This window comes from Phycodurus eques, chromosome 13, assembly GCF_024500275.1.
Source record: "Phycodurus eques isolate BA_2022a chromosome 13, UOR_Pequ_1.1, whole genome shotgun sequence".
In the NCBI taxonomy this organism is placed as follows: domain Eukaryota; kingdom Metazoa; phylum Chordata; class Actinopteri; order Syngnathiformes; family Syngnathidae; genus Phycodurus; species Phycodurus eques.
In genome coordinates this window covers 25,454,863-25,727,169 of record NC_084537.1, presented here as the reverse complement: position 1 = coordinate 25,727,169, position 272,307 = coordinate 25,454,863, and the positions used below count along the sequence as shown (strand labels likewise).

The window sequence follows — 272,307 nt, the reverse complement described above, 5'->3', positions numbered from 1 at the left end:
TTCATGATCAGGAATAGTCCCGTTTGAGGACTATGCTAACTCCCATCCTATCACACACATCATGAGAAAAAGTGGCGTTCTTCCTCGAGACAGAATCGCAGGCAGCCTTTTTCATTGACGCTGACACTCCCTAGCGGCTCGATGTGGCATTACCACCCTGAGTCTCCTTTATCTCCTCCTTGGCTTTTATTGATGCGCAAACGCACGAGAGTCAAGAGCTCGCTGACAAGCAGTCTATAATATATTTTCATATCATCGTTTGGGTTGTGTCAAAAAACGCTTGCATAAATATCCACTCTGCGAACATTTATACAAATCCAGTTGTATGTTTAGGTGATGCAAATGCAGCTGCATGTGGAAGAATACAACGCAGGTCCCATTAGAAGTCAAGCAGGGAGCGGCATTGGGAGGAATTGCAGAAACAACAAAAAACAGCAACAAGCGCGACTGTCAAAATCCAGTTTGGGGCACTTCGTCAATTGCTTTCATCATCTTCTTCATCGTGAGAAGAAACTCAAATTCACGTTTTTGCTCTTGGAGTGAGCGTAGCGTTGGTTAACGTAAACGACCAAGCACGCGCTTGATCGCTCCCATAGTTCTTTAGACATAAATTCATTGGTCAGAAAATTAACCGACATGACTGACAGTGTGCTCAATGGCTAAATGATCCAACGGCCCAAAAGTCGCTAATTGTGGACCATCCGTGCTCGTAGACACTTGCGCAATCGATTCATCATTCAGCTAGAAACGGAAATAAATCAAACAGGATTTGGCCTTTCAACTAAGAATACGGAAGGTCGCAAATTTGCCGCGTGAGCGACTGCCCAACGTTTGCTCTTTCGCTGATAACACTCCTCCTTGATTTTGATTCGTTCTTTCTCGTTGCCACCGCATTTGATGTCGAGCTCGCAACAGAGGCCGACTCTTCGCTTCGCCGTTGAGGCTTATTGGTGTTCGGCGAAAAGGGTTTCATGAAAGTACCTGTTGAGATGATGATGCCCCCTTCTTCTCCTTTGTTGGGGGCAAATTTATGTTGATATATTTCACAAAGAACACTCATTCCTTTCAAAAGTCTTCTTTTGTTTTGTTTTGAACATGTTATTTCTCAGGCGGCACAGCGGACGACCGGTTAGCACATCTGCCTCACAGTTCTGAGGTTGCAGGTTCAAATCCCGGCCCCGCCCGTGTGGAGTTGATCCCACCCTGACGACTTGAACATCTTCTCCTGCAGATTTGAAAAAAGACACTTTCACACCCGGCACCCCCGACTGCCGCGTTGACCATCCACCAACAGGATGTGAGACGTACATTCAAACAACAAAAGATCAACAAAGCGGCAGGCCCAGACCTTGCGTCCCCATCCTGCCTCAAAGTCTGCGCGGACCAGCTCTCTCCAGTCTTCACATAGATCTTCAGTAGATGTCTGGAACTGTGCAAAGTGCCATCCTGTTTCAAACGCTCCACCATCATCCCAGTCCCCAAGAAACCCGCAATCTCGGGTCTGAATGACTACAGGCCTGTCGCCCTGACATCTATGGTCACGAAGTCCTTCGAACGTCTCGTGCCGGACCGCCTCAAGAGCGTCACGGGTCCCCCGCCGGACCCCCTGCAGTTTACGGGTCTGCGGATGACGCAGTCAAAATGGGACTGCACTTCATCCAAGAACACCTCGACGGCGCGGCGGCCTATGCGAGGATCCTGTTCGTGGACTTCAGCTCTGGATTTAACACCATCATCGCCAAACTCCTCTCCTCCAAGCTTCTCCAGCTCAGCGTCTCGCCTGCCACCTGCCAGTGGATTTACAGCTGTCTGAGGGGCGGGACACAGCAGGTGAGGCTGGGGGACACCACCTCATCCGCACGCACCACCAGCACCGGGGCGCCCCAAGCATGCGTCCTCGCTCCGCTGCTCTTCTCTCTCAAACGACTGCACCTCAACACACCTGGCTGTCAAATTCCCGAAGTTTGCAGACGACACCACAGTCATCGGCCTCATCGAAGACGCTGACGAGTCTGCATATCGACAGGAAGCGGAGCGGCCGGAACTACGGTACGGCTGACACAACCTGGGGCTGAACACGCTTGAGACTGTAGAGATGATGGTGGACTTCAGGAAGCATTCTTCGCCACAGCTGCCCCTCACACTGTCCAACTGCCTTGTGTCGACCGTCGAGACCTTCGAGTTCCTGGGAATTACAGACCTGAAGCGGGAGAGCAACATCAACTCCATCCTCAATAAGGCCCAGCAGAGGATGTACTTCCTGCGGCCTCTGAGGAAGAACGGCCTGTCACGGGAGCTGTCGAGGCAGTTCACCGCAGCGGTCATCGATTCGGTCCCGTGTTCTTCCATCGCAGTCTGCTTTGGCGCTGCCTCAAAAAAGCACGAACTTCGACTGCAACGGACAATCAGGACTGCCGTAAAAACCGTCGGTACCCCCCGGCCCGCCCTTGAAGACTTGCACGCTGCCAGAACTAAGACGAGAGCATGCAAAATCCTCTTGGGGCCTCCCCATCCTGGTCACCACCTCTTCCAGCTCCTTCATGGATGCCAACTAAAACCAGCAGACATTCCAACAGCTTCTTCCATCTTGCCATTACATTGCTAGAGGCTAAGTCAGAATCAGAATCAGAATCAGAATCATCTTTATTTGCCAAGTATGTCCAAAACACACAAGGAATTTGTCTCCGGTCGTTGGAGCCGCTCTAGTACGACAGACGGTCAATTTACAGAACACTTTGGAGACATAAAGACATCGACAAAAAACAATTGTGCGAAAAGATGCAGAGTCCTCGAGCACTGAGAGCAGTTCGAATGACTCATATTGTCGTCCGGTTGGTGCAATGAGCGTTGCGCAAAGGGCGCCGAGACTTCAAGGAGCGGATGCGGTTTCAAGTGACGAGTAGCGCGATCATCTGGGACAATGTCGGTTGTGCAAATGTTACAGATACTCCTCAATCGGTGTGCAAATGGAGCAGGTGCGACTCTGGCACGAGCGGCCGGTATATGCAAATAGTGCAGCGTGGCGAGACAACTGCAGTGAGTGCACGAGTAATAAATAATTGGCCCCACACAAATGTGACAACCAACTCAAGTCAAAAAAAGGCCAGCTTGTTGTCATGGAATTGCAGGTTAGCTGTTGAAGAAGTTGATCGCCAGAGGGAAGAAGCTGTCGGAATGTCAACTAGCTCGAGTTTGCATTTTTATGTCTCAAAAGTATTGTCAAAATGGCTGCCTACTGTCGTACTAGAGCGGCGTCAAAATGGCTGCCTATTGAGTTGGAGACGAGAGCGTCTCCAACTCCCAGAGACAAATTCCTTCTGTGTTTTTGACATCCTTGGCAAATGAAGAGGATTCTCATTGGGATTCTGACGAAGTGCATCATACGGTTGATCTCAATAACGAAGCCAAAGGAATGAAAACAAACAGTAAGAACCTTGATGGCGGTAATAATGCAAGTTTTAATCTTCAACAAATTTTGCTTACAACACTATGACGGTTACTATACTCATAATAATAATAATAATAATACTACTTTTTATGGCAGCCTTTTTCATTTGAAAACAAATGAGAAAGTTCATCAAAAGTGTCTCCAAAGCGTTCTCTGTCAATTGACCGTCCGTCTGTCGTCGTACTGGAGCGGCTCCGACGACCGGAGACAAATTCCTTGCGTGTTTTTTGGACATACTTGGCAAATAAAGAGGATTCGGATTCGGATTCGGATCATGAAAAATGTGGGGTTGCAATTTGTTTAATCTGGCACACGATACTTGCGAGCCAAACAGTCTGGCTGCCAAATATGCAAACCTCCATTTTGCAGGTACTATAGAACATTCAACTTGAGGTGCTTTTATCTCATTTAGCTCCACGAATGAATTCGCGCTCAGTTTGATGCCGCTTCACACACGGCAGACGGCAATTTCAGGATAAACATTGTTCAACCTTTCTGACGGCGTCCAACAAAACGAAACGTTCTTCTCTTTTTCAAGGCAGGATGTTCAATAGGCCGTTTGCGTTGGATTTCATTCATCCCAGATGTGGCCAGCAGATGACACAAATTGCCCCGTTGACCCGCTCTTCTTTTCTGCTGCTCATTTCCTGCCATTACTGGCTTTTAAAAAACAAACTGCTATTTAATTCAAGTGAGTCTTCTTTTGGTTAAAAAGCTGAAAAGTTAGAACATCTCCTGATGTAGAGATGGAGGAGGAGATAAAGGATGGAAATGCTCAGGAAGCCACGGAATGTCAGCCGGAGGAATTCCTTTTGCCTCACTCTGCTGCCGGACTGCGTGCATGTGCGCGCGTCCGTGTTTTGGAATCTGTTGCTGCCCCGCATGGGGAAAAATGTTACCGATCGAACGTGGGAAGTCGGGACCACAAACGGTGTGAAAATATTACAAATGTGTGCAAAACATCAGACATCCATGTCGCCTTTATAGTTGTTGTGTTTTCTGCTTTTGGGCAACGTGAGGCCCTTGTTGGGGCTTAGTTCAACATCGGTTCACCATTTTTTCCCTTGAAGTGCGTCCAAATAGCTGAGCAGCTTTGAGGCGTGCGCGCGCGCGCACACGCTTGCACCCTGCTGGAAGCGTACTGCGTTTGTTCCTCCCAAATGTCGGTGCCAGACGTCTCGAGCCATCAACCCGGACTGAATATCAAAAGATGTGAAGGATTCCAGTATATTGTCGTCAGCTCTACTTGTAAATCACTGCATGTCTGGCAGATGGGGTGGGCTCGAGTCAAGGCAAACTTACTTCCAGAGCCAGTGAAGGTAAAAGGGAGGTTTTTTGGGGTTGTTTCTTTTTTTCCTCTGAGACAGCTTATGTCTCTCACCTTTAAATCTTCCAGCGTTTAAATGTCCAACAATAAAGCATCTTTCAGCACAAGGTTAACAGAAGGACACCTTCTTGCTTCTCCAAATAGCCGAGCGCAAAGTCAAATGCAGCTGAATAATCTGGAAAGTCGTCAGCAAATCAGGTTGTGTAAATAAGCAAATGTTAGCTTGTCCGGGAAGAAAATGTGAAAAATGTTTGGAGTTGGAGAGCGTAGGCTGGGGCCAAATCGATGGTGTGTGTGTGTGTGTGTGTGTGTTGGTGAGCGGTAAAACAACAGCAGGCAAATGTATGCGATGCTTAAATTGTATATTTCAGGCTTTCGCCGGACACTCCAAGCCTGCACTAATATCATTTTGGTGAGCGCCTCACTATTGTTGCCTGGGAAAAAAAGTACACCAAACAAACTGAACAACAAGGTTCATCAGTGCACTGCAACATATGAATTCATTCACGTTTATTATCATAGCAACGTACAGCAATAATGTATGCTCTTAAAACAACAACTATTGAGACCTACCCACGTTGACACGATTTGCATACTTTTGCCAACATATCCTAAAATACGTCACACATACATTTGCCCAGAATTGATCCCCGATGGAATTGTTTTCCAGCTTTTTTTCAATCATACTTGCATTTATAAACCCACAGACGACAATGTATGAATACTCCACATATGGTTACGTGACATTGTCGAAATCAAAATGAAGTGCATCATATCAAATGTTGTTTTCTTATTGCAAATGTAATATTGCAATATTGGTGCTCGAAGTGCTAGAGGACTCTGCATCTTTTTGCACAATTGGAGAGAGAGAAAAAAATCAAAAATGTACCAGCGTTACCAGATAACGAGCAACCCTTTATTGTTCAGGGACTGTTTTTTTTTTTTTTTTTTTTCTGTCTCCAAAGCGTTCTCTGTCAATTGACTTTCTGTTGTCGTCCTCGAGCGGCTCCGACGACCGGAAACAAATTCCTTGTGTGTTTTTTGGACATACTTGGCAAATAAAGATGATTGTGATTGTGATTCCGTAGCCCAGATTAGCATCACATTTGGGGCGCACGTGGAACAGATCGTAACAACAAGATGTTGTCCCTGTTTTGGAAAAGTGGGGTTAAAATTATTCCTGGATTCATTTCATTTTAAAGTACAATACTAAATTTGTCCCTCCAAAATACACGCGACTTAGAGTTTTGTGCCTTTAGATACATACAATCGGCAGTTATATTCTACACATGTAAATGAGAAGGTGAAGCAAATTCGGTTTTTGTATGAAAAAAAGAGTTGATCAAATATGTATTTCCCCCCCCCCCCGCGATTGCATTGCATTAAAACAAAGGGAGAAACAACAACTTTCTGTTATTTATATGAACTATTCTATGACTTTTTGGGAATGCCAAGAGTTCGGCCTGTAAAAGGTAAAAGAAAAGAAGGGGGAGGGCTGCCGAGCGATCACAGGACCGAGAGCTTCTTTGGCTCTGCGGCTGTTCATGTGACATGCGTGACACTGGATTAGCCTGCGGGAACATTCCCAAGTCAAAGCTGCAAAGATCTGCGTGCGCGCGTGTAATTGACAAGTGAGAGGAAGATAGGGAGATGACAATAAGGTTCTGTGTTCGCCTGCTCATCATATGATGAGGCCTGCCTTCACACTTAAGTCAATCACACACAAACGCGTTCGCTCGGACACAATAACAGACAACGCTGAAACATTTATCAGCAGCAATCAGGCTACCGTCTACACGAGCGGACTACTTTAACACACACACACACATACTATATATATATATATATATATATATATATATATATGTATACACACACACACACACACACACACACACACATGTATGGGTCATTGATATATAATTTGGTCAATTTTCTCGCATGCTGAAACAGCCGCGCTTAAAAGTCCCACTTTCAAAATGTTTTTGATGAGTTCCAATTTTCGGCATCGATAGCAAAGGCAATCCCGATTGACAGCAAACGGCGGTGGCCCGTTGAAATGCACTTCTTTTTATAACGCTAAAGACAAAAGTGCCGTAAAGACACCAACGGCAAGTGCATAAAGGATCCAAACTACTCATCAAAGCCATGGCACCCTTGTCTTTACACAATCGTAGTAACGGTCAAGACAAGCAATAGTTGCGACACTTTCCCAAATTCGTACATATTCATTCATGGCTCAGAAATAGCATTTATTTTGCTGTCTGCTATTGCGTGAATGCAAAATGGCTGCCTCATCACAGATCCCTCCGGTGTATTGCGACATCGGCCTGAAGCGTTAACGCGAAAGACAACTTGAATGACAAAGAACCAAAATTGCGTTGCTCTTAGTTCTCATGGAAAAGCTCAATTAAGTGATCCAAAAATGTCAGTAGCATCTTCAGAAAACATGTTGCCAACCCATCCATGCATCCATTCGCGCCGGAGCCTCTCCCGGCCGTCATCGGGCAGGAGGCGGGGTCCGCCCTGAACCGGTCGCCGGCCAATCGCAGGGCACATACGAACAAACGACCATTCGCACTCACATTCACACTTACGGGCAATTTAGCGTCTCCAATGAATGCATGTTTTCGGGATGTGGGAGGAAAGCGGAGTGCCCGCAGAAAAGCCACGCGGGCACGGGGAGAACATGCAACCCCGGTCCTCAGAACTGCTCGAACCGGCCGTTCACCAAATCATGGAAGTTTATTTCAGACACCTAACGGTCAAGACATTTGCGCAGCACGAACAATATTATGAATTCGGAACTTTTGATGGATAACAACTGCCAATCATTCAAAAACTCGAATGCCGCCCGGACATGAATTGATTTTCAAAATGAAATGAAGTGGACCATGTTACCTTACCGTTATTAATCAAATGATATAAAAGTGACCCGTGTACAGCTACCTATACTATGTTTATTTGAAGGAATAGGGACCCTTTGACCACCTGTCCCATGCACTTAACGGAAATTAAGCAGACTGAAATGTGGAGATAAAACATGAAAAGAGGAGGCTCAATAATATCAAACACGAGAATAAAACAGCTGAAAGTTCTTAACACCGTAATAGTACATCAGTAGTACAGTCAGAAGCTGAAAGGAAGCAACATCGTGGCACAAACGTAACCTCACACTGTCAATCCACGCAATGCTGTCGTTGTCGTCACCCAGGCTGAGAGCCAGAAAAGTCACGTCCGCCTAAAAAAAGTCAAAAAAAGGATTCATCCACACAAGCTCTCAAAGTAGACCTTCCGTAAGCAGCGCTCCCCCTTATGGTACATTTCGTTTCTTTTTTCGGGGTCCGAGGGACAACGAACCGAGACTGCGATGCATTACTCAAATGCGATTGGTGCCGTCAGTCCGCGTTGGGCGCAGAGGAACTTCCGACAACGTATCGTGTACTCGTGTACCGTTGCAGTTTCTTTGTTTTGAGCTCAAACCCCGAACGGCGTGTTTTGTTTTTTTCCTCTCAGTTTCAGCGATGTCCTTATACAACACGTCGTCGTCGTCGTCCTCGAATAGCTTCAGTCGAGCGTTACGTGCGCGACCTACTTGCTTTGAGCGATAACGATTTTGCCGATTTTGGCTCTTGCGCGTTCATGAGTTTAATCGAGCCGATTCTGATTGTGAAGACTTCCTGCGATGTTGTGGACCAACCTGGGCCTCGTCGGCTTGTACAAACCTTGTCGTTCTTCTGACCTCGTTTTTGGGAGTAGCTTCCGGAATTCAGGCCGCGGTGGACTTGTTGGTCACGCGAGAGTTGCTCTGGTCGGAAGCTCTTTCGGTCACCTTCAGCTTCACGCACGACTGCTTGTCGTCCGTCATCGGCACCTCCGCTGGAAGGCACCAGCAGCACAGGCAGGACTGCAGGAAGTCAGATTGGGAGAAAATAAGTAACCTTCAGTGGATATCAAAAGTCTACACACCCTTGTCCAAACGCCGTGCTTTTTGTGATGTAAAAAAGAGACCAATCAAAATCATTTTTGTATTGGTTTTTCAACGATGAATGTGACCTACAACCCGTACAGTTCCGTGGAATCTTTTTTCTCTCTCCATCGTTTCGAGAGGGAAAGTCAACATAAAGCAGTGAAATAATGTAGTTTCACAAGTGTGCACACCCTCTTATAGCCGGAAGGAAATGGGAGTCAGCACACATCTGCCACCGTTTAAAGCACCCCGACATTTTCAGACGCTCTCGTAGGCTTTTCCAGACCGCCTGAAGATTTTGCGCCAACACCGACTGCTCTTTGGAACTGTTCCTAATTCAGCTGAAGAAAAGCAGGCCAAAGCACGACGCCGCCACCACCAAACTTCACCGCACTTCACTTGTCCGATTGTGGTGATGTGCGGCCAAGTGCCGTGTTTGTGCCAAACATGCTGGGCCTTTTAGAATCGAGGCTCAAAAGTTAGCCTTTGTTTAATCGGACCATCGAACATTTTCCCACATTTTGTGATTTGTATATCACAAAAACGGGACATTTGAACAGGGCTGTGTTGACTATTTTGCGATGAAGCTTTGGCTTACCCTGAAGCAATTTTTGAATCGCTTGCTGACCATGTAGAGGGCGATGGGGTTGATGCAGGAGTTGACAGACGCCATGTTGATGCCAATGTAGTCTAAGACTAAAAAGAAGCTGCAAAATGCGGAGATGACTTCTATGATGAATCCCCCACTTGACTTTCATGTGATCATCACGTACCTGAGCAGCTCGCAGCGGTTTGGATCTTTCTCGTTGTAGATGGTGAGTTTTAGAATGCGGCTGAGGTGGAGGGGGAGCCAGCACAGAGCGAAGACCAGAACCAGACAGAACACAGTCTTTGCAACCTCCCGTCGCTGCTCACAAAAACAAGATGTTTTTCTTTTGGGGAGTCCCATGATGACTTCTGGCTCACAAAGCGCATTTTGATCAAAAAGATTTACGAGAGTGGAAGTCTCGTGTTCGGCTGGAATGAAGTACAATGGCATAATTATCTAAAGAGGGCACATTCTCCGGTCTGGTTTCCGCTTTTGAGCGAAGAAAGTCTTATTTGGGTCATTTTGTGTTTTTTACCGTTGCACGAAGTAAAGCAAAAAACAAAAAAAAGAATTAAAAAAAGACATTTTGGTGCCAATCCCACTCGGGATGACTTAATTTCCTCGAGTGACCACAAAGAAACGTCGATCATTTTAAAAAAAAGATATATTATTTTTTAATGGGATTGGGAGAAACTTTATTTGAGTGGTTAAAACCAGCGGTGTCCAACATACGGCCCGCCGGCCAAAACCGGCCCACCAGGGAGTGCAATCTGGCCCGCGGAATCAACTTGAAAGTGAAGAAAAACGCATAAGACATTGTGGTGGTGGGGACTAAGGATCATTTGAGAATTATTATGCTCATGTAGAAAATGGAATGGTCAAAATTCTCAGGTCTTCATAAGTGGATTTCATTGTCAAGCATAAAAGTCTATTTTTCAGTTCCTGTACCTGTGACTAAAGGTTTCGCACCTTAAAATACAATCACTGTCATCGGGGATTATGCACACGTCGATGACAAACTGAAACAATATTTTCTCAAGAAATCTGAAATGGAGTTGTAAAACAATAATAATAACAATAATAATAATTGTAGCGAGTACAATCATGTCGCCAGGACGAATTTCCATCGCAGAGGTTTGCAGTTTGCATCGACAGTCAAATAAATCCACGCAATCACGCCAATTCTTTCGTCTGCACCCAGCGGGCAGTTGAAAAGAATCCCATGCGAACGTATGCAATGAACAAACCTGTTTGAGGTGGTCACTGAGAGCAATTTGAACGCCGTTCTTCTTCCTCAGCATCTCACAGGTCATCAGAGTGTAGAAAATGGCAGTGCAGGCCAACGGCAGGCAGAAATATGCACTGAAGAGCCACCAGTCCTTCACCGCTTTATAAAACTATGAAGAATCACACGGAGAGTCAGCAACGCATTCCAAAAGAACTTGTGCTGCCAGGAATAAACGCTCGTCGAGCCTTTGTGACCTGGGTGTGTCTCAAATACACACTCCCTTTACACAAAACATTTTTGAATAGCAACGGAAGACACGAAGCTCGATTTACATTTCGGTATTTTGCGCCACAAATGAAAGCGATTGCTCCTGCGATACACGGCAGCGCATGCGCTCGGCTTAGGTGAGATCGTTATATATTTGTGGCGTGTCTGACAAAGTGTTGTTGTGCGCGTGCACGTGCAGGTCAGCAGTATGTGTGCAGCTGTGCCAGCGCCAAGTACTGGAGACAAATTCCTTGGGTGTTTTTTGACGCAGTGACAAATCAAGACGATTCCGATTCCGATTCCGATTCTGAACAGACCGCATTCGCGGGGGTTTGTGAAGCTCCGTGTATTACGGCTTACCCTCATAAGGTCTGTTTTCTGCATGGGGTGCAACAAACAGATCCTCAAGTGCTCTCCTTTGTAGTCCATGGTGATCATGTCAAAAGCCACGGCCTCGGGCGCAGCCAGCACGATGGATAATATCCAGATGAGTGCAATTTCGATAGCCATCCACTTGGGAACGCCGATCCCTTTGATTCGGCTCCACGAGGTCACGGCGCGATACCTGACGGATCCGTCGCATCGCATGAGTTGGGCGGCTAACTAACAAATAACAAGAACAACTCGTGTGGGGTATCTTTGGATTGAATCTCTACATGTGCAATACATGCAGTTTTACTTGCGCAACACGTAGAACGTTGCTGTTCCCTTTGCTAAGCTACCTGTGAACCGCTCTTCCTGTATTTCTACGATTGAGTTCTAAAAATCTCGTCATCTGACCCGAACATGAAACCCCTTCACTACTAGTACTACTACTGTTTGGCCTTCGAGCGTACAATTTATTCTGCTATAGCAAGTATACGGGGCCCGCCAAGCCGCCAAATGTAAGTCAATTTCTATCGTGGTGGGTAGCGCCGCCACTCCCACTGGACACTTTGCCAAGTTCGCTCGTGACAAATGTTTTTGGATCTGGAAAAGGTTCGCTCACACTCCAAATTGTTGAGAATTGATTTCCTCATTTTCTTTTGGGAATCTTTGTTTTTCTCTGCCTCCCGCTGAAGTCGCTCTCGTCTGCCTTCCGTGATGACGCACGCGCGCAGTAATGCTCATTCGGGCTCTCCGTGACCTAACCGATGTAAGCTGCGGCTAGTGGCCGTTAGCAACGGAGCCCAAACGCTTGAGCATTTGAGCAAGTGACGCAAACCTCGCTAGACGCAATTTGCCTTTCATAGCAGCGCAACGGTGAAAGTCGAGCCTCTAAACAGCCAGCACGTTGTGACCGATTCAATTACTGACCGACAGGGACGGTCGTCTCCGTCGGCTATTTGGCGAGTTTGCTGCTAATGTTAGCCGCTAGTGAAGCAACTTGCTTAAAGCTGTAAAAATTAACATTAGCTTAAGGCTAACGATGACGATTTCATTAGCCTTAGCACACAGCAACCTGGCTAAGCGGCGTGCCTACGTGGCGGCCGTGTTGGCGGGGGTAACGTTCCCGTCGAAGGGGCATTGAACCTAATCAGAATGTACTCATTTCTCAACCGAATTGCTTGAGGTTTAAATATATAAATGGTTATATTTTTTTTGTCAACAGCAAAGCTAATACAGAACATTTGAAAAGAGCCCCAAAATATTCTCACCGACATTACGGTTATTCCCAGTCCCCTTTTTGTGATTGAACGTGATTGTGCATAGTTTTTGGTTCCAGTTAGTGCACCGAACATTTGCAGCTACAAATGTTGAAGGCCACAGTATTGCCTTCGTTTTAATTTGGACTACCTTATCATCTTCTTAAACATCATAAAACATGTCAGGAATGCTGGTACAAGCGGTGAAGTTTATTAAAAGTTAACTATACTATTATCGTAATGATTTTCATTTTTAGTTTGCACATACAGCAAACACTTCGAGCTGGAAGTTAATGATGGCTGGATGACAGCAGCTTGAGCTACAAGTTGTATTGGATCGGATTAGTCAAAATAATTGCCAAAATAATCGGCGACTCGTCGATTCTCCCAATCATCATTTGCGTCAGTCCTAATTTCGGTTGGGAAAAAATATGCCTTTTTTTGCGTTGAGCGGCCCCTAACTCTCAGCGGCCGGTGCGCCAAAAAAGTTCACGTCGAACCCTGCAAGTCACATTTGCCAAATGCTCAAAAGTCCATCAGACTAATAATAATTCACATCCAGTAATCCGTGGATAAATGATGCATTTACAGGGGAGTCAGAGGTGCAATGTCAGAGTTCACTACCTGGACAAGGTTCCCCCTGGGCACTGATGCATGCGGCACGAGGAAATGAAAATAGAGGCTCACGTGAGAAGCGGGACGAAGGGGGTGCGCTGGGTGGCGCGTGTTTGAGAGGTGGGTGGGCTTGCCTGTCAATACTCAGCGCACACAGACTCAGCACTGTGATCCCCACCGAGGCTTTCTGGACAAACGGCACCAGCTTGCACAGAGCCACCCCGAAGGGCCAATCCTCTGCGAGGAGCTGCGGGGAGAGAGTTCAAGGGTCAGAGTTCAACCACGGGAGGGACTAAAGCCAAGTCTTCCGCTCTGTGTCGTTTTCCCAGCTTCAGGCACCGCAGACTCCACACGCGCGGAGCGTCATTGTGCTTAGGTGTCGGGCCCCTCGAAAACACAGCCATGTTTTTTGTCAGACGTTTGCGAGGTACGGTAAGCCTGTGACTGGAGCGGCAGCTCGATTCGTGACCTTTCCCCCCCTTCACTTCAATAAACAGTTAAAATGGGTCATATTACTTTGAAACAGGCTCCTATTACATTTTCACCAAGAGTCACGTGCAATTGTAACCAAGTGCTTTTCATCGGCCCAACACTGAAACCTAAGTATGTATTTGCATCAGATAATAATAATCTCCACGGGAGTAATGTAGTCGTAGTTGAAATTGGAACTGACCTTGTAAACGTTTATGGGAATGCCAATGACGATGTGTAGCAGGTCTCCAAGAGCCAGGCTGGCGATGAGGATGTTTGGCCCGTTGCGCATGTATTTATTGTTATAGATGATCCGTAAAAGTGTGGAGTTTCCAATGATGCCCACCACAAACACGAGGCAAGACACCACCGTGTTGATGTATTTGAATGTGTCACGGATTTCTGTGGGCGCACTGCACATGGGGGGCAATCGACGGCGTGGCGTGCTGATGTTGGGCCGCACCGGACCCGGCACGTCCCGCTCGGCTAGCCCGCGTCTTTGCGTGGCAGCAAGAGGGTCGGGGGGCATTTGTTTTTGGGGTTCCAGCTGCCCGCTGGCTGTTAGGAAATGAAGGCCCAGCAGGAGGAAGCCCAAATAGTAAAAGGTCTTCTTCATCCTGGCGTTTGATTGGGTATTTGACGTGAATGCCTAAAACTGAGAAAGAACAGCGACTTCAACAGACGGTGCACACTTTAGCTCCTATTCTTTATTCATCCTATTCATTCATCCTGCATGAACAAAGTGAACAACTGCACTTGGTGGAGTGATTGTTCATGTAAGACGTGCGGCGGTATTGTTTTAAGACCTACATAAGAGTTCACATTCATTGAGGCCAGTATATACAATATTAGGACAAATATACTATCAACCAATTGCCCACACACAAATGACACAAATTAGACCACCGTGATGCATAATTAATTAACAGCATTGGTAATTACTCAAACGTTAGCATTGTTTCTTCATACAGCAGAATTGTTTTACCAAAATTATATTTGGAATGTTGACGTATAATGAGGATTGTTGTTTGCGAATTTTCAAATATACTCTTTAAAAAAATCATACAAATTGTAAAGCATTTTATTTCTTGAATCTTTATTCAGATGATGTTTATTTACTTGCATTCCTAGATTTTCTTTCTTTCTTTTTTTTAGTAATTAGATGTACAGTGAGTGAGTCGGCTCAAATTTGGGTATGAAAGGCTGAATTCAGTTAGAAATGATCCTCTTCTATTTAAAAAGTTAAAATGTTGAGAGGCCTGTATTAAAGCAGGTCGATGCTGAACAGGATCAGTATGACAGATGGCTTAACAAATTGTTTAAGAAAAACATGCATATAAATTAAACAGTTGAACACGTCTAATAGTCCCGTCCCAAACAGTCCTGTCCCATCCCGATCCATCCCGACCCGTGCCGTCCTGTGCCGTCCCGTCCCGACCCGTCTCGTTCCGTCCCATCCCGTTCCGTCCTGTCTTTTCCCATCCTGTTCCTACCCGTCCTGTCCCGTCCCGAATCGACCCGTCCTGTCCTGACCCGTGCTGTACTCTCCTGTAGCAACCCATCCTGTGCGTCCCGTTCTGTCCCGTCTCAACCCTTCCTGTCCGTCCTGTTCTGACCCGTCCGGCCCCGTCCTTTCCTGTCTCGACCCGTCCTTTTCTGATCAGTCATGAATCGACCCGTCCTGTCCTGTTCGCTAGTAGTTGTACTATGTCACAGGGTGTCGCACTGCCTTTCCTCTACATATAAGAACCTGACTCCAATGTAACGTTATTGTAGTCATATGCCGTGTTATTCTGCTATTATTCTCTGTTGCTGCTTGTCTTTTTTTTTTTCATTTTTGCACTGTACTCTTTTCTTTGTCTGTCCCCTCACATACCTTGTTGTGTCCGGCTGAGTTTCCAATATTGATCACAATGCAAACAACCACAAAGGGCCTCTTTCTAATTCCCCTGTTGCACAGAAAAACGTCCAGCATAAAAAGGCAGAAAGAACCACCGTTTTGCATGGCCAAGCAGCTGAACACTATCAAAAGCAAAGCCACACTCAAAATGTCATTATCAAAGCTCCGACTTACTTTGTTCCTTGCTGAAGTAGAAACGATCCACAATCCGAACTTCTCAGTTCAAATGTCCCCGCTGTCCCGTCACAGCGGAGATGAATTCCTCAAATTGGATGGAGGCCGTCGGTGAAGCGACAGCTCGGTCATCTCCGACAGCGGCTTGCCTCGTCAGGCGGGATTCAAGCTCCGGATCTGTTCCCCAGAAGCGCTCTCATCCTCTTCCGTCCACTTAATGGCTGAGTCTGCGTGTGCTCAGTCAGCTGGCTGGATCTTGGCTCCTCAACCACTCCTCATTTGATCTCGAGGAGGCGTGGAGGAAGGCAGAGGAAGGACAACTGCAAGTTGCCCTTCAGAGGAAAAGAGTACCATCCAAATTCAAATATAGGGAATTGTTTTTTTGTGTTTAAATCTTCAAAACCTTTGTTGGTACCTCCACTAAGTGTGAAAGTGCCCAACGGAGAGGTGTTTTTTGTTTTTTGGGGAATAATGGTGTGTCGGGTTTGTTTGTCTGTTAGCAAGAATAACAAACAACTAATTCTAATTCGCAAGAGAAATTAGAATCACAATACAAAATAAATGTCGTATTGCTGCTCATTTCCTTTGTCAAAGTCGTGTTCTTTCTTTGAGAGTAAGCAGCTTCCCAGCAGACAAACGCCATCACTGATGTCAAACAACAACAACAACAACAACAACGCGCACATGTAGACGTCCAGTAATTTAGTCTTCAATGACGCGAGCACACGTCTGTTTTTCTTTTTTATCCACTCGAGCACGGCGCCGTCGTGTCGACTCCGAGCCGAGATTCAAACCCAGAACCTTCGGCTATTCTCGCGACATTGAAACCCCGACGATGTAGAATCGCCGGCCGGTCTCGCATGCAGGCCCGACCCCGTTTAACTTGAGGTCAGGTGTTGAGAGAGGAGGACGGCGCTAAGCCAAATACCGTTGATCCGAAAATATTCCCTCTGCGATTCCACGGCGGTGAAAAGTGTTGCTCCACCTTGGCGGATGATTCACATTACCCGTTAAGCGCCTCAGTGAAACGTTACAATTTCAGCATGTGCTCGAATATTTGAGTCGATGAGCCTTGCGAGCTGGCCTTCAGCCCAGCGGCCGTGAAACATCCTGACACGCACCCTCCATTATTTCAGACCTTTGCTCTTCATAGCAAGCAGAAGCGCTTTCATTCAACAGCAAAGACGTCCGTTACACACAAGACAGAAAGCGCCACAGCAGCATTCGTGCTCCGGCTCTTCTTAGGAGCCCGTGTTTTGCATTTACTGCAACGTTTGAGGGCACATTGAGACACCCGAACGTCTTCGCTCATTTCCCATTAGGTGTGGACCCCCCGCGTTCGGCCCCCGCGGATTTACCGATTCGCAAATTATTTTTCCAATTGCAGCGCAGTAAACGGAGACTCCAAAAGTATTCTATATTGGACAAATGGCCCAATGGTTTCAAAATAAAGGGCCCAATTTTCGTGACCAGTATACATCCGACAACTGTGCTCCAGGGGCGGGTTAGAGCGATGTCGGTAATTTCGTAGACCGGCGCGGCTCGGCAAAACCGCGCAATCTGCGGCCGACTTCATTCGCAGCCGATCACCGTGGCTCCCCTCCATCCCTTGAAATGCGGCGCGACAACGGTCTCGACGGCGACGACGACATCTCTGTGCGGAAGAGGACGATGCGTCATCGCGGGCGGCCCGTGCGCGACCGGAGCAACTCGAACGGCTCGCCGGAGCGAATGCAAAATGAGCTGGTGAGAACTGCTGGCGATTCAAAAGGTTGGCGGACCGATGCGTGTGCCCGATCAAATTTAGACGTTTAGACCGACTTTCTCCCACCAATTTGCCAGTCCACCGGGCGCATCTTGCCAGCGAGCCTCGCGCTTGCACGAAAACCAGGATCGGCCGGCATTTGCACCGCACCGCAGCGCAGATGCGCCGTCTACGAAAATACAGGCCGAACATTCGCAGCCGCGTCTTACCGAACTGCTGTTTTTTCTTGTAAAGGCACTTCCCGTTGACGAAGGCTCATCTTGTTACAACTTGATTACCTTGAGTGTCGTCACGAGGGCGCACAGCACATCTTCCGCGCTCGATCGGGTAGCAGGGGGACAAACTCGAAAGTACGCCCGCCGGCGGCGCACGGAGGTCGCGTGTGTCCTGGTCTCAAAGGGTCACGAGAGGACAGTTGGCCTTTGTCCTGCAGGAAGAATGACTTGACACTTTATTAGATCCATGAAAGAAGCTTTCTTGAAGGTCCACTGCCTCTTCAATCGCTTTTTTATGATGCGTCAATAATGAAATGCTTTGGAAGTTATTGTAGACATGTTTGAAAAACGTCAAGTACGGTATGCCCTTCTCGTGACTGTAATTGCATCGTCGCATCCTCTGCCGCTGATCTTGAGTCAACTGGCGCTTTTAAGGAAATTTGGAGGGAAAACCTACGGGAAACCTTCAACGTGAACGAGCGAGCGAAGGAATCTTCTTCAGCGCTTTGATCGTTCCACTTCCCGACTCTCCCGCAAATGTACTTTAAGTGACTTATTTCTCAATAATTCCAAGAAACTAGCACTTCCCAAACACATGAAAGCACTTGCCCACTTGCACTTTAGAAGTGAGGCACTCATTTCATGTGAAATGTATTGAAGGATTTTATGTACTTGTTGATAGGTCTTGTCTGTTTTTTAGGGACCACAAGTGTAAAGTAGCGCGATGCTAATTCCGTCACACTTACACAAATCAGTGTTCATTTATGTGCATTTTCATTTAAAAAAAAAAATACAAAATCTATTTTGTTTCTTCTGTGCCCAAATCTCATTACGTAGTTGTCCAATATAAAGTCATTTGTAGTTGTTGATCAGATTAAAACAAAAAGCAAGTGTATTGAAATCACAGATTGGACTGTGATTTCAACATCTCACATGACTAGCTCTCACACTTACTGTTCAGATGCTTTCACACACACAACAACTCAAACGCTCTCATACGCACGAGTCTTGCTCTCATTGACACGACTGTCGTATACTTGTTGATTATTGCGTTACAAAAACGCTTTTGATGAGATTGACTTTGTTTTGTGTTTTGTCAAGTTTCGCTGCGTCTCACGTTCATGTCCCGTCGGTTTGTTCGTTCTGCGTCAGATCGTCGTCGTCGTCGTCGTCACGTGTCGTATTTCCGGAGAGCCGTCACGTCGGTCGCCTTGTTGTTTTGTAGCCGTTTGTTTCGTTTCCCAATGTTGGTTTGTCACTTTGAACCTTGTCTTTGGGACTTTGTTGATTTAGTGTTTGCTTCCACGTGCCTTGTTTGCCTTCTTTGAAACAATCTTTTTTTTTTTTTTTTTTTTTTTGCTGAGCAAAAAGTCAGCAAAAAAAAAAAAAAGATTTCGTTTGACGCCAACACACCAAAAAGCCTCGAATCGTGACAAACCGGCCGAAATCAACATGGATCCTGATCAAACAACGATTATTAAGCACGCTTGCTTATTTCCCACACCCTCTCTCATCTTGGTCTCTCGGTTAGACGTTGCGTGTCATCACCGAGAAGTCGTAGGTGAAAGCGCTTGCTTGTCCCTACTCCGGTTAATCAAAGATCATTCTCGTCTTTTGGCATCGAGCGTGACCACGACCATTTCTTTTCTTGGCTCCAATTCACAGCAGCGCTGATACATTCTCCCACGTCATTTTTGTCTTCAGTGTCTTTGCCGTGATTTCGGATTTCTTAAAAGGATCGCCGCTACCATATATGGTCGTTTGGAGGCGTTTCTCAATGCAAATGAGGCTCAGCGCGCGCGAGTGTGGAACTGTACCACAGGTGGGATGAATCAACACTGATGACTTACTGCTGTGATTATTTTCGCACGAACACACCTTCAACATTTCAGCCGTGCGAATCTGTTTTACGCGCTCTTTGATAAACGAGGCTCAGAGGACTCCAAGATTTCCGCAAAAGGATCCGATTTTGAAATTGTGCTCCAAGGACTTGACCATAATGGCTCTCCCTGTGTCGATTTCTTTTTTTTTTTTCTTGTCGGCTCTGAGTTGCTATATGATGGATTTTAATTACATATGAAAGTCCTTCCATATTTTCATGACGAAGGCTGCTCCTAAAAACACTCATTGACAGGTTTGAAAGCAATAATCTTTATCATTGATAACAGAGCCTTTCAAAGATGACATCATTTTCTCACTTGTTAAGAATTCATCAGTTCACCTATGGAATGTTCCATACAGCTCACGTGAACATTTTGCGGCACAATCGATCAACGTAAGCACGTCGAGTCGCTCGAAACGGATTTCCCGCTTTCGTTTGGGCCTTCCTCCGCATCTGAACCTTTTCCAATCACATTGTGGCTGCGACGCGTGTGTTCCCGCGACACGATTTCCATCTGGGCCCCCGTCATCCCTTCCGCCCCAAACCGTCGGCACGCGAGTCTGCCGGTCCTCATCTGCCGAGAGACGACGAGGACGACATTTGCCTCAATGACGCTCTGTAGGAAGGCGTTCCCGCGCCGCCGCAGGCGGGTTCGATTTCCCGCCGCTGCTGTGCCCGAGTCCGGATACAAAAAAACGGTTGGGTTGCATTCGGAAGGGCATCTGGCGTTGTCGAAACTTCTTGCGAGTGACTCCTTCAATCGTGCCCAATCGAAGCGGCTCCTCTCATTCCCTCGAAAGGCCGCGCGATGACGGTCTCTGTGCGTAGGACGACGCATCGTCACTGCTCTTGGCCGCCGGGGCAACAGGCAAGGCGAGCGGCTACGCCGATTAAGTACACAACGAGCTGCCGGTGATCGTTGGCAACTTAAATATGTTCACGGAGATCGTGTCTCTATCCCCGCCCCGATTGTTAGCTGCGTACCGGCCAGTGGCACGATTTAAAAAACAATGATGCGGATAATAATAAAGCGTTCAATGAATGGATTACGTCGGACATCTACCGCACGTCCGCCGTGCTTGCGAATGTGTTGCCCGCGCCCCGATCCAATTCGCCAAACTCGTATTAGGCCAGCCGGTCTCCCTACTGTGCCGGGCTAAGACCCGGTCCCGGCAGGACTTTACGTTTAGACCGGCTTTCTGCCACCAAATTGCCAAAAGACACACCCTCGTCGCGCCGAAATGTCCGGCTCGTCGCAGATCGGTCTGCCAAATTGGACATGCGCAGCGAGCTTTGCGCTCGCACAAAAATCGGGATACGCCAGAAATTGCACCCGCCGTAGATGCGCCATTGACAAAAATACAGTCGCTATTAAAGGGCCACTGCGCAATCCATCTGTGTCCATTAAGCGTTTGCCCCGTCTAAATGAAACCCTGAAGTTGAGGCAGGGAATGGGTTGGAAATACTTCCCCGGCAAACAAACAGCCCTTTTCCACTTGGAAACATTTCTCCGGAAAACAAACGGCACCTCTCTACTGCACATAAAATATGCAGCTTGGCACAGCTCTACTCGTTAGCAGCGCTTTTCATTTGGCAAAAACGTGGTCCCCTAAGACCTTGCGCTAAGAGCAAGAGAGCCTCGTCCTCCTCCAGAGTTGTTTGTTCGCCCGTATCGTTCTAATTGAGGCGTTCGAAGCGGCAACATTACAGCAGCTGTAATATTTGAAAGTGCGGCACGGCCGGCGCAAAGCGAGACGAGAAGGGCTGAGCGAGCTCCTGCCGCTTTCACCGTGTCGTGGAAAAGCTGCGAAACGCTTTTCGGGTTTCGCACCAACCGGTAGGCCGGTTGCTCCCGGAAAACGACACTATTTGAAATATGAATTTCGGATTAACTGCACGTTCGAGGGACCGAACCCCAAAAAAGGGATCAGGCCGCACGCCCCGAAAAACAGATTCGAGCGGATACAGATGTTATCGTTGAGTTCACAAAGCTCTCCAAACGATCAATTCTCAAATGTACTGTTATTGAATTCCCTCAAAAACACCCACCCGTCTGAGCATATTCAACCACAAAATGCCTCCATCACGAAAACAAGTAAACCATTGAACTTTGTTAGATTTCATTTGAGTGAGAATCGATTTGCACTGACACCAAAACGTTTTGAATCGTACATTGAATCTACAGTAGAAGGACAAAAACAGCTCATACCTTCATTGAAACTGAAGAAAGGCGATTTGCCGAGAACATTTTTGTCCCGTTTTGAAATCTCAAGAACGCTGAGGAATCATCCACATCATTTGCCTGTGACGCGAACAAAACGGCGCCGCGCGTTCTGCGCGCAAAAACCGCCGACTTTGAACCCGACGTACATTCCCTTTTTCGTCACGGCCGGGCAGAAAAACGCACAACTCGCAAAGCTTTTATCGAGCGGCGACTGCAGCAAAGGCCGCGGCGACGCCGGAATTTGTTTGTCGTTTGTAGCACGGGTGGCGAAGACACGAAGCGGTACGGTATTTATGCTCGTGCCGATGACGCGATCCGTGCTTCGATTGGCGACGCGTGCTTCTCCAGAAATCCTTACGTCGATATGTGCCGGTGTGTCGACGATCCTAGAAAACCGTCGAATCGAAACCAGCGTGGGCTACGGAGTACGTGTGTTTATGGCACATGTTGGTTTCATTTGCACAGCCTTTTGAACAAATACTAATCACTGAAACATGACAAATGGAATATCAGGAACTTGTCACCATATGCCGCTGCTTATGAATTAGTCCGTTGCTCTGAGTTTGGACGCCTGCGTGCGAAAACCAACAAACGAACAATTGGCCTTTTAAGCGCAAGACGAAAAGATCAAGATCCCGTTTCTCTCTGATCTTCTTTTTCTTTTTACAAGACACAACGAATGTGTCCATGAGCACACATTTGATCTTCTATCGTCACATGATTGGCAGCGCTCTTCAACTGCACATGACCTACGTACAAAACTTTTTTGTTTTCTTCTAAACTGCGATAGTATCAATGAATCTACAAGCGCTAGAACAGTTGTCGGATTCATGCGTGAGTCGCCTTTTGCTTCGGTTTGCGTCAGATGGCACCTGTGGGGAAAAGAAAGCGGTTCGATCGCAAGTCCACAAGGCAAGAAACGTTCCCTCGGCAGATTACTGTGACATTTCAAGTCTTGCCTTCAGAACAGAACACATGTGACTCTTGTTTGGCTGAGGAAGAAGCTGGGTTGTGTGTCTTCCCGCTTGATGTTGTAACTAGTATATTATCGCAGCGCTCGTCACTTGAAACCGCATCCGCTCCTTGAAGTCTCGGCGCCCTTTCCGCAACGCTCGTTGCGCCGGACTTTTGCAATAGGAGTCATTCCAACTGCTCTCAGTGCTCGAGGAATCGGCATCTTTTTGCACAAATTGTCAAAATAAATAACTAAATAAAGGAAAAAATTACAAAAAAACGTACCGGCATTACCAGATAACGAGCAACCCTTTATTGCTCAGGGACTGTTTTTTTTTTTTTTTCTGTCTCCAAAGCGTTCTCCGTCAATTGACCGTCCGTCTGTCGTCGTACCGGAGCGGCTCCGACGACCGGAAACAAATTCCTTGTGTGTTTTTTGGACATACTTGGCAAATAAAGAGGATTCGGATTCTGATTAAATACAATGTCGTAGTCATTTTGGCTTCCTTTTATGCTAACCCATTTTAACATAGTAAAACAACTCCTGTGTTGTGTTTTTTTTTGGTCACGAACCAAATGTTTATGTCTTGTTGCAGAAAGACTCAACTAATTTACAGATACAAATTGAAGGACTTGAACCTAAAAAGTAGAGTTAGGATCCCAGAGGAAAATGCGCAGACAGCGGCATTTAGCCTCCGTTTGCGTCATTATGGCATCCGGTCGAATGTGAATTCATAAGAAAACAATCTCAAACCCAAAAGACGCGACTCCTATAGCCACGATACGGCCACGCAAGCCAAAAACGGCTAGAAGCCTATTTTGAACGTTTGCCACTCGTATACCTTTTCACCATTAGCGCTTCAATATCACCTTAATAATGCTCTCATCCTGTCACGGTCTGCTCTGCCACGACAGACGGACGATCCGTCAGCCATTTAAAGCCTCGTCGATGACGCAATCAGGGTCAGCGTGTCGGACATTAAACGCGCAAGACGCAGAAACGCGACGTAATGGGAGTTCGGCCGTATCTGAGCCGTTCGCCAGTTTCTGGCTCCGTGGCTCTTGGGGGATTCTGCGACAAGGACAGCAAGGTGCGACTTTCCCCGTTACTGTTCTCCGTGAACGGTGAATTAAGACAACGGTGAAATCCGAGCATTTCCCGACCTGCCGTCTGCGGATCGCGTAACATTGCATCACCTCGGCCGAGACAGAGCTATCTTCAAAGCCTGACCCTCTCGACCGTGACGTTAAAGTGCACTGCGTCCTGGCTCGCACTTGATCTTGAATGAATGATCAAAATCCGTTGCAACTTTTCTGGCGGTTCGGTGTTTTGCACTCGGGTCCTTCACCACACTCGCCTCGTTTCGCAGCCATCCGACTTGTAATTTGATAGTTTCTGTTTGGATCTCGCTTGAGGATGTAAGGCTCGCCTCCCGGAGATGCCGCTCGGAGGTGTACGGCAACGTTCGCATTGCAACACGTCAGTCGGTGCACATCGCGAGTCGCCAACTGTCATTTTGTGGCGATGGTCCACTTAGGTGGCGTTTTGGCCGCGTCGCTCGGTGTGCGGTGGGGCTCATGGATGTTTCGGGCTCTCGCGACGTTTCTGTCATCAACTGCTGTTTTCCTTCATCTGTTACCAAGTAAATCCGTGGATTATTTCTTCTTCAGGACATCCCACACGACGGCCGGTGTTTGGGGTGTTTTGATTTGACTTTCCATCGTCTCTCAGCGTCGCAATTCCTTATTTTTCCCCCACACACGGCTTGCTGGTTTTCATGTCGGTTACACGGCTAGCAAGCATAAATCACAGGCAAAAGCACAATCTGAAACTGAGCGTGGACACGAAATGCTGTTTGTTGGGGGCGACACGCACACCTGGGCAGCGAAACACACCTGTCAGACACACGTTCCAATACGTTTGCCCACCAGTCGAGCACAAGGTGCTAGCAACTCAACGAAAAAGTCAAACGCTCATCTCTCGTCTCATCTTCATCCCCACACGGCAGAAGTAAAGCCAGGCACAGATCGAAGGTGCCATTTGGCAGGGAAAAAAACACACGCGGTTCCAGTAGATTTGTTTTATCAATGCTCTTTTTGCTCTGGCTCAACATTTAAATAACCTTCAATCGGATTTGACGCTCTAGTCACAAACTTTCCCCCAAAGGTGTTATGCTTCTCTTTCATATAAATTGCGCGAATCGATCTTGCCTGGCCGGGACCTCGGCACCTTCAAACTTCTGCCGTGGTTGCGATTCAAATTGGCGTGCTGCTTTTCCCCCCCTCTAGCATCTGCAAAGATAAGTTTGTCCTTTTAATTTGAAGATTTCTTCCACTTGAGGGCATTTTTTTTTGGAAGAGCAGTATTGCTTTGAACGATGATTTTCCGTGTTTGCTAGATTTGGACTGGGTGACGCAACTGTTCTGTAAAGTGTCTTTTGGCAACACGACGACAAAAACGCTTGCCCCTGTCCATTTTCCTTTGTTTCGTCGGCGGATCAGCGCGCCGAGACTCGCCGGCTCGGAGAGGCCGAACACGGCTGCTTGTGCTGCATTCCGGAAAACCGCCAAGTCGTAAAACGGACGACATTCTGACGAGGAAATGGGAAATTTGATGTACTGTGCAGTAATAAGACTGACATCGCGCAACAAGGGCGGCGCCCACCGAGACACCGGAAAAGCCGCAAGACAATAAACTGAAAAAGGAATTGGTATGCACATTCGGTCCGAGGTGCCCACAACCTCGATTTAAAAATGAAAAGAAATCAGGCTGGCAAAAGTAGAAGAAAAAGGGAAACAAAAAAACTAAGTTAGAGATTGTGAAATGTACCTGCATACCAAAGTAAAAAGCACACATATTTTTTGGCAGGTTTTCGTTTGCGGGGAAAATGCACAGGAAATGAAAAAGGCCGCACGTGGAACGGCATCACGCTGAAAACAAAACGCACGTGATCATTTCCTTGCGAAGAAAAACGCTGGCTGGCGTTGCCTCAGGCTCTCGTGCGCGAACAACAACAAATGGAAAACTACGCCTCGCCTGGATGCGACGGACGCCAACAGCGCTCGACTTACGTCAGCTGTGGGAGCTGAAAATAAGTCACGAGCCCATTTGGACAAAGGAAGGAGAAGACCATTCCGATTCAAATGTTGGAAGTCAAAAGAAAAAGTCACGCCGTATAGAAAGCTGAAAAATCCACTTGTATTTGTACTTGGTTACTTCCTACCACCGAATATACGATGAAGCGACGACGCCAAATTGTCGGGCCAACACGAGCTTTGTCGAGGAGCGGCATTGTTGGCACAAAATGGATACGAGAAGCGATGCAGACCGTGAATTTCCTCTGAGATGGGAGCAACCGTTGCGGGCGCGATGCGGGGAGAGACGAGAGGGTGACGAGAGCGGGCGACCGTCGTGGCGCGTTCGCTGCGCGGACGTTACGAGGGCAACATTCCCTCCCGGCTTTCATTGCTCGTCACAAATGTAATACTATAACGATGGACAAAATAATGGATACAAAAAAAAAAAAAAAAATCAAGGCACGCTCATCACTGTGCGATTTTAAAAAAAAAATACAGTCTTTTAAACCGGGACTGTCTTCGCATACTTGCAGATTTCAATTTGATCTCTAAAGTACTGCATGATTTGGCCCCAGCTCCTCTGGCTGAGTTCATCAGCCAAAAGAAAAGCTCCGAGCGTGTCGCTGGAGGCTCGGTCAGAGGCGACCGTCGCGTTCCTCTGCGCGGGAGCACTTTCGCTCAGTCAGCCTGGTCGGGGAGGAGCGCCGGTGAGCGGAAGGAGGTGAAACTGCTTACAACATACGAGGCCTTCACAAAAAAAAAACGGAAAATAGGGCTATAGCTGCCAACGCTAAAAAGACAAGTATGTCATGCTGCTGTTGTTGTTTTTTTTGTTACGATCAAAAAAAAGGATGGTTTCATTCTCTCTTAATAGTATAGTTTGATGATGTATCCTGCGTTACATTGTCTTGTCGATGTATTCTACTGCTTTTTTACATTTTGGCCAGGGGACTACAGAGGAAAACTCGCCTTCTGGCTAATTCTGGCTCTCTCAACCATGTGTACTTCATGTGTTTTGTGAAATTGCATTGTCCCCTTTCAAAAATAAACTGAAACTGAAACCGAAGGAAGCGTAACACTGCTTCCGCAATTGAATTTATTTGGGAAGACGGCGAAAACTCTCATTTCTTCACAACAGGAAATCACGTCGAGCAAATTGAAGGAATCGGGGTGGGCTCATTCATCCATGTGTCCTCACCTGACTTTCATGCATCAGCGTGGCGTGGGCTCGATCTCCACTCTTCGAAGAGGTGGAGAACGCGGACCTGAAAGGTTTTCCTTTTGCCGCAGGTGTCCTGCGATCCGGGTGGGAGTCGGGCCGAGGCCCGCCGGAAGAGGCGGCGACCGGGATGCGGAGGATTTGGCACGGTCAACTCTTCTTCTTCAAGTCACCCAGAAGGCCGTCGTCATGACCGGCCGACAAGTCCGTTGTACCGAGCGGCCACGGCACATCAAGGTGCGTCTCGCGATCGTAGCGGAAGCTTCGTTTCGTTGGCGAGTTCCGTTCAAAACGTCTACGAACGCGCCGCACACGCTCTCAGAGAAATCAATTGTGATGATGGCAGCTTACAGCAAAGCAAAAGCCCAAATTCGCCATCTCGAGAAACTCCAACTTTACGCAACGAACAATGAAAATAGTTTGGAATGTCGAAATGAGGCAGGAATTTGCCCAAGTGTTTCATGAATTGAGATCATGCGCGAGTACGCGAATCAAGGGACTTTTCGAGCATATTCTGATGTGTCGAGTTGCGCCTGTCGGTCGTTTGGTACGCGAATGCGTCCACTTCAAACTCGAGGCGTGGGGGCCACATCTGGCCCGCCACGTGAATGTACACGGTCCACTTAAGCAAAGCATGTGCATCTACTTTCTCACTCAAATCTGTACCAAAATGGTTGCTATTCTTCACTTTTAATAACGTTGCGATATTGCATTTCAGCATTTAATGTTGTTAGCAAACAAACCCCCTTTAAAAAGATCGAACAATCGTTTAACAAGCTACTTTGTGGCGCGGCATCATCCTCCATCCCCACAAAAAGCGCACGATTATGGAATTGACGCATTTCAGGCGTCGTCGACGGTCAACCGATGTCTGAAGATTGGCTAAAATCTCCTTGGCTTTTAATGACCACGGTTCAACCACCGGGTTTTGCGTGTGAATTGAGAAGTCTGTTTTATAAAGGTCGGTTTTCAAGCACATGACGTCAAGACAAAATACCACATAGTCACAACGCGGCAATTCTACACCACCGTAAACTGCAATCATTAGAAAAGTAACAGATACACACTCCGAGACCGTGCTAGTCTAGGCCACATGGAAACGGTTTCTACATCGGAGCCATCTGCAATCAAGCAACTCTGATCGGCGAGAGAACAAAGCACAAAAGTCAGCCGTCCATCTCGCAAGTGATTCTTGGAGCCGCAGGATGAAAGAAAGAAAGCGACCCACATGCGCTGTAAATTTCCTCTCACATTATCTCGTTGAACATTCGCCGCGTTGGCCCCTTTCGTCTTAATAGAACAATCGGAGCGGCATTACCGGCGGCTCATCCTTGTGATCCCCCCCCCCCCCCCCGCCCCCCCGGTCCACCTCGAGCGTCTTCCGCCGCTGTGTGAATGTAGGTCAACCGCGAGTTAGCGGGCCAGTTGTTTTGTTTGAAATTTTGGGATCGAGGCCAATTTGCGACTCGGGCATTCATGTAAACTAAGATACGACGGCGGAGGAGAAACTACAAATGTTATGCAACTCTATGATGCTGTGAACATTGGCACTCACTCCGCAGTTCCATAAACAACACCAAATAAGACTCAGTCGTGATTTTAGGCTTGTTCTCTGATGACGTATTTGATTTTCAGATTTTCCAAACCCGCGGGAGCCTGCTTCCTAGTTTGTGTCCCGACCGGACTCCCGGCTGCGGTGTCCTCGAGCAAATGCTCCCCGGGCGCTTGGGCTGCCCCCCCCCCCCCCCCCGCTCCGGTGTGTTCCACTAACGGCTTCAACGCAGAGAACACGTTTCGTGCGCGTTGTCATTGCCGCCCTGTTTGAAAGTCTGAATGCTTTTTTTTCTTTTTCTGTTTTTAGACAATAAAGAGCCAACGTAGCGAACTTAGATCGATTCTTCCGCTTCCCTCTTCCCATTAACGTCTTGAGCAGTCTACTTACAACTCCATTGCAACATGCGGCCAATTTTGTCTTGATATTTTTGTCCCATCTCTGTCGGGCCAACGCTACATCATTCGTGCACTCGCCGTCGTCGTCTCGCCACTCTGCGCTAGTCGCATCTCTGTTGTTGACCAATACTGGCCACTCGTGTGCCTGAGTAGCATCTGCACCATTTGCACCATCGACATTGTCCCAGATGATGGCGCTACTCGTCACTTTAAACCGCATCCATTTCTTGTGTAAGCCGCAGTCATATTTGTCGCTGTCCGCCTAGGATAAAGAACATATGCCCGTTTGTCTCGGCGCCCTTTGCACAATGGTCATTGCACCGGACTATTCTTCTATTAGTCCTTTCAAACTGCTCTACTTGCTAGAGAACGCTGCATCTTTTTGCATAAGTGTCAAAAAAAACAATGTGTTTTTAATTGTACCGGCATTACTGGTAACCTTTTGTTGCTATGTTTCTTATGCCTTTCTGTCTCCAAAGCGTTCTCTGTCAATTGACCGTCTGTTGTCGTACTAGAGCGGCTCCGACGACCGGAGACAAATTCCTTGTGTTTTTTTTTTTTCCCACATACTTGGCAAATAAAAGATGATTCTGATTTGAGTAGGCTTGTTTTGTTCAAATCAAATCATCATTGCAGAAAAAAGACAGAAGCATGAGGTAAGTGTGCGCAGATTGATTTCCGCTAAAATACACGGGTTTTGTTTCCCGAATGCCTCACGGCTCTTCGAACTTTGAAAAGAGTTTGGATGGGTGACGTGACAGCCGTTCACTTCTGGCGCTAAACAGGCCCAAAAAACGGCATGTCAATTTGACACACCACAGAAACGAGGAATGTTAACAAGCCTGCCAAATTTGAATGAATTAAAAAAAATAATAATTGGAAATATCGTAATCATAAAATCAGGTTTCAAAAATGAAAACCAAAAGGGCCACTTCGGGTATGTCGAACGGATGTGCCAAAAGGAATCGAACATACTGAGGGGGTGACAGCAAATACGATGTAAGACTTCAAAACTAAATGGTTATGGTGGACTAAACATCGTAAAAATCACCACGCGTCAACTTACCGTCGTCGCTGGCGACATCATGTCACAGCCGAAGACGGAAGCCCGGCGAGTTGAGAATCAGAATCGCAATCGTCTTTATTTGCCAAGTATGTCAAAAACGCAAGAAATTTGTCTCCGGTCGTCGGAGCCGCTCGAGTGCGACAACAGACGGCCATTTGACAGAGAACGCTTTGCAGACAAAAAAACAAAACACAAAGTTTGGAGAGTCACTGAACAATGAAAGGTTACCAGTAATGGGCTAACGTTGATTTGTTTTTTTTTGTTTTTTGGGCAATCGTGCAAAAGTGAAATGACTAATAGAAGTGACCGTGGTGCAAATGGCGCAGAGACTTCAAGAAATGTAAGCAGTTTAAAGTGACTAGTAGGGCAATCATCTGGAATAGTGTCAATTGTGCAAATGGCGCAGATACTTCTCAAGCACTCAACATTAGATACGCAAGTAGCGCAGAGCGGCGAGGCTACACGGCGAGTGCGCCAATAATGTAGAATTGGCCCGGCAGAGATGGAACAACAAGTTGTAAAAACGCAAATTATAGTCATTCCTCAAAATAGTACCCGCAGTATTTTTTCAATTGCGTAAGTCCCGAGATTTGTGCATCCCGCAGCCGAGAAGTAACATAGTAGCAGGCTGGGCTAAATTGCCGCAACAACGAGCAGTGCCGAGAAAAACAAAAGGTTTGTTTTTCAGCGTCGCGCTGACTGCGGTCGACGCGAGCCCATTTGGAGTGTGCCGCATTTCCATGCGAGCGGCGGCCGAAAAAAAACAAAACAAAAAAAAGGGGCGTTTTGGAGCAGAGCGTAGCGTAGCTTTGCGTCTCGGGACACAAAAGCTCACCGAGGCCTGGAACACGATGGCGCCGAGTGCCCGCACCCTCGGGCCAGGCAGCAAATCAAACCCATAACGCGCCACGTCCGCCTGCGACCGCTGGAATCCTTCGCGGCCAAACCTGCAGAAGGCGCCCAGGTGTCGTCGGGGCCAAATTTGTGTTCCCTTGTTTTCTAGCAGCCTTTCTCAATTTGTTCCCCGATTGAATAAAGATGGGAGCTGCAGGTGAGGCCTTCTGCGGAAAACAATTCGGGAATCCAGAAGAAACCCACAAGTGCAACTTATGGTGGCTTCCTTGAAGTTTTCACAAGAAGTCCCACGGCGACTCTCCCAAAACAAAGGAGCAAGAAGCGAGGCACACCAACACAACACAGCGTTCCGTTCGCTGGCATGTTTCCCACGCCGCTCCCTTGAGCCGTCAGCATCTACACAGCTCCGATGCGGAGGAAACCGGAAATTTACCCAGCGAAACAAGAACAATGACACGTTCAAATGTCGTGAATAATTCACAGGCGGATGTTTGGCGTGACGCGCGTGTTTTCCCCTCAGAAAGCGACCGCGCTCGATGTGAGCAAGCTTCCGCAGCAACTTGGGTCAGGAGCGGAATGGAGCCACACAGCGCCACGCAGTGGCGAAAGCACAGTACGACGACAGCTTGTCTGACGATTTGGTTTTTTATTTCGCATTGACAGCGATATGAAAACGGTACACAATGACGTTGGCCCGTCATGTGGCCACTCAGACAGAAAAGGCAGGAAGTATAAAACATGTCCTCAATGGAAGTCGACCGTAACAGGCGTTGCGGCGGTAGTGCCAATAAGCAGTAAACGACGACGGTTAGGAATCGAAGATATGAACGTGAAAATAGGCAAGGTCGGCGAGCTGCCCGATCATCAAATCTTTCACATTTGGGTGAACTCGGAGTGACTTTTAAGTAATTGATGACAATATAAACCGCCGTCTCCTTGGTTCGGACTCTCGATTTAGAGTTCAGAAAGGAAAAAAAAAACCTTTGTAAAGTGCGTTGACAAACGGCGAGCTCCTCGCTCACTCCCCGAGACGGAACGAGCGCGGCGATCGTCAGCCGCTCTGCGACTTGGTGCAACATTCTCCGTCGGCCAACTTGAAGGCACTCGACGTGACGCGCAGAGGCCTCCCAAAGCAAAGCGCCTCGTGCCAAAAGCAACCGACACCGCGGCGAAACCGAGCGTTCGGATGAGCCCAAATATCACATTCAAGTACGTGCAAAAGTCCCGGCCGTCTTCGCGGCGGCAGGCCTGAGGAAACCCACGCAAACGCACACGCACACGCAAGTGCACCTCTTTCCCACGGCAAACTGGGGTTCCCGTCATCGAGACCCTAACTCCCCATCGGCGCTTCCGTCAAGGCTCCATCCCCAGGCCGACAGGGGAGACGGTCGCCTCCGAAGCGGTCTTCGTCTTCGTCTCTTCCGCTCGCTCAGACGTTGATCTTCTTGAGCTGCTCGTACGTGAGGAAGAACTGAATGCGGAGTCGAGGAAGGCAAATGTTTTTGTCACAGCTTCTGTAATCCGATGACATTTGTAGGCTCGCGTCTTTTTCTGAGACGGTAACAATTGACGTTCTTGAATCAAAGTTTGGATCGGAAGGCGCGTGGCAACTTTTTCCCGACGCGAGTGCGTGATATAGTCGACTTACAGTACGTGAGCGTCCGTGAGAACAAGGAGATGCAGATTTAATATTACGCTGCTTAAATTCTGCTTATTCTTTCCTGGCGACGAATTGCCAGTCAAGTTAATGAAGATTTCAGTGATGGTAACGCTTTGGCCTCTGGAACAAACGATCCCAAACGTAAATGTTCTCCGTGGGAAATTTTTGGGGGGTTAGGGGGAAAAAAAAAGCCAAAACAACCCCCCCCAAAACTGAAAAGGACTCGTGCACATAAAAGCTTTTCCCCGACCATTTCGCTTGAAGGATACGATGATGTTCCACGGGCCCAGACGGAGCCAGTTGGGGAAGAAGCCCTTGTAGAGGGCCACGAAACCCTCCGAGCGCCACGTCTGGAAAAACACGTTCGATACACACTTCAGCTTGTTATCGCTTGAGGATTAGTCAACGGTCCCATGCATGCTTTTTTTTAGCGGGCAAACGGTCGTCATATTTAACAACAGCGCACGATATTTATCCTCAATCAGCACTGGGGTGAAGTAAAGTTGGGCTCAAACTGAATATAGTATTCAGTATGGTATGCCGCTTATCACTAGTTTCCATGTAGCTCTAAAGTGCGCACTTCCTTATTTCAAGCCTTTGTCGCGTAGGAACATCTCTGACAGAATTACGGAGCTTCAATAAACAATTTCTATTTTCTGTGTTTCTCGGTTGTTCGTTACGGAACTACAAATGTAGGTCAGCTGCTAAACAAAAGCAACAAACATCTGTGCAAATGTGGGCTTAAACTGTTCAAAATGCTCCTCAAAACGAGAACGTTGCTAACAGATGGAGACCGATTTGTGCCAAATATCCAAGAGAAAGATTTGGGCTTTTTGTCCACGCGTCTCGTCGTCGGCCGCGGACAGACGGACCCGCAGTACGCAGTCGAGCGTTCCCTGGTACAAAGCCGCTCCTCTCCGATTCATCATCCGCGTCCGGACCACGTCCACCGGGTTGGAGGCCAGCGCCCCCGCCAGGCCGCATACGAAGCTGGACCTGCGTGCCACAAAGCGGGGCGGCGTTAGTCCTGCGCCATTTCGACGCTTCTTCGGAGTCACGGCGGAATTCGGCTTCTCCGGCGACTGCTTCGCGACGCAAAACATTTGAGCGTGATGATGGATCACAATGTCTGTTCGAGGTTTGTGACGGTGTCGGGGTCAGGGCTTTGGCTTTCGCGCACGCCAAACCCGTCCCGAGATGCCTTCACGCGGGCACCTTGTCTCGCGCTCGCGCCACCAATGCCGCAAACAAAACAATTCGGACTCAAATTCGACTCGCACTTTCGTCACGTGCCACAAAAATCGATATACGACGACGGCCTGACTAAACGAAGCCCCTCGCGTCATCCTAACCAAGATCTACGACGCCAAGATGCCGCAAGATGGCGCCAAACTGCTACTTTTATATTACACGGGGCTTTGTTTGGCCTGAGCACAGAAACAGCAAAAGGAGACTTTTTTTTTTTTTTTTTTTTTTTCCCTCTCCTTCCCCCCCCCCCCCCCCTCAAATCTGCCAATAGGTGAACTTGCGAATCGCAAATACGCGAGCGAAAGCTTTCCATGTGTCTTGAGAATGAATACTTTGAAATGAAAGAAATTGCTTCGAACTGGTCAAACTTGGCTCGTGACGGCAGTCCAACACGTTCCTTTGTCAAATGCAAACGAAAACGACGGTTGCGCTCCCTTTCGTTTGTATATCGAACAACGGCCAATCCCGCAAGACCTACGGGCGGTCCGCAGCGTTTACCGGTCTGACGAGAACGTCGAGCGCGCAGAGCGGGAACGGCGCTCTGTCGAGCGACAGCGGCCGATAAGAGCCCGGGACTCGAAGCGGGCGCCGCCGTCCGGCGTCTCGTGATCCGCTTCCGACCTTTAAACGACTCAAGTGCGAGCTGCGCTTTCCAAAGGAGGACACCCGCCGACTCTCACTTACAAGAAATGCGTGTACGCGTTGTCGCCCATGTGACCGGACAGGATCAGGCGCTTCTTGGCGATGTCGTAGACCGGCAGCTCCACGCCGACCACGATGGCCGCCCGCTGGGCGGTCAGAGAGACGCCCTGACGACCGACAACGAAATCACCGTCGATTACAACAGCAGCTTTCCAAACGAAAAGGCTTGTTGGCGGCAGGAATGCTCAAACTCAAGTTATGTTTTTCTTTTTTCCCATTCACTCATTTTGGTTCAATTTCATTCTTGCGTATTTCTTCAAATGAAATCGCACCATGACGAATGGATCCAATTCGCTTTCTTCGAATGCGTAGCCCAAAAACGAGCTTCGTCTCTGATATTACACGTCGCATTTCAACGACCTTGCGAGAACGCCGACGGGCTAAAAGTGAGGCAGCCGTGTCGAGTGGGTCGTACCTTCCAAAGCCCCCTGGTCCCTTCCTGCTGGTAGATGCTGATGAAGTTGCCCATCATGCTTCCTCGGATCACCCGTCCCTGGGCCTGCATGCGGATCTGAGAGGAAGCGTGCGAAAACGGTGAAGACTCGCCGCACTTTGACTCGAGAGAAGGCTGACGGCGGCAACTCCATGGAGCAAGCGGGCACGGCAAGCTACCGCTAGCGTGCCTTTTTATTCGCTCGTTTCTCGCACGACGCCTTCGAATCTTAAATGTCACGTTGGGGAAAACTCCGTCGAAACGCAGCGATGGTGAAATTGCCCGACCGACGACGGAAGCGAGTTTGCCCAAAGTGAGAAGACGGCGCGGAGCGCAGGACCGCGTTTTGCCCGTTTGAATATTTGTCGTCACGTTGGCGAGTATTCGTGTATGTTGCCGAGCCGTGCGGAGCGGTTGTTTGAAGGCTCGCCGTCATAACGCTCGTTCTCGTGAGCTCACCTGTGGCGTTTCGCGTGCTATTTTCGCCGACTTTCCTCCCGGTAAATTCTAGGCGTCGGCGGTTAAAGGATAATAAAGGATATGAACGGACGAAGGCCAAAAGAAGGTGAGCACGAGCACGAGCACGCAGGCGGGCTGAGCTTCCACAGCCGCCAAGAAAGGGCTGCCAGTTTCTTCTCTTTTTTTCACGGCCGCAATCTTCAGCCGGCCGAGCTCGACTCGCTTCCCGTTTCTCGGGCTGCGCTCGACACACTCGCCTCACGACCGCGTCGTCCTATCAGTTTAGCCGTAATAAAGACATCGTGTACACTCGCGGCGATCGAGCCGTTACCCGGCGGTGAACGTACGCGAATCGTATTCCTGCACGCGTATCGTTTACAGAAGACTCAATTGAGTCCCGGGAGGCCGCGGTCTACGAATAAGCCACCCGGGGGGACTTTGCGGGGCGACGGCGGGAAGACGGGGCACGCGTGGGGCCCTGAGCGCAGAAAGCCGATGTCGCCCCGCGATCGCCCGCAAACAAAAGCGTCTCCATCTTTTGATTCCGCCTCCGCGGGCACGCTTTCATACGTCGGGCGCGCGAGAGCGAAAAGCAGCGGCGCGCGTCTCGAGTCGGCGTTTTGGATCCCGTCCTCAGAGGGACTCGAACGGTCGGCCTCGGCTTCCGCTACCTTCAGCACGTCCGTGGGGTTGGCGATGGAGGACGAGACGACTCCGGCCAGAACGCCGCACAGCGCGTTGGTCGCCAGGGTCTCGTCTGGACGCAAGACAGAAGGGAGAGCGGCCGCAGCTCTGACGGGTGTCGCCGGCGAAGGGATCGGTCGCCCCGTACGAGTCCGGCGCGCGCCTCACCTTGGGGCCTTTCCGCCAGCAGTCTCTTGAGGCTCTGGTACGTGCCGATCTTGATGGTCCCGTAGGACGCCTGGCGCAGCGTGGCGGGAGCGATCCTGTAAACGTCACATTTTGGCAATCTCGCGAGGGAACACGAGAGGTGGTGTGCTCGTTAGCAGGAAGTGACAGCGTTTCCGAGAAACTGCGCGTGAAAAAGTCGACTCGACGAGCACGAGCACGAGCACGAGCACGAGCCTCACCCCGAATACAGCGCCCGGACGCCCTCCTCGCGCGCTATCCTGACGATGGCGTGCAACATGCCTCGGTAGCGGATCTCGCGGTACTTGCTGTCGCCCACTTGGCCCTGAACCTGAAGACGCGTCTTGGCGAGATCGATGGGGAACGTGCCTGCAACACACAAACGCAGCACGTCGCGGCTTCCGCTCGCTCGGGCCAACCGGTGAGCCACGCGTCGCGTTACGTCACGTCACTCACCGCATTCCGCCGTCACGGAAGCGAGGCCGCCGAAGACGAAAGGCTTCCAGCTGACGCTCGACATGTTGCTCGCAAACGTGGCGGGACCACAAGCGAACGCTCGCTTTTCAGACGAGCGAGGCGAGACCGCGCCCCTCGCCCCCTACTGGCCAACCGCTGCACTACACTTCCAAGTGGCCCGGCCCACTGGCGTTGCTAGGCAACAGAACCCTTGGGGCGAGCTTCGAACGCTCGCGAAATCTTACGATGCTAGTCGTCGGCAAGCTACCCGTGTCAAATAATAATTTGACTCGTCGACTTGAGTAAAAGTAAAGAATGACAAAAAAGGGATTGTCCGTGAAGGTTTCATTCATCCTCATTCGCTTTGGAGAACAACGGTGACTTTGAAAGACACGCGAAGCCATCTTGGCAAACTCCAAAAGCGCTCACATCTTTCCGTTTGTTCATTCATTCTCAACGTCGGGACTGTCGGGATGATGAACCAATTCTGAATACATTGAAAGTGCCGTTTTGAAAACTCCTGGGATTCAGCAACAACAATAAAAAGTCACCCACGAGAAACGTCTCCAAACTTGAAGCCTCCAATGGCACAAGGACCAAAATACAGGAAGTGTTAGGAAGTAGGACATTTCAGAGGTTTTTCTTCGCACTGGACACAAAGGTCAGAGGTCAGAGACGACGTGGCCCTCTCAAGTGAAGTGCCGCCATCTTTTTCGTCCCCCCGGCCCAGCTCAGGTCGTCCCTCCTCTTCCAGATCCAGCAAGCCCCTCTTTGCCCCTCTTTGCGAGCCTCTGGGGGTTCCTTTCCTGCGGTTCGTTCCCGTCACAAACAGACGGGGGCGCTGTTGCAATTTCCCTTTCCAAGCTCCTTCAAAGTGATGCGCGTGTTGCTCGGAATCATTTGCACGCGGCGAGGGACAAAACAAACGCAGCCGACATACTGTCGCCGTGCGAGTCGTCGGAGCTCTTTTTCAGGATGATAAACTGCACACGCTCTTTTGTCTTCAAAGATGTATTTCAGGTCATCTCTATAGCAGAACCAGCCATTTCCTCAACATATGTTAAAAGAGAAAATGCTTCATGTCAGGTGCTTAATGATGCAAAGGTAATTTACTTAACACGAAGAGGTCATATCATTTTCGACGTATTTTGTACGGGGAGGGCGGTATTGTAGTGGCACCTTGTAGCCAGTAGAGGGCAGTACAACACAAGTGCCACCGAGCGACAAGCTCGCGCTGCCGGATTTCGATTTATTTGTCTGTCTTCGTGTGTACACAGACACAGATGTATCCTTCTAATTAGGCAGCATGGATGCATGTGTCGTGTTGCCCTTTTGATTTTGTGTGGGCTGGCAGAATGTGTGTGCCCAATGCTTGACCGCAAAGATTTTCACAGAGAATACATTGGCGCGGTTCATGCCACAATGCCACAATGCCAGCTTATCGGTTTCCTATCAACATTCGTCCTTCCTGCGGAAAGAAAAGGTCCCGTTTTCGTCTACAGCATATTTATGAATATCGTATGCTTGTTGTATCGTTTGAGGAATGGGTCAGTAAGCTCAGCATCGCCCTCGTTCAGAATGATTAACGAGCGAGGAGAAACGGGAGGTTTGCGTATCGCCGTGCTCGTCGGCGTGATACGACCGCGTGAGACCGGTGCAAATCTTGCACGTTTATCTGAAACAACGAGCAGGGGGAAGTTGAGCGCTCCTAAAATTGCACACACCCGCCCCTATTCAGCAGCGCGGGGCCCCGCGCCGGAAACGATCCCAGCTGACTTCGGGCGACGGGCCGACGACACCCTGAACTGGTCGCCGGTCGGTCGGTCGGTCGCAGGGCAAATTGCACACATCTCGCGTATCAATTCGTCAACGGCAGCTTGAGATTGCGATCGGGAGGGGATAGCCGCAAAGAAAGAAAGAACCAACAGAAGCCTGCTGTGCCTTTCACGCACAAAGCAGGAATATTACTTTTGTACCGTCAGCCCAAAATGTCATCATTGCGATTACCGCGTACACGTTTCCACACGAAGTGTACGATTAGGAATGGTGTCAGTGCTTGCGCACGCTTGCGTTTGCCACGATCCGGAGTCGCCGCAGCAGTAAACGTCTGTTGCGTTCGTGTACGCCGGATATGAAAGTCTACACACCCCTGTTCGTATGCCAGCTTTTGAGGGATATTAGAAAATGAAGCCGAGATAAATCATTTCCAAACTTTTTCCCCCATGAATGTGACCTCAAACCTGTCCAACTCAATCGGTTAGAAAAACAATCTTTTTGAGAGGAGAAATCAAAATAAACAACGGAAACTGTGTGTTTGCGCAAGTGCGGCGACCATGGCATACCCTCTTAAGACACGAGTGGCTGCATGGATCTGATTGGCCGACGCAAGGAACGGGGCCGACGAGAACAGGCGGAAACGAAAACCGAACCGGCAAGACGAGACGTGAGAAAGGGACACAGGAAGACCAGACAAAACGAAATATAACGTGAACACAAACGCAGACCGTGACGCTAATATCGATCGATTAGATCGGCCAAGCCCTACTTTTACGTACCTGGCGACTTGTCGAAGATGATTCTGACTCTTTTAGTTCTTTTTTTCTACATGTTGTTTCCCCCCATCACGATAAATGCGAAAATGAATACAACACACGAAGCGACGCGTTTATCTCCGCTTGGTAACAATTGTCGGCTGGCTTCATTTGCGAGCTTCGGTGTCGGCGGCCAATACGTTTGCATGATTTCTTGCTTCGGATGGATGACTCCTGTTTGACGGAAATGTGGAAGTCAGTCTTTGAATTTCTGACTCGTTTTCTAGCGTCACGCAAGCGTGTATCGATGTGCTGGCTTCTCACGCTGAAGGCTTCCGACGCCCGCTCGCGCCCTCGTCGGGGGACGTCACAACTCGCGCTTCGATTCGCGCCCTCGTCGGGGGACGTCACGACTCGCGCTTCGATTCGCGCCCTCGTCGGGGGACGTCACGACTGGCGCTTCGATTCGCGCCCTCGTCGGGGGACGTCACGACTCGCGCTTCGATTCGCGCCCTCGTCGGGGGACGTCACGACTCGCGCTTCGATTCGCGCCCTCGTCGGGGGACGTCACGACTCGCGCTTCGATTCGCGCCCTCGTCGGGGGACGTCACGACTCGCGCTTCGATTCGCGCCCTCGTCGGGGGACGTCACGACTGGCGCTTCGATTCGCGCCCTCGTCGGGGGACGTCACGACTCGCGCTTCGATTCGCGCCCTCGTCGGGGGACGTCACGACTCGCGCTTGGATTCGCTCCCTCCTCCTCCCGGAGAAACCTTCCGTCGCCTGGCCTACATGTCGTTTTAGGAAGAAAGGCCTCGTTTCAATTTACTGCCGATAATTGAACAAGTCGGCCGCCGCTATTCCATGTATCTTTCCTTTGTTGTGGCCGTACACGGCGATGTTGCGTCGGCCCCTCTCTCTTTTGGGCGGAGTATTTTTACCGCAGCCTCGGGGCAGAAGTGAACTTAATGGAAAGCGAAGGCTTGTCCACAATAGTTAGCGTGTGTCTTAGTGCGTGCCTGTCCTACTTGTTTACCGTGCCCCCACTCACTCTGCTCTAAGCACAGGGACTCATTGCTGGGGAGGCAACTTGCTGCATTCTGATTGGCTGGCAGCTTTGCCCGTATTCAGACTGGATGCCGATCGTGACGCAAGTGAGGCACAGTTACACAAACGCTTACATGCTGTTTTTTTCGGGGGGTAGCTAATTCTATTCCAAAAATAAATGTTCATAAAACATCCCACCGCCTCCTCATGCGTCACTCCTATCTTTTTGCATATTTTTGTTATCGTATTTACTCGTGCAGCTCCTTATTTGTCCTGTGCACTGAACCCATATTTATTCGCGTCTCTGTGTGCGCGTCGCGCATGTTTGCGTGTGTCACTTTGAGAGCGTCGGTCTTGTCCACGAAGCATTCCGAGCCTCAAGGTTTCTTTCCTGTCAACAACATTTTCAACTCCAGGAAGCGCGTCGAAGGTCTGGAAAATGGTCCACACGAAGACGATGTCAGACGCAAACATCACAAGAAGTCCGCCGAGGCCGTCGCCGACGTTCTCGAGTTCAGCTCTTTTCAACACTTACATATTGTTCATTTCCCCACTCATATCCTCATAATAATTGTATGCATCAAATAGAAAAGATCTTTTCAAAATGCATGAATAGCGTGTCTGACATGAATCAATGTTTTAAAGAAAAGGGGAAAGTGTGCGATTTCTGTTGTCCACCGGTCGTTTGTGGATGACAACATCTCGATGTTTTTGTCCTTCACCGGTTTTGTGCGCGCCAGCCGACCTCAGCGGCTAAAATGTCCGCTCGGGAAGCTTCGTGAGCTTGTGATCCTTTTTGTAGCTCTCGGTCACACAAACGGAGACTTTGTTTATTTGGATTTTGCTACGTCGCAGGCAGGCTTGTCGATGCACCCCGTGACCTCTGCATGACTTGTGGTCCTTATGGTTCGTAAATGTGATCCATTCTTACGCTAGTTTTACTCTGCGACAGTTCGGAGACTTCGCCGTTGGTCGGTGGTTGTGGGAACCTGTGCGAATGCGCCGGTGACACGGACGCTCCTCTGCGTCTATCTTCAATACTCTTACCGCGGCCCCGTAAAACAGACGCCCATTTATGCCACGTACAGTTTCACCGTTTGGAGACACACCTTCTTACGTGATCAAACACACGCCGGTAAATGTCAAATCCATTTTACGCAGAACAACTGGCTCGGTGTACACAGACATTGTGGGGACGCAACATTTTCATTGTTGTATATTTCGAATCACTTAAGGAAACGTCATCAAATTCCAGGGTGAAACAATGACCTTTCGGGGTATTTGTATTCCTGTCAAATGGGTCACATTTCAACCAAACCATCTTATATGTCAGTTATATGGGTGTATATATATATATATATATGTTATATGTCAATATTTGTCAGTTGTTGTTATGTCAGGGTTGATTGGTTGTTTTGTTTTTGCCCCAAAAGGAAAGGGAAGAATCCGAGCGGCCGGCGTGCGCAGCGCGCGAGCGAGGCCGCTTTGGAGCCGGCGGACGGGATGCGAACGAAGCGCGAAGCAGCAAAGTCACGTGACATCTGCCGGCGCTCGGCCAGGCACGATGATGCCTGGATAACGTGTGAAAAGTCCGCTCTTTAGACCTTGACGTGTGATATGGTCTTGTTGGATTCTGTGCCTGACCAAATCTTTACAACGTCCAAATTTAGGCAGCACTTTACAATAAAGGTACCCTTAAAATATATATATATATATATATATATATATACTGTGTGTGTGAGTATATATATCTATACCTGGGAAGGGGAGGAGGTGGGAGATGCGTATTTAAGGTGAGGTGGACAATGCGCTCCGTGATGAAGACAAGCCTCTAGCACTTTTCACCGGCGACTGACTGTGTGACTAACGTGACCGACGTAAAAAACTGATATAGCGTCTTTCGTACGCAAGGGAACTCACATGATTCAAAGCATTTAAAAACACAGTACAGAAAAATAAGACAGCTTACTAAAATGACTAAAAATGTACAGTGCAAGAAAGATATCAAAACAAATGATCTCAAATCATTCCAAACATGGGAACAAAGAATAGTTCTTAACCCGGATTTCAAAAGATTGACACTTAGGGATGACTGCTTTGGACTATCTGATCTGAGTCTGCAGATCTCAGAGCCCTACTGGGCTTTTATTCCACGAGGATGTCTTTCACAAATTCAGGACCTAAACCACTGAGCGATTTATAGACCAGTTAGCAGAACTTTCAAATCTATTCGTAAGCTGTCCGGAAGCCGGTGTAAAGACTTTGTTCCGGTCGGAACCCGAGCTGCGGCATTCTTAACGAGCTGCAGCTGTTTCATGTTCTTTTTGGGTGAGCCCGGTCAGAAGACCATTACAATAGTCAAGTCTACTTCTCCTGGTCTGCTTGGCACATGCTAGCCTTTACTCTGGATGTGTTCTTCAGCTGCTAGAAGGCCGTTTCAGGAACCGATTTGATACGACTGTCGAAAGTCAGGTCGGAATCGATCAGCTCACCAAGGTTTTGGACGTGGTCTTTGCTTTTTAAGGAGAGGGACTCCAGGTTTTGAATACGAACAATCCGCAATCAAAGGGGCAAAGCGCTGGAGCTCAAGGGGGCTCGCTATTTGACATGCAAGAGGTCAGTTGTGCAGCTACTGCAATTTATGAAGTCTCAACCGTGTTGAGAAAGTCAACGAATGGCCGAAGAGTTTAGAAGCCTCGAGTACAGGCAAAGTCATCCCCAAAGTGAGAGCAGGTTTTGGGGCTTTTTGGAAAACAATGTTGGGAAATGCCGTGGAAGCTTGTATGGCACAAATGAAAATAATTTTTCATCCAATCCGAAACTCATCCAGCGACAGACTCAATTGCTCCAAATGTGTTCCCCCCCCGGAACAGGTAGACTTTGAATTCACGCCGACTCCAATCTCTTGGTTGTGACTTGGCATCGAATGCTCCTTCGTGTTGTTGTCTGTTAGCTGTGCACTGGAAATGCAAAGTCTCATTTTTTCATTCGTAGCAAGCGAGTTTCCCCTGATGAAGAGCAATTCAAAGTTGTCGCTGTTCAAATGATTATGGCAACATAGTTAAAGCCTATTTGAAGGAGGGATTGGATACAACATTTCATGTTATGGCGGGCTGTAAAACAAAACCACAATATCATTGGTCGTATAAACTGCGTATATAAAGTGGCTGTAACGTTTGTATCTTTACGTTGTGTTTTCGAGGCGCACCTCGAACAATCACTTGCACATTTAGCTTTCTATTGATAACATTTCTTGTAACAATTAGCCCAACACGTGTCCGGTAGGTTCGTTAATGCCTTCGTGGATCCGTCCGCGCTGGTTTTTTCATTTGCTTTTGTTCCCTCTCATTGTACACACTGTGGTCTTCTCCTCCCATCGCTCTTGCTCACGGCCAATTACACAGACAAATGCGGTTTGTTTTCCACTCTGAATGGAAGCAAATGAATGGATTTATCAGGCCATTACATTTTGAGTTCGAGGTCCCTCGCTGTACTATATTCTCCGGGAGAAAGGGGGGGAGTCACAGTGTCGCTCCTTCGATTTGCACGGCACATTAGCCACGCGGATCGACGTCAATTCCTTCCCCGCCGTTCGCTCCCCTCAAAGCAGATTCAAAGCTTCGAGAGAAATTTGCCAAGCTCGACAAAAAAAACAGCAGAACGGCGTCGAGAGAGGCTCTCTGTCGTCGGCCGACGTCGTCGACTTTCCTAAGCGGCCGGCGCGCGGCGGCGGCGGCCCGGCTTTCCGCTTCGACAAGGGCGAAGCGAGGACAAACGCGACGGCGTTATTCAGCAAAACACGGTCCGAAATAGTCGAACTGTACTTTTGAACATGATGTCGTACGTTATGCTACAAATGAGCCAGCATGTGTTCTTCAGTGGCGAAGCTATTTCCAATGAAAGAAACATTCCATCTTTCTTCATATTTGAGCGACTCTCAATTCTCTCACAAATAAGCTGGCAAAAGCTGCTCATTTTCAATTAGAATCCTCAACAAATAAAATAGCACATGCTGGAATGGGTGCGTGAACATGCTGTTTATTGATTAGCTGCCATTTCCCCTAACCCAGCCTGCAGCATCACGCACGCCTCTCAACTTTGAAGTGTCGCCCCGGCCACCCCCAACATTTTCGTCTCCTCCCCCCAACAGATTCCTCATTGGCTTTTTTTCTGTTTTCCTTGGACCCGATCGCCTGAGGGGAGGAACCCTTATCAGCCCCAACCAGCTGCACCGATGTGTGCGTGCGCGCGCGCGTGCGTGCTAATCCCCTCTTATTGGCCCTTTGTAGTGGAGGTGATGACTTGTGCTTTCGTTTCCTGGAAACTGAAAACTGTATTCCATACAGCGTTCCGACACGTCGTCGAAATGCCAGACGTCGCGTGAGGCCAAACATCACAAATGTGTGAGAAATACCACAATGATGCGCTTGATGTGGTTTGGGAGATTTCACAGCGAGCTCGTCGAAGATTGTTCAAGCTCGTTTCATTTTCAGTGAATTTGCTTCTATTTCAACCCAACCACTTATTGATTCTGTTTATTTCACGTGTGTGTCAGTGCGTGCGTGTATTCAAAAATGACCACCCGCACGTTATCATGATGTCAAGTGTCCATCGATGGTTTCCCTTGACGACACAAGTGAACAACCGTTTTGCTGCGGATTTACAATTCGTGCGCGTGTCTGTGTGTCTATGCATCCGTATGCCAAAATTGAGCAAAACGAAAAAGTCTCCTATCCAGTTGCCATAGTAACAGGCAGTTCACAGCATCTGGCAAATTATAGGTCTGTGTTGAAGGGCGAGAGCTTGTGTGTGTGCGTGCGTGAAGTTGTGTGTGCGTATGAAGGAGACTGCGAACCCCTCCCGCATACAAAATGTGTTCTTCAGGTGCACCACAAGCAGAAAACAATGATCAATTATTATTTTCCAGTCAATCGATCTTCGGTACGACAGACACACGCGCGCGCACAAATTCGGCTCATTGTTATTATTGTTATGATGACGGCGAAAAAAATCAAATACAACACAACAAAGCCTGCGGTGACGACGTCCTCCGATGCTTACGTTTTATGAAGCTGAATCGGACTCAAACGGAGAAACGGACTTCTTCGGCGACCTCGGAATAACCTCTGCTCGTCTCGCTTGGAGTTCGTGGACGTAAGAGGAGAACGTGACTTTGGACGGACGCAAAACATTCGATGGGAGACTCGAGGGAAGCGCCAGTGAATTGCACGTGCACGACGTCTGCCCCCCCCCCCCTCAAAATCTCTCTTTTTAGCAATGCAAATGATTCTATCGGTCATAAACTGGGAAGTCGCCCGCTAGCTAGCTAGCAAAACGGCCAGACGAGTTTTCGTTTTGCCTTTTTGCAGTCGGAACCACAATGGACGCCTGAGCGACGACGTTCGCCGGCCTGCGCGATCTTCTGCACAGGTCGAGAGGTCATCACCGATCCGTCGCGAAAAGGGATCTTTTGAGAGATTTGTGTTGGGGGGGGGGGGAACACACCGCCGCAGACATTCGACTTTTGGTGGACTTTTTAGAGTTTGTTTGACAGATTTGATTATCCAGCCAATTGATGACATACTTTTGATTTGTCTACTTTGTGAGCCAACCTTTACAAATATATTCTGAGGGTGGACAATATGTAATTGGCCACCAATTTCAGGTCTCAAGTTGCACAAAGGTTGAAACCGCTGCATCGACAGTGGCCAGGAGGTTGATTAGAGCGCCTTTCCAAAAAGACACATTTGTTCTCGTTTTTCGGGAGCTCTCCAACTTGTCGAACTGAGTTCGTCTTTTCTACCCACGTCAAAGGATGGACATATGTTGCCCGTGTCTCAGCGCTCTCTTTGGATTCCTGCGGCTTTCCGTGGCGAGTGACAAAGGCAAAGGTTAAGAAGAAGACCGTGCGACGCGCCCCGCGACCCCGAACAGGAGAAGCAGTCAAGAAAATGGACGGAGGAGGTTTTTCAGTCGTGCGACAGGACGTCATGGATGTTAAAGTCGCGGAAATACCGTAGCGCCCGCTTTGTCAAGCTGGGTCGCAATAGGCGCCCCGCCACTGACTGGCGAGCAGCCCAACTTCGGCCCGGAGCCGTTGGCGTAGGCTCCGGCTCCGGCTCCTCGCGACCCCGAACAGGATAAGCGGCATAGAAAACGCAACGACGGGATTGCGCTCGAGGTTCCTGCGTCATTCGTCGGCTTTTTACTCCGCTCGCCTTGTTTCTCTGCTGAACTACAAACCCCGAGCGCACAGTTGGCTCAGCTGGATCATTTGCGACCCAAAGAGAGGAAAAAGGAGGAGAAGGCACGGACGCGCAGCGCCGGCATTTACTTTCGACTCGAGCCTCGCCGAGCGTCTCGATAAATCCCGATAAATGCTTTGCGCTTAAGCTTGAACCGCTTCCCATTAGAGAGCGTCGCACGGCCGTCAGCCGGTTCTTTATTGGAGGCGTTACGCAATTTATATACAGCACGTCTACACGCCCACGACAGCGTGCCGCCCTCGCACTCGAGCGTAATAGTCTCGCAAAGCCACCGACCCCCTTGGAGCTGCACCGGACTTTGACAGGCTTTCAATTAAGTGGGAGAAGGAGACAAAAGGGAGGCAATCGGGCAAACGGGAGCTCGGCGGCGTCACGCGGCGGAAAGAGAAAGATGGACGGACGTGTTTGTGCGCCAGCGAGGCCACCGTTCGATTCCTCCGCTGTAAATCTCCGACAGCGCACGTGCGTGCGTGTGGCGATAACAGAGGGAGGTCTCTCTCCGTTCTGCCTCCGTCACAATGACGGATGCGCTGCTTTCTTCTTCCCGGCGAAATATTCAACGCCGTCCGCTCGCCGACGCGTCGGCTTATTCCTCACCTCTTATCGGCGCTGGCGACTTTTGCGGCCGCCCGGGAAAAAGAGACAAAACGCCGATTCGGGCGACCAAGCCAACGGACGAGGACGGAGAAGGCGTCGAGGGCGGCCATCTTTCTCGACGGACGGCGACCCGCTCGACGGCGTCACGGCCGCGGCGTGTTCTTCGTTCGGCCGACCGCGTTTTCTCGACGCCGTCTCGTGTGACGACGTCACGACGGCGGCCGACCTCGGCGGTCCGCTCGCCGTCGGCCTCGTCGCGCCCTCCGGGCTTCGAGTGTCACTCGAACGAGGAAGAGCAAGTGAGAGATGGGCTCATTCGGTCGTGAGTCGCAGTTGAGTTCAGGTCGTTCTCAAAGTCATCGAGTAACTCGGCGAATGGGTCGGGCAGAAACAATCCCGTCGGTACTGCGGCGCGTGCCGACACCATCCGGAAATGAAGAACAACAGCGGCGCCGTATAATTTGACGTGTGAGAGATTGAAAATCAATTCATTTGAGTCGTCGGATGATCGGCGGCCGCTCGCCATCCGAAGCGTTGAATTGTTTCAAAGGGCAAGAAATATTTTTCAAACTTGAATGGCGACCAAAAAGTCAAGTTTCTCGTTTTCTGACGATGCAAATTCCGTTTTGGGAGCTTTCCCGTGAAATGCGTCTTTTCGTCTTGTTGGAGGCGTCTTTCGCGCCTCGTGGTGTCGTTGCCATGCGCCAGAGGGATCTGGGAGCGGAAGTACCGGGATGAGGCGTGACGCCGTCACACAATAGCCGGCGGGTTATTTCTCCGATAGGAATGAATGTGTATGAATGGGTCCATTTGTCATCGATAACAATTGCATCAACACGAACGGAGTGCACTTCCGTCGCACTTTAGCGACGCCGTTCGTCGCTCGACGCGCTTCAGGCCGCCGGGCCGACCGGGAGCGACTCCGGCTCCGTCGTCTCGCCCGAGGGCACTTCGACACGCGGACGGTCGGAGCCCGGATTCGAACCGGCGACCCTTCGGACACCGGACGACCCGCTCCACCAACTGAGCCTCGTTCTTCTTCTGGTTTCGTTGTCTGCATTTTAACGTCTCGTCAATGCGGCGATGAGTTCCAGTTCGAGCGGATCTCGCCGAGCTGAAGTGTGAAGTTCGAGTCGCGCACGCGCATCTGTCCTTTCGGAGCGACGGAGGAACTTCCACGCCGTCGTCGTCGCGTCTCTTCTCTTTCCGTCCGACTCGATCGACGGCGCGACCGTCGAATCCAAACGTCACGACCTCGCGTTCTCCGGGCACGAACGACGCCCGCTTCACGAGGGGATGGCGGAAAAGTCCGGCGGCCGAGCGTGCTGCGCTACTGGACAAGCGTTGCAAATTGCGTATCAATGGTCATCGGGAGTCACGTGAACGGGACATGACTTCCTATCCGATTCCGGCTTTTTCCGTGAGAAGAGCGAACCGAATGGAACTGCAATAGAATAGCGTGTTAAAGTCGCATTTTGGGTTGACAGGAAGACGTCGGCCGCCGGAGCCTTCATTTGGGAACATTTCATTGGCTTTGTGAAGCGTTTCTCCGTTTCTCTGCCCCGCAACTCGGGAAATAACGCGCGAGCCCATTTGTCTTTCCTTCAGAAGCTCCTTGCTCATTTCCGCGCTCCTCATCTGTGAGTTTCTTCATTTTGTCATTTCGCTCCTTCCCCGCGTCCCATCCGTCTGCCTCAACGTCTTCGCCTGCCGCGGCGCTTTGGCTCGCCGTCTTCTCGTGCCGGCTCTCCCCCGACACACGAGGAAATGCGGAGAAGGACGTTGTAGTCGCTTATGAGGCCTATTCGCCCTGTGATCGGATGCCTTCAAATGATAGAAGCGCACATGTCGGTCGGCCGACGGGTTTGTCACGTGAGCGGCGGGTGCAAATACTTTCTTCTCGCTCGCATCGTGCATTTCGGGAAATAAAGGAATGACATTTGACCTCAGTTTGATAGGCCAGACCCGGTCTCGATGCAGAGGAGATGGGTTTTCGAATAGCGCTTACGTCATATGCTTTAATTAGCCTCGCTCGGCGATCGCGGCGGAAATTTGGAACGGTGTCGTTCGATGGATCCATACTTGTCACATCTCGCTTCGTCCTCTTCCGTAGCCTGAAAGCGACGCAAGCGGCTGACGCGCGCCAAAACCTTTCTGTGCCACACGCACACACGCACGTGAGCGCCCACGCGCGCAAGCACTCACCGGAGACATAATTGAGCAATTATCCTCTCCCGGCCGGCCGCTCTGATTGTAATGTGCATTTATTAGTCTGAGCACGAGGACGAATTGTCCTATACTGCCTCATGCCTCATGCCGATTGCGTGCAGCATTTGCGCACCACACACACCACGTGTGGCAAACGTTTCCCTATCCACCGTGCGACATTGCGAACAATACGTCGAGCGCTTCTTCATCCTGTTTCCCAAACGACTTGGCGTCAAGCGCCCGAGGCTTCTGTGTTCAAGATGGCCTCTGGGCTCATCGTATGGAAAGGCGCACGCGCGACGCCGGCGCACTAATACGCTCAAACAAAGAATTTGCGGAGGCTCACCGAAGTGTGAAATGATTCTGTTAGCGCGTCGTCTGGGTGGAATATATTTGGTATTTGCTCATCAAATTTGTACGGCAGGTGCGTCTGTGTGGCTCTGATGGATTTGTGCCTCATCGTGTGCTTGTGTGCAGCTTTTAAGCAGCTGTCGTTCGGCCCCATTAAAACCTGATGACGCTATCAGAGCATCGTTTTAGTATTTGCCTCATTTGCATTCGAATGGCAGAAGAGTTTTGCCGGGCAGCAGTCGAGTTTGATGTCGTTCGTGTGTCGATCGATGGGAAACGGAGTCGGACATGAGCGAGCGTCTGACCTGCTAATACAGCAACGCCGCCGCACGTCATCTTCGAAGCGAGCGCATCCGCAAACTACCGCGTGTTCCCGCGAAAGCCACAAATCAACACAAGTGTCCATCTTACACGCGCGAAAGTGCAAAATCGTGACAACTCATTGAGAATTCGTTTCCAGAAAAGAACTTGCCATGTTATCAGACTCAAGTCGTAGTTTTATTGTCTTGGTATGAAGTCGGAATTCAAAGGGGCGGGGGGGGTCATAAAAATAGTACTTTATTCATTTCATAATAATACGGCTTTCGTTCTAAAAAAAAAAAAAAAAGAAAAAGAAAAAGAAAAAAGAATCACGCTGGTGAGTGTCCACTACTTCATCCAAGCTTGCACGGCATTAAAAATGCATCACTTCGCACCTCCTCGCTTTGCACACACACACACACACACACACACACACACACACACACACACGGCAATTAGGAGGTGAAATGAAGTTACTTATCGTTTTTGTCTCTTCCCGTCCGTTGAACCCAGTAGCATATATCTGCAAGGTCATCGATCATTTCCAAATACGTAGTTTTCATAACTGCAATAAGAGAATGTGAACACCGGGATCATCTCAAATTCAAGCAATTCAATCCAATGGCGAGCGCTTCCGCGGTGTTTTCCGAGTTGCGATATTTTCTTCAACACGGGGGGCAGCATTTAGTCGAAAAGCCACTGTTGTTGTGTTGTTACGGCAACGTGTCTGCGTCAGTACTTTGTTACGTGCTCGTGCTTTGCTTGACCCGCGCACAAGCAAATTCTGCTCGTGCCTCAATTGCTTTTGTTGGTGTAGCACAGAAGTCCAATGAGTTCAAGTTCAACCGGAAAAAGGTAAGCAGACTCTGTTTTGTCTCACAATTATGGAACTAACCTCAAAACAGAATAATAATGTCAAATGAACTCCTGCCAACGAAGGTCGTGAACGAAATAGTTTAACGATGCAAATTCATCCCGACGCACGGCGAGTGCGCGAACGGAGGCAAAGTCGTCCTCGACCTCCCAGAGGTCACGACAAAAGCGGAATGACGTTCATTTCCGGCTTGGGAGCAGCTCTACTTGTCGTTGCGGCCGCCCAGCAAATATTTCCTCGTTTACACGTGAAAAGTGTAACGTGAGACGGCTTTGCAAAACAAATGTCAAATCGGTTCATCGTCCGTTGTTTGACTTTCTACCAGTCCAACGAGCTAAAACAAAACTCGATCGATATTCTTTTCACAGTGGTTCCAATGGACTGTTACTATACAGTTGTACGAAAGATTTTGTCCTATCCGGGCAATAATAAAACAATACAAACAATTGAAAGTCAATTTAGCGCCGAGCGAACGCACCCGTCGTTGACTCCGCTTTCAGGGTTGAAGGGCGCGCGCTTCGGGCAGCAGAGGAGCCGCGCGAGCAAAACGTCACGTCTGCGCACGCCGCACGCCCGCCAGCAGGTCGCGCAAATTCCAAATACGCTCATCGTGAGGAGGACGAGGACGATGACGATGACGATGACGATGACGCCCTCCACCGACAGAAGCGACAGCTGGGGAGGAAGATGAGGCGGACGCAGATGAAGACCTGGACGTTCCGGTGCAAGTGAAAATGGAGGTGAAGTGAGACTCGGCGTCGTCGTGCCCCTCAAACCGGAACGCTCGTCACCCGAATGTCCCCGTTCAGTTCCTCAGAGCTCTGACGGCCGGCGACCTCCGACCGGCGCAAAGGCTGTGCCGGGCGAGTACGTGCCGGCGCGCCGCATCCGGCGACGTGTCGCATCTCTTGACGCTGTCTGTGTTTTCAGTTCTCATCTATGAACCGCATCATCCGGAAGCTTCGGAGTTCCTCCCTCTGATCCGGAAGAAGCTGCTGCAAGGTAAAGACCGAACGTCAAGTTGAAAGTGGCGCTTCGCAAGGTGGAGGCCGTTCTTCCTCGCAGAGCGACGGGCGGAGCGGCACGGCGCCCGCCGAGATGGCGACGATGAGGACGACGAGCCGGGAAGCGATGAAGAGTCGTCCGACAGTTCAGACTGCTTATCTCCACCGTCGGACGAGGACGCCGAAAGCGCGGAAGAAAAGCCGGCGGACTGACATACGGCTCGTTTCCATATCGTTCGATCAATAACGGGAAAGATTGCACAATTAACACTGCGGGTACACGCGCATAAAGGATTCCAACGACTCGCGGAAGTCACGACGCTCTTTTGTCTCGATGCAATTGTTCAAGAAGTGCAATCGTCCCGACACTTTGACAAATTCGTTATATATTATTCGTTCCTGTCTCGGAACGCGAGATGCTTGCCTCGTCACAGATCCTTCCGGAGCATTGAGAGGCTCTGACGTGGACACTTGCTGCTCTTAGCGAGCAATAAGAACGATTTAGCTGCCCAGTGAGTTTGACGCCAGCGGTCTCCACGGAGATTCCCGACTCCATTGGTGCAAAAAGGATTATTTACCACAAATAACGGACGGGGGACAAAACCGCAAGTTTGGGACGAGCGCACGGGGTGAAATGATCCTACGTCGGCTGTACCGAGGTCACCTATGCGCGACCCCGCAGGTCCGCAGCCTCGACCGACCGGGACGTGCGATGCGACCCGGCCGGTCCCGTCGGTCTCCGATTTGCAATGCCTGCGATTATCGGGCTCCCTCCTGCCGTGAGTCTTTCTGAAATGTTGCTGATGGAGGACAAATTACAAGAAGAACCTCAAAGCGATGCTGCGGCCTCACCGCTGCAACGTTTCGTGACGAGGGGCTGTGATTAAAATTTTTATTTTGACTGACATTTTCACAGTTTGTAGTTTGAAGCTTGAGTTAAAAAAAAGTTGTTTTTTTTTAAGTCTGTCGGCTATTTTGGAAACAACGTCGTTGCCGAATGCCCGTCAGGAGCTGCAATTGCCGTTCTCGCCAGCACCAAACATTTTCGAAAGGTTGCGAGACGTGTGCGGGGAAGCTCCAATGGCGGCGCCGCGCGGCCAAAAGGTGGGTGTCCGGGATCAGAGGCCGAGAAGAAAAGCCTCTGCGAGAGCGTGACCTCTGTGACGCGCAAAGGAGTTCGCTAAGTCGCGTTATCAACCTTTTTCCATCTTCTCTGATGACCAGCAAGTTAAGCAAGATGTCTAAAAAAAATGGGCGGGCGCCGTCTTCTGCGGTATCTCGGTCTCGAGGTCGGACCCAAAAAAATGACGACGCGTGCAGTGCTGCCAACTCGCGAAGGCCAATATTATTGTCTGCGCCGGTACGGCTCGACTGCGCACAATAGCGGAGGAGAAATAATATGGCCGCATAAGCTGATAGACCGCGAAAAGCACTTTTCGCAGGTCCAGAAAAACACGACGAGCGTGTCCGATGCGACCCGGATGTGCGAAGATATTAAGATGTGCGCCGTAGCCGGAAAAAGGAGCGCGCGAGTCGGACGGAAAGTAAGCAGCACGCAACTACAAAAGGGAACGGACGCGCACGAGTACTCACCGCGAGGAAGGCTGGAAAGAACTTTTTCCAAAGACATTGATGCTGACATTTGGCGACATTCCTGGCCAAGGGATGCGTTGAGGGAATGCTGAGAGAGTTAAAAATGCCCGTAATGCTCTTCTGCAAAACTCAAATAAGAAGAATTGCAATGGCAAAAAGTTGCCGCAAAAGTGGACCGCGTGACAGTTTATGGGACGGGGCGCAAGAGAGAGAGAGAGAGAGAGAGAGAGAGAAACAGAAGAAAAGCAAATAAAACCGTCGATTTCTTGATTTCAAACGCGTGAAAGTGACATTGAAGCAACAACAAAACAGACGACGGGAAAAGTTGAAAAACAATTGAAAAGCAGTAGGAAGAAGTCAAACTTAATTACTCCTAGCCCCATCCCAACTTTATATATATATATATGATGATGATGATGATGATGATGATGATGGTTGTGTTTCATGAACAATCGGCCCACACAAACATTGGTGATTGATTTTTTTCATCACTTAATGTTGCGCTTGTCAAGGCACTCAATGACGCTTTACAGTTTCCCATAATATTCATTCACTCCACAGTCACACGCGGCGGCGGTAAGCGACCTGCGCAGGGGGCAGTCTGACGCAAGCGCGGCTGCCATTCTGCGTCCGCGGCCCCTCCGACCGCCACAAAACATCCTGCCGCATTCATTTGCGGGCGACGCGGGTTCGGTGTCTCGCCCGCGGACACGACGATACGAACTTCGCACGTTCAAACAAACATTCCCCAAAAATATGCAAAAAAATCTCTTATCTTTGACACATTACAACATAAAACAAAGATAATGACGTTCAAACAACAATACCGAGTTGTAATATATATAAATAGATGTACATCAATATTTTATAGTAATTGTTTTATTCTTTTTTTTTAATGAATTGGAATTGTACTCTTCCAAAATCCAATTGGGATCGGCCTATGAGAAATGCATACGGGCGTTTTCCTATTGGGGATGAAGCAGAATTGGAGCTCGAATCAAAAAATGAATCAAAAATGAAGAATCCGAATTGGGTTCAGTCCCACAAGTCCCGAACCGACGCGTCGTCGTCCCAAGGTCACGCGCACGCGCACGCACACCTTCGCGTTTCGATGAACTTTTGTTGCGTTTGGCGTCTTCGTCGATGGCGTCTTTGTCGTGTGACTCACGCGCGAGCGACCAATGGGCAGCCGCCGCCGCCGCCGCCGCCGCCGCGCCTATAAAAACGGCGTCCAATGTTCTTGAGGCAGCCAGTGCCGGCTGCCGACTTGGGACGTCTGCGCACCTCAGCGCCTGCGAGCCTCCGTTTTCAGCGTCGACTTTGCGGATTCTGCTCCCGCGTGCCGGTAACGACGTCTCGCCTTCTCGCCTTCCCGTCGGCCCTCGCGGCGTCTCGCGCGCGGAGAGATTGGACGCTCGCTCAGTTGGAAAAGATGATTTACACGTCGGCTTGATTTCACCAAATTCAATTGCAGATGGCTGGCAACCGACCCATTGTCCCTTTTTGTTTTGTTTTCTTGTTGTTGTTGTTTTCCCTCATATTCGTTCAGTGCAATGAAATCATTTTTGGAGGTCATTTATCAGCAGTTGACGTTTTTAATTCCATCAACTCAAGCTTTATGTTTCACACCGATGGGAAAAAAACTGATCACGTTTTCTCCGGTGACTTTTATTATGATTTTTTTTTTTTAATGAGGCTTTCAAGGCGCCAGGAAAGAAATGTGCGATGCACGCGCATTCCCCCCGGTGCGCAATTGCGCTTCCAAATTGGCGAGCTGGTATCGCGCGTGAAATCATTCCAGCAGTGCGCGCCACGTGCACAATGAGGATAAGAATGATTGTTTTCGACGGCTGCAGATTGATCGATGTCGCTGTTCTGCTTGGTTTGCAGTTGAAACTCGGAGACCGGATCGAGCGCACGCGATGGCCGCGGCGGAGGCGAGAAGCGTCTGCGGGGACCAGGACCCCGGCAGCGGCAATTTAAGGCCCTCGACCACCAGTACGTCCGCAGAACACCTTGGTAGAAAGGCAACTTCGCCCACACTCAAAGAAAAGGCTGCCTTGCTCAAAGAGCGCTGCACTCTCCACTCACGCCCACCTCGCCCCACCTTGTCCGTCTGGGGAGGAGGGGGGGGGGGCTGCTTGCCCGGTCATCGGCTGTGTGGGCTCCGTCATGAATCACTGCGGTTAAAAACAGACAGCAGCCGTCCGTCCGTCCGTCCGTCCGCCTGCAGTGCGCCGTGCAGGCGAGGACATCATGTGACATTGGAGCTTTACTTTTCATTTTCAAATGCGCAATATAAATGTAATATAAATTTGAATATTGAAAACAAAGCCCAAAAACATTTCTTGCGCAAACTCGATGTGAGGTGATGCTAGATTGCGTCAGCGGGTTCTGGACGCGTTTGGGACTTTTTTCCACTTTTCCACTTTTGTGCATAACCTCCCAAAAAGTGCTTTGAATTTGCTTCCGTACAACATCGTTCAAATGTGCTCAATTCACATTTATTATTGGATTATTTTGTCGGAAAGTGACGTCGGTGGCCCACCTTTCAAGCAGGTGCAACCGGTAGGCTGATGATTTTTTTCGTTGTGTATCTCGCTCAACGTCTGCGCGCGTTGCAGTGCGACGATCGCCGACATTTTTCCAGATTGCAGCCATGGGCTCAAATTGCTGCTTTTCTTGTGTCTCGCCCGCGTCGCGCTGCTGCTGCTGCTGCTGCTGCTGCTGGATGACGTCACGCCGTCGCCGTCCGCCGTATGCGTCATCTCGCTCCCGATGGCTTGTGTGCGCGTGTGCATCCCCCAAAATCTTAATATTTTTTTCCCCGTGTTATTGCTGTCGCTGTACAAGTTTCTTTGTTGTTGTTGTTTTTGCCCCCCCCCCCCCCCCCCTATTGACGGCCGTGCAGGCTTGCGGCGCTTTGCATCGGGTCCCACCGGCCCCGCATGACCTCCGCTCACGCGTGGGCCTGTAAAAAGTGTCTGCTAGACTTCCCCGAGCATCAGCAGCTCGCCCCAGTCGCACATGTGCGAGGTTTTACTCCATTAATTTCCCCGCCCCCCTCCTCCGCGAGCTCATTTCACGGGTGTTGATTCCCGCGCGCGTGAGCCAGCGTGTCCCTATTGATTTGGCCTTTTAGCTCGGAAATGTTCTGACTCGTCCAGCGTACTGGAATCCTTTAAATAGAATGAGTCCAAATACAGAACAAAATCAAATAAAGATGCATAATTCAAGGTAGCCGATAATCTTTGCGCCAATGATTTGGCAGTTTTTCATGGACCAAAAAGGACCAAAGAAGTGACAACTGAGTTCCCGAATGGAAGGACACCAGCAGAACATTTGCAATTTTTGCAATATTCGTCCGATTCCATCGCGTGTGCTTGGCCGCGTTCGCGTCAATCCGCCGCCGCCGTCGCCGTCGCCGCCGCCGCCGCCGCCGCACCTGAAAGGTTTATAATAAAGGTTTATATTCTGTTGTAGCCTACGAATATGCGTGGATGCATGGCTGTACACGGAAACTGGGCACGAGGATCTGCGGTAAGTTGTCGCCTGCATCCAAGAAATATGATTATCAGCGTGGCCTTGATCTGCTCCTCTTTTACGACGAAGGCGTACGTAAGTCGGAACGCGCTGGCATAATGACACTCAATATTGTAAACAATCAAATAAATGTAAAAAAAAAAAAAAAAAACTGTGCCTTGAAAGGCAAATTTGAGCGCCGTTCGTAAGCTCCAAATGTTGCGCCTGTCAAGTGCGTCATCGAATATATTCGCCGATTGTTTTGCGGTGGCGTAAACGCGCTCTGCGTCGCCCCGCTTCTTACAATGCACTCGAAACCGACACGGTTCCCGAAATGAGGATATTTATCATGCGGCATATGACACGGCTGCTCTTGTCTTGGCGCTCGCCCCCCCCCCCCCCCCCCCCAAAAAAATACAATCGAAATAAAAGAAAATTGTCAGGTGAGCGTTCCCGAGCAAACGTTGCGCCGCTGGATTGTTTCTCCGAGCGACAGAGCACGTGGCCGACAACAGTGTCACAGCGCGTTAGCGTCTCGGAAAGGTCAGTGGACATTAGCCCGTGGCTCCGACGATGAGAGCTCCTCTCGCCCACTCTGACCGCCCCCGGACCCCCGTCCCCCCCGTCTTTGCCAGGCCACAAAGCTTTTCAGACAGCACACGCAAATATGCCAGAAAGCACACACGCGCAGATTTGGCCAGCAGAAATGCATTTGGCGAATCCTGCAGAAAACAATTTGGGGGGAAGAAACAATTCTTGCAAGTACACGTGACAAATAATGACATTTCGTTGTATATCATGAGAAAAAGGAATGCTTGCTAACCCCCCCCCCCCCCTTCCCAGCCCCCCCTCAAAAATATCTTGTGGATTGCATACAATAATTATTGAAAAGACATTGGAATGGATTTCGGGCTTCGTGGTTTCAAATATCGACTGTGGAATTCCTCTGAAAAATGCAACATAGGATTTTTCTCGTCGTGGCAAATTGTCCGAATGATCGAAAATGGCGATTTTCCTTCTCGCACATTTAGCGGGCCTTGTGGGCCTCGAAAGGCGGCGGGGCAAAAAGCGGCCATCTTTCATGAAGCCAATTTAGGGGCCGTAGCTGTCCGGTCGGTCGGTCGGCGCGCGCGTGCCCTCGCCCGCACCCGCGCCCGCGCCCGCGCGCGGTGGGTGTGGTCTACTCTATATCTAGTCCAGGCTCGCTTGGGCCTCCAGCAGAAATGTGGCGATGATGCCGAAGCGCAACTCGACTCAAACGTCACACCTCCTTCGCTTGGCCGGAAAACTGCGTTTTGTAAATCTTGTGGCATGGAAATGTTCGGCGATAACTCGTGCGCCGCCGCTCCTAAGCCGTGCAATTGCGCTTTAGGCTTCCTGCAGAAGACCAACAGCCTGGAGGAGAAAGGGAGGCTGGCTCAGAAGAAGCTGCTCTCCTGCGACAACAGCAGCGACAGGGACGCCCGCTTCCGACGCACCGAGACCGACTTCTCCAACCTGTTTGCCCGAGGTGCCGCGCAAACCGCACTACTTTCACAGCGGACAAACATATTTCTGCGTTTCTGCGTTTCGTTGCGATCGTCATTTCACGCGGTGCAGCTAATTATTACAATGACGAGGAGGAGGAGGAGGATTTGTTTAGAATGCGCCTTGCGTGAGCAATTGCATCTTTTGACATATATGTATCCAGAGGTTCAACTAGTGTGAAACGATATATATATATATATATGTATATATATATATATATATATATATATATATATATATATATGTATATATATATATATATATATATATATATATTTTTGAATTATTATTATTATTATTATTATTATCATTATTATTAGGGAGAAATCGTATTTATTTATTTTCTTCCTGGCTGTTGTAGACTTGTTGCCAGCCAAGAATGGAGAAGAAGCGACCATGCAGTTTTTACTGGAGGTGGTCGACATCCTGACCAACTATGTGAAGAAGACCTTCGAGCGCTCCACCAAGGTTTTGGACTTCCACCACCCTCACCAGCTGCTGGAGGGCATGGAGGGCTTCAACCTGGAGCTGTCCGACCAGCCCGAGTCTCTGGAGCAGATCCTGGTGGACTGCAGGGACACGCTCAAATACGGAGTCCGCACAGGTACGGCCAAGAAACGCACAAAATGGACCATCCTTTTCGTATCGTTCCATCGATCGCGCTAAAGGCACCTGGGAAAGCTTCGTTTTTTGGAATTCAACAATTTCTTTTGGGACCCCACCTTGGTTTTTAGGGGCTCCATTGCTGAAGCAGAGCAACAACCAAAAAAGAGGATAGCATATTGACCTCATGACAAATGTGCACCATTTTAGACAATATGATTAGAGAAAAAAAACTCCAAAATTGTAAAGATGAAGGTGTTCAAAATTCAATGTTCTTTTATGTGTTGAAAAGTGAAAATGGGAGTCGAACCTTTTCAAAACCTCCGACAAACACGTAGATTGCAGCACGAGGGCGGCGCTTTTAGGTCCTATTTGGGAAAATTGGTCATGCTTGAGACGAGGGCAGAATGGCACATGACCCTGGAGGGCCAATCACCAGCTGCGGCTCCGGAAGGGGGCAGTCAGATGAAAAGAAAAGCAAAAATCGGAGCTTTGGCGGCGATTTTTCAAATGTAACTCAAACTGAAATCGTGGCAATTTCCCAAAGCGACCGTCATTCCTTGACACATTTTCTCCCGGTCACCATCCGTCCGGTTGCACTGCTTTTGTGTCTGTCGGTCTTCCAGGTCACCCTCGCTTCTTCAACCAGTTGTCGTCAGGTTTGGACATCATCGGCCTGGCGGGCGAGTGGCTCACGTCCGCCGCCAACACCAACATGTAAGTCACGCGCACGCGGCGTGTCTCATTCCGTCCCGCCTCAGGGGAGGTTAGATTGCATATTGATCTCGGGTCGCGGTCGCGCGGAGGCATCGGGTTCGCGCTTGTCGCGGCGCATGCTCGCTCGCTCCCCGCAAAAACCTTCAGGCCGCTGCGCAACGGCAGAAGGACCGAAGACTCGCACTCTGCCAAAGGCGAGTTTGCATGAAGAAAACGCAAACGAAAACAATGAGGAATAATTAGGATCGAGGAAGCACAGCGTCCGTTGTACAAAGGAGAATCGCTTTGCGGTGAGGGTTGGACTCCCTTTGTCACCGATTGTGTTCGTTGCCTCCACGGACAGAATTTGCGTCGAGGGGGTCCGTCCGTCATCTCTGTTACGGCTTGCGATGCCGTCATCGAGCCGCGACCTGAAAAGTATCTCGGGGTCTCGCTCGTCGCGGTGAGGAAGGCTTCTCCGTTCGGCGCCGCCCTCGCTGAAGGTCGCCGGCCGCGGGTCGCGACCCAAAGGACGAGACGGCGGATACGAGCGGTTTCCTCCGAGAACGGCCGAGGAGCCGCTCCTCCGCATCGAGTCGAGCCGCTAAAGACATCTCGAGTGACGGAGGAGGGAAGGAGCGTTTGGAGAAGAAGCGCACAGAAAAAAAAACAAAAGTCTCTCGACAATACGATGCCGGACGTCGTGCTCGACGGCCGAGGAGGAACACGGCAAAGTATAATCAACACCGATGGAGACACTTCACGTGTCCGCTTTCTCCAAACGTCGGAAAGATGAAAGCGCCCGCTTCTCCATCCGCACACCCCTCCTTCCCTCTGGAAGGAGCGCACGCGCTCGCGGCAGCAGCAAGGCTTTCCGGCCCATTGGGCGCAGGCTCATTGTGAGCCGATCTCGGCAGATCGGCCAGCTGGGCCCCTCGCTGTCACACGATGTCCTGCGGGCGCCAGCGGACCCGCCGTGGAAAGCGGCCGGTGTGGCGGGGTCAGTCGCATCAAGGGCGCCCCGGAGGACGGTAATGGGGGCAATTAGGGGGCTCCCCCCGGAGACGGGCAGGTGACTAGTCGAGGGCTCATTTGCCCCCCTCAAAAGAGCGACGATTGCCTCTGACTGGGATCATCATGGCCATTATCGTCATTATGGCGCCGTGCAATTGGGAAAAGCTTTTGTTTCTTGTCTGCTGCGGCTGGACGACATCACGTTTGAAACGACACCGTGTTCGTTCGTTCCTTTTACCTTGCAGAAATGGCTCATTTGCGTGCGGCTTGATCAATCCCCATCAAGAATTTGCTGTCGCGTACCCAATTCAAGTCATTGCAAGTCATTCACATGAATAATAAGATTGCAAAGTCGTATTTTTCCGAAGCTGGACGCCAAAACGTCTCTGGCAAAAGGACGTTTTATGATGTGAAATCATCAATGTGTTCTGCGAAGATGCCGCTGACACGTTGGACATTTTGGGCCTGCCGCTGAATTGTCCTTCCCCGTGAAAAAACGAACCCGAGCCGCCCGTTCGTGCACAACGGGCTCCTTTTGTGGCTTCGTTTCCGCTGTGATTTCCGAGCTACGAATGAAGATGTCTTTGGCGTTATTACGAGTGGGTTGGGCTGGTGGAAGTCGCGCAGTGTTTGGCAGCCGCCGCCATTTGCCTGCACTCTCAATGCGATTCGAAAGGCGCAGGAGCGGGATTGCGCCAGTTTCGGCGAGGCGGCGTCAAAGAAAGCGCGCAATTCGACGAATACGTGCGCGCGTGCCTTTTGGTGGATTTCTTGGGATCCATTTCCGAATTGACCGAATTGAATTTGACCAAATGATTTGTAAACGAGCGTTACGTTCGTGTCGTTCGTGTGCTCATCGTGTCATTCCACGTTTTGTTTCGGCCCGTTTGAACGCCCCGCTTTCCCCTCCGCGTTTTGGTGACTTTTTTTTTTTTTTTTTTTTTTTATGTATTTCTTTCTTTCTTTCTTTCTTTCTTTCTTTCTTTTTTTCTTCTTTTTTTTACGCCTTCCTGCCCTTTCTTCGTTTTCTCCTCGCGGCCTTTTTTTCTCGCCTGCTCCCAAAACCCGAAAGCTTTTCCGCAAGTGGCTGCCGAGCGGCCGTGCGACTTTCTCTCCTGGTGGACAACACACCTTCCTCTCTGTGGCTTGCAATCGTTTTCTTTCCTCCAAGCAGACTTCATTTGCGAGCGGGGTTTTCTCTCTGCCGTGTTATCTCCGCCCGACACGCAGCGAATTCCTCTCAGCTGTCAAATCCGCCCCATTCACAGTCGCGAGTGAGGTCGGCCGGATCGACAGATAGCCATCGCCGCATTGTGTGCTTTAATGAAACGACGGAGGCCATTTGAATGTGAATGTCGGCTCCTTTCACGAGCTCAGTCAGCAAACGAGCGCCAATGGGAATTATGGAGCAGCTCGTCACGGAGAAACGCGGCCCCTCTTTGTGTGCATGCATGCAGATCTCTCTTCTTCCTCCCCTACATACGGGACATTTGGATCAGGGTCAATAATGGTCAAGACACGCGCCAAATTCTAATGGCGCATTTGCGCGATTTTCACGAAGTTGGCGACGACCTCGCATTGCAGCCATCCGCAGTAGAAGCGATCCTTATTGACGGAGCAAATCGTGTTAGCCCGTTGAAACACACTTCTTTTTGTAACGGCAGAGACAAACGTTCGTCACGGCAAAGACGCACACGGACGGCTTCATTCAAATGGCACCATTTCCGCGTGTTGGCCCTTCAAACAGAAGAAATGAACATCGAATCCGTTCCGCTCCTGTCTTGAGACAATCGTAATAACGGTAAAGACATGCAAGGCTTTCACAAATTCATACAGATTCCTTATAAACAACGGCGTTTCTTTTCCTGTCTGCAAAAGGCCACGTCACTCCGGTGTCACCGCGAGCGAGGCTCTCTCCGGTGGCGTTAACGCTAAAGACAGCTCGAGTGACATTTGCAAAGGCAGCGAAGAAAGAAACTAAGATGCATTTGTGTTCAGGTTGACGGAAAACAGGAGAAAAAGCCGATATTTCCCCAAAATGTCGTTGGCGTGGTCACAAAACATGTTGCACATCATCAAACGTCATTTGGGGCAAAGACATTTTGGCATTCAAAGTTGGAAAAAGGTTACCTTGAAATATTTGCCCCTGAGACACAACGACGGATACCGACTGCCAATAATTCAAACGCTCGTATCAGTCAAACGAAGGGAAATTCAGCGGGCCGAGTCTTCGCGGTTCGCGATCAAACGTTGCCCACGGCGCGGCGGGTTGCCGCGATGGCGCGCCATGTGCTGCAAAATGCTCGCATCATTTTGGGATGATTGACAGGTTCACCTACGAGATCGCGCCCGTGTTTGTTCTAATGGAGCAGCTGACCCTGAAGAAGATGAGGGAGATGGTCGGCTGGCCCGGCGGCGAGGGAGACGGCCTCTTCTCGCCAGGTTAGCCACGAAACAACCGCTGGAAACAATTTCCAGTGGCGCTTAAGGACGGACACGATCTGTTTTACGACTCTTGTCATCCTCCAAGTCGTTCTAGTTTCCTGACACAAATAACGGAAATTGGATTCATCAATTCCAGGCTTCAAACCTCGGTAGAGTTCTCCATCATCAAATGTTTGAACGGCAGGTTGTGAAAACGGACCATTTTCAGGTGGCCATTTCCGCGTTAGCCGAGCACAATTATCTGGCGGGATGCTATCTGCCTAGCATCACATTATTTATGTCATGTATGGCGAATGAATTGCATTGGCCATACTACATAAGGTTAGAAAACACAAACACCACTCTCGTCTTGATTTCCTTTCTTTTTGTCTTTTTTTTTTTTTTTTTTTTTTTTTACTGTAAAACAATTTGGCTTCCAAATAGCGCTAACACATAATTGCACTTTCACTTTCCTGCGAGCCAGATCGATTAGTTCAGAGCAAAATAAAAAAAATAATAATAAAAAAAAAGCCAAAAGCGATATCTATATATGAAATAGGTGACATCGTACGCTCGTAAAATCTTGCTCGTAAAGCAATTTGTTTGCGAACATTGTTCCTGAACTGAGGTTTGTGTCAGTTTCGGAGCCAGTTTCATTTTACACATCGATGTGTCTTCACCTCAACAGGGGGCGCTATTTCTAACATGTACAGCGTGATGATCGCACGTTACAAGTATTTCCCCGAGGTCAAGACCAAGGGGATGTCTGCTGCTCCTCGACTGGTTCTCTTCACATCGGAACATGTATGTTGTATGATACCACCGGGCACGCACGCACAGGTGTGGTACACCCTGAACTGGTCGCCAGCCAATCGCAGGGCACATATCGATAACTCAATTTAGAGTCTTCAATTCACCTCGCACGCATGTTTTTGGGGAGTGGGAGCAAACCGGAGCGCACGGAGAAAAGCCACGCAGGCACAGGGGAGAACATGCAAACTCCACACAGACGGGGGCCGGATTTGAACCCGCAACCTCACAACTGCGAGGCAGATGTGCTAACCACCCTTTCCTTAGAAATAGTTTTGTTAAAATTATTTAATAAAAGCATTTTCAAATAGTTTACCTTTGGATCGTTTTGCTTATTTATACGAACCGATGATTTAATCATCTTAATGAATGAAATCAATCCGTGTTAATGAACCCATTTTGTGGGCGGATGTTTTGCCTTTGAGAATGGCGCCGCTGTGCCGCGTTCCCTTGATGGCCTTTTGAGCGCTTGTGCCAGTGACCCTGCGATTGGCTGGCGACCGGTTCAGGGCGTACCCCGCCTCCTGCCCGATGATTGCTGGCATAGGCGACCCGCGTGAGAATAAGCGCCACAGAAAATGGACGGATGGGTGCCAGTGAGCGGCGAGAGCGTCATCGCCTGCCTTTGTTCCCGCAGAGCCACTACTCCATTAAGAAGGCGGGCGCTGCTCTGGGTTTTGGCACGGAGAACGTCATTCTGCTGAGCACAGATGAGAGGTACTGTAATGCACACATTCCATGTAAAAAGACAACAATATATGTTTCAAAGGTCACTATACAGTTCCTTTTTTTTTTAACCACTGATGAAAACATGGAACTTCTAGAGCAGGCGTTCACGCAATGCCAGGGAAAGTCTCTCGTCTCAGCGTCGACAAACATTCGCTTCTGCCGTTGCTTCCGAAATTGATAAAGCTTCACCTGTGCCGATTTCAGGTTGCTGAAAGGCTTCGTGCAGAAGATCATGATGCTCGACAACCTAAAGTCTGTCTGGATAAAGCTTTGTCACTCTCCCAAGTATTCACAATTTGTATTTTTATTTCGCGTTCCAGTGCAGGACTTTACACCGAGAGTTCGGTGTTTTCATCGGAGGCAGTAGTAGCAGGCCTTCCGCCGCGCGGTTTGTCAAGAGCAGATCCTATTTGGAGAAACTCGCCACGGATAGTTTGAAATGTTCTACGAGCCGGAGCAACGTGACGGCCGTCGATCTTCTCGAAGTGCTGCCGAACTGCAGTGGGAGACGGAAAAACGTCTTTTTTCCAACACTGCTCTAATGTCAGTTGGCGAGCTATCGGCCAGGGAGCGAAACGCTTCCAGAAACTGCAAGGCCTGCGCTGCCCAATGCTGATGGCCTCACATCGGTCCGCGCACGAGACCTGAAACAAAATAGAAAAAGGAAGTGCGCAGTGACTTTCGGGTATGACGAGGTGTCGTGTTCCAATCTTCCAGGGGGAGGGTCATTCCTGCTGATCTGGAGGCTAAGATCATTGACGCTAAACAGAAGGTGGGGTCTTGGTTTTACTTTCCTTCCTCGATCGTGTGGTGCCAAAGGCTCACATTTCTTTCCGTTTGACAGGGTTACGTGCCGTTATTTGTCAACGCCACAGGTGGCTCCACCGTCTACGGCGCCTTTGACCCCATCGATGAGATTGCTGACATTTGCGACAAGTACAACCTGTGGCTGCACGTTGACGTAAGTCTCCAACACCATTTTCTCATCATTCGCAATAGGTAATGCCGAGTCGTTGTTTTGCTGTTTTGTCTCGCAAGGGAGCGTGGGGCGGCGGTCTGCTGATGTCCAGGAAGCACCGCCACAAGCTCAATGGAATCGAGAGGTAATTTCATGAACATAGATGGTGAACTTTTACATTGAGTCAGCAAAAAACGATCGATATCCGTTTTTCAGTGCAAGCGCAACACGCGTGTCGTACTTGCGCATGGCTGGCCCCTCCTTATATCCATCTATAGTCCTTCATACACAATATTACTGCTGTGTGCTATCGTAATACGCTCCATCATACTGAGGAGGGTTTTTAATATTTGGACTATTTCATGGAAGTCGGTAACCAAAATAACAGCAACAATGTAGTACTCGTTCGTCTCCACTGCCGCAAACTACGTGAATAAGAGCAAGGGCCAGTTTGTAAACGGGCCAATACAGGAGCTCGCAGACAAGTGTCAATCGAAACTGAGCTTCCCTCTCTTGGATTCCACAAGCGGTCTGTCGTGTGCTTCGTTCACGTACTGTCGCGGCGATGTTCCCAGTCCGACGATTGCGACGTCCTGTTTCAACTTCGCAGGGCCAACTCTGTCACATGGAACCCGCACAAGATGATGGGCGTGCCCCTGCAGTGTTCGGCCATCCTGGTCAGAGAGAAGGTAGAGAACTCACACGGTCACCGTCGCATCGATACCTTGATGTTTCCCCAGCGTGTCTTGAGGAAAGGCGAACGGAGATTGAGATTGCAATGTATGTGCGTTTGCTGCAGGGACTGATGGGCGGCTGCAACTCCATGTGTGCCGGCTATTTGTTCCAACAAGACAAGCAGTACGACGTCACATACGACACCGGGGACAAAGCCATTCAGTGTGGCCGGCATGTCGACATATTTAAGTTCTGGCTCATGTGGAAGGCCAAGGTGAAAGGACGAAGTGTGCACACATGTCGCCGTGTTGCTTCCTTTTAAGGCTGTGTTTCCCCTCACAGGGCACCGTTGGCTTTGAGCAGCACATAGACAGGTGCTTGGATCTGTCTCAGTACCTGTACAACAAGATCAAGAACAGGGAGGGCTACCAGATGGTGTTTGATGGCGCGGTAAGCCGTCCTCATTTCGCATGTCTCCGCATTTGCTTCCGCATCCAGTCCAGTCATTGCGACTGCTTCCGTCTGCAGCCCCAGCACACCAACGTTTGCTTCTGGTACATTCCGCCCAGCCTCCGAGGAATGCCCGACAGTGAGGAGAGGCGGGAAAAGCTCCACAGGGTGAGACGCACGTCAACACTGCTAGCGCGGAGATACTGCAGTCGACCGTTTCCTAATGTCGGTAAACAATCGCCGCCGGGGTTCTTCCGAGTGGCAGAAAAGTGATTGACGACAGCTGACCTGAGTTGAAACGACGACGACAGATTTACCCCAAATGGTTGAGGTTTTTTTTTTTTTTTATTTGTATTTTTTATTTCCTTCCAAAAAATCTAAATCAATCCAGCAAACGTGTGTGAGTCTGATAAAGCCAGTGGATTTCATAAATACCTAGTTGTACAGAGATGACTGCCTGTTGGCCTCTTCTAAAGGTAACCACACCTCCATCATCTGGTTTTCACAAGACATAGAAAAAGTCAACACACCCTTATTCAAATGTCAGGCGTTTGTGATTTTCAAAAAATCGATACAAAGATGAATCCTTTCAAAACCTTTTCCACCATTAATGCGCCCTATACCTGTACAACTCTTTTCCAGAGGATGAATCAAAAATAAAACGGCTGTCATAATGTGGTTAAAGAATTGTGCCTATGTGGTACATTTGGTACTGCTCATAATTCCCCCCGCATTGACTAAGGAACTGTTCATAATTCCCCCATCTTGACTCAGGAATTGTTCATAATACCCCTCCCCTTGACGAAGGAACTGTTCATAATTCCCCCACATTGACAAAGGAACTGTTCACAATTCCCCTCACCTTGACTAAGGAACTGTGCATAATACCCTTCATCTTGACTAAGGAACTGTTCATAATTCCCCCATCTTGACTCAGGAATTGTTCATAATACCCCTCCCCTTGCCGAAGGAAGTGTTCACAATTCCCCCACATTGACAAAGGAACTGTTCACAATTCCCCTCATCTTGACGAAGGAACTGTTCATAATTCCCCCCCACCTTGACTAAGAGCCCAGTTTTAAGAAAAACATAATGCTTGAATTTCTGTATTGTCGGTTCCACCGGACCATAACACATTGTCCCATATGCATTTGAGAGATTTTAAGTGTGTTTTAGCATCATTTTTTTAAACCAAGGTTGAACTTGTCGGCCATAATTCCAAATGACATCCACAGTAAGGGTTTGTTTAGTAATGGCGCCATCGGAATATCCGTTGGACTTTTGCCACCCAGATGTATGTGTGACATCATGGTCAAATGTCATTGATCGCAGGCTCTCCATCCGTTCCCCACTTGATGTGATTTATTTGTTTTGTTTCTTTGTTTATTGCCCGCAGGTTGCACCGAAGATCAAGGCCATGATGATGGAGTCAGGGACCACCATGGTGGGCTACCAGCCTCAGGGAAACAAAGTCAACTTCTTCCGTATGGTCGTGTCCAACCACGCGGCCACCCAATCTGACATCGACTTCCTCATTGATGAGATAGAGAGGCTGGGTCATGACCTGTAGACCTCCTATAGCACCGCCGCAGTGTTCCATGTGTTGTATTTCTAAAGCGCAGCATTGTGACTGTTCCCCACCTGAGGAGAGACCCAACAAGCGCGACGGACGCGTGCCGCTGGGAAGTCTCGTATTGCGTACGTTCAATCCTGTGTCGTTGAATTCATTTAGATTCTTGTTCAATGTGTGCGCGAAAAGCAGAGAAGCACAATTCAAAACCTGACAAGCATCAGGAAATTCTTCTTCTGTATACCAGAGTTCAGGTGTGCATATACAATATATACTGGATAAGTATTTTAGGGATGGTATTTATGAAACATAAGCTAATTAATATATGTGTACAGGATAGCAATTCAAAGTCAAATCCTGAGAGGAAGTGTTTAAGTCTGTCATATTCTCCGAGTCGGACAGGTTAGTTATTATTCTGTGTGTGTGTGATTCTGATGTTCAAATGCTGGCTCATTGTCTGTGCCCTGCGATCACGTGATACCGGTATGTGTTCTTAAAAAGTATTTATTCGTATTTGATTAGATGGAAAAAATTGCATTTTCATTGTATACAGATTCAGGTATTTTAATGTAAGTGTATCTTCATGTGCAGTACATGGTGATCATTTGTATGATGTAAATCATTGGTCATTTCAATGATAGCGACTTTGTCGGCCAAAGAAAGAGAATCCAGCGGAAATATTGCAAGTTGTTATTCCTCGTATAGAACTTTCTAGATGTGTGTGACACGTGACCCTCGACTGCGATGCAATTTCTATCGTGCGTTTATTCCCGCGAATGTCCGCAGTGGCCGACCGGCCTTCCGATGGGACGGAGAACCAAATGGAGACGTGTGAGGATGTAGTCTCTTCTTGAGAATGGCTCGCACGAATTGGGCCATCTGTTTGAATTCTACGCATTTACTGTAACATAGTACATTTATTGTAGTACATATTACATGTATTTCCAGTATTGTGGGAGCTCCACTGAATATCTTGTTTGAGGAGCTCCTCTTTGTGTCTTTGCACTAGTTTCCCGTTTCTTTCCTCCATTGTAAATGGATGTGTACGACGAGATATTGACGAAACGTTGATGGGAACCAGGGACGTTTATGTGAATCGAACGATTGCACAAATCACATCGAAACACTTTGTTGTGAGCAACTGCTGTATGGGACCAGAATGGTTTTGAGATGAATATAGCTGCAAAGGAATGTTTACCGAGAGATTATCTGGAGGCACTTTAACAAAAACAAAACACAGCGTCCCTCATAAGATGTTTAATAAAGTTGAATAAACCCATATGACTTGTTGAATCGTCAATATCGGTCTTACATTTTTTTGCCCCATAATACGAACACACACAACACACGCACGCTTGTTTTGGTCTAGCTCCAGGCTCTGTGTCAGATTGCGGTGCTTTACTGTTTCGATGCTACTAATAAGGGATTCATTTTTTTATTCTCTTTTCCCAGCATATGACGCTTCGGTGTACTGCAAATTCTATTTCTTAAAAATCACATTTGCTCGATTCACATATATATCGCTCTCTCTTGAATTCGACAACATTATTATCCATCCATCATCCATTCTCTGAACCACTTATTATTATTATTGTTATTATTATGACGCTTTTAGGAATAGATGGTGCTTGAAGAGTTGTTGTTGTTGTTGTTGTTTTTTTACTGTCCAGGGAAGCAGCATCGCGGATTTTATAGGGCGAGATGAGATATTATAAAAGGATTCAGCATCACGTTTCATAACATTTACAACGACCGTATTAAAATATGGAAGGGCAAAGCCATTGTGGCGCTCAACGTGAAGAACGGAAGGCCTGCGCCCTCTAGTGGTGGAGGCTTTAATGCAGTTGCAGGTTTCATGGTCCCGAAGGTCCATAAATGGCGCAGCATAATACTTGTTCCGTGAAACTTGAAAAGCTGATTGGAGAACGGTTTTATATTTTTCAAAGGAAATGTTTTGCCATGTAACTTAAGAGGGGCGGTCAAAAAGTCATGAGCCCAATTTCATTTCATAGTAATTATTTTCTCGCCTGAAACACTTGTTTGAAGGTCGATTTTTTTGAAGTAGCTTGTCCCATTTCTGTCAGCCATTTTGGAAATGAGGTCATTGTTGGATGTTCGTCAGAAGCGGAGAGCCGCGATTGAATGTCTTCCTTTGGAAGGGGAACCACCAAGAACTATTTTCAAAAAGTGCACGTGGAAGCTACAATGGGCTAAATGACGGTCAAAAAGGTGGGCGTCCGGGATCAAAGGTGAAGAACAAGGGCCTGCGCCGAGGGACCTCGGTGACAAGCAAAGGAGCGGCGCAGCACCCCGGGAATAGCGCTCGGGTCGAGGCCCTGACCACAGAAGATCGGAGAGTCGCCGTTGAATTGACGACATCGGCGTCATACGTCGTCCTCGATGACCCGAAACACATTTCCCCACCTTTTGGAAAGGTTTCGTGGCGGTCGTTAGTGCGACCTCCGGCGGACAGTTACTTTGCTTAATGTGTTCCATCCCCACGGGCCGGATTGGACCCCCGGACGGGCGGGTCATAGGTTATTGGTTTGAAGGGTGCAGAAACAAGAAACAAATGCACTTCATGGAGTAAGTCGAGCAAACAACCATCAGATATATTATACTCGACTTTTCACAACTGCACTGTTTAGTCCCGCCACACTTTTCCAGACTTTGGACCACTGTTGAATACATTTTCAGCACACGACATTATAATATTGTGTCATCCCAAATAGAGTAACCTCTTCGCAAATGTTGCTGTGTGGTGCCACATTGCTATTGGAACGCTCGCGGCGATTTGGGACAGGACAGGACAGGCCGCGGGTAGACGTCACTTCCTGCCACGTTACGGCGCATGCGCAGCGGATGTTTGACGACGTGTACCGGCTGAGTCCAAGTCGTCGCGTCCTCGGAATAATCAGCTCGCCGCAAAAGCTGCAAGATCGCGAAAGCCTCGAGAGCGCGACAGCAGCCGCAAAATCGCGACAGCATGGGAGGTTCGCAGAGCGTGGAGATCCCGGGAGGCGGCTCGGAGGGCTACCACGTCCTCCGGGTGAGTCGTCGCCGCCGCCGCCGCCGCCGCGCACATCCCGGCTCTTGCCCTCATCCTGCCCCGAGCATTTAGCCGGCTAGCACGAGCGCCCCTTTTGCCAGCCGAGGCGGCGCAGTCATGTCACGGCAAACCACAAACGGGACGGGGCATGACATCTCGGCCTTGGTTTTGTGTCCTGCGGTCGCTGCTCGAGCCTAAGTTAGCAACTGGCTACATGCTACATGCTACATGCTACATGCTACACGCTACACGCTACGCGGCTCCTCACGATGACACCTGTCAAGCTGCTTCACACAAAACTCTCCTCGTTCGAAATGTGGACCCTTTGCCGACGTAATGCACAGTGTTTAAAAGTTGTCATAAACACGGACAATTGGAGTCACTCTCTGCTCAGACTTATTTCAGTGTTGCCATCGCGATGCTAAATGCTAATCTTGACTGTTGGATGCCATTGCTTTGACGAAACAAAACAAAACAAAAGAGCAGTTTAAAAAATGGGGATCTTTAAATGTTTCCGTGAAGTCTGAGTTGCAGTGTTTTCGACTACCTTCTGACCAGGACGGATTGGCAGCCACACCAGAAGTCCAAGAGCTGATGGACTCTTTAGCATCCCTCTTTTTTTGTCTTTTTCCCAGGTTCAGGAGAACTCTCCGGGTCACCGAGCAGGACTGGAGCCTTTCTTTGACTTCATCGTCTCCATCAACAACACCCGACTGGTAAGTTAAGTTAAAAAAGTGGAATGTGAAGCAGAAGAAAGCAAGCTTTCGCATGTGAGCCGCCGTTCATCACAGGGCGACACGTTCCGGACCTGCACGCAAAAAAAGTGAAAAGCTGTGATATGGAGAGGCCATCATTTTTGTTTTAATATGAATTATAACTTAAAGAGTGTTTTTGAAAATCCTGCCAAATTTGAATTCATCAAATATATTAATAAAAAAAATCACCATGTATGTAAAATTACGCCCGGCCACAAGCTGCAGGACTGCGTGGGCGTGTCCACTGAAGGCGCTGGAGATGGGCCCTTCACCTGTCAATCAAATATTGTATGGATCGTGCGCTGCGTTGTTTCAAAAGAAAGTTTGGTTTAAGCCTGTCAGCCATTTTGGACACGAGGTCACTGTTGGATGCCCGTCAGAAGCTGTGATTGAATTTCTTGCTTCGGTCTATACAAATAAACTCGACTTGATTTTAGTGGTGACTCTACGACCTTCTCGGATCAGTGCCCGAGATGAACCGCTGAAGACGTTTCCTTGTTTCTCTATTGCTTGCTTGTGCTCTCCTTCTTCCCCTTTGATCCTGGACACCCACTTTTGGACTGTGCCGTAGCAGCAATTTGCGACCTTTTGAACATGTTTAACGGTGGTTCCACTTCCCAAGCAAGAACTTCAATTCAATCACAGTTCTCTGCTTCTGACGGGAGTCGGACAATAACGTCTTTTCTAGACTAACTGACCGCAAGAGGACAGGCTTAAACAGAACTTTTTAAAATGAGCCTTCAAACAAGTATTTCAGCTACGAACTGAACATTTCAGGAAAAAAACAATTATTACTAGGTTCAAGGAAATTGTGCTCACCCCCTCGCATAAGACAAACGGAGCACGGGCATGTATGTACTCGGGACTTCAGTTTGGGACCTTCTCTGCCTTTTCTTCTTCTCAACTACACTCCATCACGTACAGTAGAGCAGAACGTGGTACTACACTGAAGGAGCGCAACTCGAAATGTGGACTTTTTCTGTATGCTGTAAAAACCTATAAACAACCAATCAGAATCATCTTTATTTGCCAAGTATGTCCAAAACACACAAGGAATTTGTCTCCGGTAGTTGGAGCCGCTCTAGTACAACAGACAGTCAATTGACTTCATGGAGTGTATGCGGTTTGAAGTGACGAGTCGTGCGATCATCTGGGACAATGTCGGTTGTGCAAATGTTACAGATACTCTTCAATCGGTGTGCAAATGGAGCAGATGCTACTCTGGCACGAGTGGCCGGTATATGCAAATAGTGCAGCGTGGCGAGACAACTACAGTGAGTGCACGAGTCGTACATAATTGGTGACAACGAACTCAAGTCAAAAAAATGCCAGCTTGTTGTAATGGAATTATAGGTTAGGTGTTTAAGAAGTTGATCGCAAGAGGGAAGAAGCTGTCGGAATGCCTACTCGTTCGAGTTTGCGTTGATCGGTAGCGCCGACCTGAGGGAAGGAGCCGGAAGAGCCGGTGACCGGGGTGCAGACGGTCCGAGAGGATTTTGCACGCCCTTGTCTTAGTTCTGGCAGCGTGCAAGTCCTCGAGGGCGGGTAGGGGGGTACCGACAATCCTTTCAGCAGTTTTGATTGTCCGTCGCAGTCGGAGTTTGTCCATTTTTGTAGCGGCGCCGAACCAGACTGTGATGGAAGAACACGGGACCGATTCGATGACCGCTGTGTAGAACCGTCTCAGCGGCTCCGGCGGCAGGCCGCGCTTTCTCAGAAGCCGCAGGAAGTACGTCCTCCGCCGGGCCTTTTTGAGGACGGAGTCGATGTCGGTCGCCCACTTCGGGTCCCGAGAGATTGTAATTCCCAGGAACTCGAAGGTCTCGACGGTTGACACAAGGCGGCTGGACAACGTGAGGGGCAGCCGTGGCGAAGGATGCCTCCTGAAGTCCACCATCATCTCTACAGTCTCGAGCGTGTTCAGCTCCAGGTTGCGTCGGCCGCACCGCAGCTCCGGCCGCTCCGCTTCCTGTCGCTATGCAGACTCGTCACCGTCCTCGATGAGGCCGATGACAGTGGTGTCATTTGCAAACTTCAGGAGCTTGACAGTCGGGTTCGCTGAGGTGCAGTCGTTCGTGTAGAGAGAGAAGAGCAGCGGAGAGAGGACACGACCTTGGGGGGCCCCAGTGCTGATGCTGCGTGTGGATGAGGTGGCCTCCCCCAGCCTGACCTGCTGTGTCCTGCCCGTCAGAAAGCTGTAAATCCACTGGCAGATGGCAGGTGAGACGCTGAGCTGGAGAAGCTTGGTTGAAAGGAGTTCAGGGAAGATGGTGTTGAACGCTGAGCTGAAGTCCACGAACAGGATCCTCGCGTAGGTCCCTGCACTGTCGAGGTGTTCTAGGATGAAGTGCAGTCCCATGTTGACTGCATCATCCGCAGACCTGTTCGCTCGGTAGGCAAACTGCAGGGGGTCCAGCAGGGGACCTGTGACACTCTTGAGGCGGTCCAGCACGAGACGTTCAAAGGACTTCATGACCACAGGTGTCAAAGCGACAGGCCTGTAGTCATTTCCAAAGATCTGTTGAAGATCTGAGTGAAGACTGGAGCGAGCTGGTCCGCGCAGACTTTGAGGCAGGATGGGGACACATGGTCCGGTCCTGCCGCTTTGTTAATCTTCTGTTGTTTGAAGATGCGTCTCACATCCTGTTCGTGGATGTTTAACGCAGAAGTCAGAGGTGCGGTTGTGGTCGCGGGTGCGGCCGGGCGGGTGTGTGGTGTGAAACTGTCCTTTTCAAATCTGCAGTAGAAGGTATTCAAGTCGTCGGCTAGTGTGCTATTGTTCTCAGCTCGGGGGGATCGTCGCTTGTAATTAGTCAGCGATTGGAATGCACGCCAGACTGATTTAGAGTCGTTCGCGCTAAACTGTTTTTCCAACTTTGCTGCATAGATCCTCTTTGCAATGTTAATTTCTTTAGTAAGCTGGTTTCTAGCTCGATTATACAGGGCCCTGTCCCCGCTCTGATATGCGTCTTCCTTAGCTTGGCGAAGCTGCTTAAGTTTAGCAGTGAACCACGGCTTGTTGTTGTTGAATGTGCGAAATGATTTTGTTGGTACACAAACCTCTTCACAGAAACTGATCTAAGATGTGACCGTGTCCGTATATTCATCCAGGCTGCCAGCTGAAGTTTCGAAGACACTCCAGTCTGTGCAGTCTAAACGGCTTTGAAGTTCCATCTTGGCTTCATTGGTCCACCTTTCCACTGTTTTCACTGTAGGCTTCGCACATTTAAGTTCTTGCTTGTACGTCGGTATTAAGTGAATTAAGCAGTGATCAGACGAGCCCAGGGCTGCACGAGGTATAGCACGGTATGCGTTTTGTACCGTCGCGTAGCAGCGGTCGAAAGTATTATTTTCCCTGGTAGGACAGTCGATGTGCTGCTTGTATTTAGGGAGTTCGTGGTTGAGTTTAGCTTTGTTAAAGTCCCCGAGAATAATGAGGGGTGAGTCCGGGTGTTTTTTTTCCAATTTCGTTGACTTGTTCGGCGAGCGTTAGCAATGCGGCGTTCGTGTTAGCTTGAGGCGTAATATAGACTCCAGCCAGTATGAACGATGCAAACGATGTAGAATGGTTTACAATTCAAAAACAGCGACTCCAAATGCGGGCCGCAGTGTGTGCTGAGCACCGTGACGTCCGTACACCATTTTTCGTTGATATGGAGGCATATCCCGCCGCCCTTCGTTTTCCCCGATGATTCCATGTCGCGGTCCGCTCGATGAATGTTGAAGCCGGGAAGCGTGACGGCGCCATCGGGTACGGCGTCGCAAAGCCGGGTCTCCGTAAAGCACATGGCCGCGGAACGTCCGAAGTCTTTACTGGTCTTTAACAGAAGATGAAACTCGTCCGTTTTGTTGGGTAGGGAGCGTACATTCGCGAGGTGGATCGACGGGAACGCCAATCTGTGTCCTCTCTTGCGGAGTTTCACCTGAATGCCGTCTCGTTTCCCTCTGTGGCGCCGCTTCCGCCTCTGTGCGCCGAAAACCGCAGACGCCGCTCCGGTGAGTAACTCGGGGAAAAAACTGAGCGGATTTTCCAAAGTCGGTGACAGAAAGTCCGGAGTAGCCTCCTTGATGGTTAGCAGGTCTCCCCTTGTGTAAGTGAGTCGTGTAAGGTCTCCAAAGACGGACGAAAAACACAAAAGCAAAGACAATACTAGAGAGCGCGTTACCGAGGCGACCAGACTGGTAGGCGCCATCTTGATAAAGAACAGATCTGCGATGGAGACACACACACACACACACACACACACACACACACACACACACCATTTCCTAATTTCCTCTTCTGCATCACAAGAACAAGGACAATGACACCTTGAAGGACCTTCTCAAAGCCAGTGTGGAGAAACCGGTCAAGATGCTGGTGTACTCCTCAAAGACGCTGGAGCTGCGGGAGTCCACAGTCACACCCAGCAACCTGTGGGGGGGCCAGGGCTTGCTCGGGGTCTCCATTCGCTTCTGCAGCTTCGAAGGAGCCAACGAGAACGTTTGGCACGTTCTGGTACGTCAACCCGACGGTTGCGGCTGTCTCGTTCACGTCGCCCACTGCTCCCTCGCTGTGCTCTTCATAGGAAGTGGAGCCCAATTCCCCCGCAGCCCTCGCCGGTTTGAGGCCGCACACGGACTACATCATCGGCGCGGACACTGTTATGAACGAGGTGGGTTAGCGGCGTTGTCTTCGTCTTTGCCATTCTCGCGTGTCGCGTTTGTATTCTTCACCCGCTCCCGACGATCGTGTGGCGTTCCCGCGCAGTCCGAGGACCTGTTCTCCTTGATCGAGAGCCACGAGGGGAAGGGCCTGAAGCTCTACGTGTACAACACCGACACCGACAACTGCAGAGAGGTGGTCATCACACCCAACGGCGCCTGGGGAGGAGAGGGCAGGTAATACACTTGACGCGCTCAGATGAAACCGATGCAAGATGTTCATGTTTTCTTCCAAAAGAGGAATAACATGCTCATGTTTAGACGTGTTGATGCTCCAAAATTGAGGGGGGGGGGGGGGGGGTGGAAGCACCAACAGCACCGCGATGAAACGGTATGAAAATTTCACATGATCAATAGTAATAATAATATTCAAATGATCAGTTATTGGTATTATTTTTGAAAATGCTAAATTGCAATGATTTTTTATTTATTATTATTTTATTTATTTATTTATTTAGTTTTAAAAACAAGTGTCTTTATGGTTACCACTTCGTCCCATCACCCGGCCGGCTTCTGTGCAATATGTTTTGTACTTGGACGAAGTCTTTTGGGGCATTACTACACTGGAAGGATCAAAGTTCCAATTAGAAAAAAATGTCTTCAATTAGGCTGCTAACGAACCAACTGAGGAAGTAATTAGCCTGTTTATTGCTTACGCAGTTAGCCGAAGCGGCTTTTGCAAGCAGTAATACAAAACATTCAATCTAATTTATAGTTTGGTAATAATAAACTAATGACAATATCCGTTTGATATATTTAGAAAAAAAAATAGTGCGAGCCCTGCACACACGACATGAGGTGTCCGGGCTGGTCCACCGATCATCGAAAAACGACTTCAGTAGGTGATCATTGTCGCTAGGGTTGCAAAATGCCGGAAATGTTTCAAGTTGGAAACTTTCCATGGTGATTTCTGGGACTAAAACAGAAATGTACAAAATGGAAGTTTGGCTCTTCATCGGGACATATGATATAGTTGGGGAAAATGTATTTCGGCATAATTCTTAGCAAGACAACCGGATCTCATGAGTTTTTCGTGTTATGAGACCTTGCTCGGTTGGTTTATTACTGCAAGCCAAAATGTGAGTTACGAGTGAGCTTCAGATGCTCAAGTGAAGTGGGACACAGAAATGGTGCAAGGAAGATACTGTAATGCTCCGCATGTGGCAAGCATCCATTTGACTGCTTATGACAAAACAAGTCTTGTGTGACAGCACTTTCCATCAAGTTTCCATCATGCTAATGGCAAGTTTTCAATTTCGAATACTTCCAAAATGGTGAAATTCCCGTCCGTGTAGACCTTCCCGACGCGCCACTGACCCGGCCGCTTCAATTCCTACATTAGGCTTTGTTTGCTTAAAAGAAGAAAATGCGCTGTAGATGAACCAGTAAGCTTCATTCGCAGTTTGCAGCAGTAACTTGTCGTCTGTCAAGTTTCCCTCCTAAAGCACGTCAGCGAGTGATTTAAAACCGGGAACCGGGCTAATCTCGGATCCGTTTGAATTCAATCGTTACCCTTGTCGTTTGAATCGTTTTTCTGCCCCGCCGCAGCCTCGGATGCGGGATCGGCTACGGATACCTCCACAGGATTCCCACGCGACCTTTCGAGGAGGGGAAGAAGATCTGCTTCCCGGGAACCACTTCCGGCGAGCCCGTCGCTCCTCTGAAGGACGGCTTCACCGAGGTCTTGCTGCGCTCGCGCGTTCTTCAATATTTCCTAACATTGAACTTCTTTCTACAAGCGGGAGGGACGATGTCTTTGCGCAGCACTGAAAATGACGAAATAATTGCTCAGGTCCAGTTGTCGGCCGTGACCCCGCCTCGCGGTGACCCCGCGCTCCCCTCCGGCCTTGAAGACTCGCTGTCTGGCCTGTCAATCAGCGCAGCCCCGCCCCCCTCCATGCCGAGCGAGCTGCAGACGGGTAAAGTCCCGACAATTTCAATTCTGGAAAATATTCTATTTCAGTTTAGATGAGGTGCCTTAAGACATTTGACACTAGAAACAACTCACTGCACGATACAAAAGTAAACCGATGAACCTAATGATGAGCTCGCCTCAATTTACTGCGCCTGTTTAGTTGTTCACAAAACCTGCGCGAGGGGAAAGTAGGCGAGCACTTCGGAATCTCTTACATTTCTGCATAGATTGCGCATGAAATGTGGTCGGATCTTCATTCAGTCATAAGAATAAACAAAAGAGTCTGCTTAAACTAATACCATGTAAACAATTATGTTTTCCTATTTTTATTGACGATAACATACAAACATTCACGGGACTGGGAGGGGGAAAAAGTCAGTGAACTCTTGGATTTAATTATGATTTGAATTGTCCTTAAAATGAAGACTTAATCAAAATGCTACAGGAAGCAACGTTTTCTTTGGTAGACTATAAAGAATCTTCTGATGTTATAGTTAGTCGTCTGCAATCACTTCAAAAATGTTTCATACTTATTTTAAATGCTATGTAGCCAAATGTTTTGACAGAATTGTGTCATACAGTAGACAGGACTCACTCTGACTGGTCACATTCGGTGAAGGAGAGGTCTGAAAATAGTTTTTCAAGTCTTCAACTTTCTCAAACGTGCTGACGATACCAAAATCGTTTGTGAGGCTGACAGACGACGAAAACGTGTGGAAATAAAGCGGTTGTTTCAATTTCATTTCATCTCCCGCTGCTATTCTAAAGTCCATTTTTTTGCAATTATTGTAGCATTTCTCTTGAGCGTGAGGCTTAAAGTGGAGTTTTAACAAAATATGCATTTGTGAACTTGAAGTTTACGGCAGCTGTAGTGTTGTGCTTCAAAAAAACAAAAACAAAAAACGGCTCGGCAAATGGGATCTTTCATTTCAACGTTGTCATTGGGTCCCGATCGAAAGTGTGCTCGCGTGGCTAACGGGTCAATTGCGGCTCCTTCCTCGTCCTCCCTCACCAGGTTTGCCCACCGTCCCTCTGCTGCCCTCGTCCGGCCCGTCCCTCGGCCCCCTCGCGCCCCTGAATCCTGCCACGGCCAGCTTCAACCCCGCCACCACGTTACCAGGTGAGTCGCTTGAGTTGTACAGCGGCAAGAGGCGGTAGGGATTTGTTGATGCCAAGGACGATTCCAATGTTTGGCAGAATAATCTTCCAATAATTGATAAAAAAAAATATATGTAACTATTAAAATAACATTAATGGTGTCAACGCTTACAACAATAAAGATATGAATTACAGGCAGAGCATTTGACTTTTCTTTTTTTTAACAATACTTTCTTCTTTTGTATTTAACTTAACAGAGTCAGCAGCCATTTTTTTATTTTTATATTTTATTTTGTTTGAATCTCATTGTCTTGTAATTTAAAAAAAAATAAAAAAATTAAAAAAAAAGCAAAAATCTGCAAAAACATTGCTGACTTCCAATTTGAAAAGGGCCAATATCGGCCGATGTAATGGGCGAACCGAATCATCGGTCGGGCCCTCGTAAAGAGAGAATCGTCAAAAATAATGGATAGCGTTTTGGAAAGAGCGCTTCAAAATTTCCCCCCAGATGATAGATACTGTAGAGAGAAATGGTCTGTTCCAGAGTCAAACTGTCGCATCATAAGAACTTACTGTACATGCAACTTTGAAGTAACATTGTAACATCTCTCGTTGTCATACAAGTGTAAAAAGAGGATCGTCACTGTTAACGGTAAAACAGGGTCATGTTTCAGTATGCGTCTCGTTTTCCTTTTAGGCTTGATGCCCCTCCCGGCTGGCTTGCCTCCGCTTCCCAACCTTCCGAATCTTCCCAATCTCAACCTGCCGCTCCCGGACCTCGGCGCCATCTCACTAGCGGGCAGCGGCAACTTAATGCCGGCCGGAACCACGGGTACGCGACGACTCCTGTCGGCATCCTGACGCAACAAATAAAACCTATACTTGCGGTAGTAAGGTTTCGCCTTCAAGTGGAAGCGCATTACGCATTACGCATCTGAGCAACGGGTCGATGACGCGACGCTTTGAACAAACTTTGGGTTCCAACCGTCGTGTCACCAACCTCGTAGGTCTGCCAAGTTATCGTAGCATACGCAAGGAGTCCGCTATCCTGATTTCCAGGTTTGCTCAGGTGGGCGCGGGTCCACTGTACCGTATTTAGGCTAGTGGGGGTACACATTCAAAATGGTGAGGTTTAAAGTGGGTAGAAGGGGTTAAACTACAAAAACACATTTATAAGGGCTCTCGAGAGAGAGGGTCTGCAAAGTAGCCCTGATATAAACGGGGTTAGTTGTTGTGAGCAATTTATTTCCAACATGTCCAACAAAAAAAAAAAAAAAAGAGTAGTACAATGTTGGACAAACATAGATGAAAACTGAAAACATGCAAAAAACCAAAAAAAAACATTCCAAAAGTTGAGTAATGATGATTTATTTATTTTTTTTCTCCCCCTGGCAGTCCCTCCACTGTCGGCTCCCCTCAACATCCCCGGCCTGGCGCCTCTGCCCCCTTTGCCCGCCATGCTGCCCTCCCAGCTGACTCCCCTCCTGCCTCAGGGCGGGGCCCCCGTTCTGCCCGCGGGCGACGCCGCAAACGTGACGGAACTGCGGCCTCCCGCGGCGACGACGCCCGCGTCCTCGTAACCTGCGAACGTGTATCGCTGTTAACCATCCGACCAAAACACACGGCCCCTTTTCTCTTTCCTCTCTCGTTGGTCTTTCTCCGTTTGGTTTTCTATTTATTCGGCCGAGAGGGCCGGGCCGCGCCCGGTCCGGGATTCCGGGCGCGAGCCAGGTCAATGCGGAACACGTCTCGGTAAAGCGAGCGTCGCGTTGCCGTGGAGCGGGTCGCGCTGCAGCTTGCCTTCGATAACTCTTCACTTTGCGATTGACTTCTGTGACTTCATTTTTTGATTGTGTTTTCCCCCCCCACCTTTCTGCTGTGTCATTTCTTCTGTTTTAAGTTTGAGAACGTGTTCCAGAATTCACTGAAGTATTCGTTCAATCTCCTTTTTTATTGCCATCATATATGCGCAAACGAGCCTTTCGTAATGGTCAGTCGTGCGGCCTAACACAGAAAACACAACTGTTCTACTAATCTTGGGACGTTCATTGTGCAAGGTGAATTGATATAAAATACTCAATCATTAAGAATCTCTGTGCAGCCTTGCTTCGCTGACTTCACAAGTCGAATATCGTCAAATCGTGTTGGTTCTCGACACGCGCTGAAATATTTCATCCCAAAAATTCCGTCTCAAGACATTTGAGTGTTGGCGTCGTCAAAATGATTTGAAATCTCGAAGTGAGGTGGGAATGAGCCTTTTGAAGTGTATTTCTACAATTGTATGCGGGAGTCACTTTTTGTTTTGAACTACTGAACTCGATGATGAGTTTGAGAAGTCCCAGCACGCTGCAGAAATGCAAAATCTTAGTGAATTTCTTTCTTTGAGGGAAAACATTTGACACTTGGAACTTTTTGTCTCCATTTTCAGCGAGAAAAAAAGACTTGTTTGAAAATCCAAGATCGTCTTTTTCAGAATCTTATCAAGTCCATTCCATTGGCATTTTGTGGAATTGCTTTCACTCGAGACATTTTGTCCCTGAAATAACTTAACAAACGTCTGCCAACTCGAACTTGTTAATGTAACATTTTGTTTCGAACGAGTCTTTCGTCCCGCTGCGCATTTTATCCAAAACGAAGTCACAACTGCCTTCAAAGAAATAACGGTGAAGGTGTTTTCACAAGAATTCACTTAAGAGTTTGAGTTGCTCCAAAGAGGTCGTCATCGATGATGAATACGTTATCATTACCGTGTGATTGTTTTTTTTTTTTTTTTTTAATTAATTGTTATTTTGAAATGAAATGCTTGTTTATTTTTTTCTTTTTTTATGTCCAGCCTAGCTAGCGTCAACCCCGGAAAGTCCGCTCGCATGCGTTCGTTCCACGCGCAGCTGTGATGTGCCTCAGGAGCGACGAGGGTGACTCGATTCAAGAGTTACAAGTTCCGCTGGTTAGCCACAAGATGTCACTGTAAACAAGGAAACTGAAAGGATCTCCGCCGGTATGCCGAGTGCAAGCAATAAAGCCAAACAAATGTTTGACGACGAGTTGCGAGGGCAATGGCCACTTCTCCCTTTGGTGCTTTTTGTCCAGAATTTCACATTCACACATGCACGAGCACGAGCGCCGGCGCTCTTGCAGAACATTGATTTGCCTTTTGTCAGAACTTCGGTCGGCACTTGCGCTACGAGTACTCGGTGCGGCGTTGGAACCCAGAATTAAAAAAAAAAAAAAAAATGGTTTGAAACCCTTCACCTGTTTTGAAACCCTAACCGTGTTTTCAAACCCCAATTTGAAACCCTAACCCAGTTTTGTAACCCCAAACCTATTTTGTCCTAACCATGTTTTAAACCCCAAGTTGAAACCTAACCCTTTTAAAACCTTACTTTGAAATCCTAACCCAATTTTGAAAATCCAACCCTGTTTTGAAACCCTAATTTAAAACACTAACCAGTTTTGAAACCCTACCTTGAAACCTTAGCCCTATTTTGAAACCCTAACCATGTTTTAAAACCCTACTTTGAAACCTGAACCCTGTTTTGAAACCCTACTTTTAAATCCTAACCATGTTTTAAACCCTAAATTGAAAACCTAACTCTTTTTAAAACCTCTTTGAAACCCCAATTCTGTTTTGAAACACTAATTTGAAACCCTCACCCATTTTTGCAACCCTAAACATGTTTTGAAACCCTAATTTTAAACCCTTACCCTGTTTCGAAACCCTACTTTGAAACTCTAACCCTAATTTTAAACCCTTACCATTTTAAAATCCTACTTTGAAACCCTAACCAGGTTTGTAAACCCTAATTTGAAACCCTAACACTATTTAAAACCCTACTTTGAACCCCTAACCTTGTATTGGGACCCTACCCCAGTTTTGAAACCCTAACAATTCTTAAAACCCTACTTTGAAACCCTAATTTGAAACCCTCAGTTTTAAAACCCTAACCATGTTTTTAAACCATAACCGTTTTTAAAACCCTACTTGGAACCCCTAACCGTGTTTTCAAAGCTCACCCGTTTTGAAATCTTAATTTGAAACCCTACCTCTGTTAATTCCACATCCATATTGTGTATCTGTGCAGGTCTCAGGCCGGCCACGCTTTTCGTCCCCTCTGTGGTTTTCGTCATCAAATTGCCGCAGGTCTCATTCCGAACATCAACGGTGACGTGTTGACTTCGTATTTTTCCCTTTTTGTGTCTCGGCGTTATAAACGTCTAGTTTGTTATTTTCAATCGGAGATTTAGCTTTTTGTGCGGCTTCCGTCGTCATTTTTCGCTCAATTCATCTACCAAATCAATAGATAATTCACTCACTCACTCACTCGTTGTTTTTAAATTTGCTCATTTCTGTCCCTTTGCAGAAAATCGGACTGCGTCAGGTTGCTCCGTTCGCTCGTTTTGACGGGAACGACTTGAGACGTTCGAAGGGTGTACGTGATCAGCTGAAATGATGGAAGTTTCTGAGCCAATCAGAATGAATTATTCACTAAGACCATGGTCTCATATTGTGTGCTCTCACACCAACGTAGCTGCACTTCCAAGCACCTTCAAAAACAAAAACACCACCACACAGATCCAATTGTTTGGGTTAGAGATGTCATAACAGTCTTGGAAAGATAAATATTTTTCCATACAACATTTTGCATACTTTTCCAGACATGTAAATTCGTGAAATCCAGTTCCATACTTTCGAAGGAAGCCTGAACGTCACTCGAAATCTCAAACGTTTTGCCAGCTCGTCGCCGACACTCGTGCGAGCCCACGCGGCAACCGAGACGGCGACGGCAATCGTTATTGCATTTGAACGGTCCGGCCGAGCGCCGGTCGAGGTCGCTTCCGAACGGCTGCGCTTGACGTCCGTCTACACGCGTTCAACGTCATGAAACGAGCTTTGCGCTTCACGCCGCCAACCGAACAAGAGGGTCGCGTGTCTGCTTCCTCCCAAAAGGGGGGGAAAGGACACGGATTGCATGAGCGACTTTCACTCTGGGGATGTTTCAGTCAAACTGGTTTTCTGGTTTTGTTAAATAACAAAACTCTCTCTCTCTGGCCTTTGAAGCGTTGAGTCGTCGAAATCAACAACACACGTTGGAGCAACAGGGGTTGAAGCGACGAATCGACACGTCGACGTTGCCTCTCCGCAATGACGGGTGAACTTGAAGCGGATGAATCGCCCGTCGCGTGTTTTGCCTTCAACTACGCGGACGCCACATGATGGCTGAATGCGACAGGCCTGCGCAGAGCAGCGGTGCCTCAAGTGCGTGGAGATATTTGACGGGTAGCACGCTCACTTGCAAAACATGCAAATCTGTCGTCAAACGTACCAAAAATATACTGTCGCGTGGTTGGAGCGTCTCACAGTTCTGAGGACCGGGGTTCGATCCCCGCTCCCGCCTGTGTGGAGTTTGCATGTTCTCCCCGTGCCTGCGTGGCTCTTCTCCGGGCACTCCGCTTTCCTCCCGCATCCCAAAAACATGTATGCTAGGTTATTGAAGACTCTAAATTGCCCGTGCGGGTGGTTGTTTGTTTGTATGTATGTATGTGCCCTGCGACGCGCGTGAGGGGAAGCGGCTCAGAAAATGGATGGATGGAATAGTGTCACGTCTGCTTTGACGATGAAACGAGGACGAGCTTTTGTCATTAACTATTTGTTTCACAGAGAATAATCGGAATAACCTAACGATTTTTTGAGTCATATTTTTTAGATGAGTTTTTTTCTTCATCTTTGTAATGTGTTATATAAAAACAAAACAAAACAAACCGGACGATTTTTGCCAATTCAAAAAAAAGGGGTAATATCGGACAATTTATCGGTCAGGGCCAAGTAACTAGCACTAGTGTTTTGCTCAAGCCTTCATTCCACACCACACTCAAGACCCCTTCACTGCCTCACAACAGTCAGAACGAAACAAACTCGAGCAACAATTCAGTATTGATAAAGCAGTCCCTCATTCTGTACATTTTTTTTAGAAATGTGTTTAATTTACACTACGGATAGTGAGTAGCAACCCTGCAGCGGCGTTACGTAAATTGCTGCTAGACTTCAACAATTTCCGACTGTCTGCGAGGCTGTGAAGGTGTTTGAATGTGTGTCTGATTGCATGAGGGGGTCGCGGGGCTGGGGCGACGGGAGCAAATGTCTTTGGCGGGGAGATTTGGAGGCTGAAGGCAAACAGCTGCACTCCCAGCGAGTTAACAAATGAAAAATATTAACGGCGTCGTCATCACGTGAGAATCGACTCCCCACAAATATCTGAAGACGTTCAACCCCTAAAGAGCAAGAAAAAGGATGTAAAACCGCCAGAATTTCTTGTTTCTGCATAAATTGGTCATAAAATTGAGTCTGTGGTCACAAGAATAAAGTCTGCTTAAACTAATACCACATCAAAGAAATCTTCTCCTTTTTATTGAAAATATTCACAGGACAGAGTAGTGAACCTTTGGATTTAATAAATGGTTGACCCATGACCCTTTGGCAGCAATTGTGCAACATCAAAACCTGTGAAGCATGGTGGAGGCGCCATCATGGTATGGGCGTGCTTTGCTTCCTCGGGGCCTGGACGGCTTGCTAAAAATCAATGGAAAAATGAATTGACAAGTTTCATCCTCAAGATATTGTGCAGAAGAACGGGAGGCCATCTGTCCAAAAGCTGAAGCTCAAAAGAGGATGGGTGCTGAAGCGGTACAAGGATCCAAATCAACAAGAGAATGGCTTCAGGAGAAGAAAATACGGGTTCTGGAGTGGCCCAGTCGAAGTCCTGACCTCAACCCCATTGAGATGCTGTGGCTTGAGCTCAAGAGAGCGATTCACAGCAGACATCCCTGCAGGAATCTTGCGGAACTGTGACAGTTTAGTCAAGAGGAACGGTTCAAAATTCTGATCTGCCACTACAGGAAACGTTTGGGTATGTTGCTCAAGGGTCAAGCACTTATTAAAGCCAAGGATTCACTTAGTTTCCCCCTCTCTGTTCTGTCAATGTTTGTTATGCTGTATAAAAAGATGAAACTATATAATTATTTTTGTAGTATTAGTTTGTTTATTTTTTCTTGTGGTTGAGATGAAAATCCGATTACATTTGATGACCAATTTATGCAGAAATTGAACATTTCCAAAGGACGCAGCTACTTTTTCCTCCGACTGTTTGCTTGCAGTTGCTTTTATGTTCAATCAGAGCATTTCCTCTCCTGCTCCTTAAAACGTCAGACTTGTACGTGACTGCGAAACAATAATCCACACGGTCCAACGATTCAAGTGAATCGAGGCCAAAAGCCATTCGCGCATTACAAAGAGCAACACACCTAGCAGCAACGAGATGAGCTTCCGCGACGTCAGCTACTGGGAGGAAGGGCAAAGCCCCCGCATGGATTTGCCAGCGGCCGGCAGATCCGGTCGGCAGTTCTGTCCCGCTGAGCCCAGGGCGGTGCACGACTTTTCCTAGACAGCCGTGATGGATTCAGACGATGTCCTAATATGTGGACTAAGAACTCTGCTGTTGAAACGCAACAAACCTGCGACAGCGGCAAGATCGCAAACTGGAGGGGAAATGCAAATCAACAACAGATTCTTATTATTATTTTAAATTTTTTTTTTAAATCTGGATTTTTTTTTTTTTTTTTTCCCCCTCCAACAATGAGATGCATCATCCTTTGTGTTCACGGGCACACAAACTTGTCCAAGTCCCTTCCTCGGAGCCGCCGGCCGGTTTTCTGACGTAGCTTCACGCGGCCGGCGACGCGCCGTCTGCGAGCTGTTCAAAAGTCTCACGAGGGCTTCATGACTATCGTGCACCAAAGCCCCGTTGTGTTCCTCTGCCTCGATTGCAGTCGATTTTCCTCTTTCGTAGTTAAAACCGGAGCACGACGGTCCGCGACTTCCCCATCTACTTGCTAAGATTTCCCTTTCATTCGCCTCCTTTGCTAATTGAGCCATTCTGGAAGAGCTGTGGTTAAAAATCCGCAAACGATGATCCATTGCCGTTTAATTCTGCCTGCGAGTGGCCAGACGCTTCCGTCGATCCCAGCGAGAGCCGATCAGTAGGCGGCGAGCGACGAGGCGGCGGCGGCGGCGGGCTGCGGCGAGCCGGACGAGTTGGAGCGTCTCATGTGGGGGAGGAGATACGAGTCGGAGCACAGCTGGTGCACGTCGAAGCGGTCCTCCTTGCGGTACGCCAGGCAGCGCCGGATAAATGCCTGCAAAACATCTTTGATTTAGAGAGACCACGACAACCCCAAACGCCTCCGTGGCTCGTTTTCATATCACTTGATCAATAACGGCAAAGACACGGCCCACTGAATTTCAGTTGGAGAATCAATTCATTTTACATTGATTAAGGATTTGAGTTATTAGCAGTTGTTAGACACCAAAAGGTTAGCATTGTTTCTACAAGTAAGAAAAAAAGATTCTAAAGCAATATTTTTTGATTTTATTTATTTTTTTAAATTTTTTTTTACACTTTCAATGCTTAAATGTCTTTAGCGAAAGAAATGTCATGATTTGGAAGGTGGCAATGACATTTTCGGATCTATCCGATCTCCTATTGCTTCACTGGCCTTTTCCTTGAGAACAAACACAAATGCATCTTAGTGTGCAAAAGAGTTCCTTTTGGGGCTTCTTTTCCAAACGTCACTTAAGCCGTCTTTAGCGTGAACGCCACTGGGGAGACCCCCAAGATTTTGTTGCAATACACCACATGGATCTGTGGTCAGAAAGCAATTTTGCATTCACGCAATGGCAGACAGTAAAAGAAATGCTTTTACTTCTCAGATATGAATGAATACGTGTGAATTTGCGAAAGTGTCGGAACTATTGCTCGTCTTTACCGTTAGTACGATTGTATAAAGACGAGTGGAATGAGTAGTTCGGATGATTTACCACTTGTATCCGCACACATTGAAGGGCAACACAATTCTGTTTATGTCTTTACTGTTATGCAAGAAGTGTATTTCAGTGGGCCGCCACCTTTCGCAGTCTGCCTTTACTATGAATGCCTCACATTTGAAATCAGCAAAAACCTTTTGAAAATAGGACTAACCGTGGCTGTTTTAGCACGGGAAACATTTACCCATAGAAAACCCAAGGCGGCATCAAAAAAGTGTCTTTACCGTGATTGATCAAATTATACGAAAATACCCCATATTTCACTGAATTTTGTACATGCGTCCGCGTAATATACAGTCTCCTCCAAAGGTATTAATTGGCACAGCAGCGTCCATTTCTTTCTTTTTGTTGTATACTGAAGATATTTGGGTTTCAGATCAAAAGATGAATATGAGACAAAAGTTCAGAATTGCAGCTTTTATTTCATAGAATTTACGTCTAGATGTGTTCAACAACTCAGGGCAGAGCACCTTTTGTTTGAAGCCACCTACTTTTCACGTGAGCAAACGTTTTGGAATAAGTGACTGACGGGTGTTTCTAGGCGCTCAGGTGTTGCCTTTTCGATTGATTGCTTAAACATTAGATTGTGCTTGTTTTGGGCTTTGGGTTTCACCTGTGAAAACTGCATTTGCTGTTCAGCAAACATGAAGCCCAGAGCTGTCAATGGGAGAAAAGCAAACCATTTTGAAGCTGAGAGAAGAGGGAAAAATCGATCGGAGCTATCGCACAAACATTGGGCACAGCCAATACAACAATTTGGAATGCTTTGAAAAAGAAAGACACTACCGGCGTACTGAGCAAAAGACATTGAACAGGTCCGCCAAGGGTATCGACAGCAGTTGATGACAGAAACATTGCGAGAGCCGTGCAGAAACACCCAAAGACAACAGTCTGTGACATCACTGCCAACCACCACAGGGCAGGGGTGAAGGTATCACACTCCATTGTTTGAAGAAGACTTCGAGAGAAGAAATATACAGGCTGTACCACAAGATGCAAACCACTCATCAGCAAAAAGAATCGGAAGGCCAGATTGGATTTTGCAAAGAAGTACAGAGATGAGCCACAAAAGTTTTGGAACAAAACTTTATGGACTGATGAGACCAAGATTAACCTCTACCAAAGTGATGGAAAGGCCAAAGTATGGCGAAAGAAAAGATCTGCTTCTGATCCAAAACACACAAGCTCATCTGTGAAGCACGGTGGAGGTCATGTCACGCCCTGGGCTTGCATGGCTACTTCTGGAACGGGCTCGCTCGTCTTTATTGATGATGCAACTCATGATGGTAGCAGCGGAATGAATTCTGAAGTCCACAAAACCATTTTGTCTGGCAATTTACAGAAAAATCCATCCCAACTAATCGGGAGGAGCTTCATCATGCAACAAGACGATGACCCAAAAAATACTGGACCTTAACCCAATCGAGCATGCATTTTACCTCCTGAAGAGGAGACTGGAGGGAGAAATCACCAGAAACAAACAAGAACTGAAAGAGGCTGCAGTAAAGGCCTGGAAAAGCATTTCAAATGAAGACTGCAACAGGCTGGTGAAGTCATTGGGTCGCAACCTTGATGCAGTTACTGCAAGTACCAGAAAATGAAAGCTGCAATGATGAATTTCTTTCTCTCATCTTCATCTTTACATCTGAAACCTAAAAGTCTTCATTATACAACAAAAACAAAAGGAATGGACCTTCCTGTTCCTTTTGTTTTTTGTTGGGGACTTTAGATCTCAGACTGTGTTCCAGATGAAGTCTCCCCATAGTACGATATGGTGCACATTTACACCACTGCAAACTATAACCATAATAATAATAAATATACTTTTTTTTTTTAGATCAATCAAAATGGAGATAAAAAGCAGATTTATGATCGAGCTCTTTTATTGGACGCATGTAACGTCGTAGCCAGCGAGTGTAGCGTGCACATGTGCCAACCTTGGCCTCCGTGCTGGCCTGTGGTTTTGCGGGGAACTGGACCTCCGTGGCTTTGAGGATGGTGTTTTCCTGCAGGATGTCCTGCTGAGACTGGTTGTGACCAAACGGCTGGTAAAACAGACAAAACAGGTATATAACAGGTCTGCAGAACATTCAGTGCCAATTATTAAGCCAAGAGGACGCAATGCAACATTTGGGAGTCCGGCCCGTTAAGATCTGACCGCGTCTGTTTTTTTCTAATGTTTCAACATTTGGTTTGTGTTTATTGTGTTCATTTATCAATTAGGGTAAAAGCAAAAATGTCTTCGACATAGAGTCATGCTATAAAATTAATTGGGTTTAAATCAGCCATAGAGGACATTTTTTTCTAAAGAGCCTCTGGACTTTTAAAATATATTTTTTAAAATTTAAATCAACCTTTTTTTTTTTTTTTTTTTTTAAAAGACTACAACCTACTAAGATGGTGTGTAACTACTAAGCAGGCTTTGGGTCAACAGACATGACAGCGAAAACGTATTTGCCCCTCTCTCAAATGTTTCTCTCTTTTGTATAGTTTCCCCAAGTGAATTTTTATGATTGTCCAACAAATGTAAATATTAGAAAGCAATAACACAAATAAACATAAAAGTCAGTTTTTAATTTTGGGCAACTTTTTGCCTGGCTCTGTGTGAAAAGGTAATGCCCCCTCCCCAACCCCCCCTTGTTAAATCCACAATTAATTGTGGCTAATCATATTTTTTTACTGTTATTTTCACTGATGACCTCCAGACCTGCTCAATCAACAAATCACTTCACTATCAAAAAAAAAAATCTCAAAAACAGGCAACAAAATGCCACCATCCAAAGAAATTCAAGAACAGACGAGAAATTAAGTCATCAGCCTGGGAAGAGTTACAAAGCCATTTCTAAAGCTTTAGGACTCTAGTAAACCACAGTGGGAGCCATTATCCACAAATTCCAACTCGCTGTTTGTATTGACATTAATGAATGACTTCCAAATCAGAATCGAACGGTTATTCCTTCTACTATTCAAAAACAGAGATGTCATAGTCCAATAAATGAAAAATAAAATGTAAAAACCACCTATAAATGTGACTAATATTAAGGTTTGCATCCATAAAATATCACAAAAACTATGAAAGTTTTTCTCTCTCCAAAAGCGTTTGAGTCGTTCGGCTTTTCACCGCAAGATGGCAATGCCGATCATCCGGTGGCTTTGTTTCTGTGTATGTATGTCTGTGTGTGTGTGTAGCACACTGCATGCATATTTGCATTTCATTTTGCACGGAGCAAAGACAAAAGCCCTCTTTATACGCCCGCATTGCATCACGTGACCGACAAATTGCCCCCCCGCAGCACGTCTGCGAAGCTTGCCGCGCACCCGACAAAAATAGTTGCTGTGCATCTCTCGTGATTGGTCCGTTTTAGTCACATGCTGTGACGACGTACCAGCGTGCCCATTGGTTCTACATACCATCTACGTCGCCGCCTTCTCGATCAATTCTGCAGCATAATTAAACGTATCATCTGATCATCTCGGTCCATTTGTTGTTGCTTTGTTCCTTGTTACTGAAAGGAAAGTAAAAACGGCTACCGGAAATGGCAACAAAAATAATGCAGAGGAAACTCCACCCTGTGGCGTCCAATAGCAGCCGTAGCGACACCCCCGACTTGGAGGAGAACTTAATACGTAACAGTACAGTGAATATGACAACCCAAAACATGGGGCGATGCTTTCCCCACAAATCCCACAACGTTTGCTTTGAGGCAGAAGCAGACGCCATAAACGAGCGCACAACAGATTCGACGGGTCCCCGCTACCGACACGCACAAACTATGCGCAGTAAGTCAAACCGGGGTCGCCCGTAGACACGACGACCGGGCAAACATCCTGGCACATTTTGGATTTTTTGGGGTGAAGGCGGCGTGGCAACAGTTGCACCTCGTGAGAATTGAGGTGCAAAGAGTCGTCTGATCATTCGGATTTGGAGTTTGTTTTTTGCCCTGCGGACTCCAATGCCAATTTGAGTCACCACCCATTCGTGTGTCGTTTTGATGATCTTAAACATTATCGTGGGGGAAACTATGCCAAAAATTAAGAATTTGAGAAAGGGCAAATACTTTTTCACGGCACTGTAAATGAGCCCTTCAAACATTTTTTACCCCCCCCCAGTTGGTTATCACTGTTCCATCCATGGATGTGTTCATTTTCTTTACCTTGCGCCCATAGAGGCACTGGAAGAAGATGACTCCCACAGACCACACGTCCACCTTGTTTGAAATTTTGGGCGGCTCCTTCCCCACCACAAAACACTCTGGAGGGAGATACCTGGAAAAACACACCCACATTATTGTTACAGAGTCCAAAGCCCTGATGGGACTGAGCCTGTACTGCAGTACTGGATTGTGTGACTTTTACCAGTAAGTACCGGCTCCCTGGGATGTGAGGTCCATCCCGTCCACGCCGTAATTATCATCATCCATGATCTTGGACAGGCCGAAGTCTGTGATTTTGATTTCTCCGCATGCAGTTCCGTCCACTAATAATATGTTACCTGCAGCATTTGGTAAAATTTACAGGATAGATCGTGGTTGAGAAGAAAACAAACTCATCAACAGGACCCCCAAATCCACCCCAACAGTACAGAAGTAATATATCAATTGCATCTGCAACAAACTCATGCATGCGTGCATGTTTTCAAACCAAATGATTTCAGGTTTTTGGTCATGAAGCTTGCCTGAAATGGGACATACTATGGAAATTTCACTTTTTTTAATTGTTTGTATGCAAAAGGTCGCTCCCCATCAAGTGTGACATCACACAACCAAGTCAAACCAATTTGCAAAACTGCATCTGTGGTGTGGTGAGCAGTGGCTCATTTCCATGAGCTCCGGCAAAACAGGCTGAGTTCTGGGAGGCCGAAAAACTAACAAAACATAACAAATATCCTGTGTAAAGTGTCGAATTGGAATTGTGTAATTCTTGCTCCTGGATAAAAGTATGTCATTGACACCTGGGAACTGTTCAACTGTTAAAGTCTACTTATTGGCATGTTCCAAATTCAACTGACCAGGTTTGAGGTCATAGTGAATGATGGGAGGCTTAATCTCATTGAGGTAGCGCAGGGCGCTGACAATCTGCATGACGATGGAGCGGGCCTCCTTCTCCGACATCAGCTTGTTCTGCTTCAGGTAGAAGTCCAGGTCGTTGCCTTCGCAGAACTCCAGAACCGTACAGAAGCTGATGGGGGGCCGAGGGAGGAAAAGACAAAACCACGAGTCAATTCTAGTCGGACAGGGTCGAGAGAAAGCGATGTCAGTTGTCGGCGAGGAATAAAACCAGATGAGAATAAGCAAAGAGGGCAAGCGATCTGCCATAGAAGTAGCACGCGGGACTCTGGCATTGAGGTTTCACGTCTTCCCTACAACTTGTATTATTCGTTTCTGTGACTGCTGTCACTATTTCCTCCCTCCGAGAGTGATAACACAAAAGAAAACGTTGGCTCTCTGCCTGTGTGGCCGAAGACGCACATAACAGCTCAGGACTCACTCGGACTTTTACAAAAGGTCGGAGTCCTTTGCATTCGAACTGTCCTCTTTAAATCTGCAATGACTAAACGCTTTACAAATCACAATAAAGTCCATGTGGCATGACAAACAAGCGCGGGGTGGGGTGGAGCCAGCCGGAGGTCAGAGGTGACTCACGTGTCGGTATCCAGGGAGAAATAGTCATACAGTTTGACTATTCTGGGATGGTCCAGCTGTTTGTGTATCCGGTACTCTCTGCACGCATGCCTGGAAGGCAACGAACGACAAACAGCATTTGGTTTTGAGCACGAGCGCGTCCGATCCCAAAGTAGTCCGAGCCTACTTGTGGTAGTTCTCCTTCTTCTCCTCCCTCCAGTTCTTGTTGAGCTGGTGGATTTTCACAGCTGCGTAGCGCTGCTCAAACAAGTCAAAAGCCTGTCGGGCGAAGAAGACCAACACGTATTTGTATCGCGACGTGTGCAACGCAAAGGAAGACACGCGCGGTGCGCCGCCGTTAAGACTTCACCTTGTAGACTTCGCTGAAGCCGCCCCTGCCCAGCAAGTGCAGCACCAAGTAGCGTTCGTTCAGAGTGGGATGCTCTTTGAACCTGCGGGAGGTGGCGGCCGCACTCTCTCAGACAACTTGCGTTTTGACCTACGTCGCGATGCAAATTTCTTTCGGCGTGCCGAACGGAGGAGTTTGGACTTACGCTGAGCTGTCCTCGTTGTTGATCCTCTTCAGCTCTCTGATGTGAAGGTTCCTCACACGCTCCAAGCGCTCCAGCTCCGCTTGGATCTCGGCTTCTTCCTGTACGCAACGCAACACGAGTTCCAACTGTTTGGAGCTTTCTGGCCCTCATAACTGAACTTTTGGGAAACTGCGTCGTGCGCACAAGGGGAAAACTGCGGAATTTGGCTTGAGTCATTTGAAATGTGCGCCATCACGTACGTATTAAGCGTTATTTAAGAAAACACGTTGACGGTTGAAGGAATAAAAATCGGCGGGTTTGTTTGAATGTCATCGGTTTCTTATGTTGTATGTGTGAAGAAGAAAAAGGAAAAGAATCAGCTGATTTTGTCTATTTGCATCTGGCGATTCAATCGGACGGGCTCGACTTCAATATTCAACTATTGGCCGGGTCATGTTTTTTTGCTACTGACCTTCTTCAGATGGCCAAGGCGAAGCTTAAATATCTCTTCCTGCTCGTGGTACTCGGCAAGGGTCAATCTAACCAGAAATATTGACAATTTTGACAAAGTAAGCTCGGTAAGATGAATGTCGATGACAACTCTCCCGGCGGTCAAACTCACAGCTGGGGCAGCGACGGCTTGAGGAAGGGGTCGGAATCGTTGCCGTTGACCACCTTGGTCTTTCTCTGCTTGGGCTCAGAGGCGGAGGCCACGGAGAGGGAGGGGGACGCCGGGTTCGGAGGCTTCCTCTTGGCGAGCAGCTTTCGCTGTCGCTCGATATCCTCTCTCTGCTGGTTGATGCCTTCTTGTTGCCTGCATACAGCCACGCGCTCATTATGCGCTGCTGCTGCAGGCATCGACCCAAGATAAAGGCTGCGTTTACGGCTTCTTACTTGATCAAGTTTTGGAACGCGTATCCGTCGGTCCACTGCTCTGTGTAGGACGCTCCGTGTCTGACGGTGGTGAAGTGGCCGAGACGGAGGCGGTCCTGCATGCTCTTCTCGCGGCACGACTGCTTCTCCTGGGTGCTCTGTCCAAAATGATGAGCTTGACAGCAACTTACATTGCGTTTAAGTACATAATTCTATGTCTCGCTTTGGCTAAATTAAGAAAGATTTAGTTGTCAAAACAATCAAGACATAATTACGGCGTTTCAATATTTTAAAAGCCGAGTCAAGAGCTCGACGCGGCTCAAGGTAGGACGTTACAAACCTTCTCGATGAGAAGCTTCTTGCTCATCGTGATACACTTGTTGAGCCTCTCCTTGTATTTCTCCAGCAGTTTTTGTTGTTCATCGATCTGCCTCCGCAAGTCACAGTTGGCCTATTAGGGATGAAAGGATAGTGAAAAGAACAATGATTACACAAAGACATCCTATGGACTAAAGTCAAGTGTGGAGCCATGTGGCAATGTCTCGAGAAGACCTTCGAGTGTGTCCGTGGGAACATTTGTCTCTTGGACTTCAGAAAGGGCCTCACTCACAATCCAGTTCTAGTTCTTCCCAAAGGTCTCTAAAGCCTGGCTCCTTCACACCGAGTCTTTATGGACCTCACTTGCATTCTCTACTTCACTTCCCACCAAGTTTGACCATTCCAAAATGTCTTGCTGCGCTTTTGTCCACGTAACGCGTGTCTGTCGGTAAGGCAGAGGGCGTGGACGTTCAACCCACCCTGAGAAGGTCATCTATTCGGCCCTCTTTCTTCTCCAGGTCAAGACTCTTGTTGCTCTCAAGAGCAACAATTTTCAGTCCTGTTAACTCCGTCTAAGATTGGAGAAAAAAAGGACCGTTTGGTTTCGGGACTACGCACATAGTACACAGGAGATGCAAAGCTTAGAGAAGAAAGGTGCCCGTGTGTGAGAGGACCACGTTTCAGAATACCTGGACAAATTTATTGGATCTGAGATTGTGTTCCCCAAAACATAAACTGGTGGGGGAGGAGCTGTTCTGGCGGATCTGCAAAGACGGCGCTGTTGTTATGAAACTGTGTGATGACATACGCTCTCAACTTGTGTATATTATATGTGCTCGCACTTACAATTGAGCCAGGCGCCGAGTGGCGAGCTGATGGCAGGCCTCGAACTGGACTGGAGCCATTTCCACCCTGGAACTTTGCAGAGACAAGACAATCATCCATTCTGACTCACATTCGAAACGACAAGCATCTCATTTTACAGTGACAACAGATCAAGAAATTCTCACGTCGAAGTAGTCGCTGATCTTGGGTCCGCGTGTAGCAGACTTCCCTGCATGAGGAATCAGAAAAAACACATTGCCAGTGGCATAAAAGGGCTTCAAAATCCACCGGCTTGTGCAGGTTCCCTCACCCTGACTGCTCTCCGAATAGGCGTCAGCCTTCCTTTTCCTCCCCCTGGATGATTCGGAGTGCTTCTTCTCCGGGGTCTGTAAGTCGACACACGCAGAGGACGAGAGAAAATGCTTAGGGGTCCCCTGAGGTTTACCTAACAAAAGCTCCTGTGGCGGCTTGCGACAGGAAGAGAGACTACAGGCTGAGCAGGCGAGGGAGCTCCCTCTTTCGACATCAGACAAGAGAAAGAAAGAACAAAAGAAATGCGCAGGTAGCGGGAGAGGCGGAGGCAGACAAACAAGTGGCTCGAGCACAAAAAAAACCCCGAAAAATCAGACCCACTGATTTTTGTACTTCTGTGGTTGATGACCTCAGGCAAGACAGAGATGTTGTTCTTTTTTCATTTCACCGTACATTGTGGGTCCATTTGTTGGTTAGATAATGTGTGACGACAGTCCAAGGAAGTCCTTTTTAATTGTGTGCACGATGACACATTGATGAAGTGAAATCAATATTTACCGTCAAATGTGCACATCGCAAAGTGCAACTATTTGCATTGTATAGGCTGGCTCAGAAGCTTTGGAAGTCAATTTCGTCTGAATTTGATTCAGATGGAAAACGCGGACGCGATGACATTTTTTGTCTAACCTCTGTCAAAGCGGGTCGTCGTTTGCTTGTTGCGCTGATCGAGGATCCTAAAAGCAAGGTACAGAGCAGACAGAACCAAGGGAACGAAACGGGGGAAAAAATGACTTGGTACAAGGGTCCTCACTGAACCGTGGAGGAACTCCTCTCTTGCGGCGTAACCGGAATTTGAAGTCTATGACTAAATGTATGCTATGCAGAATTACAGTACAGTAAATATTGATGAGAAAAAACACTTTTATCCCATAAATTTAAAACGGCTAAATGAAAAACAGTAAATAAGTGCACGCGCCTTCTCGTGTCGCACCGCCGTTTGTCACCTCAAATCCGCGGATGTCGGGACGCTTGAAAAACTGGGGATCTACTTCCCAAGTAGACTGAAAAGTCACAAATGTTTCCGCCTTGGTGGAGGTGCGCACTTGCAGCGTGCTCGTTACGTGCAACTCATTCGTGTGACAAACATGACGGTGACAGCGGAATAGACAAAGCACGTCAGCTACCTCAGACTCCTTGTCGCTGGATGAGCCAAGACTTCCGTAGCTGTGGTTGGAAGACTCGTTGGCGAGACCCTGCGCACAAGCGCAAAGGAGCAGTCAGGAAAAGAAGTGACCACGCGGTGGGTGAACAAACACAAAACAAAGATCGTCCTCGACATGTCTGATGGCAAAGTAACTGCTCACTTACGAGGTGTGCCACGCGGCCTTTCACCAGCACGTAGACACGAGCGCGCACCTGAAATCCACCCTCTCATAGTGGAAACTTGGGACTGATTTTACTTGTCTTTTCAAGCAAAAGCATCAGAAATCGCTTTATTCGCCATTGTCCGCGAAAGGTACAATCGCAACTAGGAATTTTTCTCATCCCCACTTGGAAGGTAAAGATAGCTCGTAGTTGTAGGCTGGGTAGAACTGGCGTCGGGATAACGCTGGTGGAGCCGCGCGACTTCTACGCTCTCGACAAGTTCCCGCTCGCAAACTCCCACACTTCAACGATTTGACAATGAATTTGTTTCTTTAACAGTCTTCGGGTTAAAATGGAAACAGGCTGCAGAAAAGGGCCGCGCAGCCGGCTCGGGCCTCGTCGTCGTCCCCGCGTCTACTTGCTCGGCGTGGGGCGGCGTGCCGTTACCTTGGCACCGCCGCTGGCGCTCCCCGTGCTGCCTCCCGTGCTGCCGCTGACGGCTCCTGTGAACCTGGCCTCCAGAAGCTCCTGCCTCCGGGGGTCCAAGCTGTGCAGCTCCTCCATGGGGCCTGGCGCAAGGGCGACAGCGCAGTAAGGTCACACGTGCAAAAACAAAACAACACTCCAAAGGACGAACAGAAGGCGTTAGAGGAGACAAAGGAACGGAGAGACGGCGTATCGGGCAGGCGAACAGAGGAAGAAATAACGACGTTAGGCGGGCTCGTTAAAAGACGCGCCGTCATGCGATGATGACCGATGACATCGGGACGCGCCGTCGCAACAGGAGACGGCAGGACCGGGCTAATTTTACAAATACAAATCTCCTCATTTACGTCACTGACCTAGTATGACACATGGTAGTCACTAAAAAGCGGTTGGGATTGAGTCGCAATCCAGTGGCATCCCCTCGGCCAAACGGTCCCGAGCGCCTTCCGTGAACATATCCTCCATTTGTAAAGCCGCGCGGCAGGAAAGAAGCTGATCTGTAACATTTCTTTCCAGGGAGAGCACGTCTGCGCCTACTGATGCCGCAGGCGTTGGCATGATTATCTGGCTGCCTCTACGTCGCTCTTGGCACAGGGGGCAAACCCTCAAAGGGATCACGGACTTGAGCAAAGCGTCGAGCAGCAAACCACACCAGCACACAACAGGGCCTCTTCGAGGTTATTTCAGGACAAACCATTGTGTGTTTGTGATTGGGTTTGGGCTACTTGACAGTGACTCGACATTATATTGTACAAATGCACTGTCCCGGTCTATCAAATATAAATCAGTACCGTGTCACTTCTGGGGGGGGGGGGGACGACGACAACAACAACAACAACAAACGAATCCTTAAAACGTAAGGTCAACACTACACAGTAAATACAACAGACAGGCGTGATTGTTTGAAACAATTTCGCGTTGCAGCGCACTCGCCGAGTTGCTTTTGGAATTGAACTCCAGCTGGAACAACTGACACGTCCAAACGTCAAGACGGAAAGGGACGCACAGCACAGCGCAGCGCAGCGCAACACAACACAACACAACACAACACAGCACAGCGCTGCCTTTGTTTGTCTGGGCGGACACGAAGGAGAGTGACAGCTGACGTTTGTTTGGCTTCTCAACATCAGTCAACTTGACATGCCTTTCCACTCCGACCAATGTTCGCATACAACGCACGGCGCACATTTGGCGGAGGAAGACGGCGAGCCGTCCGCCTGCCGCGCCTGTCGAGCTCCGTGGGAGAAGAAGGGTTACCTTCGTTGAGCTTGGCGGTCGCCGTCAAATGTTGCGAAATCGTCGGCGACCAAGATGGCGTCGCCTCCAAACTTCCGCTGCTACTTTGGACACTCATCGAGCCGCCTGGCGCACGCCGCCGCCGCCGCCGTCGTCGTCGTCGTCAATCCGGGACACGCCGAGCTGCCTTCCATCGGTTCGCACCTGCCCGACGAGGCGACCTGAGCTCTTTTCGCTAGACCACGTCGCCGACGCTGCAGTCGAACGGGAGCAGCGGCTGCCTCGGAGGCTCGACGCCGGAGCGGATCCAGCGGAATAACCTTCGCATGGTGACCGCAGCGAGCGAGCGAGCGAGCGAGCGAACAAGTGAACGCCCGTCAGGCAGGCGAGCGGGCGGGCGGCATCCACTTCTCGAACGGGGCTTTGATTCCAGCAGCAGCGAGGCGGCTACTCTCGCGAGACCAGCGCGGGAAGACGGCACAGGAGTCACTGGTCTGGGATCAGTTCTGTCAGCTGAACAACAGCGCGGTCCTCGCCGGAAGGCGCCGCTCGGCGTTGACCCGAGAACAGCAACGACGACGACCCACACGACGCAACATCAACGAACAACAAGACAACAACAAAAATGGCGGAAAGTTCTTGAGGAACTCAAGATGAAACTGACATGCGCGCCACATAAACATAGTGCATGAAAATACAATCAAGAACAATACAATTGAAAATCAGTTCATTTATTACAGAATTATTCATTACAATTAATATGTATCATCTTTGTTTTGTATTTTACTCCAACGCTTCCCGTCTCTGCGTTAAATCAGGGAAAATGCCGGCCACGGTGGGAATCTTAAAAGGTTATATGACAGCACGGGAAGTGAAATGGACGCAGAGAGCAGAGGTTAAGGTTACAGTTTGTTTCAAATACTGGATATGGGTCATTTTCATGTTTTGATCAATAAGAGCAAAGACACCTACAAAATCTATTGACCAATTTCCTTAAACCGCCTTGGTTTCATATGGGTAAATGCTGAAACAGCCACACTTAAGTTACCTAAGTTAGTGGCGAGTTCAAATGTTAGGTATTCAGAGTAAAGGCGACCCTTATTGACAGCAAATGGTGGTGGCCCACTGAAATACACTTCTCGCATTACGGTAAAGACAAAATGGTGTAAATTGCACCATTGACGTGTTGCCCTTCAAAGTCTGTGGATACAAGTGCATCAATAATCCCAACTACTTTCCTTATATGAGCATAATAATGGTAAAAACCAGCAATAGTTCCAACACTTTTCACAAATTCATACATATTCGTTCATCCCTGAGAAATAACGGAATTTATTTGGCCATCTGCTACTGCAAAGTGGCTGCTGCCTCATCCTGGCACTTCCGCGCACGGATCCCTCCGGTGCATTGCACCAACAGAAGGAGGCATATTAACGCGAAAGACAGCTGGAGTGACACAGGAGGACCGTTGAGTAACAAGAAAGAAAAATAAGAACTCTTTCAACACTCCGATGCATTTGTGTTACTTTTAAGGCCAAAAGCAACAGGAGAAAAATCTCATATCAAAAACTGTCATCAGCATCTTCACAAATCATTCAACTTCATTTCAGACACCCAACGGGAAAGACATTTTGGCAATAAAATATGACTTTAGAATCGTTTTTCTACAAAACAAATAGAACCTTTTGATGGACAACAAACTGCTAATAATTCAAATACTCATATCAGTCAAATTAATTGATTTTCGAATGGACATTCGGTGGGCCGTGTCTTTACCGTGATTGACCAAAATATTCCAATAAGATCCATTTCTTTCTAATGTACGTACGTTCTTTTTGCAGGGAGGGAGGGAGGGGTGTGCAGGTGGGATGCTATAGTGATGTGTCTCGGGCAACATTACTTCTTTTGTTCCACATTTGGTGCAGTGCACCCAACATTCTGTTGCCTCCTTGTGTAAAATAAAAATATATAAAAGCAATTGAAAATGTTTCAGCAGCCAAGTATTTGAATGCCATTTCTTCCTTGAATGACCTTTGTAAGACAGAGTTTCGGTTAGTGTTTCCATTTAAATACAACTTGCACAATAACTGAAGCAGTATTTGAAAATGCAATTGTTTGTACTGTACATTCATGCTGCACCTCATGAGCACCTGCCCATGGTAACATGATTTTTAGGGGAGCACGTGGTTTCCACGGTAACAGAGCAATAGTCTTCAAGCTAGGAGGAGGATTGTATAAAGTGACTACGGTACTATTTTAGACTATAATCCACAGCGACACAAGCACACACTTTTGGATGTCCTCCCGAGCTGCAGGCAGGCCATTTCGGGACATTTTACACAATGCCTAAAAAACGGACACTTTCTATGAACAATTGAAAATATTTGACCACAAAGTTAAGATTCTATACAAAAGCTGCATCAAAAATGTTGCTTTCAAAGGATTATGCTCACTTTAACGGACATTGCCAGATGAGGATCATCCTAACCACGTTCGTTTTTGCGGTTGTAGAAGCGCAGTTCAATGTACTGAATGACAAGGGCAAAGATTTGGTGTCTCAAGTGGCAAGTCGTGCATGTTTAATCAATACCGTGTATCAAAACGAAGGAATGAGTAGCTTGAGGCAAAAAAGGGTTTGATGTACAGTATACTAACCATTTAAAGGTTGTGCATTTTGTCTATTTCGACCTCCATATCGTGACTCTCTGACATGGACTTAGTAGAAAAGTATCAATATAATTACGAAAACAAAAAACACCTTGGTTTTGTCATACGAGGGTCCAGAAAAGGCCCCTCTGACAGCTACTTCTGTTTGACCCAGTATTGTGTCCGCTTTGTCCATATTTGGCTAAGAGCGCCCTCTTTCCTCTGATTGGTTGCCTGCGTGTAGAAGACGCACTTGTGAGAGAACACGTGTTTGTTAGGTCGACAGCGCCGGCGCGGGAGTGGAGAGGTAGGCGGGGATCTTTGTTAGTGACGTAGATAAATTCCAATGACCCGATTTCAGGCCTCGCGGCAGAAAAACATCTGAAACTCATGAATGCGTGGACGATTTTATTTTATATTTCACATGCTAATTTAGGCACCATAGAGACAATATTACATCCCAAATACTAGAAAAAGTTGGTTCGGCAAAATATGTCCCCTTTAACAAGTAGGCAAAAAATGGCTAAAACAGAAGTGAATAAAAAATGACTGCTGAAGATATACAATTTGTGTGAGACATAAATACATTTATTGTGTTGTATAATTTATAGTCTTGATAAACCTATACAGGAGCATATATATATATATATATATATATATATATATATTTGTTTTTATTTTTCCAAAATGACAAAGTACGATTTGGAATTATAATGAAGAAGATGCTGAAAATGGCAAAATGAAACCTTACTGTAAATATTCTTGTTCTTAATTACTTTGGCGCGTATATGCTGTAAATCATGCAGCTCAAGTAAACATGTGGTTTCTCGATCGAAAGGCCTGCCTCTGCCTTTCATACATCCTGACGTAAGATCTGAGAAGGTCCTCCATTGTGTGGCCCTGGAACACGGCACAGCACTTATCGGCAATTGTTTTATTGAGAAAACATTCAACATGCTAAGCGACCGTCACGCCTCACCTGTGAGGTTTCACAGACAAAGACGTTCCCTTTGACCAAGGTGCCGATGGTCATCTGGAAGTAGCCGCCTACGCTGTGGCACTCTGTGATGCGGCTGAAAGGGTGCATGACCAGCAACTCCTGCGAGGTTCATATTACAGCCAAATATGTTCACAAGCAGTGTCGGGGACTAACTCATTACATGTAACGAGACGACCTAAATCAATTACAAAATGTATGTAGTTGTAATCCATTACAATACTGGGCAAAAATATGTACCGTAATTCAATTAGTTGCTTTTGGAAATTTCCATGAAAAATGAAAATACCCGCAAAAGACACTATCGGTATTGTCGTATGCAGTGATATTGTCTCAACTGTTCACCTTTGTCATTAGGTCAACATGGTATCGTGTTTTCCACACGCTCCACACATATAATGCAACAAACATCTTTTATAATGTATTTACATTTCATCATGTTTTGTTATCAGTTTATTATTTGCGTGCAACCCCAATTCCAATGAAGTTGGGACGTTGTGTTAAACATAAATACAAACAGAATACAATGATTTGCAAATTATGATCAAGCTATATTTCATCGAATACACTACAAAGACAAGATATTTCATGTTCAAACCGATAAACGTGATTGTTTTTAGCAAATAATCATTAACTTAGAATTTGATGGCTGCAACACGTTCCGTGCGGTGATACCCTTTACACGTCGATGTCGGTTTTTGACGCAGGGCCGCCTGAGGGATCGAAGGTCACGGGCATTCGATGTCGGTTTTCGGCCTCGCCGCTTACGTGCAGCGATTTCTCCAGATTCTCTGAACCTTTTGATGATATTATGGACCGTAGATGATGAAATCCCTCAATTCCTCGCAATTGGACGTTGAGGAACATTGGCCTTAAACCGTTGGACTGTTTTCTCACGCACTTGTTCCCAAAGAGGTGAACCTCGCCCCATCTTTGCTTGTGAATGACTGAGCAATTCAGGGAAGCTCCCTTTCTAGCCAATCGTGGCCCCCGCCTGTTCCCGATGAGCCTGTTCACCTGCGGGATGTTCCAAACGGGTGTTTGATGAGCGTTCCTCAACTTTCTCCGTCTTTTTTGCCACCTGTCCCAGCTTTTTTGGAACGTGTTGCAGCCATCAAATTCGAAGTTCACGATTATTTGATTAAAACAATCAGGTTGATCAGTTTGAACATGAAATATCTTAAATCTAGGTTGAACATGATCTGCAAATCATTGTATTCTGTTTTTATTTATGTTTAACACAACGTCCCAACTTCATTGGAATTGGGATTGTAAAGAACAAATATGTGGTAAAATCCAAAGTAATGATAGTTTTAATCCATTTTTTTTAGAGGAAACATCCAAGGTTCTGTTGATGCATTCATTCAAAATTAAGAAAAGTCATCAAATGTAACCCAATGTTACATTTGTTAGTTATATTACTTTGAGAAAGTCATTGAACTAGTTAGACTAGTACTACATTTTCAACAGGGTCACTTATACTTGTAACCAACTACATTTCCAGAGTCGTCTTCCCAACACTGTTAATATGTCATTTTTGGTCAGCAATGATGAAATGATGAAAAAAAAACAAAAGCAATAATAATAAAACTGCAAGTGATTGATTACTGATTAGGAATTGAACAAACATGACGTGGATGAAAAAACCTGACTTGAATGCGCAATGAAAACCGGTGGTCACAGAATTATGTACACCCGCACAATATCATGAGATCCAAAGCAGAATTCATTTTTAAAAAGTTGGGCTGGGCATTTTGCACAATTCCATTCTTCCAACTTTGTGGGGCCCTTTTCTATTGCAGCATGGCTGTGCCCCCAAGATCCATCAGGACAAGGTTGGATAGGTTTGCTGTGGAAGAACTTCAACACCCTGACCTTAACCCCATCAAATTCCTTTGGCATGAATTAGAATAGAGATTGTGAGCCAGGCCCTATTGTCCAACATCTGTGAGCGCTGGTGTGCATACCTTTGACTTTGGGTCTATTAAGCTCACACCTTGCTTACTGATGGCAATCAAAACTGGACTCGGGTAGCTTGACTCGCACGTTTGCTGCAAAAATGGAAATAATCATCATGAATAATGGGCACCTTTACCAAGGCAACTTGCATGTACAGTAAAACCTCGTTTATCGCGGCGCTTACGTTCCAGAAAACCCCCCAAAATGAACGAAATCCGTGCAGTCGCGACCAATTATTTTTTATTATATTATCATATAAATGGATTTTTCATACATGCAATTTAATGCCAATATGTGATACCTTATAGAGGTGCAGGTATTTTATTTGTCCTCTTGAGCTCACCAGCCATACACACTGCTCAAACATATGCCTATTAAAGGCAACTGTCATCTGCTTGAATGACGTAAACAAAAGCCCGTGTGGCCGTGGTGTGAACAGGCGAGTTTCTGTACTGTAGTTGTAGAAAATCAAGCTAAATATTGCTCTTTACTTACATTTGCTCCTGTCGATACTGTTCTAAGTGTGTGCTTTAGCTATTTGTCGGGCTTAGTTTGGCATTTGTGGATTTATTTCATAAAACTCTGACTGTGGCTTGTGTTTTAAACAGTGGCTTTCTCGGCAGGTTCTTTGTATCCTCAATCAATTTGGTGACTGACACATTGCACACATTGTGGATTCACAGAGCACTCCATAAAGTTAGGTTTAAAAAAAAAACAAAAAAAAAAAAACAGAGTCATGGCCGAAGGAGGGTTTCCGTTAACCTAGGAGTCCGATGAGCTTCACAGTCAAAACGGTCAAAACGGAAACGGGAGCGTCGCTATTCGCTGGAGAAAGCGACCAGCGGCGGAAGATTTAACGGGAGAATGTTAATCCAACACAGCGAGCCGTGAAGCTACAGCGGCTATGTAGCCAGCAGGCTAACTACTAGCTGGAAAGGCGGCATCTTGGTCCGCGAGGACTTATGGCACCGGCCGTGGCGGCGACAAGCGCAAAACAGACCAGGCAGAGATGCAACCTGTGGCCAAAATACTGCAAAGGAGCTTTGTGAAGTAACGCATTTTCAATGAAAAAGAAAAACATTTATTTATGGGAACGCGGTAGCTAAAATGCGCCAGTCAAAAGTAAAAATGTGCCGGCGTCCTCTCTCACCGATTCAATAGATAGTTTTCAAATCATCAAATGAGACTTCTCATTTGTTGGACTATAGTTCTGGAATAGTACAAGGAGTAAAACCAAGAGAATTAATTCCATCACCGCTTGTTTCGGTCGTCACGAATCGCAAGTGGACTCCGAGCACTAGTTGCCACATTAAAGTCAAATAGAGCCAATAAAACGGTTCCAGAGATGTGCAGGTGAGTATCTGCACTACACTGACCTATAACAATATCTGTGACATACTCAATCCGCAAGAAGCGAACCCCGATGTAGCGAGGGAGCACTGTACACTCTAACTCATGCTCATAACTTACTTTCACTTCAAAGAAGGCACAGCCAAAGGTTGGCCAGCTTGATATGGCTTGCAGGAAGGCAATTTTGCATTCCTCCACTGTGATGCCACTCTGCTTGTTGTACGATGACATGATGTGCTACAAGAAAAGGCAAGTCATGAAAGAGGTGACGGGGATGTATGTATATTCACTTGGTAACCCTTTCAAATGTTCCCTTTCCGTCCGCAGTTACCTTCTTCCATTCCTCAGGGGACGCGCTTTTGATCTGGTCCGCAGGGACCAAGTCTCTCAGCATTTTGGGGATCATGACAAACTGTGACCTGTCAGAATCCACTTTGGCTCTGAAAAGCAGCCCACCGAGTCTGCACATGTCCTCTTTGCTGCAGTTGTGATACCCCAGCAGATATTTAGGCAGTTCCTTCATGACAGCATTTAAGAATATGCAAGTTACAAGTTGAAAATGGTTTAGGACATCGGAGAGCACTTTGGATACCTGAGGGAAGTGGAAGGTGAGGTCTGCAACCAAGTCTTTTCCTGGTATCACATTAAACCAGAGCTTCCTCTTGAAAATCAGAGCGTAGGCTAAGTTTACTGGGAAGAAAAATGTCAATTACAAACAGAGAAGCTGATAAATACAGAATGAAAACAGCGTGTCGGTACCTTGCATTACCTTCTCTGACTTTTTTCCCTTTCTTTGAAACGTCAGTTGCCTCCCGTAAACTGTCAAAGAAATAGTTCTGCTCAGTCAAGCTCAGCATCTGAAGTTAAAAGAAGATTACTGAACATTTTAGAAAGTACTTTCCACTCCTTGTATCCAAGTTAAGACCAAACCTGCACAGAAAACAGAAAAACAAACCTTATTTGGTGTTTTCAAATAGAGGCCATAGCCATCGGGCGAGCTCAGTTTTATCTGAGAAGCAATATTGAAGCACAGATCTTGGATTGTAGTCGTAGATGTCACCTCCAATATCTGAACAGTACACGTTCTATGTGAAAACCAGGAAAAACTCCAGGTTTACAGCAGTGTGTTGCGGCTTACGTCATTTGTGTCATTTGGAAAGTGAATTTTATGGAAAATGTGGGTGCTGTTCTGTTGGATGGCATCGACTTCAACCAGAGGAGGAGGATGTTTCCTGGGCTCCTTACTGAGGGTACAAAACAAACAGGAGACAACTGTTACTACTGTAGACATATTGACAACTTCAAACTACGTCCGGCACTCAGTAGCATTTTGCAATTGCAAGAGGAGAACGCTACTGTCCAAATGAATCACTGGCCGCTCACTTGTAAACGACCTGAAGTGATTCAATGCAAGAGCTGAATTAAAGATGCTAACTGAGAGACACTACAACTGTAATGTATAAGCGTGTATACAATGTGTGTGTGTGTGTGCGTGTGTGCGTGTATATATATATATCCATCCATCCATCCATCCATCCACCCCTTTTCTGAGCCGCTTCTCCTCACTCGGGTCGCGGGCGTGCCGGAGCCTGTCACGGCTGTCATCGGGCAGGAGGCGGGGTACGCCCTGAACTGGTTGCCAACCAATCGCAGGGCACACATAAACAAACAACCAATCACAGTCACATTCACACCTACGGGCAATTTAGGGACTTCAATTAAGCTACCACGCATGTTTTTGGGATGCGGGCGGAAAGCGGAGCGCCCGGAAAAAAAACCCACCCGAGCGGGCACGGGGAGAACATGCAAACTCCACACAGGCGGGGCCGGGGATTGAACCCCGGTCCTCGGAACTGTGAGGCAGATGCTCTAACCAGTCGTCCAACCGTGCCCCATTGAGGTATGCAGATTGCGATTGTGCAACTGTCCATATGTGATGAGTATCTTTTCATCTGCAGTCTGACCTGCGCATCTGTTGCATCCTCTGGAGACATCCTGCAGCCAGCGGTTCTCGGGGTCGTGACTCCAGGAAACGCTGAGTGTGTCTCATCAAATTCTGACTGGGCGGGAACATCCCTGAACACAACCACATGAGCTGCCAGCCACGCTCCATGCTCAACCTGCAGGGACAAAATGTTTCGGTGGCATTTCGGAATTTAGTGACGTGACGGCAGTAAAAACCAACGTCCACAGGCACAACTACCTGTTGCCGTTACTGGTCATCTGTCTCATGATCTGGCAGTAGATCTCATCCTGCAGAAGATCGTGTTGCGCAGCTGGCCCGAAGATCTGGTCAGTCAACTCTACCGGAGTGCGGACCTGTTTGATGGGGTAGTCACCCATGTACTTCAAAATAGGTGGCAACCAAGGTCAAGGACTTACTCATCCTACAGTCAGAATCACACGGTGTCCCTTCAGAAGTTCCAGAAAGGAGGATTCTTTGTTATAAAATAAAAGGCTGCTATGGATCCTATTTTTAAGAACCATTGCAAAGTGATTCACGTAGCTGACTTTCATATGGCACATAATCAAGTTGCCCTTTCATAATAGCCAACAGAAGAGAAAACGGACGGATCCTTTTCAATAGTAGTGGTTGACCACACTCTGGGAAAACATCGCAATACTTTCAAATGAAGGTTTTCAACACAATCTGCATTGTGTTATTGAAACAGACGTGGTTGGGAGGATATCAGTAAAAGCATTGCAGGCGAGGTAGTTCAGTTCAGAGTTGCGGACCAGGCTCTTCATGAGTGGCTGCTTCAGCAGTTCTTTGGAACGCACCCATAGCCTTTCTTTACCTAGAGGTCTGCGGCAGAAGGGAAACACAGTGAGACGGGGTTACAGAGACATTGATACTCCCCTTTTGGGTAGCTGCAGGTATCAATATGGTTGAGTAAAGATCCAAATCTTGATTAGAGCTTTAATTTTCATTCAGGCAAAAATGCAGCGGAAACACAGCAATAAATATACTTTTTGGGAGCTCCTCGGCTCTTCAAAAATAACAATGTCCAGACTTTCTATCAAAATATATGATATTTAGCTGCTTCACATTCGTGTTCCACGTCCCTGGAGCCGGCTTCTGTAGCCGGGAATCGGATCGCCAAGGTTCCCTGCCTACGGCCACCGCCCGGCTCGCACTGCACCCGACCCCCTGTGGCCCCTCCGGCAGGGAGGAGACCCCGGGGACGACCCAGGACACGCTGGAGAGGCTGGCCGGGCCGGATCCGCGAATAGCGAAAATCCACTGATAATATACATATATATATATATATATATATAATAAAAATGAAATTGGAAAAAAAATCCACCAACATATGTGCTCTAAAGGCTTAAAATTAGCAACATTGATTTGTAATGAAAAAGAGACATATCACCGAAAATTGTCAAGCGCAAACTCTCGTAAAGAGACAGGAGCAACAGTTTCTTCTCTCTGGGGCCCACTTTGTGTCGCGGATGATTTGCTCTGGCTTGGACTGAGCAGCTCCTGAGGGGGTCAATAAAATGCAAACAAGGCTTCATTCTCGGACCACTTTCCACTCCCCAGGCTTTGTATGTCATCTTCTCTGTCAAATCAAATCTTATTGAAGATACAATACCAGCATGTCATCCGTGGGTCTGCTGAGAGTTGGGAGAAACGTAAATGCGTCCTTATGGATGGCACCGCTGATATTTGTCTTCTGATTTGTAGCTTTGACCAGGTTCTTGTCAGAGGAATACCCTCGATCATTTTCTACCAGCAAGAGGTCTCCTTGTTTACAGACCAGGAATCTGGGATCATCTGGTGGAGGGAGAAGCACAGCGGTAAAAGGTTCTTCATGTGAGTGCGTGTGCGCGTCTAAAAGAAAAGGTTACTAAAATGATGCTGTCGACTCCCACCTGATCTATTGCAATCATGGTGGGCCAGCGCGAACGCCGAGCGGGCTCGTAGTCCACTCAGGTTTTGGGCTACAAGTGCAGCCATGTCATCAGCTTTGCCACACATGAGGACGAATTCGCCTCGAACTGTGGCTACACTCACCGACTGCTCACTTAAAAGGCCGCCATGACAACAAATCAGAGCTGTCCAAAAATGATGATACTGGCGGCAAAGAGGGAAAGCCTGAAGCATACCTCAACTTCGTGACTTGTTGTACCTCCAAGTAAGGTAGCTCGAGCAGCTTCTTGTCTTGTCCATCCATGAAGAAGATGCCACTCCAGTTTACAGCCATGACAAACCTGCTTTTGGCCAACGTGGGTCCTGTGGATGTACAGTGGTGTTTCATTCGTTTCGTGACCACAACGGTCCCTCAAAACCATAATACCTCAAATCATCTTGCCCTATTGACATGAATGCAGATGCCATGAATCCATTCCATCCCCACATTGTACGCCTTCTGGTGTGTGCGCTTTGGCCACCAGGACGTAGTATAAGACAGACATAGAGACAAACGTGAAGAAAAGTTTCACAACGGACTTAGTAAGCTGCGGTAATGTTAGTCGCAGAGGATAAAGTATATATCCAAAGTTACGTGGCCGTTTTAAATACAGAACAATTAATTGTCTTTGTTTGGTGTTTCGTTTGACAGTGAACTTTGACCGAGAGTGGCAGTAAACAGCTTGAAGGCTCTTTTTGGAAGAATTGTTCACTCATTTTTGCCAAACTGCTGCTTGCTGTGAAGTGAGTTGAGTTGAGTTGAGTTGGCCGCCACCAAGTCGTACTCGTAAGTACCACTGAATATGGGAAAGTCATCATACAAAGTCTGGGTTATAAATGGAGCATAATGCGACATACTCAGTTGCCATTTGCGAGCTAGAGAGAGAGAGAATGGCGCAGAAGATTCAAATCAGCGTGATGATACGCTGCATGTTGACTGACCTGACATCTTCGTAACTTCGTAAAACTTGGAGAAGTGGAGCGGCCAATCCACTCGAGCGCTGTCAACTAGTTCTCCTTTCACATTCTCTTTGCTCATGGTCCCCTTCGTGTAATCACCCTGGGAGGTTAGGACCAAAAATTTCAAATGAGGTCTTGCTCAACTCAATATTTAAATAGGAACATATGCTCCAGAAACGCACACGCCTACATTTTGGCCGTGAGGGTCAGGCAGTACATTTCGTCTATCTTACCTGCAAGTATGCTGAGCTGATGAGTTGGATCCATTTTGCCATGGACTTGTTCTCAATCAGAGGTATCGCGATGCAGTCCTCAACAACCCGCCGCGCGTTCTCTTTGCTGTATGCTGCGCCAAACTGGATGTAATAGTGCTTGGTTGCTATCTGGATATATTCATCCTCCTGAGGGGCGTAATGTCATTGGAGCAAGTACGTAAAAAGGGTTTTATGGTTTGGGGGACACAATACGAAACATATGCAGCTAACAAAAGGAAAATGCACATGCAGTTTTGTAGATGTTTGCTCGTCTTCGCTTGTAAACCTGTTAAATGTGTTAACTTCATATATGTCATAATGTTTGGATTCAGTCACAGAGGTTCATTCTTACTGCAGTTGTAGTGTGCGTTGATGTTAAACTGTACTGTTTCAAACTGAGTGGCGTTTTGTTTTTTTTCCATTTCAGTCGACCACATGAGAGCTGTATAATAAACTGTAAGATGCGAGCACTATAACAAAGGAATGGTTCAATTATGACCTTCACTGAGAGGGTCAACCAAGGACATACGGGTAATATTATCTTGACCGGTCCCAAAGTGTCATGATCGCGGCTGCGCACTCATTTATTCGAGTTCAAACTCAATCCATGAAAGATGGCAGATATCGCATTTACTCGGTGCTTTTGTCATCACCGTGAAGGCAGAACTTTCTGGAAGTGTACCTCGCGAGGGCCTGTGATCGTCCTTCGTATTATTCTACAATCGCGGTTTAGAATGTATTGCGTGTAGAGCCTCACCTGTTCACTAGCGTACTCTCCCGACTTGACGGCCTGAATGACCTGCTTGTAGATGAGATCGGTGCTGACGGAGTCCTCAGAGCAGTCGTGCCAGGGCGTGAACAGCTCTTTGCGGATGGTAAACTGCACAGGGGCGTCCTTCTCCTGCTTGCCCCGTCGCCTCATCTCCTGCTCGCACTGAGACACGGCATCCAGCGCATGCTCGCCACAGTTGCCCAGAGACCACATCTGGGGTCAAAAGGTCAAAATGACTCACGTGCGCAAGTGCGCTTCAGGTCGATATGAGATTTCACAAAGCCGGCCGTCACAGAAGTCCCTCTCCCGTTGACCAGAGGAACTAAAGCTCACTTTATCAAAGAGGCGAATGTAGAGAGAGAATCCGTATGTGTCTCGCAGATGAATCTTGTCAGCCGCAGCTTGACAGACCTCTGCAGAGGTGGAGGCCGAGTCCAGTTGCACGCTGACAGTCCTGCCATCTGTCAGAGTCACAGTCACTTCGATAGGCTCCTTGGCTTTGGCGGCCTGTCAACAGGGAAACGGACAGCCCAGCCTGTTCATGAATGAAGACTTGCCCGATTCCTTTGCGCCTCCGCAACTCAACAGCTCGAGACAAGGCAGCACGTACCTGCAGTTCCACCCAACAGGGCAGCTCTTTTCTTTCTCCGTTGGCTTGAATGCGACGCAGACGCTTACTACAATATTCCGCGTAACCGTTTGGCCCCGTGCGGACAAAGCTCTCCAAATACTGTGTGTAAGAGTGAAATACGGCACACGAAGTACTCATTTTAAGAAAAGAAAACCTGCAGTAGAGAAGCTAGTTAAGAGTGTGAAAAGTTGAGCATGCGGCTCGAATGATGAATGGGGATAAAACACGTGGGATTTTAATTGGACTTTGGCATCATATAATACATTTTACTGAGTGTTGTTCACTTTATCCTTCATTACATGATAGGCTATTGTTCGTCTTTTGTTATTCTTCTCTTCTCGTCGTTTCAGGCCAAACGCTCACCAGTTCTGAAATCAGAAATGACGTGCAGAACTGCAAAAATGCGGCGCCTGCCAGCAGATCGTCGCACTTACCAACCATTCCATCGCAGATGCTCATGTGACAGGCAACAATTGCGCATTGGGCTGGATTTACACGGCCTGGTCGCAGTGACACAATTTAGATTTTGGCTCTCAAGTGCCACAATTCAGATATGCGTCATGGCAACGGAAATAGGAAAAAAAAACAACAACATTGGAGTTGAGTACCTTCAGATTGGACTCTGATAAGTACCAGATACGTAGTGGCGGCATCAGGTTGTTTTTCGACAGCACAGACTGGTACACTTCACAAAATAGATGGCGTCGTGACCAAAGAACATTACGTGAAATACTGACGGAATATTTCTAAACATCAGCCAGGAAGTTAACGCTTGGGCGCAAATGGAAATGAACTGGATGGAATGAAATGGAAAATGTATGGGCAGACCTGAAAAGGCACGTGTGAGCAAGGTGGCCTACAAACGTACTTCTCAGTCACACCACTTCTGTCAGGAGGAATGGGCCAAACTTGCTGTCATCTATTGTGAGAAGCTTGCAGAAGGAGATGCAAAATGTCTGACCCAAGTCAAAGAGTTTAAAGGCAATGGCACCAAATACTCCTGAAATGTATGTCAACTTCAGACTATGAAGAAAAACCATCGAAAATTAAATACGGTCTAAATAGACAAAATATTGCCGGTGCAGTAACGTGGATGTTATCGTCATTAAAAATCAGCGGGTGGAAAGAGTCAGCCCAGACCGACTGAACAGTGTGTAACGTTCAATACTTGTATTGTGCACGTATGTATGGCTGCTTACTTTTTTGTTGTCACTGCCCACTGTCGATGCTTGTGGGGTTATTCGCGTGAAATTCTGGCGTCTGCAGAAGCGGATTGTTTGACGCGTTCCATCAGTGTAAGCATGTGTCACTCGAAATGTCCACATAAATACATACACAAAAATATTGGATATTTGCATTCAATCGGAATTGGACACTTGGACCCGCAGTGTAAATCCAGCCGTAGTCCTCAGTGGATTGAATGTGGCCTTTAGCGACAACATCCCTCAGAGTTGACACACAATGCAATTTCAAGTCATCAATGGGCAGAAGCTGACCTTGATGAAGAGGTCAGTCGGGGGGAAGCTCCCCAGACAGATGGAGAGCAGGGCCCATCCTTGCATACAGCTCGCTCTCTTTCTATTCTTCGTCAGCTGCTTACAGATCTGACAGTAAATCTCGTCTCTGTGAGAAACAATCAAATAAACGCGCTTAGAAGTAAGTAAGTCAATAAATAAAGAAAGGAATTGAGGATTCTTTTGCAGGTCTGCTTTGGGGGAGCTTCCTGATGATCTGAAAATGGAATTTGTCTGACCCATTGATAAGCCATTGGGACGATTCGCCATACTCTCACCTTATGCCTCGTTTGGACAGAGCGTATCCAACAATAATGTGCAGTTTTTCCAGAGGGGAAAGCGGCCTGTCCAGCGTAGGACCCTCTCCGATCAAAACATCCTCATCCTCTGTGACGTTCTCGGGCTGGTTTGTTGAAGTCAAAGGAAATGGTTCAGTGATCGACACAAAACACAATTCAAATATGGAAGCGTGTGGACTAACCTCCTCAGGAATAGCAGAGGCTTTCCTGATTCCATGTTTTTTCTTGTTCTTCCTTAGTATTTTCTACGAGGTAAGTGACAAAAGCAAATTGTATAAATGCGGACAAAATGTGAAATCTTTTTCTCCGCCGTGACCCTGGTGAGGACAAGCGGTGCGGAAATGGATGGATGGATGTTTTTCCCCTCTGTGGAGGTTTAAGTGTCCAGCGATTCCAAATGTTTCCGTGGCCCCTTTACATTCCGTTTTGATCATAATTAATAACGCCCAGTATTAAATAGAAAATCTGGGTTCTGCGATTAGACGAAAGGCTTGTGACTCTCGCTCACTTACCTGGTCGAGTCCCACCAGGTTGCTCAGCCTCCTGGCCTGCCTGTGAGGCAGCTGGCGAGAGATGCTGAGGGAGACCTGAGAAGTTGCATCCTGAGATCTGGGCTCCTGCAGGTCCCCCATGAATCGGAGTATAATCCACCATACGGTCAGGCACGCCTAAATAGACGTGACAGAGGAGGTCCACAGAGAGCAAAGAAATCCTGGCAGACGGAGTACGCAAAGTGCACGTTCGACTGTTCACCAATGTGTCGCCCTCGTCGTCGTGTTGGAGAAGAGGCTTCTTGAGCCTCTGGTTTATGTGCGTGTGGCTCACGTCGCCCTGGAAGTGAAGAATGCTAAAGTTGTAGAAGGAAAACTCCTCTGCGAAATCTTCAAAGTCATCCTCGTCTTCTTCGAGAGATGGCGTCAGGGTCGCTGTGTCTGAGGCCGCAAAGCTGATCTCAGATCTGGTCTCTGCTTTCTGCACAGTTCCAATGACCAGATGTTAGGGCTGTACAGTTTGAACCGCGTTTGCTCGATCGACATCATTTCCGAAGCTGTAATCAAACCTCCAATTCGTCTGATTCAAATTCTTCGCACAATGTAACCGTCACAAGAGGCACGGGCGGCACGTCGCTTTTGTCCTCCACCAAATCCACCTCACTGATTGACTCCAGCTCCTCATCGGCTTGCCGAGCTTGAAAGATGACTTCTTCGAGTTGGCGCTGAAGCTCCAAGGCAATGTCCTCTTCTGCTTCACGCTCCTGTGGTGCATGCAGCTCAGGGAGGCCCTGGTATAAGTGTTCGACGGAGTATAGAAATCTTACAATGCCTATTTTTAAGTCCAAGAGGTTCAGCGCGTACCTCAATCCTCAATCCCGGAAATGACCTTCTCGCCAGGAGTCCTCTGGTGTAAGCCTGCAGCAGTATGACTGCCTCTCTCTTACGCTTCCAACTCTTCCTCGCCCGGTAAGCCCGCACCTACACGTCGTCTCAGGGATTACTCATCTCACGTTGAGTTCATTATGTTTTACGCTGCTTTAGACCAAAACAAAACGCAAACTGCAAAGCTCGACACTCAAATATCTGTGTCCTGAAGTTGCCGATTATGTCCACCGTCTTTCATAGATCGCACCTTTCATGATGACAAATGACAAACATCGCAATCTGGAGCCGCACAAAAGTGTAAATCAAGAGTTCCACTTTGCCTTCGTGGAAACTCGCTCGAGTTATTCTGCTAACAAGCGAGATAAACCTCCTGTGCTCGGCGATGGAAGTAATAACGTGCGTTGTCTATTCAAAAATCTGTTTTAAAATGCTGAACTCCAAAAGACATTTCCTCAAAAATGTGATGTTTAACTAAAACAATAGAGCAGATCGGTACATATTGTGTGCAAGCATGATCTTGATTACATACGTGAGTTTGTAAAGTGAGCGTTGCTGCTCGTTGCCTTTGATACAGGGACTGACGCTTCCGACCGCGAATCTTTGACACGAGGCGTTCAAAACCCCGCAGGAGCTATTTCGAGAAAGAGTGGGAGGAAAAATGGTTTGAGACAATTTTACTGCAGGTGCCAAAATAACAGCAGAATGTCAGCTACGATGTTGAAAATGGGACCTTTTCTCCCGCTTTATTCTCCCTGTAAGCTCTCCAGTTTTTCTGCAACACCACCACCGCCCTGCGCTTCTTTAGAAAAGACCGTCTGAAAAAGATGCAAAGCAATAACAGCTCTGGAGCTGCGGTATAACCTCACCGGCCACAACTCGGAGTTAAGCAAGATCATGAGCTCTAATAAGTCGTCATTTATTATTTATTTTTTGTACCAATCTTTGCAACATCAGAGGGATAGAACATTAGAAACACCTGCAGTATGAAAGAATATGGTTACATATGAATAAACACGATTTTGTATTGTCCGTCAAAATTGGCTGCATTCCTATTCTGATTTATATGAGCTACGTTCGGAATGGAAATTGCACCTGTGCTTGTATCCCAGCATGAATCGCTGGATCACGAGAGCTTTCATGCCGAGTTCTTCTTCCCTCAGGCGTTCCAGGACAGCATCATGAGCGTCCTGGAAAATAATGAAACAACTATTTGCAGTCTCATCATTAGTCCGGGAAATCTCTGCTATAGATTGCCAGATATTGGAAAAAAGCCCCAAAACGCCTCGGCGATTATGCAGATCTATTTTTGGAGCAGACCATTTCCCCAGCGTGAAAATACTGTCAAAACATACAAACCGATAAATGCAAAACGTGCTAAACGAAAGGTTTTCAGAACCTTCAGGAAGATCTTGGTCTTCCCGATTTTCCACTCGTCAGGTGCTGCAAACGCTGTCTGGCAGATGGCGTCACAACAGGCGGCAGCTGTGTTCTGCGGAGAGAACATTCCATTGATGAATACTGACAGGAAGCCGCCGCCGTTCATCCGCGGCGAATGTTACACGAAGCAGAAACATACGCTCGCTGGCCACTCCATTAGGTAAACTTGCTCAGTCTAATGTGATCCAAAACAAAAGCTCCATTCAATATTCGCCATTGAAAAAGATAATAATGTCCAGTTTGGACTGAATTCCAATTTAACAACAAGGTTTTTACTGTGGCTGTCGTTCGCAGTTTTGTGTCTCGGTACAGGACGACGCGGGGCAGTTCTCAAACGCCGCAAACAATCACCACAATAAACACATGTTGGAATCAATCCATCTCAGACAATGTCAGTTGAGAGTATGATCATTGATATAGCACCCAGCTAATATCATAAAGGCAGATTTTTTTTGAGGTGTACCTAATGAAGTCGTAGGTGACTGTGTACTGCAGGTTCAACAATGTTGCTGATCCTGACTTTAAATTAGCAGTGAAATGTGTTCCACAAAATGATCTCCAGGAGCGCAGCGTGACTAACAGTTTTGGGGTCGCAGATGGCTGTCTTCAAGAGCACTCTGTAGCGAGTCAAGAATTCGCCAAAGGTGTGGCGAACGGGATACCCCAGATCCCTGATGCGGATGGTGTCCATCATGCCAGAGTAGTTCAGCTGACGCATGCAAAGCTCTCGGTCAAAGTCCTTAGAGTGGCAGAACAAACAGGATTTTAGTGCGGCGTTTTGATCACGTTGCATCTGCAAAATCATCTCATTGACACAAGTGCGTCCAAGCAAGAAATCAGCTCAAGTGCTTTCTTCGTCCGACGGAGTTTTGGTGACATTGGTGTTCTAGTGCAATAGCAGATGGAAGAAGTGATCAAAGGCACACTTACTCGAATAGCGGAGGGATGGCGGGCTGGGGAAGCCCACTGAATACGATTCACACTTAGGCAAAGTCGTTCATTTTCATTTTCATTGCAAAGAATTGAAACGGGCGAATGTCGGCACGCACCTCGGACTGCTTGTTGTTGTTTGGTTTGAAGCAGCGGATGAAGTACGGTTGGCAGGCAGAGAGAGCCTTCATGAGGGCGTCCAGAGACTTCCGGAACTGACCGCTGAGGGTTGGCACTTGCTTGCGGGTGTCAGTAGGGGCCTGCGTCAACAATAACACATTTTGGAATGAAGAAGTGTTGTTCATTACATCACATGGATTTGTTTTTCATACCCGCATGGAATTGCTGGGTGTGATCATGACCCTCTGGTTATTTGTCATCTTGATTCCATTGAACGAAAGCTCTACCATGAAAATCTGCTGAAGCAGCTTGTTGGAGGACATGTCGACCATTTTGAATATGTCAGAGCTTACAGCGTCTCTATTCTTCTCAAGGAACCCTTCAGAGAAACCAAGAAAAAGATTGACCGTCAAACATTTGGGGCCCAGTGTATATTCATTTTGGCACTTTTAGGTACGTTTAACTCCGAGATTCCCAACCACTGTCGTGGGAAATGATCTGAACTCACTTATTTGGTCGGAAAACCATCTATTTTTTTTTTTTTTATTACTGCGGATGATTTCTCTTTTTTCATCCATCACTATACAGCGATGTATCGCGAACAATTAATTGCTCCTCCACTAGACGGCAGGAGGCGCAATTCATAAAACAATAATTGCTTTGCGCTCAAGTGAACGGGTTCCGGTTTCACACTGAGCAAGGACATTTCTCAGTAAATTGAGAGCACATCATCATCATCTTCATATACTGTCTCGACTTTTTTGTGACATTTGTTTGGTGTTGATTTTTGTCACGTTAAATATAAAAGATGTGCGTTGGCTCAGTGAAGGTTGGAACACACTGCTTTGAATGACTTCAAGGCTATATTTAGGCTTTGAAGGAGGAATTTCATTGACTTTCCGTCAGGTTTTTATATCAAGTGCTAAACAAATGTGTTAGCCCCCCAATATAAGGTTATCCAAAAGTTGCCCTAAATTAACAACATTGGCGATCCTCACACTATTTTTCTTGCTCGGTTACCGTAATACAACAGCATCCAGATGTTCTTTCACGGGAATATGACTTTTAATGGTAAAATATAATTCTTACTGTCATCCATTCATTTTTAGATTTTCTGTTAAACCAAAAAAAAAAAAAAAAAAAAAGCATAAGATGAAGGCCTTACTCTTTATTTGGATGTGGACAATTTGTTTGTTTGCCTACCTTGGGAGTCATAATAAACAACGCCTGCAAAATGGTGAATCCCAAAGTCAGTGTCACATTCCCTCTTGGAGGGGACGTAGGTCTCGTCTCCACGATGCTGCCGATTCATCTTGCTGAGCATCGTCAGATCTGAGCCCTGCCACGCACCGCGACAATAACTTGAAAACAGGGACAAATATTTCGTTTCACTGCAAAAGCGTACAGCGGCTACAGTACAACGCCACCTTTGGAAAGTGGCTCTCCTCGTCGATCAGAGCCAGAAGGTTGCAGGGTTTCCCGGCCAGAAGATCCAGAATCTTCTGATTGTCGCCAAAGGTGATGTTATTCCACACAATGTTTTCTTTCAGATATTCCTTCTGCTCCTGCTTGAAGATGTGACCCACAAAGAACTGCTGCAGCTTCTCATTTGCAAAGTTTATGCACAGCTGTTCAAAACTGGGAAAAAAGGGGATGCTTATTCAATTCTGGAGGTGACTTTTATCAAATGGTTTTATTTTGTATGCAAAGTAGTCGTGCAAGTCTTATGACCTGTTAGTCTGGAAGTTCTCAAAGCCAAATATGTCAAGCAGGCCGATTGACAGAAATGATGATTTGGTGCTGTCAGCAATCCTTTTGTGGATGACGCCATTGATTTTCCCGACAATCCATACGAAGAGGTTATTGTAGATTGCCTGAGAGACAAAACCTACTCATCAACTTTCAATCAGGTCTTAAAGTTTAATGCGAACTTATGTGCAAGGAGAACGAATGACTAAAAAGGCCTTGATCATCGTTCGTAACAGGTTGTTCTCAAATATTAGGACACCTGCTCACACCTACAAATGCTACAACAAATTCGACTCTAACGGTTCAACTGTGCAAAATATTTTGGAGAGCATCTGTGGGAATTTCATGATCCAAAAGAACATCTTCGGTCCGATGATGGCGGACTAGTGGACCGGGCTCCAAATTTCTACTCTATGGTGTCCCAAACCTTTTGGACAGTGACTTGTCCAACTGTGCCTCTGCAGAACGTACAAAAACTTATTTCTTATCCAGGCTGCGAGTTTTCCTGTGGAAAGTAATCCCCCTCGGAGGCGATAATGCACTTTCCGAGCCTTCTCTGCCCCGTCTTGACAAACTCCTTGAAGAATACTTCCGGGATCCTCTGCAGCTCCGTCCTTTGAGGTTATCTTGATATCGTCCGAGACTCCAACACAGGTCCCCTTGAAGACCCCCTTGTCTTTGGGGGGATCAAAATGCGATGTTTTCCTCGGCCGGCAATTGTCGGAAGCTCGGGATATTGTGAGCATGTGTGTTGTCACGGTGAATATATTTATATATCATTATAATTGCCTATAAATGCCACAATAGAGCAGAAAGGAACTACTTTTGTCTCGTCGGGGCTTGTCAACTCACTGAAACCTAATTCTTTGGCACCAAGATGCCACAAGATGACTACAGTGGAAAATACAAAGCAACAGTGATTCAAAAAGAAAAAAAAAAAATCATCGAGAAAATAAAAATGTGAGTCGGTGTTAGTGGCTCAGACCTTTACGAAGGCATCTCTACACGCAGAGGCCTGCTCACAGTCAAGGGGTTTGGTCACCAGCTCTCCGTTGGTCAGAAAGGAACGATGGGTCAAACTGCTGGCCAGCACGGAATTCGGGACCTGCGCGAAACATGCGCACGCACATAGGGAATTCCCAAAAGATTGCTGCAGCAGTTGCATATTGAGCCAGCTCCCGAGGGTGATAAGACAAGACAAACCTCGAGCAGTGATGCAGCGATGCTGAAATGTTCCGATTTGCTGACATCGCTGCTTTCCAAGTTATTTTGAGTGTTAGCTGTGGCAAATAACAGAACACAATGATTGAGAAGAATATGAGTTCAACTTGCACCGGGGCATAGTCACACTCTGCTTGGCCTTCCCCAAAACGCTCCCATACGTTTGGAAGCGTTCAGTTGTCTACATTATTAAGTTATTATGAATTAAGAGTCAAGAAAAATGGGGCATCGGCCAAAACATCTTGTGGGTTACAAACGTGGGGGGATCCTTTTTTATCCTCCAAATGTGTAAGGGGGCCAAATTTAAATTGAAAGGCGAAACTATGTTAAATCAAAAAGGCACAGCTTGCTTCATTCATTCTGTGCACTCACTTACTGTATTTGAATCCTTCGTTGACAATTTCCAGTAGCTGCAGTAGGGTAATATTATATTAAATGGCTCGTGATTTTTTTTTTTGTCCCCGTTTGATAATTATATGACAATTACATATTTAAAACAACACTTGCCTTCAAAGTAGACGTTTCCCAGGTGTAATATAGCTGCGAGCAGCTTGAGAATCTCATAACACTGCTGATCTGAGAACATCAGAGTTTTCATCGCAGATCGAATACGCCCGAAGTCCGCGGCATCATCCCTGGCTTCACATGTGATGCAGCCCCCCTGTAATGCAGAAGAGTAGGACTTATTTGACAGGCGACAATGTTAAACGGCAGCGAAACACATTTCCCGTACAGGTCATAAAGGGTTGAGGAGGGCAAGCGTTTTCTTCCGAACACGGTTCATGCCAAGGGGAACTTTGCTTTGAAATCTGAACAAAGTGCCAGTTTGTGCAGATTGAAAGAAATATTCACTTTCTAAAGTCAAAAGTACGAAGAATTCTAACAAACGTTTTGTCAGTGGGCAGTATCCTACAGTACCTTGGTAAGGAATATGTAGTCCTTAGCATTTTGGAGATGCAGATTTTTCTTCTCCTCTGCTGTGATTCCTGCCAGCATGAAGTAGAAGACATGGTAGTTTCGCTCCTCCTGGGCCTGAGGTGGAGAAAACAATGAGCATCACATGTTTTATTTGAGATTTTCAAGCGCAACACTGAAGACATTAAGCTTTGGCACAAATGCAAACAGTCAGTGTACAGATTGTAGAACTGGACATTGACTGTACCGTCCCCTCACAGTAAGTCCGTTCAGCTCTAAGCCGCCATCAACAAAAATGAGTACACCCCTCCATGAAAAAGTCAGCCTGTTTTGTGTGGCCGCCATTATTTTCCAGCACTGTCTTAACCCTTTTGGGCACGGAGTTCACCAGGTTGCCACCGGAATCCTTTTCCACTCACGGAGCTGATGAAGGTCAAGAGACTTTGTGCGCCTCCGCCGTCCGTCGTTCTGGAGAGCAACAATTCTTTTTGTCTCTCCCGGATCCTCAGAATGTTTTGCCATATTGAACGTCCGACCGAATGAGAGCGATAACGCCAAGGCCCAATTTGGACATTTTCACTTGAGTTATTTGACACTGATATACCAGCTGTGCACCGACTACTTAAGTATCATTTCTTCAGTATTGTCCCATGGAAAGTTGTCTCATTTACAAAGATGCGAGGGTCATACTTTTGCGAGGAACTATGGGTTTATTATCGCCCATCTATAATCAGCCCCTTCTGCAGCAATGTGTTATCGCTTGCACCATGAGAGCGGCTTTAAGCGGACAGCTCAGTGTACCTACATCTCCGGAGCTGCGCTGGCAGCCCTACCCCGTGGACCGATAACATGTGGCTTTGTCGAAGATAGTCGCCTCACCTGACGGCAGACACGAGATTTCTCCAACAGGTACTGCTCCACGCGAGCGCCCTCAATCACTCCGCCCTCATTGAAGAAGATCTCCAAATATTTTCCAAAACGACTGGAGTTGTCATTCTTGATGGTCTTCGCGTTTCCAAAAGCTTGGAAAGTTAGGATTCAACAAAACAAGTTTTCACATACGCAACGATCTCATAGTTAGGTGAACTACGCATGCGTGGCATCGCGGTTGGAATATCCCTGCAGAGTTGAAAGTAAAAGCAATAATTCCGGAGAAGTGTTGCAATACCTTCCAATATTGGGTTGGACTCCAAGATCTGTTTTTCAATCTGCTGTTGAGAGAGCTCACCGCTGACTGCTGCCAAGTACTGCAAGATCAACTTGGTGCTTTCAGTTTTGCCTGCTCCAGACTCTCCACTTTGGGAGAGAGAGAGAACACTTTCAATCCCCGTTGGCTGTTTTTCGTGATCTTGCCTTCAGGCTTCTGTTAAGGAGCAATAATCCAACCTGATGATGCAACACTGGTTCCTAAAATGGCGCTTCATGTTGAAGTAGCAGGATTCCGCGATGGCAAAGATGTGTGGAGGGAGTTCTCCAAGTTTTTTTCCACGGTACAGTCTTACCTGAAGGACAGCAGGATGAAGAGATTAAATATGTGGCAATCAAATCAAATCAAATCAAATCAAATTTGATATGAGTACTAAGGTGCTCACAGCCTCACCTGGTCATCTGAATAGATGGGAAACACTTGGTATGGGTTCACCGCCACCAGCACTGAGCCTGTGTAAGTCTGGAGGAGAAGTATCAGAAGACCTTAGGTAGTGCAAGTAAGTCCGAGCAGTTCCATAATGCACTCAGTTCATTTGAAGTGAGGCTTTTATAAGATCTACCTGAGACTTTTGACTATGATACACAGCAACGTTATTTCTGCAGAGCGATGTCGGCGAAGGGAATTTTTGTGTGTGTTTTTTTAAATCACATCGCAGTAGCCTACACGAGAAAAGTAACTGAGTCAAAGTATCATTCTAGAATTGAAGAAAAAATAACAACCCATTAAGGTTTTATGACAAATACATTTGAGGCAATACAAAACTCACTTTTATGTTAGAAATGTGTAAATTCATGTAGTTATAATGAGATGAAAACATTACACAGGCGGGGGACACAAGAGTCCGACTTAGCCATGTTCCGCACCTCCATTGTTCATCAAGCCATGAACTTAAACTCTCGCTGGAGAGTGTGAAGCTGTCGAGATGAGAATCAGCACCTCCAAATTTGAGGCCATGGTCCTCAGTTGGAAAAGGGTGGCGTGAGGTCAGGAATGAGGTCCCGCCCCAAGTGGAGGAGTTAAAGTACACTATATTGCCAAAAGTATTGGCTCAACTGCCTTGACTCACATATGAATTTAAGTGAGATCCCGTTCTTAGTCCATACGGTTTGATGTGCCATTGGTCCACCCTCTGCAATTATACAATCTTAAACACTTCTGGGAAGGTTTTCCACAAGGTTTACGAGTGAGTTTTGGGGAATTTATGACCATTGTTCCAGAAGCGCATTTGTGACGTCGCACGCTGATGTTGGCCGCCAAGGGCTGACACTCAATCTCCGCTCCAATTCATCCAAAATTGTTCTGTAGGGTTAGGGTCAGGATTGTGCAGGCCAGTCAAGTTCATCCACATCAAACGCTCTCATCTGTGTCTTTATGAAACGTGATTTGTGCACTGATGCAGTCATGTTGGAAGAGGAAGGGGCCATCTCCAAACTATTCCCACAAAGTGGGAAATGTCCAAAATATTCGCCCCTGAGCTCCAGTGAAAGGAACTGAATGCTTCAGCATACAAAGAGGTTTTGGGCAGGCAAACAGTTTGGGGATTCCCCCTTCCTGTTTCAACATGTCAGTGCACCAGTGCACAAAGCAAGGTCCATAAAGAGACGGTGGGGGATGGGTTTAACCGGCCTTCACAGAGTCCTGACCTCAACCCGACAGAACACTTTTGGGTTGATTTGGAGCGGACGGTGAGCCAGGGCTTCTCGTCCAATATCAGTGTGTCACCTCACAAATGGGCTCCTGGAAGACTGGGTCAAAATTCCCATAAACCCACTCCTCAACCTTGTTGAAGTCCTTCCCGCAAGAGTCGGAACTGTTACAGCTGCAAAGGGAAGACCAACAGCATATGGAAACATATGGATTTAGAATCAAATGATATCACTTCAAATCATCGGTGAGTCAAGGCAGGTGAGTGATACTTTTGACAATATAGTATATTTAGGACATCTGTATAGTTCATCTCAAAACTGAGATCGCTCAAGTCAAGGTAGTGCAGCGGGTAGTGTGAAACTATAACAAGCCAATAAAGATTCCAATTGACAACATTATCAGGCAAACATCCCAACAAAAACAAATCCTTGTTTCATTCTCCTAACAAGTTATTGACGCAAACTCTTACGTAGACGAGTCCTTGTTTGTGGCGTAGCAGTAAGTTTCGTAGTAGGCCAGCCTCTGTCATGTCCCCCAGTTTGATCATGTCGTCCACCCCCTCCACTGATGTCGGGTGCATGATCTTGAGGGAGGCTTCCCGCTCCGGCGACAGACTGTGCTCCTGGAATCGAAAGTAGGCCATTCAACGACATTTAACGGCGACTCGACGTCACTGGTGATTTTCAAAATGCTTGTTCAGGGGTTACCTTTCCCACATCATCGACCAGTAAGCGCTGACCGCTTGGTGTTACTTTGACCCGAGCCCCGATGGGCACTGCAGTGTCCGAGTCCAGCCAAACCCACTCCCCCTGAAAATCACGACATCAATTCATAACATATTATATTCTAATAATACATAATAGTATATATTGTAATATTTCTCAGGATAACTGAGAACCGTAATGCAACTTTGGGTATTTCAGTCTCACCTTTCTCAGCATCACCAATTTGCAATGTTCCTAGCATCCAGAACATACAAACTGACATAAGATAATAACCAAAAGAGTTTCATTTTCAGAGCAATGCCGGAACACAAAATCTATCCGTAAAATGAAGCGAACACTTCACAAGAAAGAATTGGTCCGCAGATCACTTCGGCTCAGTCTGCTCACGCTCTTAACGAAATAGAATGTAACCAGGCGTACCTTTCAATTGCTGTATCAGGTATCTTCATGAAATCCCTTATTTGAGCCTTCTGTAGAGTTGCTCTCTCTGTTATGCGGTCTCACTGCGAAGAGGGAGGAAACACTCGGACACGTAAGACTTTATGGCACTTTGACTTTGTACTGACAGGCCCAGCAGGAAGTAGAGCAAAAAGGTGGCGCTTACCTTCCATTGGAGTAATTACTCATCTTTTCATGAGGCTGCGGCCTACGTAGTGAATTGATCTGCGCACTTTGGACCCTCGCGGCATATATGAGGCGTGACTGTCAAGCATCTCTCGGATTGTCGACGCAATAAAGATGTAAATAGGAGATAAAACTGATCAACAAAGAGGGAATCACAACTCTCTTCTGGGCGCATCCGTGTTGTTGTTATCAGTGGCCATATTGGTTTGGTAACCGCTCGAGTTTGATTTTATTTGGTTTAACTTTCCAGAAGCCATCAGTTGAATGTACGCGTCACAAGTTAATGTAGCTGTAAAATATAAAGCATATGTTGTCGGGGTTTATTTTCCAAGGTGTAGATATCGTAAACATGTTGAGCACTACACCAAAATTGACCTTGAAAAAAAAAAAAAATGCAACTGACCTTGAAACAAGATCAGCATAAAATAAAATTGGAACTACGCTACTAGGTAATGGCAATTGGTAATCCAAGGATTGCTGGATTTATTGCTGCCTGGAGTGTATAGGTGTGGTAACGATAACATGCTTTACTGAAGCATGATGACGTTGGATATAAAGATGAACCTTTTGCCCACTTACGTTTATCATGACGCCAGAATAGCTCCTTTGTGTTTGTGAGGTGCACATGGGATAAAATGTCGACACGCCGCAGGTAAATGCATTTTTGGGTTTAAAAAAATGGAATCAAAAGAAAATTATTTACCCAATTGTGTCAAGAATACCTGCAAAATGATGTTGAAAAAAAAAAAAAAGGCAGGCATTAGCAACAGAATTAAGACCTAAAATAAAATGGTTGCATAACGGTATGCACACTTCGACTACTGTACTTCCGCATCCAACTACTTTCTTCACACGACCTTTGTTTATTTAGGTGTATGAGTACATCAGAATCACCCATTTTGTCTGGGCAATATTTGAAACTTCCTCCTTGTAAAGTGTTAAACATCTCAGATTGTGAGGGCATCTTGTGTGTGGAATTTTACCACTATTGACTCTCCTGTTGAGTAGCACATTCTTTGCGATTGTTGACCGTAGACACTCCCTTATAACAACAAGAATGTTTTCGATCTTTGCAAAGAGGGACAGGCAATCCATTTCCAAGTATGCATTTATTTATCCAGAGATAAAAGATTGGTCTTTTTCTCTCCACCGCTCTCATGCTTGCTCCCGTAATAACAATAAATCAAATAGACAAAATGGCTGCCGTGAAAACAGCCAAGACCTTCGTAGGATGGCAGAGGAACACAACTGCGCTAGGAATACTGGCAAGAATAAAGTTACACACGATGATGATGATACTGCAGACCAAAAGTACTAAAATGACACAAATCCTGAAATACAAAAAGGGAGTCCAGTTAATTGTCAAGTGAACACATTTTCCCCCTAAACTTTAAAACGCATTTAAAGCTCACGCTGCAGCAAAACCAAAACAATGCATGTTATAAACAGCACAAACAAGAATCATTGTTGAAAACAAAATGGCACAGTTCAAATAAATACAGCATGAACTCTTTTGAGGTACTTGTAAAGCATAACAGAGGCTTGTTCAAAAGTAAAATCACATAACTTCCAAAAATCGCCACATTAAAAAAAAGCTAGCATTAGCCAGCATCAAATTAAGAGCGCAAAACCAACAATCATGTTCAGCAGCAATTTATATGCTATCAAGTCTTTTCCAAATCTTAAAATGAAAACAAGGAGTGAATAAATTATTCATTTTATGAGCGGAGTCTGACAGACAAGCAATACAAGAGCTTGGTTTCAGCCTTGTAGAACCTATTGTCAAGAAATGTCAATTCAAATATGAGATTATGAACTGTGAAACTTTGAAAAATACTGGTCTCACTGTGTAAAATGATGGATTTACATAAATAATACATGTTAAATACCAGTTGATGTGTGCAAACACTATCTGTGGTGTTAACCTGAATTAGTAAAAGCGGTTTCAATTCTCATGTTCATGTACTGCGGGCAAAGCTGTACAAATTCACAATTCTTGATATTTCACCTCAAGAATCTTCTGTATCCCAAGACTGTAAAGTATATTAGACTAAATAAAACTAAAAATCTAAAAGCTATGATGTATACTTTATAGACTTGACTACACTTTAATACAACACACGCCATGATTAATTAGTGAGTTCACTAAGTGTTACAGGTTTTTCTTTGTTCAAGTCACAATGTCAGAATTCATTGGGGTTTTGCAGCTCACGGTCGTCTCCGCGACAACCCTGCTGACGTGACATGTCAAGTATTCATGGTGCAATTGCATTGGGCCTCTTGAGAAAGGCCATGTATTTCATGGGCACGCTGTCTGCTTTGAGCTGCACCTCCACTAGTGTGAAGATGGAAATGACCTGTGGCGAAATCAACAACAACAATTCATCAGCACGCTGCACCAAATGATAGAAGCCTCACCGCATCTTCAATGCTCACCGTTTTGGCCTTTAGGCCACTTTGTATTGATTACTATCTAAATATTCACTTAAACTGCTATATAACGTTTTCACTGGCTACGCGAAGACTATTTTTCTCACCTGCTCAACCGGAGGTTTCTGTGGGTCCTCTGGCGTCCACAGGAGAGTCAGCTCGGATTTCTTCCCCACCTTGCGATGGTGGAACGAGATCAGGCCGGTGACAGACTGATGGTCACAGAAACAAAATGCTTTGTTGAAATGAATCACGTAAACGCTGAAACATTTGTTGAGAAAGTATATATGGTGAGTAACCTTGCAGTAGATGCGTTTCTGCACCCCGTAGCGCAGAACCAGCACATCGAAGGACTGATCCAACACGGCCATCACCATGGCCTCAGAGTCCAGGGGGCCGCAGTCCTGTTGAACAAAGCCGCAAAATGACCATGATACGAACTCGGAAACAATACCGAAAAATCTCCTACTTCTCATGTATGGACTATCAAGACAGAAAAAGGAACAATTGTGTCCAAACTATAGCCTCAAAATGATATAACAGGACAATCTTTGCTTCTCACTTCTGTTTCTAATCATTGGCCCTTCTCATGTAGCCGAATAATGTAACCACAAGACACACTTTTAGTAGGAACTACAATCTGAAGCATATTGTCAAATGCCCCTCTGAAAACGGAGCCTTATAGACTTTGTAAGATATTGGATCTCATCAGAGTTTACGGGTGCACCAAAAGGTGTGACTGCACTATGCAGAATGTTACTGACCTTTACAAAAACTCCAAAGAAAAGCTCAGAGCTCAGCTCCTGGACTCTTTTAGATGCAGTCTTCTTCTCATTGCAGCGCGAAGTCTGTTTTTGGACTTCCTCTCTTGACAGCTCTAACATGGGACAGCACTCTGGATGAAAACATACAGAGCAGAAAACGTCGAAAAGCGAGGGCAAAAATGTGACAATACTTCCTGCTGCTTTCATGGGAAATGCACACGAGCAGTGTTTAAAGCATATACTCAGTGAAGACGCCAGCAGTCGGTGCACAATGATGTCAGCGTAGCGTCTGATGGGTGACGTGAAGTGAGTGTAAAGAGGAACGTTCAAGGCGTAATGTTTAAAAAGCTTTTCCTCTCTGACGACACCTGTACAGAAGTATAATGCCATCTGGAAAACAATCGTTCAGAGAAACACAAATGTTCATCCATAAATCCAGTACACGCCTGGCTGGTACATAACAGCAAGCGGGATGTTTTGGTTACATCGGTACGCTGCAAATGTTTTGATCCACTTGTTGACAAACAGCAGCCATCAAGTTAAACAAGCTAACCTGCATAGGTCTGGAGCACATGTGGGTGAGGACTTCTTTCCGCGCAATGGAATATTCATCATTACCAAGAGTGGAAAGGAGACTCTTCTACATGTTTGGAAAAACACACAAGTGAAAAGACTTCAATGACTTAATTGGACTTGATCAGTTAATAGTGTTGGAATTGTAACCATCAAACAGTTGTATTTGTATTGTTGATATGGGTACCAACATTTAAGGCGCCAGCAGAAGAAAGGTCAATGTCAATGCCCAGCTGGTCGCACAGCTCTTGTAGCTCATCCACCATCTTAGCCTTGGGCGGAGGGTGGCGTCGGAGTAACGCCAGCTCAGGGAAACGTTTGTAAATATGGTGCGCTGTGGCAATGTTAGCCAAGAGCATGAACTCTTCAACCAACCTAGAAAATGGGGGGCAAAAGGCAGCTGACATTTACACTTGGTCCCATTTGGATAAATTCATGTCTTGAAAGATAATATTAATTCACAGTACAATAAATATCACTGTAATTTCTCATGTACAATACGCTCTCAAGTATAATACGAACCACCCAAATCAGGAATTCCCTTCTACCTATGTATAATACACACCATCGATTAGCTGCTATCCATTCTCAAAACGGGAATTATGAGCCGCATTTTATCAGGTTGCTCAAAATTGTTTGTGTCGCTTCTTCACCGTGCATTTCTACTCAAGTTCTCATATTAGCAAAGAACAAAGACGGTGATCGACTCAAATCAATGCTCGGTGATACGGTAAGCCGAGCATTTGAATAGAACAGTGAAGAATTGTAGTCTTACCGGGTTAGGAGTTTTAGCTTTGCTTTATGTCAAACTGCCGAGCTTCTTAACGGTTCCCTTCTAACGGCAACAGTGATCACTTTCGTCGTGAAAGCAGCAGAGTAACTTGTCCTTTTCGTCGCCATTTTTCAACTTGGGAAGCGTGCTCCGTGAAGTGGCGCGACAAGAAATAAATCTGTTGTCTAGTATAGACGCTAATTCTGATGCTGTCATCAAACAGATGTGGCAGCAATACGATATTGTATACGACATGGGGTGCGTTCTGAAATGCAATCAATTATATATACATTTGTAATATTAGACATTGCAGTACATAATGGAATGAAAGCACTGTGGTGGTGGGTTGACGTAATTCCCCTACGGAACTAAGGGCCGATTAATGAGGTCCAAACGTTCGTTTTTGATGTGCTTAACTTCCGAACAACGTGCTCTTTCATTTCACATTTTTATACACCTTTTTCACAACGCCTAGGTACTGGTATACATCTACGATCAATGTGAAGTTTTTTCATTTTCCTTCTTCCTATCTATTATACGCAATATGGATTTTTGAGGGAAAATATATGACATACATTAGAAATGATAGTCATTAATCTAGCAAATATACAATGAGATATTGTAGCACAAATACCAACTTGTTACTATCTCTGTACTGGTAGATGTAGCAGCCTTGCGGCATCATGGTTTCTTTGTCCAAAGTGAAAGAGAGTTTCAGCTGGAACCAAAACAAAAAATGTAAGTGGTTAGGTTAAATGTGAGAAACATGCAGTCCGACCTTAAAAACGCTTATCGTTCAATATCACACATCACCAATTCCTCGTAAAAAGTAAAAAAAAAAAGGTTTGGCGGTCTGCCCAGCAGGACTAACCTGGTCCAGTCGGAGCGCTCCTCCAGAGAAACGCTGAGCTCTGAGGTTCTTGGCAATGGAATGCAGGTTCAGCACCGCCTGGTGAATCGCGTCAATGGAGTGCTGAGGGTCCACAGGAGGCAGTTCTTCAGCAGCAAATGTCTTCTCAGGGGCCTCGATCATGCTCTGAGCATGATCGTAACTCAACTTGACACACGAGCGGATCACAGAGCGGCCGAACCACTCACTCAGAATCTGTTCGTAGGAAGAGGAACCAGAAATGTAATACTGATCTCAAGACTACGGGTAAGTGAATACATTATCATTTTTGTTTGAATTATTACCATCTGCTTCACTGCACCTCAACAACTGCTATGATTCTCCTGCGGACATACCTTTCCTTCAGGTGTGACTTTCCAAATGGCGGAGAAGGTGAGCCTGTCAGTGAGAGGGTTCAAGCTGCATAACTCCTCACAGAGCAGCCTTGGCAACATTGGGATGACCTGGATAGTGACAAAGAACAAGATCGGGTTGAAAAGCAAAAGTGGATGATCCAATCTGTGGACCAAACGGCCAAGTAGCCTGATATAAATGTTCAGCTGTCAAACTATGGGAATTATCCAGATCATTTAAGTGACTCATCATTTAGGTTACTCACTTTTTGTACAAGGTAGACACTTGTGGCTCGCTGGCTCGCAATTTTATCCAGAGCACTGCCCGCCTGCACAAAATAACTGACATCCGCAATGTGGACCCCCACCTCATAGTTCCCTGTATGAAACAAACAAATATACCTTGAGAGCAATCTTCCAAACCCCAAGAAGTGCTTCAACACCACCATTTATTAGAAGCCATAATTCATGAAGTGCAAATTACCATCCGGAAGCCGTTTACAGGACAAGGCATCATCCAGATCTCTGGCGGTCGCTGGGTCAATTGTGAAGATGCACTCCTTCCTACACATGAATGCCCAATTATTCTTCATCAGGTAAATAAATGTTTCAACTAAATAACCATTCGCACTCACATTCACACCAACGGGCAATTTAGAGTCTTCAATGAACATCGCGTGCGTGGTTCTGCAATGCGGGAGGAAAGCGGAGTACCCGGAGAAAACCCGCGCAGGCAGAGAACATGGAAATGCCACACAGGCGAGGCCGGATTTGAACCCGCAACCTCAGAACTGTGAGGCAGATGGGCTAGCCAGTCGGCAGAGTCAGCAAATATGACCCAGCTGCAAATTCGACAAATGACTATTTTCAGTTCTTTAAACCTATAAACGTCTCGAAACACTGTTGCGCAGAATAATTAGAAACAGTACAATTGAAGTTGTTGATTTTTGAAAAAGATACCATTATAATTTGGAGGTTTGTTGAAAAAAAACATTTCAATTACAATCGAACGCTTGATGACTTGCAAATGACGCTGTCATTTGCGTCCAGAATCTGAAAAACATTTCACGTGCGAAATAATTTGGAATGCAGTATGTTTCCTATGTTTCCTTTTATTGCTTTGGGCTGACCAATAAACAGCAAGTAGGTGAGTTTTTTCAGTGAATAATGGGGGGGAATCCGCAAACGTGAATCTGCAAATTGGCAATCACATATATGCTGGGGGGCACCAAACTCTTTTTCATCAATGTATGTCTATTGCCTACTGCATATATTTACTGCAATTACGACTTTACTACTGCGTTCACGTAGGGCAGCGATTACGTGCGTTCCAACTTGCGTAGAAATTCGGGTTACGTTTGTGTCGTAGGAACGGAACCGTGTCCTAAACCGAACCCTCGATAAACATAGCCCACTGTACAAGTCCCACCTTAAGTCTTTTCTCTTGGCCATCTCCTCAGGTGGGATATTCCAGGGCACATTCTTGGGCAAGCAATCAAGCACTTCATCCGAGAACTCTGAAAAATCGACATCATACTCTAACAAAATGCCCTCCGTTTCTGGCTCGATTTCCCCAGCCTGGCCCAACGTCTTCGCCAGCCGACTGATGGAACGCAGAGTACGGGAGAGTCGTTAACCAACACGATAATCAATGTGCAGACTAGACACTGCAATATTTACCCTTCTGCAAAGTTGCTGTCAGCCGGACAGTTGATGATGCGGCAGATGAAAAGTGTGTTGGCGTAATCAGCCGGGCGGGAGCTAAAGTCTTCCGGACAATCAGTTAGCGGAACATTAATCCTCGGTACGCGGTGGTCCACAGGGGAGAACATGGCGAAGGGCTTGTCTGGTAGAAATTTCAGGGAGCCTGTCACAGCCCTTGAGTGCTTCTTTTCAACAATGTACACCACCTGGAGCAATGATGAGAAGGAGCATGTCAAAGAATTTAAACATATTCAAAACCACAATTGATATCTGATTCAAAATAATAATAATAATGTAAGTAGAAAGCTCACTTTAGCAGTCATTTGAAGTACTTCACCATTGGACTGTGGTGGAAAGCTGTTTTCCAGATGATCTACAAACATTAAAAACTTGTTTTATTTCATTGGAGTGTTGGATTCCAACTCAATCGCAGTCCAGAAATCGACGGCCTGCATCTTCGCAGTTCACTAGTCACAATTTTACCTATTTGCACTTTTTGTGCGCTTTCTGAAACGTCTCTAAAGCTCTGTCTAAATTAGAAAGTCGAGCAGTAATTAGTGTCAAGGACGCCCGCATGTTGAAGTGATCCGTCTGGACGGGGTCGAGGAAAATGAGAGAGAAGGGAGAGTCGAAGACGCAAGTGTGGTGGACCAGGAAGTGCCGATGATTAGTAAGAGGCGAGGTGGCTGCGGAGTTTTTGACCAGCGTGTTCAATAGAATTCTAGCGTGTGAGAAGATGCCTGAGGAATGGAGGAAAAGTGTACCGGTGCCCATTTTTAAGAACAAGGGTGATGTGCAGAGTTGTGGCAACTATAGAGGAATAAACTTGATGAGCCACACAATGAAGTTATGGGAAAGAGTAGTGGAGGCTAGACTCAGGACAGAAGTGAGTATTTGCGAGCAACAGTATGGTTTCATGACTAGAACGAGTACCACACATGCATTATTTGCCTTGAGGGTGTTGATGGAAAAGTACAGAGAAGGTCAGAAGGAGCTACATGGTGTCTTTGTAGATCTAGAGAAAGCCTATGACAGAGTACCCAGAGAGGAACTGTGGTACTGCATGCGCAAGTCTGGAGTGGCAGAGAAGTATGTCCGAATAATACGGGACATGTACGAGGGCAGCAAGAACAGCGGTCAGGTGTGCTGTAGGAGTGACAGACGAATTTAAGGTGGACGTGGGACTGCATCAGGGATCGGCCCTGAACCCCTTCCTGTTTGCAGTGGTGATGGACAGGCTGATAGATGAGGTTAGACTGGAATCCCCGTGGACCTTGATGTTTGCAGATGGCATTGTGGTCTGCAGTGAAAGCAGGGAGCAGGTGGAGGAACAGTTAGAAAGATGGAGGCATGCACTGGAAAGCAGAGGACTGAAGATTAGCCGAAGTAAGACAGAATATATGTGACTGGATGAGAAGGGTGGTGGGGGAAGACTGAGGCCACAGGGAGAAGAGATAGCAAGGGTGGAGGACTTGAAATACTTGGGGTCAACCGTCCAGAGCAAAGGTGAGTGTGGTCAGGAAGTGAAGAAACGGGTCCAAGAGGGTTGGAACGGGTGGAGGAAGGTGTCAGGTGGGGTTATGTGACAGAAGAGTCTCCGCTAGGACGAAGGGCAAAGTTTATAAAACAGTGGCGAGGCCGGCCACGATGTACGGATGAGAGACGGTGGCGCTGAAGAGACGACAGGAAGCAGAGCCGGAGGTGGCGGAAACGAAGATGTTGAGGTTCGCTCTCGGAGTGACCGGGTCGGATCAAATTAGAAACGAGCTCATCGGCGGGACGGCCGAGGTTCGATGTTTTGGAGACAAAGTTAGAGAGAACAGACTTGGACGGTTTGGACACGTCCAGTGGAGAGAGAGTCGGTATATTGGAAGAAGGATGATGAGGACGGAGCTGCCAGGCAAGCGAGCGAGAGGAAGACCAAAGAGAAGGTTGAGGGATGTCGTGAGGGCAGTTGGTGTTGGAGAGGAGGATGCAGGAGATAGGCTTACATGGAAAAGGATGACACGCTGTGGTGACCCCTAAAGGGTATTTACTTGGGTAAATGCGCTGCCTCGCGCAATGTGACGTCCGGTTTTGTGCGCATATATGTGTGATGTCCCGGGCGTGTTCCGTTTATAATAGAAGGGGCATTTGTTTTTGTATTGTGAACGGACTGCATAAAAAAGATCGGATTTAACAATGAAGAGATCGGATTGAACAAAAAAATAATCCAAAATAGGGCTCATGCCCTGCTTTGTGAACGTGCCCTAAGGGTCGTGACCTCCGTCTGCAAGCTCACCCTGGTCACGATGCTGATCTTCGACAGAAACACGTGGAGCTCGCACCATCTTCTTCTGGGCTGGTTGGACCGGGTTTCCCTTCTGGGTCTCTGACTCACTGGCTCCCTCACAGTCAGTGTCGGACCTCACAACCTACATGGAAAATCTTTGAGATTTATTCATTAAAGACACAATTAGGTCATTAATCCATTTTGTGACAGTTACCGTCCAGATTTATACTGTGGGGATTGAAACTATTATGTGGCGGAATCAATAAGGAGGTATAATCTACCTTCCATTGTTCCCGTGGTAAGATTTGTACCACGACTATGTCTCCATTTAATGCCCTGTTACGAGCAATTATGCCATCCAAAAATATATCTCGAGTGTCATCCTGCAAACAACAACAAAAAAAAAGGTTTCTTTGCACATATTTCAGTACATTACAACTTGGCAGCGAAGTACCGCTCATAAGGTTATACTAAGTCAATTTAACAACAAGAAAGTCATCGAAATATTTGTAAGGTGGCCCCATCCAACAAATGCTGCAAAGATTCACTTACAGGGGATGGGATAAAAGCGTCATAGTACTTCTTGGGGTTGATTCGCAATTGTCCCTGTGGGCAAAAACAATACGCACAGAATAATCTTGCTGTTGAAGTCACATTGCAGCACATTCAAGGCCTTTTCACACTGCACTTGGCAGGGCACAGGGCACAGGGCACAGGGCGCTGTCGACAAACCCATTCGTTGTGTTTGCGCTTCAAGGGCGCGTTGCGGCGCGATGCGGGAGGTGGCGCCGCCCCTCCAGTCGGAAAATGTCCAACTGGGGAGCGGCACTGCGGTGACGTCAGACGGCGCTTCAGAGTATTAAGAGCAATAGACCGACCAGAAGTCGAGAAAAGTAACCATGAACTGCTGAGAAACCACTTCCGTGTATGGGCAAGCTTGCTGTCGTCCCTGCGCACTGCCATGCGGTGAACATCAAGAAAACCAAGTGCACTGTGGAAAGGCCTTCATAATAATAGAGCAGATTAGGCAAATACACAGGGTCGAACGGTTTCAATAAATGCCAATATGTTTTTTTGATGTTAGCATCTCACAAGAACATTATATTCATGTACAACATACTTTTAGTTTCATCCCTGTTTGCAAATGTTCCCACAATCTGAGGAGAAGTACAGGCGTGGAAAAGAGGATGAGATCACCCGTGTTTCTTCAGTGTTTTGCTCATTTTTAATGCCTGGCCCAACTAAAGGAACACTTGTTTGGACAAATGTCATGGCGACAACAACAACAACTAGCGCGTAAAAGTTTAATTTAAGAACTGATATTTTTCAGGGTTTCCTTGAAAAGAACCAAAATGACAATTACTAATCTTAAGCATGTCAAACAGCGAGGCATTAAAATGAACAAGAAGCTAAAGAAACAAGGGTGGTCTAATAATTTTTGTTCCACGACTGTACAGTACTTCCAAACAACAGGTGTACCTGAATAAGTTCTCCTCTTTTAAGGCCATGAGAAACTTCTTCGGATGTCATATAGGGTTCAAAAATGTGTTTCCGCGAGCCTCTGCCTCCTTTGTTCTTATTCTTGTCTGCGGGCGAGTTGGAACCGGAAGCTGAAAAACATCAACTTTTTCTCACTACATAGATCAGGAAGAACAGAATAGACTCCTAATGTACCTGTGTTTTTTGGGGGGTTGATGAAATCCTGACGGGATTTGGGATTGTGACTGTCACCTGAACATTTTGACACTCCAACATTTGGCTTCCCCTCCTCCTCCGACTGCTTGGGCAGATTCTTTTTCTTTCTCTTCTTTATGTCCTCGCCTTCGGGTTTGTTGAGGACATTCTCAACAAAGCGGCCGGCATCCTTCGAGGAGTTTTCTTTGCTGGAGTCTTTGGTTTTCTTCCGCTGCCGCTGTTGCTTCTTGGAGTCATTCGGGCAGAAGGGACCGAGCTCCTCTCCCGACTCGATGTCCCCATCTTGGCTCGTGGCCGTATCCCGTCTCTGTGCCTTCCTGTGCTTTTCAGACACACCTGGCTTCCTTTCGCCCTCACGCTCTGCATTTTGAAGGCTTAATTTCACCATATACAACGAAAGGGCGCTCTCATCTCCTTTGTCTTTTAAGGGAGAAGGGGAAAAGTCACTGGAATCAGACAGATGATTTGGCATTAGGTCCCTTTTTAGCGGGGGTACGCTGAGCTTGTCGCTCTGGCCTTTCAGGAGTGCGCTCGGTCCATTATCTTCCATTGGGAGAGACGACGCCTTGGCAAACTGCTCCAGGTACTTGGTGAAGGTGCTGCTGCGGTGCCGGCTCAGAAGCCGGGCATAGGCATCTTTGCGACGGGGCGCTTTCGACTCAGCTGGACTGCTTTTCGCCTCTTGCTTCTGGTTGGCCCTCTTGGGTTGCCGAGAAGAATCCATGGGCTGCAAAAATGGCTCTGAGGATAAATGGGGGACATGCGACAAGTAAACCACGAGTCACCGTGCAGTCGTCGTATTTGTTAAGCAAACGTCGCATACACACTGCACTAAACCCAGGAGGTTAAAAGAGATACCAACTGGCATTCTCCTCTTTCACACAAGTTTCGGATGTACTGCGCCGATGGACAAAATGATGACAAGTACGTTTTCCTAGCTAACTTCAGTGCGCGTTAGCCTTGTTTTTGAGACAATACGTTACGATGTATCCAACTTCTGCGTTATATCACTTTCATCGTGGACGTCGTACACGGTAGCGTAATACACCCAAATATGTTGGAGAAAAAACAACAACTTAATGATGATATGTCAAAGATTGACTTAACACTTACGGACGGAAACTCCTAGCTTGATTTACACAAACACTTCCGGTGTCGTCACAAGTGGTAGCGTTCAGGGTACCTTTCTGCTGTAGGAAATACTGCTTTCAGTTCCTCCCAAAGTCCCAGTGTTATTCGAAGTGTACTTGGGCAGATTTGGTTATATTTAAAGATCGACAACGTGTTATGCGCGCATTGTTTGAAACTGTCAATGATTAGCTGGTCCTACTGACAGTCTAGCAAACGTGACAGGGACAAAAACCTCGAGAGGGCAGCAAAGCTTCAATTATTGTACCTAGACGTACTTGGTGAACGATGAGCAAACTTGATGCTGGAAAATGAAAGCGCGTGTGCGCTGATGTGCGTTTGTGTGGAAGAAAGTATCTTCCGATGTGTTGATTTTGCTTATTTTGTCTTTCGATCTCGTAGTTAACCAATTGGTTCTTATGCAAGAGCAGGACCACATTAAGGCTGAACTGACCTTTACTATGACGTTTCCTTCACAATTGGTTGTTTGCACATTTAGAGTAGAAGAGGATAGAATAGCCTTTATTGTCCTAGCAGTGGGGGTGCAATGACACGTGTCCTTTTGCATAAGACATATCGAGATGTGTGTGGTGTAATGCGTCCATTCTTATCTTGGAGTGCTGCGCGAAGGTGGAGTCCGTGCCGGGTGCCTTTGGGCAACGGGCAAACCATCCAAACCATCCCCTGGACCGGTTGCTTGCTCGTCAATCACCGGAATCACACAGAGACCAAACGCACTGAAAGCGGGAAGTGAAGCCATTCTGTCTGCACACAAGTCACGACACGATCAGTGACCGCCGTGTTTAACGTCTGGGATTCATTCTGCCGAAAGCCATCGGGATGTATGCGCAATTAGAGTGTGGTTACTTATGCTGCGGTGATTTTTGGACTCAGTTCGGGAACTGTAAGCATTTATATCCTCTAAAATAATGCACTCTGGCTGACCCGGAAAGGAAAGAATATCATGCTTGTGAGCCACGGCTGTTGATTTGACCCGAACAAAGCAAATGCCCATAAAACACGGCCCAATAACTCACGGGCAAATCGTTGGTTAATCCTTGAGAAACTAGCAGCATATTTCTAACTGATGCGCAAATGCATCTCGCTTGCAAAAATCCCTTTTTCCTCCGAGCGAGCAGCGCGTGAGTAGTCGAGATGGCTGTCGCAGTAGAGTCTCTGCCGTGGTTGCGGCTTGCACGAAGCCAAGCGAAGCATGCAGAGGAAGAAGCAAATGACTCTGAAATATTCATGAGGCGAGGAGAGGCGGTGCAGCTTGGAGAAGAGGAGGACATCAAATCGAAGGGTCAGGAGCGCTCATCGCACGCAGGTGTTGTCTGCTTCATCTTTGCTCGAGTCTCATGTCATCCCGTGTAATCGTGCCTTCATTATCGCTTTGGGTGGGCGTCGTGTCAGGAGAGCTCCGCAGTCGTCACTTTCTACTGCCATGACAACGGCGTCTGAGTCCACCCGGGCACCGCGACGCCCGTTTTCCGTTCGCCGTCGCACAACGCGGCGAGCAATGCTTTAGTTCCCCAACGTGTTTCAAAGCAACATCAAAACAACAACAACATAAATCAGGAAATCAACTTGCGTTAAGTTACGTTGGAAAAGCCAAACGTATTTACTCTACTTTCTTATGATCCTATGGAACATCAATATAGTACTAAAACAATACTAGGATAACATAAGTCCGAAATACGGATACATACACATCCTTATTCCTATAAGAATCCAAACGACCGTATCAGTATCAGCAGCATCTCGGAAAGACAAACACAATTTACGTGTTGCCCTTCAAAATGGCAGAAATGATCCCAACTACTCACTAAAGCCATTACGCTCTTGTCTTTAAACAATCGTAATAACGGCAAAGTCATGCAAGAGTTCCCACACTTTCGCAAATTCCTACATGCTCATTCATATCTCCGAAATGATGCCATTTATTTTGCCGTCTATGATTGCGAGAACGCAACATGGCTGCCTCGTCGCAGATCCCTCTGGTGGATTGCAACAACATGAACGGCAAAGGCGAAGAAGGGCCGTTTGGAAAAGAAAGAGGGATTCTTTCGACACGAAGAGGCACGTGTTAGTTTTCACGGGGAAAGGAGAACTATCTGCCGAATCCCAAATGGAAGCAGCATCTTGAGAAAAGCGCTTGCCAATCAGGAACGTTCATTTGGGACATTTTGCCACTCAGCGTTTGCAAAAGGTTACTTCACAAATTTGGGACGAGCAACAACCGGCAATAATGCGAAGACTCGCGACGTGAATTGATTTCCAAAAGGACATTCAAATTGGACGAAAATGGCGCTTCCGCAAACGACCACAGCAAGCATTTATAATCGGCTTATTACGCTATCGCAGTCTCCTTTCAGAACCGGACAGCTCCGGTCCGTTCCCACGCCCCGCCCACCTCCGGCACACTGGCGGTGAGAAAGGACCGCGTGCGCGCGCGCCCGCGCACACGCACAGCGGTGGGTTTGGGCGACACCTCAGGTGGCTTCTTCTTCTTGTTGTTGTTGTTGTTGTTGTTGTTGTTTGCAGCGGGGAACTCGAAGAAGAATTTGCCTCTTCTTCGCTCCTCTCACATGGAGCGCGAACCGGTTGAGGAGCAATCGCGAGGGGATCCCGAGCGCAATGCAAAGTGGGCAATTCCGATCGTCATCGTGCAGGGCACATCCTCTTGTTTGCGCTGCTTAAACCTGCTCGCAACACTTTCTCCTCGCTGTCCCTGAAGAAGAAGAAGAAGAAGAAGAAGAAGAAGAAGGAGAAGGAGAAGGAGACGGAGGAGGGGGAGGAGCAGGAGGAGGATGATGATGGCTCTCCTCGTCCTGCTTCTGCAAACGGGGCTCGTTTTGGGCTCCAACTACGGCTACGTGGAGTGGTCGGAAAACCACCGAGACGAGAACCCTCCGGCGTTGAGCAGCGCCCAAAGCATCGACGCATCCGAGCAGCAGCAGCAGCGGCCGGCGACCGAGCGCACGGTCGTGGCGCACAAAATCGAGGAGGACCTCCCGAGGGTGGTGACCGCCTTCCTCCACAGCGGCGACTCGTCGGCGCTGAGGCAGGTCAAGTGCTCGCGGAGGTACGAGCTGAGCAGCCTGCGGGGCGGCGCGCGCGTCGCCTCGCACTACTCGCTGCACGGCATCCTGGAGACCGTGACGCACGCCGCCAACTTTTTGAACACGATCCTGCAGGCCAACAGCTCCCGAGAGGACACCTGGCAGCGGGACCTTCGGTGGTATCGCGCGCTGGTTCGGCGCATGCTCGAGGGGGACCCCAAAATCCACAGGGCCGCGGTGAGCTTCCGCGGGGACTCACCGGCGCCCGGCACGCACGTCTCGCTGCAGGCGACCAGGAGCGAGCAGGAGGTGCTGCTGCAGGAGAGCGGGAGCCCCGATCGGTCCGGCTGGGTCAACGGAAGGAGGGCGGACCCCAAGACTGGAGTTCACCTTCTGGACAAGGAGCAGATCAGGTGGTCCGCGCCCTACCTGGAGTGCGACAGCGGGGCTTTCGTGCCCTTTTGGCTTCTCACCTTGTCCGCCGGCTTCTACGGACTCGAGAGAGATTCGGGCCTCCGATTCAGGTGAGAGAACGTTGCTGACGGAGAACCACTTGGCCGAGCGACTTTCAAAATACGCGAAGAACAAAGAGGAGCGTGTCTGCATGTGCACGCGTCATACTCATAACATCGAGGATAACGAACGAAACTATCTGAAGCCTTGCATTCACCAGAGTGACTTTCGTCATCATCATGAATATACAGTCAATATCAGTATGATATCAGTATATCCAGGCACGTGCGCACACAGGACCCGAGCGGTGCTCCAGCACCTGCCCCCTTGCCCTGGACGGAAAAAGCCTTGTTGTTGTTTTCCCCTCTCTGTCATCAATTCCACCCAAAGTGTGGTCACCGGGCAATCACAGGGCACATGTAGACAGACAACCGTTCGCACTCGCATTCAAATCTTTGGGCAATTTCGGGTCTTCGATGAACCTAACGTGCACGCTCTTGGAATGTTGGAGGAAGTACCCAGAGAAAATTCACGGGGTGCAGCCGCAAACTCACAGATTCCGTTTCCGCTGTAACGCCCCGACGACATGCACCGTTGCGCTGCCCGGGATGGCAACACAATAGATACCATCATTTCAAGATTTGAAAAAAAGTCATACACTGTAATGTACAACCCCAATTCCAATGAAGTTGGGACGTTGTGTTCAACCTAAATAAAAACAGAATATAATGATTTATAACTCCTGTTTGCCCTATATTTAATTGAATACACTACAAAGACAAGATATTCAATGTTCCAACTGATAAACAAATAATCTTGAACTTAGAATTTTAGGGCTGCAACACGTTCTCAAAAAGCTGGGCCAGGGTCATGTTGACCACTGTGTTACATCACCTTTTCTTTGAACAACATTCAATAAACCTTTGGGAACTGAGGACACGAATTGTTGAAGCTTTGGAGGTGGAATTCTTTCCCAGTCTCGGTCGATGTACAGCTTCAGCTGTTCCACCGTCCGGGGTCTCCGCTGTCGTATTTTACGCTTCATAATGCGCCGCACATTTTCAACGGGAGACGGGTCTGGACCGCAGGCGGGCCAGTCTAGTACCCGCACTCTTTTACGACGAAGCCACGCTGTTGTAACACGCGCACAATGTGGTTTGGCATCGTCTTGCTGAAATAAGCAGGGGCGTCCTTGAAAAAGACGTCGCTTGGAAGGCAGCGTATTTTTTCTCCAAAACCTGTATGTGCCTTTCAGCATGAATGGTGCCTTCACAGATGTGTAAGTGACACTAACACAGCCCCGTACCATCACACATGCTGGCTTTTGAACTTTGCGTCCATCACAGTCCGGAAGGCTCTTTTCCTCTTTGGCCCGGAGGACACGACGTCCACAATTTCCCAAAACAATTTGAAATGGGGACTCGTCGGACCACAGAACACTTTTCCGCTTTGCGTCGGTCCATCTTAGATGAGCTTCGGGGCCAGAGAAGGCGGCGCCGTTTCTGAGTGTTGTTGATAAATGGCTTTTGCTTGGCATAGTAGAGTTTCAAGTTGCACTTACGGATGTAGCGCCCAACTGTATTTACTGACATTGGTTTTCTGAAGTGTTCCTGAGGGATCGAAGGTCACGGGCATCCATTGTTGGTTTTCGGCCTCGCCGCTTACATGCAGCGATTTCTCCAGATTCTCTGAACCCTTTGATGATATTATGGACCGTAGATGATGAAATCCCTCAATTCCTTGCAATTGTCCGTTGAGGATCATTGTCCTTAGACTGTTGGACTATTTTGTCACGCACCTTTCTACCCGATCGTGGCACCCACCTGTTCCCAATGAGCTTGTTCCCCTGTGGGATGTTCCAAACACGTGTTGGATGAGCGTTCCTCAACTTTCGCCGTCTCTTTTGCCACCTGTCCCAGCTTTTTTTAGAACATGTTGCAGCCATGAAATTCTAAGTTCATGATTACTTGCTCAAAACAATCAAGTGGATCAGCTTGAACATTCGATATCTTGTCTTTGTAGTGTATTCAATGAAATATAGGTTGAACATGATTTGCAAATCCTTGTATTCTGTTTTGATTTGTGTATAACACAACGTCCCAACTTCATTGGAATTGGGGTTGTACTACAATAATGCTATGGTGTTAAAGTTGAGAATTTGTAGCATTATGACTGCCACAAGACACCACATTGTACATGACATGGACATTATTATATGAGCTGAGTGCAAATACTGAAGTATATGAAGTGAGAAGGCAGACGGTGAAGAAGAAGCGGTAACCTTTCTCATTCCGAATGCTCTCGTGTCAAAGCACAGCTGGGCCCGTCTTCACGATGGCGCCACTTGTGCGCAGCAGCGGCGCAGGCTTTTTCTGCCTCCCTCCAGTGGCCTTCGTGTGAGTGGGTGGCAATTATGCATGTCTAAACACTCATCTGGCAAGGAGGGGCGCAGGCATGGATAATAGTGTGAGCGAACAATAATGGGCGATAGATAAAGTGCGGCATTTGGCCGCCGATGCCAGCGTGAGTTGCAGCGTATCAAGCAGCTTGTGGTCCAGTTTGATCCGAAAGAAAGCCTGAAGGAAAGGCAGTCGAGGTCTTCCTTCATATTTGCTACATTGTTGTGGCCAAGTGACTTGTGATTTCCATCCGTCCATCTTCTGAGCCGCTTTTCCTCACTGGGCTCTGAGCTGAAACTTGGGATTTTGCCCTTACCAAGTATTCGCGCTCACTCGCCATCCGCGACTTCGACAAAATCTTTCATCCGATTCTCGGGAAGCTGCTGACAGTTACAAATGAGCCTCCTGAAAAACTATTTCAATGACTTTCTCGAAGTAATATAACTCATTACAACGGATTACATTTGGATGACTTTTCTTCATTTGAGCGCATGCACTTGGATGCTTCTAACAAAGTGGTTCTCGTTACATGGAAGGAGTTACTCCCCAACACTGGTTACAAGTTAGACTTGCGTGTGTATTATTAGACACTTGTCTCCTGAAATAAAGAATCGGGCTGTTTTATGTTTAAAACATGCGAGAAACTGTTCAGCCTTGCACGCGTACGCCTCTAACGTTGCCAATTAGCACTTAATATTCAAGCGCCACCGAGGAGGGCTTTGTGTACCCTAATGCAGTGGCTCTCAACCTTTTTTAGGGTCCGGGACCCCCTGCAAATTTTTGATGGACCCCGAGGGACGCCTGACTTGAATATTGCAAATAAGCAGTATTATTAAAATGCACTTGTGAAACAGATGGAATTACCGAAAAAACGTCCCGTATCCTGTGTAGTTTAGGTAGATAAAGGCCTCAGTCACATTTGAGTGAAATCATACGATCTCTATGAATGTCATCAGATCCTTTTAAGAAGGGATTTTATTTTCACGGACCCCTGCTTCCCTAATGATTACGAGTAATGGCGATTTGTAGCAGTTTGACAATGAAAACGAAGCTTTACACCCCGAACGGCAAAACAGGTGTGGAGAAAATGGACTCCAGCGTTGGTTGAAGCGCCACCGCTCGGAGCACACGTCATGTCTTCCCTTCTCATGTTCTCGCGTGAGCTCGAAATGTTTCGCCCGCCTCCTCCGGTCATCGCAGCGGTGCGATGACGTTTCTAAAAATAGAACGTCTGGACCGAAAAGCTCCAGCCTTCCGTCGTATTCTTGTGAAATGTCCCCATTTTTTTTTTTTTTTTAACTTTCCGCACAGGCCATTTTTAATTGAAGAATTCCCCATACGTGAAGATCTTGACAGATGACAGAGAGCGATGTAGATGAAGCGGTCACATCTCTCTCTCTCATTCTGTCCGGTTGTGGACTCAGGAGGCGAGGTGGTGTTGAAATCCTCTCTCCGTGCTTGTTTGCTCCACTTCCCCGCAGGCAGATGGAGACAGCGGGTGTCAGGCTCATCCACAGCGGCACTAAAGAGAAAATGATTTCGAACCCTCACACGAGGACTTTTTTTGGAACACGAAGACACATGAGTACTTTCTAAAGTGGGACTAAGCAGGCCCAAAAAAGTGGCAGGTACATTCGACAAACCACAGAGAGGAGTAATGTCAACAAGCCTGCCAAAATGGAATGAATAAAAAGAAATTGCTAAGTATATCAAATCAGGCTTCAAAATAATAAGATCTCAGACGCTGCGGGCGTGTCGAATGGATGCGCCAAAAGGAAGTCAGTCAAATCATGGAAATAAGCACACAAGTCAACTTACCCTCGTTGTCTGTCGGCGGCATTAATGACACAGCCGAACACGGCACCCGACGACGGCGGCGGCGCGGTCGGAGGGAGCCCGGGTACTTGGACGCTCGCCACTGCCCCGTTCGCCTGGATCAAGTCGCCCATGTTGTCTCCGGTGAAACTTTACTCAACTATCCGGCGTAAAATGCGCACTGCGGAGTCGGCCGGTGGTGTTGATGTTCAGTTCGCCATCTGCGCGTCTTTAAAAAGTCAGTCCATCGCTTGTTTATTTCCTCGTTTTTTGGGAGCTTAAAAAAATGTCACCGAGGTGCTCTGTGACATTTTCGGGGTGTCGCCATCGTTAGCTTGCTAACCGCACGCTAGAGTGATAAATGGGCCTTGTTATGGACGCGAAGCACAGCTAAGTCACAACTGAGTTGCCAAAGGAAATGACGTCACTTTGTGCTTATACAACGGCTGGTTTAAAACATTCACTGACCACAACAACGTTTCGTATTCCTGCACCATGTCGTACGATCCAAAATAAGAGCTGAATTCAAAAAAAATCTCGCAAAGATCAAAATGCTGTTTTCATCGAGCTTGTCACTTATAAATTGAACAATATGTTTATTATTGTGGCATCATACTGAGACCTGTCAATATCATTTTGACACTCATGCAGATAAATAAGATGACCTGTCACCAAAATCTCCTAGATTGATAAAGTCGGCCTCCGGTCAAAACAAATACTTGCTATCGGTCAGTCCGAGCTGGAATGGCGCCCTGAGCGAGACCCGCTGTTGGCAAAAGACAAATCTTAAAAAATGGGGAAAAAACTCAAGGCCGAAGATACCTGAGCGGCGGCGTTCGACGGCTGGCTGCGCACCGCATCATCTTCCGGCACGTGGGCGCTGCCAGCCTGTGCCGCCGCACATGTTGCGCATACCGGAAACTGCCACTGCTGAGACTGTCAATAAGTTGATTTTTTTACCTTTTGTTTTGTCCCAGCCTTTATCGTAACATATTGCCTGAATGAAGATGTCTTTATACTACTGCAGTCTCGTACTGACAAGAAAACAAAGTCCCACGTGTGGGAAGATGTATTTGAGTTTTGAAAAGGATTTCAGGCTGCTCAAGCGTTCCTTTTGTTCACTTTTGTTAACTCCCACACTTTTAATTTCCACGCTTTCTTCCACTCTTGACATGACTTCACTTGAGGCTAACGTTCTCTGCTCTTAAATGTATTTTTCCAACACTTCATTAGTCGCACTAATTCGATGATTCTTTTCCTTTACTCATCGACGACAGCTACTCCGTGGTCCTCTTTCTTCCCTTAATGATTTGTGTGCTCTATCGCCTCGGCAGGGGTGCGGTCCGCGTGGACGTCAACTTGCAGGATGTGGATATCGACCAGTGCTCCGACAGCGGCTGGTTTGCCGGGACACATCGCTGCAATCTTACCAGTATGGAAGTAGGTGCCGTTTCCTGTAATGATCGTTTCCCTGATTTTGTTTTGAGTTACCCCGATTACAGTGTTCCCTCGCTATATTGCACAGTCACTGTGCACTGTTGTAGACTTTTTTTTTTTTTAATTCATATTGCTCATAATTAACCATATCTTGGGATTTTGAGTGTATGCTGTCCTTTTGTCGTTGCGGTAAAATGAACACTTCCTAGCCTAAAACATTAACACAGTAAACAAACAAACAAAAGAAACGTTTTATTGAAACAGATATTACAAAGAAGTCTTACTGCGCATGACTTTATGTTTAAGAGTTCAAATGTGTTTAAGAAAGTGTTTTTGAATATGGTAGAGGTTAATAGGAGTGTGGGGAAGCTGAATAAGGAGAATAAGGAGTTCTGTCGCTGGCCATACCATGTAGAATAAATGCAGTGCAATGGATTGCGTCAAGATGCTTTGAATAATTGACCGTGCTCTTCGTCTGTGTGCCCGCCTTACGTTTTCCTCGGTCTTAACATTCGGGTCGTGGGACAGTTTCATGTTTTGATCTGCTCAGCTGCATATTTGCAGATTTTCTTTGGGAGCCCACCCTCAGTTATTTGCTGAAAAACTCACCTATTCACCGTTTTCGCGCTCAGGCCAAATCAAGAACAGTATTGCTTTGGCGCTGTCTGGCGGCAATATGTTGAAGTGAGTTGAGGAGTTTCATTTGGCCATATAGTGAGTAGTGATTTGCCGCCATCTCGTGGCATCTATATGCAATTACACTGCTTTTTAGGGCGGGTATCAAGTCCCCGCAGATTTTTGCTATTTGTGGCGAAAAGCACGGTGTCACTGTATCGTGTCCGCCGCTATCTTGTACTTTTTATAGCAATATTCCCACTTTCTTTAAAAGTATACAAAACAGCGAATAGGCATACTATTGAGCGAATAGATTCCACATTAAATCCTCGAATAGCGAATGGCAAATAGGTACTGTACTTACTGGAGAGGAGAACCACAGTCGGCGACGCACTTTTCGGTCTTTCGTTTATTGAACGCTGCGAGAACGCGAACAAACAGTGAACACACACTCGTGCAGGGGCTGCTGTCGACTCCAGACACAACTTGCCTCTTAAAGGTTCCATGCCGCACCTATTTATTGATTGATTGATTGCTTAGCAGCTTTGATGTATTTTTCATCAGGTAGGTAGCTCGATAATTTGGGTTGGAAATGCCCAGGATGCCCTTTTTCAACGTATTCCAATTGGTCCCAGACACCTGGCAGACTGAATTTCTCATGAATATTCTATTTTGTCAATGAAGCTTTGCTCTTACTGGATCACTGCTCTCCTCAATTTAAATATGGGTTAGCCTGCTTTGCTCTGATTGGTAGTAGGTTATATCTCTAACTAGCGGGAGCTAGCACTGTCCGTGGGTCCACACAACAGAGACACTTTAGCCCAAATATCACAAAAACACATAACACTTTAGGGAAGATGCATAACTACATGCTGTAGTGGTGGAAATGGATTAAGCTATTATTACTCGCTATTATTACAATTGTGGCGACTTGCCACTGATGGAATGAAGGCGCTCAGTACTTCTACAGTTGGGGAGGGCCGACTCATGCCAGAAAGCCAACGTGCGTACTTGGGTTCGGTTTTAGCCACGCCCCCAAAATCTGGACCACTGAAATGGTGAAAAGATGCTTTAGCTTTATCTCAACAATTCAGTACGACATAGTTCCCAGTATGTTCGGCACTTATCTTCAAACATATTTCATGTTCTGTATTTAGACACAAATGACCAGAATCCCTTTAAGTATTAGGAGTCATGTTTTTTAAAATTTGTATATATATATATATATATATATATATATATATATATATACATATTAATTTTGCAACAGAAGCACAACTGTGTATTAAATGTCAAATATTTACTGTTGAGTCTGCTGCCCCTCATACCGAGCTGGCCGGCCGGTTTGTAGTTTTGTGGGTCGCTCCGCTTTGGAAGAATGCGTGACCACATTCCACGTTTTCCCACCTGGTATGCTCCTCCTCCTCCTCCTCTTCATCCTCCTCCTCCTCCTCCGACGATGACGATGATGATGATGCTTCAACATTTTGCAGTGATTCAGTGGCAACTTAGTCATCACCGTTGTTGATCTTTTTTGAGTAGAAACGTAGGAGGCGAGATTCAAGACTTTGTGCTTGACTCAAATTTTCAACGTAGCCAAAGAGGTTTTGTCAGGGAGGACTTATATCGACAATACCATGAATTTGACTTTGCCACGGATAATTTCATTTCGTCACGTAATCAAAGCCGGCAGATGATTTGTTTCCAGCCGGGGTGAATTAAGATGCATGGCAGCTGTCCACCGCATGTGGAGTTTCATCACTCAGGTTGCCCTAAAAGAGGTTCGACTCCGAAAGCAGATCCGATAATATTTTCATTATTAATGCGCCCATTAACTTTGATTTGATAACGTCATATTCTAACTGTCTTCTGGTATCTGTCGATGATGGAAACGCAGGTTGAAATGTAAGTTAAACGAGGAAGTGACTCAGTTTGCATTTTCTTTGATATTACATGAAAGGAATTGACAAAAAACAAGCTGGTCAGAATGCCAAGTGAAAGTTTGTTTTTCCTGTTTGCAAAGCCGGGATTGCTTTTGTGAAATGCAAAGACACTCTGTGAAATGGACACCCAAGGCAAATTACTCAAAATAATGACTCCTCATCATAAAGCGTCGGTTTCGGCTCTTGCTTGCGGGGCTGCTTTCGAGATGGGGATTAGCTCGTCTTTTCACTTTTTGTGTCGCTCTCGCTTATGTTTCTCTTGGGTTCCCATCGCTTGCTTCTCGGGTCAAACGATCTGTAAATTCCAAAACCCCGAACTGGATGATTTTCCGAGTCTGGGAAGAAAGTGAGGCGTGTGGGAGACACTTTTCTTCTCTTAAGCGCACTCGTGAACAACTCGGTGGAACTTTGCTCGGTTAAAACAACGTCTGAGCCAAGCGAAGCAACAAAAAGCCTCTTTCTCATGAAATACAAGAAAGCCGTGTGAGAAGTCAACTCAAGGCTCATCTCGAGTCTCCCAGGGCGAATGAATAACAATGCGGTCTTTCTTTTGAATGCGGCGGCGCATCTGAGCTCTGCACAGTACGTGCTCCTCACTCAAGGTCCATTTGCGACGTGTCGCTTCGGCGCAGCTCGACAACATTAACGTCTCTCGTCCTCGAGACGTGGCGTCTCCTTGAACTGCGAGCTCTTGTCACTTCTTCTGCTCGGCAGCGCGAGGGCAACGTCACGAGTCGTAAACGCGCCATTATGCCCACTATAAAACGGTTGGAGTCAACAAGCTTCCAGGGCATAGATAATAGTGACAGGCAGAGCGATGAAATGCTCTGAAACCGGTGCTGGCATTCATATAACAGAATAATTGCTTGCGAGATCGAACTCTGAGTAAGTACATTTGCAAGTCAAGCAAGGGTAACATTATTAGTTCAGTATTTACAATCGAACAACATTTTTGTTGGGTGGTGCGCCGTGAGATTTTTCCCGTGTAAAATGGGTGCGTTGGCGCACCAAAGGAGCCGCATGTACAACACAACTCTGCATAGGAACACTGACGCTCGCGCAAACGCAACAAGGTCGCGCAGCCGGCCCACCGACATCGAAATAGATGACGCGAGGTTGGCGTCGGCTCAGGTTCGGCATTGAGCAGGAAGTTAGCTGGATTTTTGTACCACATATGATCATTTTTTTCCTTTGAAGCGCTTCAGTGCCTTGTTGTTTCTTTGTTCCAGCAAAGGCTGTGGAGGAAGCGGGATGGGTCACGTGACCTAAACACTCACTCGTACATTTATGGATGAGTAGTCTCTTACACGATGACTCCTGTAATGATTCAACAGCTCGGACAAGGATTCGTTCTGATGATCGGGACTCGACGAGTCGAACGAGGAGCTGAATAAGGGTTTTCTGTCACGCGTGAGCGCGGTGAGCTTCAAAAGGGGGCCGCGTGTGTTTGCATATGCGTGCGTGTGTTTGTTGTCTCAGCCCATTCGAGAAAATGTGTCGCTGGAGATAAAGGGCTTCAGAAGCCGAGTGCTGCTAATGAGTGTAAACTGCGATGACAGCCAAAGAGGGTTACCCACTCTAAACCCCGCGCTGCCTCGCTTTCCCGCTCTCTGCCTCACTTTCTGTTTCCATGACTATTTATGCACCAATTTCCTTCGCTGGTTTTTGTCTTCGGTTATCACACTCTCCTTTTCATGTGGTCTTGAATACTCCTACTGCATTTTCTGAAAGCCAATTAACTCCTCAGAAAAGAGAAGACTGATTTCTCCATCTGTCAGCATGTGATTTAATCCCTTTAAAATCACAGCTTTTTGTAACATTCATTCACTCATTCATTCATTCATTCATTCATTCATTTTCTTCCGCTTATCCGAGGTCGGGTCGCGGGGGCAGTAGCTTTAGCAAGGACGCCTAAACTTCCCTCTCCCCAGCCACTTCCTCCAACTCTTCCAGGGGGGATCCCGAGGCAGCCGAAAGACATTATCTCTCCGTTGTGTCCTGGGTCGTCCCCGGGGTCTCCTCCCAGTGGGACGTTCCCGGAACACCTCACCAGGGAAGCGTCGGGGAATACCTTATGAACAGAAAAGTTATGAAGAGAATCGGTGACAAAGGTCAGCCTTGGCGGCGTCCAACCCTCATCGGGAACGGGTCCAACTTACTGCCGGATAGGCGGACCGAACTCTGACACCGGTCGTACAGGGACCGAACAGCCCGTATCGGGGGGTTCGGTAGCCCATACTCCCGAAGCACCCCCCACAAGACTGCCCGAGGAACACGGTCGAACGCCTTCTCCAAGTCCAGAAAACACACGTAGACTGGTTGGGCGAACTCCCACGCGCCCTCGAGGACCCTGCCGAGGGTGTAGAGCTGGCCCGCTGTTCCACGGCCAGGATGAAAACCACACTGCTCCTCCTGGATCGGAGATTTTACTTCCCGACGGAGCCTCCTCTCCAGCACCCCTGAATAGGCCTTACCAGGGAGGCTGAGGAGTGTGATCCCCCTGTAGTTGGAACGCACCCTCCGGGCCACCCCAGTCTTCCGATACAGAGGCACTGTCCCCAATGTCCACGCGATGTTGCAGAGGCTTGTCAACCAGGACAGACCCACAACATGCAGAGCCTTTAGGAACTCTGGGCGACTCTCATCCACCCCCGGGGTCATCAACATAAACAATGGATATATATATATATATATATATATATATATATATATATATATATACAGTACATCCTGGAAGCTTGGCCGTTACTCTTTGATCAGTACAACATCTTCTCGGTTCATATACAATTAACCGATATAATGTACAATGAATCTTCTACGGTACATGTTGTTGTATTACCCATGACAGAAATGCTGCTATGGCATAAACTTAAATCGGGCGGTGGTCCAGCAGTGTGGGCGATACCGATAGATTTGAAATGTTTCTCTCTTTAACAACGAACCGAGTGCTTTTGATGGATGGCGCAATCAGCAGAAGCGCAGGCAGCGCGCCGTCACACACACAGCGGGAGCTGTTACAATTCACTCCTTAGATATTTTGGGGGCCAGACAAAATGTCCTCTTCACGCAACCTAAAATGATCCATCGGCGCTTTCGTGACACGAGGAATAGCGATACTCATGTCGCTTGAACAAGTCCACTTTCATCATACAATATCAAGATCTTTAAGGACCGCCGCACCTTGAAACGCCTCGCGGTCGAACGGCTCGGACTTCGACTTCAAAATGTAGAAATTCCAAATGAGATGAGCGGGCGACGGGTTGTGTCACGTGCATAAAATGCGAGGAAACTCTGATCTAGAAAATGCGAAGCAGTTAACAATACGGCCTTACAGCCTTACAGCGTGCGCGCAAAGAGTTGGAGAGTCGAGGATCAAAAGCCCCTCTGTATCCAAAGTGCAATGATTAACTTTCCGAGTGCGGCCCGATTAAGGGGATCCATCAAGTGGAACGGCCTAAAACGACCGTTTTATAGCTTTTTCATTGCGCCTGAAGAAAAAGGAGACAAGCCTTGGAAACAAGCATTTGCTGTCACGTTTCTGTGCGTGACTTTGTGTACAGTCTTGAAGGGAAGCGGGGCATTGCCTGGCGATAGACGACGAACAGTGTATGCTTTTAAGCATATATGTCAAACTCGGGCCCGGGGGCCGAATTTGGCCAACGATGTAATTATATTTGGACCGCAAGACAGGAGCAACGTGGCTATAACAAAGAATATAACAGCATTGAATTAATGTTTTTTTGTTTTGTTTTTTTTGAAATGCCCTTTATCAACTCCCGGGCAGGGACTGTTAATAGTTTGAGGTTTGGATTTTTATTGAAGAACATTCTTCATTCTTTTTGGGGTTGTTTTGTTGTGGGCCTTTGAAAAATAGATTTACAGCAAAAAGAAAGGCAGTTGGAGAGAGATAAACAGAAGATGCGGAGACAGAAGAATTCATCAGAATCAGAATCAGAATCAGAATCATCTTTATTTGCCAAGTATGTCCAAAACACACAAGGAATTTGTCTCCGGTCGTTGGAGCCGCTCTAGTACAACAAACAGTCAATTTACAGAACACTTTGGGGACATAAAGACATTGACAAAAAACAATTGCGCAAAAAGATGCAGAGTCCTCGAGCACTTAGAGCAGTTCGAACGACTAATATTGCAATCGTCCGGTGCAATGACCATTGTGCAAAGGGCGCTGAGACATGTTAACATGTTCATGTTATCTATTTAAATACAAAACAACCAACAAATACCACTGATGTCTTTTATTGCAAATTGGATTTCTCGTGTTTAATATTATAAGCACGAGAAATCCAATTTGCAATAAAAGTGTGTTTATTCCAGATTCAGCGTTTGAGCAAAATTTAAGTTGGTTGTCAATGATAAACTTTAACGCTACATTTCTCCAGAAAAGGGAAACACGCACATCGCAGTGATTTATCATTCAATATTGAGTTTTGTCCCAATATTTCATTTTGGCCCACCGTGAATTTGAGTTTGACAAACTGTAGAGGCACTTTAGAGCTTCAGTCACATTCATATTAGAATGAATCCAACACAGCATCTTATTTGTCACCTAAATGTTTTTAGTACGATCCCCTCAAGATCTGGGCTCACTTCTCTGTTGGTGTTTTGTTTTGTAAAGGTTCTGATTTTCTTTTCAAGGAGGCCCCTTGAAAGGCAAAATATAAATCTGAGTTATTATTATTATTTATGTTGCAGTCTATGAATCCGTTCTGTCAACAATAACATTTGACACAAATGTAATATGAGGAGCAGTGAAGTATTTTTTTCAGTCCATTTTTAAGTAACATTTGACCATTCTTAACGCCATAATTAAAATGAAAATACAATAAACAAAACACTTCTTCACTTTGATAGTAAGAGTGACAATGATCACGCACCTTAAAAGAAGTAACCTACTGGGAAAAAAAAGTCTTACAATTTTCAATTTATGCGGCCATGTTTTCTGAAACACACATTTTTCGATGCCTTTTGTCCACAATTTTCTATTCTCAAAACAGCCTTTTTTTTTTTTTTTTTTTTTTTTTAAACACTCTGGGTGGGTGAAGCTTTTTCAAAAGTCTTTCTTTATAACTGTGCTTTTGTTATTTGAAATGTGAGACATTGTCTTTCTAATTCAACTTTAACAATGGAACATGTTTAATGATATCGCCTTTCATGTGCTGATTTTCTTTTCGCAATGACATGCTTATAACATGCAAAATAAAAAAATAATCATCATCATTTCACTGAACACTTGCGCAACGCAATGTCATCCAGGCAAATTCCAAAGTTTTGAAAAGCTATCCTTCTAGCCAATCGCAGCCATTTATTTATCTGTCCAATTCATCCTTCGTTTGGAATCATTGCTGGTATTGCAAACGATGCGGCGTGCACCCAGACACGCAAACATTTAACCTTTTCAAATTGGCCACAGCACAAGAATCAGCAGAGGACAAATCTGGACACACAATGAAGTGAGACAGTGTGTCGCGCAAGCCTTCATGTATAAATTTAGTTGCCCACATCATCCTCCCCGCAGAGAAGGATTGCAGTATTTATGAACATTCATGCCAAATTTAGTGCAGCTTTAATTTGAGTGCATGTCTGCAACTTGCGCATTCAAGCCAACGTGAGTGTTTGGGCTCCACATGCTGCGTAAGCTTGTAGAGGTGGAAACCGCGCTGCGATTATGCGGAAGCTCGAATTGTGCAAACAAGCCCTAATTCTTCATTTAGATATGAATTAGTGTCCCTGTTACTTGGCAAAGCTCCGTGATTTCCCCTGACATCAGGCATGTCACAGCTGCCGCCGTCTGCAGAAGAGCACAATTTGGATGACTCGATAACAACTTTAGCAAGTTCATCAAACTAACCACGTTGGGGGCACGGCACGCCACTGTCCCTCCACCACGCAGGACATCAGAATGTTGCTAACCTGAGGACCACAGTAGGCGTTGCCACTCTGTTTTTGTTTTTTAAATGGTCGGGAAAGTCAATAAATCCAGCGACGATATCTCGTAAATTGGCAACACGGACACGAAGTTGCTCTTGTTCGCTTGCACTGCCGACACACGGGCGCCTCAAAATAAAAGCAGCCCATACTGCAGGTTTTACTTTGACTTCATTAAGGCTGCGAGGGCTGTGGCCCACGGGTCGTACTTTGCCTAGGGGCGCTCAAAAATACATTTCATTGTACACATTTTATTTGTTCACTCAAACAGCCCCCCAAAAGCCAAAGAAAATACCAAAGATATGTGGTTTCAAGTCAAAACTGACGTTTCGCCATGCCTGATGAATCATTTTCGCCCCAAATGTTGACCTTTTTCTGTCTTGTGGGCTGTCGAGCGCTTCCGCTGTCCTTTAGAATTGTCAGGAGAGCATGCAAATTGCTATTTTGGCCATCATATATGAATGAATGATTGACAGAAATTCAAACTGAAACCTGTCATCTTTTTGTGTCAGATGGCATTTCAAAACACTTCTTCCTCCTGTTAACAGGCACAAAACATGTTCCAAGCTTTGTCATCTGCCGATCGGTCCCTTGCCTCCTTTTTGTCATTCTCACATATCTGCCGACATTGTTGTGAAGTTGGGACGTTGTGTTAAACGTAAAAAAAAAACAGAATACAATGATTTACAAATCATGTTCGACCTATATTTAATTGAGTACACTACAAAGACAAGATATTCAACTTGGAATTTGATGGCTGCAACACGTTCCCAAAAAGCTGGGCCAGGGTCATGTTGACCACTGTGTTACATCACCTTTTCTTCGAACAACATTCAATAAACCTTTGGGAACTGAGGACACGAATTGTTGAAGCTTTGGAGGTGGAATTCTTTCCCATTCTCGCTCGATGTACAGCTTCAGCTGTTCCACCGTCCGGGGTCTCCGCTGTCGTATTTTACGCTTCATAATGCGGCGCACATTTTCAACGGGAGACGGGTCTGGACCGCAGGCGGGCCAGTCTAGTACCCGCACTCTTTGACTACAAAGCCACGCTGTTGTAACGTGCAGAATGTGGTTTGGTATTGTCTTGCTGAAATAAGCAGGGGCGTCCATGAAAAAGACGTTGCTTGGATGGCAGCGTATGTTTCTCCAAAACATGTATGCACCTTTCAGCATGAATGGTGCCTTCACAGATGTGTAAGTGACCCATGCCATTGGCACTAACACAGCCCCATACCATCACAGATGCTGACTTTTGTACTTTGCGTCCATAACAGTCCGGACGGTTCTTTTCCTTTTTGGCTCTGAAGACACGATGTTCACAATTTCCCCCCCAAAATTTGAAAGGTGGACTCGTCGGACCACAGAACACTTTTCCACTTTGCGTCAGTCCGTCTTAGATGAGCTTCGGGCCCAGAGAAGCCGGCGGCGTTTCTGGGTGTTGTTGATTAATGGCTTTTGCTTTGCATAGTAGAGTTTCAAGTTGCACTTACGGATGTAGCGCCCAACTGTATTTACTGACATTGGTTTTCTGAAGTGTTCCTGAGCCAATGCGGTTATATCCTTTACACATCGATGTCAGTTTTTGATGCAGTGCCGCCTGAGGGATCGAAGGTCACGGGCATTCGATGTTTGTTTTCGGCCTCGCCGCTTACATGCAGTGATTTCTCCAGATTCTCTGAACCTTTTGATGATGTTATGGACCGTAGATGATGAAATCCCTCAATTCCTTGCAATTGTACGTTGAGGAACATTGTCCTTAAACTGTTGGACTATTTTCTCACGCACTTGTGAACCTCGCTCCATCTTTGCTTGTTGCCAATGAGCCTGTTCACCTGTGGGATGTTCCAAACACGTGTTTGATGAGCATTCTTCAACGTTCTCCATCTTTTTTGCCACCTGTCCCAGCTTTTTTGGAACGTGTTGCAGCCATGAAATTCTAAGTTCGTGATTTGCTAAAAACAATCAAGTGTATCAGTTTGAACATTGAATATCTTGTCTTTGTAGTGTATTCAATGAAATATAGGTTGAACATGATTTGCAAATCCTTGTATTCTGTTTTGATTTATGTTTAACACAACGTCCCAACTTCATTGGAATTGGGGTTGTATGTTTTCTCTGCTTTTTGCAACTGCAACGAAAGAAGTGGATAAGCGTCATTCCCTGAAAGCGTGATGAGCATTTGCATGTGTTTTGTCGTCCCACAGTGCACGCCCATCGCTGGCCACGGATTTGTGTTGGACAAATATAAGTGCCAATGCAGGAGAGGATTTTACCATCCGAGCCGTGTGGCACTCAACGGCTTTAAAAGTAGGTTCCGAATCTTTCTTTGCTGTCACAATGGCTCCGGGTCACACTTCTATTCTATTCCATCACAAGCCTGTCAGGATTTGTGGGAAAACTGCCCCCCGATGTATTCTTATAAATAGAACGGATAGTATACTGGCACATGCGTAATTCTCCATCACTTTCTTTCAATTGTTTTTCAGGATGCGCCATTGCCATCTGGTTTAAATAGCAAAATGTCTTTCTCTTTAGTTTCATTTCAAATCCCCCAATTCTTTTCGGGTCATTCATGAAATATTTATCAGTCTTAGGTCTTCCGCGCATGCAGTAGCGCGCGCTCCACCGTAAACTTTGCCTTGACGAAAGTCGGCTGTTCAGGTGTCTCGGGTAGGAAACAAGGCATCTGTTGGAGGAAATATCTTTTACGACTTTATATGAGCATGAAGTAATGATACATTTTATGACGACATCAATTGAACTGAGATGAAATATCTGAAATCAAGGTGAAATGTCAAAATATTTCTTCTTCCCAGGCAGTTTTTGTGGACGAACATTTTATTTGCTGTCATCATTTGTTTCTTATAATCCCTTCTTCAGATTGTTTAATTATCATTGAGACTTTACGACCCGTTATGAGTAAGTTTAGTTTAAAAACACTCGTTTTAAGACATCGTTGGTTTTGTTTTTCAAATTTTCCTCTTCTATTGGCAGATCATTTTGCTTAAATGAAGTCATATTGAATGATTTATTGAAGCGCAGATTTCGCAGTGCACCTGTCATACAAATAGTCACTGAAGCCTTCTGTATGTAATGGCAAAGAAGCAAAGCGGATTGCAACAGTATGACAACTTGGACGTATTTCCACCATTTTTGATGAGCGGGAGCCGCAGGTGGCATCTGAATCACAGGAAGTCCGAATTCCTCTGTTCGTTTACAGATAATCGGAATTGCTTCGACTACAATTGCAACACAAATTGACAACAGATCTTGCTTACACTGTCTTTGAACAATTGTGTCGGTGTACTGCTTCATTCGCCTGACTTGCGTCCGTCCGGCGGGGTTCAATTCCCACTCAGCGGCGGTGTGACCGTGCGTGTTAAAGGTTGTCAACCGGGCGGCCTTTCGCCCGAAATGATCCGGGAGCTTCCCGCGACCCCGAACGGGGTATAAGCAAGCCGGACGGACGGACGGACAATGTATGGTGAACTCCGCTTCAAATGAGCGCAATCAATCGGCCACCTTTGACTGAGAGCGCCGCAGCGAGCGTCCTCACGCAGGAAGCTCGGCTGCGATGGGCGAAAGAATCAAGCGGGGGCGGGGTTCTCATCCCTGACTCCAGCCACCAGGCTATGATGTGCAAAGCCGCAGCTTTATTCTAATGCAGCATGATATGAGCCCAGAGGTCCTCAGGCTTCTGTGAAGAGACACTCTATTAAGGTCCTGGAAACTGTTGTACACACCTGAAGTGCAGAGACACAATACTGGTGCGGGAAACGATTTTGCATTGTTCCCTAGCAACAGGCCAGGAGGACGAGAGGACGCGAGAGACGATCACGTGCGAAAGATGCAGCATGTGAAATCAAATGACACACAGGAACAGAAGAACCTCGCGTGTTGCTCAAATAGTCAGCCACTTTGTTTCAACAAATGCATACGTATATTTGAAATATACAGTACTGTATACCCTGCAGTGTGAATTCACCACGTCAAAGGTCAAAAGTTTGCTCCCACAAACTAGGAAAAGTACATTAAAAAGCCGGTTGAAACCAGAGTTCCCACTTTCGTGTCAGATTGACGTAAACGGAGAAGCTCGGACCCAAAGCAGCGTCAGCAAAAACGGAGGGAAAAACCCAAAAGAAAACAGAGGTGCTGCAGATGGTCAGTGAAGAAATTGGAGGATTTATGTCCGACCAAATAAGGCTAACTGCTAATCTGGCCTCAACAGACGTGTTGCCGAAGGAATCGGTTTCATTTGTTTTCAAATGGATTACATTGGAAGTAAGTCTAGTAACCCCCAGAACACTTCCAGATATGCTGCAAACGCAATCTGGGTGAACAGACTTGAGGAATCCCTTCGGAACGCATTCGTCTCTTCTCTCTCATCGTTCCCTAATCTCCCTAATTAAAGCTTTTATTTTGGTCGGTATAATTGCGGTGACATTCGGATTCATTGCACTGTTGACTGCTACTCGTGAAACGTATCAATTCAAGCTGATCCACTCGTTCCAAGTGTCACCGCAAACGCAAATGACTCCACTCGGACCAATAAATCAAACGAGCGTGGAAAAATCCTCCAAAGGCGTCCACGAGCTCGCCATCGATATCGAAGCGTCTGACCGAGGCGTCTTGCGTCACCAGCTACGGAGCGGGGCTCTCGCAGAGACGACGTTTCCGACGCGGCCGGCAAGTGCCTCCCTTGCCGGGCGGGCTGCCCCTACTGCAGAGACGACACGCCCTGCGTGGCCCGGGAGGACGGCGGCCTGCGGCTGGCCGCCGCCTCCTTCCAAGGTCTGTGCGTGCTGCTGGACTTGGCCAGCATGGTGGCGCTCTACCACTTCAGGAGAAGTAAGGTAAGTGTACAAATACTCAACCATCTTTACCGACCTACTTACAAACCTTCCGTTCCACACGTACGCACTGGAAAGAAATCCTCATTTGAACATGGACATCGGTTGCACATCATTAAGAAAGGGTCCACTGATGTAATTTTCCTGTAATTGATCTTTTTTCCCACATTCCAATCATGTGCAACCGATGTACATGTTCAAATTAAGTAAACGTAAAGCGCACATACTACTTGGTATACCTTCCAACCTACCTACCTCTAAATACCTACATGTGCTTTCCTACACCTACCTACGATAACCACATACTTTATCTACCTGCCTATATCTGCCGCTTACTTATCCCCAAATCTACTTGCCGACATACCTTCCCCTTCCCACCAATGCACCTAGCACGAATCTACCAGTTTCCAGACACCAACTTTCCAGTCACGAGTCTCCCAACCCACCGTCTTAAACCCATCTACTTATCTAACTACTCAGCACCTACCGACCTAGAAAACCCACCTAAGTTACCCGACCTTAATCCCGCCTACCTACTACACTGCCTTACATTATAGTGATGCGAGGTAATCGGAATGTACTTGATATCATACTATGCAATAACTATTGCTCCTGACGAGCCAACTCTGTCTTTCGTCACGTTCAGAGTATCCGCACATCTGGATTCATTCTGCTGGAGGCAATCTTGTTTGGGGCTTTGCTGCTCTACTTCCCTGTAAGTAGATGTCATTTCCAGTCGGCTATTGCGATTTCTTTTCCTTATTGGCCCAAAGTTCGACCGTTTGTGTGGGTTTGTACGTGCGTATGGCGTCTCACTGTTTTTACACCGACAGGGTGAAACTGCTGCCACATATCGAGATGGTCGAGTAGTGACTTCATGAAACATCCATCCGTCCATTTTCTACCGCTGATCCGAGGTCGGGTCGCGGGGGCAGTAGCTATAGCAGGGACACCCAGACTTCCCTCTCCCCAGCCTCTTCGTGGGGCGTGCCCGGAACACCTCACCGGGGAGGCGACTTCATGAAACAACACTGCAAAAAATGGGCTTGCAAGCAAGAAAAAATGTCATGAAATTGGGACTATATTACCGAATGATTTTATGCTAAATTTAGTCATAACCAGTAATGCAATCTTTTAAGGGGAAAACGCATGAAGCAAGTGCCCGGTTGCTACTCTGCACTGCCCGGTAAGAAGAAATATCTTGGCAGAAAAAGATTTGAGATATTTGATTTGTTTGCAGTGTAATGTGCTGCTTGGAAAAGGCGTGTCAGGGAAAACTGTAACCAAGCAACGCAAACTTGAGGCAAACATGCTGTTTGCTGGACGTATTCGGACGCATGCAGCAACTGATGATGTGATGTCTGTGTTGCGTACATGACCTTCACAAGTCAGAATACAGCGTTATTGTTGTTGTTGTTGATTTTCCTGCCAGACTCATATATTGGTCCTTTTCATACTTCCATTGTTTTGAGGAACAATTCTGTTGTCACCTCTTTACAATACTCTACTGGTATTTCACCACGATGATGATAACCATTTAAAGCAGACGCAGTAGTGAGTACTGGGTTTCTTGTCGCATTAACATAGATGTCAGAAGTTACTGCTGGAGAAGATAAACGCTAATCAGAAACATCATCATGCGCTCCACTACAGTGAATGCAAAGGAATTTCCTGACCACACGAGAACGTCTCAAGGTGCGAGTTCACATTTAAACCTGCTTCGTTGCGTCAGAAGCTTGCAAACTGATGGAGGGAATCTGCACACCCAGTAACATAGATCTGAGGGAAACTGGGGATTGTCGCCCTTCAAATACCTCCTGAAGTACAAGTATAACGTGCGCTTGAGGTTTACTAATTTTATTCTTTAAGGACAAAATAGAGCCGAAAGAGCTTTAGAGTGTTCAGCGATAAAGAGGTGTTTCTGGAGCGATCGTCAAAAAGCAGTAAGCAACTGCCGCAGACGTTCAGCTTCACGAGACGGATTGGACTTCGCATCCATCCGTTCTGTTCCCCACTTGCATAAAAGATACCAGAAATAGCTTCCCCCAAATATGCTTCCACTCTCGCGTGTGCCCACTCGCAGGCTGTCTTCCTTTCTGTGCTTTTTTGTCTACACTTCCTGATACCATTTAAGTACGTCTCTACCTTTCTTTGCCCAGGTTCTCCTTTCAAGCATTTCCCTTTTCATCTCACCTGGACGTTTGCCGCCAGATACTGGCTTGACAGTACGAAAAAATACCCTTTGTTTCTTGTCTGCTGCCGTCACAGGCGTCCTCAGCCGAGAGCGGTGCAGCCGTTCCCTTCTGGTGCTCAATGCATTTTTAAAAAGTCCATCAAGTTCTAGCGCCGCTTGTTTTAAAAATACGGTACATCTGCTGATTAATTGATGCGGCAGGCGCGGTTGGTCGGCTGCAAACCGAAGAGGGCCACCGTTCCCTCTGGGTGCTATGGAAATGTGTCTTTTTATTGCGCCGTCCCCTGTGACTTCGTGGATGGAGGTAGCGCTGCGGAAAGGCTCTCACTCTTTCTGTTTCGAGTCGACAGAATGAAGGCTGGCCAACGAGTTCGTTGAAGAGGCTGTAAAGATTCATACTTTGCAGGCATCAGACGTAGAGTGGTCTCGTCGTGCCTGCTATTTGCAGAGATGATTTATTGTCGGGGGATGGGGGGATGGGGGGCGTCGTCTGGCGAGAAGGACGGCAGCTGTGAAGACAGACAGAGAAAGCGGAAAAGATGCAAATGCAAACCACAGGCTAGCATGAGGCCCCCGAGCAGAAAGCACAAAAATGGACTTGGACTCTTTGGGACTGGTGTTTCTTTTGTTCCCTGTGGGGCTCAGTCTGTTATATTTTCCTGCTGCTCTGCCTGAGTGTGTTTTGTTTTTCAGTTTCCTGGGCGAGCGTTGGTGGGTTAGTGTCAATCGGCGAGGTTTGTGGGCGCAGCCGTGGCTGAAGGGACTTGTGGCATTATTCCTTTGCTTACCACCGTGGTTTGTTTCTTCCTGGTCATTTGTCCGGAGTCTTTTTTTTATTTAAGTTTATTATTAAGTACTTCTGCGATTTCGTTTCTTTAGCGTTTCGTTCGTGGTGTACGTTCGATTCAGTGGTGAGATTTAATTTTGTTTTGGCGTCTGCTTTCCACCGTGGTGCCGTCCACATCCTTAAATTGCTAAATCCTTACATAGTTGTTAACTTCTCAATGTCGCCCCTTTTGTGGTCGCTTTTTTTTTTTTAACGTTAGTTTGTTACGTTATACGTGGTCCTTCAGTAATGAAATTCTGATTTATTGCTTTGACTACGCGCAAGACCGAATAATCTGACCGTGCGGATCCAGCGGACTCTCCGAGGGCAGATCCGGAGGAACTCGTTGCCTTGCGTGACAGGAAGGCGTCCGTAGCGTCTCTCTCCGGCGGGCTCGTCGCGCGTGGCGGGATACGAGGGCCGCGCAGTCCCGGACAGCGGTTCGCAACCGGCAGTTCGCCGATCGCCATCGATCGTCCTCTCTTGTGGCTTTCCGTGAGGGATTTACATTCGGGCCGGAGAAGAGGTCGGGCCACAGTTAATCCGTCCTTTTGTAATCGACTCCGTTAACGATCCGGCTGCCGTGAAACCCGAGCTTCCGCCCTCTCTCGAGATTCGTCCGCGTCCCTCTGCTCAAGCCAGTTTGCAGCAGTCGACTCGGTCCACCGGGTACTGTATGCCTCCTCCTCGACTGTTGGAGCCAAGAGGGCTTAAGGGTTTGGGTGTGCAGTATCTCATGGACCGCAAAGGACCAGTCTCTCATCCGCGCCTTCCACTCGCGCCATCCTTTAAAACCGGGTAGACCGCCAGCGAAGGTCCAATGGGGTGGTTGGGGACTGGGCTTTGTTATATATATATATATATATATATATATATATATATATAACCCCAATTGAAGTTGGGACGTTGTGTTAAAGGGTTAGAATACAATGATTTGCAAATCCTGTTCAACCTATATTTAATTGAATACACTACAAAAACAAGATATTTAATGTTCAAACTGATCAACTTGATTGTTTTTAGCAAATAATCATGAACTTAGAATTTTAGGGCTGCAACACGTTCCCAAAAAGCTGGGCCAGGGTCATGTTGACCACTGTGTTACATCACCTTTTCTTTGAACAACATTCAATAAACCTTTGGGAACTGAGGACACTCATTGTTGAAGCTTTGGAGGTGGAATTCTTTCCCAGTCTCGGTCAATGTACAGCTTCAGCTGTTCCACCGTCCGGGGTCTCCGTTGTCGTATTTTACGCTTCATAATGCGCCACACATTTTCAACGGGAGACGGGTCTGGACTCCAGGCGGGCCAGTCTAGTACCCGCACTCTTTTACGACGAAGCCACGCTGTTGTAACACGTGCAGAATGTGGTTTGGCATTGTCTTGCTGAAAATAAGCAGGGGCGTCCATGAAAAAGACGTTGCTTGGATGGCAGCATATGTTTCTCCAAAACCTGTATGTACCTTTCAGCATTAATGGTGCCTTCAGAGATTTAGTTACCCATGCCATTGGCACTAAGAACACTTTTCCACTTTGCATCAGTCCATCTTAGATGAGCTCGGCCCAGAGAAGGCGGCGGCGTTTCTGGGTGTACATCCTGAACCGGTCGCCAGCCAATCACAGGGCACATGGAAACCAACAACCGTTCGCACTCACATTCACACCTATGGGCAATTTAGAGTCTTCAATCAACCTACCACGCATGTTTTTGGGATGTGGGAGGAAACCGGAGCGCCGGGAGAAAAGCCACGCAGGCACGGGGAGAACATGCAAACTCCACAAGGGGCCTGGATTTGAACCCCGGTCCTGAGAACTGCGAAGCAGATATGCTAACTAGTCGTCCACCGTGCCGGCGCCATGGCAACGCCTCTAAAGAAAATGATTTTGCCAAGCACGACACCAGCATCCAAAGCAGTGCTCATAAAATTCGGAGAACGACGTTCCCATCCCATTTCTTGTATTTCCTAAACCAAAAATCCATGTATTGATTGCAAATGTGTGCCTCAGTCAATACAAAAAATGAAAATTTCCATCTCTGGTTTTGTATGTGTTGTATAGCATTGCTTAATTTCTTACGCTAATGCGTGTTTTTTCTTCGACGGCGTGGACTGTGTGTCGTACTTCTCTGCAGGTCATGATACTGTATTTCCACCCCAGTGTGTTCCGCTGCATTCTCCTGAGATGGGTTCGCCTGCTGGGTTTCGCCATCATGTACGGCACCGTCGTCCTCAAGTTATACAGGTAAACTCCCGGAAGCTCTTCTCGTCTTATTTCCGATGACGCGACATTTGCCGGACCCGCGCCGAAGCAGCACGTTTACATTTCCGTTTACATCGTGTTGAGCAGCTGCTGGCAGACGAAGTCTCTCCTCAGACACGGACTTTATTTCTGCGCGAGCGTTTCTAAGACAGGAGCGAGAGGTCGGCCCGGTCGGTCAGCGTTGTACCGATTTGACAATCTCCCGAGCTGGCAGACCTCTTGCAAGCTGCTCCCAATGACTTTGAATGTCTGTCTATCTGCTGCGCTTGACGATCTCATCTCCAACTCCACGTGGGTCCGCAATCTCTTCATTTTGGCCGGGGTGTCGTTACATCGATGTATTAACATCATGTGGATCGGCGAAGATGACAAAACCAATCAAGAAAACACCGGCTGAGCCCCATGTGAAATTTCCAATGAGCAAAATCTTTATAAATCAAAAAGCAATTTGAATTCCTCCTTTAACAAGTAATCCCTATTTGTTGTTTCAACACAAAACATGAATTCAAGAGAACATCCATAAAAATGTCACCGCCGCCGTGTCCTCTCGCTCCCACGCAGAGTGTTAAAGGTGTTCTTGTCACGTACGGCGCAAAGGGCGTCCTACGTGACCAGCTGGCGGGTCCTGAGGATGCTGACCATAATCCTGTCGGTGGTGTCGTGGTTTCTGGTGGCCTGGACGTCCGCAGTGTGCCAGAACCCCGAGCCGAGTCGGGCCTTAATCGCAGCCGGCCTCTCGTCGGAGGGGCTGCGGTTTAGTATGTGCCTGCTGGACCGCTGGGACTACATGATGGCTCTCGGTGAGTGAGTTCAGAATGTGCGTGGAAAGGCAATCGCGAGGTCGGAGGTCGCTTCCACCTCTGTTTACTGCGGAGAATATGTTCCAGACCTCAACCGCAATCGGTCAAGTTCAGCGAAACGCAGAGGCCGTACAATGAATGGATGTATCGTTTTACCCCGCCTCCCGCACGCTTTGAACACATTTAAACATATTAAACAGACATTTGAAATAGTTGTTAATGCATGATTGTATCATAGAATGTGTCGAAAATACTGTGCCTATTAGTGTCTGTGCCTTTAAGAGGCGGGGCCCGGTGGGATTGAGTGTCACGTCCATGAGTCTGCGTGTGAGTTTTCGAGCGTGAGCTGTGGCCAACGGCGGCTCCTGAGGGAGTGTACCCGTTGTGTTTGTCTTTTACTCTTTTACTCTTCACCTGGCGTTCAATAAACGGCTGAAAAGTGTATTATTAGCGACTGTGGCTCTCCTTTCCCTCATGAAGGGCACGACAGTAGATATGTATCGTACTAAATGCGAGGACACGAAGGATGAACCGTATGCCCTGTGGTTGACTGGCAAGCGGCCCAAACCACACCCGCCACTCGCTCAATGCCGGCCGCGACGGGCTCCGGCTCCGGCTCCAACGAGGACAAGTCGTATAGAAAAGGGACGGATGGAAACGCCAACTAAGTCTCGTTTTATATTTCTAAGTCGACGTCGTTTTCCTCCAAAAAGCATGGCCTCGGCAAAAAATGTCAGATCATCCTGCTAGCTCGAATACATGTCTCACTTGCGCTAATGTACGCTATCGGAGAGGAAAGAGGAGGAGAGAACAGTGAAGCCCTGCAGATGGAAAGGAAGAAGCTGTCAGAATCTCACACCCCGCCGGCTCGCCGTTAAATACAACGATCTCACCGTATTCGCATGCGCGTAGTGTGCGGCGGGCAGGGAATGAGGGCGGCTGCGAGTTGCTATGACAACCAGTCAGCACACACTCACGGGTCGAGGCTATAAACAGGAAGTCCCCTGCAAAGCTCGTTCGGAAAATGTCACACCCGGAAAACGAACTCAACGATTCGGCCTTTGTTGTCACATTGCCGACAAGGGAGCACTCATCCGTCTAAAAAGAAATCTTTTGTTTGCAACTCGCAAAGCAACAACAATTTGTTGTGCTTGGCGTCCGACAAAAGGAGCTCCCGAGGCATCCTGAGGCAAAGTAGCATACAATTTATGGATTTAGAGACCTGATTTATTCCTCACTATTAATAGACCCTAAGCTCTGAAAGACTCCTTTTTTCTTTTTTGTTGGTACAGTTAATAGTGCCGTTTGTCTTCTGTAAAGCGTAAATCAAGACCTTATAGCCCATGTAACCTGCGCTTTGGCTAGTTTCATTCACTCTGGCAGATTACTCGATATGTAGTTTGAATGCAGGAACTACAAACTAGGAGCGTTCAAATATACATTCTATCTCGTGCTCAAATCGACCTGAATAAAATCAAAAATAAAATCCAGTTTGCAAGTTGCTGTGCTCGCGAGCTTTCTGCCGGTAGCCCGGCCTCTTCCCACGTTCCGGGAACACGCAATTTAGATGAATCGAAGACTTGAAATTGCCCCCGGTGAGCGTGAATGCTTGCGTTATACGCATGTGCCCTGCGATTGGCTGGCGACCTGTCCAAAGTCAGCGAGAACAAAATATATTTGTAAAACAAACTGAATTCATTTGCACAATGCAGTCAACATAGCGCAAGCGTTCCAATTCCCTGAAATCGATTTTGCTTCGCAGCGGAGTTGCTGTTCCTGCTGTGGGGCGTCTACCTGTGCTACGCCGTCCGATCAATTCACTCCGCCTTCCACGAGCCGCGCTACATGACGGTGGCCATCTACAACGAGCTCCTGCTATCGGCTGTCTTCCACCTCATCAGGTGAGTGCGGAAAACTGTAACGGAACCACACCAAACGCCCTTAGAAGAAGGACAATACATTGCGAAAGAATCTGACTGTACAGTCAAACGGCAGCGTTTGAAACACAATCCGTTCCAACCAGCTGGTCAACCTCAGACTTGTTCTCGGCGCCAGTCGGCGAGTAACTGACTAGTGCTGGCGGCGAAGTTTTGCAGTCTGGACTTCGCCATCTCTTCAGTACGGTGGACGTTTTGAGACATCCTCAGGTGTCAGAATCAGGTTTCACATATGAAATGGAAAACCTCTGCGGAGTTTTCGACCATTACAGAGTCAGGAACATCAGCTTAAAAGTCGTCAGGTGTCAGGACACCGTCGGACTTCGGGCAACGCGGTTTTTGGACCGTGGACCGCGTTGTTCGCAGATGTGACATTGTGATCTGCAGTCAAAGCAAGATAGAATATACTGTACGTGCGTAAATGGCTCATTCCATCGTTTTATTGAACAAAAGGTCACAAAATACCGTAAACACGAGCGTACTCTTGCCAACTGACGCCGTCACTCAATGCGCACACGCAGTGGCGAAAGCTAAAGCCGGGAAAGAGGATGTTCTCACTCGGCAGGCCGGGCCCGCCTTTTAAATTCAGGTGCACACTGCACGTCACGGAAACCGCAGTGGAGAATGTGAGGACGGCGACTCAAAGCGCACAAAAATAATACCTGCACCTCACATGCGTACATCGTATGATGCCATCAGAGTGGAAGCGAGACGCTTCAAAATATGTATAGAAATGCAGGACTCGGTCGCTACTTCACGATAAAGGACAATTACGAGGATATGCTCGGTCTGGATCCGAGGGAACCACAACTTGTGTCTGTTTATTTCAAAGTGCAATTCGATCAAAATAACACGAACATAATAATACCGGTGCAATACAACCACCATTATTTAATATACACATATGCTGTATACAGTGCATACATGTAAAAGTAAACACTCAAACTGCTACTACTATTACTGATGAAAATCTTAATTTACAGTCATAGTGTGTAGTTAACGTAAATCTACATATTAGATACACTTCAATAGCATAATATGTACGTAGAGTAACAATAATCGCTGAAAACAAACGTAGTCAAACCGCTGCCTCAACCCTAACCTTTCCTTTGAACCCCGATGAAAAAACCGAACGGTACGTAAGCTTCGGAAGCATCCCGTACAGTCCTCCTTTGTTTCCGGCCGACGCGGGCAGACGGAGAAACACGCCGTGCGCCGTTCTCCGACTTCTCCGACTCCCTCCGCTTTCAACTTCGACAGCGCGGTTGAACAGAATCTTTGCTTTGCGTTGCGTTGCGCTGCTGCAGGTTCTCTGTGGCGCCGGGCCTTCACCCTGACTGGATGCTGATGCTGATCTTCGCTCACACTCATCTAACCGTCACCGTGACCGTGGGAGTTCTTCTTGTTCCAAAGGTATCGCTCCATTATCTGAACTTCATCAGCCCTGTCCACCTCTGCTTCAGCGGATTGTTCCCAGCTCGAAGGAAGAGAGTTTGGCTCATTATCGCACGTGAATCATCTCAAGCTCCCTGCCCAAGTGTAATGACTTTTCCGATCAATCGCAACAGTTCGTTCATCGGCTTTAGCTCACGCGACAGGAGCGATCTGAAAGATCCGTTCACAAAAGTATAAAGGAGCGCATTTGCAGCCTGTGCCGTAAACCCATTCAGACAGCGTTAGTCATTATTGTAATTTCGCTAAGCACTCCCATGGGCGTCTTTCTACGCAATCTCTTATGTCCGACGGAAAACATTGAATCGTCCCGCTGTGTGATGAAAGCAGAACCCCGTCGACGTTCCCGCTTCTTTCATTCGGTCTTAATTAGGCTCCTCAGACGTCGGAGTCAGTCGAGTACGCCGGGATAGCGATGCGCGACGGGAGGGAGGGTGTTGGGCTCGCGTGGCCTCTCTTTCTCAGTCTGGCCTGAATATTGGCAATAGTGGGCCTGCCTTTGTTGTGGCTTGCACTGCTCAAGCAAAACAAGATCGTCCTTTTATGTCATTCCTGAAGTTCCTGCCGTATGAATCATAGGATTTCAAAGCTTTCGTCACAATCGCCACATATTTTGATATCACTAAGCTGCGTCTGATGAGAGCAATAGACATCTCCTATTCCAAGTCTCTCCAATTTGACTTCCTATTGGCAGAAAGATCCCAAGATCAAAAGCAATCTCAATCAGTACAACACTACTACCTGTTACTAAATCTGCAACCTTTCCAAAAGAGTCATCTCTTTTTTTCCAAGTTCTGCCAATTATGCCCTCAATTTCCTCAGCAGTGGCGTCTTCTGTTACTGAAGTCCACGCTCCCGTGCTTACCTAGGGCAGACCACCACTATCGTGTCGCACTTACGAAAACCAGCAACGCTATATCACAATAATGCAATGTAGCGGCATACCTCTGTGCCACTTCAGAATCTATATTTATCGGATCACATGACAAAAACAAAAATGTAGTGCTTCAGTCAGGCCAAAGTGTTTCTTTCGCTATTTTCCTGACAGTGCAATATTGCAATATTTTCCTTGTAATATTCAAATGAATATTGCCTGTGCCCTTGTCTTCATTCTGCGGCTCAGAATAATTGGCAGAAATGGCTCATTTGTCCAAATTCAGCATATTCAATTTCATTCTTTGATTCTTTGTAATTTCCGAAGATCTATCTCCGTGACGTCTCAATTGCAGGAAACGATCGCTTGCGCAGGGCCGTCTCACCTCAGATGTCCTTCTCGGACGATGTACGATTGAAGTACAATAAGTGCTCGTGTGTTTTCTTTTTGGAAGTGTGTGCTTATAGTTTTGTGGCACTCCCTATCTCTCTTAGTTTCTGTCCAAAGGGACTCAGGCTCGGGACGACATTGCCACTGAGGTTTATGAGGAGGAGCTGGACATGGGAAGATCTGGTTCTTACCTCAACAACAGCATCACCTCGGCCTGGAGTGAGCACAGCTTGGACCCCGACGACATACGGGTGAGGAAACGCGTCTGCCTGCAGTTGGTTTCGCATACTTTGTCTGCCGCTTCAAAATGCAGAAGGAGGTCACAAGTAAGGGATCTTTGCAGACAATCCATTTAGGATAGTAGGGATTGAGCACCGGCGCCTGTGTAATCTAATGTTTTGTATGTTGCCGTGGTGACAGTCTCGTCGTGTCGTCGTGTTCACCTGAAAATGTAGATGACCATACAATTAGAAAGTGCTCCCAGTAGGTTGCAGTGTAGTTCCAGAACAGTGCACAGCATAAACACAAGAATACAGTAAATGTAGTCTTTGTCAATTAATAACTCACCAACAAGCTGAATGAAAACAGAACTTAGTTGTCTTTAGAAACGCAGAATTTTACAGCACTTGTGCTGGATCCCTTTTTCTATGTATCAGCAATGTCGTTGATGCCATTCTTTCGTGGAAAAGCAATGTTAGTTCTTCTTGCCGCCGTTCCATTGACGCTCGCGCTTTCATTCATTCGTCCCTTTTCTATACCGCTTATCCTCTTGAGGGTCGTGGGGAGCTCGAGCCTATCCCAGCTGAGTTTTGGGTGAAAGGCGGCATACACTCGGTGCACAAAACGAGACAGATAGCCATTCACGCTCGCACTGTCACTGAGAGGGAACTGAACCGACTGTCTTCACGGAAGTCAGACAAGCGCACTGAATGCAGTTTTACTCAAACGTTAGCGATCTGAAAAAAAAGAGCAATCATTTGGCATTTTTTACGACATCAAAGATAGTCATTGCAAGAGTAATAGCTCTCCAAAATAGTATCGTTTTATATATGTGCTCTACGTACAGAAGAATTTTGATTGATCCACATTTCCTTTTTCTTATTTAGGATGAGTTGAAAAAGCTCTACGCCCAGCTGGAAGTCTACAAACGCAAGAAGATGCTGGCCAACAACCCTCACCTCCAAAAGAAACGCAATTCCAAAAAGGGCCTCGGCCGTACCCTGATGAAAAGAATCACGGAGATCCCCGAGACCATGCACCTACACCGCCAGTGCAGCCGAGAAGATGGCAGCGAACACGGCGGCGACCGCGGCACTTTGAGGAGAAACCACACGGAGACGAGTCAGCACGGTGAGATCTCGCTGCTCCAACTCTACTGTAGGCTTCTTTACAATCCATCTTAGCTCGGTTTAGCAAAACAATACAATAGGGAAAAGTACATGTGGTCATCTTCAAAAATCATCTCATCAAAGTGAGTACCGGAACGAGTAATAATCTCAAGCTCTATTTTCGTAACTGCGCGTGGCGCAACTCTGCACGGAGATGGCTTCGACCCGGTTTCGCTCATTTTGGGGACCGGCGTCCATCGGCGCATTTGAAAGTGGCACGTAGGCGTCATCGCAGCCGAATTCAACCCTGTCCAATGGAAGCGGCTCAATAGTCGTCTCTATAAGCGGAGGAGGACGCAGTAATCCCTGCGTGACTGGAGCATTCAACGTCAGCGGCGAGGGAGCCTCATTAAATACAGAACGACTATACTGAACGACTAATACTGAAAACGGCTGCCGACTTCGGCCCGGTACATGCAGAAAGATTGTTCCACTCTTAGAAGATGTGTTATCTGCTTCAGACCCCACACATAAAGATCCCGAGTTGGCCATTCACCAGTTTCGGTTGTCACGTGTGTCGTGTGCTCCGAGAATCTCAACGGAGCACACCGCACACGCGAACATTCTGTTGTACCTCCGATCTCCAAATTTCGCATGATCAAACGTGGTCTCACCAAACCGAAGAAGAAGAAACACTTCCGAATACGCGTCGATGTTTCCCGAGCGTTTTGTAAAATGGTGGTTCTCAAAAAACAACTCGCCTTGGAAAATACTTTTGCCATCCGGCGAGGACACTTTTGTTTCCATGAGCGGTTGCTTCCGTATTAGCGATTGGCTACATTCTGTCCCACGTCACCATTCTCGGCGTCGTGACTCGGGAGAAGTCGGCGTTCCCCGAACACGTGAAGACTTTCGGTCGTAAATATTGAACACGTTCATTATTTCATTAAGATTGTCGGGACCCTGAAATCGGGACAAATCTTATAGGACTTAAGCTTGTGTGGCGTTTGATGCGCTTGGTCAGGAAGTGACAAAATGGGCACAAAAACATGCCCATTGTCTTTGCGCGTGTTAAGATATGTCCGCGAACCTCTGCATCCATATGCCCTCAACCATCATTCGTTTCCGCCGCCCGATCCCCAGGGCCGCGTGATGGCCAGTGTATGGGGTGATTCAAAAAAAACTAGAATAATAATAATAATGATTATTACAATAACAAAGCATTCAATGAATCGATTGCTACAGCGATGGAGAAGGTTGGATGTCCGCTGTTGAAATAAGTCTGTCATCCACCACGCAAGTCCGCGGCGCTCGTGTGCCAGCGTGTGCGCAGATCAAATTCACCAAAATCGCATTAGACCATCTGCACCCAAACTTAGACGTGGTTCCCAGTCGCCGTGAGTTTAGGCGGACTTTCTGACACCAAATTTTCATTCCCCGCGCGCATCTCCGAGGGCACGCCCTCTCGGCGCCGATACGCCCAGCTTGCCGCAGACGGGTCTGCCAAGTTGGCAAACGCGAAAATCAAGATGCGGACTTTTTTACGCTCGACCGCGGCCGCGCCATCTACGAATAAACTGGTGCCATCATAAAACGTTTAGAAATATGTTTCAAAATCAATGTATTGCTTCTTAACGGTCAGCTCTATTAGGCATAAAAACTGTCAAATGCACCTCGAGATGAAACGCAACAAACGTGATATACAGTGCGGTGAGCATTCCGTTCTTGCTCTTCAGATTTGGTGCTGTCAGGTGACACAGGTGACATACATACAGTGACATATGTACTATGACTCATGTGGACAAGCAGCCAAACCTGCTCAGTGTTGCCTTTACGAGTTCTCATACGACATCATGCACGCGGTTCCAAAAACAAAGCGGCCACACACAAACGTAACGTCGGCTCAGTATGAGGAGTGAAGCGGAGTCAGGCGGTCACCTTGTGGGCATCCTTCCACGGTGCGTGTAAATATTGCAGTCTGGACTGAGTCAAGGCAACCTACAACCGATCCCCTGAAATGTTTTGCTGCTCCTACATTAACCTGTAAATGACATCATAAGAGAGAGCATGATTTTTCACAAACGTCAAGAATTTGACTTGCTTTCAATCTCCCCTTTAGGGAAACCTCGAGAAGATTCACTCAAAAACAAAGTCATAAGCTTGCAGAGGTCGTTGAGTTATGATCATGTTTGTGACCGGGATGATGAAACTGGAAGTCAAAGTGGCTCTGCAGCAGGGGACAAAACGACGGCAGTGGGTAACGGCGCAGAGATTTCTCTTCTCGGTTCTCTCGTTGGCCGCAAACATTGCAAGAAGCAGCTGGAACCGGCCGCCCCGCCATCCAAGCTGGAACCGGCCCGATCCGCCGAGTCGGTTCCGCTCTTCTGGAAGTCGGCGAGCGTTCACAACTTAACGCACGAAAAGAAACCCGTGCACCTGCGGACCTCCATCATGCAGAAGTCTCTCAGTGTGATCGCCAGCGCCAAGGAGAAGATGCCGGGGCTGGGCAACAAGACGCAGAGTGCGGAGGACGCCAGCAAAAAAGGTCTGAAGGGGCAGGAGGGGAGGACGCTAGCCGAGGTGGACGAAACTCCTGAACATTATCCCAAAATGATCGTCAGCCAGTCCGTGGAGTATTCCAAGACACCCATGAAGATGGGCATCATGAAGCAGCAGGTACCTTCTAAACGGGTGCGAGGGCACAAATAGTTGGGGCGCTCATATTTTGCATGCCGATTTCTCTTCTCGCTTGATTTTAGGTGAGCGGTAGCCAGCCATCCATTTGTTCCGAAACCGGCAGGAACTTGTACGACGTGTCTGAAGTCGCTCCCTGGGAGATGGAGGAGCCTCGGACGCCGTCGGAAGCCAAGACGCAGAAGCACGTGTCCATCGCCCCAGAGCAAACCGACGCAGGGCGAAGAGGAAGTAGCAGCTCTGGCGTCGGAAAATGTAGTCGGTCTCAGCAGAAGCAGAAAACCGGGCAGTCTCCTTCAAACAGACGACGCTCCAAGGATAGAGGAGGACAACGGGAGGAGAGCAGGGAAACACGGAAATCTCGCGGACCCAGGTCGCCTCTGCCCCTCAAGCCGGATGTGAGCGCCTGGGATTTTGACGTGCAGCCCATGCTCGCCGGGGTCTCAGAGTCCATTTCCCCAGACAGAATCCGGCGTAAAAAGAGCGTCACGCCGACGGACGGGAAGCCCAAGGCGCTCCGCTCGGACCGCTCCAAGTCCACGGGAAGCCTACTGCAGCCTCCCTCCTCGATGGTCGAGATCTGCCCGTGGGATTACGGCGGCGCGGCCTCGCCCGAGCAGGAGAAGACCTGCAGCAGCCCTTCCGCGCGCAAGAAGAAACGGAAAGGCTCCTGCTCATCCAACCATAAAGCGGACAAGGACAAAGGGAGGGAGAAAACCCGGGAACGACGGAGCTCCTCCAGCAAGCCGCCGGCAGAGAGAAGGCGTGTCAGCCAGTCATCCGAGTGCGGCGGGGCGGTCTCCGAGCGGCGTTGCGGCTCCGCCAAAGACCCGGAGGGGGCAGAGGTCAGGAGGGCAGAGATAAACGGCACTTTTGCTCAGACTAAAACCTCCAGCGACAGGAAGAAAGAGCGCTATCGCGAGGCTGCAGTCGGCAGCGGTCCAAAAATGGCTGACGTGTGTCCCTGGGACGTTGAGGACCAAGACCCCGCAGAGAGGGCATGATGACCGCTGTCATGATTTCCCATTTGTATTCGCAGACTCGCAGCGCACGACCGAGCAAAGCTTCGAATGTCGGCGAAGAACCCAAAGGCGTCAACGTCGTTCACGCGGTCGTTCACGGGGAATGTGGCATTTCCCCGAAGTACGTTCTTCGGCACGACTGTTTGTGACGTGCTCGAGCAAAACTATTTGGGATGTTGTGTGGTCACCAATAGAGCAGGAATAAGTTGCGTCACGGCTTTCCATGCGCCTTGCACGCGTGTTCCCGTAGCCGTGGCCACATCCAAAGTGGCGGCGCAGCGGAAGTGCTTTGACATTTGTTTTTGTTTTGCTTTTTTTCTTCAATTTGGACCATCGAATCTGAGACAATCGTGACAATGCATCGATGCGTATTGGTTATTTTCCCAACGTTGCACGCTCTGCAGAACGGGACGTGAGACTGGAGCCCAGTTTGAGGGACGGGGCAATTTCGTAGGAAGGCCGTGGCGCAGTGGCGCGGTGGCCAATCGGAATATCATCCGGTCGTCCGAATTGAAGGTAACGCCGCAGGGAGTGAGTGTGAAATGTCTTTTCTTTATTCGCAGCAGCGGCAGCGCGCTTGTTTTCCTGCACATCCGATTACTACGTAAATGAAAAACAAATCATGGAATATTGCTCGAGCGCACGCAAACAAAGTTTCTTTAAGAAGTCCTGAGAAAGAATCGAATCCAATAATATGATATAAGTGACGGATTAATGTAAGGCCAACAGGATATCACTTTTGACCAAAATGTTGTCAGCGCTTACATGATTTGTGCATTAGGTTTTTGAATGCGATTTGTTCTTATCTCAGACAGTGGCGGTTCTAGACCAATTTGAAATGGGGGGCTTTTGTCAGTGGGGCACACTTAAGCACACGCAAGCGCGCTATATTGTCTTAATTGCTTCACTGTATTTATTCATTCATGGCATTTATTAATTGTATGAATTTGTTTTTTTTATTGTATCCAGCACATTCTTTCATTTCATTTCATTTCATTTCAAAGCGTGAGCAGGCACCAGGGCCACAAATGCTTCCTTCAGCTCAACTGGCAGTGATGCTTATTGCTGACTGAGCCCCACTGATGTCCACGAAAACGATGCAAACATTCGCAAGTTGCTGATTTGCCGAGATCAGACGACAGGGTTTTGTCCCCGATATTGGCCCGATTAACTATTTCCCGGATTGGACCCGTCATATTTGGTCGGCACGACAAAACTTCTCGCAGTGTGACATCATCCACGACCAACGATTTGGACCTACGACGCCCAAATGCGAAGTCTAGCGTGATAGATTTTTGGGCTACCTTCCGTGCAGTGTGACATTTTAACGAAAACCCTTCCGACAGCGCGCCTCGATGTCGACCGATAGGATCGCGATTGCGACCGGCGCCTCGCCTCGCCTCGCCTCCTGTGCTGTGCTGTGCTTGCCGTCGTCAACATACTCGGTTGCCATCCTCTAACATTTATTCTCGCGCGCGAACCAACGTTGACTGAAGCTTCAGAGCGTGATTGGACAGAACGCCGGCTTGTTTACATACAAATGTTAGCGTTAGCACTAGCTTGCCCGGCTACATAACATTTTGTCGCCCGCTTGCGAGCCTTGTCGCATTAAAAATACGTGAGCACACCTCAAGCTCTTCTTGAATGGACAGCTGACTCCCGAGCGCCGGTTTGTCCTCCTTTGATTTTTTGATTTTTGATTTTTGGGTCCTTATTGGCCGTTACAGTTTGACTGTGTCACAGTGGACTTGTTAAGCTGCCACACTGCTACTGTTCATCTTTCCGCAGCCCACATTTCTTTTACGCAAGCGAACGGGAATCTTACTTGGATTGTTTTCATCTCGTTGACACAACAATGTCAAACAATGTCTTCGCCCGATCATTCTGTTGGACTTCGATGTTCGGGTTCCCCGAAGAGCTGATGACGCACTGGTCCTAGTGGGAGCTTATTTCAGTCCATTAAATCCTAAAACATTGTTAGAAAGAAGACCAACAACTTTATTCGTAGCATGACGATGACGATGACGATGACGATGACGGTGTGCGTGTGTGCGTGTGTGCTTAGAAGAAATATTGTCGTCCAGTCTTCTTCTACGGTCCGTTGGCACCTCGGAAAAGCCCAATTGCATGCGGCGTATCCGAGTGTATTTGGCTTTACTTTTTGCAACTGTGGAATTATTAATGTTGTTACGCTATTTGTCTCCTAGTGCACCACGGGAAATGCACACCTTTTGTGCACTTACTATGTTTTATGTATTGATGACACACACAAATATTGCAGACAACTTGCAGTTATAAACGAGCGTGGAAAGCATCCGCGAGGGTCTGTTTTGCGTTTCCATGTCGTAACTGTGCCCTCCTCTTGAAAACGTCCCTCATCATTTTCTACCCTCCGCGCCGTTATGTTACATTTTGACCAAATCCCTCCATTTTTTTAGCGCTTGTCCTCATTAGGATCGTGGAACCGTAGAAAACCCAGAGAAGCGCGGAGAGAACTTGAAAACACCGCACAGGGAGAGCCGAGCCAGGATTGCGATCTCAGACGCACGTGCTGACCATTCCCGATGTGCAAGGACTGAAATACGATGAATACTGGATGACTTCTATCACTTTTTCACATTTTGATTGCACTTTGTTAAATCCGTTTGCATACATTTGAATTCTGTACATGGCATAGTTATTTCTGAGTCGCTGGGACATCATCAAGAGTCAATCTTGCGAGCCGCCATCACGCTAAATGATTCACGAGAGCCACTTCACCGAACAGCCACAAATGCGGAGAATGTGCAAGAGGAGTTATATTTCAAATCAAAGTCGGTGTTTCTATAAGATGTCATTTCATTTCTCACTGCTCATTGACTTTTCGTCGTGTTGAATGTGCAAACTCCCTTTTTGTAACCAAATAACCATTTACTTCTCACTGATGTTTTTCTAAAGCGGCCCTTAAATCCACGTTTTGTTCAGTATTTTCTGCTTGTGATCTGGTTTCATCATCATGGTTTCAACTTCCACGTGGAAGTGTTTCTATGTGACTCTTCATATTGTGTTGCATGTATATACACTGTTCTTAATTCAGAATGAAATATTTCTATTAAAACTCAGTGTTCACTGATCTGTCTCACTTATGAATGAATACATGACTAAAAGGAAAATCCATGCATCCATCCGTCCATTTTGGACGGCGCTTAGCTTTTGAGGGCGACGCTGCTGATTTTCCGCGGCCACCGCGTAGCTCCGCCCCTGCTTTTGTACGCAAGTACATTTCCGAGTCGGTACTATTTGATCGTTGCGTATGTATTATATGGCGCGGCAGTTGAATCGGTGCGCCTGCTTTTACCAGAATTGTTGTTGTTTTTTTAACTTCGACTTAATTATCGCATGCGTATACTTTTTCCCACCTCTGATGGTTTCACATTTATGGCCTCCAAGTGTCTTTCAAACAAATATCGACTGTAATTATAACCCACCTACTTGGAGTTGAGTTGACTTTTATGCACGAGTCTTACCTTCACTTTCACGTGAACTCCGCTAATTATTGTTTAGCTCGTTATAAGTTGCACCTGTTGACCTTTCCACGCGGTGTGTGCATTTGCTCCTCGACCAATCAGATCCTTCACATGTTGCTCACCTGTCGAGCTTCCCTTGTTCCAATTCTGAAGCTCCTGTCGCGAACGCTTGCCGTACGTTTGGAGGTATTTCTTCTTTAGCTTTGCGCCGTGATCGTTTTTCCAATGGCAAATACACTGCTCACAAAAAGTTGAGGCTACTGCGCTTTTGGGGGAAATTTCCGCATGCACCAATTTCATTTGGCTTTCCCGAAACATTTGAAAGCGCGTGTCCAACTAGTCGACGTTTCAATACGTTTTGCGCAACTGAACGGCAAATTCAAATACATTCCAACTGCAAGGCGTCAACAGTGCATTTGGAGTTCATCCCGAAATTTGTCCTTTTGAGTTTTGACTCCAAAAAGGTCGGGAAGCACAAGTACTCCGCAATGCACAGGAAGATATGAATGATATTCTGCCAAGATGTCATCTTAATTCTTCATTTCTAGAGCGAATTCGATGGTTTTCTTTCTTTCTGGGCCCCAAAAAGTGCGGCATAAATGTCTTGCAAAGCAATTTGAGCTCCATTCAAAGTGTTTCCAAATATTTGGAGGCGCTCTGCTGCCCTCTGGTGGAGTAATAGAATGAGCCCATGTATTTATGACGCTTGTGACAAAAGGAGTCCAAGTACAGTCGTCATCCGTTATAGTGGCGATCACGTTCTGTTTTGTTGCACTTTTTCAAAATCGGTATTATTATTATGATTGTTTTGAAAGACGCAGTAGTGACGTCAGTCCTGCAGTACCGGACAGGGCTGATCCTCTCTCTGCGGGACCTGGCACTCCCCGGCGTCGTCGTCGTCGTCGTCGTCATCATCCTCCTCTTCCTCTTCCTCTTCCTCCTCGGCACAGGAAACCACACACGCCCAACAAACACACGCATCACCTTTCGCCTCGTGTTTTGGGAGTCAACACACAACATGGGCAACGTGCAGGTAGGAAAACCTCGTCTGATGTCAACGAGATCTCATCGGGGGCGTTCAGGGGCTCACTTGGGCGTCGTACTTTTCAACATTGGGGCACTTTTTGTTTTTGTATTTGCATATGAAGGTGTTTATCACGTGTGTTATGCGCCGCAAAGCATTGCAGGTTTTCGCGTCGTTTCCCCTTCAAACGAACAATCGGGCAGCCCCGATGTGCTCATGGTCAATTGAAACAAGTGCTTTGTCTTGCAGTTAGGGGACGTTGTCGACCTCAAATGTGCTCGCCGTCTGCACTTGCACGTCGAAGTGGATTTGTGTTTTAGTTTTTTGCAGCTACAGTTGCATGGGGTCAGTGTGTGCTACCTTATTACAGCGTCACAAGCTATTATGCAACAAACGCGGTTCTGTTTAGTGCTCTTTAAAATGACTTGTTTGCAAAAGATGCACATTTCTTGCAAAGGTGACGCAGAGCAGCAATCATTTGGAATTTGTGAGAAGGGCCAATCAATAACGCTGCATTGAACGGACGGAGAGGAGAGATGGGTGGAGGTGGGCGGGTGCCCCTCGCCCCTCGCCCCTCCCGGCGATGACTCAGCAGCGCCCGAGCTGCACCCACCGGCCTGCAAGCGGCGTCATTTGGGATGAGGGTCGCTCACGAGAGGCAGCAACGCTTTTACTGTTCTGTTGTTGACTTGAAGTTCGGGCGCGGCCCAGTCACAACTTGCTTGAAGTTGAGATGAATAACGACCCCGCCCCCCAAAAAACCTCAACCTTTACTAACATGATCATATTCAGTTTTAAGGGATGCTGTCAAACTGAGAGGCGTGTTTTTTTTTTTTTCTTAAATGTGTATTTATGTATTTATTCTTTGAGCTCGCGCCAACAATGATGCAGTGCCGTTGTCGACATCTGCACAATACAGTTGACCTGGCATACTCCAGGTTTGACATGCGCCCATTTATTGAATTTTTTTATTTATTTATTTTTTTTATCCCAGCTTATCCAATTATGATGGGCGTTTTCGCTGGTCTCTCGACTGTATTCACAATTTCTAGAAACGCATCTCTCTCAGTGTCTTTGTAAATGCGCTCTGTGTTCAGGTCCATGTTAGCTGCTATAAAATCAATGTTTGTCTTTCTTCCCAGCTTCCAATAATGACTCCTGTTTTTGAATGCAATTTCTCCGGTGCCTTTCTCATTTCTAGCCTACAGTCGTCCCATTTGAGGACTTTGATGTCACGGCTGACATAAAGGCTATTCGACAAGCATGCAAAGGTTTAGGTGAGTACGTGTTGGAATGGGGATCATATAAAACATATTTACAAGTGTTTAAAAAAAAAAAAAAAAAAAATAGACATCGCTTTAATGCTCAGTAGTTGTTTGCTTGCGTTGCACTTGTTGTCCACGCTCACCGCAAACTTCAAGCACGGGATCTTGTGCTTCGGTCAAAGGAAAGAAGGGTGCCCCCATCAGCCAGTCAATTTATTGACGTTTTCCAAACGCCTTTTGAGCCGCGTGCTCGCTCGGGTTTTCTTGGGGTACTCCGGCTTCCTCGCGTTAGGTTCATTTGAACGCTCTACGTCGCCCACCGACGAACGCTCGTTTGTCTGCACGTGCTCTACGACCGACCGGCAACCGGTCCGGGGCGGAGCCCGCCCCTCGGCCAGATTCCGCCGGAGGTCTCCTCGGGCGAATGGCGAAAGTGAAAAGCACTCAAGCTTGTCAAAAACAGAACGAGTTTGCGTATTTGTGAATATGTTTGAAAAGCAAACCGATCTTGCGCTTCGCACAAACAAATGTCCGCCTTCCAGGTACGGACGAAGAGGCCATCATTCAAATACTGGCCAATCGCTCGTCGGTCCAACGTCTGGAAATCAAGCGGGCTTACTTCGAGAAGTATGACGACGTGAGTGCCCGCACGCCGTCCTCATCCGGTGCCAACAGCGGCGCGTCGTGCTACGGCTGCTCTCGTGCTCTTCCTGTAGGAGTTAGACGAGGTCCTGAAAAAGGAGTTGACCGGCAGCTTCGAGAAGGCCGCGACGGCCATGTTGGACCCGCCTCGCGTCTACTTCGCCAAGGAGCTGAGGAAGGCCACGAAGGGGGCGGGCACAGACGAAGCCGTCCTGGTGGAGATCCTGTGCGCGGCCACGAATGAGGTCTGTCAAAAATATGCCCCAAGCACTTGTGCGTTGCGCTAAAGTTGCAGAAGTATCCTTTCGGGCTTCTTACGCCGTGACAAATCATTTCTTGCAAGCTCACTGAAGTGGGATCCAAATAACTCGCGGTTGCAAATCACTCAATAGCAGTAGAAAAGTAGCAAAACAGTATTTTTAGACCGACTCGTCATATTTCCAGAGGCTAGCACCGTACTTTTGTTGAAGTCAAATGTCCTTTTTGTTTAAACGTCAAGCTATTTGTTACCTCCAGCAAAGAAAACTTCGACTTCAAAAACCATTTCATGGATTACTTTTTGGGGTTGGGAACAACCAGTTTAATTTTGGTGAACATGCAGAAACGATTTGTCCTATATAAACATTGCAAGGTCTTAATGACGAATTGAGCATACTGTGGGTATGAGAGTGTCTTTTTTTTTTTTTCCCCTCCTAAAATTGGACAAGAATATGAACACATGTTGGAACGAACTTATTTGAAGTGCGAAGGTCATCTCAGGCATTCATGTCACTTAGATGTTGCGTAAATAGCATCTGTCCGAGCGCGATTAAATAAGATTTCTTCCCCAGCGAAAGTGCGAATACGCACGATTCGTCATGCGGCGGAAAGAGCCGTAAATGACTCGTCCTAATTGAAACCGAACGAAGTTAATAAGTGCTAATAAAGCTCCCAAAAGATTACAGGACAGCTGGAATGTTTCTGATGAAGTCTTCTGTCTCGTTTCCCCATCAGGACATCATCGCTTACAAAGAGGCCTACGCCCAGGGTAGGTTCTCTCGATGGATCGACTGTGCAAACGGTCTTCCGATCAGATGATGAACGCCGCTCCAGAATGTCGATTTCAAGGCCAAACGTCGAACTTCTTTACATCTTCACCACGTCTGTGCCTACTTGCGACGACTGACGGAATCAGGAAAAAAAAGCAAAGGATCACAACTAATGGGGGGGGGGGAAGGGAAATATTCACAGTGACGTGTATTTATCATAACTATTGAATGTTTTGGGGGTAATGATGTAATGAGTCGTGTCTTTCGAACTCTTCTATTTACAAATGCCCCCCGGGGATCAAGTATAACTCTGATGTTGCCATTCGTTTTTAGGATAAGTAACTTAATAGTAGGCACTATTTGTTAAGACTCAAGCGTAATGTTGTAGCGCACGGACGGGATCTGGAGGCCGACATCGAGGACGACACGGGCGGAGACGTGAGGAACCTCCTCATCTCACTCCTGCAGGTAGCCGAGCACGTTTTAGTCACCTTCTTCGCCTGCTCGGGGCTTGTGAGGGAGGACGAGCACAGCTTGAGTCACGTCCGCAGAGCCGCGCCTTCCGAACGTGTCCTTTTTAATAACGCGTTGCACATGACGACGCCGATCCCACAGACTTTGGGAGGGGGGGGGGGGATTTGTCAAATCTACAGCTTTGGCTTTTGCGCTTCTCACCAATTGTCCCGATCTTCATCACGAAACCTGTCCGCAGGCGAGCAGAGACGAGGGCTTCGAGGCCGACGACGGCTTAGCCGAAGAGGACGCCGCGGCTTTGTTCGAGGTACGTTTTGGAAACGCGTTAAGAACACTCGGCTTATTTTGAAATCGCGAAGCGATTCCGCTACAGTCGAAGTGTTGCTTTTGCCGAGGGGAATTGCACAGTGCGGAATGATGCTCCCGTCGCCGGCCAATTCGTTAGGTACGCCGACATTGCCAGCGCTCCATCACAAATGATCAATATATGGGTCATCGTTTGTATTTGAATTATCGGCACTTGACAAACGGTCGCTCGAGCCGTCTTCAGAGCCACGTGACGCTGTTGCGATGCACCGGAGGGATCTGTGGGATGAAGTGCCGGGACGAGGCGGCCATTTTGCATTCGCGCAATAGCAAGCCGACGGCGAAATAAATGCTGTTTTTTTTTTTCCCCCCCGAGATGTTGATGAACGTACGAATATGCGAAAGGGTTCAAACTATTGCACGTCTTTGCCGTTATTACAATTCAAGACGAGAGTGTAACGGGTTTAATGGGATGATTTATGCACTTGTACTCTGAGTTTGAAGGGCAACACGTGCCAATAATTTTTATGAAGCTGCCATTCTGCAAGAAGTGGGCCACCCCCATTTGCGCTGTCAGTAAGGACTGCATTTACTGTGAATGCCAAAAATGGACTTTTTGAAAATGGGACTTGAAGCGTGGCTGTTTTAGCGTGGGAGACGCGTATCCATAGTTAAATCAGTAAATGTATGAAACATCCCTCGATACGGTGCAGAGCAGTTCTGCACCCTACAGTCCAAATAATACTTCATTCGAATAAATGCATATGCCGGCTCTTGCGTCTTTGTCAATGGTAATAATAAGTAGTAATATTGTATGTTCCGGCACCAGATTCCAGACAAATGTTGTCGCGATGTACTAAAAATGTTCAAATAGAAACTTGAAGTTTGAGAACACAAACGGCAAAAAAGCAAAGAAAAGCGAGCTAATATTTGTCAAAATGCAGTGGAAAAATCATTACAAAGCCAAGGACAGCAGCCCTACTTTATTTATACTACTAATGGATAAATAAATGTTTTTAGCATCTGAAAGCTAGCACGTTAGTTTGTCAGCCTACACACTACTTGTAGCTGCGCCGCTCACTAAGGGTCTGATTTACTTACGGTTTACTTGCGTGCAAAAACGGGCGCAAACTCGATTGCTCAAACAAACGCATGGAAGCTGATCTGCTAACCGGGCGCACCCGAAATTGTGTCTGCCAAATGCGCAAAATGGTCGCAATTCGATTTGTGTGTTTTAGGAAGAGTTTAAGCAAATAGATTACTTTAGCACAGGAGGAACTGCAGCGGCTGATTGTATGTCGCTAAATGCATACATATTGTTGTCGGCCTCTTTCCAGTTGTGCAGTCCCAATTTTTGAACTCTATTTTACGAAGGACGGGCAGACGCATGCGGTTGCCACTCACTCGGAGCATGTTCAAACAAACAAAACATGACTTTTATACGGTTTCCGGTTACCTCAAAATGATCAGAGCGATACATTCCTTAGTTGGCCTCTACCACTCACACTTCCGATTCCATCACTTCATTTTGTGCTTGCGCTCCCCCGAAATGTTCATGGTGAAAACCATCAGTTACCTCAAGCGCAAAACCTTTTTCCCCAATATGGCGGTCTCCCACCACTTTTGCACCTGTTGCCAGCAACGTGTGCACGCTGGCAGAATTTAGCGCCCGCTATTTGGATCGGAAGAAAAGACGGCAATCTTCGTAGATCATGTGCAACGCGCCCACTGCTTGGGATCTCCGCAAATGTGGGATCTCGGGGCCCGATTGTACCTGCTCTCACTCCCGCTGCCCCCAAATGAACCCAAAAGTGCTGCTTTGCTCGAACCCCGAGCGCTACGGGCCAAAGTCTCTTAATGAGCTCCAGACTTCCTGCTGTCGTCTGTTTGTAACCACCAGGCAGGAGAAGGCACGTTTGGCACGGACGAGTCCACCTTCAGCTACATCCTCACACACAGGAACTACGTGCAGCTTCAGGCCACTTTTAAGGCTTACGAGGCAGTAAGAAGTGCACAAACGCGCGTTCCGGACCGGGATCTGACTTGATCTTAATACCGATTCAGTCGAGTCTCACATTTTTGTCTTTCGATTCAAGCTATCGGGGACGGACATTTTGGACACGATTGACTCTGAGGCCACAGGAACTCTGAAGGACTGTTATGTCACCCTAGGTATGCAAGTGCTAAAGCTGCGGTGAATATTACTGCAAGTCATTTTCAGGCACAATCGCATTTTCAAAGCTTAGCATGTTGTGTCTGTTAATTATACGACGACGGTGATACCGATGTCTCCTTATCCAGTTCGGTGTGCCAAGAACCCTCAGCTGTACTTCGCCCGGCGCCTGAATGCCGCTATGAAGGGACTCGGCACCGATGAGGACACCCTCATCCGCGTGATCGTGGGTCGCTCGGAGGTGCGTCTACAGCATTGCGTCGACGTCGTACTGCGATTGCAATACGAGTGTGTTTAGGATGCAGGTTTGCAGCGTCGCTTTATTAACACGACTGAATAATCCCAAGGAGCCAGTGTGCTCGGCATCAGCAGCAGTCGTGTTGTTGAAAAGCCAGTATAATTTATCAGTCGAAACAGCGGAGCCTCAAAGGTTGAATTATTCCGCGAGGCTGGTGGAAATCCCAATTGGCATTTACATCCCTTGGAAAATGGATCTGTTCCAGAATGTAACATCTGGCCATCATCCTCCAAAAAATCTTCGGAGGTCGCGTGTACAAATTGCGGTCGTGCGGCTCGCCGCTTTGCTTACGATGCTGACGACGCCTTTGTCCACCAGATTGACCTTGAGACGGTGAAGGACGTGTACCTGGAAAAGTACGACGTCACCTTAAAAGAGGCCCTGGATGCCGAGTGTGCCGGAGACTTCAAGCGTCTCCTCCTGGAGATGTTGCACTGAAAGACTTTTCGTCTTCTTTCTGGCCTTATTTAACCATGTCATGCACCCGCCTCCCTCTTTCACTCCCGCGCACTTGCCATCGCCATCGTCCGCGCTTTCACATTTCACTCTCGTGTGTCTTCGCAGCACGGACCAAAAAAGACGCAATCTGCCATTTAATGGGTCTCGGACATTATCGCGTTCAGTGGGAAGTTTCGTACTGCCGTCATTCTATATACATGCGTTAAGTAGCTTTTGGCAACTTGAATAAATGTGTACACGAACCATACATGTACTAGTAAGTACCGAAGTACAGGCAATACATCTGCCATCCAGCATATGCGTCAGCTCCGTCTGTCTCGCCATCTGTGTGAAAGCCGTTTTATTTTTGCTGCAGTCCAACTGGATTGCGACTTGCCTCAAAGATGTCTTTCATCGGTCAGCGAACGATTTACGGCTGCGACGCGCGACACGTACGCCGAACGATCACGTCCCGTATCTGGCCGCTTTGAATCCCGGACGACGGTAACTTCGCCCGAACTGTCAAACGGTGCACAGTGTGTCGTTGAGGACGCCTGGCATTCTGTCTTGAAAGTCTTTTGAATCGCAGTTAACAAATTTCCTCGTTTCACTATATTGGACGATAACAATTTTCACACAGTTGCTGGCCTTCACGTCGAATGCCGCACAACCGAGGAGAAGTTGTGCTGCAACAACTCTGAGCGAGACGTGAACGTCTACGGTTGCAATTGTATCTTATTTAAGTCTAAAATGATTGCGGCTGCTCTAACGGACCGTTGCATTGGCGCACATTTAAAATATATATAAAGTATGTTGGTGTATTCTGCTGCAGCAGAATGTGGAATATATGAACGAAATAAAAACTAACAACTAAATATGAAGTTGTTTTCTTTACACCCTAGAGTATTGACACTGTTGAAATGGATTACGCGTTTCCTTTTATGAGAGAGCAGAAATTCTCGCATTTAAAACCCAAACTGCAGGGTTGGAAAGTCAAAAGGAATAAATGTCTGCCTCTCACTTTGAACGCAATCTTGGTGGCGGTCCGTCATCTCATTCCAGCTATGACACCGCCATCAATTAGATGTCGGTGCTTTTGGAATTAAAAATGGCAACAATCAGAATGGCGACCAGATGGACGAGTTGCACATGGACTTCTTGACTTGGTGTTTACAGCGCGTCCGCTCTACTTTATAATGCAATGTTCCTTTTGTTATTTACACAGAACAGTGTGGAGTGCATACATTTGTATTCATTCCTTTAGCTTTAAAATAACATTAAAAAAAACGTGCTGAGCAAAAGACTGCAAGGGTTTGGTTTTTAAAAGCTGCGATGGTGTGAAAAATATTGGACCCATTCTCAAATTCTGATCACTTTTGCAGTTTCCCCACTTTGTCTACGTTCATCAAACTAATGTGAATATCAAAGGTAACCCAAGTAAACGCAAAATGCAGTTTTGAAATGATTTTATTTAATAAACAACAACAAAACGATTCAAAGTTACCTGCGGGCCCTGTGTGCAAAAGTAATTACTCCCTTGTTAAATCATGACTCAAATGTGGCTAATCGCATGTTTTGGTTCATTTTCTCTGAGCGCACCCAATCCTGATTACATCCAGACCTGTTCAGTCAAGAAACCACAATGAAGTCGGCCAGAAGATCTAAAAAAAAACTGTTAACAAAATGCCACGATCTGCAAGGGCTACAAAGCCGTCTCCAAAGCTTTAGGACTCCGGCGAGCCACGGTGAGAGACATTACGCACGAATGAAACATGCAACGGCGGCCGACGGAAATTAACCCAAGAGCACAGCGAGGACTTATCCAGGAGAGGTCACAAAGGAACCCGGGACATCAACCTATCGAGGACTGCAGGCCTCCCTTGCCTCAGTGTTAATGATTCGACTGTAACGACGAAACCGGGCAAAATTGGCATCATGGCAGAGTTCTCGCACGGAAACCACTGTTGACCAAAAAGAATATAAAGGCCATTCTTACTTTTGCACGCCCTCACCCAAAAAAAACAACAACAACAAAAAAAAAAATCTCAAGACTTTTGGGACAATATTCTATGGACTGAAGAGACGAGCATTTGCCACTCGTTGCCAGTTCTAGAAAACGCTTGATTTCAGTTGTTGCTGCTGAGGGTGGCCCGACCAGTTCTTAGGTTTAGGGGTCCCGTTACTTTGTCATACAATTAAATGGTCAGCCATCGTTGTCCAGGAGTGATTGACTCCACCTCGGCTGACTCTTTGGATGCATCAACTGTTTGGAAAAAGCTTTATTCTGACCCGAACATTCCGTTAAAACAACTTGAATTCAAAAGTTGAGGGGCCAATTAGCTGGCCAGCGCTATTCTTATCCCTGTGGCTCTATTCAAATGTGGATTTATTGAATAATTCATAGCACGGACACACACACGCACGCACCGACCGACCTGGGGGTCTTTGCCAACATCGACCGCACCGCTGGTTTTCATAAGCCTGAGAACGTTCGATTTTGAATTTTGTGCCAAAGCGATTTTTTTTTTTTTTTTGCGGAGCTTGTCGGAGGGCCACCGGGCTTTGAGAAATATCATTTTGGCAACTAAATTCTTGTCTCATTGGAACCACCTGGAATGTTCTCCCAAGAGTTGTGGTGGAAAACGGGTACAACAAATGGATTTATAGGATTTCCCTCCCTATCAAATATAAACCTAATACATCTTTGCTGTGATAAACGACGGGTACAACTTAACATGGCCTAAGACGCTGCCTCCCCGTGACATTTGCATTTCGACGGGACCGTTGCGGAACACACGATTCTCAGCCATTAAGCGAGGCATGCAGTAGAGAAGAAAATGTTAACACGTGAGAAAATGTGACATGTGACATGTAACATGAAACGCATGTTCACGGCACGTGTATGTGACGGCAGGAAATGTGGCCAGAACATTGGAAAGGTTCTCTGGCTAGATTACTTCAATACAAGACAATAAATCCGCCTTCCTGTTACACAACGCTACAGCATGATTTCTTAGAACGGTTCTTGAAACATGCTAAAGTGACAACGTAATAGCGGCTAACAGTCGACCGACTGAGTAGAAACAGAGAGTGGAGTGGTGGGAACCAAAGGGCTTCATCACAATGTTTTTCGAATTGTGTTTGCTTAACGTGAGCGAAATATCAAAGTTTTCTGTTTCCTTGAGCGGTTAGCACATGTGCCTCACAGTTCTGGGGACCGGGGTTCAAATCCCGGCCCCGCCTGTGTGGAGTTTGCATGTTCTCCCCGTGCCTGCGTGGCTTTTCTCCTCCCACATCCCCAAAACATGCGCGGTAGGTTGATTGAAGACTCTAAATTGCCCGTAGGTGTGAACGGTTGTTTGTTTCTCTGTGCCCTGCGATTGGCTGGCGACCAGTTCAGGATGTACCCCGCCTCCTGCCCAAAGATAGCTGGGATCGGCACCGGCACGCCCGCGACCCGCGTGAGGAGAAGCGGTAAAAGAAAATGGATGTTTCCTTCCATTTTAGATTCAATCCTTTTGGGTGCCTTTGCACGTGATAGCAATGTGTGTGTGTGTGTGTGTGTGTGTTGTTTTGGCAAATCTTTTTCTGACAGAATAAGTGAGGAAGCAATCTTCTTTAAAGAGTTAACTAGTGGCTAGAGAACAAGGAAGTAACACTTCCTGTGGCTTGGCTAATACGTTACATGTGGGAGCTTGGCACACCTCTGTACTGTACTGAAACATTTTTTTTTTTTGTCCACCCGGGACCCAAAATTGAGTCTAAATTCAATTGGACCCACCAGGTGAGAATCACTCATCTAATGGCAGGCAGCACGGTGAGCTCGTGGCTGGACGTCCAACTCGGGGTTTTCACCGGGTCCTTCGGCTTCCTCCCAAATCTCCAAAACTCGATTCTTAAGTCGATTACAGTGTTTAGAGTGCCCAAAGGTGTGAATGCGAGTATGCGTCCTGCCATTGACTAGCGGCCGTAGTCCAGAATTTGGCCCGCCTCTCGCCTAAAGGACAGGCTCCAGATCACCCGTGACCCTAATCGGGACAAGCCTGTATTCGAAATGGACAGACGGATCCTAATGCGGACAGTTTATCATCGATCCGATCAATTCTATTTGTCTACCTGTGTGCACCTGGGCATGAACATACAGTGTAAAGCAAAAAAGTACAACGCTTATCTATTCATTGCCTGCATTCTGGTGTCACTATCAAATGATTCATAAACGGTTCCATACATGAACTTCGGAGGCACAAGTTGTGTTTTTGTGTTCCGTTTCATTGTAGGAGCGTAGTGTGGGACAATTTGAGAGCCCTGATCTAAACCCCCCCCCCCCTCCTTAAACACTTTCATCGTCGTCATTCATTGGTGACATCACAAATGTCCTTCTGGATAAATGAACAAAAATCCCATTGAAACAGTCTAGAGTTGAAGCTGGTATAGCCGCAAAGGAAAGGCAGAACAAAAATGGAATTGATAATGAAATTTGTCAGATCTTCTCGTGACTTGAAAGAGGGTAGAAGGTCTGATGTTACGCCGCCACCCAGAGAAGTGACACTCCGCTTCCTGCGTGGTGGCTGACCCGGTTGACTCGTCCTCGCACGCAGTCCAGCGTGAAGAACACCGTGGTTCCATTCTGCACCTGGAAGCACGCCCGCAGGCTTACACCGGCCCACCGGCTACCATCGGGCATCTGTCCGCCCACCTGCCGGGCCAGCGGGACGGGTCGCGCGCCCCCCGCCTCCCAGCCCGCCCCAGGGGTCTGTGGGTCGTTTAGTCTGAGCAGAGTCACCTTGACCAGGCTGCAGGAGTGAATCAGTTTAAGGTCCAGAGCTACACTGGCAGCGCCGCTCTCTCTGAAGACAAAATCTCGGCTGGAATTTGCGGAGCCCTTCCCGGCCAGCCCCATTTGGGACACCTGGGTACCGGTCCGGCTGAAGAACAGAGGCTTGTTTCGGACGGCTCCCGAAGGAAGACCGCTTTGAGCCACAGAGGCATACATGGAGGAGGAGATCGCAGCAGGAACCCAAACCAAGCTGAGGCCGCTAATGCCGGTGTCATCGCTGAAGAAACGGACGTTGCACTGGGCAGGAGACAGAACCTCAAAGGCCAGTGTGTCTCCAGGACCGACTTCCGTCGCTCCAGAGAGAGAAATGGATGTGTCGCGATAGTGGACGCCCGGTTTGAAGGACCGGCACAGCTCCGCAGCCGTACCGTTACGATTGAGGTATGCCAACACCTGGAAGCCCTCACTCACACACGCCTGGCCCATGGAGTACAACGCCTGCTGAAATACGAAGCGCACGCTGCCGCCTTCGGCAAAACGTATCCCACGGCCGTCGTGGGTCGGCACAACCACGTAAGCGTCCGAAGTGGAGGTGATACGAAAGCTAGGGCGATGGTTTGTGTGGTAGTGGGCGGACAGCGCGGCCTGTGCCGTCACGGCGACGGCTCCGGTGTCGTGGGAGAGCCACAAGAGGCTCAGAGAAGCAGCCGAGGGCTCGTGAAGCCGCAGACCGTCGCTCTGGTTGCACTGGTGGTTAGCACTCCACAGGGAAGTGGAGATCACGTGACCCGGGGCGACCTCCGCCACCCCGCTGAGGCTGACGCCCTGGAGCGACCTCGCTTCCCGTTGCTCGATCCTGACGCCGCTAAGGTCGCGACTTTCAGAGCCGTCGGGGACGCTCATACGCAAACACGCCTGAACAAAGCTGCGGCAGTCGTGGTCGACCGAGAGGCTCTCGTCCAGCCACAGCAGACCGTGGTTCTTCAGCCGCAGGCGTCCGTCCTCGGCCGCCGCCGGGCCCGCGTCGCCTGCTGCCCGGATGTGAAGGTTCATGCCTGGCGAGGCCAGATTCACAGTGTGGCCTTTGGCGCCGGGTTGGCTCACATCTCCAGTCCAGGACAGAGAGAGGACATTGTCGCCAGTAGAAGGGCCGGAGCAGACGGTGTCCGTTGTGAATGTACACGGCGATGTCGCTGGTTGTCCTTCACACTCGGCACAGGCCTGACACTCATCCATGTCCAAGTTGTAGAAGTAGTCGTGGCCGCACATGCCGCTTCTGGCCTCTCGCGCTGTCATTCCCTGACATCTAAATCCACCTGGGAATAACGTGGAAGACAAGGAACACCGTTCAAAACATTTATGGATAAGCTGATGTGAAAGTCCTGCCTCAATAGGAAAAGATTGTGAACATTTCAAAACGTGCATGATGGTAGGCGGGCGTTCTAGATATCTGCCAGAACCACACGCTGGCAAAAAAAAGAAATCAATTGCCGTTACGTGAGCTGACATTTCGTTGGTTGTATCCGGGCAATCTAATTCAAAAAAAAAAAGAAATGCAGCAGAAACTCTCCCTTTGTGACCGTCCAATATTTATTTACAGATGTGGCAAAAATATTGACACAGAACTACCAATACTTAAACAAAGTAAAAATCCCTCTCCCTTATTTAAAAGTAAAAAAAAAAAAAGAAAGATTCATTTGTACTGACAGTGCTATACAGCACTTATTTCGGTAACTTGGCCTGACAAAAAAAAAAAAAAAAAAAAAATCTGCACACAAAATATTTATTTGTCTTTTATTAACTTCCGTACTGTTCCTACTCAAAAGAAAGGGGAGGCTGGCGTTGTTTCAGACTTCTATGTTATCAAAACAGCGCGTTCCATAGCTTTCGTTAGCTATCGTTCCGTAACTGACTCACAAAAAAGATGAATTAGCCAATCATAACAGAAAAAAAATACACCTAACCTGTATGTGTCTTTTTGTTTGTTTTTTTGCCGGAAGCCCGTTGTTTTGAGGCGAGCACAAGACGCAACCCATTTCCATTTGGCACGAATCATTCCCGGAGCGAACGACGTCAAACGATTTTCTGAAATAAGGCCACGGGCAGGGAATATCTCGCTTCTCCAATTCTGCGACATCATCGTCGTTTATGCCGTTTATTTAATTTATTTTTTTGTTCTCGTTCTGCCGAATGAGTCCGAAGGTCTCAATCGATCGGTCGATCAAATCACAACCACGGTTGCCTCGGCCTCGTTTTTACGTCTTTTCTCTGTTGTGTCGTCATCCGCGGCGGGTGAAAAAACTCATTCCCTGTCAACCAAATATATCTGATATGGCAATATTTCTCGACATTACATATTCTATAAATGGTGCCTTCTGCGTGTCGGTCATTTGTCAGCGTTACCTGGTGTGTTGACGCATTTATGTTGATCTTCGCAAAGGTCCGCGAGCTCAAGGCATTCATCTCTGTCCTGGAACAACCAATGGAAACTTAGCCGTGCGCCGTTGAACCCAAAGGAACAAAACGTGTTTCTTTTCTTTCTGTTCGGAGCCATTGAACAGTTTGCGGGCCGCCCTGCAAACCGCTTCGCTCTCACCTGACAGATTCTGTCCGCGTGGACGGAACACTGCGCGAGCAGGAAGAAGCCGGCAGGACAGACGGTACACTTGTCACAGCGGGGATGAGCGCCGGCGAAATCGCAGTATTCCTCAGGGCCGCAGCTCCCACAGGCCACGAGGGAACGGCCCACCTGGTGGGCCATCGAACGAACACATCGGTCCAAATTTGCAACTCGCTACGACGACACGGCAAAAACCTGCCAAGGATATTGGTCTTATTTCTCGTCAAAACGAATGCGTTTACACAGAAGAGGAGACTTAGACTAGAATAAGACGAAGACTTCTTCAAAAATAAATGTAAGAAGAAAACGTTGACCTCCACGACACTGGCTTCCATGTCCACCTTGTGCTGAACGCGACGGGGTCCGCTCGGCTCGCTCAGGACCGTCTGCCTGTGACCGTCCAGCTCCTCCTGGAGGTTCTGCATAGACATTTGCTTGATTGTGTCCAACAGTATGTTGTACTGTGCCTTGACCTACAACACATAAAGAACAAATCTAGCAAACACAAGTGACGTCCTTCCGGCGTGTATCACAACATGCTCGATTGAACTTCTGACTTGCTCCACGTAGTCCTGCATGTTCTTCTGTTGCATCAGTATTTCTTTCTGTTGGTGGACCAGCTCCGCCTGTTGTTCGCTGAGGAGTCGATGCATCACTTTGACCTCTTCCTGCTGACCCTTGAAGGCCTCGACAAGCTTGTCTTGGTCCTCGGACAGCTGCAGCTGCAGGACGACGGCGTCGTCGGAAGGAACAACGTTGCTCCCTGCGGCGAGAGGGGGAAGGGTCCCCGTCGAGGGTTTTCCCGGCGATGTGGTCAGACGATACACTCACCAGCCGCAACTGATCGGTCTGTACGCTACTCAATCGGTCTTTGATGGCAAACAAGTTCATACAAATTCATGACACAGAAAGGCATCAAACATCGCTGTGACCACAACGTTGTTTAGTGGGGCTTTTCAAAGTGTAAGTGAGCGTGAGAGGAATTAAATCGTGATCAGTTTTGCATCTAAGCGGTGAAAAAAAACGTTTCTTTTACAAGCCCAATTCCAATGAAGTTGGGACGTTGTGTTAAACAGAAATGACAACAGAATACAACTGGGACAAGATCTGCGGTGGACCACTTCCCCGGAGTCGTCGTTCTGGAGGATTCCGCTGCGACCGAGCGGGCCGGGTCCAGAGGCAGAACCGACCACTTTCTTTTGTGATGAAGGGCTTTTACAAATAAACCTGACGTGACTATTTCCGCAATTTGCACCTCACGTTTGAAAACTGCTGAACTAGACAACACAAAATACTGAAATAGACAACGGTGGTTGCCTTACAAGACGTTTCACCTCTCATCGGAGCGGGCTTCGTCATTTCATCCACATCGGCGAGATTGGACATCTTTAGCCTGAGTGTTGGGATGAAAAGCCAACTATTTATCCCCCAACCGCAAAGGGCGTCACTCTTTTTGGGAGGCAAAACAACAGTCGTTACGATGAAAGGCCTCTGCCCGCCCTCGTTAATATCCCATTCGGTTGTAAAAGGTCAAAAGCGGCCGTGGTTATTTGTTCGAGGCCTAATTATTGAGTGTTTTGGGAAGGGGTGAAAGGACGGCATTGTACGCGCGAGGTAGACGGTGTGGTTTCGAGATGGTTTCTCAACCTTCACGTGGACGGCCTCTCTTTCACTCCATCTGTCCTCTCTCTCTCTCTCTCTCCATAAAGTGAACATTTTGTCTCCTCAAAGGAGTGGCGTTTCTCTTGGAAGAAGTCTTGACCTAAAGCGTTCACCCGGCCGTATTGTGACATGCGGCTACTCAGTGCTTCCTTGGCCGCTTTCCAGTATTAGTAGCGCATGACTCACTGAAACCAGATTGTTTTTCTGGGTATGGAGTGTCCGGCCTTTGTCTCAGGGAGTTACCGGGTTTGAGGTGTACTGGAATGTTGTGTGTTGGAATGTTGAATCCTTCTGAGTTTCTGGGAGACCTGAAACATACTCTTTCAATCGTTTCTTAACCCTCCACCTTGCTCACGAGAGCTCCCTTTGAAATTCATCCCAAAACAAAAGAGCCCCATTCTGACAGGTTTCCATCAGTTCCCACTCCAATTGACCATGAACCAATTTAGCAAAGAAAGTATGGAACAAACCTACTTTTCTCGGAACGGTCTAGTCTCCAATTGAATTATTAATCCATCTGTGTCTTTTTTGAACGGACGCTCTCCCTGTACAAAGGTCACAATCCTCAGTTATTTACCACGAATTCCATTGTTAAATGATGACACTTTCAGTCAAACGTCGACATTCTCGTCTTTGCGTTTTTTGTTGTGGCCTTATACGATGAAGCGTGTGGTGTCTCGATCATTTGGATACAAACCTGATTTCGTGTCACACGTCAACTGTATCAGCGCGCCGCCTTCTGCCCGCTCCTCCGTAAATTGCGTCGCTCCGTCTCTTACGTGCAGCGGCGAAGAGGTCCGTCTCCCGTCTTCTCCCTTGTGCGTATTGCAGCCGACGCAAGGCTTTGGTTTCTGGCGCGTGCGGAGATCCAGGTTACACTCGTTCCCTTCGCATTGTCGTGACGCTGTCGCTCGACGAGCGGTCGGGCAGGTTCCGCCCGCGCAGCCGGGATGAAACACCTCAGCCGGGACGGTTCTCGGGTCGGTCCTTCTCGTAGCGTCGGTGCCGGTCGGTCGCGCGAAGCCTCCGTGTGGACGGTGGACGTCGGCGTCGGTTTGGTGAAGACCGTAACGGGCGTCCTGCCGGCGGTAACCGGGGTAAGCTCGACCTCGGCCGGATTGCGTCGAGAGGCGAAGCTGCCCTCCGGAGGCCGGCGCGCGAGCGTCCGTCGGGCCTCGTGCCGCGCTCCGCCCCCGGCGAGGGAGGCACCGAGGCGCCCGGCACATTTCGGAAGCGCCTTCACTTCTGCTCGGTAAAAAAGTGAGACCGAGTAAAAACATAGCGGCGATACGTGCCATGTTGAGGTGCCGAAAGGAAGACCGTGCGAAAGGTTATCTCGGTCTTCTGCGTTAATCCTTCAGGTGACTTTTATCGTGGCTCGGTAACGGCGAGTGATCTGGAGCTCCGCTGCACTCGGTGCTCTCTGCCCCCTTTTGCTCCTTCTGGAGAAAGCCGCACGCATGGCCCGCATGTGGAGCTCACTGCTCCTAATTGGCAACAGCTTTTGCTTCCAGTCTTAAATTAACCCGTAGCTTTCCCGGACATGCCGCGCTGCCAAGGCGCACCGCAAAACATACTGTACGCTTGGGGCCGTTCTGCTTCAGATTACAGAAAACACTCAGAGACGCCTTTTGCGCTTCGTGCAGAGATGTGCATTGAATGTCCGAGAGAGGAAATATCGCTCTGTTTAAGAAGCTCGGATTGGTTTTTAATCTTAAAACATCCCGTGGTGAAACCACCTTTTAAATACCTCTCTGGTGAACTCTACATTTTATTCCAGAAGATTGCTGTAAACGCAATTCATTTCCCATATACCTCCCACAAAACACTCCTGAATGCTTGTCCTGCACTCTTCGTGGAAAAGAGCAGAAGAAGGGTCACACCATTTGTTTCCTTAACCTACACTTCTCAGTAAAAAAAAAAAAAAAAAGGAATCAATCTTTTTGGTCATGTTGAAAACTTCTCTTCTCTTCTCTTCTGTCACTCTTATTCTCTCTCTCTCTCTCTCTCTTTCGCTTAGCGACAGTTAAATTTTCGGTCCCATCAGCAACATTTCCTAGCAGCCAGTGCAGAGTTCACGAGAAAACAGCGAGAAGCTTGCAACTGCACCAAAGGCAAAACATGTTGATTTGACTGCGTGCAGGAAACACTTAGGGACTCCTTTCATGCATCCAAGTCTCAATAAAAGCCTCGTCAATCGTAGGCTCTCGGCTCTTTGGCGTCCGTCTGTTGTCGGTTCACGTGTGAGACCGCAGAGCGGGAGAGCGGCGGCAATCGACTTAATGAGCGCACGGGATTTATAAGCAACGCGCTTTGATTAGCCGATGCTCGGGGCGAGCACGCCGCACATGCCGAGTAGCCGAACGATTCAAAGGAAAAACATCGGCTTGATTTGAATGCGAGCGTGGTCGGTGGATGCCGCTGCATGTGAGCAGGCAGGTGACGAATGAAAGAAAACACAGCTAGGATTCCTCTGACTGATGTAAATATGCTGCTTTCATATGGATCTCATCAGACCATCTTCTAGTTTAATGGGCCACGTGTTTATAGTGTATGTAAACACAGCGAGCCCTGAGAAGGTAGGGAACGTTTTCAAGGCCGTACGTGACTGAGTCGTATTCAGGGAACGATGCGATTTTTAGCACAACGCGGCACAAACGATTCAGAAATGTGTGTTTGGCAGATTCGTTCACTGTTTTAACAAAGCTTCTCCTCAGCCAGTTTCTTATGCCGTTGGAGAGTCTTTGTTTTTGTTTTTCCCCCTTTGAAACAAAGCCCTATTTGTAAGGAACGCGCGTTTGTGGCATAAGCAGCACGACAGAACGTGTACGTGTGCTAACTTGCAACCATTACAGCAACTCATCCCAATCTTTACTGCCTATGCCCAAAAATGTGTTGCGTTGTTGATACGTAAAGACTTTCTGTTAAGAATGTGGAGGAGACGGGCAGAACGCTTGCTGCACCGATCGAGTAACACCTTTGGGTGAAAGCCGCGTGATCCCGTGGGCCGGCATCGGCGACACTCGCAGGATGGCCAAAGTTCATGATTCGATGAAGAATAACACTTCGATCGTCAAGTCCACCCAAAAAAAAAAAAAAAGCTGAATACATCTAAATGCAGGATACGTTTCCTTGGGTGAATCTGTGGCCGCGATTGTGCTCTTCCCGCAAATGCGTGTTTTAAAAGCAAAATAAACAGAAATTCCACTATTGTGAAATATATTGGCAAGACATGTTACAATAAAGTCACGAATTTGACACATTACTTTGTTTTGTAAGTCATAAGCATCAATAGCGGAACGTTAGAATCTCTCGCGTCCTTTCACTGTCTGTGAGTTGTTATGACCTCATGGGATACCAACGATAAATAAATCTGAAAAAGCTTCAAAAAAAGAAAAAAAAAAAGGAGGGGGGGTATCACAGTTTGTATCATTAACAGCTGTGCACCCTGCAGGATTGTCAGCAGGCTCCACATGTGTGGAGCATGTTGAAAGCTTTATTCTTTCCACTTGTCTTATTGGTGCCACCACTAAACTGTGTTTTGAGCTTTTTGAATGGAGAAACATCACATTTGCAGCTCACATGCACTCTTACACTTGCGCAAATGCAGAAACCCGCTCCTCTTAATGCAAAATGGAACGGAGCTCATGGCCGTCCCCCTTTTAACCGTTTTATGAGCGTCCGAATTAGTTGTGTGAAAACGCACATTTAAATATCTCGCTGTTGTTGGGCCACAGTTCTCATCAATATGCAAGTGTGGGTCATTTAATCGAAAGAGAAAACACAAGGCAGCGTGATATGAATTCATTTGAGTTCCATTCCGTCTCAAAATCCGACCACGTAAGATGAAGAAGGTCGCAAGAGGCCATCGGGGCAAACGGCTTGGAGCGTAGCTCGCCAAACTGGGAACGGGCCGGTTCCCCTTTTGAGATGGAAAAACTCCAGGTTGACACACTGATGTGAGGTCACCAGCATCTGGATTTGACCACGGGCCCCGGCCACACATTCCGTCCGAAGCGTTTTCGCCCCTTATTGTATAAGAGCGACTCGCCAAGACAAACGTCTGACTGAGGCAGTCGCAGCCCGAGGTTCGATTCAGTATCGTGCGCGTAAGCCCGACGGGAGCGCTCCAAAGTTTGGGATCAGTCCTCATCACGACATCGCACAGAAACGCCACGAGATTGCCGAGCGGAAGACCATCGGCGGCGTCGTCGTAGAGGCTCTGAAACGCGTGAGGGGGGTTTGGCGGTGGCCACGCACCCCGACACGACTTTCCAGTCCACTCCAACAACCGCCACTGGGCAGCGGGGCCCAGCCAGGGCGGATTTAAGCCACTCACAGGCAGCTGCAAAACCAACCCGGGTTCTACCTTTGGCCACGGTACGGCGCTGCATCCCGGTTCAAGTCGTCCGTTTTACAGTATACCAAAAAGAAAATCAAGCGGCACACAAAAATGCGCCACTGTACTCGCGTTCCACTTCTCTTCGTAGTTTTCTCTACATTCCAATCGACACGATGCATTTATGCGAATAAAATGACTGAGGTCAAAGTTTTTCAAGAATTAACATTGTCTTGCAGTCAGTTATTTATTACAAAAAGACTGTACACGAATTTCAATGAACACATCCTATGTACAAAATGAGAGAAGACAAATATTCAGTTCTCATGAACACGAAAGTTGCCACTTTTCCCCCCCCCATCATACGAAAGACACATACGAATAAATACAATTACAAATCGGCATCTCGACCTGATGATGATGTTAGATGATCAACATTACAAAGTTCTGCACATTAGTGGTTGTCCCATGATTTCTCTATGAAAAAGTATAAATAAATCCTTTACATACAAAGTGTGAGCAAACCTTTGTCTGCTGCTCAAAAACACACAGCGGACATCAAAACAAGTGGAATGCAAAGCTAGAAAGACAAAGATAGAAAAGTTGTTGGGTTTCCCCCTCCCCCCCCCCCCCCCCCCCCCCCCCCCCCCCCACAAGTCGCCGCATGATGGAAAAATACAATCATGAATGGGATGCATCAGTGTCAATGTTTAGAAACCTTCATGCATGTGGATGAATGAATACTGAATTGGCAGCATTTCTAACAAAAGGCGTTGCACTTTTGCTCATGTTATGAATAAAAATGTCACAATTAAGCCCCTCGCCCCCTTGAAAAGTAACATTTTTATCCATTTTTCAGTGAACACAAGAATGTTTTTCAGAATTCTGATGATGATTAGACTCACTGGAGGTTGAAACCCCGTGACTATATATATATATATATATATATATATATATATATATATATATATATATATACATACACACACATATATATATATATATATTAAAGCATAATCCATCTTTGCAAAGGGTCACTGTGTTCCTTTTTTTTTATTTTACACACAGATGTGCAAATCTTATTTGAAATCAAAGGTCCCCATTTGTGGGAGTATTTTGTAGTATAGTAGGTCATAGGTAATCATATTGGTAATCATATTGGTGAAAGGCAACTCTGTTCCTCATTGTTCAGCACTGCAAGCAAGTTAGCTCAGGCATTTCTGTTCGTTTTTAATCGCAGCAACTATGCAAAGAGACCTTACGTTATGTGATGCGTTGGGGATTTTTTTTGCGCAGCTCGTGACACGGCAAAAAGTACTGCAAAGACAAACGTCTCAGTGAATGACTTATCGCTTGGGAGTTCAACTCCATCGGTCCCTTGGGCTGTGAAATTAAGACACATCCAAGTGGGTGGGAATAGTTTGGAAAAGGGTGCGCCAAAAACCTTTGTCCACACAACGTGTCGTTTGTGTCATTCACGACAATGCAGAGAAGATTACAATCAAAATGGCTGAGTGTTCACCCCCTGGAGAAAAAAAAAAAAGACAAGGCTCGTTGAACTTGTTCCATTTCTCTTCAGATTTTTGAGGTCGTTCGGCTTGATGATGACTGTTAAGCACCGATGTAAAGCACCACAGCAGCAAACACTCAACCAGCAGGCAACAAGTAGCTCGTGGAAGATTCAGGACTAGTTTGATGCAACACACGTGGTGATCTCACTCACACACTCACACACACGCACGCACACACTCACACACACGACTCCTTCACGTACTTCAAGACGAGACCCGACTTCGCTACAGTGGCTGGACAGCACGTTAGTAATATTACGCAGCGGCGATGATAAAGCAATATGAAGGACGCTTTCCACGGTAGACGTTCGACGGCACTCAATGCACATTCAAGTCAAAATCAACAAAACGGGTCATCTACTCTTGGCACCACAAGGGGGGGAAAAAACACAGACGAATGCACTTTACTGTACTGTTAGCTTCTCACGTTACACTTTATGTACAAGTTAGAGAGCAGAATAAGGAGTTGTGGTTTTTTTGTATTTCTACATAAACCTAGTTGACCATTTTTTTGAGGGATCTGAAAAATATCCTCTAAAACATTCAAAAATACTTTTTGAAACGATTTGGTGCCCGGTGAAACATCCCCCCCCCCCCCAATTAGTGGCACATCTGCCTGGCAAAGTTCTGGGTTGGAATCTGGGCTGGGACATTTCTGTGCTTGGGTGGGTTTTTATCCGGGAAGTTAGATTTCTTCCCTTTGGCAAAACGTGTGCTAGGTTAATTGTAAAATGCAAATGGTTGTCAATCTGTGCCCTGTGATTGGCTGGCAATCAGTCCTGTGCGCAACCCGCCTCTCTCCCAAAAGTCAACAACGACAAAGTCAGAGTTCCCCAGAGAAAATGGACGATTTTTTTTTTCCACTTCAGATTTTCTCCTAATAACGTTTTTCGTGTTGTAGGTAATATCCCATTGATCCCTGAAAGGTGAGCTTTCTTTCGCTCTCTTTCTTTCTTTCCTCTAACATTTCTTGATTCCGACGAAACAGTTTTGCCATTCAGTCGTGCGTGAATGCATTTATTGATGCTTCGCCCCCTCCCAGTTTTGATAAGGTAGAATGGATGTTTTGGGAGTAGAAGGTAAAGCTTTAGGATTTGGCCAGTCAGCGCGAGGGGGCGCGGCAACACCTTGATAAGATTTTCTTTTGTTTTTCTCGGTGATGCAGCACCTTGGGGAAGAACTTTGTTTTAACACTGCAAATAAGATACTGGCTGTGCTGCACTAACATATTAACACAAACACTTTCAAATATTCATTTGTCGTGCGGCGAAGAGCTGAAGTTCGGAATAAAAAGCGGTGCCGACCGCCACCGCGTGACGGCCCTATGCGATGCTTTCATCTCCTCCCTTCATGTCAACGGTGGAAACTAACAAAACTTCAGCAGCCGTTGTGCTTCTATCAAGCAGAAATGATATCTTCCAAAGACACTTCATCGAAACGGAGAGATGAGAGCTGTAAAACCTCCTCCATCTGTACATCTTCACTGTTTTACCTCAGAGCCTGTTTTGGGGGTTCCCGCCCCCCCACCCACTAATCTGCGTAGTGCATGATGGACTCGACGTAGTTTCCCGGGAAGAGTCCGGTGACGCCGTTGCAGACGCCTTCGAACCAGCCGTCGTCGTTCTTCTTGATAATATAAATGATGGCTCCTTCCATGAAGGAGAGCTCGTCCTCCTTGTCCTTGCTGTAGTCGTAGATGGCCACGACTACAAAACGGCAGAAAACGAAACAAAAACTAAATAACAAAAGGAAGTGAACGCTCACCAAAACGTATTGGCTCCAACCTACGAGTTGTTTCTGGGTACCTTTCTCTAAATAGACTTTAGGGGCCCAGTGGGGATCTCCATCAGCGTAGGGGTCACTGTAATGGACAACGGCGGCCTCCTCTTCTTCATAGTCGACAGGCGGAGGAGGAGGCGGGGGCGAGGGCTCCTCAAAGACGCCCAAGTCCTCGGGCGGAGGCGGAGGCGGTGGAGCTGGGCTGTCTGTTACTGAAGGTGAACAAGAGCACAAGGACAGAAAATGTCGATGTTTTCACGCGCTTTGTCTCGTATTACAGCCAATCTATTCATCCGTTTCCCTTTGGATTGCGGGCTAGTGGTTTGCACGTCCGTTTTGGGTTCGAATCTCGGCTCCGGACTTCCTGCGTCACGTTTGCACGTTGTCCTCGTGCTTGAATGTTTTTTCTTTTTGCTTCTCCACATTCTTCGGCTTCCTCCCACATCCCAAAGGATGCGTGTTAGATTAACGGAGGACTTTAAACGGCCCGGGCGTGCGAATGCTACTTTGTGTACGTTTGCCTCGCGACTGGCAGGTGAGCAGTCCGGGGCGAACCCCGACTCTCGCGCAAAGTCAACTCGCCTGCGACACCAATGAGGGCGAGCGCCATAAAAAAATGGAGAGATGGATTTTTGATTGTCAAAGTCATTTAACAGCACCTTATAGCACCATCATAAAACAGTGCATTAAGGATGGGCAAAGATACCAAAAGTCCACACCTCCATATTTTGTCTGATGATAAGTAAGCACTTATATCACATTCCCTTTAGTCTCACAATATTAAATCCCCGCAAAATCTGCAGCAACGTCGTGGAAGACTGACAAATCGGAAGTAGGATGTAGTGATTGTTCTGCTCACTAGAGGGAAACAAAGTTAATTGATTTCAAATCTGGGGCATGTTACAGCATCACTACCTGGACTCATCCTCAGGTGCTGGTGCCTCCCAGTATCATGCAGTGTTCACTACTCCACAATAGAAAATATTGTAAAATGAATACATCTCTGACATTGTGAAACAAAACACACTGCTTCCCATTATAAAAAGCAGATACTTTTGACACAACTCATGGAGTCTATTAGATAGATGTACAGTGTAGCGTGTTGTATTATATTTGTTTTCCTGCAATGCTCACCAGGGACGATTATCAGAAAAGTGTATTTCAACAGACAGGCGGAGGGTGGATCGGGCACTGGCCTCTGGCCACATTTCCAGCCCTCGCCGGAGATTGAACAGGTCGCCAGCTTTATGTGAACCATCGCCATGGCGACAGACAGACCTCCCAGGGACGCAGCAGGACACGAAGGTATGAGTGTAAAAAAAAAAAAAGGTTTCCAAGCAAGCAGAGTCAAAGTTAAGCAGCATGTGGATAGTGAGAAACATTGGACGCACAGAGAGTGTGGCGGGAAGGTGCCGACTCGCAGCGGCCACAACTTCCAACCCGGTTTCAATGTTGTCAATGATGACGAGCTATCAGAGAGCAGCATGAAAATGGAGGACTTAGCTCATCTGGGGTTCAAATGTCGGTTCCGGCTTTTATTTATTCGTTTTTTTCTTCAAGTTTGCACGTTCTGCAGCTGTACCTAATGTTGTGGATGGTGGTAAGCGTGTGTTCCAGTTCCATCTTACAGGGGACCCCCGCACACTCGGCACCTGCGGATTTACCCATCTGTGGATTTTTTTCAATTTTAAAATTGTATGATTTTATATATATTTTCCAAACCACTTCTCCTCAATGGGGTCGCAGGCGTGCTGGAGCCTATCTCAGCCGACTTTGGGCGAGAGGCGGGGTACACCCCCAACCGGTTGCCAGCCAATCGCAGAGCACAGATAAACCAATAACCATTGGCACTCACATTCACACCTACGAGCAATTTCGAGTCTTTAATCAACCTCGCATGCGTGTTTTTGAGATGCGGGAGAAAAGCGCAGGCACGGGGGGAACATGCAAACTCCACGCAGGAGAGGCCGGATTTGAACCCGCAACCTCGCAACTGTGAGGCAGATGGGCTAACCAGTCATCCACCGTGTCGCCATTTTAGGTGTGTGTGCGTGTGAGTGTATATACAAGTATTTTTTGTTGTTGTTTTTTTCAGTGACATTTTAACGGGCGTCAATTATCCACTGATTTTCGTTATTCTCGGGGGATAGGGAAGGTACCTGACCGCGAGTCCACTGTACATCGTAGACACATAAGTGAGTCTGCTCGTACACGTTTACTGGAGTGAAACAGCCGGCGGCGACATCTGAGTACTTACTGCTCTCCTGCATTCTGGCCACAAAGCCGGTCAGAGGGATCTGCGGTGTCAGCTGGACCATCGGAGGAGGCGGAGGCGCGGCCGACACTAGAGCGGCAACCCAACAGACGAGAAGAGGCAGCAGCGAATAGAATGTCGATGCGGTGGACAGAGAAAAGGACAAGTGAGGGGCGAAGCAACCACGTGAATGCGACGGAACGCCAAAGGGTGAACGGTGAAGGATGGTGAGGTCACAACAATAAAAGCATGCGAGCACAGGAAGCGCTGCTATTCTGTCTAAGACCCTTGCAGAGTGACTACATGGTGACAAACTACATTTCAAAATCAGTGAGTGAATGGCTGCAATTTAATACGTAAAAGCTTTAAAAGTTACACCAGACTTTCTTCTGGATCCGAAACATCAAAATCTAATCTGATCATATACACATACAAATACGTCGTCGTTTAAGGGGGCCGGACAAAGATAGTTTTGAAAGATCATTCTAAAACATTATCCACATTTAAAAATATCCCAATGTCATCACTGAGAACATCCTTGGATTTTTGCATCACGTAGACAGTAAACTGCAAACAAACAAACCAAACCCAAACAAATCTACGGGTAGTGAAAACAAAACAGCAATCGCCACGCAAAGATAGTGACACACACACACACACACACACACACACACACACATGCATGGACTAATAAATGATGAAAAATAGAACTTAATCCCGGTAGAGGAACATTCACCAACAGCTCCAGTCAGGAGACATCATTGAGCCAGCCGAGCGTTGGTGTTGCAAAAGCTAGGGCCAGACCGATTAATCAGCCCACCGCTTAAACATATATTTCTTTGAAACACATTACAACATAAGACATTCAAAGAAACAACAATAGCAGGTTTTTGGTCAATTTCAGCATTTATGTATAGATTCTCGATTTTTAAATTAATCAGCCGATTAATCGGTTATTGGAAATTTGTTCTGCCAAATATCAGAATCGGCATCGGCCTCCAAAAATCCATTTGGGTCAGTGCCTGGTTAAAAACTGCACACTTCACCTGCAAGCGTGTATTGTGTGTGTCTGTTAGCTGTAAAAACATTTCCAAATCTCGAAGAGGGTGTCCCAGTTTTGGTAGGCCGCCGATGCAGCACTGGGTCACCATCTCTTCCCGTGAGATACAAAACCTCCTCCCTGTCCTTTTTATGTTGTCCTGCAAGAGAAGCCATTAGAGGAAAATGGCTCAGAGTGATGTTGCCAAGATAAACTGTGCTCTTCTCCGAGGAAAAAAGAAAACAAAATGTCTGAGTTTCCTTTTTTTTTTAGCAGATGCCCTGAACTGCCTCCTTCCTCTGCTGTAGAAGACAGCCAATTCAAATTTCAAACGGAAACAGCAATTATCAACACCAAACATCAGATATTTGAGCTCGTTTGCAGGACTGCAAATTCTCCACACCAAATTTCTGGCAAAACACACAGAGACTAAGTATTGCTCAGTAAAAAAGCACGAAGGGCCCAGTTACCGGAGTTTTGCAGGAAAGTCGGACCCCCGTTAACGTGGGGCTGCTGAGAGGATGCGGAGGGAGCGCGGCGATACGTCCCCGTGGCCGACACCATGGAGGCCGAGGAGGTGGTGGAGGAGGTGTGACGGGAGATCTGCCGGGAGATGGTGCCAAACTGGGACATGGGGATGGGCCCCAGCCCGGGGCCTTGCGGCACGGAGGCGCAAGACGTCGCCACTGCGGGAGCACGAATGGCAGCTGTACAGCCGGAAGGTTGCGCTCTGTCGTTTACGTCGGAGAGCATCTTTGGCATATTCGCCTTCAGTAGACTCCAAAGAGTCACAAGGACTCACCTTGGCCCATACTGGGAGGAGAAGGTGTCGGGACCGCCAAGGGGACACCCACTCCGCCGCTTCCGCCGTTCTCCCTGCCACCGCTACCGCCGCTGCTGCCACTGCAGGTGAAGGATGACAACTATTGCAAGGATGTGTGACACAAAATGCAAAGCCTACGTTAGCCGGCCCATCACAACTTCTTCTTTCTGCCGTCACACCTGTCACTGTGGCAAAAGATTCGGCTTTGGCAGATGATGAATCAGGTTTGGGCTCCAGCCATTCTCAACAAAGATTTTGTGTCACCAAATTGAAGAAGGGTCATTTGTAGCTTAAAATATCACTTTTGAATCCATGCATTTTTTTAGGCTCGCGAGTGGGCTGGAGCCTATCCCGGCTGACTTTGGGCAAGCTGCTGGCCTAACCCGCAGCTGGTCACCAGTACATCAGAGGGCAGATTGAAAAAAGAAAATACCACTCACACCTATGGACAATCGAATTAAGAAGCATATGTATTGGAATGTGGGATAAAGCCAGAGTACCCGCAGAAAACCCACGTAAGCGCAGGAAGGACATGCAAAGTCCACACGGGACGTCCACAGCTCATGTTCAAAGCCTGAACCTCAGAACTGTGAGGCGCAAGCTAACCACGGGTCCATTATGCCGCCTTCGCTTTTTAATGTCAATCAAACTCCATTATTATCATTACAGATTGGATGGTGGAACATAATCGTATAATACCAGGTGTTTTTGTTGATTTTTTTTTTTAATACATATTTAGCCCACCTCATGTAATAACCCCTTGGCATCATGCAATGCAATTCTACATGTAAACTAACACACACGTGAATGATGTGGTCAGCTCTGCCACAAACCAAGATTTTGATTGTCGACGACTGCGTTGTGGCGGCTCGTCGACTAACGTCGCCGCTTGTACCTGTGCGTCCGGGGCCTCTGATTGAGCGAGGCCGTACGCGCGGGGCTCTGCTGGCCGCCCAGCCGGGCCGGGCTGGTCATGTAGTCGTTGGGCACCACTGGAGGCTTGACCGGCTCCAGTGTCTTGTAGGGCGTGTTCCGCCTGGGCAAAAGAAAACCGCTTACGGAGGTCAAACTAACTCCTTCTGCAGTAAATGAATATGAAGGTGATCCATCCTTCAATTCATTGTTTTAAGAAGAGAGTCTCAATAATATTGTATGTTGTGTTAATCACCCACACGTAAGAAAGGAGACTTAAAGAGCTGCTGCAGATACTACGTACTTGTTGATAGCTGCTCCTGGTTACTCAAACCTTTCAATTACCTCAAGCCGCAGTACAAAGGCATGGATCATCATTCATGAGCAAGCACGCAGAATGTACAAAAAACACAAAGTACAAACGTTGGCCCCGGTTTCCATTATGAGCACACACTTTCTTGTCTCAACTCTTACCCCAAGGTACCGCGGCCAGCCATCGGGGGGCTCGGGGGTTTCTGGGTTGGCGGAGTGGTCCTCGACAGCGTCCCTCCTCCTCGCCCTGCGGCATTGTTCCCGTTTTGCTGAAGAAAAAGACCGGTTAAAAGCATCTGAATGGCACTTCCGTGTGCCTCGCCTGTGACTATTAACACTGAGCGGTCGCATCATCCAATAATCACTGAACAAACATTTCATGTATACAGTTGTTATTCAAAAAGGCAAAGAGGCTAGGAGGGAGGAGCCGGCTGCATGAACAAAACGCCCCTATAAAGTGTACATGCAACGGTTGTATGAATTGTGAGTGCATGCAGTTTCACTAGATTGTGCTAAAGAGAAGATGAAGGTGACGATCTCTTACCTTGGCTTTAAGCCACTGAACGCAAGCAGAAAAGGAGAGAAGACAGAAATTGGGATATGTTCGTTGGTTGATGGTTTATGAGGTCATTTATTTCAGCAATATTCAGTGAGGCGCCGTGATAAAATAATTGCAGGCAAATCGGTATACGTGCTATACGACAGCAAGTTCAGCTTCGGGTCCATTCTAGTGACGCCGATTAAAACAGTGACGTTTGGATCTAGCAAACTGAAGGAAAACGGAGCATCGTGTCTGGCTGTCTCAGTAACTCCAGCACAAACTTGGAAAACAAATTGTTTCTCTTTTTGGCAGGGAAAGGTTGGCCTCTCAAAGACTCCTCGATTTATCTGCCTCCCGTTCTACGTGCCAAGAACCCTGGGGTGACACTTAACAACTGATTGTCCTGTTCTGCCAAAAAAGGAACAAAGTACAGCGGCTGTTCCAGTTTCCCAACAATATTTCAACAACTCAAGAGCGCAACTAAACAAACTGAATTAAACTAACGGGTACGGCCGTACGAAGCTACACGATCAGGATCACGATCTGATGATATCTTCAGACGCAATGTGATTCGTGTCGCTCGCTAGAAGTTGTACAAAAAATAAACTGCGCCAGTAAAGCTCAGTGAGGTCCCGAGTGACGCAATGATGTGTTCAGCACAGCAAGCAATCGGAACCCTTAGGTGCCGCTACTTATGTTACCCTGGCAACCTCCAGCAAAAAAGACATTATGGTCACAGTGTGAGTCCAGGCATCAGTTAAAAAAAGAAAAGAAAAGAAAAAAGGTGCGCTTCTACGAAGGCTGTCAATATTTCATATTTTCAGAATCCATTTTCTATTGCTTATTCCATCAAATAATCTGATACAAATTTAGTTTGCAAAATAATTTCTTTCCGATTAAATGGTCAAGGGATTTACAGTCATTAGTGCTTTATGTACACCGGACGGTGCCCAAAACGCTTTACAAAACCTCACATTCACACGCACGATCAGATGCCAACGGGCAGCTGCTGCCATGCGCGGCGCTGCCAGGCCCGCCAAACCATCATAACATTTCGGAATGTTACTATTACCACTTGTAATTTTACTTCATTTTCACTTTAATTATCATTACAGCCGTATTTGTCGTGGTAGTTTTCCGACTTCTCCCATCCGATAAAACAGCCAACAAATCGGAGAAAAAAATGTGCACAACGTAGAAGTGGAAGACAACAAGAAAAAAAAAAGATGCAAATCTGATAGTGTAGGTAAGGAAAAGAACCGACGTGTGTATGCTACAGACTGATGGCGCCACAAAACATGGCAGCCCAGATTGGCAATATGTTTTAAATAGTAGCATGGTAAGAAAAATCTTTTGCTTCGATTGATCATTCGCAGCAGTCCCGACTAGATCCATTTGAATAAAAGGAGGAATGCCAAATCCGTCTGAGGGTGAGCTCTCCCAAGAGCGAAATGAAAGCCCCTGATTTGCCAGTCTGACAACCAGAAGACACAAAAAGCCGGATGATGAGACCAACTAAACGCGCCGCGGGAAAAACTAAATGACACAACAGTCAATGCACGTAACCGTGCCGACACATTCACAGGACACGGTTTAGTCAAAAATGAGCAAAGGGGGCGGGGGAGCAGATGGATCATGTGGAGAGAGAATACACATCAAGCATGAGGCAGGAAATAGCCGACAGAACATTTTCTCCGGATGGGTAACATTTGGCAAAGATGACTCTTTCCTCTACACACTGAAGGCCGATTGTGAGGCGCATTTATTAGCGTGTTAAATCAAAAGCCTCTTAGTATGAAAATTAAGTGTGGGATTTTTGGGAAAGAAATGTCATTAACCTTATTCAGACGGAAATTAGCCAAATGAATCTTACTTTTACTCCATGGCCCACATCATCCAGCAGTGTGTAATCAATTGGTTTTCGAATGTAGCGCACAGGCCGCTCCATGTTGCCCGGGGCGATGATCTTATGGGTGCGAGAGGTGTTTTTATTGGTGGTCAGGATGCCAATCTCACGACGGGCCACCTTCTCCTTGTGAATATCCACCGTCTGCGGGAGAGAAAGCAGGAAATTCCCAGTGACCCGGAAAGCCATTCAATGAGTCTGTTTGTGTTCTCCACGTTCATGTCGCCGGTTCAATCATGTGTTTGAAGAAGAGCGCTCCTCATTTCCTGTTCCTATCCTGCTGTTATTTCAATATATTCCACACCTTGGGTCTCTATAATTAACTGTTACACTCCAGCAACCTTCAACCTGAATCACCAATTTTGCCCTCACGCGGAAAGCAAATAGAAATACCACCGCAGTGACGTCTATATTCTTTGGCACTTATGAACGCAGGAAAAAGATGACGTTTGATATGCATTTCCATCTCCGCAATAAATGATCTCAGGTCCGTATTGGAAGCAGAGGGACTTAGTGTGTCTTAGTGCCTTAGAACTTGTGCGCGACAAAAACCCTTTCCTCTTTCACTGTCATCAAGATGCAGCGGATAGAAAAAGTCTACACACCTCTGTTTAAATGCCAGGATTTAGGGATATAAACAATAAGACCTAACGTTTGTCCACCATTAATGTGACCTGCAGTATAACTCTTACAACTCAATTGAAAGTCAAAATAAACAATTGGGATAGAGTAGTTGTTGCAAGAGTTTGCACACCCTCTTAATAACTAGGAATCAGATTCAAATTCATTTTAAATGGATGTCGGTACACACCTGTCACCAATAAGAGTGCCTCTGATTAACCCCCCGAAAGCTCAGATGTTCTAGTATGCCTTTCCTGACATTTTTGTAGTCAGACGTCCTGGTCTGCCGAGAGCTTCCACAGCATCAGAGCGATTTCATTGTTCAAAGGTATCAGTCAGGAGAAGGGTACCAACAAATTTCCAAGACATTAAAATATACCAAGCAACACAATGAGGATAGGCAGCAATTCAAATTCGATCATGATATGAATTTTAGGCCCTATTGCTCGACTTTCATACTATCACTTTGAATACTGGCAGGTGTGCGCTGACATGAGTTTCAATGTTATTGGTTCATTCTGAACACAGCCACGGCCCGTTTTAAGAGGGTGTGCACACTTGTGCAACCACAGTATCGCAGTTTATTTTTTTTATTTTTACGTCCCCTCTCAAAAAGGTTTTTTTTTTTTTTTTTTTTTTTTTTTTCCCTCCAATTGAGTTGTACAAGTTGTAAGTCACATTAATGGTGGAAAAAAGTTTTGAAATGATTTATCTTGGTCTCATTTATGTTTTATTTTCTCATTGTTTATATCACAAAAGCAAGGCATTTAAAACAGGGGTGTGTAGACCTTTTCTATCCACTGTAGGTTGAGTAGACTGCATAGGCCCACTGACTGCCCTCTCGTATCCTGTTGGTGATCTGCAAGAAGAGGCGAGGGGGCAGGTAAAACAAGAAACAGAAGGACTGCATCCGTGCTCCAGTTCTGGAGGTCAGGTTGGGATTTTGTCAGCATTTCAGCTGCACTGCAGTTGAATTCAAACTTGCAACGCACACAAACCAATGCCCTCTATGCTCTCAAATGAATCCGGTTTTCTTTTGTCATCTCTGCACCCTAATTAACAGCTGGTCATCTGCTCAAGCGCTAGCGCTGCAGTCGGTTTGTGGCAACAGAAGGTACAGTGCAGCTGTCGGGAGCCGCGACTGATAAATCTGCCTCGGAAACTTCATTTTCTCTGTATTCCGGTAGCATGACTTCGGTGGGATTCGCAAGACGTTTCATTGACCATTCAAAGGTTGATGATGTCTCCTCGGAGCAGCTCAGCCAGCATTTCAATGTATTCGTGAGGATATGTGGCATACGCTGGAAGAGAATCACTCCTTGAGAAATGTGTCCCCTATCCCTTGAAAGTTACTGCTGGTTATATCTTTCACTATTCATCCAGTGTTTTTTTTCCCAGCAGAGAAATATGATGAGGCTGAGATTTCAGCCAGCAGAAGTGTACAATACATTAACCCTTTCTTTATCACTTTGTAGCAATATGCATCTGTGGAAAAGACATTTTGGCGGGTTAGGGTTGAGCAGGATGAAATGGATGAATGGACGCACGGACGGTTGCTGCATGGGAAGGGTCACCTTCTGCAATGTGGCACATGATGCATTTGCACCAGAGAGGATACGTTCTTTAGAACTATTTCATGTTTTAACAGTATTAGATCTGTTATGGGCACATTCAGATGGCATGGAGCCTCCGTTGACATTTGCTGTGTTTTCCTTCAATGACGAGGTCCCTGATGTAACAGATTAAAATGGAAGTGATGGAAAAACTTGCGTATGTGCCATCAGTGCCCAATTAAAGGCTGGACCACAAGCATCAGGAAGAAGAGGTGCCATTAACTGCCCATTTCTGAGGACAAACGTGAGTAAGCAGAGAGCATCAAACCGTGCGCCGCCCTGAAGCTTGTGGTGTCAAACGGCAATTGAAAATGCTAAGCAAGCGAGAGTGCCTGTGTCGGGATTTCACTTCACGCCTGACAGGCTTAATGAAGCACACTCCCTGTAAGCCTGGGGCATTGACTGCTTGCCAGCCGGGGGGCACGGGCGTCCTTGTGTTTCGATAGATACGAGCTAAGACCTTGAGACTGAAGTGTCTGGAGCATGATAAGCGGTGTTGTACCTGAACGAGTTCAATCAACAAAAGTTCATGAATTAGTTCATATAGTGTGCGAACGTGAATTGGAACTTCCTGGTAACGGTGGAGCCAGTAACATACTGTGAATACAGTTGCCAGAGGAAACTAATAAAAGCGGTACGGGAGGTGCGGTGTATGTACCTGGGAGATGTGGTTGATGGAGGACTCCATGCGTCGCAGTTGCGAGGTCTGAATGTCCAGTAGCTGGAGCACATTGTTGGCTAAGGCATTGATTTGGTAAGCCACGCTGGCCAGAGACTGGGTGGTGTAGGACTTGGTCTCCTCCAGGGCCTTCCTCTTGTCTTGAGCCTCAACAAAGAGAAGGAAGCAAATGAGAAAATAAGCCAGGGCTCCGATTGGCCGGCGACCAGTTCGGGGTGCAGGCCGCCTCTCGCTCGAAGATAGCTGGGATAGGCTCCGGCACGCCCGCGACACGCGTGAGGGGAAGCGGTACGGAAAGTGATTGAATACGAACAAGGGGTAAAGATGGGAGAAAATGAGGCGAAAGTCCCGCGTGCGCGCAAGGAATGTTTCCAGTGGCCGGTGTCCGAGTAGACAGTATATTATTTGTTTTACTTGGAAAATCCCGTCAAGATTTCACAAGCATCACGAGTTGATGAATGTGAGTGGTAACAATTACTCTGAGAATCTCCCAGATGGACAACACGGGACAGGTGCGCGGTGGGAGTCGAGCCGAGCGAGCCGGAATGCCAAAACATTGCAGAGAATCGCAACCTTCAACCATCTGTTTCCGTGTGCCTTTAAATAGCTGCAGGAACTCAAAGACATATTTATAGTTTGGAGGCAAAACAAGAAACAAGAACACTGTTATACTCTTTGTAGGAGATTTTTTTTTTTTTTTTTAATTTGGGAACTGTCAGCAGGACTGCAATGTTCAATGTACAACAATTTTGTTGTTATTTTTTTGTTCATGAATCACTTCCTATTCTTGTACCAATCAAGCCACAGTGCCACGAAGATTAAAAATAAATTGGTTTTGTTTTTTTATTAAGGGAAATCTATCAAATTACACAGGAAATCCAAAAGGAAAATGTGCAAATGTTAATAGTTTTACCATTTAGGTCGCTGGTGACAAAAAAAAGGAACTTGATACTTTCAAGCCATAAAAGGTGCCAACATTAAGATGTTGTCCCATGGAAACCCTGGAGTCCATGGAGGGTTAGGGTTAACTCCTCAACCCCTCACCCCTCCAATCCGTGGAAGGCCCGAACCCCAAATCACTGATTTGACAACCAGAGATTTGTGGAAACACGCCGTTTTATCTTGTGACACATTTTTACAAGCTGAGAAGCACACAAACACTCATATGCTATATGAGTGCAAGAGAGGCAATGTTGTGGACACACGAGTTATGATTTTGTCCACTTCAATATATTTAAACACCACACAGCAATTCGAAAAAATAAAATAAAATAAATAAAAAACACACACACACACGGTTGTCATCAGACAGCGATGATTGAATTAAATAACCTTCGGAACTGCAACAACAACAACAACAACTACTCTTCCGTCATGACACGTTAATTGACTGCTGGCTTCAGGATGAATGCATTTCAAAAATCGATTGGCCTTTTTCTGCAGTGGTCACCACACTGACGCATCACTGACTCTTTTGATGGATCAACACAAACATATCTGCGCCAACGTCCGAGTATCATCAGACAAAAGCCTGGGGAATATTTTCTTATGTTAGTTAACCGCAACCATAAGCATAGGAATATACAGCTTGAACAGTTCTAGCAAACTTAAACTAAATCAATGTACCAACATGAATTAATGAATGAAGAACCCTTGGTGGTCATTTATATGCTAGACACTAGTCCATATGCTACGTTACATGAAGTACGTGAGGGTAAGAACCAATTCATCTTTTTGCAGCAGCTAAAAAGAATAAATGAACATATTATCCAACATTCCTGCTGTTTTGTAAAAGGTTCTAACACTTGAATTTGATGTTATTCTGTTCGGGCTCAGGGATTATCCTGTGCCTCATTTTAAATCTCTCATCTAAAATCCCATCAGTGTTGTTTAAATGCCATAAAATCATAACGAATCACGAATCATCTATCGACATTTGAAATGTGTGTCAGTCTAATGGTATCAACATTATTTGTTCGTTGGGCATTAAGGTTGAGGTTGTCACATTGCCAGACAGACTTTTGTACTCTTGACGCCAGCACTGCTGTGTTGCAAATTGTGGATAAATATCATATTGAAAAGCACTCCGCTGCATTGCATTTATGACGACTTTGTTTGGATCTACTAAAAACACAGTAAGAAATCTCCATCCATCTATTTGTGGCAAATATATGGCATTTGCACGCCCACTAACACCTCGGGCAAGAGAGGGAGTAGCCCAAAATTGTACCCCAGTAAGAGTAATGTTACTTTAGAATAATATGAACCATGTAAAAGTCAATGTGAATCAGAATCATCTTTATTTGCCAAGTATGTCCAAAAAACACACAAGGAATTTGTCTCCGGTCGTCGGAGCCGCTCTCGTACGACAACAGAAAGTCAATAGACAGAGAACACTTTGGAGACAGAAAGACAAATGACAGTCACTGAGCAATAAAGCAAAATGAATACATTGGCGACTTCCAAATAATGAATGGAATAAAAGTAATCGGTGAAGAAACTACTGTACTGAGGTAACTGGTGTGGAACTTATGTATTATTATAAACATCAAACAGACAGAAATATGCAAATTCAAGTTTGACAACAATATGACTTTTGAACGACACTGATTTTGAAGTGAACCAAACTAGGGCAAATTCAGCCACAAGAAATGGTCTTAAACGAACTCTTTTTGCAACTGTGCCCCACTTTTCGCCCAAAGTCAGTTGGTCAATGTGAGGCTACAGAAAAATGGATGGATGGATGTCGACGCTCACCGCACAAGTTCAAAGGAGAGTTCTTGTCAACTAAAACGCTTTCAAGTTCATGCTCCCAGATCAACGTGTCAGACTCCCTCTGCAGATGGATCACAGACTTCCTGACGGACCGGAAGCCACCCGTGCGGATCGGCACCGGATCCCATCGGGGCTGTGTACTTTCCCCCTGGCTCTTCTCCATGTACACCAATCAGTAAAAGTGATCAAGTTTGCGGACGACACCGCCCTCACCGGGCTTATCCCGCACGACGACGAGTCGGCCTACAGGAGGGAGGCGGAGCGGCCGGTGTCCCGGAGCGACCGCCACAACCTGGAGCTTCGCAGCTAGAAAACAACAAAGATGATCGTGGCGATCTTGGCTTTCAGGAAAGTCCCAGCCCCACGTTGCCCCCTCACCCTCGCAAACTCCCCCGTCTCCGTGGTGGACCCCTTCCGCTTCCTGGGCACCGGCAGCACCCGGCACCTCGAGCGGGAGCCGATGAAAAAAGGCCCAGCGCAGGATGTTGCTCTTCCTACGCCCGAGATGTCGGTGCTGTTCTACATCGAGTCCATCGCCGGGTAGTACGCTGGCACCGCTGCCCGGGACAAACAGGCACAGACTGCAGCGCTGGCTCCCACCCGTTCAGGACTTGTCCGTCTCCTGGACCCCGGGGCCGTGCGGGTTGGATTACGGCTGACCCTGCACAGCCTGGACGCGGCCTGTCGCAGCCGCCGCCCTCAGGCGGGAGGCTACGATCCATCCGGACCAGAACCTTCCGCCCCATGAAAAGCTTCTTGCCCCCTACCATCAGACTCATGAACGCTAAATAAGCCGCTTTCACCCATTATCACTTCACAGCACCGACACCTGATGCTTAGCGCACGGTGTTGGTTTTCCTTCTTCTTAGTCTATTTGAATTTTATTTTTTCCACCATCGGACCGAGAGAAATCACGGACAATCTTGGGCAAAGAGGACGTCACATGACCCAGCTGTTCTTTTTCATCGTCTGTGAAGCCACCAGCAGTCTCACTGCGAGTCACACGCCGACATGCTTCACGTAAATGGTCCACCCATCCGTGCATTTTCCGCTCGCCAGCCGAACCGGTCGCCAGCCAATCGCGGGACACAGAACGAAATGACCACTCGCACTCACATTCACACCCACGGGCAATTTAGAGTCTTCAATCAACCTACCTTTTTGGGATGTGGGAGGAAACCGGAGAAAAGCCACGCAGGCACGGGGAGAACATGCAAACTCCACACAGGCGGGGCCGCGGATTCGAACCCCGGTCCTCAGAACTGTGAGGCAGACGCTATAACCAGTCTTTCACCGTGCCGCTCACGTAAAGGAGTCACTTTTCGCTTTGCGTGCGGTCGTGGCTCCCCGGCTCCGTTTGACCAGTCAAAAGGAGTCGAACTTCGCCATTGGCTACGTTTGATTGGTGAAATAATCATGTGACAAAACGAAACAAATAGATTGCGCAAGCAAATAAGATTTTTTTTTTAAAATGTAAAACTAAAAAGTATTTTGCATTAAAACTACTCTGACAGCTAAGTACAGTTCATCCCAAAAGTTAAGTGCATGTTACGACCCACCTTTGCCCATGGCAAAGTCTTCAATGAAGAAGAATCACCTTTATTGTCATGAACATGCATGCCTGCTCACGAAATGTGTTCTCTGCATTTGACCCATCCCAGTGAACCCATACACATGTGAGCGGAACACACTGGAGCAGGGGGCAGCCGAAGCGCCCGGGGAGCATTTCGGGATATCGGTGTCTCGCTCGAGGACACCACAGCCGTGAGTCCGGGAGACGTCGGCGGACGTTCCTGTCGGGGTCTTGAACCTAGGTCCCCCACGGTGGCAGGCGATGACCTTAACCGTTGGGCCACGGCTGCCCGACCCGCTGAACCCTGAACCTCACGGGTGTGGTATTGAAGTGGGAGAAAGTCGGAGCAACGACAGGAAACCACATCGAGAAGACACAAACTCCGCACGGGAAGGCTCGAGTCGAGGCTCAAACCCGCCCGGGACCGCTCGACCCTGAGGCAGGCGTGCTAGCCACCACTCCACCGTGCTGTCTTTCTCTTTCTATTCTTGCTTTTGTGGGAGCTCCAGTTAGAATAGAAGGTCGAGTCCAATGAAACAATGGAAGATCATGTGAGATGTTTGCAAGTCAGTAAGTGGAAACCCTGTTAGTCAGAAGAGATCATGGGAGCCAATCAGAAGGATCATTTCCTCCTGTAGAAACATGTCAGCACATTTGTGGCACAAATATGCATTTGCGATTAATGGCTGGTGCAGCATCCAATAATATGATGGAAAGAAAGTTGAAAAGAACAAGATTATAAAGATACTTTAGTACAAGAAGAAGTCAAGGTCGATATTAAAAAAAGAAATGCGTTCAGTGTTGCTATATTTGGATTACAGCCTTTGAAAGGGACCGACTTCAAATCTGTGTTCTTTTACCGTTCATTTCAAAATAAATAAATAAAGTATCATGTAAAGATCTAAGGAAAATATTTGTCTTCGGTGGAATGGCTTGTCAGGGATTTGACATTTCCTCTTGATGATATGAAAGCGTTCGCCAACATTCAGACAGATAATGATTTTGTTGTCTTGGAAGGCCAGGCATTACATCATCAACGTGAGAAGAAAACGCAAAAGAAGCGAAAGGCTTAGTTCACAATTTCAGTTGGAGTACTGATCGTGTTTGCCTTTTGTTTGAGGGTTCAGTTTATTTGAGCTCCTCCAAGTGTTTAGACTTTGTGGTTTTGAGTAGGTGGTGTTTTTTTTTTTGTCACTCTTGAGATTTGCTGCTGTGCAGTATTTGGACTCACCTCCTATCAAGCCTACATCATAAAGACCCACCAGGGACGGGCGACACATACTGTACACTTGCACATTTCACTAAAATAATCTGTTGTTGAGTCATGGTCTATTTTTTTACATTTTTAGTCCAAATGTCACCATTATGAGCAAGAAATAAATGACGGTAGTGCAGCAGGCCTAAGTGTTCAGTCATTCTTTCTTAAAAAGTATATTTCATATTCTTGTAAGGCACTGTAACAGTTTTCACATGAACACTATGTGCGAATCTATGAAAATAAAAAGACTTTAACTTACTTTAATCATTCAATTCAATTGGATTGCACAGAAAAGTCAAATAAAAATGTTACCTAAATAGATAGGAACAAACTTTATTGTACTTGAAGGTTAAATACAACTAAACTGTACTTTGGAAATGAAAAGTTACATATATTACTTGGTTCAAACCAACATCGAAGCATCAACTGCATTGGATTTCAACATGTCTACGCCACTCATATATGCCGTGCACACATGAGGAACACCGATGAGATCCAAAACACATTGTGAAATGATGCTTTGATGACGACAATGCTCAGTTTCCAGTGATATTTCTTTCATTCGTGTATCATTGTGGCTGTTCGCTGGAGAACCGCACTCCATCACAGTGTGACGCGTAAGCTCATTTAAACTCAAAAAGGGCAAAAAGATGAGACATGCCTCGGAGTCGAACGCGTAGTATTCTTACACAAAGCCGTTTTGCATGGGCTCATGAAATAACAGGAAGAAGTACATCTGTGTACGTAACCAAATGGGCAGCAGACCTCTCCCGAACCGCGACCCGCACTGGACCTCCATCGCAATCAACATGCAATCTCACAACAGTGGCAGACGACGTCCATGAGCATGTATGAATTGTTTTGAGAGTATTCGGTGTGTAATCGTGAGCTGGAAACGCATCTCAGCTTTGCTCGCTCGCGAACGTGTACTGCAACAATCAGATGCTAGCTCGGCATTTTCAAACGCAAGAAAATGCCGTATTACGCTAGATAACGTTACAATAAGGCAAAGGGGAACCTGTTCGCACCTTATTGTATCTATCGAGCAGGAGCGGCACGTTGGGCCGTCAAACGCTCGCTCGGCCACGACGACGACACGCCCTCCACGAGCAGCTTTCGGCACAACCACGGGAGCCATAAGGTCGTATTGCCTTCACTGACGCCACATTGGGCCGCCGAATCGCTCGGAGGACGCTTTCCCATTTCCTGTCCCGGCGCGCGCTCCTCTTTCGAGCAGCCCGGCGCCAACATCGCCAACATCGTCAGCATCGTCAGCGACGCCGCATTTATGCGGATTTACCTGAACGTAGTTGTTCTCGCAGTATTCCGCCACCCGAGAAAGGTTCTGGTAGCTCTCCACGAGAGCTCGTTTGCCGGCGGGGATTTCCTCCTCTAACAACATTTGCAGCTCTGCCATCTTACGTCCCTTTGCATTGCTCTGCTCTGCTCTGCTCTCCCTGCTGCTGCCCGCTTGCTCGGCGAGGCGGGGCTGCTGCTGCTGCTGCTGCTGCTGCTGCTGTGCGGCCGAGGCAGGGAGAGAGCGAGCGAGAGAACAACAAGAAGAGGAGGAAGGAGGAGGTGGAGGTGGAGGTGGAGGTGGAGGAAGGCCACCCCCGCCTGACATTGGGGAGGGGGGGGGAAGCCTGCGATGCACGAAAGCCGCTACGAAGTCGCAGCAACTACGTTAAAAAAAAACAAAGAAAAAAAGAAAACAGCAAAGATTGGCTCAGATAATAATAATAACAATACTAATTTGCCTTTGATCGTAATGCTGTTTGATTTGGTTTAGTTAATTGAACTATATAGCGTGTCGCTGGCGTTCCCAAACAGCACTGCGTCAATGCACTACATTTCCCATCAATGACTGCGGTTTAAAGCCCCCTTTCCCAAGGCATTGTGGGACTCAAGCTCATTTGCCAAAAAAACGACTACATTTCCCATAAATGACTGCGGTTTAAAGCCCCCTTATCCAAGGCAAAAAGAAAAGAAAAAAGAAAGAACTAGCTGATAGTACCGTATTGTAGGTCTCCTACTTTGGTTCCTCCGAGCGGAGATTCATTTGAATATTTCGCAAATATTCAAGGAGTAAAGGAGTACATTTTACGGGGAGTTACAAAATAGGTCACATACATTCTTACGAGCTTTTCAGTTCGACAAAGCGGCTTTCAAATAGGAGGTATTGATTAGGAGGTTATTTATGGACAAATGAAAGGCACCGTTCGTCTTTATGACATTGTTTTTGTCCGTGTTGGGTTTCTCGTTGAAAGGCGAGGAGGACGCTCGCGTTGTCGTCGACGGTCACCATGGCGCCCGACGGAGAGGACCGACAAACCCTGCGGGCGAAATTTGCTGCTGCGGTTCAAGTGATCCGGAGCTTGCCCAAACAAGGTTGGCTTTTCTCTCCATCATGGGAAACAATTGACACCGTAACGTTATTTTCTTATTACTTGTTGTTGTTTGTTGAGTGACATGCTGTAGTTGTTTCTATGTAAACAGCAGTACCGGTGGTAGTAGTAGCAGTAGTAGTATGCGGTTCAAACTGACCTCCATGCACTTTCAGTGAGCTCGCCTTTTGTGTATCAAGCTGATTAAAAGTCTAATCACAAGTCCCCAAGCGCACGCGTGCTGTATCTTTGATTTGAATTCCCAATGTCCATCTTGCACTGATTTTTCTTAGGTCCTTTCCAACTGTCAGACGACATGATGCTGATGTTTTCTAGTTACTATAAGCAAGCCACCGTGGGGCCTTGCACCTTTACGAGACCAACTGGTTTCTGGGAGTCACGTGAAAAAAACAAATGGTAAGCACTTTTAAAACTGACGTTTCAGTTGACATGCAGTTAAGTCAATATTTGATCTATACAGTATCTTCCGTCTTTGCATGAACGCGCTTTCCATTTGCACCAAAGCGGAATTAGTTTTTCCTGCGGCCGCTATTTGGCTTGCGAGAAAAAGATCATAAGTACAACTTTTAGCTGGATGAGATGTAACCTTGCTTTTGTTTTTGTTTTTTGTTTTTGTTTTTGTTTTTTGCCAGGGATGCATGGAGCTCTTTAGGAAACATGACAAAGGAGGAAGCCATGAAGAATTATGTTGAACACATCCAGCCGGTGCACATTTTGTTGTTTTCATGAATTTTCAGAAATTGCTATGGTAGCAATAAAAACCATAATATTAGCTCAGCATTGCCTTAAATCATCAAATGTGTCTTCAAGTTCTAGCCTTCTTTAAATGTCAGTTTATAAAACAGGCCGTCAGTTTCCAACCGAAGACTGTTGTCAGCTGACTGATTATAGATTTGTTTCCCATGTCCATATTTTTTCAGAATTTTATTGGCTTACGTGAGAGCTGTGTATTTAGTTTTTTTTCATGGTTTGTAATAAGCTTTTTTTAAAAAAAAAAAAAAAATTCTATTCACATACAGTGCTTAAATGAATTACAGCTGCCTTTCATTAACTGCATTGGTAATTACCAGCTTTATTTTGTTTATGTCGTGTTAATACACCAGTATGTAGAAGCTTTAAACCTTTTTTTTTTAATGCTAAAGTATGGTTATTATTTTTAACCGTGAGTTTTATGTAGCCTATTGTTTCACAAAAAATAAACAAACATAAGACTAGATTAAGATGTCAAATTACAGTTATTGACTTGCATTCCTGATCAGAAACATGTGACAGTAGTTGAATTAGATGTTTTGAATGATTTGGGTGTAAAAGGATGAATTCGGTTCAAAATTCTCTTTTCTGGTCAAAATGGTAGCATGTCGAGAGCTTACCGAAAACGACGAAGAGTCCGCGTTTAAGCACGTCGTCATGTAAGTGGGCGGTGGTAGCCCAATACATTTACCAAGCACAGTTTAATACGATTCATATACTCGCTCCACTTGTAAAATGATTACAACTGCTGCCACTATTTCAGATTTTGGAGACCATGCCAATCTCAAGTGAGGTTTCTGACTTGGTGCGGCAGCTTGGCGACTTCATCATGGAAGAGGAAGAGGACGAGGAAGAGGATGGGGCTGAGGAGAATGAGCTGGACAGAAGAGCTTTCGCAGCGCAAGCAGGTGTCAAACTTCCTCAGGAGCCAGAAGGATGCAAATACCTCCTTTGTCTTCACATTCGGTGCACTTACTCGTGACTTCTTTTCTTCCCAAATTTCCCTTTGAACTGCAGAGCTGTTCAAGCCAAAGAAACCTGCAATGGAAGGCAAGCATTTTTAGCGTCAAGTAAACGTAAATGTCAATGTCAAGTCAACAATCAACTGGTGCACGTGATTTGTAATTTGACACTTGTTGTCTCTTACACTCACTGGCCTGTATGTATTTTGTTTTGTTCAAATGTTTTGTAATGAGAATTGGTAGAATAAAGGTGTTCTATATAAAGTCGGTATTTGGGCCGACATTGACAGGATATTTACGTGAAACCAACCGTGGAAACCCGGAAACGATATGCATCGTGTTGGGGCTTCTTCTGATCAGACGTTTGTCCGTGTCCCTTTACAGGCTACGGAGATCTGTGGGATGATATACAAAACTTTCAAGAAGAAGAAAGTGGCACGAGTTTTAGCAGACAGGAAGCGGTAGGATGCGACGGTGGTCGTGAACATCTGAGAAAAAATGAAAGTAGTGACGACGACGAAGACGAGCCGGATGGAAAAGGTATCACCGCTATCGTAGTCGATGCCAGAGTTAGCGGATTTGTAGCTTAAAGGGGATTTCCGCGAAATACTTTTCGATGATTCCCTTGTCACAGAGCGGAGCCCGGGGTCGAGGCGGCACACAGCGCAGGACACGGGGTGGCGGCGTTACGCCGGAGGATCCAGCGGCAGCTCGGAGCCCGGCGTGTCGTCGTTGACCAACGGGACTCACAGCTCCCTGAACAGTGCGGCGGAGGAGGAGGAGCTGGCCTACTCCAAAGAGCTCAGCACGTGCAGCCCCGTCTGCAAGCACTTTCATGGGCACTTGACAGGTAACAATTCCTTATCATATAATGTTAGGATAAACGGAATCAACAAATCATTTTCCTGTGCCGTTTCTTTTTTAAATTCTTGCAGCATTGAACATATTCATGACAGCTGATAGACCAAATGGCTACAACCACCAATACAAGAGCTACAATTACAGTATAGCCAAAACTTGGCCTCACATACTTGGATATAATGTAAATCATTCTCAGGTTTGACGGACAGGTATTCATATAGCAATTATGTTGATTATGGCTCTATTTGGAACTGTATCATACTAAAAGCTGTTTCATATAAATAAACAAATAGAAAGCATTATGTTTGTTTTATCTTTGTTGCTTCCTTTAATTCTTGTATTGTTGTCATACAGTTTGGGATTGATTTGCTGATTGATCAGATTCACGTGGTGAACTCCAGTATGATATATTTATGTTTTAGATCACACTGATGCTGGTAAGAAGAGCTGCCACTTGGCAGACTCTGATAATGAGGAGTTCTGTGATTCAATGGATCATCCCGCCATAGAGAAGGTTTGTTCCACATGAAAGGATTATGTTGCACAATGGGGGAAATTTGCACGTTTTTTTCTTAGGTCTGAAAATGAGTTGAAAATGTTCACAGCTAATAGCGCACCGTGCTCTTTCTAAAGCTCAGTCCACAGCGATATGAAAATGCTCCACCAGGTCAGAGATACATGTAACGCATAATGAAGTTTAAAGTCACAATAAATTGAGTTGAATACCTGTCAAGATTGGCACGGTGGGCGACCGGTTAGAGCGTCTGCCTCACAGTTCTGAGGTCCGGGGTTCAATCCCCGGCCCCGCCTGTGTGGAGTTTGCATGTTCTCCCCCTTTTCTCCGGGCACTCCGGTTTCCTCTCACATCCCAAAAACGTGCATGCTAGGTTGATTGAAGACTCTAAATCGCCCGTAGGTGTGACTGTGAGCGCGGGTGGTTGTTTGTTTATATGTGCCCTGCGATTGGCTGGCGACCAGTTCACGGTGGACCCCGCCTCCTGCCCGATGATCGCTGGGATTGGCTCCAGCAGTCCCGTGACCCTTGTGGCTCAGAAAATGGATGGATGGATGGATGGATGGATGGATGGACGTGTCAAGATAAACTAAGATGTCCACACAGTCTGAATACTCGTCATCTTTTCCTCAGCGTTTGGGACAACGCATGTCAACAAATGTCAAATTGATTTGGTGGTGTTGAGCACCTTTTGGCTTCTAAAGGCAACTTAAACTGTGATTGACATTATGTCACGTTTCTCCAACAAGATTGTGTCTGCACCCAAAATCCAGCCAGGTGGATCAACACCTGCTTTGGTGAAGGAGCAAGATCTTTGGTTTGAGAGCTCCTCCACACTTAAAGCAGAAGACTGTTCACTCCGAGGAGATTCTTACCATAGAGAACCTCACAAGTTTGTTCGAGGTAAACAACGACATAATTGACCTAGACTTTACCTCGATCCCAGTTCACAGCATCGTAACGAGCCTGCACATGTAGCTTAAGCTTCGACTTTCTGGCTTCGCTTTCAGATTGTCAGTCACCGAAGACCGCTGGCAGTTCTCAGCAGCGGTTCTGCACCTGTAACAGTGTGTCACAATGCACTCGTCCCAGCAGCAAGGCTTCTTGGGGGAACGTCAATGAGCAAATAGTTGCGGCTCTTGTGAGATTGCAGGACGACATGGCCGATGTGCTGCGTCGGCTGCGCGCTCTAGAGGGCCTCACTGCGGCACAGGTAAAGCTCGGACGGACTCTTTAAACAAAATGTGTTGTCCATTGTGATGCTCCGCAAAGTCGGTGACAAATACTACGGCCGCGTTATAAGGGGGAAACCTGATAACTCAATGAGTTGACTTTAGTTCACTTAATCGTCCTGTCATCAATCAGAATAGAATGTATATATTATATGTTGTGTCAGCAGACAACCGATAGTATAGTATCAGTATTCAACTTGAATCTTTTTATGCTTTTTTTGGGTGGTAGTTTGCAGTGTTGTAGAACTGAACACAATGATGTACTGTATCATTGGGATTGAATTTTTGCGCTGGATGTCATTGGATTGGCCACGTGCCCAATTGGTGTATTTGTTTACTGTTACATTTCTCTTTTTTCACATTTCAAGTCAAGATCATCATCAAGGTGTGCGGATGCTCCACCTGCAGCACAAAAGGTATGAAGATATTTTCTGCCAGTGTTGAAGTGAAAGATGTTGTGGCTGGGACCACATATTAGTAAATTGTTCTGGTTGTCGCTACAGTTTTTGACACCATCTTGGTGGCCGTTTGACCGTTCCCCAATTACCGTTGCGGTGACAGCACTTTGGCCTGCAGTTGCATATGGTCTGGTCCAGCTTTTTTCACAGCGAAAGAGACGGTGACCGATTTTAATAGACTATAATGTCTTGGTCTTTTGTTTTTGCTTTACAGCATTGTAAAACTCTGCTTTCTTGTTCCAGGAAAATCACTTGAATGAATCATTGCATTTCATCATCATGACGCCTGGGTGAAATAGCTGCACTCCTCTTTCTCTGCCAGATGAAGCGTCATGGAGGAAATATGGTTAGGAAGTGAACATGGAAGAAAAAAAAGTTCAGGTTTGAACAGTTTGGGAGTGCTTGAGGAATCATCACTCAATGTCAGCACCACAGCACATTATCGCTGATCAGAGGAACAGAGAAAAAACGACAAATTCTTTTGTCCTAGAGGATATCTGGTTTTTATTCTTTCAATTCTCTCAAGGGAACCATACACTGACATATTTGTAAACAACTATGTAAGATTTCTCCTTTATGATTATGTTCAATGGAAGAAAGTAAATACAATCTTCATGTGCAATTTTACTTCTTATTTAATTGTCAGTTGCATAGTCAAAAGTGAACACGTATACATCATCAATTGTTTTGTCTTCTGGTTGATTCATGCTTTTTACACAGGTGGTCCGAGTTAAAGTAACATAGTGGCTGTGTTTGCCAGTTTGAGTGGGGTATCCTGACTGGCAATGGACCACTTTCATCGACTTTATAAAAGTGTGTACAACACATTATAATAATAAAGAGAAACTGTTGCGTGTACTTTCTTTTACTATTGTAAAAGATCCATGTACTGTAGCTAATATTAGACTCTCGCCACTGCAAGAACGGGTGGGCTCGACTCTTGATTTGAACATGGATTATAAATGTTCTGTGTTTGCATGTTCCTTCTGTGGAGTCTTTGGTTCATTTTACACTTATAGGAACGGGAGTGGGAATGGCTCCAGTCTGTCGGTCTTTAAAATAGATGGAGGTTTATATTTGCTGCTCAATTACTCTACTTTGCCTTTTTTTTTTTGTAGGCCAGCTACCGCTGCACAACCGCAGTTATGGGGGGGGAACGATTAGACCACCATGTTTAGGTATATTACCTGAAGAATAGAATGAACGTGACAAAATATAGCAGATTCCATAATACTTGATGTCCTATTTTACATGCTTAGGCTTCATTGTATATCAGTGATTACTATCGGGGAAATCGTACGAAATGGCTAGATATCAGGCTCTTAAACTCTTTATTTTTGCTATGTATGTTGTCATGATATTTGTTCAAACAAGTGTACCTTCAGTTGTAAACGCTTAGGAGAAGAATATTATTGTCTGTGCCTTTATTGATTGTAATTCCAATAATAATCGTGTTCATCTATTGACGAATATGTGAAGACCTGAGGGGGAATAAAAAGCCGTATGTCAAACCAGAAGGTAAAAACCCCTAAATCCTTGCAGTAAAACAAGTGACGTCATATCCGGCTGTTCCTGTTTCATGCTAGCTGTCACGCTTGCACGCAAATTGTGAAAGTTCAAGAGACAGCAAGTGTGAAGAAAGCTCATTTGTCTGCTTTGGCGGTGATTGGTGGCCTAAAATGCTTTCCTTGTCGACGGCCGTTCAACCACAGGTAAGGAAACGAGCAGCTTTTTCCAAGTTGAGTCTGTTAGCCAGCTAACCTTCACCGTAGCTTTCCGTTTTTGTGCTGCGTAGTTGAGTTCTCATTCAAAGCGCTTCATTCACATGATGAGAATATTGCTGCGATTGTGCGGTTTCGTGAGATGAGCTGATTGCCTAAAGTACGCACCGTAGTTGAGTTCTCATTCAAAGCGCTTCATTCACATGATGAGAATATTGCTGCGATTGTGCGGTTTCGTGAGATGAGCTGATTGCCTAAAGTACGCACGCGAGCACATTTGCCTTTCTGGCGCACGCACTCGAACGCTCTGTCCTCACTAATAAAGCGACGACTTTGTCTTGCTAGTTATGTTTGTTTTCCCACAAACGTATGACGTTTCTGCACACTAGTAGAACGACATGTTGGTTTTCCACAACTATGTGACATTTCTGCACACTAGTAGAACGACAACATGTAGTCGTGAGGCAAATCAACTAGTGCAAGTGTTTTGATGCTATTACAAGGGTCCAGGAAGCTACTAGTGTGTGACACATGACTGCTCGTCGAGCCTAGTATTGGTACTAGTGTGACACAGTGGTGGTAAGATTTTATTTCATACAATTAGGGCATAGTAGTGGTTTAAAATAAAATAAAACGTTTCTACTATGACATTCGTTCGACTAATGTGCCCTAATCGTTCTTCTAGTGCGTGGAATTGTCTTACCAGTGTGGCCCATGAGTGTACTAGTATATAGACGTTAAAATATCAAGGGTTTCAAATGTTCTTTCCATGTTAGTCCTAAAACCATATTTTGTTAGGGTTTGTGTGTCTGCCAGACAGAAGCGCAATTTATTTTATTGATTTATCATTTATTTCCTCTTCGAACACATTCCCTGCTACTGTGTATACCGATCGTATCAAACCGGGAGGCTGAATGAGGAACCACTCGTGTGGAGTTGTTAGCGTTTCTTTTAATGGTCAAACATTCAACTTTCTCGTTTTCTTTGACTGGCAGGTGACTATTCCCCTGAGTCAGCTCGTCAACGTCGTCCACTCGCTGAAGACCTCCGTTGGAAGCGGCGGTGCCGTCGGCAGGCCGAGAGCACCCCACGAGCACGCCTCTCAGTCGGAACCGCGTTACCCAGAGGTAAAAAAACCGTACGCTTTTGGTCGGACGCTGACGTGTTGGTCAGCATGACATTTTTTGATGCAAGTGATGCGCGCAGCCCCTGTGGAACCTCCGGGACCTCGGCCTGTCAGACCTTGGAACGCGGCAGCTCAATGACTTGGCGCTTCGGGTGTTACCACGTTTGAATTTACAGGACGCGCCGCCCGCTGTCGTCGCGAGTCGGACAATGTGGCGAACGTCCCACCTTTCCACGTGCTCCTTTTTTGGAAACAAGCATGGTGAGTTTTCAATTGACCGATCACTGTTCACATTGTTGCACTTAAGAAGAACGTATTAGGTAATTATATATATATATATATATATATTTTTTTTTTTTTTTTTCAAATATGCAAATTCTACACTCAAATAAAAAAACGAAATCCTTTGACTTTTCTTTATTTGAACATGTACTTTGTTGCACATGATCAAAATGTGTTAAACTAATGTCTATGATTTATTTTTGAGGAAAAGAAGGGAAAATTGTCAGTTTACCACATTTTCATCATGTGCAACAGAAAATGAAGTCCCTCCCCCCAGTGTACTTTATTGTACTATAATGTGTAAAGAAGAGTCAAACAATTATTTAAAAATCGAAATATGGTAAATGATGTGTATTGCTCCAAATCATAGAATTTGAGGTCTGTCAAACAACAAGCACACACATTTGAACTTCACCTCCATATCCAGAAGTTCTTGTCACAGAAAGGCCGTGTTAAAGTAAAGCCGCCTGTTATGTTACTAATCAGCACTTGTGCTTGTTGCGAGGCTTTCCCCATCTTGGAATGTCAGCCCCAGTTGATTCCAGGCAGAGGCCCTCTCCTCTTCAGTCAGTCTGCACAGAGCTGCAACACTGTTCAGGTGACACATCCTCATCAGTTGCTGCTGAATAACACTGTTTAAAAGAAGGTAGCTATACCTGGTGAATTTTGTTATTTTCCAAGTGTGGATCCAGCACAGAGGCTTTAAAACATTAAGGCGCAAAACCAAAAGACTGCAGTCGGCGGCTGTTGAGCGCCCAGTCGAACCAGAAGGTTTCCCTCCATCTTTCATGAAGGTAAAACGCTACTTAGATCTGTCTTCTTATGAATGATGGACTTTTACCTTTCCGCACTAACATATTCTCAATGACGTTACAATTGACAATGATGCAAACATTTTGCGCACGTTCGAAGCAAGTCAAATTAATTAACTCAGTGTTCCCAGTACTAATAGCAACCCTCTTCTATATTATCTTCTCATTTACGTTTCATTCCTGCATGTGAAGTCAACTTGCAGTATATGTAAGATCCAATAAATGTGTATAGTATTATTTATTTGTAAATGTTTAATTTTAATAGGGCTTCCTGACACGCGACAAGGGCATCGATATGGAAAGTCTTGACAGTCTGACGAAGATGGTGAACCTCCCCGATGGACAGCAGGATGCTTTTAAGAGGGGCTTCGCGGAAGGCTTTCTGAAAGCCCAAACCCTGACTCAACGCACACAAGGCAAGCTGCAACTGATGAATCACATGAAATTCTTTTCTAGGCAGCATAGTCATTTTCATAGTCCGTTATCGAATTATCTTGTTTGTGTGAAGCTGCGTTTCTGTGTAGGCACGCGCGCACACACGATGTTTCGTTTCCTGGGATACTGTGTGACGGGCACAGCAGAATAATGGTCTGCGCCAATGTCACAGAAACCGTGTGGAAAGTTGATCTCTTTGTGCGTCCAACTGTTTAGACTCCCTGAGAAGGAATCGACTCATCTTGTTGGCCGTGCTTCTTGTTGGGCTCTATGGCATCTCCAAGATCCCCTTCATATCAGGTAAAGAGTCTCTCATTTTCAAACTCGTGCAACATATTAACCCTAAGAATATCCAATAAGTCAACTGAAATCAAATGACTACATGTCGTGCAGTGTGTTTTTCAAACTTACCATTTTTCACAGTGCGGTTCCGAACCACAACAGGCCTGGACTCCTCAGTGGATCCTGTCCAGATGAAAAATGTGACATTCGAGCATGTCAAGGGTGTCGAGGAAGCAAAAAATGAGCTGCAGGAAGTGGTAGAGTTTCTGAAGAACCCTCAGAAGTTCACGAACCTGGGTGGAAAACTGCCAAAAGGTCAGACGAAATCCATTGTCCGTTATAATGGCTTCAAAAGTCACTGAATTGGGTGCTTGTGGATCATATCTATATTTCCCTTCTTTTCCTTCTTCATCTTTCCACGTAATTCTCTCTAGGCGTCCTTCTGGTTGGTCCACCAGGGACTGGAAAGACTTTACTGGCCAGAGCGGTGGCGGGGGAAGCAGATGTTCCTTTCTATTATGCCTCAGGGTCTGAGTTTGATGAGATGTTTGTTGGAGTCGGAGCCAGCCGCATCAGGAATCTTTTCAGTATGTCTTCGTACTGTAGATGTTAAATTTCTTACGTCGTCATTCACACTCTACGGTTGACTCTTCCTATTGCGCTTGTCCAGGAGAGGCGAAAGGGAATGCTCCATGCGTCATCTTTATTGATGAACTGGACAGTGTGGGTGGGAAAAGGATTGAGTCTCCCATGCATCCTTACTCTCGGCAAACCATCAACCAACTGCTTGCTGAGATGGATGGGTAATCGCTTGAATAGTCAAGTATTCATTTGAATGGCTGTCGTTTTCAAGAGGCAGTCTAAAACTGTGAAGCTTATATTCTGCTTCTTGCTAACTTGAATTCTTGGCTTCAGCAACTTGCGTCATAAAACTGGAATGATACGCATTGCTGTAGATGGTTGTCAGATTTGTTTGAAGGAAGAAGTAGCCAAAGATAAACATCTCGCATGAATTTACCATAGTGACCTAGTCGTGTAAAAAAAAAAAAAAAAAAAAAAAAAAATTCTATTTTCTTCTTATGTTGTAGGTTCAAACCCAATGAAGGAGTCATAATTATCGGCGCCACCAACTTCCCCGAAGCGTTAGATAAGTATGTTTGCAATCGATACAAAAACCTGTCAGCTGTCGAGGTCGAGCATAAAGGAACCATTTATAACCTGCCAAATGTCTTCTTTTAGTGCTCTGATCCGCCCGGGACGATTTGACATGCAGGTCACTGTCCCCAAACCAGATGTGAAAGGACGAACGGAGATTCTCAATTGGTATCTCAGAAAGATTAAAGTGGATGCAGGTGTGAAATGGAAATCAGCAAGTCTTTGTATTACTTTACGCAGGCGCTGTCAGGGATCGAGCATCCTTGGAACCTTTGTGTAGCTTAACCAATGGAATTCTCTTGCAGCCATAGAGGCCAAGATTATCGCACGCGGCACTGTGGGTTTTTCTGGCGCTGACTTGGAAAATCTGGTGAACCAGGCTGCCCTGAAGGCAGCAGTAGATGGTAAAGACATGGTCACCATGAAGGAGCTGGAGTTTGCCAAGGACAAAATCCTCATGGGTGAGTCCACTTATCGGGGCTCTACGACAAAGTAGAAGACAATGTGCCACATTTGTTGCCCGTGACGCCATTGCTTATTTGTCCTTCATTTCTCAACTTTTTATCCTTTAAGGCCCCGAGAGAAGGAGTGCTGAAATCGACAAGAAGAACAAGATCATCACAGCATACCATGAATCGGGCCACGCTATTGTGGCTTATTACACCAAAGACGCCATGCCCATCAACAAAGCCACTATCATGCCAAGGGGCCCCAGTCTGGGACATGTAGGAAAATACGCTTCAACAGTTATGTTCTGCATGAAAATAGCTCCGATTTCCTCGCCATCATCATCATCATCATGCTTGTAGGTGTCAATGCTGCCGGAGAACGATCGCTGGAGTGAGACGCGCTCTCAGTTGCTGGCTCAGATGGATGTCAGCATGGGCGGGCGAGTCGCAGAGGAGATCATATTTGGCCACGAGTTCATCACCACTGGTTAGAATAGCAATCAGAATACTGATAGACCAAGTTGCATCTTCATTGCTTTGTTTTCTTGTCAAGGAGCATCAAGTGACTTTGATAGTGCCACCAAGATTGCGAAGATGATGGTGACAAGATTTGGAATGTGTGAGAAGGTGAGCTGATTTGAAAGAAACACCCAAAAGTGAAGGCTGTGCTATTGCCCGATTGTACATTTGTGACGCGTGTTCATGCATTTTCATTTGTCCTCCTCATCTGAATCACAGTTGGGTGTGATGACCTACAAGAACATGACAGAACAAAGTCCAGAGACTCAAGCAGCTGTGGAGCATGAAATCAGAGTTTTACTGAGGGTGCGTACTTTCTGTTTTAAGAAACCTGATTCAAATCTGACCAGAATGTCCGACTACCTTTTCTAAATTGCCGTCGTCTTCTTTTGACCAGGATTCTTACGAGCGAGCCAAAGTCCTCTTGAGGACTCATGCCAAAGAGCACAAGAACCTCGCTGATGCGCTGCTCTTGTATGAGACGCTGGATGCCAAAGAGATCCAGCTGGTCTTGGAGGGAAAGACCCTGGAGACCAGATGAAAGCCACCAGGGAAACACAAAGACGTGGGCCTGGTTTTGTTTTTTACTAAGGGACTCCTCGGGGCTTGTGGAAACGAGATGTGAATCTACGCGTTAGAAAATCTTAGTGTGGTGTGATGTCCCATCTTGATTTCTGTTACTGTTACGTAATGTTATAATATCCCCACGTGAGCGCTTAAATGCTCATTTACTTCAAGGCTTTAAGTGTGCTCCATTTTAAACTCGTGCATTCAAATAGTGTCTGCTGCATGTACTTAGAGCTCCTCCTGGATACACTGAGTCATCGTGCTGGCACAATAGTAAATAACGACATTTTCATGCTCAGGGCACTCAGTTGGTACATGAATGTAAATAAGTACGCACAACAATCATGAAATGCTGCTGAGCATGTGATTATCTTGTACATTATTGTTTAAGAATGAAGTTATTTAAGTTCAGCTGCATGTGCATTTAACATTAGCAGCGGGAGCCAATCCAGTTCTTGATTGGTACTGTACTTATTTCCTTGTTTTACCTTCGATGGCTTCATGTATGATTGGCTTAACATCAACTCAACAACTGTTTCTACTTTGTTTTTTCAATGAGGTGGCCTTTGGGGGAATGTACGGTGTGTATGGTTTGTCTTTTATGAAATCACATTTCATCACGGCACTTTTAAAATGCACACAAAGAACAGGTTCTGTGTCCAGATGGGACTTAAAAGTGCTGCTGAGTGGTAAGAAAAGCAACTGTGTATGTTTTTGTAGTGCGCTACACATCTTGAAAGTAGTCAGTAGTTACTGGTGGCCTACTTGGAAAATTGCATTGTCAACCAAACTATCATGTAACCAAGAACTTAATTGTGCTGCGTGGCGAAAGCAAGGCTTTGCTTGTTTTTGTTGTTTCAGTGAGTAGCAACCAATATTAGCACAATCTTTTGCTGCCCACTTTTAGCTTTTTACAAACGTGATTCATTTTGTGGGGTGCTGGTTAATCTGTCAATTTTTACTGGGATTGGCTGGCGACCAGTTGAGGGTGAACCGCGTGAGGAGAAGGGCTATGGAAATCGGATGGATGGAAATGTCAATTTTCGTTTTATTTGTCATTTTTCCCTTTAGTGTGGATGGTGCATTTGCTTCTGGGCTTTTGCCCATGATGAGCTGTATACAAGAGTGGGATCTAATAAGAGAATTGTAAATAGATGTATGAAAAATAAAACATCCGTGTGCACACTGATTTTGATTGATGGAATTGACGTGGCTACAAGAAATGCCACACAAAAGCCCAGAAAGAAGAACATGTGTTCTTTATGTATTGACTGTTTTTGCAGACATGAAAATGCAAAATACTGAAAATGTATTTAACTTTCATATACACCGACTCCAGAAAATTGTTTGAAAAACAGGAATGAACATCAACCCAAATGTAATCACCAGGAACACAATCTTGAAGAAAGTTCAAAACACAACTTGCAGACAAGGAGGTCACCGCCCCCCCTAAAACAGTCGACAAAGCTCCTTGCATGATTGCATAGCCTAAATGGGCAAAAGCGTGCGTGGCTTTCTCTTGGGGCTGGAGACGAATGCGTAAGAAATATGTGCCGAGAAATTCACGGAGTAACCGACGCACGTGACCAGGTTGATCATAGAAATGGAGTCCAGATTGACAGCCCACAGAGACATGAGGCCGGAAACACCGACGCTGACCGAGCAGACGGCGAACGCCACCCATACGGAACACAAGGCACTTGGGATCAGGAGGAATGAGACCAGCGGCGTGACACACACAGCTACCAGGGTGCTTTGAATGGTGCTGTCGAAACTAACGGCGTATCGGTCATAATTGGTCCAAGTAAATGAAAGCCGGGTGGTACGCCAGAAGCCCAACTGGGCACTCTTCTGCTCTTTGCCCGAGTCCGGCCATCATGTCCTTCGCTGAGGTTTTGTTCAGCGTCTGAGTGAAAAATCGCGATGCCCCGAATCGTCCAGTTGATATCGAGACCGAATTCATTACTTCACTTGTACGAAACGGTATAGGCTGGATTGGAAAGCCTCTTGAGATCCTATGCTGAGATTGTTGGGGGGAAAAAAAAAAAGTGTTAAATGAATACTTCTTTGAAATGTCAGTCAAATGTGGGCATGATAATGTTTGTCAAGATAAAACTCGAATGCAGCTTCCTGTTCTTTGGCTGTCATTAGGGTCGGTGGGTGTTCCCAATGATGTTTTGCTGGCTAGACGATTCATTTGCGAGCAAGTTGATGAAACCTTCCAACCACAGGTTGAGTTTGCTTTTGTCGTCCTCTTGTAAATAACAACGGAGCTGAATGGCTTTTGCACTTTCAACAAGTGAACTCTGCACCTTCAAATGTCCACCCCCCCTAAACTGAGGTGCAAGGGATCATCCCTCAAATGAGTGTGATGCCAAGGATAATGCAGGTTGACATTGTCTCTGTTGATAGCGTTGTATGCGATGATTTCCAGAAGGTCGTTAGAGTAGCGGGATCCCATCACAAAAGCCCATTGCCCTAATTCTGAAGTCCAAGATGTCCGGAAGCGTTTCCACTGTCAGAATATTCCTGTCACACATGGCGATAACTGATGCATAGTGGCCATTTGTGCTGAGTCTTAAAGGTGAAAACGTCTCTCGGATGTATTTCCTGTCCACCTTGGCTTGGCTGTCGAGAGGAGTGAACTGCTCTTCAATATTGTTGGACAGGCTCTCCTTGAGAAAATGAAACCCACTCCCCGAACCTGCCGAGAAAACAAGTGGGGCGATGAGGAACCGCCGAGGATGTCGTCCAATAAAAGCGCCCATCGTCCCAAAACATGTGCGTAAAGGTCTTTCTATGCAGTCCGTGTGGCATCTGCTGACTTTGGTTCAACAGCTTACAATAAACCTACAAACTACTACTGTTCCTGTTTGAGTTCTAACCTACAGTATTGGGTTGTACAAACTCACTAGCACTTGTATTTATGGTGCACCGGGCGTTTTTGTTTGTTTGCTTGTTTTTAGGTGATAACAGTGTTGTACTACTTTGAAATGAATAATAGTGGGAAAAGGTTGGGGGGCAGTTCAATCAAAGTGGGCGTTGAGGAGCGGCGGTAGGTGCAGTACGGCTCAGTGAGTCTGCTCAATGCTTGCTACTGTCGCCGCTTTGGCCCTCGGGTCTTTGCACTTCACTGCTTCATGTTCGGGCCTCTCGGATCGTGCAAGACATTCGATCGCTGATTCTCCCAGTGTGTGACAATTAACACACTTTGTACATTGTGTTCAATTGCGCCAAAAATATTGGCAGATTTGGAGATTCTCATTTTGTGTGTCTAAGTCAAATCTGTCAATTAGTAACATTAGATTGAATGCATAATCTTGTAATATCTTTTAGAACAGTGGTTATCAACACATTTTCCTGCTGTTGCAAAGTCGTGACCTAATTTTAAAGAATAATATAATAAAAAAAAAAAAATAGCCACTGAAGACAGATGTACAGTATGTTATATTAAAAAAAAAAAACATTTCAAATTAGTTTGACATACCGCCAAAAGCATATTGCTAGCCATGACACCCACAGCTGCACTGTATTGGTTTACTGAGGAAGATTTCCTCTGGCTTACCTAATATGTATCATGTGGAAACTTGGTATGCATCTGTTTATGCATCTCAAAATTTAAATGACACAGGGCAGATAGAGACCAAATGTGTAATTGTCTCTGACTCAACCCTACAAAAGGTGCATTTAGTATCCAAGGCACTGAACCTGGAAATTGCGCTATTGCAAACTGTTGGTATTTCTGAACTATTTCAATTGAAGTTCTCATACTTTACTCGAAATGCTGAACTGGAAGGGGCATCATTATGTTTTGCGCCAATTAATCTCATCTAATTGTGAATTCCAGAAGAATGCTTCTGTGGGGGAATCGGGGACCGTTGCGTGCGATCGACGTTTATCGGTGACGTCAGAGGTAAACGTTGGGCGGAAGTTACGCACGCTGTCTTCAGACTGTCAAAAGATCCACAGCGGAATTGAGAAATTGCCAAACAAAAGACAAGCACACCGTACATGGTTTTTAAAAGCTTAGCAATTCGCCTGACTAACTAGCGTTTTATCGGACTATGGATGACGACGTGCTGACAACTCTGAAACTTTTGATAATAGGCGAAAGTGGAGTGGGGAAGTCCAGGTTTGTTGTGGCCTCAGCTAGCTTGTTAGCTTAGCCTGTTAAGTCTGTTGACATGAGTTTATTAGCGCTGTTTTGCTTAGCGGCTGTTTCGACATACACGTACTGATACTATTATATTATTATTTTGTATTTAACTTGGCCAATAGTGTGGTTGAGGTATAATAATATCCAAACATATATTTTGTCATCTCTTTTTTTTTTTTTTCAAATATAAACTGCGGGTTTATTTTAGCTGATGGTCCTCATGGTTACCCACAGCCAACATGTTGGAACGCCACCTGTTACATAAGACATTTAAAGGGTTTAGTCCGTTGTCTTCATATTACCTGTATTTCCTTTATTGACAGTCTTCTTCTGAGATTTACAGAAGACACATTTGATCCAGAGCAGTCAGCGACAATAGGTAAACGTCACTCACGTTTTCCATGTTTATAAGTTAACATATCGGATTCGTCTAAAGCCCTCTTTTTATGCCTGTTTCACGCCGAACGATTAAGGTGTGGATTTCAAAGTGAAGACACTAGCCATAGATGGAAATAGAGCAAAACTCGCCATATGGGTAAGACGGATTGTTATGTTGTCATCTTTTTATTTAAATGTAACCTCATGAAAAACATGATGCTACGCAACATCTATCCACTGGGTGGCGACATCGGACAGTACTGTACACGTTAATGGAGCACAACTTTCATCACTTAGAGATGGAATATTCGTGATAGGATTTTTTTTTAAACATCAGACCGTATACCTTTAGAATTTCACTACTCCCCCTTTGTATTTTGCAGCGAGAGACTCTTATCTTGCTACAATATTAATAATACTACTGTACAGAGGATGGTGTGTACCTGTCTTTTTCTTATCTTGCCCTCTTCCCCAAGGACACCGCTGGACAAGAACGGTTTCGAACGCTAACACCCAGCTACTATCGCGGTGCCCAGGGAGTCATACTTGGTAAATACTTTTTTTTTTGTTATCCCACTCAAGCAATCCCTATTTTTGTTTATTTGTTTAATAGCATTTTATTGATATTGAATCCTTTTTGCATCGCAGGAATACTGTCACTCTATTATATATCAATTTTAATATTGGAAAGTCCAAATTTAATGTCATGGATTGGATGTCTGTTTCTATTGATTATTTCTTTTGGTTTGACAGTATATGACGTTACAAAGCGCGACACCTTCACAAGGCTGGAAAACTGGCTGAATGAACTGGAAACCTACACAACTCGCAATGATATTGTCAAAATGCTTGTCGGCAACAAGATTGATAGGGTGAGTGTTAAGATTAACTTCCACATTTGGCTTGTGTGTAAGCATGATGTTAGGACATTTCTACTTCGAAATATGGAAGCATATTTGTTCAGGACATTTCACCTTGACGTCACATGGACTTCCGGGTGGCAAAAGCCGGAGCTGTCGCCGATGGTACCACGAGTAAACAAAGCCTTACATCTCATTTGACCAAGATGGAGCAATTGAAAAAAAGAGTAAATGGCTAGAATAAGATTTTAGCCTTCTTCTTTATCACCTTAGTTTGAATTTGTGAAGTGTCAGTCAAAAAGACATCCACTTGATTTATGGTGTAGTAGCTTTTTATTGTCAGCCCTCAGTATACTGTATGAGGAGCATAGAGAGGGCCACAATTATGAATAATCATTATTGAATCTGAGATTGGGCTTCCCGACAGACCCTCCTCTCCAGCACCCCTGAATTGACCTTACCAGGGAGGCTGAGGAGTGTGATCCCCCTGTAGTTGGAACACACCCTCCTGTCCCCCTTCTTAAAAAGGGGGACCACTACCCAAGTCTGCCAATCCAGAGGCACTGTCCCCGATGTCCACGCGATGTTGCAGTGGCGTGTCAACCAGGACAGCCCCACAACATCCAGAGCCTCGAGGAACTCCGGGCGAATCTCATCCACCCCCCGGGGCCTGGCCACCGAGGAGCTTTTTAACCACCTCGGTGACCTCGACCCCAGAGATAGGAGAGCCCGCCTCAGAGAACCCAGACTCCGCTGTGTCGGGGGAATCGAGGAGGTCTTCGAAGTATTCTCCCCACCAATTCACAACGTCCCGAGTCGAGGTCGGCAGCGCCCCGTCCCCACTATACGCAGTGTTGATGCTGCACTGCTTCGCCCACTTGAGACGCCGGATGATGGACCAGAATTTCCCCGAAGCCGTCCGGTAGTCTTTCTCCGTGGCCTCACCGAACTCCTCCCACTCTTCCCAGTTTTTGCTTCTGCGACCACCAAAGCTGCATTCCGCTTGGCCAGCCGGTACCCATCAGCTGCCTCAGGAGTCCCGCAGGCCAAAAAGGCCCGGTAGGACTCCTTCTTCAGCATGACGGCAGTTCGGGGATTGCCGCCACGACAGGCACCGACCACCTTACGGCCACGGCTCCGGTCGGCCGCCTCGGCAATGGAAGTGCGGAACATGGAACGTGGTCCGCTCGGACTCAATGTCCCCACAAAAAAAACCCCTCCCCCTTTCAAGGTATATTTGGTTCAGGTCAGCGGTAGTCAGTCACTTTTCTGCCACCCGGAAGCATCCTGGCGCCTTTTGTTCACAAGCAGATAGTGTTTAAAAAAAATGTAGCTTCAGGCAATTATGTGGATCGCTTGTGTCTGGTTTCTAGGATGACCCTGAAGTGGATCGAAATGAAGGCCTGAAGTTTGCGAGAAAACACTCAATGCTTTTTATCGGTAAGTGTTCGTTTTGGAGTTCAGGAATGGATCTGCAGGCCTGTCTAACCTCGCAGCAGAAATTGTGTACGTTGGAAAAGGCTCGATATATCGCTCGGCAAGTCGTGCTTTTGATTTGTGTTTCTGGCCTGATTTGTGCCGCTTTGACTTTTTGCTTGGATGCAGCCTCTCCAGATCATTTGCATTATGATTAGCATTTCAATGTTTTTTTTCTTCTTCTTTAAATTACATGTCTGCACGCGTGCCCGAATTCCTAATTCTCATATCCAAACTTGGCCTCTGTGGGAAATTGGGTTAACTTTGCTTTGGAGTTTCCATTTTAGTGCGGCAACATTAATGAGTGACTGTGGCCCAGCCAGGCAAGAATATGTTGTTGATTTGATCCGCCGCATGTCTCTTGCTTCCTAAATTGAGTCATCATGTCTCGTTTTTAACCATTCCAAGAGTTCCTTAAATGTCATTTTCATTAAAACCTGCTCATTGAAGGAATAGTTTCCCTGGTTTTGTCATTAAAGGCTTACGTAGATTGTTTTGTTTGGATTTCTCGGTAACCACCTTCCTTTTTGTTCAGAGGCGAGTGCAAAGACCAAAGATGGCGTCCAGTGTGCCTTTGAGGAGCTCGTGGAGAAGATCCTCCAAACTCCAGGGCTTTGGGAGAGCGAAAGCCAGGGCCAGACGCTGCGGCTGGCGAAGCAGGAGCAAGGCGGCGCCGGCAGGGCGTGTGGAGGATACTGCTCCATTCCTTGAAAGTGCACAAAACAAAGAAACAAAAAAGGACTGCAGTCCAGAACCAACAACTAGATAAATCACCTGAGTTGGTAAGATAGAGGGCAGGGGTGGACGCTTTGCACATGACACTCGTTTTTGTTTCACTCAATGGATCTGGTAAACGTAGCCTTTGGGCCCCGAAAGCATAGTTAAAGATGAACGTACGCCAGCGGGTGTGGAACACGCGTGATCTCGCTACACGACGGCGAACGTGGCGGCGAAGCCGATCATTTGAACCGATGTTTCGGTGACGTCGCCCATCCTCGCGTGTGCGTAGCTGCACCTTGTCCGCGGTTGGATAACCTTCATTTCACCTCTGGCCATGAAAAGCTTTCATCTTTTCCACAACACTGTGCATACATACACACCTTTTGCTGTTAACTCAGTTAATGTTCATTTAATGGCCTTATCCATGAGATTTCCCCCTTCTTTTGTATAGTATCGAATCCTCAGACTAGTTAATCATCTTGGTCTTACAAAAAAATGTGTGTGCAACTGTATTGTTAGTTGTGCAAGATGGACCTTACAATACAAGACATGTATTGAAACAATGGCATTTAACTGCTTTATTGCAAATGCTTAGCTTACTATTTTCTTATTTATCATTTAGCCAAGTTCACCATCAATCATTATTGAATTAGATTGGACTTTTTTTTTGTGTGCGATGTGGTCCACATTAGTCTTCGAGGTGATGGGTTCGGACACGATGGAAGATCATTCCCAAGCGCTTTCTGTTCTGCTGTGTAAACATTTGTTGTACTGGCACCATTTTTCATTTATCCCAAAACCTTTCGGGGAATGTCGCCGTCTGAATCGTAGTTTGAAAAGCAAGCGTGTCACAACGAATCCTGCCTTAACAAAGGTTGACATTCGCTGTAGTTGCAGTGTTGTCAAGATTGTACTGTTTCAAACAGAAATAAATGACAGTCTCGGGGTGCAGTCATGCTACACTATTATTTAGTTGTCATGTACTTTCCATTTGCTCTCAAGGCCCACCTAATGACGAGCAGGTGGGCTGCCGTTCCACAGTCAACTCGCTTGAATTGATGAGTACACGTCTGCAAATGTTCTTCGTACAAAATGTAAAAAAAAAAAACGGCTCAAAAGTAGGTTGTGAGTGGAAAGATCCTGCTAATGATGTTTATTTAGTCGAGTAACTGCGGCGGTTGATGTGTGATTTCCAGCTGATGTTTGCCGTCAAGATGTGCTCGCATGCGCTCGAGGAGCACGCAGCGTAGCGAGCGTTTCTTCCTCCTCCCATTGTCATCAGCCGTGGCAGCGTCTTATTGTTGGCCGGCGTCACGTAGTAGCATCGAGCATCAGGTAGTAGACAGAAAAAGGTTGGAGGATAAGGTCCGGACGACTGCTGCAGACCAAACGACTACCAGCCCAAAGTCAAGGAATTTGGGTGTGATGCTTCCTTAGAACAACAGCGTTGCTCTCGAGCAAGGCACGTAAACTCCTCAGCCCCCTCAATGTACCTCTGTTTTGGATGCATGTCTATGTGCACCGATTGTTTACTTTAGTGTATGCTGGATGCGTGCAGAGCACCCGTGTGAAACTCAAGGACCGGGGGCCTGATCCGACTCGCTGTATCATTTCACGTGGCCCGTGGAAGCAAATCATGTGCGTTTACTTCATGTTCTTCTCAACCACAATTTCAAGTTGTCTTCACTTTTTACAACGTTGATATATAAGCAAGCATTGTAGGATACCTGGGACAATATTTAGGCAAAAAAAAAAAGAATCATTTGAAAACAAGGGCATATGAAAACCGAGGTTTCACTTTATGCGCCATCATACCATGAGGCGATTATACATTTATATGGTTCCACATTTGTAACACACTACAATGTGGCCTGCAACAAAAATGGATTTGACACCCCTGATGTAGCGAAATGAAAAGGTGTTATTTTCTAAATCGAAAAAAAGAAACGTTACTGTCGAGGTTCGCTGAGCAACAAAGTAGGGCTCCCATATCTAGAAATAAAACATCCATCCATTTTCTGAGGCGTTTTTTTTTTTTTTTTTTCCCGGCATTAACATTGCAGGTGAGTTGGAACCCATCGCAGCTGACTTTTTGCGACAAGTGAAGTACTGTACACCCCGGAGCAGTAACCAGCCAATCGCGCGCGTATATAAACCAACAAGCATTCACACTCACCTTCGCATCTTTGGCCAATTTCGAGTCTTCAGTTAGACAAACGTGCGTTTTTGCACTGTGGGAGGAAGCCGGCAGGAAACCCACACAAGCACGGTGAGAACGTGTGAAGTCCACTCAAGAGCTCGGGAGCTGAGATTCGAACCCCAAACCTCAGAACTGTGAGCCGTGCTCACCACGTGTGTCGATTCGAAGCCAACGCGCCCATTTGACATTAGCAAAATCTCACAGCACGCCACCAAACAAAAAGTGTCACAAAAATGACGAATACTGAACTAATGACGAGGATGTCTCAATTTACTCACAACTTAACTTGCTGTGGGTGTTTATAGCTAAACCCAAAACTGACTTCTTCTTATGTATAAATGGTAACAGGTGGGTATCCAGATTTATTTGAACTTATGCCATCTACTGAAAAGAGCATTTGGTTGTTCTGCCTCGACACGACACGTATAGATAGATGAGCAAAGATAGGAGATATGTTTATTTGTAACAGATAATCATTTTCGGAGCCATAAAGTGAAAGTGGCTAATTTCCCGCGGCAGCCATGATGATCTCTCACGTGATCTTTAGCCTGCAAATTGCCGCTATCGCAAACCTTAAGTACGCGAGCTCCCAACCAGGTTTGAATACATTTCAGGGGAGTGAAAACGTTGGACATTTGTACAATTAGGAGTTCTCATCACCGTATTTGGTGAGACTTCAGCTCAGTGAGCATCTAAAGGTCCTTGCTTTTTCTTAGACTTCTATTGGGAGCCCACCACAGAGGGGAACTAATGATCGCAAAGGGAGAGGTAACAACAATAGTAGATGGCTAGTCAAAGAGGTCAACTCACCTCCCACTAGCAGCAATCTCCCTTCACGCATTCATTACCGGGTTAGTGTTAAGTGTGCAATTTGTTGTTTTTGAACAGTGTATTATTAATATGGGCAGTAACTTGCAATGTTGAAGTTGGAGACTTTCCATGGAAATTAGCATTCATTTTTGGTAATACACCAGGACTTTATTAAATTCAAGCTTGCTCTTAACAGGGAACTTAAATACAGTTGCAGAAAATACAGCTTTGCATAAACCAAACCAGATCTCATGCAAGTACAGGGTACCTTTCCGTACGAGAGCCCCAATTTAAGAGGTTTTTGAGCTCGTTTGAAGACCATCGAACATGCTTCCGTTACTTCCTTCGAGAAAATGGATTCCAAATTCGTGATGAATTTGGAATAACTTTGTATGGTGTGGGACAGTTTTCCAGGCGATGCGATGGAGCAGTACTATAAGGATAACAACATTGTAAAAGTAATGATTCTTGTAAATCACGACTGATGAAGAGACTTCACAATGACTTTATTAGAAAGTGGCTGACAAATTAATGGCATTGGATGATGATCCAGTCTCAAAGAAGTTGAAATTACTACAACAGAACACAATAGCAATACATGACCAACATTGTATTTAAAAAAAAAAAAAAAAGGTACAAAAACATCGTAGGCTATATATGGGTGTTTATTTGATTTCGGGCACTTTTGATTTTCATTTTTCTCAAAAATAAAATGTCACAAAAACTATATGTGCCTGACCTTAACTGTCATCTTTCTGTGACTCAGAATCTGTTCATATCCATATATATTGATTGAAGATTATTATTATTTTTTTTAAATGTTGTCTTTTTGTCAGATACCCTCGAGAGATGTCATTACCGCCACAATGGCATATTGATTAAAAATTGATTAATCTTGTGATGGTAATGACATTTCAAAGCTTTTAGCTAACTGTGCTATGCTGCTAGCGTTATCTTATTATTATTAGTATTTTTTAGCTAGCTAGTCCTGTACAACATTTTATATGATTATCAAGTTTTTAAGAGGAAAATCTTTAAACATATTAACACTAGGCGGCACGGTGGCCGACCGGTTAGAGCGTCAGCCTCACAGTTCTGAGGACCCGGGTTCAATCCCCGGCCCCGACTGTGCGGAGTTTGCATGTTCTCCCCGTGCCTGCGTGGGTTTTCTCCGGGCACTCCGGTTTCCTCCCACATCCCAAAAACATGCATTAATTGGAGACTCTAAATTGCCCGTAGGCATGACTGTGAGTGCGAATGGTTGTCTGTTTGTATGTGCCCTGCGATTGGCTGGCAACCAGTTCAGGGCGTACCCCGCCTCCTGCCCGATGACAGCTGGGATAGGCTCGAGCGCGCCCGCGACCCTAGTGAGGAGAAGCGGCTCAGAAAATGGATGGATGGATGGATATTAACACTACAAGTCGTTTGGTAACGACATGCAATTAAAATATTATGTGACTTAAGGGTACAAATGAGGAAAAACGTCCAGTTATCAAAATGTCTGACTTCTCTTTGACGCAGCATGCGCTTGAATGACAAGACAAAATCACACAGGGAATTAAAGAATCAGATTTTGAATACACTTTATTGATCTGAAAATGGTCAATGTGGCAACTTTAAGGGACACACATATTTTAGCAAAAATAAAAGACAGAATTTGAAATGTTTTGTATATATGATGAGAAATCATTCATTCTATTATATTTGAAGGAATTTATGGTAAAAGTTACACCATTTTAGCATTTTTTAATAGAACGATAGAGCTTCATATATCCAAACCCTGTGCAGGGGCAGGGTGAAAACTGTAAAATACCACCATAAAACTGCTCAGAAAATGTCAAAATATACTAATATTAACATGATATTTTAGACAACACTTAGAATTAGGCACGCCCACTGCTGGTTATTGAAAAAATCAATTTAAATAGATTTTTTCTTGAAATTTAACATCAAGGACACAAAAAGGCCCGTAATCAAATAAACACCCATATGTGTGTGTGTGTGTGTGTGTGTGTATATATATATATATATGTGTGTGTATATATATATATATATATATATATATATATGTGTGTGTGTGTGTGTATATATATATATATATATATATATATATATATATATATATACATATACACACACACACACACATATATATATATATATATATATATATATATATATATGTGTGTGTGTGTGTATATATATATATATATATATATATATATATATATATATATATATATATATATACACACACATATATGTATATATACAGTTTTACAAAGGAATAGTCTGAGAGGCTGCCTTGAGGCATCCGTTATTCTCACACGGTGACGTTGAATTCCTACACGCTGTTAGCCAGGCCCACTTTGATCGTCTGCACCTCGGAGATGTGGGACGACCTCCGGATGATGCGGCTGGTGAGAGCGGACCGCTCGGCGCCGCGGCTCTGCCTCAGGGCCGAGGCGGGCACCGTGACGGGCATCCTGCGGGGGATGTTGGTCCCGGTGATGGACAGGGGCTCTCTGCGGCTGCTCAGCCCCGCGGCAGTGCCGAGCGGCGTTCTGTTGCTCCTGCAGCTCTGCCCGTGGGCCAGGCTGGTCAGGGCCACGGCGGCGTTGATCTCTCGCCAGTCTTGCTTGTTTTCACTCTGCCGACCTCTTTCGTGAGACTGACCACTGTGAAAATACAAGAAACAAAACAAAATGAAGTTAAACAGAACAAAACTGGATTGCTTTGACTGACAACCCTGAGACTGATGGTTTGAGAAAAGTGCAATTAATAATTACCTGTCACATTTCGATGATGTATAGTCCAAAGTCTCTGCAAGATAGAAGAAGACGTTTACATAAATCAATTTACTGTACATTCACCTTGATTGATTACTTTATATAGGGCACTCTTCAAAACATTACATACAACACATTTAAAAACTGTTGTGACCTCATTCACACTTTATTATTTTGACATATAATAATGTTTTTATTTAATTGGTGATTACAGCAGTGTGTGTATGTGTGTGTCGGTGTGTGTGTGGGCGGGGTCAAAAACTTTGATTTTATTCACAATAATGTTCAAAGGACTATCACGCTTGCTTGGAAGAATGTATTATTTGGCCTCTTTGAAGATATAAAAAGAAAAGACATTCTGGTTAATAAATCTTTTTATGATTGACACATTGATTGTTGTAAATGCTTTGGAAGAAAGCTGTGCTTTACTGCTTTTCAAAAAGAGTTCAGAAAATGCCTTCTGTCACTCAAGTACTCTGACAAACAAAAGGTTTTGAAAACAATTAAGACTTGCACTCCTTTAAATGTATTTATATGAATACTCACGCTACTAGCATGTTGCTGTATCTAGCATAACCTTCTCCATCTTTAATATTTTTTCCCCCTTTATCTTATCCTTTCTGTATGAATCTTGACTGAGTGCTCATGACTTTTATTGCTTAAATGTTTGTTTGGATTCGTGCACCTGTTTTGTAAGCTGTCATCTTTTGCTCCAAAGCGCGGGGGCGGGAAGTCACGCTACATTGTCTCGTCCTCTGATTGGCTGCATCTTCCCGTCCTCGCTCTGATTGGTTGATCGGCACAACACCAGATGTCGTCCTTCCTCGAATGCAATGATTGAGTTGCAATAGTTGCACAGGTGCCATAAAATCGGACGAATATTGGACATGATTAAAAATAAATTTTCAAGAAAAACTGGAAATTGTGAGGACAGTGCGGCTAGCTTGTTTCAGCCGGTCAAAGGGGTTATTCGCTTCACCTGGAGAGCAGCAACAACTTGCTAGTTGTGACTGCTAGCTAGCTAGCTAGCGTTGACGAACCAACACAATAGGAGGAGCAAAAGATTATGGAGCTTGTCTATAAATAATACGCATCACTGGTGAGTACAGTGTACTTTATTAAAAGTTTTGATGCCTATGTCATGTTATTAGAGCTGCTGTATTGTATTATTGAGGTTTGTAATTTTTTTGGAGGTGATATTGGAGCCGGCACGGTGAACCGACCGGTTAGCACATCTGCCTCACAGTTCTGGCGACCGGGGTTCAAAACCCGGCCCCGCCTGTGTGGAGTTTGCATGTTCTCCCCGTGCCTGGGTGGGTTTTCTCCGGGCACTCCGGTTTCCTCCCACGTCCCCAAAATATGCGGGGTGGGTTCATTGAAGACTCTAAATTGTCCGTAGGTGGGAATGTGAGTGCAAATGATTGTTTGTTTATATGTGCCGTGTGATTGGTTGGCGACCGGTTCAGGGTGTACCCCGCCTCCTGCCCGAAGATAGCTGGGATGGGCTCCAGCACCTCGCGACCCGCGTGAGGAGAAGCAGGAAAGCAAATGGTGTGTCAACCGTCGAGACCTTCAAGTTCCTGGGAATTACAATCTCTCAGGACCCGAAGTGGGCGACCGACATCGACTCCGTCCTCAAAAAGGCCCGGCGGAGGACGTACTTCCTGCGGCTTCTGAGAAAGCGCGGCCTGCCGCCGGAGCCGCTGAGACGGTTCTACACAGCGGTCATCGAATCGGTCCCGTGTTCTTCCATCACAGTCTGGTTCGGCGCCGCTACAAAAAAGGACAAACTCCGACTGCGACGGACAATCAAAACTGCCGAAAGGATTGTCGCTACCCCCCTACCCGCCATTGAGGACTCGCACGCTGCCAGAACTAAGACAAGGGCGTGCAAAATCCTCTCGGACCGTCCGCACCCCGGTCACCGGCTCTTCCGGCTCCTTCCCTCAGGTCGGCGCTACCGATCGACGCAAACTCGAACTAGTAGACATTCCGACAGCTTCTTCCCTCTTGCGATCAACTTCTTAAACACCTAACCTATAATTCCATGACAACAAGCTGGAATTTTTTTGACTTGAGTTGGTTGTCACATTTCTGTGGGGCCAATTACGTATGACTCGTGCACTCACTGTAGTTGTCTCGCCACGCTGCACTATTTGCATATACCGGCCACTCGTGCCAGAGTAGCATCTGCTCCATTTGCACACCGATTGAGGAGTATCTGTAACATTTGCACAACCATCATTGTCCCAGATGATCGCACTACTCGTCACTTTAAACCGCATACACTCCTTGAAGTCTCGGCGCCCTTTGCGCAACGGTCATTGCGCCGGACTATTGCAATATTAGTCGTTCGAACTGCTCTAAGTGCTCGAGGACTCTGCATCTTTTTGCACAATTGTTTTTGTCAATGTCTTTATGTCTCCAAAGTGTTCTGTAAATTGACCGTCTGTCGTACTAGAGCGGCTCCAACGACCGGAGACAAAGTCCTTGTGTGTTTTGGACATACTTGGCAAATAAAGATGATTCTGATTCTGAAATGGATGGATGGATGTATTGGAAGGTAAAAGATTAATTGCTTTAGTAATAATGGTATACATCCTTAAATACGCTTAAACACCTCCACCCCGCTGACCACCTCCAAATATCCAACCGCGTTCAAAAATATGAAAGAAAATGATTGAGACTAAAGATGGAATACCACAAGAAATATAAGGAAAATGTATGACAAAGGAAAAAAAATCCCAATTAAACAACCAGAAATTCGCTATATTACATTAAAAACCTTTGTAATTTATGAGAATAAAGTCAAAACATGAGAAAACGTTATGTTTAATGTTGTAAGCAACAACTTGAGAATTTTTGGAAAAAGCTGTACCTAAGTAATGATTTAATTAAAAGGTATTGCACAGACGATGAATACAAATTGTACCTTAATACACATTTGAAAGCAAACTGTTAAGGCAAATGTTTTGAACTTAAAAGTTAAATACAACTGAACTGTACTTGGGCAGCGATTCATTCGCGTACCACTAGAGGGAGCACACTTTGAGAATCCCTCGGCTCGTGCTGATCTCAGCTGACTTTGGGCAAGAGGCGCTGCACACCCTGGACCGGTCGCGAGCCAATCGCAGGCCACAAACAGTATGGACAAGCAACCGTTCACACTGACCGTCATACCTACGGTCAATTTAGTTTTCATGACCCTACCGTGCATGTTTTTAGAATGTGGGCGGAAGTCGGCAGACCCAGACAAAACCTACCCAAGCTCCAGACTCCACACAGGAAGGAAGGACCAACGACCTCAGAACTGTGAGGCAGACGTGCTAACCACTAGGTCAGCCGCTGCTCCCCACATCTAACTAAAGTCCAAATAAGATGATCAAATCTACACCTTCAGGCCAAAGATCAAATGTGAAAGACAAAGTATTCCATCGAGGATCTCTTCAGCTGTCAAGAGTAACAGTTGACAGTAAATAATTTTCGCTGTTTTTTTTTTTTTCTTCTCGCTACTGAATGTCCTCAAGCATTTTTTTCTCTTTAGCCACAACATCCTTTTCCAAGAAACTATTTCTGAACCTCTTATTTTATATGAGCGAGAAAACATTGTTCTACCTCTTGCCAGTTTGAAATTTACTGCATGGGGAACTTGCAGCAAGGGTAATGAAAGGGCGCGCTGGTTTTTTATATAGTAAATTGTCCCCGTAGCGCTGTAAAACTACTTCACAACTTCTGAATTTGGCCAGGCTATTTCTTGACAAGGTAATTGAAATAAAAACAGTAGTTATGATTTATCCTTTTATGCTTTGTTGTTTTTTTGCGAATCAAACAGATGAAACAATTGTATTTTGTTTTATTTCTACGTCTTTCTGTAAACCGAAACTACTTTAGTTATACCAGTGACATTGCTAGGCCTATTTTAGGGGGCCTTGGTAGTCAGGTTCTGTCCCCTTATACAGTATGCGAAGCAAAACCTAAATCCACATTCGGCAAAGCAGGTAAAAGCACTTCCTCCTGGCTCGGTTAAATGGCAGAATGGGACTGGGACAGAGCACCTGTAGTAACTTTAAATGTTTACATAGTCTTTTGTTGAACACAAGATGTCACCACATGACATGGCTTCAATCATGTTTACATATATCATATCATACAATGATACATTTATATATTTCACTTTTGTCCAAAGATACTAGCCATAAGGAAAATTATTTAGCAAGTTCGGCTTCAAACAATCGTGCCATCAACCGGTAGTCACGCTCGTTAGCGTAGCATACACCGGTTGTCAGCTAACCTGGGTTCTGGGTTTGGTCACGTGACAATCTGCATATAGTGGCTTGTGAAAAAGAATTGGACGAATGCTAACATGCAGACAGTTGGCATGCTAACATTTAGCAATATAGCAATCGGAGCTAAGACAACTCTGAGATACGTAGATAAGGATTTTACATTGTGCCCCATGGTTGCATACTATTTCTAATGAGAACCAGTAGCATGCTAATATAGTTGGTAGGCTAAAATATGGCAAGATAACATTCTGATTGATGAAATAATAGAGGTACATTCATGAAGGTTTTTACTAGGCTTTACACGATCAGGATTTTTGACGCCGTTCACCGATCAGCGAGTTTTAAAAAAAACGATAACCGATTACCGATCCGATCACAAGATGGAGCAATGTGTCCATTTACATGACTTGTTCATTTATTGTATATACTTGTGTACTTTATATTGAGTACTGTATCCACCCATCCATTTTCTGTACCGCGTGCCCATCCCAGCTCAAAATTATTCTCTAGCATTTTAGATAAAAGTTAAAACATCAATGACCTCTAGGGGGCATTCAAGGATTGGCCACTGACATAAGTTAAGGTCAAATCAACATTACATGACAGAAATAATGGGTGCTAACTTACTGTAATGGAAATTACTTAATTGCAATTAAATTACTTTCATAAATACTGTTCATGACATGCTTACTCTAACTTTCCCACTGTACGGACGGGTGTTGTCCAGAGTTTGCGTCCGTTTGGCTTTTCCTTTTTTTTTTTTTTTTTTTTTTTTACGCTGCATTGCTTGAACGCGGCATGCTCCTCCTCGTGTACATTCTTCAGGCGCCCGATCTAATTAGTTGTGTTGCCGTTGATTTAGATGACGTTCCCCACGACGTACTTCAGTTGTGCACAGACTGCAAATAACTTGCGTGTCGTTTGTCCGAGACACCGCAAAGTAGTCCCACACCGACGACGTGTTTTTTCACCGACAAGATTGAAAAAACGTTATTGGCCATCAGATAGTTAGTTACAGTACTGCGCCACAAAGCTAAAAATAATCTAGCTTTTGGATTCATACGCGACGGCGACACGGTGTTAAATGTCTTGTGTGGAGCCGATCGATGACGTCATCGATAGGATCGGGGAATGACGACATGAACACCGATCAGCATAAAATGCTAATTATTGGCCGATACCGATCAGATCGGCGTAAAGTCTAGTTTTTACATTACTCTGTGTGCTATGCATGTCCAATGAGAATTGGTACAATTATGACATGCTAACAGTTGTAATGCTAACACATAGGAAGGTATAAAAGCACTAGGGCAAAGCCAGAAGGCATTTAAAGGATGCCTAGTCTGGGCATTTTCCACGTATTGGCTGAGAAACAGTTCACCGTGTACCCCGCCTCTTGCCCAAAGTCATCTGAGATAGGCTCCAGATCAGCCATGACCCTATTGACCCTATGTACTGCCGCGCCCTCCACCACCCTCCGACCCTTTACACGCCACTGATTGGCTGGTAACCAATTGACTGTGTCCACCTGAAGTCAGCTATGATAGGCTCCAGCACAACTGATAAGCGCTATACAAAATGGATGGATGGTGTTTGAATTAGACTTACTGGACAATCAAATGCCCCTCCTTAAGACGTCACCTTATTGTGGTGGAGGGGTTTGTGTGCTCCAATGATCGTAGGAGCTAAGTTGTCTGGGGCTTTATGCCCCTGGCTGGGTCACCCATGAGAAACAGGTCCTAGGTGAGGGACCAGACAAAGCACGGCTCCAAAGACCCCTATGAAGAAAGAAACCAATGGATCTAGGTTTCCCTTGCCCGGACGCGGGCCACCGGAGCCCCCCTCTGGAGCCAGGCCCGGAGGTGGGGCTCGAAGGCGAGCGCCTGGTGGCCGGTCCTGCACTCATGGGGCCCGGCCGGGCACAGCCCGAAAGGGCAACGTGGGTCCCCCTTCCCATGGGCCCAGCACCTGTGGGAGGGGCCATAGGGGTCGGGTGCATTGTGAGCTGGGCGGTGACCGAAGGCAGCGACCTTGGCGATCCGATCCCCGGCTACAGAAGCCGGGTCTAGGGACTTGGAACGTCACCTCTCTGGGAGGGAAGGAGCCCGAGCTGGTGTGCGAGGTCGATAAATTCCGACTAGATGTATTCGGGCTCACCTTCACGCACAGGTTGGGCTCTGGTACCAGTCCTCTCGAGAGGGGTTGGACTCTCTTCCACTCTGGAGTTGCCCACAGTGAGAGGTGCCGAGCAGGTGTGGGTATACTTATTGCCTCCCTGTACATTGGGGTTCACCCCGGTGGAGGAGCGGGTAGCCTCCCTCCGCCTTCGGGTGGGGGGGCTGGTGGGGGGGTGTCCTGACTGTTGTTTGTGCCTATGCACCAAACAGCAGTTCAGAGTACCCACCCTTTTTGGAGTCCTGATACGGAGTCCATTTCACGAGTGACGGAAGAATGGAACGGGAGATCGACAGGCGGATCTGTGTGGCGTCTGCAGTGATGCGGACTTTGTATCGGTCCGTTGTGGTGAAGAAGGAGCTAAGCCGAAAGGCGAAGCTCTCGATTTACCGGTCGTTCTACGTTCCTACCCTCACCTATGATCACGAGCTGTGGGTCGTGACCGAAAATTACAAGATCCCGGATATAAGCGACCGAAATGAGTTTCCTCCGCAGGGTGTCCGGGCTCTTCCTTAGAGATAGGGTGAGAAGCTCAGTCATCCAGGAAGGGCTCAGAGTAGAGCCGCTGCTCCTCCGCTTTGAAAGGACTCAGATGAGGTGGCTTGGGCATCTGATTTGGATGCCTCCCGGGTGAGGTGTTCCGGGCACGTCCCACCGGGAGGAGACCCCGGGGACGACCCGGGACACTCTGGAGAGACCATGTCTCCCGGCTGGCCTCGGAACGCCTCGGGATCCCCTCGGAAGAGCTGGAGGAAGTGGCTGGGGAGAGGGAAGTCTAGGCTTCCCTGCTGAGGCTGCTTCCCCCGCGACCCGACCAAGCGGAGGAAAATGGATGGATGCCTGGACTATCAAATGTGCATTCAATTATTTTCTTGTCCAACTATTACCTTGTTCTGAGTATGTCACTGGAATCTAATTCTTCAAAGTGCATATGTATTTGTATCCGTGAGCAAGAAACTCCCCGCTCAGCTTACGTGTTTTCATTTTAAACAAAAAATTGGGCATTGTGCTGCCAGGCATTAGTCCAAACAGGTTTTTCCTTGTCTTATAAAGCACAATCCCAGTGACATTGACGACCCTCCAGGCTTTTTGAGCGGAGGCATTGACCGTGGTGTAAGCCCCACATCTTGCACAGTAATATAAACACACTTAGTTGTTATATGGAAATGTGAGGTAACATGATGTTTCCATCCTGTGAAATCCAGACATATTGAACGTTTGAAGTGACCTTGTGAGTACACTAGTGCCATCACTTTAACGCTCATCACTTGTTCACGTTTCGTGACCGTTTTAGCCTTCTCGAGCGACCGATGTGTTTTAATGGTGTCGGGGCGCTGTCATGAATCTGGCTAGCTGACTTTCCACTTCAGCTCCGTAGAGGATCCGCGCGAGGTTGCAAAAAGTCATAACACGACCAGCAGGGCTACATTAAAAGTGTTCATAAACATTTCAACAGTGCTGCCACAGTGGGTAATGAGTTCAAGAAAGCACAGAATAGTCCAAAATAAATATGATTTGAAGTTGACATGTTTAGGGGAATACTTTTACGTATTACCATTGATTCAGTGCAGAGTTGCTATGAAGCTATGTGAGCAGGAGCTAACTAGCTTAGTTTAGCATTGTGTCGGGGCAAAAAACTTTATTTGGCATCTTTATTATCCAAAACGTGTGAGTTTAAATGTTTAACTGTTCCTTTTGTTCTGTTACAAAATTGTGATCGACTTTCAGTTATACCAGGCTAAGTAGTTCAGTTGCTAACTTTAGCCTCTTTTTTAAAACATTTAATAAAATGTTTTTTTTTTTTTTTTTTTTTTTTTTTACAGCAAACATGAAGTCATAAATAATTTCAAAAGCATCATTTGGTTTCTCAAATGTCTAATTTATCAAAACATATTCCCATTAGTATGATTATAGTGGATTAAAGTGTCTAATAACCTCTTCTATGGATTGTTTTTATTTTTGTTTGGTAGCAGAATGATGCAAAAATGACTAAATATTCTAAAAATGGTCTTATTCAAAATAAATCTGAAAACTAAGTGATGGGGGAAAAAAAACAACTCTTGTTTTGGTACTGATCCACAATTATTATTATTATTATTTTTAACAGTTGCCTAAACATATTGTGAGCACAGAAATTAATTAATTTTAATGTCAAAACAGATGAGGGTGGCGGACATGCAGTATATGATGAATTCAGTCCAATGTGGTGATGATCCAAATTTACAGAGTGACATTCTAGTTAAAAAAAAAAAAGCAGCGAATGGTATACTTTTGCATTTTACCTAATGGCTCTGCATACCTTTTATTATGTTGTCCATATTTCACATTATCAGTTAGTGTAAATCTGAGGTTGAAGTCGAGGTTTCCTGAAGATGAAGTGTTTGCACCGACCATAACTTAAATAACAGTCCTCTGGCTGGAATGATTTATTTGTTTTCGGGTGTTTCGGGCCCGAGAGTAATAAAAACGCAACTTAACGCATTGTTGTAAGCAATGAATAGTGGTTTCACAATTCCAGAAATGTAGCTTTTTCATGCGAGTGAGTCGGAAAGCAGAACTGAGAGGAACGGGCGGCCAACGTGTACACGACTCAAGCGACGAACTCAAATGGGATGGAGCCAAATGGAGATGAATACTCTCAAGCTGTTTTCTTTCAAAGCCGACTTGTCACTCTGAGAGACGTTTGTGTGCCCTGCTGACAAACTGCTCCGTTTTCTGATAGTTTGGCTGAGTTTTTTCACCTCTCACTCTGGGAAAAATACAATTTCAGACATTGTGTAATTGTCCTTGAGGCCCAACGGGACATTTCCACCATGGCAAGTAGCTGATGCGGAACAAATGGCACATTCTCGTGTATGGAAATGATATTTGCAGTGTACAGTAGAAGAAGCCAGCATCAAGTCCAGCCAAATGTAAAATGAAGGATTTGTGCCTTTTGCAGGACTTTTTTTAATTCGTAATGTTCATTAAAAAGAATTGCCTTTTTGAGGACTCGGTTCGTCATAAAGGGCACCAAGGTGTCAGAATTGTTAAAACTTAATGATTGTTGCATTGCTACTGACTTCCAGTGGAATACCAGGAATATACAAATGCCACGGAACCGTGAGGAGTCAAATTCTACAGTATTGTGCTCTTATAGACTTCTTGGTGAACTTTCATTAGACTTAGAAGCATGAGTCAAGTGTGAACAAAGCAGTGTTAGGGCCACAATAAAATGGCAAAATTAAGAAAAAGTTAGGAGAATATATTTTTTATATAGCAAGAAAAAAAAAGTACGTACGTCTTTAAAAAAAAATGCAAGGAAAATGGCATAATTTTCAAGAAAACTTATTAACTCATTAAAACTTATGCACAATAAAAAAGGCATAATCTTGTGAGAAAATGTTCCTTTTTTAAGACAAAATGTTGTAACTTTCATGACTGAGTGCCAAATTTCCTATGGAGAAAAATGCAAGCGTCTAAAACCGGTGTTGTCTCTTTCTAGACACCTGACGTATATTCACCATTGCTAATAACTACAACACTCTTATTCAATACTGTAGGTACAAATGTCTGCAAAATTGCACTTTATTGATGATACTGGTATAGATTCACTCAAGGAAGCAGACATAACATAGGTTTACTTTTATGCCTTCACTGTTATGATTTTGTTCTTTAATATTGCAAAACATTTCTAGGTAAAATGACATCTTAATTGTTAGATTATGCGCTTATTCTCATATTTAAAAAAATCTTATTTCAGTTATTATTATCATTATTGTTATAATTTAATCTTGGAATGTTAATAAAGAAAATGCCTAATTTAACCTACTAATATACAGATTTTTTTTTTTTTTTTTAATTCTGAAATTTTCATGGCTTGTACTTAAAATTTTGGAAATGAGGTCATCATTGGAAGCCCTGCAGAAGCAGAGAGCATTGATTCACCTTCTTGCTTTGGAAGGGGAACCACCACTAACCCATTTCATCCATTTTCTGTACTGCTTCTCCTCACGCGGGTCACGGCGTGCTGGAGCCCATCGTAGCTATCTTTGGGCGAAAGGCGGGGTACACCCTGAACTGGTCGCCAGCCAATTGCAGGGCACATGTACACAAATAACCATTCGCACTCACATTCACACCTACGGGCAATTTAGAGTCTTCAATGAACCTAGCATGCATGTTTTTGGGATGTGGGAGGAAAGGAGGTTTTACACGATCAGGAATTTTGGGGCCGATCAGCGAGTTAAAAAAAATAAATAAAAATAACCGATCACCGATCCGATCGCAAGATGGAGCAATGTCTATTGAAATACTTGTGTACTGAGTATCCTCAACAAGAGTATTCTCTATTCAGGTCATATATTCTAATCAGTCAGGTCAAACCAACATTGCAACATGACAGAAACTAACTTACTGCAATTACATTACTTCACACACACCGAAACCTTAGAGCATGATTCGACAGAACGACGGTACAACCGTTAGTGCTAACACTAGCTTCCGAGGCTACATTACGTTTTGTTGCCTGCTTGCGAGCTGTATCGTATTAAAAGTACCGTACGTGAACATACCTCAAGCATGCCTTGAATGAAAGTCCTCTCCCGAGCACCGGTGACCACCAGCACACGTTTTTCTCCATTTTGTTCTTGTACACACGACGCCATCGATTGCTGTTGTCGTGGTAACGAGTGTATCCAGTCGCGTTTGAGGTGACAAGATAAAGCCCAGTGATCGTAAAAGACGGGATGTAGTGGTATTGGAATACAAGATTTTATTGCAGTAGTCTGACATAGTGCAATCGTGAAAGACCAAATTGGTCTGATCCGGGCATTACGTGTTGTCTGTCCCACACCTCCGACATGTTTTAAATGTTTTTTTAAATAACTTTATTGGCTGTCAGATATTTACAGTTACAGTACTATGTCAAAAGACACGCGACAAGGCTAAAAATAAAGCAGCTTTTGGATTCAAATATACTGTACACGATGGCGACGCGGAGCAAATGTCTTTTGCGGAGCCGATCAATGACGGCATCGATCGGAGGGGCGAATTATGACATTAAAGCCGATCAGCATAAAATGGTAATTATCGGCCGATACCGATCAGATCGGTGTAAAGTCTAGAGGAAAGCAAAGTGCCGGGAGAAAATCCATGCAGGCACGGGGAGAACATGCAAACTCCACACAGGCGAGGCTGGATTTGAACCCAGGGCGTCAGAACTAAAGATGTGCTCACCAATCGTCCAGCGTTCCGCCCCACCACTCACCATTTTCTTCAAAAGGCTGCAAAATATATATGGGGTCAGGGTTATGTCATGATGACACATGATGGTGATGTCATCATTTCAACGGCGACTCTACGATCTTCTGTGATCAGGGCCTCGACACGAGCACTATTCCCAGGATTGACCGCTGAAGACCGTCTGCCGCTCCTTTGCTTGTCACGGAGGTTACTCGGAAGAACAGGCTCTTGTTCTTCCCCTTTGATCCTGGACACCCACCTTTTGACTGTCATTTAGCCTATTGCAGCTTCCCCATCCACTTTTTTCAGCCTTTCGAAAATATTTTGTGGTTTCCCTTCCAAAGCAAGAAATTCAATCACGACTCTCTGCTTCTGATTGACATCAAACAATGACAGTTCCAAAATAACTGACCGGAAGAGGACAGGCTTGAACAAAACTTTTTTTTAAATTAAACGTTCCAAAAAGTATTTAAACTACAAATGGTGAAAATGTCTGAAATACATTAATTGCTCATTACTTTTTGACTGCCCGGTACTTTGTGAAAAATGCTGGATACTGTACTGGAATTACAAAGGCTGTAATAAAAAGTCCATTGTTTTTATGACAATCTGTTCATTTAATTTTTAACACCCCCCCCCCCACACACACACACTAAAAAAATCGAATCGTGTATCGAACCGTGGGTCAGAAATCGTGATACGTGCCGAATAGTGACTTTGGTGTATCGTTACAGCCCTAGGAATTACCGTAGAAATCCTTGAGTGTGAATGAAATGGTAATGATGCGTGACGCTGTGGAATCTCTCACCCATTTGGTAGATGAAGTTGGTCTCCGCGTCATAGGAGGACGCCGGGGACACTGCGTCTCGGTCGCACTCGTTTGAGCTGAACGACTCAGAGAGGCTCCTCCTCTTCAGGGCGACGCCTTCCGCCTTGCCCGCCGCCATCATGTGCCGCAAGGTGTCGTTCAAGTAACGATTCAGCAAGCTGCTCTTGTACTTTGACGGAGGCGAGGCTCCGTCGTCGCCGTTGGCCGGGTCGGCCACTGTTAGAACGCCGGCCTGGTTCTTCATCCCACACGTGTCTGACGAGCAGATGGCCGTTTGTAAGCGACACTCGTCATCTGCAGCAAAGCACATAGACAAAAAAGCTATCCTGAGGGTTGATTACGGGCACTTGTTTCATATGAAATTGTTCACATTATCAAATGCACTCAGCAGCCACAACTTTAGGTACACGTGCAGGAGTTATTGAGTACCAATTCCAGATATCAATGTTTACAAATATTGCTCAGTTTTCAGAAGGTCATAATTTAACATGTTTGTTATTGTGACTGTTTGAAGTGACGTAGAACTGCGCTGCCTCATATTGAGACGTGTTTCTAATCATTTACGTACTTTGTTAATTATAGCTAGCCATTATTACCTCTGCTTAACACAGTGGTGGGAAGTAACAAAGTACAAATATTTTCTTTCTGTACTAAAGGTATCTGTTCATATTTGTTTTTCTGTAGACGTTTTACTTTTACTGATTACATTTCAAAACGGACATCTGTACTTTTCAAACCTTGGTCAAAACAGGCTTGTTACTTTTTTCAGCTTCCGTTAGAGGGCAGCACGACTTGTAAATAGAGAGCGATAAAGACAACCGTGGTCTTGATTGATTTATTGATTGAGCTCTTGGGGCCTTATTTGAGAGAATGTGCCAAGAACATCAAACAACTGGAACTGTTTTATGTGCAGAGAATTAGTTGTCAAATTTTAAAAGCAGGTATTGTAAGCTGTATAATTGACAGTAAAAACATTTTGTACTTAAGAAAATATTATTCCACTTCAAGAAAAATCGGAGTACCGATTCAACTCCTTTACTTATCATGAACATCATAAGCATTCTACTGAGTGTCGTCATAGTTTATCCAGTACCAGATGTCACGGCATCTCATTAGCTGAAGTATATCAATTAGATTAGATATGGTAAAAGTTGTCCTCACCATCTGAGTTGGTGTCATCGCTGCATACACTCAGTCTCTCAGCGTTTCCCTGGATGTATTTATTGTATAGTTTGATCCTTAAGGCCCAGCTCAAGTCTGGCTGCCTCACCGTATTCTTCAGTCTTCGTCGGGCGTTCGCAAACCAGTTTGACACCTAAACGGATCGTAAAAGTGAAGGAACGCCAACATCTTGCCGGACATTCTCCCACATTCTCCCTTGACTGCTTTTCTTGCCTCACCTGTACCAGAGTCATATGAGAGCCCAGAGCCAATAGAACCTTCTCAGTCTTGGTGGGATACGGGTTGTCCCGGTGTTTGTACAGCCAATGTTTGAGAGGTCGGGCCATGTCCTGCAGCACTTGTCTCTTGTGGCGAACTTTGACCCCACCCAAGCGAGACCTGGGGGATTTTGGAAGTAGTTGTGCACAACAAAATTGAATATAGAAGAAACACAGCAGTGCATTTCAGGACAATTCCATATTCTAAATCGGAGCTTCCCAACCAGAGTGCAGTCGCACATCAGGGTGCCCTGACAGTTGTGCTGCGGGAAATAATCCAATTCCACTTGATTGGGCCCAAAATGTTTTATTTACTACAAATAATGTATCTTTGTTCATCTATCTACGCCAGTGACGAATAGTGTCCGGCAGAAAAATGTAACTTCATCCACCAGATCAGGGGTGTCAAACTCATTTTTGTCGCAGGCCACATTGTAGTTACGGTTTCCCTCAGAGGGCCATTATGACTGTGAAACCATCAAAAACTTTAATTACCTCATTTTTTTTTTTTTTTTGTCCTCTTCGGCTGTAACAGCCTAACAGGCGAATCACCTCATCATATTATTACACCCGAAATTTATAAACTAGTTTTGGAATCGGAAATCAAGGGTAATGGGTTTTTCAACTATTGTTCATATTTGGTAAGACAAAAATGCTTGCAATATCTCAATGTTATTTACAAAATATGGCAATTTGTAATCTCGGTTACAGATTTGAACAAGAATCATGGAAGTTGACACGCATGATTTGCCTTTGCGGGCCACATAAAATCATGTGGCGGACCGGATCTGGGCCCCCGGCCTTGAGTTTGACACCTGTGCACTAGATGGTAATCAACCATTGTATAAAATTTTTTGTGACATTTTTGTCTGGCGGTGTGCCGTGAGTTGGTTTGAATGAAAACATATGTGAGGAGGTTGGTGAAATACTAATCTTAATCGTGCAACACAGACGAAACCGTGGTTCCAAAAGAAAAGGGACGTACCCATATCTTCTGTACTTGATGGAGGAGCTGTCTTCAGCGGTCTGCTGGTACGGGAGCAGTTCTGCATTCTGAGCACTTGCCAAACTGCTGTGAGCGACACAGTTCAGTCTACTCCTCTGCTCATCCTCCAAATGAAGAAGCGTATCAGATGCCATCCCCACAACCGAGTCCATTCTCAAGCAAGCAGGTTTCTCCCAAATCAACAGGTGCAACGGAGGTTTGACAGAAATAAATAGATGCAGTAGATTCCCATTCTGGATAAAGTTCAAAGTCACTCGAAAATGGTGAAAATAGTCCTCAGTCTTTTCTCTGAAGATGATGGCAGGACTGCAGTTCCAATTACAGAGTGAAAAATGTTTGAAAAGTCAGAGAATGTAGTCTGGTTTTGTTGAGCAGCACTTCGGAGAGTTCAAATAACCTGTTCCACTCCTGCCCATTGGTCCTCCCACCATCCAATCGCCACTCTGAGGGAACCCTCACTGAGCAGCAGCAGGAGCAACCCAAGATATGCAAACTATTGCACGGCAAACGTGCTTATTAGATTTTGTCTGCTGTGGAGCAGTTCGGCATGAGCTCATATTTTCGACATGAGGCACACGAGCCTCTCGCAGCTTGCGGTTTGACCAACAATCGTGTCAGCAAATAACATCGCATGTTGTACCGGGGGCTTCGGGAGCTGGAATTACAAGTTTCCTTATAACCAGCAAAACCACCAAGCAGCGCCTCGTGCTAGGCGGTGAATCCTGAATTTCAGAACAAATTGGGCCATTGTAATGTCAACACCAGCACTGGAAAATAACACTGGCTTTGCTCTCCAGCCAGTGCTGCTTATTTTGTGTGCGACCATGTGCAGTGGGGTTTAGGAACTGTGAATCTTTTGCACTGTCTGCAGTCTGCACAATGTGGCTTTTCTTTTTTTTGGGGGGGGCATTTGAGCTGTTTCCATTAAGCGCGACATATCATTTCAGTGTGATTTGGGACGTGGAGCCCCGACTTGGCTTGTGTTACCGCATCGAGGTCCATAGGTAGAATGGGGATAGGTGAGTAGTGTCGTAGTGTGACGTCATAGCGGTGCGACACATTGTGAATTCAAGAAAGAAGAGGAACCTAACACATTAAAACAAGTGAGTCTAATTTATTATGATAGACAGTGGAGTTAATTACATGTAACGAGATTATGTAATTTAATTACAAAATGTATGTAATTGTAATCCATTTCATTTCAGGGAGAAAATGTGTTATTAAATTACAGTTTGTTTTGGAAATTTCCATCCATCCATTTTTGTGTAGCGCTTTATCCTCACGCGGGCCGCGGGCGTGCTGGAGCCTATCCCAGCCATCTTCGGGCGAGAGGCGGGGTACACCCTGTGAACTGGCCACCAGCCAATCGCAGGGCACATATAAACAAACAACCATTCGCACACACATTCACACCTACGGGCAATTTAGAGTCTTCCATCGACCTGTCGTGCATGTGTTTGGGATGTGGGAGGAAACCGGAGTACCCGGATAAAACCCACGCAGGAACGGGGAGAACATGCAAACTCTACACACAGTTCTGAGGCCGGAGTTGAACCCGGGTCCTCGGAACTGTGAGGCAGACGTGCTAACCAGTCGGTCACCGTACCGCCCATCCTCATATATTGTAATAATAATAATAATTTTGGTTAATTGTGCTACGACCACGCACTTCAAGTCTTACTTAAACATGTCTTCCATAATTACAATTTTAATTACATTTGAAAAATAGCCACAAAAGCTCAGATTTTTTTTCCCACTTCACTTCCTCATTCTAAAGCCAATGCTTGCGATTGGCTATCTCTGTGCCATTCTGCCGTAGTCTCAAACATGACATTTTTCCAAACATGACCTTGAAGGGCCACCTTGTGGTGCAATCTATTAGCTTGTCTGAGATTTTGAAAAGGTTCGACTCCGTTACACTTTTGAACACATTGAAGAACAATGACTTTTGAACAGTTTCATCTGAATAGTTGTAGACTCTGGAACATTCACTAATTGTCTCAATTTTGCACATTTGTCATTAAGTCAACATGGTATCAGGTTTTCCACATGCTGTACACACATAACGCAACAAACAAATGATGTATTTACGTTTCATCATTACATTATCAGTTTATTATTTGTGTAAAGAACAAATATGTGGTTAATTCCAAAATAAAGATCCATAGTTTGAGTCCACGTTTTTAGAGGAAACATCCAAGAGTCCTGTTGCAGCATTCATTTGAAATTACAAAAAGTCATCAAAATGTAATGAGCTATATTACTTTGAGAAAGTCACTGTCTGCGATTGGCTGACGACCAGTACAGGGTGTTTCCCGCCTCTCGCCCGAAGATAGCTGGGATAGGCTCCAGCACGCCCGTGACCCGCGTGAGGAGAAGCGGGAAGGAAAATGGATGGATGAAAGTCACTGTAATAGTTACACGACTATTACAGTTTCACTTTACTGATCTTGTAAGGGAACTTTTGAAATATCAAAACATTCTTGCGTGAGAAAAACTTGCAACGTGCAATGTCATAATTGAATCGTGTTCAATTCAGCATGAAAATATTTGAGTTGCGTTTTAATACGAGCGAGCACTTGCGTGAATTTGACTCGACTCGTGTCGTGGTTCACAGTTCAAGCGGTATTTCCAGTTCCAGGTGTGATAGCGAACAAAGCTGAAAAACACATGGAGCAGCCAGGCGCATCCCGTCCCTGTTCGGGAAATTGTAAATTCCTCCACTCGCATTCCTCTGCAGCTGTCAGACTGCTACATGCTATTCCACACCATTTAGTCTCGTCCCTCTGTGACATGCTCCGTGGCTTGTGCTTGTGCTTGTGTGTTGATATTAGCAGGGAACACACCCATCTTCAACAGCCCAGAGACAGATTAAAAAAAACCAAAAAAAAGGGCTGTGCAAAGACATGCAGAATCTCTTCTTGTCTACGTGGTGTTCGTTTCACAGAGAGAGACAAACACGGTTGCGGATAATACTTTTTGAAAAACACACAGAAACTCTTAGTTGACAAAAGAATATATTATAACTGAGCTGCAGTATATATGTTTTAATCTCCGCAGAGGAAAATCACTGAGTGATGAAAGTTGCACTGAAACTTCCCTTGCATGCAGATTTCGGATGAGAAAAAAACTTGGACAGAAGACAGGAGACAGTTTTATTTGGAACATATTTTGTGTTTATAACAGTACTTGAGATTTCAGCATCCATCCATTTTCTCTAGCGCTTATCCTTGTTACGGTCGCTGGAGCCGATGCCATCTGACTCCGGGCGAGAGGTGGGGTACACCCTGGACTGGATGCCAGCCAATAGCAGGGCACATAAACAAGTACTCATGTTCATCCTCAACACCTTTTAGTCTTCAATGCATGTTTTTGTTTACCTCAATGCTGCAAATATGGAGATACCCAAGTGATTTTCGTAGTTCCTGTGACAGTGACAATAAAGCTCTGTTCTATTCTGAATGTAGGAGAAAACTCGAGTAACCTGAGAAAACCAATGCAAGCCCAGGGAGAACATGCAAACGTAGTAATCAGCAGTAGAACATGGCTTTCGGACCAAAAAGCCGAGAAAAACAGAAGAGTGACTTTGACGCTAATATTTCTTTGCTTTTGTGACACCTCAAATTGTCAGACAACAAAAACAAGACAGAGTAATGTTTTTTTGTTGACAGCATAGTCATTTACTTACAGATATACAACGTTAAAAAAAAAAAGGTTTCCGACCAACGCTGACTCAGCGCATGGCTCGAGCTGAATGTCGGTGGCTTTTTTTTACACGATGTTCGCTATTCACTCCGTAAGCTGCATTATCTTTTCTCACGATCGCGACACACGTTCTACTACCGACCGTAGACTCGCATACCAGCACACATATACTGTTTATACACGTATACGGTTTATACCATACTCCTACTCCGTTCGAGTGTAAGGTGCCAGAAATCACTTTACATTTCTCCTCATAATTGACGTGACGAGCAGAGATTCACACCCTAATCTTTATCTAATACTCAAAAGCTGTGCTGATCTCAAATTCAAGGCAATGCAACGCCGCCATCTACTGGGACCTGTTAGTCATAACCGCGGTTTACAAACCTGAATTTCATTTGGAAGCTGGGCGAGACCCTCTTCCACGCCTACTTTGATGAAAACTTACTTGACTTATATACATATATGTCGGTGGCAGTGAATGAGTAGTGGTGCTATTATCTACTTTCTGTAAATACAGAAACTGTCTAGCGGGATATCACAAAAGGTTGCGGATGTACGGCTTTCGGATACATTTTCTGGAGGAACCTAAAATGAAATATTTGCATAACCTGTTCTGAAAGGCATAGAATCAAGTCATTGGAAACATATTGGTCGAATAAAGGATCAAACACCTCTTGCAAATTTTGACATTCAGCTCACAAAAATGAAATTCTTCAAATAATTGCATTTAATATTGCAATGCTGCTGAGAATTGTTCTCATGTTCACTGAGAAATGGCTAAAGGGTTTACTTTTCAAACGGATTCATTTATTTATGTTGTATTTGCGCAATTGTCAGTTTTCCGTCACTACCATTCAAAGCAACACCTCCCTCAAAAAGAGCTTTCATTTTTTTCCCCTAGCTTTTCTTGAGATTTGTGCACTCCATGTGCACATCTGTCAGCACATTTATGCAAAAGCACCATCGTACTTTCCTCTGCTGTCTTTTGACTGTCAAAATTACAAAAATGGGGAAAGTTATAGGAAAATATATTTTTGGCAAACAGATGTGTGGATCAGGCTTTGTATGTTTTGACAAAAAAAAGAAAATACAACAACTTGGGTTCTGTACAATCTCATATCTCAGGAGATATTACAGGAGTTTTGGCGAAAGTCTGCTTATTGTGAGTTTACCTTCATTTTGATGAATTGTGTTTTTACACTTTATGGACACAATTCTTCAGCCGCCCCCTCTTGTTCAACTTTTAAATTAAATCTGGGTCAAGCTTGACATTCTTGAATGAGTTTTTCCCTGAATCTACATTTTGCACCTTCACAATACTTTTTGGATAGTTCTATGCTTCCAAGTTGTCCAAAGCATTATTCACTGATTGACCCAAGTTAAAGGCATACTGCTGCAGCACTTTTCTTAGTTGTACAAATCATTTTGGTGATGGAGGACCTTTTTTGGCTTTAGCACTTGTCCCCAAAAATGTCTGTGCGCATGCCTGGCATTTTGATGAGTTTGCTGTGGAAGAACTTGAGATCTTGTAAAAAGTATTTCCAGAGTAGTGGAAGTTGTCTTTTTTTTTTTTTTTTTTTTTCTTTTTCTTCCATATTCAGTTCTTGTAGCTTGCCTGCTAAGCTGATGCGACCGACAGTGCTCATTTGAGCCATTATTTTCTTTTCTGTGCATGAGTGATTAATGCAACAAGAGACATGCAGTCCTAACTAATGCAGTGACATTAATACAGCAGCATCTATCTTCAGTTTGCTGACGGGCCCAATTGTGAGCCAAACTTCAGCAGTAAAACTACAGAATATGCAGAAGGGAATAAGGCTCTTCTCCTTTGCGGTTACACATTTTCATGTTAATCTATTTATTATTCTGTTACACAAAACAGAAAATCTTTTACACTTTCTGGCCCCATTGTCGTAAGTTGTGTTCAATATCATTCAATGGTGAACGTATTGTTTAACATTAATCTTGTTTATTTTTTCATACATTTGAACAGGATTGAGCCAAATGATCCGAAACCCACTGACATCATAGTTTTCTGTGTAGTGTTTGAAGTTGGAGCTGCAGCGAACATACAACAGCGGCTTTTCACTGGATGGGGCCGCTGTCTTAATGGCACCATTATGATCTCAGAGGGTGCCTGCAGATTGTCAGTGTTGTGATGAACTTACGCTGCCACGTTGCGCTGAAATCGGGCTTTCCGTCTGGCAGCTGAGAGACTTTTCTTCTGACAGATTGTTTGGAGCGTTTTGGGGATCAGACATATTGCGCAACTAATGCATCGCTACCCCGCCATCTTTCTTACCACTTAAATACTGAAGGTTTTTGTGACTAGGTTAAATCCAGCGCTGCGTTCAGTGTAAACTCTGCGAGGAGGCGGGCTGGACCCGGTTTTGGTCATTTTGTGGACCGGCGTACCCCCAGCGCATTTAAAACTGGGACGGCTGCGCGTATTGACAGCCAACTTCAATCCCGTCCAATCAAAGCAGCTTCTGTCATTCCCTTTAAAAGCAGCGTAATAGTATGGCATGGAGACTTCTCATTATGCGGAAGAGGACGCAGTGATCTGTGTGCGACTGGAGCATTGTCACCGCTCCGGCCGTGTGGCTACAGACAATGTTACAGACAGAGCTGGTGACTTTAATACGTCCAAACATCTCCATCTACTGTACATCCCAACCAACTATCGTTCGTTCGTGTCCACTCCCCCAAACACCCCCCCCCCCCCAGCTGCGTACCAACCAGTACGTGGGATGATTAAGAAAAATGACACTAATAATAATGCACGTAAAGAATTGATTTCTACAATGATTCAGAGTGTTCGATGCCCACTCTTGAAATAAGTCTGTCATCCACCACACACGTCCAAGGAGCGCGCATATCGGTCTGCCTGCATGTGCACCGATCAAATTCACCAATATCGCGTTAGATCACCTGTGCCAAAAGACAGACGTGGTCCCGGTAGGCACAAATTTAGACGGACTTATTGACACCAAAATCTCACTCCACCAAGCCTATCTCCCAGGGCACGCCCTCACTGCGCCAACACGCCCACAACACTTCACCACTTCATTTAGCC

At 46.5% G+C, this 272,307-nt stretch overlaps 15 protein-coding genes, 1 long non-coding RNA gene and 1 pseudogene across 46 annotated transcripts; 8 read left to right on the top strand and 9 right to left on the bottom strand.

The window, feature by feature from the left end:
• Positions 1-5,268: 5,268 nt before the first annotated feature.
• On the bottom strand, positions 5,269-28,282 carry ednrba (endothelin receptor Ba). Of its 4 annotated transcripts, none has more exons than XM_061695033.1 (11): positions 26,931-28,282; positions 17,658-17,806; positions 15,615-15,946; positions 13,743-14,195; positions 13,204-13,316; positions 11,190-11,394; positions 10,582-10,731; positions 9,519-9,652; positions 9,344-9,452; positions 8,501-8,682; positions 5,269-8,016 (listed from the first exon to the last, which is right to left on the bottom strand). In XM_061695033.1, exons 4-10 carry the CDS (start codon positions 14,154-14,156, stop codon positions 8,545-8,547), a joined length of 1,263 nt encoding a protein of 420 aa, XP_061551017.1. In that variant the 5' UTR covers positions 14,157-14,195; positions 15,615-15,946; positions 17,658-17,806; positions 26,931-28,282; the 3' UTR covers positions 5,269-8,016; positions 8,501-8,544. The 4 variants fall into 4 exon arrangements, with proteins under 4 accessions (XP_061551017.1, XP_061551020.1, XP_061551018.1 ...); XM_061695036.1 differs by lacking the exon at positions 26,931-28,282 and adding an exon at positions 15,417-15,489 and having other exon boundaries at positions 17,658-26,179; XM_061695034.1 differs by lacking the exon at positions 26,931-28,282 and adding an exon at positions 18,712-26,177.
• A 3,874-nt stretch (positions 28,283-32,156) lies between these two features.
• LOC133412039 (kidney mitochondrial carrier protein 1-like) lies at positions 32,157-37,561 on the bottom strand. 6 transcript variants are annotated; one of them, XM_061695040.1, is made up of 9 exons: positions 36,651-37,551; positions 36,416-36,563; positions 36,177-36,295; positions 35,996-36,081; positions 34,848-34,943; positions 34,415-34,539; positions 33,355-33,478; positions 32,752-32,832; positions 32,157-32,293 (listed from the first exon to the last, which is right to left on the bottom strand). In XM_061695040.1, the coding sequence occupies exons 1-9, from the start codon at positions 36,712-36,714 to the stop codon at positions 32,252-32,254; spliced, it is 885 nt and encodes a 294-aa protein (XP_061551024.1). In that variant the 5' UTR covers positions 36,715-37,551; the 3' UTR covers positions 32,157-32,251. The 6 variants fall into 6 exon arrangements, with proteins under 6 accessions (XP_061551024.1, XP_061551025.1, XP_061551023.1 ...); XM_061695041.1 differs by having other exon boundaries at positions 36,177-36,271; positions 36,651-37,545; XM_061695037.1 differs by lacking the exon at positions 32,157-32,293 and having other exon boundaries at positions 32,588-32,832; positions 36,651-37,557.
• A 13,103-nt stretch (positions 37,562-50,664) lies between these two features.
• On the top strand, positions 50,665-51,842 carry LOC133411297 (uncharacterized). Its single transcript, XR_009769649.1, has 3 exons — positions 50,665-50,804; positions 51,324-51,563; positions 51,754-51,842. It is a non-coding gene; the product is annotated as an uncharacterized LOC133411297 (long non-coding RNA).
• A 2,694-nt stretch (positions 51,843-54,536) lies between these two features.
• Positions 54,537-69,687, top strand: LOC133411295 (glutamate decarboxylase 1-like). 4 transcript variants are annotated; one of them, XM_061693494.1, is made up of 17 exons: positions 54,537-54,765; positions 55,311-55,418; positions 56,904-56,960; positions 58,315-58,452; positions 58,831-59,073; positions 59,699-59,789; positions 63,112-63,224; positions 63,895-64,010; positions 64,654-64,733; positions 65,463-65,517; positions 65,590-65,706; positions 65,784-65,848; positions 66,314-66,392; positions 66,503-66,652; positions 66,721-66,828; positions 66,907-66,996; positions 68,225-69,687. In XM_061693494.1, exons 1-17 carry the CDS (start codon positions 54,564-54,566, stop codon positions 68,396-68,398), a joined length of 1,986 nt encoding a protein of 661 aa, XP_061549478.1. In that variant the 5' UTR covers positions 54,537-54,563; the 3' UTR covers positions 68,399-69,687. The 4 variants fall into 4 exon arrangements, with proteins under 4 accessions (XP_061549478.1, XP_061549477.1, XP_061549479.1 ...); XM_061693493.1 differs by having other exon boundaries at positions 55,311-55,439; XM_061693495.1 differs by lacking the exon at positions 56,904-56,960.
• Positions 69,688-71,244: 1,557 nt separating this feature from the next.
• LOC133412057 (Golgi reassembly-stacking protein 2-like) lies at positions 71,245-83,008 on the top strand. Its single transcript, XM_061695081.1, has 10 exons — positions 71,245-71,447; positions 72,083-72,163; positions 76,497-76,700; positions 76,771-76,857; positions 76,953-77,083; positions 78,455-78,587; positions 78,699-78,825; positions 79,837-79,941; positions 80,617-80,751; positions 81,315-83,008. The coding sequence occupies exons 1-10, from the start codon at positions 71,385-71,387 to the stop codon at positions 81,497-81,499; spliced, it is 1,251 nt and encodes a 416-aa protein (XP_061551065.1). The 5' UTR covers positions 71,245-71,384; the 3' UTR covers positions 81,500-83,008.
• Positions 81,375-100,775, bottom strand: LOC133412056 (serine/threonine-protein kinase tousled-like 1-B). Of its 2 annotated transcripts, none has more exons than XM_061695079.1 (21): positions 100,328-100,775; positions 99,032-99,153; positions 98,404-98,472; positions 97,278-97,353; positions 97,153-97,196; positions 96,989-97,060; positions 96,832-96,906; positions 96,622-96,714; positions 96,165-96,275; positions 95,846-95,982; positions 95,574-95,765; positions 95,424-95,490; positions 94,973-95,070; positions 94,789-94,870; positions 94,606-94,697; positions 94,440-94,529; positions 93,806-93,975; positions 93,154-93,289; positions 92,952-93,063; positions 90,735-90,842; positions 81,375-88,109 (listed from the first exon to the last, which is right to left on the bottom strand). In XM_061695079.1, exons 1-21 carry the CDS (start codon positions 100,422-100,424, stop codon positions 87,951-87,953), a joined length of 2,202 nt encoding a protein of 733 aa, XP_061551063.1. In that variant the 5' UTR covers positions 100,425-100,775; the 3' UTR covers positions 81,375-87,950. The 2 variants fall into 2 exon arrangements, with proteins under 2 accessions (XP_061551063.1, XP_061551064.1); XM_061695080.1 differs by having other exon boundaries at positions 96,989-97,054.
• A 2,570-nt stretch (positions 100,776-103,345) lies between these two features.
• On the bottom strand, positions 103,346-127,669 carry LOC133411347 (unconventional myosin-VIIa-like). 4 transcript variants are annotated; one of them, XM_061693619.1, is made up of 50 exons: positions 127,355-127,663; positions 127,139-127,168; positions 126,917-127,018; positions 126,679-126,831; positions 124,953-125,021; positions 124,739-124,854; positions 124,521-124,648; positions 124,232-124,374; positions 123,356-123,469; positions 122,945-123,098; positions 122,420-122,496; positions 122,202-122,321; positions 121,199-121,341; positions 120,895-121,105; positions 120,671-120,806; positions 119,680-119,846; positions 119,467-119,607; positions 118,998-119,156; positions 118,377-118,469; positions 118,073-118,167; positions 117,711-117,795; positions 117,510-117,611; positions 116,957-117,073; positions 116,662-116,883; positions 116,355-116,573; positions 116,114-116,269; positions 115,784-115,846; positions 115,581-115,705; positions 115,285-115,411; positions 113,768-113,887; positions 113,491-113,664; positions 113,143-113,370; positions 112,365-112,532; positions 112,114-112,231; positions 111,369-111,495; positions 111,135-111,286; positions 110,855-111,036; positions 110,633-110,742; positions 109,949-110,064; positions 109,462-109,615; positions 109,223-109,378; positions 108,397-108,502; positions 108,214-108,327; positions 108,028-108,115; positions 107,851-107,948; positions 107,590-107,775; positions 107,379-107,495; positions 105,917-106,000; positions 103,932-104,051; positions 103,346-103,852 (listed from the first exon to the last, which is right to left on the bottom strand). In XM_061693619.1, exons 2-50 carry the CDS (start codon positions 127,148-127,150, stop codon positions 103,760-103,762), a joined length of 6,360 nt encoding a protein of 2,119 aa, XP_061549603.1. In that variant the 5' UTR covers positions 127,151-127,168; positions 127,355-127,663; the 3' UTR covers positions 103,346-103,759. The 4 variants fall into 4 exon arrangements, with proteins under 4 accessions (XP_061549603.1, XP_061549604.1, XP_061549605.1 ...); XM_061693620.1 differs by having other exon boundaries at positions 127,139-127,663; XM_061693621.1 differs by lacking the exons at positions 103,346-103,852; positions 103,932-104,051; positions 105,917-106,000; positions 107,379-107,495 and having other exon boundaries at positions 107,596-107,737; positions 127,355-127,668.
• A 965-nt stretch (positions 127,670-128,634) lies between these two features.
• Positions 128,635-140,705, bottom strand: dis3l2 (DIS3 like 3'-5' exoribonuclease 2). 4 transcript variants are annotated; one of them, XM_061694819.1, is made up of 21 exons: positions 140,124-140,703; positions 138,990-139,751; positions 138,795-138,925; positions 137,868-137,921; positions 137,597-137,698; positions 137,325-137,457; positions 135,355-135,416; positions 135,020-135,249; positions 134,769-134,942; positions 133,824-133,903; positions 133,606-133,718; positions 133,343-133,450; positions 132,969-133,202; positions 132,736-132,815; positions 131,517-131,700; positions 131,306-131,392; positions 130,995-131,142; positions 130,753-130,883; positions 130,288-130,392; positions 130,096-130,200; positions 128,635-129,915 (listed from the first exon to the last, which is right to left on the bottom strand). In XM_061694819.1, the coding sequence occupies exons 2-21, from the start codon at positions 139,732-139,734 to the stop codon at positions 129,814-129,816; spliced, it is 3,108 nt and encodes a 1,035-aa protein (XP_061550803.1). In that variant the 5' UTR covers positions 139,735-139,751; positions 140,124-140,703; the 3' UTR covers positions 128,635-129,813. The 4 variants fall into 4 exon arrangements, with proteins under 4 accessions (XP_061550803.1, XP_061550801.1, XP_061550802.1 ...); XM_061694817.1 differs by having other exon boundaries at positions 130,753-131,142; positions 140,124-140,705; XM_061694818.1 differs by lacking the exon at positions 140,124-140,703 and adding an exon at positions 139,873-140,117 and having other exon boundaries at positions 130,753-131,142.
• Positions 140,706-142,574: 1,869 nt separating this feature from the next.
• gpr158b (G protein-coupled receptor 158b) lies at positions 142,575-181,550 on the top strand. Of its 3 annotated transcripts, XR_009769731.1 has the most exons (14): positions 142,575-143,724; positions 149,202-149,307; positions 160,016-160,118; positions 162,453-162,664; positions 163,308-163,376; positions 167,814-167,923; positions 168,503-168,741; positions 170,504-170,642; positions 171,986-172,091; positions 173,499-173,645; positions 174,501-174,744; positions 176,842-177,398; positions 177,482-178,954; positions 180,877-181,550. XR_009769731.1 is itself a non-coding variant. In XM_061695162.1 (13 exons), exons 1-13 carry the CDS (start codon positions 142,949-142,951, stop codon positions 178,418-178,420), a joined length of 3,711 nt encoding a protein of 1,236 aa, XP_061551146.1. In that variant the 5' UTR covers positions 142,575-142,948; the 3' UTR covers positions 178,421-181,550. The 3 variants fall into 3 exon arrangements, 2 of the variants coding, with proteins under 2 accessions (XP_061551146.1, XP_061551145.1); XM_061695162.1 differs by having other exon boundaries at positions 168,539-168,741; positions 177,482-181,550; XM_061695161.1 differs by having other exon boundaries at positions 177,482-181,550.
• Positions 181,551-182,798: 1,248 nt separating this feature from the next.
• Positions 182,799-190,926, top strand: LOC133411429 (annexin A13-like). 2 transcript variants are annotated; one of them, XM_061693807.1, is made up of 11 exons: positions 182,802-182,977; positions 184,170-184,245; positions 184,776-184,870; positions 184,950-185,120; positions 185,869-185,902; positions 186,292-186,371; positions 186,616-186,684; positions 188,584-188,685; positions 188,780-188,855; positions 188,985-189,097; positions 189,473-190,920. In XM_061693807.1, the coding sequence occupies exons 1-11, from the start codon at positions 182,963-182,965 to the stop codon at positions 189,590-189,592; spliced, it is 951 nt and encodes a 316-aa protein (XP_061549791.1). In that variant the 5' UTR covers positions 182,802-182,962; the 3' UTR covers positions 189,593-190,920. The 2 variants fall into 2 exon arrangements, with proteins under 2 accessions (XP_061549792.1, XP_061549791.1); XM_061693808.1 differs by lacking the exon at positions 188,584-188,685 and having other exon boundaries at positions 182,799-182,977; positions 189,473-190,926.
• Positions 190,927-191,043: 117 nt separating this feature from the next.
• On the bottom strand, positions 191,044-200,127 carry si:ch211-252f13.5 (uncharacterized). The gene is made up of 6 exons (XM_061693806.1): positions 199,349-200,127; positions 197,547-197,752; positions 197,304-197,462; positions 196,966-197,118; positions 196,773-196,839; positions 191,044-195,685 (listed from the first exon to the last, which is right to left on the bottom strand). Exons 1-6 carry the CDS (start codon positions 199,947-199,949, stop codon positions 194,115-194,117), a joined length of 2,757 nt encoding a protein of 918 aa, XP_061549790.1. The 5' UTR covers positions 199,950-200,127; the 3' UTR covers positions 191,044-194,114.
• Positions 200,128-203,642: 3,515 nt separating this feature from the next.
• LOC133411850 (abl interactor 1-like) lies at positions 203,643-224,332 on the bottom strand. 7 transcript variants are annotated; one of them, XM_061694587.1, is made up of 11 exons: positions 223,947-224,332; positions 217,020-217,187; positions 214,095-214,271; positions 212,225-212,239; positions 211,843-211,949; positions 211,352-211,492; positions 210,436-210,536; positions 210,104-210,340; positions 208,598-208,684; positions 206,367-206,552; positions 203,643-206,267 (listed from the first exon to the last, which is right to left on the bottom strand). In XM_061694587.1, the coding sequence occupies exons 1-11, from the start codon at positions 224,268-224,270 to the stop codon at positions 206,092-206,094; spliced, it is 1,719 nt and encodes a 572-aa protein (XP_061550571.1). In that variant the 5' UTR covers positions 224,271-224,332; the 3' UTR covers positions 203,643-206,091. The 7 variants fall into 7 exon arrangements, with proteins under 7 accessions (XP_061550571.1, XP_061550573.1, XP_061550575.1 ...); XM_061694589.1 differs by having other exon boundaries at positions 210,104-210,319; positions 223,947-224,330; XM_061694591.1 differs by lacking the exon at positions 208,598-208,684.
• LOC133411851 (acyl-CoA-binding domain-containing protein 5-B-like) lies at positions 223,226-231,307 on the top strand. 3 transcript variants are annotated; one of them, XM_061694596.1, is made up of 14 exons: positions 223,226-223,495; positions 224,914-225,034; positions 225,324-225,447; positions 225,684-225,756; positions 226,565-226,709; positions 226,819-226,851; positions 227,148-227,303; positions 227,398-227,613; positions 228,047-228,138; positions 228,912-229,041; positions 229,149-229,351; positions 229,739-229,786; positions 229,874-229,989; positions 230,072-231,307. In XM_061694596.1, exons 1-14 carry the CDS (start codon positions 223,304-223,306, stop codon positions 230,082-230,084), a joined length of 1,662 nt encoding a protein of 553 aa, XP_061550580.1. In that variant the 5' UTR covers positions 223,226-223,303; the 3' UTR covers positions 230,085-231,307. The 3 variants fall into 3 exon arrangements, with proteins under 3 accessions (XP_061550580.1, XP_061550578.1, XP_061550581.1); XM_061694594.1 differs by having other exon boundaries at positions 228,888-229,041; XM_061694597.1 differs by lacking the exon at positions 223,226-223,495 and adding an exon at positions 224,283-224,822 and having other exon boundaries at positions 228,888-229,041.
• Positions 231,308-231,394: 87 nt separating this feature from the next.
• On the top strand, positions 231,395-238,365 carry LOC133411849 (ATP-dependent zinc metalloprotease YME1L1-like). 2 transcript variants are annotated; one of them, XM_061694586.1, is made up of 18 exons: positions 231,395-231,540; positions 232,545-232,676; positions 232,852-232,936; positions 233,463-233,555; positions 233,639-233,751; positions 234,035-234,185; positions 234,421-234,504; positions 234,628-234,801; positions 234,921-235,073; positions 235,157-235,289; positions 235,575-235,637; positions 235,726-235,838; positions 235,947-236,102; positions 236,215-236,366; positions 236,451-236,577; positions 236,644-236,717; positions 236,829-236,915; positions 237,007-238,365. In XM_061694586.1, exons 1-18 carry the CDS (start codon positions 231,508-231,510, stop codon positions 237,148-237,150), a joined length of 2,067 nt encoding a protein of 688 aa, XP_061550570.1. In that variant the 5' UTR covers positions 231,395-231,507; the 3' UTR covers positions 237,151-238,365. The 2 variants fall into 2 exon arrangements, with proteins under 2 accessions (XP_061550570.1, XP_061550568.1); XM_061694584.1 differs by having other exon boundaries at positions 232,756-232,936.
• A 131-nt stretch (positions 238,366-238,496) lies between these two features.
• Positions 238,497-240,755, bottom strand: LOC133411771 (patched domain-containing protein 3-like; annotated as a pseudogene).
• Positions 240,756-241,100: 345 nt separating this feature from the next.
• LOC133412019 (ras-related protein Rab-18-like) lies at positions 241,101-245,717 on the top strand. Its single transcript, XM_061694973.1, has 7 exons — positions 241,101-241,308; positions 241,656-241,711; positions 241,806-241,867; positions 242,187-242,259; positions 242,464-242,582; positions 243,944-244,010; positions 244,582-245,717. The coding sequence occupies exons 1-7, from the start codon at positions 241,241-241,243 to the stop codon at positions 244,755-244,757; spliced, it is 621 nt and encodes a 206-aa protein (XP_061550957.1). The 5' UTR covers positions 241,101-241,240; the 3' UTR covers positions 244,758-245,717.
• A 4,380-nt stretch (positions 245,718-250,097) lies between these two features.
• Positions 250,098-265,708, bottom strand: LOC133411826 (homeobox protein Mohawk-like). The gene is made up of 6 exons (XM_061694535.1): positions 265,503-265,708; positions 264,479-264,638; positions 264,240-264,393; positions 263,058-263,372; positions 250,566-250,599; positions 250,098-250,454 (listed from the first exon to the last, which is right to left on the bottom strand). The coding sequence occupies exons 1-6, from the start codon at positions 265,673-265,675 to the stop codon at positions 250,121-250,123; spliced, it is 1,170 nt and encodes a 389-aa protein (XP_061550519.1). The 5' UTR covers positions 265,676-265,708; the 3' UTR covers positions 250,098-250,120.
• Positions 265,709-272,307: the final 6,599 nt, after the last annotated feature.

Bases quoted from the DNA above. Each gene is read 5' to 3' on its own strand.
- LOC133411851 (XM_061694594.1), top strand. From the start codon at position 223,304: ATGCCTCGGAGTCGAACGCGTAGTATTCTTACACAAAGCCGTTTTGCA. The intron at 226,710-226,818 runs GTGTCAAACTTC...TTTGAACTGCAG, and splicing joins AGCTTTCGCAGCGCAAGCAG to AGCTGTTCAAGCCAAAGAAA. The intron at 229,042-229,148 runs GTAAACAACGAC...CTTCGCTTTCAG, and splicing joins ACCTCACAAGTTTGTTCGAG to ATTGTCAGTCACCGAAGACC.
- LOC133411826 (XM_061694535.1), bottom strand. From the start codon at position 265,675: ATGGACTCGGTTGTGGGGATGGCATCTGATACGCTTCTTCATTTGGAG. The intron at 264,639-265,502 runs GTACGTCCCTTT...AAAATCCCCCAG, and splicing joins ATCAAGTACAGAAGATATGG to GTCTCGCTTGGGTGGGGTCA. The intron at 250,455-250,565 runs GTAATTATTAAT...GTATTTTCACAG, and splicing joins ACATCATCGAAATGTGACAG to TGGTCAGTCTCACGAAAGAG.
- ednrba (XM_061695033.1), bottom strand. From the start codon at position 14,156: ATGAAGAAGACCTTTTACTATTTGGGCTTCCTCCTGCTGGGCCTTCAT. The intron at 10,732-11,189 runs GTAAGCCGTAAT...GATTCTTCATAG, and splicing joins AGAAAACAGACCTTATGAGG to TTTTATAAAGCGGTGAAGGA. The intron at 9,453-9,518 runs GTACGTGATGAT...CGCATTTTGCAG, and splicing joins AACCGCTGCGAGCTGCTCAG to CTTCTTTTTAGTCTTAGACT.
- LOC133411429 (XM_061693807.1), top strand. The intron at 184,871-184,949 runs GTGAGTGCCCGC...CTCTTCCTGTAG, and splicing joins ACTTCGAGAAGTATGACGAC to GAGTTAGACGAGGTCCTGAA. The intron at 185,121-185,868 runs GTCTGTCAAAAA...TTTCCCCATCAG, and splicing joins TGTGCGCGGCCACGAATGAG to GACATCATCGCTTACAAAGA.
- gpr158b (XM_061695161.1), top strand. From the start codon at position 142,949: ATGATGATGGCTCTCCTCGTCCTGCTTCTGCAAACGGGGCTCGTTTTG. The intron at 160,119-162,452 runs GTAGGTTCCGAA...TTGCGTCACCAG, and splicing joins GGCACTCAACGGCTTTAAAA to CTACGGAGCGGGGCTCTCGC. The intron at 172,092-173,498 runs GTATCGCTCCAT...TATCTCTCTTAG, and splicing joins GAGTTCTTCTTGTTCCAAAG to TTTCTGTCCAAAGGGACTCA.
- LOC133412039 (XM_061695037.1), bottom strand. From the start codon at position 36,714: ATGTCGAGCGTCAGCTGGAAGCCTTTCGTCTTCGGCGGCCTCGCTTCC. The intron at 36,564-36,650 runs GTGAGTGACGTG...TGTGTGTTGCAG, and splicing joins TTCCGTGACGGCGGAATGCG to GCACGTTCCCCATCGATCTC. The intron at 34,944-35,995 runs GTAGCGGAAGCC...GCTTCCTCTCAG, and splicing joins ACCCCACGGACGTGCTGAAG to ATCCGCATGCAGGCCCAGGG.
- LOC133412057 (XM_061695081.1), top strand. From the start codon at position 71,385: ATGGGAGGTTCGCAGAGCGTGGAGATCCCGGGAGGCGGCTCGGAGGGC. The intron at 72,164-76,496 runs GTAAGTTAAGTT...CTGCATCACAAG, and splicing joins CCATCAACAACACCCGACTG to AACAAGGACAATGACACCTT. The intron at 78,588-78,698 runs GTCTTGCTGCGC...ATAATTGCTCAG, and splicing joins TGAAGGACGGCTTCACCGAG to GTCCAGTTGTCGGCCGTGAC.
- LOC133412056 (XM_061695079.1), bottom strand. From the start codon at position 100,424: ATGAGTGTCCAAAGTAGCAGCGGAAGTTTGGAGGCGACGCCATCTTGG. The intron at 99,154-100,327 runs GTAACCCTTCTT...CCCTTGCGCCAG, and splicing joins GACCGCCAAGCTCAACGAAG to GCCCCATGGAGGAGCTGCAC. The intron at 95,071-95,423 runs GTCAGTAGCAAA...CGTTGCGTACAG, and splicing joins GCCTTGGCCATCTGAAGAAG to GAAGAAGCCGAGATCCAAGC.
- LOC133411850 (XM_061694587.1), bottom strand. From the start codon at position 224,270: ATGTCAGGCGGGGGTGGCCTTCCTCCACCTCCACCTCCACCTCCACCT. The intron at 208,685-210,103 runs GTAACTGGGCCC...TTGCCGCTCTAG, and splicing joins GACTTTCCTGCAAAACTCCG to TGTCGGCCGCGCCTCCGCCT. The intron at 206,268-206,366 runs GTACCCAGAAAC...GCCGTTTTGTAG, and splicing joins TAAAGTCTATTTAGAGAAAG to TCGTGGCCATCTACGACTAC.
- LOC133411295 (XM_061693492.1), top strand. From the start codon at position 57,843: ATGGATTTCGGGCTTCGTGGTTTCAAATATCGACTGTGGAATTCCTCT. The intron at 65,518-65,589 runs GTGGGGTCTTGG...TCCGTTTGACAG, and splicing joins TCATTGACGCTAAACAGAAG to GGTTACGTGCCGTTATTTGT. The intron at 66,393-66,502 runs GTAGAGAACTCA...CGTTTGCTGCAG, and splicing joins CCATCCTGGTCAGAGAGAAG to GGACTGATGGGCGGCTGCAA.
- LOC133411347 (XM_061693620.1), bottom strand. The intron at 123,470-124,231 runs GTGAGGCGACTA...TCTCCACCTCAG, and splicing joins AATCTCGTGTCTGCCGTCAG to GCCCAGGAGGAGCGAAACTA. The intron at 111,287-111,368 runs GTATGCTTCAGG...CGGCCTTTTAAG, and splicing joins CAACAAGTCACGAAGTTGAG to TGAGCAGTCGGTGAGTGTAG.
- si:ch211-252f13.5 (XM_061693806.1), bottom strand. From the start codon at position 199,949: ATGGCACGTATCGCCGCTATGTTTTTACTCGGTCTCACTTTTTTACCG. The intron at 197,463-197,546 runs GTCAGAAGTTCA...TATGTGTTGTAG, and splicing joins TGCAGGACTACGTGGAGCAA to GTCAAGGCACAGTACAACAT. The intron at 197,119-197,303 runs GTCAACGTTTTC...ATGGCCCACCAG, and splicing joins TGGAAGCCAGTGTCGTGGAG to GTGGGCCGTTCCCTCGTGGC.
- LOC133412019 (XM_061694973.1), top strand. From the start codon at position 241,241: ATGGATGACGACGTGCTGACAACTCTGAAACTTTTGATAATAGGCGAA. The intron at 241,309-241,655 runs GTTTGTTGTGGC...CTTTATTGACAG, and splicing joins AGTGGAGTGGGGAAGTCCAG to TCTTCTTCTGAGATTTACAG. The intron at 244,011-244,581 runs GTAAGTGTTCGT...CTTTTTGTTCAG, and splicing joins ACACTCAATGCTTTTTATCG to AGGCGAGTGCAAAGACCAAA.
- LOC133411849 (XM_061694584.1), top strand. From the start codon at position 231,508: ATGCTTTCCTTGTCGACGGCCGTTCAACCACAG. The intron at 233,752-234,034 runs GTAAAACGCTAC...TAATTTTAATAG, and splicing joins TCCCTCCATCTTTCATGAAG to GGCTTCCTGACACGCGACAA. The intron at 235,290-235,574 runs GTAATCGCTTGA...CTTATGTTGTAG, and splicing joins CTGCTTGCTGAGATGGATGG to GTTCAAACCCAATGAAGGAG.
- dis3l2 (XM_061694817.1), bottom strand. From the start codon at position 139,734: ATGGATTCTTCTCGGCAACCCAAGAGGGCCAACCAGAAGCAAGAGGCG. The intron at 137,458-137,596 runs GTAGATTATACC...TTTTCCATGTAG, and splicing joins TACCACGGGAACAATGGAAG to GTTGTGAGGTCCGACACTGA. The intron at 132,816-132,968 runs GTTAGTCCTGCT...TTTTGGTTCCAG, and splicing joins GAGCGCTCCGACTGGACCAG to CTGAAACTCTCTTTCACTTT.